The sequence below is a fragment of the Alosa sapidissima genome, chromosome 1 (genome assembly GCF_018492685.1).
Source record: "Alosa sapidissima isolate fAloSap1 chromosome 1, fAloSap1.pri, whole genome shotgun sequence".
Classification (NCBI taxonomy): Eukaryota; Metazoa; Chordata; class Actinopteri; order Clupeiformes; family Clupeidae; genus Alosa; species Alosa sapidissima.
The window spans coordinates 36,934,358-37,197,807 of NC_055957.1; the positions used below are offsets into that span (position 1 = coordinate 36,934,358).

Genomic DNA, 263,450 nt, shown 5'->3' on the forward strand with positions numbered 1-263,450 from the left:
CTATGCTAACAATGCTAACTATGCCAATGATGCTAACTAGCTAGTGAGGACTTTTATTTTGAAACAGTTTAAGGCAGAGGATACAGTTGATGGGAGTCATAGTTGACAAACAGTTACAACAGTTGAACAGTTGATAACAGTTGAACAGTTAAAAAGTTGGATAGTTTAAAGGGACTTTTATTTTGAAACAGTTTTGGGCACAGGAAGCAGTTGAACAGGATCTGTAGTCTTAATACAGCCATATTGTATGCTTAAAGCCTGAGACAGTTGCTCCAGGTGGCCTGAACACCTGGCATAGGATTCTAATTACAGTGCATGAAAATGCACTGTACTGTTCTTCCTAGGCTTCTTCTTCTTCTTCTTATTATTATTATTATTATTCTAACGCAATTATAGCAGCTTCAACCGTTTAACGTAGAAACTTCATTCAAACTATGTTACGTAGGTCTTACTTAGGACATCTGGGCAATTTTCATCTTTGTAACTTTTATACTTTTTAAACTATTTATTAAAAACTACTCAAAATTTCCCCATAGACTTAACATTAGGCTGATGACATCACAATGGACTAATTAACTTGATTTGCACCTGTATCAACTTCCAGCTGCTCATCTAGGCCCCATCAAAGAATCAGTTCAACTGATTGCACCTGTATCAACTGCTTTCTGCTGAACTAGGCCAACTCTCTCTGTGACTCTCCATTCTACAAGGATATAAGGCACATTTCATCCAACTTTCTATCCATTCATCCTCTTCAAACCATTCACTCATCCACCCATTAAACTATCCATCAACATCCATTAAACCATCTGCCTATCAACATCCATTCAACTTTCTGTCTATCAACATCCATTACACTATCTACATTTTTTAAACTATATACTCTGTCTCAGGCTTTGATGGGGCCTAGATGAGCAGCTGGAAGTTGATACAGGTGCAAATCAAGTTAATTAGTCCATTGTGATGTCATCAGCCTAATGTTAAGTCTATGGGGAAGTTTTGAGTAGTTTTTAATAAATAGTTTAAAAAGTATAAAAGTTACAAAGATGAAAAATACATTGCCCAGATGTCCTAAGTAAGACCTACGTAACAAGGATACAAGGATACAAGGATACAAGGAAGTTTATTGTCACATGCATATAGTTACTGGAAGTAAGAAATGCAGTGAAATTATGTCTGGTGTCAGCCTATTTGTGCATTAATGGGGGGGGGGGGGGGGGTAAAAAGTGCAGTAGAAGAGGGGTTTAGTAGATTAAGTGGCAAGGGCTGCATAAAAAAGGTGGGGGAGGATTGGGATTGGGTGGGGGGCACCAACAAGGAGCACCCAAGAGCAACAGGGGCAAGGAAGAAACCTTGGGCAGATCCACGGCTCAAGGGGCTAACCCAACTGCCAGGGGTCTTGGTGTGTGTGTTGGGGGGATGACAGGGGAGATGGGATAGTGTGCTGTGTATGTGGGGAGAGGGCAGTGTGCAATATGTGTGTTGGAGAAGCTTCCTGATGAAATAATGTGCTGTGTATGTGGGGGGGGGGGGGGAGTACTGTATGTAATGTATGTGAGTGATGACAGTGAAGATGTGTGTGTGGGCGGGAGGGGAGTGGGGCAGTGACTGTGTGTGTGTGTGTGTGTGTAGTGTGTAGGTGGGTAGGTGGGGGCAGTGTGCTGTAAGTATGTAGAGGATGTGTGTTGGAGAAGATCCTGAAGACAATGTGCTGTGTATGTGGGGGGGGGGGGGGGGGCAGTGTGCAGCAAGTATGTAGAGGAGGCTTACTGTAGCAAGCAGTGTGCTGTATGTATGTGAAGTGATGACAGTGATGATGTAAGTGTGTGTGTTGGGGGGGGGGGGGGGGGGGGGTCAGGGACTTACTATTGCAAGCAGAGTACTGTATGTAATGTATGTGAGTGATGACAGTGAAGATGTGTGTGTGGGCGGGAGGGGAGTGGGGCAGTGACTGTGTGTGTGTGTGTGTGTAGTGTGTAGGTGGGTAGGTGGGGGCAGTGTGCTGTAAGTATGTAGAGGATGTGTGTTGGAGAAGATCCTGAAGACAATGTGCTGTGTATGTGGGGGGGGGGGGGCAGTGTGCAGCAAGTATGTAGAGGAGGCTTACTGTAGCAAGCAGTGTGCTGTATGTATGTGAAGTGATGACAGTGATGATGTAAGTGTGTGTGTTGGGGGGGGGGGGGGGGTCAGGGACTTACTATTGCAAGCAGAGTACTGTATGTAATGTATGTGAGTGATGACAGTGAAGATGTGTGTGTGGGCGGGAGTGGAGCAGTGACTGTGTGAGTGTGTGTGTAGTGTGTGTGTGTGGGTAGGTGGGGGCAGTGTGCTGTAAGTATGTAGAGGATGTGTGTTGGAGAAGATCCTGAAGACAATGTGCTGTGTATGTTCTAACATAGTTTGAATGAAGTTTCTAGAAGTTTGATTCAGTAAAGATCAAATAATAAATCAAATAACAATACCTAACTAGAATGTAATGCCAGAGGAATTACAATAGTGGATGGAAAGCTGCTGGCTTAATGTTGGTGGGGAAATACCTGGAAAAAAAACATTAAATCACTTAATCTTTGAGTTCATACAAACCCTCATACCAAAAGACCTTGTGTGTCAAGGCGTTCTTAATAACACTCAAGGTGTTTTTGACCTTGACATTTGACCTTTGACCTCCAACATCAATTCACTTCATCTTTGAGTCCATACAAACACTCACACCAAATTCCAGGCATGTATGTCAAGGCATTCTTGAGATATCGCACTCAGAGTGTTCATTGACTTGACCTTTGACCATACAAACACTTGTACCAAATTTGAAGCACATGCGTCAAACCGTTCTGGAGATATAATGCGCAAAGCATGAGATATGGCTATGACTTTTATTTTGACACACGGGAAACACTTAAACAGGATGTGCGGTTTTAGGGAGCACCAGATTCTATGCATTAGAAGCTGAGACAGTTGATTTCACAGGTGACACCTGTGTCAGTGTTCTAATTAGCCCGGGAACTACTCTGGGAGCTTAACAAGCGCAGCTGCCTTTAGGCCATTATGACATCACAGCCTTTGAAGTCTATGGGGGAAAAATGAGCTTTTTAACATTTTTAATCCCCTATTTCTCAAAAAGTATAAACTTTTTTAAAAATCTGAAAAATAACTCTCTTGCCCCACTCCAGACCTTCACAACGGTTATTTCAACATGTCTGTACGTTAAGCGGTTAGAGTCGCATTCATTCTTGAAAAGGTAAAAAGAAAAAAGGTTATAATAATAATAATAACTAGAATGTAATGCCAGAGGAATTACAATAGTGGATGGAAAGCTGCTGGCTTAATGTTGGTGGGGAAATACCTGGAAAAAAAACATTAAATCACTTAATCTTTGAGTTCATACAAACCCTCGTACCAAAAGACCTTGTGTGTCAAGGCGTACTTGAGATATAACATTCAAGATGTTTTTGACCTTGACATTTGACCTCCAACATCAATTCACTTCATCTTTGAATCCATACAAATACTCAAACCAAATTTCAGGCATGTATGTCAAGGCATTCTTGAGATATCGCACTTAGGGTTCATTGACTTGACCTTTGACCTTTGACCTCCAACATCAATTCACTTCATCTTTGAGTCCATACAAACACTTGTACCAAATTTGAAGCATATGCGTCAAACCGTTCTGGAGATATAATGCGCAAAGCATGACATATGGCTGTGACTTTTATTGACACAAGGGAAACACTTAAACAGGATGTGTAGTTTTAGAGAGCACCAGATTGTATGCATTAGAAGCTGAGACAGTTTGATTCACAGGTGACACCTGTGCCAGTGTTCTAATTAGCCCGGGAACTACTCTGGGAGCTTAACGAGCGCAGCTGGCTTTAGGCCATTATGACATCACAGCCATTCAAGTCTATGTGGGAAAAATGAGCTTTTTACCATTTTTAATCCCCTATTTCTCAAAAAGTATAAACTTTTAAGAAAATCTGAAAAAGTTACTCTGTTGTCCAACTCCAGACCTACAAAACGGTAATTTCAACGTCTGTACGTTAAGCGGTTAGAATCGCATTAATTCTTGAAAAGGTAAAAAGAAAAAAGGTTATAATAACTAGAAAAGCATTTCCTGAAGGAAATACAGTGCATGAAAATGCAAAAATATGATGTAAAATATCATACAGAGTAAAAACAAGCTATATTGGTTGCTAAGTAGATGAGGTTTAATATAGTTGGAATGACTGAACAGTTAAATAGGTGGATACTTTAAATGGTTAAATTATTTAGGTAGATAGTTGACGATAACTGACAGTTGGAATGGCTCTAATGTTTGCAAATATGTTTACAAAGATAATAATGCTAACCAAGTTACTATGTTAACTAGCATGTTAACAATGTTAAAATGTTAACTATGCTAACCATGTGACTTAGCTAACCTAGCTAATCATTTTTAGTAGTTATGCTAACTATGCTAACTATGCTAACCATGTGACTTAGCTATCTTTTGTGATTGTATCTATTGTGATTGTATCTATTGTGATGTCATCAGCCAATGTTAAGTCTATGGGGAAATTTTGAGTAGTTTTTAATTAATAGTTTAAAAAGTATAAAAGTTACAAAGATGAAAAATACATTGCCCGGGTGTCCTAAGTAAGATCTACGTGACAAAGTTTGAATGAAGTTTCTACGTTAAGCGGTTGAAGCTGCATTAATTGCGTTAGAAGAAGAAGAAGAAGAAGAAGCCTAGGAAGAACAGTACAGTGCATTTTCATGCACTGTAACTAGAGAATGTAATTCCAGGGAATTACGAGTGCATGAAAATGAAGCTAGGACAGACATAGCATAGCTTAATAAAAGTTGATAGTTTAGAAGTAGACAGTTTAAAAGTTGAATGTAGATAGTTTAACAGTTGTTAATAGACAGATAGTTTAATAGACAGATAGTTTAAAGAATGTTGAAAGTTTAAAAGTTAAATGTAGATAGTTTAAAAGTTGTTGACAGACTGAAAGTTTAATGCGTGTTGATAGACAAATAGTTTAAAGTCTCTATATAGTTAGATAGTTGAATGGCTCTATGTTTACTAGCAGTTATGCTAACAAAGCTAATTATTCTGACCAAGTTACTTAGCTAACTTAGCTCATGTTTTCTAGCAGTTTTGAAAAAAAAAATGCTAACAATGTTAACATGCTAACTATGCTAACCATGTGACTTAGCTAATCATTTTTAGCAGTTTTACTAAAAATGCTAACATGTTAACTATGCTAACAATGCTAACATGCTAACTATGCTAACCATGTGACTCAGCTAACTTAGCTAATCATTTTTAGCAGTTATGCTAAAATGCTAACTATGCTAACAATGCTAACTATGCCAATGATGCTAACTAGCTAGTGAGGACTTTTATTTTGAAACAGTTTAAGGCAGAGGATACAGTTGATGGGAGTCATAGTTGACAAACAGTTACAACAGTTGAACAGTTGATAACAGTTGAACAGTTAAAAAGTTGGATAGTTTAAAGGGACTTTTATTTTGAAACAGTTTTGGGCACAGGAAGCAGTTGAACAGGATCTGTAGTCTTAATACAGCCATATTGTATGCTTAAAGCCTGAGACAGTTGCTCCAGGTGGCCTGAACACCTGGCATAGGATTCTAATTACAGTGCATGAAAATGCACTGTACTGTTCTTCCTAGGCTTCTTCTTCTTCTTCTTATTATTATTATTATTATTCTAACGCAATTATAGCAGCTTCAACCGTTTAACGTAGAAACTTCATTCAAACTATGTTACGTAGGTCTTACTTAGGACATCTGGGCAATTTTCATCTTTGTAACTTTTATACTTTTTAAACTATTTATTAAAAACTACTCAAAATTTCCCCATAGACTTAACATTAGGCTGATGACATCACAATGGACTAATTAACTTGATTTGCACCTGTATCAACTTCCAGCTGCTCATCTAGGCCCCATCAAAGAATCAGTTCAACTGATTGCACCTGTATCAACTGCTTTCTGCTGAACTAGGCCAACTCTCTCTGTGACTCTCCATTCTACAAGGATATAAGGCACATTTCATCCAACTTTCTATCCATTCATCCTCTTCAAACCATTCACTCATCCACCCATTAAACTATCCATCAACATCCATTAAACCATCTGCCTATCAACATCCATTACACTATCTACATTTTTTAAACTATATACTCTGTCTCAGGCTTTAAGCATACAATATGGCTCTATTAAGACTGCCGTTAAGCATTAAGACTGCCGTTAAGATGAGGTTTAATATAGTTGGAATGACTGAACTAGGTAGATAAGGTTTAATATAGTTGGAATGACTGAACAGTTAAATAGGTGGATAGTGTAAAAGGTTAAATTATTTGCTAGGTAGATGAGGTTTAATAGTTGGAATGACTGAACTAGGTAGATGAGGTTTAATATAGCCTGGCCACCTGGCCTAGGATTCTAATTGCTTAACGGCAGTCTTAATAGAGCCATATTGTATGCTTAAAGCCTGAGACAGAGTATATAGTTTAAAAAATGTAGATAGTGTAATGGATGTTGATAGACAGAAAGTTGAATGGATGTTGATAGGCAGATGGTTTAATGGATGTTGATGGATAGTTTAATGGGTGGATGAGTGAATGGTTTGAAGAGGATGAATGGATAGAAAGTTGGATGAAATGTGCCTTATATCCTTGTAGAATGGAGTCACAGAGAGAGTTGGCCTAGTTCAGCAGAAAGCAGTTGATACAGGTGCAATCAGTTGAACTGATTCTTTGATGGGGCCTAGATGAGCAGCTGGAAGTTGATACAGGTGCAAATCAAGTTAATTAGTCCATTGTGATGTCATCAGCCTAATGTTAAGTCTATGGGGAAGTTTTGAGTAGTTTTTAATAAATAGTTTAAAAAGTATAAAAGTTACAAAGATGAAAAATACATTGCCCAGATGTCCTAAGTAAGACCTACGTAACAAGGATACAAGGATACAAGGATACAAGGAAGTTTATTGTCACATGCATATAGTTACTGGAAGTAAGAAATGCAGTGAAATTATGTCTGGTGTCAGCCTATTTGTGCATTAATGGGGGGGGGGGGGGGGGGGGGTAAAAAGTGCAGTAGAAGAGGGGTTTAGTAGATTAAGTGGCAAGGGCTGCATAAAAAAGGTGGGGGAGGATTGGGATTGGGTGGGGGGCACCAACAAGGAGCACCCAAGAGCAACAGGGGCAAGGAAGAAACCTTGGGCAGATCCACGGCTCAAGGGGCTAACCCAACTGCCAGGGGTCTTGGTGTGTGTGTTGGGGGGATGACAGGGGAGATGGGATAGTGTGCTGTGTATGTGGGGAGAGGGCAGTGTGCAATATGTGTGTTGGAGAAGCTTCCTGATGAAATAATGTGCTGTGTATGTGGGGGGGGGGGGGGGAGTACTGTATGTAATGTATGTGAGTGATGACAGTGAAGATGTGTGTGTGGGCGGGAGGGGAGTGGGGCAGTGACTGTGTGTGTGTGTGTGTGTGTAGTGTGTAGGTGGGTAGGTGGGGGCAGTGTGCTGTAAGTATGTAGAGGATGTGTGTTGGAGAAGATCCTGAAGACAATGTGCTGTGTATGTGGGGGGGGGGGGGGGGGCAGTGTGCAGCAAGTATGTAGAGGAGGCTTACTGTAGCAAGCAGTGTGCTGTATGTATGTGAAGTGATGACAGTGATGATGTAAGTGTGTGTGTTGGGGGGGGGGGGGGGGGGGGGGGGTCAGGGACTTACTATTGCAAGCAGAGTACTGTATGTAATGTATGTGAGTGATGACAGTGAAGATGTGTGTGTGGGCGGGAGGGGAGTGGGGCAGTGACTGTGTGTGTGTGTGTGTGTAGTGTGTAGGTGGGTAGGTGGGGGCAGTGTGCTGTAAGTATGTAGAGGATGTGTGTTGGAGAAGATCCTGAAGACAATGTGCTGTGTATGTGGGGGGGGGGGGGGCAGTGTGCAGCAAGTATGTAGAGGAGGCTTACTGTAGCAAGCAGTGTGCTGTATGTATGTGAAGTGATGACAGTGATGATGTAAGTGTGTGTGTTGGGGGGGGGGGGGGGGTCAGGGACTTACTATTGCAAGCAGAGTACTGTATGTAATGTATGTGAGTGATGACAGTGAAGATGTGTGTGTGGGCGGGAGTGGAGCAGTGACTGTGTGAGTGTGTGTGTAGTGTGTGTGTGTGGGTAGGTGGGGGCAGTGTGCTGTAAGTATGTAGAGGATGTGTGTTGGAGAAGATCCTGAAGACAATGTGCTGTGTATGTTCTAACATAGTTTGAATGAAGTTTCTACGTTAAATGGTTGAAGCTGCATTAATTGCGTTAGAAGAAGAAGAAGAAGCCTAGGAAGAACAGTACAGTGCATTTTCATGCACTGTAACTAGAGAATGTAATTCCAGGGAATTACGAGTGCATGAAAATGAAGCTAGGACAGACATAGCATAGCTTAATAACTAACTATGTTACTTAGCTAACTTAGCTAATCATTTTTAGCAGTTTTGCTAAAAATGCTAAAAATGTTAGCAATGCTAACATGCTAACCATGCTAACTAGCTACAGTGGGTAGGAGTCATAGTTGATGACAAGTAACAGTTACAATGGCTGAACAGTTCAGTAGTTTAAAGGGTTAAATTGTTTAACAGTGAAATATTGTAGTGAGGTAGCCTAGAAATCTAGACGCGCCCCTAGCGGAAGCAAATTACATTTGCTGCCAGGGCTAGTCTAGCAACTCTCCATTGGCTTGTGAGCTCCAGAAATCGAAACTTAATCAGGCCAATGAAATCGTGTATGGAGTCGTTAGGTGGGCTTAACATAATGATTGATGGCAGAGTTGCAACGGTTTGGCTTGAATTCCCTGCTACTTGAAAACAAATAAGATGGATGTTGCTGCTAGCAAACAGTGTGACACGAGTTAAGCTTTTATTAAGTTGGCAAACGTTTGAACTAGCCAACTAGCTCTGCTGGTGGGAAACGCATGGGACTCATAGCGCTGCCGCTGTCCTATTGCATGCAGAGGGAATTTGAAAGACAACTGATTATCTCGCCCCTCGGACTGAGCACTGCGAACGGTGAGTTTCCAGACCCTACATTTTAATGTGGGTCTGGCTCGTCAGGCTAGTAGTGAGGACTTTTATTTTGAAACAGTTTTTGGCAGAGGAAACAGGAGGTGTAGTCTTAATAGGCCTTTATCACGGCAGCTGAAGCAGGGCTGTTCACTTTCCTGTTGGCAGGCAAACCACAGGTGTTCCTAAAAACATTAACGAGGCCTCTGGTTGAAGTAACTGTGGCCAAATCTGACACTTAATTAGAAACATCTGTGCTCACACTGGAACAGGGCTGTTCACTTCCTACTTCGGCTGCCGTGATAAAGGCCTATAGAGCCAGTTTGTATGCTTAAAGCCTGAGAAACTGACAGTTGATCCAGGTGGCCTGGCCATCTGGCACAAGATTCTAATTGCTGTGATGTCATAAAGGGCAATGTTTAGCACCCATGTCCTAAGTAAGACCTACGCAACGCAGTTTGAATGAAGTTTCTACGTTAAACGGTTGAAGCTGCATTAAACGCGTTAGAAGGAAGAATAAGAAGAAGCCTAGGAAGAACAGTACAGTGCATTTTCATGCACTGTAATAAGAAGCCTAGGAAGAACAGTACAGTGCATTTTCATGCACTGTAATAAGAAGAAATCGGATAACAATAGAGTGCATTTTCATGCACTCTAATAATAATAATAAGAAGCCAGGAGATTTCAAGATAGTGGATTCCATCCACTATAATAAGAAAGAGCCAGGAGATTTCAAGATAGTGGATTCCATCCACTATAATTACTTGGAAAACCAAATGTAAAAAGCATTACATTTTGTAATCAAACTCTTCAAATTCTAATCTAATAACCTTTAGTTATGCTCTTATTGCATATTGAAACCACTATTATACACTTAAACATAATACATTTGTTTGTGCAATGTCCCTGGACCGTCCTTTGTATTGCTTGTCCAGTTCCAGTATCAACTGATGGTGTCTACATCAGGAAACGTCCTCTGTCTCCATTCTTTTGTGATATTCTTCCAGGACGATGAAAGTAGCCAGTAAGCCACCCTGGACAGGGGACAGCAGTGCCCTAAGAAAATGAAAAGGAAGTGGAACAGTGGGACACCAAGCCTATGACCTGCTCTGACCTTTCATGGTGTCATGTGTCCATTTTTGGCCTGATTTTAATCCCGCTTCAGGATAGTTATCTAATAGTATCTCAATTATTTAACACTCAGTTTAAGGTTCTTTGACCGGAGACTGTCAGTGGTTGTGAGGACCATGTGTTGTATTCATTAACAATCATCTGATAAACACAGTGAAATGCAGACGGGAGAAGTGGGTCATGGCTGACCGAGCTCAACAGCAGATGCTATAAATCGTAAAGCCCCCCTGACCCCTATTTTCTAGTGACAACTGTCATACAACCCAGAACCTTGTTTCGCTAACCTGATAACTGAAACCTTATCCATCTATTTCTGTATTCTTTTGAAGTATGTTGAATATGTTTTGTGCATTTTACAGGCGTATAAATGGGCTTCAGTCTCTTCAGCACAAACCACTGGCTGTCTGGCAAACTGTCTTAGAGCTGCATCTTACTTTGGTAACTACCATTATTTATTAATTAACTAAGCTCTGATATTGATATAGTCTTTTTAATTTTAGGTTGACAATTAACATTTTGGAGTAGGCTAATTATACCCCAATTTTATAGCATGAAGATTTCATTATTGCTAACACAAGGCTTGTTAAAGTAGTTTTTTTCTGTCCTGAGTTTAATGCCAATGTTTGTGATCCAGGTTGGTTATTGTATGCTACTGTGGTAAAGGATATATTTTGTGTAGCCTATGTTGTTCCACTACCTACTATAATGTAGGCCTATAATGTTTGCCTATAGCCCACGGTAGTATACAGTTTTTAATTGGTGGCAGCATGTAGCCAAGGCTACGTGAGTAGCTTACATAGTTGCATAGCACCCTTCATACCGACTGTTCCACCATGTCCTAAATTTGTACTGTTCAAATTGAAATGAGACTCAAATGACTGATGATTGAATGGACAATAGTTTCTTTCGGGAAGGGGTAATGCAGTGATCAACTATGAAGAAAATTATTAAATGAGCACAAATCCGATACGTCCAATGGACATGGCAATATTATTATAGGCAGAAGTCTACCTAAGTGTCTGGCATCCTGATACACAGAATGGGTAAACATGCATGTAATACCTGATAATAATAAAAAGAGATCTAGTCTAGGCTACTAAAAACCGTAAACAGGCACCGACCCCCTCCCTAGTCGTCAACTACGAGGTCAGATTGCGATGCAATTGCACTAATTCGCCTGAGGGTGACGCTAGCTTTCTAATTATTCTTCACAAGAACACACAATAAAACACATCAGGTCAAATGGGTTCATTAAATAGAATCCTGCAAACAATCAGAGCCCTAGAAAGAGATCTACACCAGTAATCTTAGAAGGTATTGTTGCGAAATTGATAACTAAAATACGTCATAGAGCAGCAACCATAGTCCGCTTTGTCCAAGTTTTGGGCACAGCCTACAGACAGACCTATGGTCCTGAGGGGGAGTGTCCCGCCACCGGAGATCACACCATCCGGTTCACGGGAAGACGCCCGACCGCGCCTAAGAGGGCCGTCTATTCCCTCAGGTATGCTAGGCCAAGGGAAGTCATGCAACCATGTCTGTGACTTCATTACAAACAAATATGATTTTACCATTAGATAGCCAAGTCTGGTCTTCACAGTTGTTGTGTAACCTAGAGATCTGGGCTAGCCTACATGCAAGTATGACACACTACTAAGTCTACTGTCGAATGAGGACTGGTGGTTAAAGCTTTAGGCTACATACTGTAATTTTCCACTGCTGTCTGGCGTTGTGTTGATGAACTTGTTCAAACATAGAAGGTAATTTCTATCTGTTTAAAAGTTGATTGGTCAGACTGTAGGCTATAGATGTTTTCAATTGTGTGTTTTGTCAAGCAGTCAGTCACTGTATTTGTTTATGTAACCTCATACATGGGCGACACAATTTAGGATTTTTAGGCCTTTAAGCTTTTTCTGAATGTCAAAGGAACGAGGCGGCCTATGCTGCATATTTCCGTAGCCCACTCTCCTTAACCTCATGGGTACTTACAAGGATTCTCATTCAGCTGTGTTGAGCAAAAACATTCAGTACTTCCAGCATTTGAAATTAAAATTAAGAAGATTAAGTCTACAGCAAATATCCCAAGGTTCTTTGTCGTCTATTTAGGTTATACATCACTTCCGCAGGGGTTGTCCTGCTAATTATTTTAGTGAGCAGGCCAAAGAAAAGCAGTCCTCACCATAAATTTCAATGGACCTTAACACGAAGGTTAAGGTGACTCTTTGAGAAGCAGAACTATGGGAGATGAGGGTAAGAGATTGATGAGGAGTGGAATGCATGTGGCATTAAAAGGGAACAGCTGTTGGCAGGCTGATAGAGAGTTTATCTTTGTGCAGCCTCAACCATTGGATCTGTCACAGAAACCTATCATAAACTCTCGAGAGCGCCGAGCAGTAGTGCATGGTGGTGTGGTGGTATGCTACGTTATCAGGCTCAGTAACACCTTCTTCACCCTCACACACAACCTTCAGTGCCTTACATATATACACCACCACCCCCCACCCCCAGCCCTCTCTCTTACACACACACACACACACACACACACACAAGCAAATACAACAACCAGGCCCTATGTCCATCCTCTTTGTAATTCAGACAAATAGACAAATAGTCCACACTCTGACAACACCAACTGTCACCCATCCTCCAATTGGCTGACCTCTCCAAACTATCCCTAGAGTAGGGAATCTAAGGCCACTGAATATTCACGCTGATGCCAAAATTATGACATTGATACAATACCATGCCTAAGTAAACACATAGAGCTTGAAAGTGTGTGTGTGTGTGTCTGTATATATTTAAATATATATATACAGCTCTGTGACACAGCTCTGTGTTAGAGGCTTGCATATGTTTCCCACAATAAAGCACTGTAGATTTCCTGCCTTGTAGTCACTTGTTTTGTGTGGTGAGCAATGCTTGACTCATTTGAAACAACCTAACTTGAGTTCTGTCAGGGTTCCGTTCATGATCACAGACCTTGCAGAGACCATCTTTTCAGTAGCTCAGAATCCTTTTCTGTGCTGATGTGGCCACCAGCACCTTTATACGGCTTTGCATAATGATCTGAGAGCTGCTATGATGTGAGTGACAATTTCTCTCTGCCCTTCTGATGAGGTGTTGTGCTCAATGGAGCTAGAACAGTCAGTTCTCGCAAGTGAACAGCACATACCAGCATCGGTGCCCAGTGTATTTAAAAGGACTGCCAGGGAGGAGTGCTGACCAATATAGATCAGACTGGCAAGGCAGCTGGCCTGTAGCCTTAAACCACAGTGTACCACTGGCCAGCTCAACTGATACCAACCTGATTTAATAATCAAAGATTTTATTTGATTAAGTGTTCTAGACGTTTTCGGTGATTTCCCCCAGAGTGGAAAGTAACGGATAGGGGTAGTGAAAGAGCTATTGTCAGACACATAATCACATGATTATGCGATTTACAACTTCAACTCAGAAATTTCCATGAGACTCAATGTAATCGTAGTAATCAGGCAATTTGGTCTTTGTGTCAGTAATTTTCCTTGTTGACGACTTGGTGATGTTGATTGAGTGTGGTCTAAGTATGTATTTGTCAAGGATGTTTGTGAAAGTGAACAGTGCATCTGTATGTTGTAACAAGTAGCCTACATTCTCTGACGTACATCTGACAGTTCTCCTTAATCACAGTCACGATAATGGTAACTAGTACATGACAAAAGCCATATATAGCATTTCACCAGTGTCCATTTTTTGTGTAGTCTGACCTTAGGAACTTGCGTTAAATAACTTGGGCCAAATATTCTTGGAAGGAGAGAGTGTGTGCATTTGTGTGTGTGAGAGAGCGAGAGAATGAGAGAGAAAGAGAGAGAGGGAATGAGAGTGAGGGATTAAGAGAGAAACAAAGAAAGAAAGAGTTGTTTACACAATCCCTCCATAGCAGTGCCTTTTTATCTGTAGTTGGACTCCTATCAGGTGCCACCTGCCAGTCTCAGCTTGCTGTTCTGGTATTTAGGCAGAAGAGTACAAAGCTGTGCCATGTTCTGTCGTGTCTTTGAAAGGGGGTTGTGTGTGTGTGTGTGGGCTCTGGGCAGCATAGCCTTCTCTTTCAGTCTAAATCCTTTGGAATATTACAGTCTACACCAGGCTGTGGAACTTTCAAAACCTGTAAGAAGTCAAAATGGAGATCTGGTTGTATTTCAATTTGAAATTGTCTGAATTGTTTTCTTTCCTCTGATCTACAGTTCTCAGTGGGGAGTTAAATGTATGGAGCATGTCCCCACATTGTTGGTCCTTGTTTGACTACACTTTCAAGTTTGCGGGCCTTCAGTGGAGTAGCTTATGTATTCCTGTGGCCCTAAATCTGTCAGTTTTGTCCGACTGAAGTGCCTGTCATGCCATGCTCTGTAATTAAGTGGCAAGTGTCCACCCTGTACTCACACACACACACACACACACACACTCCGGATTTTCTCACTCTGGGTTCTGCAATAGGGTTGATTTGAAATGGTTCTGTGTTTTGAGAAGCGGATACGTGTGGTCAGTGTTGATCCAATGCTCTGTCATTTCCTATGCCATTGTTGCACCACACAATGGACATGGCAGAATCACACTTACAAAAACATGTAGCCTACCCCCTTGCACACGTGCCTTGTTGCGTCTTGTTCATATGCTTGTGGCAAAACTGAAATGTGTGATGCGAGTTGTGGAGAAAGCAGAACAAAGTAGCGAGAGATAGCAATGGGGACAATGGGTCCATGCTGCTTAGAAGAATTTGGCTGTTTAAGAACTGATTGTTCCTGTAGTCTAGCGGGTGGAAATAATTACGTGAAGACCCAAGGGCTTCTCTGTTTGGAGCATATTTCCAGGAATGATCAGTGACTTGAAAATGCATGAGACTATCCATCTGTGTCTGTAATGCTGCCCCTTGTATAGTCTGGCAGCTTATAGTCCTCTAAGCTCTTCAGAATCTTATCTTACCAGCATCCACCATAGAACTACCAGTACCAGTAGGCCTTGCTTTGTTGCCATAATAGAATAGAGTTCAGTGTGAGAGAGGTCACCAGTCTAATATAATGCTATAGGGAGGACATTTTGGGCCTTATTGAAATGTTTAAATGCAACCTTTCTAGTAGTGTCATTATGCCATTTTCTGATATTGTGTATGTGTTCACTTAAAGGCGAGCGATAATTCTAGTGAAAGGTTTTGAAATTTGAGCTCAAAACCCAATCAAAGCACACCCCTCCCTTGCATGATCCTGAGATAATGTGTTGATCGAAATAGCTTTGCAAACAGACTCAGGACTGTGTGTGAGCACTCAACAGACAGTAAGAGGAATGTGAGGAGCTATATGTTGAATTTGACAAAAAGTGTATTGAATTGCACTAGGTGGCTGCATCTTTGTGTGTGTGTGTGTGTGTGTGTCTATGTGTATGTGTGTGTGTGTGTGTATGTGTGTGTGTGCGCGCATGCGTGTATGTATGTATGCATGTGTGTGTGTGTCCTGCTTAGGAATTCCTAGAGTTTCTATGGTGGCAATATTTTTTCAGTTGCCATGGTGCTAGCACATAGGCTATGCTAGCATGCCTCTGGGTAGCCTTTCAGGCAGATAGTTAACATCTACCCAGCAAATTCCATCACTGAAACAAGCACACTTAGTGCACACATAGTGCACATATGCCATTTGCACAAACATTTAATATGCAGTAGTGTATACACCTATGAACTAATCCTGAGCTGTACACTAAATCAGCATAATATAATCTCATGGGATTCTGATTTTCAGTGTGTGAAACTGATACCTCGTAGATGGTTAGAAAAGAACACACACAAATACACACATTCAAACACACCCACACACACACACATGCAAACACACCCACACAAACACACATGCGAACACACACACCCACACACTACACACGCAAACACACCCACACAAACATACATACATGCAAACACACCCACACACATACACAAATGCAGACATACACACCCTTGAACACTTGAAGCACACTGTCATGCATGAATGAAAAGAACAGAGCATACAGAAGTGGTCATAACATGTAGACATTGGACACACACCCATACATATGTACACATACTCACACACACCACAACCCCTAACACACATGTAGACATCGGGGACACACACATACATACATACATACATACACTCACACACACCAAAACCCTTATACACATGCATGCCTAAAGAACTGTAGTCATTTCCCATTTTAGTCTTTACTCTCTCAGGGGCTCACCGTAACCCTGCTTGTTTTTTAGATATATGGGGCACTTTAATGACTAAATGAGAGAGCTATTTTACTCATGACAGAACAGATCCTCAGTCCTTTCACACTTACATACACCATTGTGCATGCACACTGCACACACACGCACACACACCATACATCAGTATTTTTAGGCATCTCTGGCTGTTTACTGATGACAAATGTGTATATAGTCTGTCAGTTAAGGATTTCATCTGGATGATGTGAATGGCCCAAATTTTTCTCAGTTTACTTTTTTGGACCCTTTGACCATGGCCCTCTTTGCTCGTATGAAACTTTCAAATGTCAAGGTCATACATCAGCCGTGTGTGTGTGGGTGAGAGAGAGATAGATGGAAAGAGAGAGAGAGAGAGAGAGAGGGTAGATAGTTTAAAAGTTGAATGTAGATAGTTTAATGGATGTTGATAGGCAGATTGTTTAATGGATGTTGATAGATAGTTTAATGGGTGGATGAGTGAATGGTTTGAAGAAGATGGATGGATAGACAGTTGGATGGAATGTGCCTTATATCCTTGTAGAATGGAGAGACACAGAGAGAGTTGGCCTATTTGAGCAGAAAGCAGTTGATACTGGTGCAATCAGTTTAATTGGCTCTTTGAGGGGGCTTAGTTGAGCAGCTGGCAGTTGATACAGGTGCAAATCAGTTTAATTAGCCCATTGTGATGTCATAGTCCAATGCAAAGCCTATGGGGGAAAATAAGCTCAAAAATTTGTGTTAATATCTCAAAAAGTATAAAGTATCATGTTGGCTTTTTAAGAGGTTTAGGTCCAGACGTATCACCAATGTTTGTTGCAAAGTCATTGAGATAATGTAAGTAGAGAAATCACAAATCTGACAATCTGACTGCTATAGAGATGTCACCACAGAAGTTAATCTGAAACAGAAATCTGAAAACAACCATTATTATTACCACTCTGAATGCTATAGGCGTTATACTGAAAAGGCCACAAGCACATTTTAAAGACACCATTTGACTCACCAAAATGAGTCACAAGTTGCACATTCTAATTTTGAGATACAGACCAATAGAGTGTCCCAGTGGCGCCACTTCCATTTGCCTCCATGGGACCTATCTTTCAAAAAATTTTGAACGCCAGTCTATGGCGAAAAATAAATTATTTTCTGGTCCCGGTTGACTTGTGCCTTGAATTACCCATATGATGTTTGCCAATTTTAAAGACAAATTTTCATGTAAAGACATTTGCAGTTTGTTTCGTAACTACTGAATTACAACATTGTGAAAGATCGTAATTCCCACGACTACAAACCCATCAGTCGCAAGAGCCAGCACGCACAGACTTGTCCAGGAAATGGAAGTGTCATATTCCTAGTGTCAAGCCACTCCTAAATCAGAAACCAGGTTAGCGTGTCTTACCTGGGTTAAGAAGAGAGAATTGGACCGTTGCTCAGTGGTCCAAACTCCTCTTTTCACATAAAAACAAAATTTGCATTTAATTTGGATATCAGGGTCCAATCAAGGTCCCAAGAGTCTGAAGGAAGAGTGGAGAGGCACAGAATCCAAGTTGCTTGAAGTCCAGTTTGATGTTATAAGGCTGCCCAAAATAAATAACTTGGTTTCCATATCAAAGAATCAAAAGATGATCATAGCATGCACAGATCAACTGTGCTTTTGAATAGATATTTCTACCTATCATGCTTCAGGTGACATGAGCAATCATTAGACACAAAGTATTTTTCCTTGACATAACATATCAATATCATACTTTTGCAGATATGGGTAGCCATTGTCTTGAAAGTGATATAGCATAGCCCTATAGATGGCCCTTACAATGACCAAAGAGCTTAAAGGTACTCTAAGCGATGCTGGGTAACGTCGATTCAGTTGACTTTCAAACAAAACAGAGAGCTAGCTCGCAACTTCCTCCTCCTCCCTCCCGTGCAATTGAAACTCTCCTAAACGTGCATCTCGTCTGTGATTTGCTGGAACAGTTTGTTATGTTTTTATAGGCTAGGTTTGCCCAGGTTGTTTTTGTTGCCGTTTTTGGAGCCTGTTGTCCACAGAGATCACATTTTTTTTACAGGACACAGACAGCTAGCGGTTGGTTAGGTGATGTTTGCAGTAAGTGACATAAAACATTTTAGCCTAAAAAGAAAATTAGTCTAGCATGCTGATGGTTGTACTTTGTGAATGTGCACAATTGGTTCAGAAAATGTTTAAAGTGGTATTCTCAACATTTAATCTAGGTCAATTGTATGATATTGTATATTGGGACTGCATTTCAGGGGTATCTGGTGGACCTTAAGCAGCAGAAAATTTGTGTAGCATGCTGATGGTTGTACTTTGTAAATGTGTACAATTGGTTCATAAACTGTTTAAAGTGGTATTCACAACATTTAATCTAGGTCATTTGTATGATATTGTATACTGGGGCCGCATTTGAGGGGTGTTTGGCAGGCCCTTTGCAGCAAGTAATTTGTCTGGCATCGTGATTTTCGTACTTTTTCATTTCAAGGTGGTTTCATGTGGTACCTCCTTCGTTTGATCTAGGCCATATCTGAGGGGCCCTTTTTGTCTGCTGGGCCCTTTCACAGTGGATAATTCAGGGCCCATTCAGTACTCTGTGTGATCTGCCTGTTCATATCAGATTGGTTTAAGATGGTACTTCTGCTACTACCACTGGAATATTTGATCAAACATCGGGGCAGCCGTAGTAGGTTAGGACTTCGGACCTGTAACCGGAGGGTTGCCGGTTCGAACCCCGACCAGTAGGCACGGCTGAAGTGCCCTTGAGCAAGGCACCTAACTAGGGCTGGGATAAACGATTATTTTTTAAACGATTAATCTAGCGATTACTTTTTCGATGCATCGATTAATCTAACGAACATTTTTTCAGTCCGATTCGATTTCGATTCGATTCTCTCCCCTTTAATTGACTAATAGCAACTTATACATGTTGATTTACATATCTGAATGAAAAAAACATGAATTCCTTAACATTGGAATATATGGTTATTGCTCTTAAGATTCCAAAATAAAAGACTATACAAGTGCAAAGTAATGCTTTCTTAGTCAGAGGTAGCATTCAGTTCAGTTCAGTAGTGTATACACGAGTTTCCCGTTTACCAACAAAACTAGATGCACGCGCAGCCGTGAGGCAGAAGACGCTTGGTGGCCGTCCACAACGTTATAAACTTAACCTAAATAGTCGGCTGCTGTAAGCTACAATCGGATTTTTTTTGTATACCCCTGTTGTCTCAATGATATTAACATCTCATTTCAGACTATATTTCAAAGTTTGATGTTCATTTGGATTATTATAACATCGTATTTTGTCATTTTTGGTGAACTGTTAGCGAGTTCGCCCATTGACTTCCACTGTGTGAAGTTAGCATGCTTTCCCCCTCGTGGGGGGCGGTAACCTTTCCGAACGTCTTAACCGACTGTATGTATGCAATTCATAACGTAGTTAGTTCAAATAACGGTTCGTAGCCTACTTCTCCTTGGGACAAGCACTTTTGAGTCTTGGAAAACACTTTTCCATTTACATTGGGATTTTGCGAACATTCAGAGTCAATAAAATGAGCCCTACATGAGTAACGAAATTGACAAGCAGATGTAAGTAAGCATGCTAAACTTGACATCCGAACAGTATCCTAAAGTTAGCTTTGAGATACTGCTTGATTGCATAACTTAACTTAGTTTGGTCTCCTCAATGTAGGCTACTATGTTGTGATGAGACCTTAGCAGAGTTAACTTTAATGCAGCAGTTTTGAACAAATTTGCGCAGCATGGCCACGATGCTAAGCGGATTTAATAGCAATTTAGCCCACCGTGTTCTATGCAATGCTTCTATGTGGCAACAACAATCCTTCAACAATCGTGAATATTTTGTTAAAGGGACACCAGGCAACGTTTTCGTGTTAATTAATCATCTTCGTAAGTCGGTATATGGTTAAATGACTCATTACGGGGCGAATGAAGGCTCTCTCGCCCGTCCCCTACTGCCTGTAGGAAGAATATCCCACTTGCAAGTTCGGTGTATCCTACCCGCCGACCGAAGCAGGATCAGTTTACAGCACAGAGGCAGGCTAACGAAACGCTAGAGATTGTTGCAAACATGTGTATAAGGCCTATTTACAACATAAACTGTCAATAGGCTATGCTGGCGACACAAATAAAATCTCCTTTGGAAACCAATGGCTTACGCCTTACAGTATCAAGCGGACTTAAACTGCCATATCGTGGTGAAAAGTTGTAATAAAATTCACGCAGCTCCATGAGTCAAGGAAAGCGCGAATGAAGTAGCCACTTCTAAATGGGACCCACTACACAGTAGCTTAAGGTGTGTTACTAAAGCAGCCATAATGAAATGAAGGAGTCATTGGATACTTCACACACACGTGCTTTTTAATTTCACAGACTACAACTACCAAGCAAAATAAACAGGCGTCTCAGTCTCACGCATGTATAGGCAAAACTGTATCAGACCGGTGTAACGTTGGTAAATCTTCCATTGCACAGAATGATTTTTGCAGCACGTGCAACAAATGACAGTCGAAAGATACAATTACAGTGCTGCTATCAATTTGCTTGGTATAACCGCATTTATAGTTTTCTACAAATGCAATCAATCAAATTGGCCTCCATCACTCAACCAACGCTAACGGTAACATCACCTAGGTCCTTATTGATATTATAAGATTAACGTACCTGCAGTAAAAACCAAGCATGTCCGATAAACATCCTCAGATTTATTTCGGCTTCAAGAAGAAACGGAAATTACATTTCATGTGAACATCATCCTATCCTTATTAGACGTTCTCTGCAGTAAAATACACTCCTTGTATGAAGCGTCCATTGTTTTTCCAACCCACTTTTAACTTCCAACAAAATGACGTCTCACTGCAACGACGCGCCATCTAGTGGACAAACGACTACTTATCGCCAATACTGGAAATGCAGCCATGATGATGATGATGATGAATATTTATTTTGGCTTTCTTTTAATCCTACTGAATTTGTAATTATGTATCGGCTGTTCTAATACCGATAGTATGTGGGCGCCTGTGTGTGTGTGCATGTGTATATGTGTGCACCGCCATCTACAGGCCAATGAGAGTACAGTCACTAAATGTACACATAACCTAATTTTTTTTAGACCCCCCCCATGGATGAAATTCTACGAAACTTGGCATACCCCAGGTCAATCATACACATAAAATTTGGTGCAGTTCTGAACATCTTAACTGAAGATAGGGGCGATTAAAGCAGAATAATATTGCATTTTCATTTTTTACCGTGGGTGCAAATCACAAATGAGTGATTATGGGCCAGATTGTTGTGGGCCCTTGAGACCAACATACCATAAAAGATTCTTCATCCTCAGTGCCACGGTTCAGGTAGTTATTTAGGAAAAACTGCTTTTTTTGCGGTTCAGGGGGCCCAGCACGGGGGGGAGTGTCCCCCGGGGACGAAACGAAAATTTTCCGTAAAAGTCTAGTGGGGCTACATACCCACCAAATTTCATGTGCCCCGGTGGTTCGGTGTCCCGGGTATCGTTGACCAAAAATTCAGGAAGTAGATGACGGGGAAAAAAAAAAAAACTTTGACAATCCCTATATGACCGCTTCGCTAGCGGCGGTCATAATTACTATGCTACATAGCTCAATATGGTGCATACAATTGATTTAGAATGTTGGGGGGAGATGGGGGGCACTGTCATTGTTTCTGCCTGCAGGACACCTGCAGTGTAATGGTGATACTACGATAGCAGTTATGTGATATGTAAAACTAGGCTTTCAGCTCAGATCTGTGCGCGTTCTTGGTGTCAATCGTGAAACGTGGAGACGCACGAATACTTTCGCATTTATGAGCGATACCATAATAGACTGCGGTCATTTTTAGTGTCTAACCTATAACATCAAATACATTGATTGTCATCAGATGGTGTATGGCATGCACATCCATAGTGGCATATTTGCAACACCTGCGAGATCCAAAATGTTTGGAGAGGCGGATCTCTGTCTGTAAGATATATGAGAGAATCTTACACGTGAGAACTTTGTTTTTCAAGATAATTGATTGGTCAATAGGCTGTAGTTTTACACGATTTGAGCTATAACTTAGCACATAACCTGCTCCCGGCCAAGTTTGGTTGGCAGCATAATGTGATGCAGCGACACTAAAACAGAGCCAGTTTCGTGTCACAGCATAACTTGGCTATGAGCACAACATACCTCGCTAACCCACTAATCAAGCTTCGTAGTATACCCACAGGTTAGAACACATTCTTGAAAGCCTTGAGAAGGAAGATAATCATCAGTGTTTTGCTGCTCTCTGTTGACTACAGTTTCACACCTGCTGGTTAAATTCAAGCTAATCAGAAGAAAACATGGCAATTTAGTAGTCGGCTGGTAACTTACAACATAATTAAATGAGTCAAATGAAAATTCTAATAGAAATGGCATTTAGATAGATAGATAGTGTGACGGGGCTACTAGCCATCGTCACGGCAGCGAGGCGCTGCCTACTATGAGAGACATTTAAATGTGTGCATGCTATGATTTCTGGGTTTTAATGATTATTTAGGCTGTTCATATACTTTTTGGTTATGCCAAAGTTCAGCAGATATGCTAAATCTTCAGTAGATGTCTAGATGCGTAGACTTATTTATTGGCTGTATTAGCTTGTTTCTGTGGGTCTCCCGAAACACCCCTGTGCTGCTATGATGCATTGGTTTGATCCAATTACAGGAGTGCAATCAGGCCCTATTTAAACCCATGCCTGTAGGTGCTTGGGGGAGAGAGCTGCAATTTGAATAGGCTTAAGTCTTGAGAGCTGGTCTCATGTGTGTAGCCCAAGTGACTAGCTGTGAAGTCCATTGCGCTCATCTTTTTATTTGAATATTATTGTATTGTTTTGACTATCAAGTCTTTTGTTTTTCTTTCTTTATTGAGAAGTATTTTATTTCTCCTTAGTGCTTTATTCACATTAACTTACATTACCATTGCCCTATGTTGGCCTTATTTGGGGAATTAATAAAATCCCATCTTCCACCTTGAATCTTTGAGTGCTGTTCCATCTACCTCACAACCGCCCGACACATCTACCCTTAACATAGATAGATAGATGAAAATATAGATATACTTCATTACTACACATTTGTTGAGAGATTATGTCCTTGAAGCCTTTTAGGTTCCCCTCAGATAAAGTCCTATCGCTGGTTAGGCAAACACATATTTGAGTATGCACAGAAGCACAGACACACCCAGGAATCTGGCTCAGGTGTCTCATCTTGTTCAGCCAATGCAACCAATGAATGAGATGATGGATTAGAAAACAACACGATGTAGTGTATAAGACAGGGGAGTGATGTTCCTAGGACTATATAGTTTGCATTTCTCTCTTTGTGTGTGTGTGTGTGTGTGTGTGTGTGTGTGTGTGTGTGGGGGTGGTGCCTCCCCTGCCTAGTATGGCAGACCCATACAAGTAGCCCATACAAGTAGTAACAGTTGTGTAACAGTTGTGCTTGAGTTGAGTTACTGTTTTTGTCTATGTAACAGTAAATGCATTCCTTGAGGTGATACAAATACACAGTTAACATTTGAGGAGCACTGACATAAAAGTGTGGAGGGAGGATGGGAAGGAGAAGGGTAGAGGTAAAGGCCAAGACCGAAGGGAACAGAAACATGACCACAGTCAGGCCTAGTCCACACGTACCAAACCAATCTTTTTTTCCTCCGTCTTCCCTGGAACCGTATCAAGCATATTTGCGTGCAAACGGATCCATCTCAACACGACTCAACACGTTACTTCATACCCCAGGCCTATAGGTGGCACTGTTTCTTTACAGAAATTGACCGCAGGGCTCTACACTAACATTTTTTTCCAGGAGCACTTGTGCGCCCAAGTTAAAACATTTAGGAGCACAGACCAAAATTTGGGCGCACAGTCACTTCTGTACTTAACTTACACATAATCTAGCATTACACTGCAGCTAACAGTTAAACATGCCAATGCAACAATTGCAAATATTAAGAATGACTGACAACATTTAGGCTACAGGAAACAGGATTTTAAAGATCAGTGCCTACTTTATTTTCAGTCTGTTCTATTTTCCTACATTTTGTTAATGTAAAATAATATAATACATTGCCATATTTGCATTTAGTCTATATATCAAGTATCCTGCCAAAGGTAGGCTAATTTATTTATTTGTGAATCCATCTGTAGCTAATCCAAATATGCCCATGGTGACCTATCTGACTGCATACTGCCTAATACTACTACTAAAACAGTCCATTTTCTCTTCCACAAAACCCAACATAGGCTATCAAGGATATATATTTTTTTTTATCCTTTTATTTTATTTTTTTAAATATCTGCATTGATGGGGGCAGTAGGCAAACGTTAGGCCTACTTTCGTTTTGCACTTCAGCTTGTATTCGGTGTAAACAAACAAGCATGCGTGGAAGCCTGGAGTTATCAGTAGCGTACCTTTGAATAAAATATATAAAATATATTTTGCACTTTGCAGCCAATACGTCAACTGGTCTAAAAGGCATGTTAGGCTACCTTTCCTTCTCTCACTGCATTCTCAGAATCTCATCCTGTTCCTCCTATATCCGATGAATTCGGTGGATAGAAGAACTAATTTCTTCAATCTTTGCATCTTGGCTGGCTAGTCTAACTTTCCGCTTTTTCTGCGCGCTCTTGGATTTGATAGAAGCGACTACTAGCGAGTCACAACGCGAAACTGCTAACGTTGATGGGAGGTGTAGTTTTTATGCTGCATTCGCGACGTGATTCTATGGTTTGCACATGTTTCTCGATGTTGCGGTGTATTTTGTAGACAAACATTGACATGTTTAGAAGTCATTCGCACCAGTGCGCCTAAATATTTTTTTGCACTCGCACGCCATCATTTTTACTAGCATGTGCGAGTGAAATGGGCGCACTGTAGAGCCCTGCCAAAACTTGCGCTTTACAAACAGACAGAATAGGCTACGACAAAATGGCTAGTGCAAGGAAACCAGAATTGTTTGTGTGGACTGATGGTGAACTGTCAACTGTAGTCAACTGTAAAACTAATAAACTTTATTTTACAGTTTGTGAAGGGTGCAGTCCAGTCCTTTATTTGGCTTACGCAGGTAGGCTTACTAATCACCTGTACTTTCTTTGGTTGTAGGATAGTCCGTGATTCACATTAGTTTTGGCTATCACCGCAATTAGGCCTAGGCTACTAAACGCAAGGCTTACCCAAGTTCTAGGCTATTCTGTCGCCACATTTATAATATTGCTATAAAACCTTCGTTAGTAACAGTCAATACTTTTGCCTGCATCAAATCGCGCATTCGCATATGTGCTACCATAGGCTGTGAGTTCTAAGCGTCTTTGTAGGCCTATGCTTATATGTGATTTCACTCGACTGTGAATGCATGTATGTTGTAAGACATGTAAAATAAATGAATGACACTACGCACAAATTAATGTAGCCTAAACTTACACCGCACTTTCCTAATAACTTAAGTTCTCTCGCGTCACTGACAGTAGCTAGAATGCATAAAAAAAAAACACAAGGAAAAACAGTGTTCAGTCCACCAAGTCATAAGCTATCGGAGCTGCGCAGCACCAGTTGTGATATTTATCTTACAGATTGTAATCGTAGGTAATGTCATGTATGAAAACTAGTATTGTTAGGCAATACTATAAGTGCAAGTCCAGGGCAGCTGAGGTGTGGCGATGACATCATTGATACACGAGCAGGATGTGCGGTTTCGCTGTCTAAACGAATTCAAACGGGCTACGGTTTCAGATTTTTCCACTCTGGGACCAGGTTTCAGAAAAGTGCTGTTTCGGGCAGTGCGTTTACAGGATTCGTTTGGACGCTCGGCCAAGAAGCAAAACCTCTGCGTTTAACCTAAAAAGCGTCTCCGTGTGGGCAGGCCCTCAGTGAATATCTCTCTCTGCATCTCTCTCGTTCTGACGTCACCCCTCCCCCCATTTCTGGTCCGCCAGAGCCCAGCAACACAGGAAGAGGCTCCTTAAAGGCACACACACGTCTTTGTGAAACACACTCGCTTCTTGTGCAGACTTTCCTCCAAAAATCCTATTTCTTTATCCCGAGTCTGTCAAGTGTTAAGCTCGGTAAGTGCATGTGTTATAGTTTTAAGTAGCACATGTTCGATTGGAATTGTGTTGTTTTGATTGGGTAGTGGTGTGTGATGGTTTTGAGTACATGTAGATATGTTTTGCCTCTCGTTTTTTGTTTTGTCTGTGTGACGTGGGCATCACTAAGATTTCTGATTTCTGATAATATTCTGATTTCCCCAGAAATTATGCTTTGTTGACTCAGCCTACTTTCAGAGTTAAACATGTTTTCTGATGTAATATTGTTTATTGGTGAAGGTGCTTCACAATATTAGTCTCTATTTGACTTAATTTTACATCAACATCAGATGTTAACCTATATGTGATACTGCTCAGTTTATAAATGCTTTCAGAATGTATGAAAGGTATGAGCACTCTTGGACGCAGTTTGTTTGCCAAAAATGTAAATAACTATTTCTGTTTTGCTTTCCCTGCTATTGCGTATTGTCAAACACTGTATTCAATTTCACCCCCTTTGTTATAGTAGACCATGAACAAAAAAAGATTATTAAAAAGATTAATCCTATTTTTTATTGACGGATCTCAGTATAATCTGTTTTTTTATTGGAGTGTTATTGTAGTGTTATTGTATGTTTGGAGCACATTTTAGCATACTCCCTGTGTGCCAATGAAAACCAAAATAGCTTATCGCTTGTTTTACCAAAGACAGACGGAGGGGTTGGTGGAGGGGGGGGTGAGAGAAGAGGAAGGAGGTAATAAAGGGAATGGGGGGGGGGTTGTTTTTCAGCTGGGTAAATGCTGTGGCAAATACAAAGGGTCTGTAACTTAAAAGTCAATGAACAGCAAGCAAAAAAATGGGAAATAAAAAGAGAGGAAAACAGTCTCTATCTCTAATGGGGAGTAGATAAGACTGACACGGTAGAAAGCAAGCATGATTGATGGGTGTTCGAAGTCCTTCTTTTGGACCTACAGTATTTCAAATTAAGGTTGACGTATGTGTGGTGTAGACAGATTGAGGGGCACTTTTCTTAAGATGTAGATGTTAGGAGATTGATCGTTTATCCAGAGGACAAATCTGTGTGGCTGTCGGAGCTTTGTGAGTAGGTCCTACACACATAATTGGTAAAGTAAAAGCAAACAAGGAAATTGACAGGAGGTCCAATCAGAGGGGCCCAGAGACTCCCATCTATCTTCTGCTTGATTCATAGTCCCGCCCACCTGCAGCATATATAGTGGCATGGCAGAAGGTCTTCTAGAGCCTTTTCTGTTGATACAGTGATAGCTGATGCTGATTAGAGATATTTGGCCCCTGAAGAGCATCTGTGAAACTTTGCTGTGACTCATTTTTCTCCTGCCTGCTGCCTGTGACTGTCAAGTCCCCCGTTGACAGAGCCTCTCCATTCCTCTCATTGACTTTGACTGCTCTCTGACCACTGAGTACAGTAGGACACTTTCTCTTTAACTCCTAGGTATGTATGCGTAGATGTTTACATTGAATAGCTTTTCTTATTTTTCATGTCCATGTTGAAGAGATGTGTTGTTTCAGTATTACTGTTTCACTTTTCCCCATGAGAGCCAGCAGGTCCACTTGTGTCCCTGGCAAGAGACTCTTTTAATCAGTCTCATGGGTCTTACCATTTTAGCTTATTAAAGCTAAAGCTCTTTTATACTGTAATGCTATGTCATTCATTCATGTTGTTTGTTTAGTTTTACTTGTTGTATTCTTTACTTTCTTGACTTTGAAGACAAAAAGTTCTGTCATGTTCAAAGTGATTGTTAGGCTTTATTTGTTGTCTGTATAAAGACCATGGATCCAAAAACATAGATAACTTTCACTGATTACAGTGTCCTGCTCTTACCCTGAATACTTGTGTGTGTATTTTTTGCCTCTGAAAAACATGGAGGAGGTGGTGTGGAGGGAGGGAGGGAGAGAGAGAAGGATATCTTTATGTTCTTTTTGTGAGTGTATGTGGGTAGAGAGGGTGGCACATCTCTTATCCTGTTTTTGGCAGTGATAAGAGCAGCTTAGAGTGTGGGGCCCCTAGGAGCCGAGCGTGTTTGTGTAGGGGGGAAAAAACTCTCTCTGAGGGACTTCTAAAAGGATGTCATTTGTTTTTCGGGTGATATGATACCAGAAGCATGTGTCTGTGTGTGTGAGCAAAGCCCTTCTTTTTTTTCACTTGGAGTACTTATGGGATTGCCTATATCTATAGTACCATTGAGTGGTTGGTATTTACTGGTTCTTTTAGGGAAAATATGAAGGTTTGTTGAATTGAATGGCCTGATAAAATGAGAGACTCAACTAATATGTAATGTATAAGCTGTATTGAGTTTACTTACTTCATCATGAATTGATGTATTAAAATAGATTACACTTTGTAGATATAGGCTGGGTGTTGTTTTCAAATCTATTTCTTTTGCTTTGGACGAGTTTTAACTTTTGCATTCCATAGGTCTTCCAGCAGTTTCTTTGAGCCTAGTGTGATCTGGAGAGAGCAAGAGAGAGAGAGAGAAAGAGAAAGAGAGGGAGAGAGAAAGTGGAGTGAAGAGAGAGCGAGAGAGTGAGAAGTGCTTCAGTACTTTTCCATTAGCAGAGGCGCAGAGCACATAGAGGAAGTGAAGGTCCTGAAACAGTCCTCACTCTCTTCAGGCAAAGGTGTACAGCCTCTGACATGTAGCGTTAGAGTCATTATTGTCTGTCATTGGCTCTGTTTGTCTCACCACATACACCCATAGTCACTCAGAGAATTTTGGACTGTGTTTGTGTGTGTGTGCGTGCATGTGTGTGTGTGTGTGTGTGGTGTGCGCGCGCGTATGTGTGTGCGTGTGTGTATGTAGTAGAGCAGACAGAGGCAGTAATGTGATCGTTCTGATCCACTCCGTCAGTAACCTGGATCAGCTGTCTGAGTGGAATAATAGGCTTGCCAGTTCATGTGACAACTGTGTTGCACTGGTCTGTTGCAATAGGAAAAGTACTGAAACCTTCTCCTTGAAAGAAGCTTTTGTTTAGGTGATTGAAACAGGCAAATCTGTCTGGAGGAACCCCAAAATAAAAGCTGATCTAGTGAAATGTAACATGTAAATATATCAGTATAAAATGTACAACTTCATATAATACAGCCACAGCAATATAGAAATTATACTTATATACTTTAAAAATATAAATAAGATATTTATCTAGTGATAGTTGTGTGTGAGTGAGTGTGAGAGGCCTGGGGAGGTATAGGGTGATCTCTTTATGGGCTGTGCATGGTAACTGGAAAGAGCTAAATGGCCTCTACTTGAAGGTTTTAAGAAAAAGACCCTCTCTGGTCTGGTCCCAGCCCCGACCGGCCCCACAGCTCATTGCAATGAATGCCACATTGTAAGAATTTTCCACTTGCCGTTTGTCTTCAAAGTTTTTTGTAAACACAGGAGGCGGCAGCACGTACTGTAATCTTTTTTTCTTTTTTTTTCAAGCATCTGTTAGCTTTTCACCCTGCCTCTCCCTCTCCCTCATATGTGTGAACGAGACAGCGCACATTGGTGTAGCATAAATGACTCGTCTGAGATTTTTTGCACACCAAAAGTGCTTCACCAGAAGCATGTGTAATATAGTTGTGAAATGTGGATTTGGGGGGAGGGAGGGGAGAGAGAGAGAGATGGAAAGGCATGGATAACTTTGTGGCTGTGTGTCACATAATGAATGGAAATGTGTACTCAAACTGTCTGGACCAAACTAGAGCAGCTGTGTCTCTCGTGTCTCGTCTGTGTCTGTCTTGCCTTGCCGTTCGTGTTTTGAGGCCACATGCGAGGAATCAATACAGACTGGCTGCGTACAACTGACCTGTTAGATGTCGCCCCTCCAGTTCTACAACTCACACCAGCCTGGGGAATATCTCCCCGGCATCAGAACTCTGGCTGCTAACACACACACACACACACAAGTATTACTTTTAACACGTTGGTGGGCTTTCTTTGCCCTTCTCAAGGGTATAGTACATGGCATCGGATGCCCCATCAGGTTGGCGTCAAGGTCGACTGTGTGTGAGTATGAGAGTGTTTCGTCCATTGGTCAGTCGGTCACTGGCAACGGCTACTCTGATGAAGATCAAATGCTTCGCAGCCTTTCCTGAGCTCAGTGCTAGGAGCTTTATGGTGCACAGCTCATAGACTACTTATCTAAAGCAAACATTTCCCATGAGGACACATTCATAAACTGTTCCAAATGACATCAATCTCCGATCTACATGGCACAATACAATTCCATGGGTTGCATGGCTCCAAGAACGCACACAAGACAAACAGTATGCTGTACAACATGTAAACATGTAATTTGGTGGGGTAACTTTCCAGGCATTTCCTCCAAAAATGACTGAATTGATGAGTTGGTTATCAAATCCCATTGTTGCATGCTTCAAAGTAATCCAAACCAAGGAAGTTTTGATGGTTTTCTGTGTGAGACGTTTGCCCACAGTGATAAAAAGGTGGACTGAGCGCGGATGGGTCGTGGGGGTAAGCCATCATGGTTATGGTATGTGAGCTATTTGATAAATGCACATTGCCATATGCACACTATCACGAGCAGCAGGGGGAAAAACACCCCATTTTACAGCTGACCGGGCTAGAGAGAGCCTTCTTGGCTACATCATCCTTTCTAATGCACAAACACAAACATACATATAGATGCACACATTCCTTTTGCTGAATCTCAGAAATTCTTCTTTCTTTTTTCTTCTTGTGAAAAACAGATCTCTCTCTTTTGAAGGGTGGGGGGGATGTTAATTCATATAGAGTCTCTTTTTTGCAGTGTGAGCCAATCTGTCCATTGGGCGTGGGCTTCACGGCTACAGAGCCACTGGTAAATGTAGTTCTTAATGTGTCACAGCGGTGAGTGCACTGTTATCTTTCAGATTCATTCTCTTCTGTTATTGAACCCTACAATGATCACGTTTAACAGTAAACAGGAAAAGAATCAGTTGACTATCCATCATATTTTGTTTTCAGTGACTTCATAAGGAGATAATACGGTAAAGTTTTCTATACTTGTTTGACATTTCAAGTTTGTTATGTCATGGGTGGCTTCTTTTGGTAGCTACTTTGATTCTTATTTCCTTCAGACCACGCACACACACACAATCTATCTTCAGACCTTCCCTATCCTCCACTTTGTGAAAACCCAAACTCACATACATACACATTTACCCATACATGCACCCATACACACACACACACACATACACGCACACACTCACACACACAGATACATGCATCTACATTCACCCAACCTTTCTCTGTCTCGCTCCTATTAACTTGATTTGTCGTAATTGACTTAATGTGGCTAAAACGTTTTGCTCTGCAAGTCTTGCTCACGGCCTCTCCTCAAGGTCCAATCGAACCTTGTGCCATCTGCCGCCCCTCCTTCGAAGAGAGGCGACCGCCATTTTACCTCCACTGTCAAGGCGCTGGTGAGATCCCTCCCACTCCCCTTCGCCCCCAACCCCAAAAGTGCTTTCCCCCTTTCTCCATCATTAGAGGGCCTTCTTCCATACAAGAGTAGCTTCTCCTGTCTCCAGCAGCACACATACACTACCTCTCAGTTTTTCATTCCAACCTAGGGCCATACCAAACCTGCTTTGACCTTTGACCTCTGCACAGCGACTCTTTTCAAAATGTACTGTTTGTTCCTTTGTTTGTTTACATGTTCTAATTTACTTGTTTTGCTTGGTAGTTCTTGCACGTCATGAATGAATTGCAGCAAACTGTTTGAATGTTACTACGACTTAAAAGGCAGTTTTTTTTCTATGCTAGCCCATACCTCGCTTGTTCCCAAAATATACTTTTGTGTCTTGCTTCTGTTTGATGGAGCCAAAAGTGCCAAAGCACTGGCATCAAGCCTCTGGTGTCAAACTTTATTTAAACAAAATTCTATCTTTTTTTTTTACATTTGACAAAGAAAATGCCAGACTGCATGTGAGTTTAATGAATGTTAGAAGTAAAAAGCTAACTCTGGGATGTTTCCATATGCTTCTTTTTTGCCAACCTATAGGAAAGGTTACTTAACCAAAGACGTGACAATGACGTTGAACATTCCGGGTCTGGTTGTCATGGCCTTGTTTTACCTACTCATTTTGGGAACTGGTATCTGGGCATCCATGCGATCTAGAAAAGAGGAGCGCAAATGCACTGGGGATGGCATGGAGATCACACTACTAGCTGGGCGAAACATCAACTTCCTGGTGGGAATCTTCACACTAACAGGTGAGATTCTGCCAACTCTGGTCAACCAGCAACAATGGCATAAGTAGCTGCAATTATTGCTATTATTTGTTCATACTTAGCAACAGTACAGCTCTCCATACCAATCAACAAGAGTGAATAGCAGTCTTTTTGTGGGATTTGAACACTTAGAAATCACTGGTCTTCTTGGTCTTGCACTTTATCAGTTTGACCCGGTCACTGCCTGTGCCTGGTCTCAGCTTACTACACTCAGATCTATTATTGATATAGGAAGAATGAATGATTCAGACTGAAGTCACTGTTTACCCTCAGAACAGGTAGTCTAACATAACCACATGTCTTCAAGAACCTGCCTCAAACAAATCCTTGACCTTGTGTGTTGCAGCTACGTGGGTCGGTGGAGGTTTCATCCTGGGCATCGCTGAGGCTGTGTACAATCCCACTCTCGGTCTGGTGTGGGCCCTGATGCCCGTGCCCTACGTCCTGACCTTCTTCTTGGGTGAGCATTTGACATTCTGACCTGACAGCCAGAGAACTGGGGTCACACAATACTGATACTGAAACTAATGCGTTGGAAAGGGAGATCACATCAAGTCAGAGCAAGATGCACACAGACAGATGGACAGCTAAGGGAGGAGGGGGGGGGGGGGTGCATTGGGATTCCCACTGGGTCTGTTTAGTATGTCCTCCCTCTGGAGATGCACCTAAAATAAGCCTTTGCACCATTTGCTGGGATCGAGTGGCTGCTTTTGGTGTTTAAGTGTGGTCAAAACTGACCAGACTGAACAGGTGCCGACTATAACTGACTATGACTGTCAACCCATACCCAACTTCAGGAAGAAAGGAAGGAGAGAGAGAAAGAGAGAGGGGGGAGAGAGAGAGATACTGTTTATAGTCTTGTTTTTCTTGTTTGTCCACTAGTGCTCAATTGTATTGGTCATTCAAAGACCCTCCCCCTCCCTTGTATCGTAAGAAAATACACATTATTTTCGTGTTAGTCAGTCAGTCTGTTTCTCTGCTAGTTTGTTTTTATCATTCATCTATTTACACAGGCAGTGCAAAGGAAACACCTGCTAGCTAGCACAGAGTGTTTTTATTCTACTTCTAACACCCCCCCCCCCCCCCTTTTGTCTCTCCCAGGTGGCTTCTTCTTTGCCAAGCCGATGAGGGCAAATAACTACTTGACAATGATGGACCCCTTCCAGCTGAAGTATGGAAACATTCTCAGCAGCCTGCTTCTATTCCCTGCCCTTGTTGGAGATGTGCTGTGGGTTGCACGCACACTGGTCAGCCTAGGTAAACAACTTTTAAATAGTCAAACACTTCAAACATGGAGGTTTATGAATGTGTGCATTCAGTTCATGGAAGATTTCCTGGCAAAATTTGGGGGAAAAATATAAATAACTGCAATGCTCTATGCAAAATATGCTAGGAGAGATGCACTGCATATGACGTGACAATTGGTTGTTTTCTTTTAAAACAAAATGGCACATAAATTTAACCCAGAGCAGAATGAATGTTTGCCACAGCGCCAGAGCCACTCATAACCATAAAATCCCGCAAGTGATTGCAGTGAACTAACTTAACTGTGAAAGAATTTCTTACACAGAACTTAAAGGTTTAAATGAAACCACAGTACACATTTACGAAGTATCTCTGGGTTGGACTCTCTACTTGTTGTTTGGTATGCTGTGTAAGATGTGTATGTGTGTGTGTGTGTGTGTGTGTGTGTGTGTGTGTGTGTGTGTGTGTGTATGTGTGTGTGTCTGTGTGTGTTTCTAAAATGGTTAGTTCCGGTCCTTAATTATGATCGGCTGAATCACGTCCGATGCCGTTGTATAATCAACAACCTCACAAGTTGACCGCATTTCGTTCTATATTACTGTGCTACCACAACTTGATAAAATAGTTTGAGTTGCTGCGTCTCGACGTTGCTTGGCAACCATTCTGATAGAGGATATATCATTCTTGGAGGAATGATCTATGAATAAATTGTTATATTTGTCGTTGCTGTGCCTTTATTTTATGAAATCTTGCCAGATATATGTAGTACAGTAACCGTTTTAGAAAAGCAATATGCCACTCGAGTCCGTAGGTTGCACTGATTATAGAACAGCTAAGGGGGGTTTAGGCACACCGTTTGCACATCGTGCCTAACAACACCCCTTAGCTGTTCTATAATCTCGGGGTTTATTGCTTTATTGTAAGATGTGTGTTTAACTTTTTCTGTTTCACAGCATTTAATATGAGTATAGTGAAGGAGCAGCCTGTTGATTGTGAAAGAGGATTATTTCCCGTGTTCTGTGTTACAAAGAAGGGTTGTTTTTGTTTTCTTTTCTTTGATATGTGTATATGTATTTTCCACGAGGATTAATTGCCAAAATGGCAATAAATGTGCAGGTCTAGTTTGCCTTTTCAATAGGAAGTTTCATTTAGGAAGTACAAACTTGTTAACAGGTCATGGCGAGTTTGGTCTAAATAATAGTTCAACGGTAAATACCCTACTCTATTTTATAAATAAATTAATATTCTAAATATATTTTACATGGACAAATAGTTATGCTACACATATTTTGTAGCATACCAGTTTGATTAAACACATTTGAAGGAGAGTAGGATGAAATGTTTATTGTTAAGAACTGAAATGAGTGTAGTTGGTAGACTTTTTACTCAGTGCCTTCTGTGCTCGCCACTAAGGAAAGAAAGAGCACTCCAAATTCTTCAGTCGAGGAAAACATCCCCCTTGTGACGCCCACCATGTGCAATCAATAAAGCACAATTATGGGTTATCAAATTTCTCCTGCTATAGAGAACAGAGAGACCCAGTCACAGAGCAAAAACAACCAAACAAGAAAAACAATAACAGGGAAAAGATTAATAGGGAACATTCTTAGTTTGAGTTAATTGGTCCATATTTACAAGTTTCGTCCCCTATCTCTCCCTCCCTCACTGTCTCACCCCTCCAAACTTCCACAGTTCACTTAAACTCAAGATGAAAATCCAAGATGAAAATCCTCCATAGCTACACTTCTGAAATGCCCTTTGTAATTTTCCACTGTGCTGGTCCAGGCTTTTGGAGAAAGACAGGTGGACTCCTTTCCACAAACTCCCTGAGAATCATTCTAGAGAATCATTCTATTTTTACATTTCCCAGTAATCTCTCATGCACACCCACACACCTGACAGGCCAACCACCCTTGCTGTTCCCTGCTTGTCTCTTAGTGTAGGTTTCTAACGTTCAGAGAGGTTTCACTCTGTCTTGCAGGTTGTTGTTGTTTTTCTTTCAACTGATCTCAGTTAGTTAAAAGAAAGAACAGGGAGCCCTCACCTTCTCCCCTACCTCTCGCTCGTTCTGTTAGCGACTATGCCCATGTGATACTTTTCTGTTCAAGGGGCCTTGTTTTGGTGCAGCTGCGTCTGGGCTGGCGGGCATCTTGCTGGTCGGTGGACTGTCCAGGTAGTGACGCTTTGCTTTGCTTGTCTGAGTCAACAGTTCTCTTTTAGCCCTCTTGAGATTTTGTTCTGTTTCCATGGTGACTGAGCAAGTCTCACAGGGAGACAAAGGAACTCTGTGACTCACAATCAATAGGCTGCATTTTATTTTTCATTATAGTCTGTTTATTTTAATTTACCTTTTGTTCAGTTATGTTTATTACATGATGTTGTTTTTGCTCTTAGGAAGCGTACACTTGTGCGTCTTTTCAAAGTTTACTTAAACAACAAAGTAGTGGGTTTTGTATATGTGCACTTATGTTTAGATGTCTCTTTAACAGTGCTTTTGTCTTAAAAACTGTCTTAGAGATGGAGTAGTCTTTTCAAACTAAACTTAACCCAGCTCAGAACAGTGGCTAACATACAGTGTCAGGTTGCAGTCATAGTATCGTAGTAGTCATTGTAGTCAGCTAACCCCATAAAGTATTCATCTGTAGTATTTTGTTTCTGAAATCATATTTCTTACCTTAACCCAAAACATGTATCGCGTGAATGAACAGTCAGCCCCAGGGCATCTGCATGGTTTTCTTACTCATACAGTCAGGAATGTGAGTTTAAGAGCTGGGTAGAGGTTGTCTGAATGGATGAGTATCTGTGTCTGTGTGTCTGTGTGTCTGTGTGTGTGTGTGTGTGTGTGTGTGTGTGTATGCGTGTGCGCGTGTGTGTGCACGTGTATGAGTGGTACATTATCTTGAGATGGCTTTACTTAACTTCATATGGGTGGTGCTGTATTCCAGGTGGGACGATGAGTGTGATTCTGGACCTTCCATACATCTACTCTATTCTGATCTCCTCTGTGGTGGCCATCCTCTACACGCTGCTCGGAGGCCTGTACTCTGTGGCCTACACTGATGTCATCCAGCTCATCCTCATCTTTGTGAGCCTGGTGAGTTTGCATTCAACTGCTATAACCAAGATTTTTCAGGGATATTATTACATGACCTTGAGAGGTACTAGTCATGTTGGGTTCACCTTTATTTGAATAAATGTAAATGCACCAGGTGGAGGATAATGCAGAGAAGCAGTAAGCTGCTACAAGCATACTGTTGCTAGCTGCTACAAGCAATCTCTCACCAAAGTATGGCAGGTTAATCCACTGCAAAAAGCATGTAGCAGCATGACAAAACATACTTGTCAGCCAAGCAGAGCATTGTGAAAGTTCAGGGATTTAAAAAGCCTTCAAACCTGATTTATGTCTCTACTTCAAAGTCCTGCTTGTCATTTAAGATTTGTACCTGTTAGCATGCCATGCAAACCAGCCACTGGGCCCCTGAGGAAGTGTGTAGCACAGCTAGGGTCAAAATGTTTCAAAGGCCTTCTGGCGAGTTTTGTGGAAAGAACTTACAAATATGACATAACCATCATTTAAGGCATTTTAGTGTTAAAAAACGATGGCACTTACAACGCATGAATATAGTGTGATCTGAGTTATTTGGGCCCTATTCAGATATCAGGGGTGGAGAACATACAGGAACATACAGTAGTAGTGACTTCACACAGAGGCTTGAACTTCAGGGCCCCCTGGGCCTGGGCCCGGTAGGCCCGTTCAGTAATCCATCCCTGGTCACAGCAGGGAAAGCCAGTTTGGATTTATGTTTCTGTCTACATTTTACTACATTTGTTTTCTTCTCTGGTCTCTTGCAGTATGTCTGTGTGCCCTTCATGCTGACTAACCCCATGTCAGTGGACATCTCCATCACGGCCTACAACGCCACCTTCCAGTCACCCTGGGTGGGCAAGTTGGAAACATCTGATGCCGGAAAATGGATCGATGACTTCCTGGTGCTGGTCAGTAACTAGACCATCAATATTCCATTTTTATAAACATCTTGTCAGTGTCATTGAGACAAAGCTTGACTTAATCATAACAGTGCTGACTGTCTAGCAGTACCAGTATAAAATGTCATATTACATTTTCTTTTTTTATTTAACTTTTTATTTTTTTTGTCCAGGCTTTGGGTGGTCTGGCCTACCAGGCATTCTACCAGAGAATTCTGTCTGCGTCATCCTACACACAGGCCCAGATCACATGCTTCACTTCAGCTTTTTTCTGCCTCATACTCGGAATCCCCTCCGTGATTATTGGTGCAGTGGCTGCCTCAACAAGTAGGTTTCCCATTTCAACATAAACACAGAGACAGAGTTGTTACGTTTTGTTGTTAGATATTTCATACATTTCTTTGACATTAATTTGGTGCAAATGTTGCTTGTGGTGTGTTAAATGTGTTTTCTGTGGTCTCTTCACATTAGACTGGAACATGACCAGCTATGGCCTCCCCACCCCTTATGAGCGTGGAGAGGCGGGGGCCATCCTGCCCATTGCCCTGCAGTACCTCACCCCCAATTACGTCTCAATCATCGGGATCGGAGCTGTGGCCGCCGCCGTCATGTCCTCCATGGACTCAGCTCTCCTGTCCTCTGCATCACTTTTCTCCTCCAACATCTACAAGAACATCTTTAGAAAGCAGGTGAGGAGTGAGTTCTTACATAATAAATGAGCAGGGAGATGCAGAACCTGTTCTTCATGCTTATGTTGCCCTTGTGCTGTTCAGTCACATTGGACCACTTTTGAACATACTAAGGGGAATAATGCTCTTTCTTATTGTGTATTTTGTGTGTGTGTGTGTGTGTGTGTCTGTAGGCATCTGACCGAGAGATGCAGTGGGTGATCAAGATCAGTGTGATTGTAGTTGGTCTGGCCGGCACTGGTCTGACGTTCCTGGACAACAGCGTTCTGGTCTTCTGGATGGTGGGAGTGGACATGTCCTACACTATCATGTTTCCCCAGCTTGTGTGTGTCCTCTTCTTCAATCGCTCCAATGGCTACGGGGCCATCAGCGGCTTTATGCTGGGGATCGTACTGCGCTTCATGAGTGGAGAACCACTGGTTAACCTGAAGCCTGTCATTAAGTTCCCCGGTGGCCGCTTTGACGACAAGAACAACTTTGTCCAATGCTTCCCCTTCCGTACCTTCATCATGGTGTCGTCTGTGTTGACCATCATCATCCTGTCCTATGTCACTTCATACATTTTCAGCAAAGGTCTTGTCCCCGATCGCTACGATCTCTTCAAGATCAAGGAGCGCGCTAAGGCCTTAGTGAGGCCAGAAAAGAAGGGTTACAAAGAAGGGGAGAAAGTGCCCAGCGTGTCCAAGCAGCTTCTGGAGACCACCAGCTGTTAGAGTGGGGTGTCCAGATCTGGCGATGAGAGAAGAAATTACAGTCCATCTTGGATGCTGGTCCACTCAATCCACCCACAACTAAACCCAGCAATCAAACATAACACACAACCAACCAACCCGACAAACAAACGATACAAGCAAATTTCATGATTCTTTCTCATCTTTGTGCAAAGAGGGGAATAAGATCGATAGTGTGTCACAGTTCTCTGTTTTGAGATGTGGTACAAACTGAGACTTCTGTTCTCTTTAAAAATAGAGACTTTCAAAAGCATGGTTTACTGAAAGGTGGGTTCAAAATACAGACTTTCTAAAGTAAGGTTTACTGAAAGGTGGGAAGGTCAGCCTAGAACCTTACTGTACCTCTTGGGCTGTGCTGGGAGGAAGTCATTTGCAGTGGCATTACATATGTGAGACTCCAACCGACAGCTTTGCTTGCACAGTCCTGATCCTTCATGCACATTGCTCAGTGTGAATGCCAGTGAGACTCAATGAGTCACTCTAACATTGACTCCAGCTTGAGCTTTAACATGTGAGGTCCTCTCACAACTGAACTGATAAAAATTTAAATTTGTTTTTGTTTTCTTTTCTTGTTATTGGGTAGAACACAGAACGGCCAAGCCAAGCGAAACAGCTCAAATGAATCTTTCCAGCCGCGTTCCCTAGACAAACTCCCCAAGCCCTCAAGAAAAGAGTCTCCACATAGTTGTGGACTGTTATTCGCTGCAGGACTCTGGCCCTGGAGTTGAAAGCAATCTAATAAATCGAGTGAGAGACAAGAGGCGGCCAGATATCCCTACTCACCCTATGCAGTCAAGAAAAGCATGGCTACAATAACAGACCATACACAGCTTAAGAGTAGTGTTTTGTACAGTATACTGTAGTTTAACTATGGTCATATGTAAAGCGGTAGTTTACAAAGGGATCTTTGTTTCGGTCCCATCTTTATTTATGTTTTTATATTCAGCCAAGCGTATTGGTGGCTAGTGTGTCTAGCAACACAAGCCATTCAGAGACGGGCTATTGTTTATATTGTTCATTGACATCGATACATTTATTTTTTGTAACTAAACTGTATCATGAAATATAATTGTGTATGCACATTTAGAGATTTTGTTGTTTAGTTTATATACTGTGATCCAAATAATCAGCCTCTTTCCACCAAAGTGCTAGACTGTAGACCTACCGATTGTACTTTTACTGATTCTACCTTAAATGCAACATGTTAAACAAGTTCTTCCTGTGTGACCCATCAGATGATTTATTTATGTAACCGTAGAAAGGAAAGACTATTCTATTTCTCTATTGGGTTATTATTAGTCAAAGTAATTGATCATCTCAAGAGTGCAACAAGTACATGTAAAACATATGGAAGCAGGCCAAAAATAATTTGATGGTGCACTCATTGTTCCCATGATCAGCGGCTACATATTAAGAATCCTCAAAAACCCTTCCCAACCCCCCCCCCAAAAAAAAAAAAATCTTGATCAAAAAAAGCAGCACTCAATGACATTCATGTGTTCAATTTACTGTTTTTCAAAACAGTTTCTCCTTTTTTTAACCATGGTAGTTAAAGCTCCAGCAATAATGTTTCCCCCTGGTGTGATTTCAAAAATGTAAAATGCATCTACGTGTTTATACACACACACACACACTTGTTTTAGGGGGGAAAGGGGCTCATCAGTATTTGTACTTTTATGCATGTTGGACTTAAGGGTACTCATGTCTGTGGCAGTCTTATACATGCCGGACTGAATCCCTATGGGGTTGTTGATGGAATAAAGGTTGATTAAAAGTTACAAAGACTTTGACTTCTGATTAATGGACCACACACACAATTTCTGGCTCATAACTTTATTGAGCTATACAAGACAAATGCCCTGGCCAAAACAGGCCATGGCAGAGTAATCGCTGTAGCTCATTGCGAATTACTTGGTGCAAGGAACGTCGCTGGCCCTCTTCCCAGGACTGGAGTGTAACAGAGTCTTTGCACCTGGTCATCACACATCCCCTTGTTTCTCTTGTTGAATTGCTGCAGACAGTAGAAAGTGGCCAGCATCACAACCACATGCACACCAACATACCAGGCTACACATCTGCTTAAAATCCAAACTTAGAAACCTTTCACTACTTTGCACTCCTAATGAGTAACCCACTATGAAAAAACAAAACCGACGAAACAGACTCTAGAGTTACACCATGATGGTAGCCTAGGCCTATTCACACAGAGAGAACTCACTGTCTTTGGTTGGAAGGGTGTTCTTCTCCAAAGTCTCAGTTTTCTTCAGTTTGCTCTTGTCAAACTGAACAACCTCACTGATGTCTGGTTTGTCACCCATTGTAAGTAGTATGTTTTCCAGATGCTGATACACAATTACACCTCTGCTTTAAAGACAACATAAATGAACTGATAGGCAATACGATTAAACTGCTTTAATCCTATGTGGGCTAGTCTAACAATATTTGTTCAAAGGAATAGCTTGAACTTGACCTCTTACCTTAGGCCTACCTAAACCTCTGCAACCTGAAGAGAAACCGACAAAAGCTGAAATCTGAACATTTATAGAGCAATCAATTATGTCGTTACAAAATGGCTGTGACAATTTCACGGATCAATCATTAAATTAGCCTGCTTGGCTGTTTGGTTTAGCCCGTTAATAGGCTTTGCATTAGACCTCTGAAGTTCGCCTACAAAAAAGAACCAAAGCTCCCATCTTTGCCCATATAAGGAGATCCGGGTGTTAATTGGAGTTGCATTGCAAGTTAGCTCTGGGGTAGCAAAAATCGAAGTTTGCCGTAGCCTACCGAAGATCACATGAGCCACTTGAAGGCAGAGGGCAAAAGAGTGTTGAGCAAAACGTCTGCATTTCAGACTTATTCGTCCCCGCGAGAGTTTAACAGGTGTGATCATTAAAAAAGGAAAAATCGCAAGATAGCCTACCGGATCTCAAAGATGGCAGTTTTTTTGTAGGTGAACTTCAGAAGTCTACAGAAGCTACGCATGTCCAGGCAAACTAACTCATTTTGGAGCCAAAAATAGAATTATAAAATAATAATATTATAAAAGTTTTTTTTCAGCATATCATTTATATGAGGTGTCCAGAACAACATACTAAAAGTCCTAAAATCCTAGTTGAGGAAATATGTTTAATTCTCATCAATCCAAGATGTGTGTCATTAGGCCAGACTACAATACACCCCAATGGGGCTATTTTATTCCTTTGGCCTACTCCTATCAAAATAAAACTTTATACAATGAACGTATCCATGAAAAGTAAAACATTTTGTGTTACAAGTTTCTTTGAAAATGTATTTGAATATGCAAATGAGCTATACACTACCCAGGCTACCCAAAATATAATTATTATTTTTTTCCTTTACTCCTACCAAAATAAAACTACATGAAAAGTAAATCATTTTGTATTAGAAGTTTCTTTGAAAATGAATTTGTAAATGAGCAATATACTAATCGAATATGCCCAAAATACACCCTAATGGGCTTATTTTTTCCTTTACTCCTATCACAATCAAACCTCACACAGTGATACATGAAAAGTACATTTTTTGTTTCTTGGAAAAATCCATTTTAAATATGCAAATGAGCTCAACACTCTAGGCCTAATTGACTTATGACAAGTAAAAAAACACAAGTAGAAAAAAAGTTACAAAGATGGAAAATACATAGCAGCTTTGTCCCATAGAAGACCTACGTTACAACTTTTGAATAAAGTTTCTATGTGAAACGGTTCAAGCTGAATAGCAAAAAATAAAAGTGATTAGCGAAAGAAGAAGAAACCTAGGAAAAACAGAACAGTGCATTTTCATGCACTGTAAAAACAGGGGCCAATTAACTAACACATTCATGTCCATTCAATAAGTTAAACTATGCATAAACACGATAAATTTGAAGTGTCTTGCCACACTTACCTGGGTCACATCTAGTTTTTAAAATCAAGTACTTCTGTACTTCAACTTAAGTAAAAATCTGACTTAGCAACTTATTTGACAAAGTGTATCTATACTTTAGGAATTTTACAATGCTACCTTATCAGATCTAATATTGGACCTTTATTTTGATAGACTTTATTTCTATGTCAGTCATTGCCATGGACATAGACAGTGTTTATGTGACAGGTCATGTTAGACATAATTTTAGTGGTAAACGCAAGTAGGCCTAACAACCGTGAAGTAGGATGACATCATACTTATTTGTAGTCAGAATTTGAGTCTGATACTGCTCCATTGGGATGTGATTATGGGGCGTGTTTCAACCGGGGTGAATCCTGAAGGAAAAACACCCAAACCTTCTTACCAGTTAACATGATCGAGGTAATCAGATTAATTATGACCGCGGCGGTCATATAGTGATTGTCAAAGTTTTTTTTTTTTTTTTTTCGTCATCTACTTCCTGAATTTTTGGTCAACAATACCCGGGACACCGAAACACCGGGGCACATGAAATTTGGTGGGTATGTAGCCCCACTAGACTTTTACGGAAAAATTTTGTTTGGTCCCCTGGGGCCACTTCCCACCGCGCTGGCCCCCCCCCCGAAACCCAAAAAATGCAGTTTTTCCTAAATAACTACCTGAACCGTGGCACAGAGGATGAAGAAATTTTTATGGTATGTTGGTCTAAAGGGCCCACATCAACCTAGCCCATAATCACTCATTTGTGATTTGCACCCCCCCAGTAAAAAATGAAAATGCAATATCATTCTGCTTTAATCGCCCCTCTCTTCAGTTAAGATGTTCAGAACTGCACCAAATTTTATGTGTATGATTAACCTGACATTCTCTGGGGGTATGCCAAGTTTCGTAGAATTTCATCCATGGGGGGGTCTAAAAAAATTAAGTTATGTGTACATTTAGTGACTGTACACTCATTGGCCTGTAGATGGTGGTGCACACATATACACACACACACACAGGCATGCACATACTATCGGTATCGGCAATTAGAACGGCCGATACATAATTACAAATTCAGTAGGATTAAAGGAAAACCAAATATTCATCATAAATATTTGGCTGCATTTCCAGTCGTTTGTCCACCAGATGACGCATGTGCGTGGATATCTCAATAGCAAAATTAAACAATATTTCTATCGGGCGCCTACCATGGACTAGGCTGGGTGAACTCAGCCTGATCTGCCGGCGATTTCTTTTTCGATTTCTTAAAAGATTGAGCTTGGTCTGGCGAAAGCCAGACTAACCATGGACCTCATAGTTGCAAAATGCAAGGGTGAATCAGCCTTTTATTTGCACGAGCAATAATGGACAGTTGCTCTTCAACTTGGCCCGTTAAAATGTGTATGAACAGTCTAGCAACGCATTTCATGAAGGCCCTTTTGGACATGTCAGTTATTTGCACCACTGGGTAAAACTGCATTTTGTTTTAGACTACTGGTATTTAATTTGTGCATTGACAATAAAGCTGAATATCATATGAACTAGATGACTAAACTTATGCATATGTAGAAGAAGAAACATTCACAAAAATCCATGACATGACCTCTCTTCTTGATAGTTGTTGAAAACTGCATGGAACTGACAGGGATTGTTTTGTTTAATAATAAATAAATACATTATGCTGCTACCTTCTGCTTTTCCCAAATACAATGTAGCCTACAGGTGTACCTTTCATCAGTCCAGTTGCAATGGATGGACTGTGATTAACTGCCCTACTTGTGATTGTTTAGAGATTTTAAAGGTTTTATAACAATGCTACAATTTTTTTGGCAAGTGCTACAAATCTATTCACCTTTGCAGCGCCATAGGCTACTTTGTGTGCGGCCTGCAAACACACATTCCAAACAAGCATACACAAAAGTTTCAAGAGTGGGGGATGGAGTAGAAGATGGAGACAAATTCATTAATATGATTTATTTTCACGGAATGGATGTTCAGGACTGAGCGGCGGTCATATTTTGTACCGCTGTGCGGTACATCTAGTTATTTTTAGCTTGCATCTAGATATCTTAAATGAAAGCCTTACGCACACAGTTTCAAGTCAACATGTCATTCTAACTTGGGCACATAGCAAAATACAGATGCATGTTTTGAGATTGAGTGTGCCCAAGGTTTCACTTGTAAAAGCTCTGTCGAGAAGGCCCTGGCTAAACTCCAGGCCTTCTAAAGTAGCTTATACTTGGCTCTGTCTGCACATCAGAAATCTTAACTTGGTTAGATCCATCCATGTAAAGTACAGTATAAGTATATAGTATATATACTTTTTTGATCCCGTGAGGGAAATTTGGTCTCTGCATTTAACCCAATCGGTGAATTAGTGAAACACAAACAGCACACAGTGAACACACAGTGAGGTGAAGCACACACTAATCCCGGCGCAGTGAGCTGCCTGCTACAACGGCGGCGCTCGGGGAGCAGTGAGGGGTTAGGTGCCCTGCTCAAGGGCACTTCAGCCACGACCCACTGGTCGGGGCTCGAACCGGCAACCCTCTGGTTACAGGTCCAGAGAACCAGTGGGCCACGGCTGCCCAGGCTGTGATATTGACTTGATTACATGCCAACACACACCAATGTGCACCTGTTCACAGGGTTTGACGTTGGATAGTTGTTGTGCCAGTTGGCACTATCTGGCAACTTATTTTTTTGTAATCTGATCTTTTATATGAGATTAATTTTACAGAATTGCCTTGACACTTAAGCCCCATCCACCATTTTGACCCTGGATACACTAGTGTGTGGGCCTAATAATAATCCATCAGCAACACTCAGGAAAGTAAAGGTCCTATACTTTAATTTAATCCCAGTAATAAAAATAGTGTTCTGCTTTTTCCTATCTTACCCTTGGGGAAGGGATGTGACAAGGATAGAGGCCTGCTGTTGGGCTGAAACCTCTTGTCATACCAGCACCGTGATAATTATCGCTGTCACATTTTATCAACATTCTTGACCATTTGTGCAAGGAAATGAACAAGCAAGAATGAACCTATATGAAGGCATGAAGAATGAACCTATATGAAGGCATGAAGGCATCTTATGAGCTACTTAAATTAAAGGCCTATATGAAGGCATGAAGAATGAACCTATATGAGGGCATGAAGAATGAACCTATATGAAGGCATATGAAGGCATGAAGAATGAACCTATATGAAGGCATGAAGGCATCTTATGAGCTACTTAAATTAAACCTTAAGTATCTCCATGTTAGGAACTGATCTCCAGGCAGTTTTACCTTTAGATAGACATCACCTCGTTTAATACACAAAGGCTGTGTTTTCTGATATTCAAACAGTGTTTGAAACCCTAAAATAGGGTTTTCACTGAATAAGCATCGACAGGTAGTGTCTCCAAGTTGTGGGTAATTAAGAGTTGGATGACATGGTTTGCGTCACTTGAAGTACAAATAGTGCAATATTTGCAGAACAGGTGATTTGTTTGTTTTGTTCGCCGATGACCCCACCAGGAAACACTTACATCATAATGGTTGGGCGTCTCAAACATAAAAGTTGGGTGTTAATTATTTCTGCACATTGCAAACCTCTTGGAATGGAACTGATTATGGAAAAATAGAGTGATAACAAAAACATGAAAGAGTTGTGTGTACTTGTCTGGTCCCTTAACTATTGATGGAGCTCTTAAGTGTTCTGTATTGTGTAACTGTGTGCCAATGTTGTAGTGTAGCTTGTGTAAACAGGCCTTTGAGGAAGGCTCAGAAACAAAGGGCCTCTGTGTTAGAGCTGTGCAGGCACATGGTATTATGCAACATTCTGCAGACGATGATAGACGCTGTCGTCTCTATGATCTAGGGAGCTGCGGTGACATGAGGCTGTCATCTGAGCTTTAAGAGAGTCTTGAAGACGGCGTTGGGGTAGATGTGGCTGGGCTGTTTGTGGCATGCATGTTTGCCTGTGATGGTGGATGCAGCTGGGGTTGGATGACTGAGCAGTTCCTGTGTTTCTGTGGGGAGGGTGTGTGCAACATGTATGTCTGTGTGTCTGCCGGGGGTGATAAGAGGGTGTTTTTGTGTGCCTACCAGGAAAAGTCATTACCACCGATGTGTTTGTGGTTGTAAAGTTGGGCTCGTGTTCAGGCAGCCAAATTTTATCAAAGCCAATTAAGATTTTGCAAATGTGTGTGTGGGAGATTATTATGGGAAAAAATCACTCAACCTAGAGTGGGTCTACGTCATGGTTGCCATGGTACCATCAGATCTTGTGGCAGTAGCCATGGTAACAGAAGGTGTGTCTAAGTGTTTGCAAAGCACTCTGGGAGACAAGGGCAGACATTCAGGTAGAAGGAGATGGAGGGTCAGCCGACACTCACTACTCCCTCTGCAGACTGGTCAACCTCATTGCTTTTTTAAAATCTCTAGACAGCCTGAGAATGGATGTACAGTTTTATAAACATATTGTCTTTTGTCACATGATTCAAGAATGAACATTTAGTGAGGGCCAAAATAGTAAAGGCAAAGGCTATTTTCACCCATGGTACAAATATCAGTGTATGCTTTTTGTACCAGTGTATAATTAGAAGTGCATGCTATTCGTACCCTGGTGTATATAGCAATGTGTGCTATTTATACCCTGGTGTAAGTACTGATGGGTAAAGACTATTTTTTTCCTGGTACAAATAATTTATGTTATTTGCACCAGTGTATAATTAGAAGTGGATGCTATTCGTACCCTGATGCATGTAGTAATGTGCGAATTTGTTTTCTTTACTGTATCTTTTTCAAATTGTGCGCCTTCTCTGCAGAACGTTGGCACCTGCACACTTATATTTAGGGTAGCTACTTTTCTCAACCGCTCTAGCCAAAACACTTCTCACGGGGATCAAACCCCAGACTCCCGTGTGCCACTATTGTGCTAACTTATCTATCTGCTTCCATAAGCTTCTGAGAGTTTGCAAGGAGATTTAGAGTTTGTAGATCTAACCGTCATAAACGTAAGATTGCTGTTAACTATCAAACAGACGTTTGTATGTATTCACTGAACAAAGATTCTGAAAATAAAAGACAACTTTTTTGTCCACCAGAATATTCATCAGAAAAGATGTTACTGCCAAAACCTTTGTGAATTCTTCACTTTCTGCTGACGAAAAAACAAATGTGCGAATAGCCCAGCTGTGTGGTGAAGGCTAATTGTATCAGGGGTGCAAATAGTCACTCCGAATATTAAAATGATCTTGTGTGAGGTGATTTTACTCAGTGAATAATGAAAGCACTGGCTTTTTTTCAACACCATTTCCATGCTCCACATGTTTGCTGAATAACGTAGTAAGGGTGATGGAGGAGGACTTACAGTATAGTAACTCTCTGATCTTGTATTTGACTAAGAATCATTAATAACTCTATACCAACACTGTGTGCTCTACAAGAGCCCCAGCAGTAGGGAAATCTATCCTTGGTGATTTCAAATTGGCCAGCATGACAGAAACTGAGTAGTTTGGTGTAGGAAATGAGCTGATCTTTTTTTTTAAAGTATATTTTTTGGTCTTTTTGCCTTTATTCGGATAGGACAGTGAAGATAGACAGGAAGGAATGGGAGAGAGAGATGGGGTGGGATTGGAACATGACCACAGGCCGGACTCGAACCTGGGTCCCCGTGGGCACTTGGACCCGTACATGGTATGGGCGCTGTAGCCTGTTGCGCCACAGCGCCCCCGGAAATGAACTGATCTTAGAGGCTGTCGTGGTATGGTTTTGTATTGCTTGCTGATGCTGCTTGTATGTTTTTGGGCCAACTTGCTCTCTGTTTTTATAAATCACATTCAGTAATAATTCAGAAGCTGGTGGCATTCTCTGGCTTACTGTGAAATCAGTTCTAGCTTTCAGTGCTCGTCTTTATGCCAGTCTGTTTTTGTTCCTGTTGTGTCATTGCTTGGCCTTTCTGACTGTAGGCTATCACCTGGTTGGCTAAGTATAGAAATAGCATGTTGTTTATCAAGCCCCAGCCTCACCCAGTATTGCGTAGAAAAGTAGAGTGGGGAGCATGCTATTGCTTGAGCTTCTGTATAATGAGCTTCTGTGTGTGTGTGTGAAATACAGATCTTGTGACGTTGCTGTCAGAAGTGTTTGTGTCAAATACAGACCTTGTGACGTTGCTGTCAGAATCAACATGCTAGTTATCAGGCTATGTGCTGATAACTGCTTGCCCTGACGTTATGAAGTACACAGAAACACACATCCTTACTTTTAAATGATAGATAGATAGATAGAAATGATAGATCAAGGTGATTCACGCAGCTGGGTGAAATGTAAGTACAACTGCAGCCGCTTGGGGGCAGCATAGTCCGCTGTGGTGTTCCGCGGTTAAACCGGACGGAGCGTTCGACAGCAAGGGCTGTGATTGGCCGAGTTTTCAGTGTGTTTCTCTGTGTTTTTAGCAGCCCCTGCAACATGCTAGTCCACTATAGCCTATAAGCTTTGTACATAATGTTAAACATAGTTTTGGATTCAGTGGCAAGATTTCTTGATTGTACAGTGCCTGTCTCTCAGTAATGTTTTAAAATGAGAGCTTCGTCAGCTGGCAGTAGGCTACTTTGTCGGCAGTCATGAGTTCGCTTGCTAACAGAACATAAATATGCTGCCCAGAAACCTCGTGAATAGTTCTGATTTTTTTACTACACTAACAAGGTTGAACTAGAAAAGCATTTCCTGAAGGAAATACAGTGCATGAAAATGCAAAAATATGATGTAAAATATCATACAGAGTAAAAACAAACTATATTGGTTGTGAAGGAAATAATTGTATATGACCGTTTCTTGCCCCAGACTTGGTGGAGGCTTAGCCACATTTACATTTAGGGCTAGTCCACACATACGAAACCGATCTTTTTTTCCTCCGTCTTCCCTGAAACCGCATCAAGAATATTTGCGTCCAAACGGATCCATCTCAACACGTTACTTCATACCCCAGGCCTATAGGTGGCACTGTTTCTTTACAGAAATTGACCAAAGTTTGTGCTTTACAAACAGACAAAATAGGCTATGACGAAATGGCTAGTGTAAGGAAACCAGAATTGTTTGTGTGGACTGATGGTGAACTGTCAACTGTAGTCAACTGTAAAACTAATAAACTTTATTTTACGGTTTGTGAAGGGTGCAGTCCCGTCCTTTATTTGGCTAACGCAGGTAGGCCTACTAATCACCTTTACTTTCTTTGGTTGTAGGATAGTCTGTGATTCACATTAGTTTTGGCTATCACCGCAATTAGGCTACTAAATGCAAGGCTTACCCAAGTTCTAGGCTATTCTGTCGCCACATTTATAATATTGCTATAAAACCTTCGTTAGTAACAGTCAATACGTTTGCCTGCATCAAATCGCGCATTTGCATTCAGTGTGCTACCATCGGCTTAACGTGAGTTCTAAGCGTCTTTGTATGCTTATATCTGATTTCACTCGACTGAATGCATGTATATATGTTGTAAGACATGTAAAATAAATGAATGACACTGGCACTACGCACAAATTAATGTAGCCTAAACACCACACTTTCCTAATAACTTAAGTTCTCTCGCGTCACTGACAGTAGCTAGAATGCATTAAAAAACACTGGGAAAAAACAGTGTTCAGTCCACCAAGTCATAAGCTATCGGCGCTGCGCAGCACCAGTTGTGATATTTATCTTACGGAGTGTAATCGTAGGTAATGTCATGTATGAAAACTAGTATTGTTAGGCAATACTATAAGTGCAAGTCCAGGGCAGCTGAGGTGTGGCGATGACATCATCGATACGCAAGCAGGATGTGCGGTTTCGCTGTCTAAACGAATTCAAACGGGCTACGGTTTCAGATTTCTCCACTCTGGGACCAGGTTTCAGAAAAGTGCGGTTTCGGGCAGTGCGTTTACAGGATTCGTTTGGACGCTCGGCCAAGACGAAGCAAAACCTCTGCGTTTAACCTAAAAAGCGACTCCGTGTGGACGGGCCCTTAGAGGGTATTCTCTTTCTCAATGCAGATGTAGGTGTGAAATGCTCCCCACTGGCTCCTACCATCTGTCAATCTCATCTGTTCTGTCTTTGGGTTAAACAAAGACCTTATAGTTAGTTAACTTTAGCTGAATTATATGTTTGTGTTATTAACTGTAAATGTATTCATGTTTGGTATCATTGTAATAGTCTCAGTACAAGGATTGTAATGATTTGATTGTGAGAATGTTTGGAACATTCTATAAGTGATATTTCTGATGTATAAGATATCTCTCCTCATGTTCTTCAGATAGGTGTGAAATGTTAATGTTTGTAGAACAGAATTAGTCCAGGCCTAACTATGGTAACCATGTTACTTAGCTAACCTAGCTAATCATTTTTAGCAGTTATGCTAAGTATGCTAACTAACATGCTAACATGCTAACCATGTTACTTAGCTAACTTAGCTAATCATTTTTAGCAGTTTTGTTAAAAATGCTAACAATGTTAGCAATGCTAACATGCTAACTATGTTAACCATGCTAACTAGCTATAGTGGGTAGGTGTCATAGTTGATGACAAGAAACAGTTACAATGGCTGAACAGTTAAAAAGTTAAGTAGTTTAATGGGTTACATTGTTTAACAGTGGATTATTGTAGTGAGGACTTTTATTTTGAAACAGTTTGGGGTAGAGGAAACAGTTGAATAGGATGTGTAGTCTTAATTGACCCAGATTGTATGCTTAAAGGAACACGCCACCCAATGTCAGTAGTAATATATGTTCTTACCTTAACTTTCACGAGTTGAGTCATACCTCTCCCGTGTTGGTACGTGCACTCAAACGCTCTGGTGCGCGGCTGGACTGTGTTAGCATGTTGCTATGCTAGCGGGCTTTGCCGTAACTAGCCGTAGAAGTAATTAAACATCCACGTTTTCCCGACTTAAATACAGTTGCACGAGTAGTTGATAGAAATGTCTACGGCCACCCAACATGAAATGTGGCAATATGCTAACACAGTCCAGCCGGCACCAGAGCGTTTGAGTGCACGTACCGACACGGGAGAGGTATGACTCAACTCGTGAAAGTTAAGGTAAGAACATATATTAGCCTACTACTGACATTGGGTGGCGTGTTCCTTTAACTGGGACCCACTGTAGAGATAGATAGATAGATAGATACTTTATTGATCCCCAAGGGGAAATTCAAGGTCTCAGTAGCATACAGACATCACACACAACATCACTAACAGCAGAAAAAGTAATTAAAAGTATATAATATATATATTTTTTAAAAACCACACACAGCTAAGCAATAAGGACAGTAGAAGATAAAGAATATACTAAAATACAAATTATACTAAATAACACTAAATCTAAATCAAGTCTAAAACAGTAAGGTAAGGTGCTCTTTGAGAGTGAGTCATGGTGGTGCAAATGAGTAAGTCCAACAGTGCAACAGTGCAAGAATAAAGTCTAGAGACCAGCATACAATAAATATGGACATATAAGAGGCAAGGTAATATAGAAAAAGTATATATATATATTCTCTAAGCTGGACTATTGTAATTCACTATTAGCTGGCTTACCCGCTTGTGTAACAAGATCATTACAGCTGATTCAGAATGCTGGAGCACGCCTGGTCTTCAATCAGCCAAAGAGGACACATGTAACTCCTCTCCTAGTTACTCTCCATTGGCTCCCTATAGTAGCCAGAATAAAATTTAAAACTCTCACTTTGGCCTATAGGACACTAACTGGATCTGCTCGTAGTTATTTTAATTCAATAATCAATGATCATACTGGTGAATTGATATGGGAGAAGATGCCTGGTGAGAATTTTAGTTTCTCATCTAATGGAGAAACTTGAGGGAAACGTAAGTACATTTTTAATACCTCATTTTCAACTTGACATTTAGTATGTAATTCATATTGTTTGTATATGAACATTTGCTTTTCCCTTTTCAAACCTTTTCGAATGTATAGTTTTGTGTGGTAGCAATTTGTGAAAATTATTGTTTGGCATCCCTGGCTTTTTTATTTTATTTATTATTATTATTAACAGACCCTCAACTGACACAAAAATTGCCCTTGATCCAGACATTCCCATGTCTCAGGGATTCCTCTGATACTGGCAGGGGGAGAACCTTACTTTTATTTTTTTTAGATTTTGGGTCTGTGTTAAGTTTGAGATGCAAGATCTATACTAATGAATAAGTTAGGTCCTAACCCATGCTCCTTTCCAGAACCTTACTCCACTCTCCCACTTGCTTCCTATCATTCTATACTGTCCTATATGATTAAAGTAGGGCTGTCAATCGATTAAAAAATATAATCTAATTAATTACATACTCTGTGATTAATTAATCTAAATGAATCGCATGAATCCATTTTTGCTATGAACATATCTTAAAAACAAGTTTGGCAGATGAGTGAATCAATGAACAGCCAAACCAACATTATAGACTTTAAAGTTCAACGTGTCTCTCTATTATTATAATTTTCCCTTTGGGTCAGGCATCAGCATAGTGCCTAGTGTCAGATTTGTAGCATGATAAATGCAAATGACTGAAGTTACCACTCACTGTCAATGACATGTGCAGAGTAGGCTACCCTATCACCAAGGTAATGTGTGGAATACCACCAATATCGTTATTTTGGCCATTCAAACATGTAGATTTTTATTTCCATAATTACTAGGTTGTTGCCTTTTCTATCCAGTAGGTGGCAGTCCAGTATAAGAAATAGCAGTTCAAAAAAATAAACTAAATAGTAGGAACAAAGAAATTAAAGCAGCATAGCCTACAAGTGCAAACGGAAATGTAATGTGTGAAGTTATTGGAATGGAAATAAATGTAACCACCTTCTACATACTAGACATTTTGTTTCATAGTGCAATAAATGTAGTCAATTTATTAATGGAGTTTTTCAGTTAGCTAGTCGGTCATAGGGTAGGCTCAGCAAAATGTCAGCAACTTTGACAAGGCTGGCGGCTAGCATTATTATCATCAAGAGGTGTGGTAACTCGTAGGCCTAACTCTAGATTGTTTTGCATTGAGGTGCTCATTTAGACTTGACGAACTCCTATGGTAGGCAACGGAAATTCCTTACTGCAGAAATAGTGGATTGATGCTCCTGTCAACAGTATTGGCAGCATTACATTTTTAACGCGTTATTATTTCTGTAATTAATTAATCGAAAGTAACAAGTTATTTTGACAGCCCTAGTAAAAAACACAAAAAGTAACTTTAAAAAAATGTGCTTGGCTCTTTTTTTTTTTTCAATTTAATATAATTTAATTTTCATAATTCTTTGATCTGGACATTGCAGCCTCACCCATACCCCAGGAGATGATTGAATGGCTGAGGCATAACAAGCCTTACATCCCCAACCACCCACTGCGGTCTTCTGGTGAGCGTCTATTGTGTCGACCAGTCATGAAAACTGGGTCCAATTCCAGACTCCTCTTTTCTTTAGTGGTTCCATGTTGGTGGAATGAATTGCCCAGTGCTCTCCGTTCCTGTGGTAGTTTTGGGTCGTTTAAGAGGGGTCTAAAGACATTCCTATTCAACATGTACTTAGTTGTTTAAGCGCTTATGTGTTATGGTTTGTGTTATGTTGTTTTATTTTAATTGAGCTGTTAATTAATTTGACATTATTGTTTATTATTGATATTCTCCTTAATGTAGTCTTAGCATGTCATTGTTTTTATATTATTGATTGAATGGACATTATTGTTTTATTATTGCTAAGGCAGCCTGGAGACCATGGAGCAAATTTTCGCCTGAGATAGGGGACCAATCACAGAACAAGGGGGAAAGCAAGACGATGATGAGCTATGCACAGACGCATTTGATAGACATCCGTGGCACCCAATAAATGGATCTGGGCATTTTTTTAAAATACGAGAAAATTGACGTTTGGTTCCCAGACCACGTCTCATTGAGAAGTGGTGGCGCTAGCCAGGCTAGCCTTTCCCCTTTTTTCCATTGCTTTTTATTAGGCTATTGATTGAATTGATATTATTGTGTATTATAACTATTCTCCTTATTATATTTGACCTACATTCTAATCTGTTCCCTGTTCAATTTTAAATATTATTATGTTGCTTTGTATTTATGTGTCGCTTTGGACAAAGGCGTCTGCTAAATCCATAACCATAACCATAACCATATATATATAAGTAAAGGTATAAGTGTGGCCACAATCCGGCTGTGGGATGGAGGGAGGGGTTATGCATATGTGCTAATATAGCACACAAACAGTGAGGCAGTAAAAAGTGGCTAGTGGACAGACAGTACACAAACATGGAGAGGCAGACAGACTATGCGGAGAAGTCTATCTCTCCTCTTCCCTTAAGTGAAGCATTGAACAGTTCAATGGCCCTGGGGCACTTCAGCCGCGGCCTACTGGTCAGGGCTCGAACCGGCAACCCTCCGGTTACAAGACCAGAGTGCTAACCAGTGGGCCACGGCTGCCCACAATTGTCCAATTGACACAATTGACACTCATTGTCCAAAATGTTGATCAGTTTGTTCAGGGTCCTTTTGTCAGATATTGAAGTGATGCACTCCAGTTCAGCTCCCACCACAGAGCCAGCTTTCCTTACCAGCCTGTCAATTCGCCTCGCATCCTTCTTCTTTGTGCTTCCTCCCCAGCATACCACTGCATAGAAGAGGACGCTGGCAACAACAGACTGGTAGAACTGATAGAAATGGCCATATGTGTGTGGTTTTGTGTGAGATGAGCAGCTTAGTTCAGAACCAGGGATGGATTACTGCACAGGCCTACCGGGACCAGGCCCAGGGGCCCAAGGGGTCAGGGGGCCCTGAAGCCCAAGCCTTTAATCATTGCCTTAATATCAACAAATCAGGATGTAGGCTATGAATCTGATTGAATTTAGTATTGGCCATCGCCAAAATGCACCAGAATACAGGAAATCACATCACCCTGCTCATATCTGATATCATAGAATGTTGAGACTATGTTGAAGGTGTGCAAAGTGCAAGGGCAGAACTCTTTGTTCTTTCGATGTTGCTTACATTCAGTCGTGTCATTTATCCAGACTGTAATACTATCTGGATGAAAAATCTGATACATCATAAAGAACACATCAAAGTGTTCTGCATGGTGGGAGTGGGTCAGAAGGGACTTGTATGTATTCTGAGATGGTCATGTTTTGACAAAGTTGACAATATGACAACTTTGATCTCTTCCCCACTGTCATATTTCCGCAATGTGATATCATTTTGCTACAGTATCCTTTACACATCCACAAAGTGGATAAACAGGGTGATTCAGTTGAACAGTTATGCATGAGAGTTAAACATGAAACAAATATGAAGTAACCTTGAGGGCCTTGGACAAACTGGCCCAGTTCAGGTCAGCCCCTGAGGGCCTTGGACAAGCAGAGCGAGAAGACCAAAAAATCAAGTACTCTAGGTGATGTCTAAGGAATGCATGTGTTAATGGAATGGACATTATTGTTTTATTATTGCTAAGGCAGCCTGGAGACCATGGAGCAAATTTTCGCCTGAGATAGGGGACCAATCACAGAACAAGGGGGAAAGCAAGACGATGATGAGCTATGCACAGACGCATTTGATAGACATCCGTGGCACCCAATAAATGGATCTGGGCATTTTTTTAAAATACGAGAAAATTGACGTTTGGTTCCCAGACCACGTCTCATTGAGAAGTGGTGGCGCTAGCCAGGCTAGCCTTTCCCCTTTTTTCCATTGCTTTTTATTAGGCTATTGATTGAATTGATATTATTGTGTATTATAACTATTCTCCTTATTATATTTGACCTACATTCTAATCTGTTCCCTGTTCAATTTTAAATATTATTATGTTGCTTTGTATTTATGTGTCGCTTTGGACAAAGGCGTCTGCTAAATCCATAACCATAACCATAACCATATATATATAAGTAAAGGTATAAGTGTGGCCACAATCCGGCTGTGGGATGGAGGGAGGGGTTATGCATATGTGCTAATATAGCACACAAACAGTGAGGCAGTAAAAAGTGGCTAGTGGACAGACAGTACACAAACATGGAGAGGCAGACAGACTATGCGGAGAAGTCTATCTCTCCTCTTCCCTTAAGTGAAGCATTGAACAGTTCAATGGCCCTGGGGCACTTCAGCCGCGGCCTACTGGTCAGGGCTCGAACCGGCAACCCTCCGGTTACAAGACCAGAGTGCTAACCAGTGGGCCACTTTGCCTACCATTTGAGTGCAGTAAATTCAGACAGAAATCCTACTCACACTATTTTGTGCATATGAACAAAACACTTTCTTGTCAGGTTGTGGGTTGCACATGTTTCTCTGCTCTCTTTCTGTACCCTGCAGGTTGACCATGTGGCTGTTGTGCTCTCTGGAGTGATGTCAGCTGTTCCACCATGACCCCATTCCCATAGGAGCCACTGCTGATCGGGGGTCACTATCGTGTTTCTGCAGCTCAGTGGCCGTCCTCTCCCAGGTCAGGCTCATCTCACCAGACCTGAAGGGGAAACGTTCTCTCCCCATGATGTGGCAAACCCAGTCCTAGGTGTAGAGAAGTTCCTTTTTGTCACACTCCTGCTGATGACTGTGTGTGGAAGCATGAAGGAAACGTGACGCAGCTGGCCGCTGACACATTGAGGTGATTCAGGATCGTGCCAGCACATGTGCATGTGCGGACATGTGTTTATACGTCAGAGATGTTTCCACAGAAGATGATTCTGAATGCATGCCACACACAGAGGCCTTCTGGGTGTCACTCCTAACCAAACATCCAAAAGCCCACATTTCTTGCAACTTTAGTTGGGATTAGTGATGAGGTATTAAAGGATATTCAACGTATCTAAAGATTATGTGTTTGTTTTCACCAGTTTCACTTTCACTTTTCAAGCCACATATTGTATATACTCTTGAAATGCGTAAGCAAGGGAGGAAAAGGCCCAGGTCCAGTTGCTTTTCTTGGAAATGATTACCGTGGAACTGTCCAGGCATGTAGTATAGGGAGTTTTGTTTCTAATTAGCAACCATGATGTAGACTCATCCCTATTTCAGTTATCCATTTCTAAGAAACTTGATGACACTCCTGTCACTGAAGTGTTGCATCTCACACAGTTAAATACCTTGATGCCTTGGCAGAGGCTCTGTATGCGTTGCAGGGCTGATTAAAGCCGTCGTCATGTCTAGTTTATTTTGAAATGGAGAACACGCCCATTAGGTGATAAAACTTCAGAGCATTTCTCTCTTGCAGTTCCTGAAAAACTTGCCTTTCCTGCACAAGGAGTTTGTTAGGAGAAAATGGTGTCATGTAAGCGTCATGCTTCTCCCTTAGGGGTGGTATGTAGGACCGATGTAGAGAAATAAATTACCTATGGTATGTGCCTGTGTTTGGCGGGTTTGTCTAGTGACTAATTGTTACTCTGCATTTTGGGCTGGTTCAGGCATGTGCCAACATGTCCTAACCTGATTGACACAAAAATAAAAACTCAAACAGTGTCAACAAGTGCAGTACATACATTTGTCATGCCACTGTGACCGTGTATGTGTGTTGTGTTCTTTTTTCTGCTTTTATGATGTTCTAAAGGTTGAACTTGACCGGTTACATTTCATTTTCAATTCAACATTTTACATTTATACATTTATGTATACTTGTAATGGCAACGCTCTGGAAGACCCATGTGTGTGTGCATGTGTGTATAGTCTGGCATTTATCCATGCATACATATGTGAGTGTGTGTGAGACAGAGAGAAACAAAGGCAGATTTACAGGGAGACAACTTTTTATTCATGTTTAAAATAAATTATGCTCTAAGTGCTCTATTAATTTTCTAGAATTTTCTTTAGTAACCAATTGAGGTTGGCTTGCCTATTTGGAATGGAGAGTTTCTGGCCTCCTGCTGACTGTGTGATTGCTGTTAGTGGACGGCAAGTTGCCCTGTCTGAAAATAACTCCTGGACTCATATGCCTCGTGTGAGAGCCCATATTTAATTGAGTTAGGCGCTGAAGTTGTTGCTGCAGGACAAACAGGAAGGCTGAGAGTAGCTGTTCAGCATCGGTGTGTAAACACAAGCCACAGAGAGGCAAACAGTTTTTTCCTCCTCAGAAATGATGATGAGATATAGCTGCATATTTGCAACATTTGTGACAGTCGTTCTATTTAGCTTGTCACTGATTTCAGATAACTCAGTAAGCAAGATGGAAATATCTGATTTGATGTCATATCATGGTGTGGTGTACGTCCCCTATAAGGGACTTTGTTACTATGGGGAGGGTTTTGTTTTTCACCTATTCAAATCATGTCTACTGGGTCTCTGAGTAAGCTCTTGTTTTGCCCTTCCCCTGTCCCTTGACTTGAATCCATAGCCATAAGTTGAATTCAGCTGCCACCTGGTGGTTAGTGTTTTTGGGTGATTGGTTCAGGGTCTCTTGCATATTAGTGGTTCCCCAATAACAACAGATTTGTTTTCAAATTTAAGAAATATACACTGATTAAAAGTTAAGAAGTTAAACAAAGTTAAAGTTAAACAATGTATTGAGAGTGGTTTTATCTGACTGTAAAAAGACTCAGTTGGGATCAGTTAATATGACCAAGTGTCATTTAAGTATAAGTACTCTTTTGATCCCATGAGGGAAATTTGGTCTCTGCATTTATCCCAATCCGTGAATTAGTGAAACACACTCAGCACACAGTGAACACACACACTAATCCCGGCGCAGTGAGCTGCCTGCAACAACAGCGGTGCTCGGGGAGCAGTGAGGGGTTAGGTGCCTTGCTCAAGGGCACTTCAACCGTGCCTACTGGTCAGGGTTCGAACCGGCAACCCTCCGGTTACAAGTCCGAAGCGCTAACCAGTAGGTCACAGCTTCCCACACACAAAAAATGTCACACACACACAAAAAAACCCCATAATGTCCCTATTACTCAAGTGGTCGAGCAAATACCTAAAAACACCAAATCCTTGAAAGTACACATTGTATACCTTAAATAGGTGCCTTGCTCAAGGGCACTTCAGTCTTTCCCACTGGTCGGGGAATCGAACCAGCAACCCTTCGGTTCTAAGCCCGAAGCCCTAACCACCAGTAGGCCACGACTGCCCATTTTAAAGTTTGTTGACATTCTTGGCCCTCCAGTCTGACTGATCCAGTCTTGGGACGGTGCTTTGGGGACAGTGCTTTAGCTGGGGGTCTCCAATCTGCTATGCTCATCATTGCTCCCTTCCCTTTCAAGAAATTCCCAGGTTGGCCTATTTTCTCAGTCAGGTCTGGGATTGTAATGATGAGGCTCTGTCTGTTGTCTGGGCCATGTCCAAAACCAGCACAGGTGAATAGCACCAGTTGTGCTCTCCCTCTGTTTATCTTCATATATGTGATATCAATGGTATATTATTCTGTTGAAGACACACCACATTCCTGTATCAAATGAATGGATTATGACCACGTTTAATCAAGTGTGTTGTGTAGCTACTCAGTTAGAACAATTTGCTCAATCGGCTGGAAGTTGTATCTGTGTGAATAGAGAGGCTACAACAAATGAAAATAATTATGCCATTGCATGATATTGTTGTCACATGCAAGTTGTGGGAATGTACAGCTATTGAGTAAGGATTGACTTGCACTATGTATTCATGTACATTACACTGAACAATCTGTCCATTGTCTTGTTACCATGTTCCAGCACTTACTGTACCATTAGCTGCCTGTTATCCTCAAGATAACTGTGTGTGTGTGTGTGTGTGTGTGTGTGTGTGTGTGTGTGTATTCTGAGGGGACTAAATAAATCAGAGTAGACTGCAGTATTTTCAGTACAGAGAGCAGTAGCAAGAATAATGGGGCTGTTGTTACACATCCTTACCAGGTATAGTGCATGCAGTAGGCCTATGTGAACAGACAACAGGAATATGCAGTTTTAGTCTGCGAGTTACTAATTCAATTCAGTGTTAAAAATTTGGTATCAGTAAAAATAATGTCTCAAGGTTGTTTACGTAGCCTGAATCTCGTAGCAAGGACTATGATAATGGTGCTACAGAAAAACTCCCTTTTATGAGGAAGAACCCAGAATCCAACCTTGAGCAGATCCCTTATAAAAGAAGGCCTGTCTGCTTGGCGCCGGCCAGAGATAGAAAAGGAGGGGTGGGAGGTGGCGAAAGGGGTCGGAAAAGAAGCAGAGATGAATTCATTAGCAGATGAATCCATACACACAGCAGGATAAAACATATTAGCATGCATCCACTTCTCAGGGTGATCCTGCCATAGTGAGGATATTTTCCATGTTCCCACTGCCTATCCACTGGGTCCAGATTTTAAAATGTTTTCTTCTGTGATTTTGTATTTTTCTTACCCTTTCTGAGTTACTCTAAACAGTGAATTGTAGCAAAATAAAAGCTCCAATCTAATCTGTTATCACAGTTTGTTCTTTATTAGATATACGGCCTCAGAATTCAGAAAACCCCTCCCAACATTACATATGGTGGAGAATGCGGGCACCTTGAGATCAAGGGGGTAAGGATTGATTTTTTAAAACTTTTGAACTTCTTTTGGATTTTGGAAATTGTGACTGCACTCTACAAGATGGAGCAACTGCTTAAAGTGTTGGTGGAAACAGAGAGGGGAGCTCAAGAAACCAATGCTCAGTTGCTGAAGGAGCAAGTCAGGGCCAACGGGAACTTGTGCAAGCAGCCAAATACAAACCCAAGGTGGGTGATTTCATTCCTAAACTAGGAACATATGATGATGTTGAAGCATACCTACATACACTTGAAGCACGGCCACAGTGGGTAGGGCTGCTATAGCTCCATTTCTATCAGGTGATGCACTTCAAGCCTTCCAGGATGTAGAAGGTAGCATTAACAATGACTACGATAAGTTGAAGAGTGAGATCATGAGCCGGTACGTTTTTTCTCGGATTAGTCAGGCCCAACGCCATCATAACTGGGTTTTCCAAAATGGGGTCTCGCCTCGTGCACAAATGTATGAGTTAATTTGCATTACTAGGAAGTGGTTAGAACCTGACAGGAGTAGCCCTACTAATATCATGGAAGCCATAGTAGTGGATAAATACCTAAGAGCCTTGCCTTACGGAATGAAAAAGGTGGTGAGCCATCAGAAAATCAAAACTGCAACCGAGTTAGTTGACGCAGTGGAACAATGTCAAGCAGCTACTGAAATGTTACGCGACATAAAGAAAGAACCTGCAGTACAGAGGTAGAGATGGGGGTCGCCAACAAGCAGCAAAACCTCTTTATACGCAGTCTAGCCCATGCAGGAAGGGGATGACTCAGCCCAATCCGTGATTAGTAGGAAGGACATCACTGGAAGGGCCACCACATTGCTGTTCGTGCCTGCTACCGTTGTGAGGAACTGGGACACATTTCCTGGAACAGTAAGAACGTAGATGAGCCTGTGCCAATAAGGGAGACCACAAACTTATCTGTCCAGTAAAAGTGAATCAGCAGGATATGAAAGCCCTGCTGGACTCGAGGAGTGCCTGAACCCTGGTCTGTTTATCTGTGCTGGGAGCCCTCTTGTCATGCTGTAGGTGAACCAGTCCCGGTAGTATGCGTATGTGGTGAGAATTAAAAATGACGTGGAAGCAAAACCGAACTGAGATGTGTTAAGAAAGGGAACGCTCCCAAGGTTTATTACAAGCCGGCTCGGAGGAGAACATGAACCAAGTTGCCTCTGTCCAAGTCACCTCCCGACTCTCGTATGTCACTGCCTTTTATCCTTCTAGTAGGCTCTTTGTCTGCTCCAGTCAGGGGGTCAAGAGCGGCATAAAGCCCTTAATTGTCTCACCTACACCATGGGTCTCCAACTCATTGCTCTCTACCCATCACTAGCAGCCCCTTTGAGCTAGCCAGAGGCTGAAGCAGTATGCTACTACATTTAAGATGAATAATAAAACATTTTAGATGAGTTGGGGACGATTTTCGAAACAGGGTGGCTATTGAGGGCTCTGGCTCGTCATTATTGTGGCTACTGGCTATTATTGGCTTGATTTGGTCATAGGCCAACGCTAGAATACGTTTAGAGCACCCGCTATGAGATGGCAAACAATAAAATAAAAAACAAACTAATCATAGACTAAAAATGCACTACACATGGCACTAAAAACCGAATAGTTTATTTATAGCTCGACTACAGATAGGCTTATTTCACGTCATGTTCAGATAGATAGATAGATAGATAGACTTTAATGATCCCTAGGGGAAATTCAAGGTCACAGTAGCATACAGACAACACACACACACATTCAATAACAGCAGAAAAAGTAATTAAAAGTATATAATATAAAAAACACAACACAAGCAATAAGGACTGTAGAAGATAAAGAATATACTAAATATACAAAATACAAATTATCAAAATCAATTCTAAAAAACAGTATCCACATAGTGGGTGAATAATCAATCAGGTGCACTTTCAATGACTGAAGCAGGGACTGAGCCTGTGGTTCCTTTCACAGTGGTTCCTGCCACTTTCACAGCCAATTCAGCAAAGTTCAAATTTAACTATTGAAAAAATGCCCTTCAAGATGGTCTATTGCATTATTGCATTTAAAGAATCAAATGTGGTTAAAAGTAACTAGTAGGCCTACTTCATGCTCATATTTCAAATGTAAAGGAGTCAAAAGTAAAAGTATTTGTCTTTCAAATGTAGTGGAGTAAAAGTCACAAATTTCCAAAAATATTAGGCCTACTCAAATCATACTTAAGTAAACGTACTTAGTTACTGTCCACCTCTGCCAAGTTATTTGGTAGATAAGTAGGCTAATAGTAAAATAAGTATGCTCTTAGCACAAATCCTTTGTCTCATTCTCTCTTCTCTACATGTTTGTGACTAATAGCCTACATCTAGGAAAAATATCAAACCTGCTGTGTCAGCATGGCAAGTCTTTAACCAGCCCAGATGAGCATATCAGATCGCTATCCATTGGTTCCTACTAGGTAAAAGGCCTATGCAATAGCCAACAGATCATCCCCCATGTTCTTAAGTGCCATTATCCAATGTTTGCTATCGGTGAACTATCGACATCTAGTGGCGCTCCACTGCACTACAATGGGTCTCAATCTTTGTCAGCAGTCAGTGGTGACAAAGGCTGCAGAATTCACCTCACTCTCAGCTGAATATCTAAGGCAAAGCTGAATATCCAGCTTTTCTGAAGTAATCTACCCTCTTCCTTTAAACATGAAAAGCTTTTTGATTTCTCCTCTGTTTACATGGTGATAATTCACTTGATTCTAATGGACGCAGTATTAGCTTTTTGTTTTTGTTCAAATATATTTTTGACAGGGCTTGTGTCATATGGCCAAAATGTCACACTGTGATATAGGTCATTTCATATCCTGATAATGATATGAATGAATGATAACACATTTTCTGTATGTAGTGAATAAATAGTTACTAATAATACTAACTCATGGATTTCCAAACCCAGACTCAGTTCTCACCTGTGGCTCCAAGTACTCCATTAAAGATCGGTGGGCAGCCTGTGGAGAGGGTTGAAAGTTTTAAATACTGCATACCTCGCTGTGCACATCACTGAGGACCTCACAAGGACCAATGACATCCAGCACACTCTGAAGAAATCCAGGCATAGCTGAGGAAATCTGTCCATTTTGGAGGCCTTCTATACTATTCAGGGGCGTGTTTCCCAAAACCATAGTTGCTAACTAAGATAACTGCAATGTCCCATTGCCAACCAACTAAGTTGCTAACAGGTTAGCAACTATGTGTAACAGGGTGGTACATAAGAAGGTGCCAAGGGGCCAATCACAGTAGCCCGACTACGCCACCCTGAGGCCTAATGCATCAGGGAATCTTTAAGAGATCGTACCTCTAAACCGAGACAGCTCTCACAGGTTCGAAAATTACACAGATACATGAATTCCAGGAAAACAAAAGATTTATTAAAGTGCCCATATTATGACTATTTTTCAACAAGTTAAAATAGGTCTAGGAGTTCCAGAAAACATATTTCTGAAGTGGTTTGCTGGAAATAGCTTGTAGGAAAAGATTCTTACCTACCTCTATTGCATTCTTTTTCAGTCCCTGTCAAAGTGTGCTGTTTCTGCTGCTCATTACATATTAATGAGCTGCTGCTCCCTTACCCACGCCCCACTCCATTAACTGTTACCAGGGTCATTCGTGCCAAATCAACAAATGCCTCCAGCCTAGCCTGACCATCTTGCCTTTGCTTCATACTTTATGTCAATAATGCTAAATATTACCAACTACTGTGCAAAGGTATCTGACATTATTTTCTGAGATATGTAGGCTTAAAAAAAACAGTTGAACTCGTAGGCTTGGTGTGGAGAGGTGGGGTGTTGATTATGCAACGTCTAAAAACACGCCAATTCAAAATCCCCTAACGTCTACTACACCTTCGTTTTACATAGTATAGCCCGTAGCTAACACTTAGCCTACCATAATCTCTATGTAAAACGGTGAGCTTGCTAGCTAGCTATCTAGATATGAGGGTGGCAACTATGGATGTTCACACCAATACCATGCAAGCAATGCACACAGCAAAGCTACAAGCCAGGGCTCGAAATTAACTTTTTTTCTCAGTGTCCCGCAGCTGTCCCGAATTCTACTTGCCACTGTCCCGGACTTAAACACCAGTGTCCCAAATTCAAGTTCTTGTTTTTAATAAACAGCATAATAATCAGTAACTTGCATCACTTAATTAACTCGTTCTGGTCCACCATGTCAGTTCTGAACAATTTATTAAACACCATTTCATTAATCATCTGCTGTTTCACACAACACTCATTTTCAGAGATTGCGCTTTTGGCTCTTTTTTGAGGTTGCACTAAACATTCATTGTCCATCGTTTTGACGGACAGGGTTGTAAAACATTCCGTCAATAATCTATTTTCACGTGTCTTTAATTTCAATGTCAGTTTGGTATGATGTCATGGCCACAGATCTCAGTGAAAACAATAAGTAGCCTAGCGTGGGAAATTACCACAAAGCTGTCAGATAGGCTAGCCTACTCTCCTGCCACGCTGTCACCCTCAAATGCGTTCCCAATTAAATGAATTAGCAAAACGTAGTTAGAATATGTATCTCGATGTAACAAGCTGTTTTGACATTGTAAACGTTCTCTAAGAAGAGTGTAAAGCAGTTTGCAGTACCCTAAAGTTAACCACAACGTCGTCTATTGCTGGAAAAAATAGCGAGCGGCCTATTTTAATAATTTGATAAACTAATAAATGCTCGGCGGGCCGGATTAAAGTGCATGGCCGCAGTTCTGACACCCCTTAGAACTGCCACAGCGAAATGTCAAATGCTAACTTAAATAACTGTTTTCATTGTTATAGGCTACCTTGCAACACTATCGTTTTGTCAAATCGCAGTTGCAGTAGGCTATTTAGCTCAGCATGATATTGGTGACGTTTGTCTGTCAATGACAGAAAACACGTACCGATTTAGTCAGAGAGGACTGTCATCTCGTTTTTTTTTAGAACACCAGTGTAACCTTAGGCCTACACTATCAGTCAAAAATGTTCACAATGTCATGAAAACAAATGCCATTTACCTGCCTGCTAGTTAGGTAAGTTAACCTCTATATCGGAAAGTGACCCATTAGGCCTACCGCCCTTGCCCTATTTTTGTGTCTATAAGCCTATAAGTCACAATATTCATTTAACCAATACGGCAGATTCCTAAGGAAACGCAAGCACCCAGCCCATTTGGGTATCTTACTATATTTGTACCAAAAATAACATTGTAGCCTACAGTGATTTGAAGAGCAGTAGCCTAAACAGTGTTGTAAGGCTGCGTGTACAAAACCGCTTTACAGATTTCTTTACATATCAGCTGGCTAACGCTGCTTTTGCCAGCTGCCCGTCACGCCAGGTCAAATTTTGTATAGGCCAGATTCTGTATTTTATTCAGACAAGAAAGATACGTTTAGATTCCCATGTGAACAGTTTAGGGAAAAAAGTACCTATTTTGAAATTTGCTTTGCCATTTTTTCTACTGTCCAAGAGTTGTCCCAGACATCATTCTATTGTGTCCCGGAAGCATTTTTATGGTCCCCGGGACGTCGGGACATCGTTAATTTCGAGCCCTGCTACAAGCAATACACCAGAAACACCACACATGTGCTTAAACTAGCCCCCCCTCAGAGCCACCTCCCTACTAAATAAAAACAAAAATTACACAAACAAAAGGACAAGACAAGCAAAACAAAAACCAAACATAACGAATAACCAATGCAAAGCCAAGACAAGACAAGAAAGCAGCACGACCCATGTTACCTCACCAGCATGACTGTGCTGCCTAAAAGAACAGAACGTAGAAGAAGATTAAACAATAAAAACACCACAATATACATAACAGAAAACCACAAATGTACAGGGAAACAGCATACCTGACGATAGCACAGACAGGGGCTACACCAGTGGCGCCTACATTGCTACTGGCTGCTGCCCCTCTTAAGTAGCGCTCCACTGGTGCCAGATTGCCTAATTGCCTATGCCCCACCCCCTTTCATTAGTACTGGAAGGTGCTATTGGAAATAGCAGGCAGAGAAGTTCTACCTGCTACATATGGTTTTGGGAAACGCACCCCAGTACTGGAGAGTATTCTCTGGAGAGTAACAGGTAGCATCATCACCTGGTATGGGAACTGTACAGCCCGTGACTACAGGGCTACAGAGAGTATACGTTCTGCCGAACGTGTACATCAGAGCACCTCTCCCTACTCTGCAGAATATATATACCAAAAGAGTACAAAAAAGGGCCTAGAACATTTTAAAGGACATTTCACCCTCACCATTTCACCCCATCACACCCTGACAATCTAAAACACTGAGGTCAGGCATGACGTCCCTGTTCCCACAGGGCTAAAACAGAAAGACTGAGGAGGAGTTTCTTTATAGATAGATAGATAGATTACTTTATACATCCCCAAAGGGAAATGATGGTGTTACAGCAGCAATTAATAATATAAACATATATCACACACATACATACATATAAGTAAAAATAAATAAATAAATAAATAAATAAATATTCGGGCGAAGCTCTGCTAGGGCGCAGAGATTGTCCGTGCTGTAGTGAGTGAGAATGTGTTGCATGATATCTCTGCGCCCAAGTAGCAGTGCTTCGCCTGTGCTTCGCCCCAATATAGTCCCAGTATAAGTCAATACCTGCCTAGGAGATCACCTCGTCTTAATTTGCATTGCCATTTGTACTCATCAAGGGTCACTCTACAAGATCGGTCCCCAGAAATACGTCACTTGTACTTCTGTGATTCCTTTTTATTGGAATAAAGATTGAAGCTGCATTAACAGAAGAAACATCCTTTTTTCCTGTGAACAACTCGTGTTTTTCTTACAATTGTGTTTGTTAAAAATGACTATCGGCCGATATCGGTTATCAGTTTTTGAAAAACTCAAATATCGAAATCGGTATCAGCCTTCAAAATCCCATATCGGTCAGGCTCTATCTATAGAATATGGAGACAAATCGACATACACACACACATACACACACACACACACACACACACACACACACACACATGCATACACACAGACACACACACATGCAAACATACACACATCCAAACAACCAGACACACACACACACACACACACACACAGACACGCATACACTCACACACACACACACACACACAAAGGCACGCACATACAAGCATACACAAAAGTTGCAAGAGTAGGGGATGGAGTAGGAGATGGAGACATTGACAAGCGTGATTTATTTTCGCGGAGAGGACACAGGACTGAGAAGCGGTCATATTTTGCGCGGTACATTTAGTTTGTAAAAAAGATTTGAGAGTGTAGAGCGCTCTTTAATATATACATGCTGCAAATGACCAGTAGCCTATAATTGGAAAAACTGTGTAGGAACAGCTGCCATTCATTCCTGTCCAGGTTTGATGTCAACAAATAATAGTAGGCTAATATTGAAGGCGCAGTCAGGGATTGCATACTACATACTTACATTATATTTTAACTCAGGAACCAAATGAAACACACCAGCGAGGTAGCTTGTCCCTACCTTCAGTATTCCCAGATAAATTCCACACAAGGTTTCGTTTTGTTTGTTCTATTATACAGTCAATGCTCTCAAACCCTATATGTTGCCTACTGTTGAATTTGAGTAGGAGGATACGCAATCATTTACATCTGGAGATAGTTCCTTGTCTTTAGAACTCACCAAAATCATGATCTGTATACCTGGTGCTAGGGCTGGGCGATATGGCTAAAAAATAATATTGCAATATTTTTAGTCTATTTCACAATAGATGATATACATCTTAATATTAAGACATTTACTTAAAAGAATTCATGAATTCTCACTTTTACCCTGCATAAATCATACCAGTATGATGCAATAGGCTAGGCCAGTGGTCCCCAAACTACGGCCCCCCAAAACATGTCCGTGGTATATAGCATCTGACCCGCACGGGAGTACGACATTGTCAAACTATAAACTCCATAATTTCCCCCATTCATTCTCTATGGCGAGTGTTAACAGTACACATGTAATACTCTTTTTGTCCACTGGTGGTTGTTTTGGCGCTGTTTCGCGTTTGCCATTGAAAACGGAATGAAATGTAGGCCTACCTGCAATCAATATAAGATGCCTATGCTGACTGCATCAGTGCTCAAAGGATCCTAGAAGTTTATCAATGAATTGTTAATAACTAACTAACTTCTATTCAAGTCATATTTCTGGGACTTTCTGGGATAATTATTTCTATTTTTATTCACTCGTTCACAGAGTTCTCATCAGGTGAGTGAAAGTTAGAATGGTGGTCATTTCAGATGTTTTTGCCAGCACTTCATAAAACTCTCATAGTTTGAGAACTTTAAATTAATTGCTTGTTCACAACTTGAGCTGTGTATGCAAAGACACAGAGTTCAGAGTTCACACATTTTTGAATAAAATACTTTTGGGACTCCCTGCTAATACTTTTGGGAATGCTTTTGGGAAAAGTCTTTTTATTAATTTTATTTCATTTGAGCTACATTTTACACTGATATGACATGATGGCAACACAGCTAACAATGGTATTAAATTGCAGTAGCCTATGATTAAATGTAATGGAATATTCAACTAAGGTACACTGCTGTTCACAGCACTAAGCTATTTATGGTTACTGATATACTTCGAGTCTCTGGCCCTCTCTTAGAGCCAGGCATAGTGAGCTGGCCCTCGGAAGAAAAAGTTTGGGGACCACTGGGCTAGGCCAGTGTTTCCCAAACTTTTTTTCTGGGGACCCACTTTTTAAAAATGACATGCAACCACCAATTTTGTGTTAGGCCACAGGTTGTCAAACTTTTCGATGCCCTGTTAATGTTTGTGCAAAAAGGCTGATTCATGTCCCTTGAATTTTGCAACTGTGAGGTCCATGGCAGGCGCCCCACAAAAATGTTTCATTTTGCAAGTGACATGTCCACGCTGTCCCCTCTGCGACGCGTTCGCCCCCGAGTTTCAGAGCTATTCTAAATACAAAATTGCACAGAGGGCCGTGACTGTAGTTAACAAACTAGATCCTAATAGAAAACTGTTAGCTTTCATGCATGGCTAAATGGTATAAGTTAGGCCTATTACACAACATAAATTGTGCTGGCGACCCAAATAAAATCTCCTGCGACCCAGTCTTTGGGAACCAATGGGCTAGGCTAAATCATACCAGTCCAATCCCTGCAAATAATATCTGCATTAAAACATTCTTGGTTATTCACAGGTGGTTTCTATTTTACATTGGCATGATATTATATATTTGCATGTAAAGGGATGAAAGTAGTGTTGAATTCTTGCCAGTAGCCTACAATGAACATTTCTCATAGGGAAAAGTGTGTACGCAAAAATGTCAACACTCCTAAATAGGGAACATCAGTTGGTTTATTTTAGCCTATTTGCAGAGGATTCATCAGGGCCTGTTTGGCTTTATCATTCTCTCTTCTTCTTTCTCTGCCTTCTTTGAGGCCCCTCTGTCTGTCCACTTGTCAGGATAAACTGTTAACTCACTTCTCTTTGTGCATGGCTTCATGCTTTAGTTGACCTTCCAAATAAATGTATTTTGTTTCTGTCACTGAAATGTCTCCATATGAATGACGATGGCTTACATCAGATAGAAGGGTAGCCTAATCTGCCTCAATGCGAAGATCTCATTAGTTTAAAGGTGATTTAAGCGATGGTACGCGGTTTCTAAGCTAAAACATTTTTGTCACAAACAGCAGACATCACCTCACCAGCCTGTGCCCTAAATAGTCCACTGTAAAAAAATGCGGCCTCTGTGGACAGCCCAGGCTCCAAAAACGGCAACCAAAACAACTTGGTCCAGCCTGGACCATAAAAACATAACAAACGGCTTCAGCCAATCACCGATGAGATGCACTTTTCAATTGCACAGGAGGTAGGGGGAGGGAGTAGCGAGCTAGCTCTCTGTTTTGTTTGAACATCAACAAAAGTGACGTTACCCAATCGCTTAGAGCAGTGGTTCTCAAATGGGGGTACGGGGTACGCGAAGGCACTCCAGGGGGTACATTGCTCTGCAACTGTTCATCGCAGCGAGATGAAACCGTTATTGCGTGACAGAGCAGAAATGCGGCTTTCCAACAACACCACGCACTTGTCTGTACTTTAAAGTATGAAAAGAAAAAAATCATGAAATTAAATTAAATTGCATCATATTTACAGTCTGTACTTCTCTGCGTTCACCTGCGCACCCATTACTCTCATTTGAATTACTCGCGAACCCGTGAACGCATATGGCACGCATGTCAGATGAAAGAGGAGACACAGAGCTATCATTTGATACCAAGTACATCCTTCTGGGTTATAAAACAGACGAAGTGACAGCAAAATAATTACTTATATAGCTCGACTTACCTCACGTTTTTGTCTGTTTTTGTGGCAAAGCATGTTTATAATCCAAAACTATTGTGTGTTTCTCTATGGCAAAGAATGTTCATAATCCGGTTTTGAGATCCTAGCAAATTCCTGCATGGCATCCAATTCAAGGCTCACATTGTATCCCAATTTGTTCGACAAAGAAACACCTTTTTTGCCTTTACTTTGTTCATGGCAATGGAGTAAAAAGTTGTAGAGAATCATAGGTGCAAACACTATAGGCACACATTGGCTAACACGTAAACTCGGGTCAAGTCAGGTCAGATCAGTTCTGTCACAGATATGGAGCGCAGAAAGGTCATTTTTAATCACTAAATGAAAAAATGGCATTTATTTCTGTAAGGCGCACACCACATATGTCTGTAAATTGCTCAGCCCCAGAGAATCCCTCCACATGGCAATGATATTGCCAGATTCAGGACAGTCTGCCCTACACACACATGAAATTAGCTACGAGCTTGCTGTGGTGAGATACATGTCAAAATATAAGAATTTTTATAATACGCTTTTTATATTTTAATTCTTTAAAAATCAAAATAAAATCCATGCTAGTACTAATACATGAAAAAAAAATATATACATATATTTAAAAAGTAGAATCCATGCAAAAATACTTTAAAAACAATTATTTAATAAATATTTCAGGAAAATATAAGTTCATAAAATGTATTTTATATTTCAGTAGGCTATTCAATTTCATTATCTTGAAAACCCAGAGTTACCCCCATACCCGGATGGTTCGACCCAACCGGTCACATGCCACCCGCCGTCACCTGTTAATCACTGTCAAAACTCAAACGATGGAGTTGTGGTTGAAGCGTAGCGGTAATTCTTGTGCGCTGGTTAGGGGGTACTTGGCTGAAAAAATATTTCACAGGGGGTACATCACTGAAAAAAGGTTGAGAACCACTGGCTTAGAGCACCTTTAAAGGTAAACTATGCAGTATTGGCAATTTCCTTACTGTTTTTTTTCGGTTTTTGCTTATTTTTCGCTTGCTCTGTCATGCCGAATGTCTGAGAAACTCCATCGCTACCTTTTTCTAGCTGGTGCCTGGCGTGTATGTGTATTTGAATGCAGTAAAGAAATTCGTTACACTCATTATACTTCCTGACACTGAGGCCGTCGGCCCGCCGGCCCACAGTTGCAAGGGTGGTTTTTCCACTCACAGGCGCTAGGGGGAAGCGAGACGGCCACCATTCAACCCGAAAAAAGTCATATAACCATTCCAATGACTCTGAAGCTGGTAAATGAAGGTAAATGAAGCTGAAAAAACTTGCATATTAAGCTAAAAAACCTGCATAGTGTGCCTTTAATTTAAAAATCAAACTGGAGGAACCTTGAACATTTAGCACAAGAAAAGCATGTGTGGGGAGCGAGATTTTTGTGTGCATTTGCCCTGTCGTTCAGCCGTTTTGAAACAGTCAGACGTGCATAGTTTAATTTCAGAATTCCTTGCTATTTCGTTTTGAAACCAAATCGGAACTGCTTTTATCTGCTATTAATCTAGCTCATTGTTGAACAACACTATGCTACCCATAGACAGTAACGTTATCACCGCTGTTGAACTGAAAGTTTAGCCTACTTCTTGTTTACACTTAGACATCATACCCTCTTCTGAATAGACTGTTTAGGATTGGTTGGTGAGTTTGATGCACGATGTTCATGTTGTTGCTGATGGTGCATTCATGGCACTTCGGAATGACAAGGACCGCCCCCGTGGCTACTTTGTTTTTCCCACAGCAAGTGTTCATGTGCTTTGCCGTCGGAATGTGTGACAAACACGGATGCCACAACAAAGGTTAAAACATACACTCACTAATCCTAAATAAACAACTGTATTTGCTTAAAATATAGTGTAAGATGCTTGTGAAAGAAAGATATGCAGCTTTGAAGTGACAAAAAACGGCAATTTTCCAAGTTCACATTAAAACTGTTGGACATGAAAGGCCACATGGACTACAAACGAACTACAACGTGACGACAAAAGTGATGACGAGCCCCTAATTGGGCAACTCTGTTAGCAAAATCTAGCCCCAGTTTCTGACCTCTGACTCACACATTACGTGACGTGATGACGCGGAATGATGATGTTTTCACAGGGAAAAAGTTTTTTCTGAAGCCCATGAACGCTAGGTGAGAGGGAGGGAGAGAGGTTAAGTGGGGAGAGATAGGGACGTAAAAGGCAGGTAGGTGTCAAATAGCACAACTTTGGTCTGAAATGAGTAGTTCAGCAGCACTTAGGCTCCAAGGTGTGATACCAGTGCAGCAGACCAGGTCCAATAGGGCCTTTGTTGTGGTTTGGAAAGTCCACATTATGTGATGCAAAGTAAGCATGCATGAGCTGAGCTTAAAAGGTTAGAGGAATTTCCCAAATGCACAATGAAGTCACCCATCATAGTAGATATCAATGTTGAAAGTTAGCTTCTGTAATACAAATATATAGGCTATCCTATGGTCAGAGAGAGTGTGATCAAATTCCAGCCACCAAGCAGGTCTGAAGCAACACTGGTCTGACTTGCCGTCCATGGTGCTGGTGGCAGCTATAGCATTGACACCTTTGCATTTGCCTATAGATATATAGATAGATAGATAGATACTTTATTTATCCCCAAGGGGAAATTTAAGGTCTCAGTAGCATACAGACATCACACACAACATGCATTTACAGCAGAAAAAGTAATATAAATATAGCTGCAAAGCAGCAATGAGGGGGCCAAGCTGGTTGCAGATACTTGAGCTGCCGAGATGGCAGATAAATTTGACATTGCCAAGGTCTCTACTGATTCGCCTGCCAATTGCCTAAAGGTCTCTACTGCACCACTTGCCCATTACCCAGGGTCTCTCAACTGCACTGCACTGCAACTGAAATGCATCAGCACTTCCTGTTCCTCTAGCACCGCCCTAGTGGTCAAACATTACTAAATGTACTGTGCGTCCTCAGGATGTGGTCCCGAGTCTACGTACCAAGTTTGGTGTCGATACGAGAAAGTGTTGCCAATTATAGCGCCCCTTGTGGTCAACGGTGACTAAATGTATTGTGCGTCCTCAGGATGTGGTCCCGAGTCTACGTACCAAGTTTGGTGTCGATACGAGAAAGTGTTGTTAATTATAGCGCCCCTTGTGGTCAACGGTGACTAAATTTATTGTGCGTCCTCAGGATGTGGTCCCGAGTCTACATACCAAGTTTGGTGTCGATACGAGTAACTGTTGCTAATTATAGCGCCCCTTGTGGTCAACAGTCACTAAATGTATTGTGCGTCAGGATGTGGTCCCGAGTCCATTAACCAAGTTTGCTTTCGATACCTGAAAGCCTTGCCGAGATATTAGGGAATTTCCTGTAACTTTAGCGCCCCTTTAGTGGTCGAAAGTCAAAAGGTTTTTTGTTCATGTCCTCAGGATGGTGTCACAAGTCCATGTACCAAGTTTGGTGTTGATACAAGAAAGTGTTGTGAATTATAGCGCCCCTTGTGGTCATCGGTCACTTAATTTATTGTGCGTCCTCAGGTTGTGGCCACGACTCCACGTACCAAGTTTGAGGTTGATACAAGAAAGTATTGCTAATTATAGCGCCCCTAGTGGTCAAAGTACACCAAATGTATTGTGTGTCCTCAGGATGGGGTCCCAAGTCCATGTACCAAGTTTGGTTTTGACACGTGAAAGCGTTGCTGAGATAGGAGCTAACTTCCTGTAACTGTAGCGCCCCCCTAGTGGTCGAAGGTCCCCAAATTGATTGTGTGTCCTCAGGATGGGGTCCCAAGTCCATATACCAAGTTTGGTTTTGATATGTGAAAGTGTTGCTGAGATATGAGCCTACTTCCTGTGATTATAGCGCCTCCATAGTGGTCAAAAGTCACCAAATTTATTGAGCCTTCTCCTAATTGGGTCCTGAGTCCATGAACCAAGTTTGGTTTTGATACGTGAAAGCATTGCTGAGATATTACCTAATCTTCTGTTACTCTAGCGCCGCCCTAGTGGTTGAAGGTCACCAAATTTATTTTGTGTCCTCAGGATAAGGTCCCAAGTCCATATAATAAGTTTGGTTTCGATAGGTGAAAGCATTGCTGAAATATGAGCCCACTTCCTGTGATTATAGTGCCCCCCTAGTGGTCAAAGGTCATTAAATGTATTGAGCCTCCTTCTTATTGGGTCCTGACCCCATGTACTGACTTTGGTTTTTATATGTCAAAGTGTTGCTGAAATATGACTATACTTCATGTGATTATAGCGCCACACAGTGGTCAAAATGCACCAAATTTCTTGAGCCTCCTCCTAATTGGGTCCTGAGACCATGTACTGAGTTTGGTGTTGATATGCGGAAGCCTTGGTCGTGATGGGCGACAGGTATTATATATGACTCCGAAGAGCAATGCATTTATGAGTCATGGTCTGAAGATCATCTGCGCCAAGTTTCATGAAAATCGGATGAACTTTGTGACCTGTGAAAACTTTTAAGTGATTTTGATTAAATCCAATATGGCGGCCGGATCAATTATGTTGACATCACAAAATCACATTTGTCAGCCTTAGGACCTCCCACAGACACCAATAGTACATTAACATTAACATTAACAGACACCAATAGTAGGTTTTAATTCCAAACACATCACCCGTTACAGGCCAAAATGTAATTTTGCTTATTATAGCGCCACCTATAGGTCAAAAGTCATCGAATTTATTGAGCCTCCTCCTTATTGGGTCCTGACCCCATGTACTGTTTGGTTTTGATACGTTAAAGCTTTACTGAGATATTACTTCACTTCCTGTTTGGCGGCTTTGATTGGCCGTGATGGGCGACAGGTTTTATATATGGCTCCGAAGAGCAATGCGTTTATGAGTCATGATCTGATGATCATCTGTGTCAAGTTTCGTGAAAATTGGATAAACTTTGTGATCTGTGAAAACTTTTAAGTGTTTTTGAGGAAATTCAATATGGCGGAACGTCAAAAATGGCGGATATTGACGTCATGGGGTGCGTCGAGTTCAGTCTCATCCAAGGATTCCAAATACACCTTAATGTTCAAAATGTGGTGTACGGTTGAAACGTTAAGTGCATAGATGTAATAAAAAATTTGAAACAGTGGTGGCGCTAGAGCACTCGGAAGTGCAGACTTGAAACTTTGATAAATTAACCCTTAAAGGAGTACTGTCACACTGGTGTGACGGGAATGTTGAGAAATGAACATTCTAAAGAATATCTGGGTTCATTGAATTCAACATAGAATTTTAGAACCTTCAATTGTTGCGGAACTTAGAACGTTCAAAAACCTACACCTTTAAGGGTTAAACATATAACTGAACCGAATCAATGTGCCAAATTTCCCAACTTTTTACTGTATGGTTCAATGGCAAATTAGCGTTTCGTTATAATAATAATAAGAAAACGTAGAATCACTATGGGTTGCCTCGCAGCTTCGCTGCTTGGCCCCCAAATATATACATATAAAAAACTCCACTGCACAATAGAGACAGTAGAGGATAAAAATACTAAATATACTAAATAAAATATCCACATAGGTTGTGATGGGCGACAGGTTTTATATATGGCTCTGAAGAGCAATGCGTTTATGAGTCATGATCTGATGATCATCTGCGTCAAGTTTCGTGAAAATTGGATAAACTTTGTGATCTGTGAAAACTTTTAAGTGTTTTTGATGAAATTCAATATGGCGGAACGTCAAACATGGCGGATATTGAGGTCATGGGGTGCGTCGAGTTCGGTCTCATCCAAGGATTCCAAATACACCTTAATGTTCAAAATGTGGTGTGGTGTTTTTGGTTGAAATGTTAAGTGCATAGATGTAATAAAAAAATTTGAAACGTTGGTGGCGCTAGAGCACTCGGAAGTGTAGACTTGAAACTTTGATAAATTAAACATATAACTGAACTGAATCAATGTGCCAAATTTCCCAACTTTTTACTGTATGGTTCAATGGCAAATTAGCGTTTTGTTATAATAACTAGATGTACCGCAGAGCGGTACAAAATATGACCGCCGCCCAGTCCTGCACATTTTTTCCACAAAAATAAATCACGCTGAAAGGCCTATATGATTCTAACTGTCTCACTAAATTGCATTATCCACACTCAATTCTCACTGGTATCTGCTAGACAACAAGTACCAAAACATGATTAGTTCATAGATTTCACATGTAAAATTCATTTTATACAACCCCACCCCCATCTTGCCTGTTCATAATTCTGAGAAATTCTTGAATTGTGTGCATGTGTGCGTGTACACGTTTATGTTTATGTGTGTGTGTGTGTGTGTGTGTGTGTGTGTGTGTGTGTGTGTGTGCTTGTGTGTTTGCCTGCGTATGTGTGTTTGTGCATGTGCATGCATGCATACATATGTCTACTGTGTGAGTATGTGTCATACGTATGATTACTGTGAACGTATGTGTGGGCGTGTGTATCTGTTTATGCACATGCGTGCACATGGAATGGGTTAACATCCCCTGGAGGCAAACATACGGAAAAATTGGTCATCCTAGGCCTACGGTTCTCAAGATATTCACAGAAAACTGTGTCTGCCCTACCCTCCTTTCGGGGGGTCCAGTACAGCGGGGGGGCTACAGATCAAAACGAAAAAAATGATGGTTCCATGCTATCCATGTGGGGTTACATGCCCACCAAGTTTCGTGTACCCCGGTCTTTCAGTGTCCCGGGAATCCTTGTTGGTGTACGGTCACTAAATGTACACATAAATTATTTTATTGTAAGGCCCCCCATGAACGAAAGTTCACAAAACTTGGCATGCATTCGGAGGGTGTCATAATGATCCTACACTTTCAATTTCGTGCAATTTTGACCATGTCAGCCAGATATATTGTGATGAAAACACCTAATTTTTTGCTTTTTAATTTTTAACTAGGTGGCGCTATACATGAAATAAGTGGTAATGGGATGGGTTGACATGCCCCCTTAAGACCAACATACAAAAAAAAGGTGGACCTCCTAGGCCCTACGGTTCTCGAGATATTCACAGAAAACTGTCTCCGGCCACCTACAGGCCAGTTGGTGTATAGTAACATAAATTAATTTATTGTGTGGCCCCCCATGAACGGAATTCCACGAAACTTGGCGTGCATTCAGAGGGTGTCATAATGATCCTACACTTCCAATTTCGTGCAGTTTTGACTATGTTAGGTCACAGATACCTGCAATTACAACACCTCATTTTTACTTTTTTGTGTTTAACTAGGTGGCGCTATACATGAAATGAGTGGTTATGGAATGGGTTGACATTGCCCTTTGAGATCAACATACAAAAAAAAATGGTCCTCCTAAACCCTACGGTTCTCGAGATATTCACAGAAAACTGTGTCTGCCCTACCCTCCTTTCGGGGGGTGCAGTCCAGCGGGGGGGCTACAGATCAAAATGATGCTTCCATGCTATCCATATGGGGTTACATGCCCACCAAGTTTCGTGTACCCCGGTCTTTCAGTGTCCCGGGAATCCTTGACGGAAATTTGGACATGCGAAAAAGAAAGAAAGAAAAAAAAAAAAAAATCTGACTAAACCTATATGACCACCGCTTAGCTGCGCGGCGGTCATAATAAGAAGAAAATGTAGAATCACTATGGCCACCGCTTCGCTGCTTGGCCCCCAAATATATACATATAAAAAACTCCACTGCACAATAGAGACAGTAGAGGATAAAAATACTAAATATACTAAATAAAATATCCACATAGTGTGCTTAAGGATGATCAAGCATGAGGTGCTTGCAGTGACAGGGCAGGGACTGAGCCTGTAATTCTGTATGCATGGTAAGGTGCTCTATGAGAGTGAGTGTCATGGTGATGGTGCAAATAAGTAAGTCCAACAGTGTAACAGTGCAAGAATAAAGTCTAGAGACCAGCATACAACTAGATGTACAGCAGAGCGGTACAAAATATGACCGCCGCCCAGTCCAGCACATTTTTTCCACAAAAAGAAATCACGCTGAAAGGCCAATATGATTCTAACTGTCTCACTAAATTGCATTATCCACACTCAATTCTCACTGGTATCTGCTAGACAACAAGTACCAAAACATGATTAGTTCATAGATGTCACATGTAAAATTAATTTTATACAACCCCACCTCCATCTTGCCTGTTCATAATTCTGAGAAATTCTTGATTGTTTGTGTTATGTTTATGTTATGTGTGTGGTGTGTGTGTGTGTGTGTGTGTGCGTGTGTGTGTGTGTGCGTGCTTGTGTGTGTGCCTGCGTATATGCCTGTGCATGCAAGCGTACATATGTCTACTGTGTGAGTATGTGTCATACGCATGATTACTGTGAATGTATGTGTGTGTGTGTGTGTGTGTGTATCTGTTTGTGCACATGTGTGCACATGAAATGGGTTAACATTACCCCTGGAGGCAATCATACGGAAAAAAAATGGTCATCCTAGGCCCTACAGTTCTCAAGATATTCACAGAGAACTGTGTCTGCCCTACCCTCCTTTCGGGGGTCCAGTCCAGCGGGGGGGGGGGGGGCTACAGATCAAAACGAAAAACGATGGTTCCATGCTATCCATGTGGGGTTACATGCCCACCAAGTTTCGTGTACCCCGGTCTTTCAGTGTCCCGGGAATCATTGACGGAAATTTGGGCATGCGAAAAAAAATAAAAAAAATCTGACTAAACCTATATGACCGCCGCTTCGCTGCGCGATGTTGATCAGTTTATTCAGTCCTTTTATCTGATATTGAAGTGATGCACAGTTCAGCTCCCACGACAGAGCCAGCTTTCACTGTAAAAAATGGCTGTGAAATCTACAGTTATTTACTGTATTCACAGTACCATTACTGTATATGATTTTTACAGTAGACTGTTGTAAAATTTACAGTAAACCCGTGTCCACATGACAAAATCACAGTAGTCTGAGTGTTACCGTAGAAATCACAGTAGTCAAAGCATTACTGTAAAAACATCACAAGCCACTGTAGCAAGGGCGTAGGTTTGGTCTCAGCTTTGGTAGGGACACATCCACAACTCCTGTTGTCACGATACCAACATTATTGTTTCAATACCAATAGCAAGTGAAGAATCTCGATTTCGATACTATTGCGATTTTTTAAAATTTGATTTGGTTTGTGTGATTTGTGAGATCATCAGTGGTAATCATAGAATTTGATTGACCCTCCACACACACACACACACACACACATAGAAAGTGATGGTTGTCATAGGTTTCTTTTTCATATTTTGGAATTCATATAAACTATAAATTTATATTGATAATTATTTATAGTATGTTATGATCTACATGATTACTAATAGCTAAACATATTTAGTCATTTGATTACGGAAAGGGAATATCACAATGTTTTACTCTGGCCTTTTTTGCGATAGGGTATGTATTGGCAGACAGCCCTAACTTACCGTTGTCGTTGACACACCCGCTCGCTTGACTGCCGGTGCAAACAAGTAGCCTTTGACACTCTCCGTGCGTGTAGGCCTACTGTAGCGTGCATGTCAGATAACCCTTCCCCCTCCCCCTCTGTTTTTCAGCAAATCATATGACGACGTTTTTTGTACTGTTGTGCTGGCCGTCGGAATGATCAGCAGCACAAATAAGTTCGGTAAAATATTGGTGGGGACAATTTTGTCATCTTAAAATATTGATTAGGACTAGTCCTTAGCGTCCTACCCTAAATCTAAGCCCATGCACTGTATCGTAACACCCCCAAGTATCACCACTTTTGTTCAGAAATTCTAAAACAACGATGTTTTTTAACACTTCAAAATAACATTTACTAAATGAACCTTACATTTTTCAGTAGCCATAGTTGTGTAGATTTGAACAAAATCTGGTAACGGGAGCATTTACTGCCTGAAATATCCGATTTTGTTTACCACGCTCGGAGTTATAGTGCTGGCCTGATGGGTCGCCTATTTACACCGTTTCAACGGCACATGGACGGTTAGACCGAGAATTCTCGTCGTGAAATTAAAATTCCACTGGAGCTCCAAGCGGTTGTGTACACGCAGCCTTACAACACTGTTTACAGCTCCTCGAGTCACGGTAAAATGTCATTTTTGGTACATAGCTAATTTAGATAGACCTATGTTGTGCGTGGTTGCGTTTCTATAGGAGTCCGCTGTCTTGGTTTGTATAGAAATGGATATTAACTGACACATACACGCAAGACGGTGGAAATAGGGGGAGTTACTAAAGTAAACTACTGTATTTTCCTTCTTTATCTTACCTTACACTCTTAAAAACATATTGGTTAAAAATAACTTTAGCCCCAAACATAGCAACATGTAGGCTTACCCTTTCTGGAACATTTATGTAGGCCTACCTTTTATAAATAATTCACAAAAAGGCCTAAACAGTAATGTGTCACTCAAATGTTGTTGGGGGAGTGGATTTTGGAGCAACCGTTACTTTTTTCTTAAAGTCAACTTCAGTCCTCCTCACTCACTCTCACCAAGTGATACAGCAACTTTCAACAGGGGAGCTTCTGGAGTGTGAGAGAAAAGACGTTTGTAGGATGGAATAATCTTTGTGGAAGAGGAGGCACAGCTATTCAGAGGTAAGGTTTAGTTTAAATGTAAGGAAATTCGGGTGGTAAATACTGTTAACTGAGCCAAATTATTAGCTAAAAGGTCAACGTTAGCTGTCGCTAACGTTAGCAACCTAGCCTAAGCTACCCACAAATTCTGATACTTCTGTACTCTTTAACATGCCTTCAATAATGCATGACTGTCATGATAGAGATAGAAATTAAGGAGGAGGAATCAGTTGTGTGTACCTATCTGTTCCCGTGTTATTTTTAAGTTTGTAGAACCCAACTAGCTAACGCTAACGTTAGCCTTTTAAGACAGTTGATAAAGCTAAAGGATCTTTGCCATAGCCTAGCACTTTTAGCCATAACTAGTTAGCTCTGTGTCCTAATTGAAAGTCCCCTTAGTGCAGATTAGAATCCTGTAAGCATTAACGTTAATATCTAAAAAAAAATAAAAAGAAAGAAAAAATAGTTGAGCTGCCTATGTTGACCAGTTTGTCATGCAGAGAAACTTAGCTTGTCAGAGGTCTGTATAATACAGCTGTATTCATAAATCCAGTGGTGGACATTACTTGAGTACATTTACTCAATTACTGTACTTTCTGTCGCTTTTTCATGTATCTGTACTTAATTTGAGTATTTCAATTTTGTTAAACTCCAGTACATTTCAAGGCCAAATATCTTACTTTTTACTCCACTACATTTTGTGACAGCTGAAGTACAGCTGAAGTTCCTTTTGGAAAAAACACTGTCCAAATACATGTGTACTGTACTTACATGTATATTTTCTATTAAGCGAGCTAGGCTTTAAATAATGGTGTTGCCTAACCTATGTTATTGTCATATCCACTATTTATTGTATCTTGTTGACCCCAATAATAATTCACAATATTGATGTTAATATAACAAACCTCTTGACGCCATCGAGCAAATGATAGACAATGATGGACAATCTGACATTATCAAACACAAAAGGGAACATCTTGATTTGGTCTGAAAGTGTAAAGCATTCAACAAAGAAAAATGTGGTTACTTTGAAGAATCTAAGATAAGATATCACATTCGTTTGTTTTACAATAATTATTAGCTGATTTTGTCCTTGAATGGAGGAGAAAGGCTCAATGAATGCCTATGTCTGTGCCGAATAATTTCAACAAAAGTAAATGCAACTGTATTCGTCAAAATACATTTCAGGACTTTTACTTTTGATACTTAAGTACATTTGAAGGCAAGTACTTTTGTACTTCCACTCAAGTGGAAATGTAAAAGGAGGACTTTCACTGGAGTAACATTTGACCATGTGTATCTCTACTTTCACTCAAGTACAGGATTTGTGTACTTCGTCCACCACTGCATAAATCTAACATTAATGTTTAACCTTCTCACAGGGGTCCCTCCAATGCAGAATATGGGCAGAATAAGTGCTAACAATGAAGTACCTGTCCAGAAGGATCTAACAGCTATGTAAGTTTACACACCTTTTTTGTAGTATAGTGGTGGTATTTCTTTTTTAATAATATTAAGCATAAGTACACATAAGTATTGCATTTATTAAATTAGGGTGCGTTCGTAAATTGGCACTCTGAGCGCTCTGAGCACACTCTGAAACTTTTTAACCGTTCGTAAATTCTGGGCACTCCAGATGAAGGGACGGAGTGGCAGAGTGTGTCGTCACACAGTAGATTGCAGGCTAGTGCAGGCTAGTGCTAGAATGCTTTCACATTACAAACTGTTGTTATTTAGTAGGTTAAAACAATTACTTACACAGTCCTCATCATCACTGTCAAGAAGCTCTTGCATTAGTGGAATTGAGTTCTGAATGACACATAAACCCTGTTCCACAAGTGCTATAGTGATGTCCATATTGTAAACCATACTGTCTTTAATCCTAAATAAATTCACAGGGAGTTAAAACGCTCATCTTTTTCGAACTTCAGAGCGTTATTTTATTTTCAGAGTGTCAGATTGAATTTCACGAACGCAGCCTTAGTCTTGAGTGTGATGTTACATGCGCTCCAGTCCATATGGTCCCACCATGCCAAATGCAGCTCTTGCTTTTCCTATTCTCCTCTTTACATCTCCTTCTGATCCGCCATCACTCGCTACCTCGCTTCCCAGGTAATTGAAGGAGTTCACTTCCTCTAGTGGTTGGTGGCTAACCATCAAGCTGGCTAGCATCTTTGCATTGGCCTTGAGCACTTTGGTCTTTTGTGTGCTAATGTAGAGACCTGTCTCAGCAGCCTTCTGTTCTTCCTCTCTCAATTTATCTTGTGGTTTTGGGACAGTAAAATCATCTGAAATCATCTGCAAAGTCTAGGTTGTCCAGTTGTGTAAAGAGGGTCCATCGGGCACCTGTTGTCAGTGGCTTGCCGCATGATCCAGTCGACCACTAACAGTGTTGGGCAAGTTACTTCAAAATCGTAATATATTATGTATTACTTATTACTGTAATTTCAAAGTAATTCATTACATTATATTATTATACGGCTCTTCACAATGCAAGTAGAATGCTCCATTGACTTGAATGGGATTTCCGAAAGTTCTAGCGGTCATTATGTCTTGGGAAAGGACCTCTGAAAACAAGAATGACCGCTGTCAATGGCAACGAAGTTTGTGCTTGGAACTTCATTCAAAAGTGAAAGCAGACGGTTGATCAGCTGTGTTCTAAAGAATGTTTGATTCAAGTTCAGCGTGTGTTGCGAACTATTTGTTTCTCAGCAAAAGCCACGACGAAACGGTAACAAATAAGTGTAAAGAGACATATCATGGAGTTTATTTTTTCGTTTTGGCAAGTAGCCGTATAATAAGCGGGATAATGTATAGAACGCCGGTCATCATGGGAAAATAAGTCCCTTCAGGGCGAAACAAGACGGTTCGCCCTGTCGGGACTTATTTTCCCCATAATGACCGACGTTCTATACATTATCCCTTACATATTACTGTCTCTGAATTGTAAGGCATTACACTACTATTGTATTACTTTTAAGTTACTTTTACCAAAATATCTAGAAATATGGATTTGGAATTCTAAATGCAGTTTATTATGCTCAATGCAGCTCATTGCACTTCTAATGGAGGGTGATGTGGTACAACATAATGACTGAGCTAGGCTTAAGGCTAACAACAGTAGAATGCAATAGGTGCAGTGATGGCTCATGATGCAATACAAGGAACAATCATAGCCAGAATTTTATTAAAAGAAGACAAAAGGTCAAAGTCTGGTCAATTGTGATAGAAATGCTGTAACTTCAGGCTTTGGCCTACTCATTAAAATCAACAGAGAGCCCGCTACCTGTATATTGTAACCCAAAACTTAAAGACATGTCAGGATAGGCTACACAGTGCAGCTTCTGGCCATTTTGGTGCCCTAACTGGTGAAATACAGTATTAACCTAAGTATGTCATCATATGGCCAACTATAAAGATGTAATCTGCCTGTTCCCAGGGATGGGTAGTATTTCTGAAACATGTAATATGTGGTTCAAATGCAAAATAGTATTTTGTCATTTGTATTTTATTGGGTTGAAGGAAAGGGCTCTGTATTTTGTATCAAAATACTTTATTGGTGTGTATTTTTGTATTTTAAAAATACTGCAAAATACTATATGTGAAAAACACAAAAAAAGTAGAAACTACACACAGGTGTAATGAATAATTGGTAATTAGGCAACAATGGTTTATGTTTATCACAATCAGCTAATGTGAGAACAGCTGTGTTCAACAACACTTACAGCTTTTCAGTATTGCTGAAGCATCAGCTCTGGTCTGAAGCACTGGTGTGAAGTGGTACGCAAGTAAAGATGAGCAAGTTTACCTGTGCAAGTTCACATAAGGACACTGACAAAGGCAACCATGTCCCATTGTCTCCATGCCAATCTTTAACAGAAAAATGTCAGATATCTCAACCACAATGACATCAATAGATGGTAAGGTGTGGAGTGTGTTTGAATTCCCTTCCTTGTAGCATCCTTTTCTGCATTCCACAGAGGGGAGAAGTTCACCTTGTTTAATTAAATAACAATTCTATTTCCTTATTAGCTGCATACTTGAGGTTGGAGATATTAAGGCACGTCAAGTCTCTCACATACTGGAACTTCAAGATACATAGCCGTATGATTTTCTTATTCAGTTCTGCACTGGACTTGAATTACGAATTTCGGCACAGATATACAATTATGATTTTGGCCTATTGATTATAATGTGTTTAATTGAAAGCTCTGTCAGTCATTTGGATAAGCATCAGCTAGATGACTAAATGTAAATGTAAATTCTTCAATTATTCTTAATTCTGATCACACTACATGAACTTGCATACGGTATACGACAGGGGCCAAATTGTATTGTTTTTTAGTATATAGTTTTAATAGGCTAAATATTTGGGATAAAAAAAGCTTTTTTTGCAGTGCTTCCATACTTCCTTGAAAAAAGTATTTTGAGTATTTTCTAAATACAAAAATACAGTATTTTATTTTGATACATAATATGGTTAGGCCTACTGTATTTTGTAGTTTATTTTGATACATTAAAAATGAGGGTATTAAGTATTTTATTTAGAAATACATTCTGAGGTATTTTTGCCCATCCCTGCCTGTTCCCAGCATTAGCACAACACTTTGCGATGATTAGCTTGTCACCTGTGACGATATATGCTAGGCCGAAGTGACTGACCTATCTGGGTGTGTTTGGAGATGCCTGACGAAATCAGACATTGTTGAATAGGCATAATTACAGTGCATGAAAATGCACTGTTCTGTTATCCGAAGTCTTCTTCTTCTTCTTCTTCTTCTTCTTCTTCTTCTTCTTCCCACCAAATTTCTGCATCTAATTCAGCTTTAACCGTTTAACGTAGAAACTTCGTTCAAACTTTGTAACGTAGGTCTTGAAAAGGACACGTGGGGAATGTATTTTTCACTTTTGTAAACTTTATACTTTTTGAGATATTAATAAAAAACAAGCTTATTTTTCCCCACAGACTTAACATGGGCTGATGACATCACAATGGGCTAATTAACTTGATTTGCACCTGTATCAACTTCCAGCTGCTCACTACTAGGACCCATCAAAGGGCCAGTTAAACTGATTGTACCTGTATCAACTGCTTTCTGCTTAACTAGGCCAACTCTCTCTGTGTCTCTCCATTCTACAAGGATATAAGGCACATTCACTGGCGCCTTAATGCAGGGGCTTACCTGGGCTGAAGCCCAGGGGCCTCGACCAATGAAAATTTTTTTCAAGAAATTACATTTCTATCCCTTCATTCTCTTTAATTCAAGTTCACAGCACAAAGCTGACATGCACTAGAAGAGCATTTATGCTTTATCAAGAATCAAAAAGATTAGCGTGGCACCGCTCTAGATGTGTCATTAAATTAATTGTGCTATTTCGCGAGGTATAGAGATCTTTCGGTTTCACACACAAAGTGCACTTAACTGTTCTTCATATCCTAGTTGTCTCTGACAAATTGAAAATAATGAGCGTATAGGCTTATGTCCATCGAGTCAGTTGCAGCCAGCCACAGTCATCTTCAACCAGTAACAGGAGCTACGTTCTAGCCTAGAAATCTAGACGCACCCTAGTGGCGGCAAATTAATTTGCTCAGCCTGTACGTCTAGTATCGAACCATAGGAATTTCTATTGGCTTAACACCGTGGATGTTCTCCAATCACAGCGCTCTATTTCGTTAGAGAGTCTTAAGGCGGGCTTAACAGGATAACGACATCCTGCGACGGTGAACAACAAGGAAGGTGGCTATGGCGAACGAAGAGCGGTTGTTTGAATCGGCGTTGGCGTCAACTTTGGAGGAGTTGGACTTGTGCTTTTCTTTGAAAGTAGAGCAACACAATGCACGTAAGTCATTCCTTTCGAAGAAGGATGTATTTGCCGTTTTGCCGACCGGATACGGATATGGTCGTAGCGCTGGCCTATTGCATGCCTAGGCAGTTTGAAAGACAATTCTCTGCCCGCCCCTTGGATTAAGCAGGTGAATGATTCGATTCCAGACTATACATTTCAATGATATAGGATGGCCCGCCAGGCTAGCTACGTTCTGTTATTTGCGCAGATTTTTTCTCCTCTGTTCTCGCAGTGTTGTTTGCGAATATGTATCAATACATAATACCACTTAATTTCAGGTTAAAATGCATTGTAATGCGCGTTACTGAGGTTTGTACCGAGTAAAATATTACCCAATTTTTTTTTGTAATGCCTTACATTGCCGCGTTACAGCAAAAAGCAATATATTACAGTAATTACATTACTTTTGTAACTCGTTACTCCCAACACTGACCACTAAGAGGAATAGTAATGGGGAAAGTAAACAGCCTTGTCTAACTCCTGTTGTGATGTGAAATGCCTGTCAGCTGGTCTTCATGTATGATTCTACATCGCTCATTGCTCTTACAGTTACTCATTAACATGTACATATTGCCCCACCCCCTAACTCCTATACTTATGTTCATAGGTTTTTAGTCAGGATTAATCCTGACTCCAACAAGTGCACTGCCAAGGAGCAGATGAGCAAGACAACTGAGAGAGTGGTGAAGCAGAAGACGTCATACATGAACCCCCATGTAATCTCCTTCATCAGGGACCTCACTGAATTCTATTTGCTAACTGACTAGATGCAGGTGAGGTTCTGATAATAGCTTTAATAATAATAATATAATTAATAATATATGTATATATTGTTATACTATAATTAATCATAATTTGATAATAATAATAACTAGACTGCATTTCCGGCGGGAACTGCGAAAGTGTGCTTGCCCTGGTCCGGTCAGCAACGTGAGCAGACAGTGGCATACGCTATGCTGATCCAGGCATTGTAACAGTGCCTTTCAGTTTTGGAGCAGTGGCAATATCTCAAAAGCTCTAGGAGAGGGCTATTCAACTATTGGCTTACGGGTTGAATGCGATTCGTTGGATTTTACCTTTGGCCTGCCTTCGAATTTAGCTTCTATGACTGAGATCAAATCAATAAAATAAAATGACAGCAGTGAAATAAATAATGTCACGCGTCTTGCACCTCTCAAACTGGGCTATCATTGAAATTATGAAATATTACTAAGGCATTAAAATGCTACTTGTTTGTCAGGATACTTTTTCACTGATTTATTTAAAAAATATGAGCTATGAGTGTGAATGTTATATATTCCATCCCCTAATTCAGTTTTACTGGTTTATTTGACAAATAATCTATATGGATTTGTTCTATAAAGACCTTATGTCTGTTTGGGATTGTTTTGAGAGCCTATTGATGTATCTCAGAATAAAGGAATGTCCACAACATTAGTGATGTTTTTTTTTGTGTGTGTGAATGTATTTTACTTAACTCATTGAATGTAGCTGGATACTCATGAACGCATGTCTCTAATAGCCACATTAGGAGTAATTTTAGCAACACCGTATTTTGTGTGGCCCATAACGACCCAGTAGATCATGAAAATGTGCCAAAATGCACATTCCTTGCTTATTGTTGGTACATTAATCCCAGATTGCCACTTATCTGAGATGTAAGAGTTCAGTATACAGTAGGTTTAAGGTCTGGGGCAGGGATTTGACATTCTGTGACTTCTTCATTGAGGGATTGCTTAGCAGCACTGTCCGGTTTCTCATTTCCCCTCAGACCAACATGGCCTGGGACCCAGCAAAAAACTACACTCAAGTTCTGGTTCTTTAGACGTTCTAGTTGATCAAGCTCAGCTTTGGTTGTACTTTTTGCGTGACATTAAAGCCTACTGGAAAGATTTTTAATTGCAATTTAATTTAATGCAATTTACTTTTGTGATTAAATAAAATTAATTTATCCCTCTCACCCATAGTTTTCTATTTATTTACAAATGTACATAGGCCTACTGTAATTACATTTATAGTTATTCTACTGATCTTCATACTATTCATCCTGCACATAGACTTATTCTTACTACTCTTATGATGTTGTTTCTGCACTACAATGACACTGTTTCCACACTGCACATAGCTGTATGTTATGTACATATCTGTAATATATTTGTCATATTGAATATCCATAATTATTCTGTTTTATTATATTCTGTTAATACACTGCACAGATCTATATTATTATTTCTACTATTATACTGTTACTGCTACATCTACATACATTATTCTACTTATTGTATGAGGTAACTGCTAATACACTGCACATATTTATATTTAATTCATATTACTCTAAACCACCTTCTGTAAATCAACTGTATACTACTGTCTACATTGCACTATATTTCTTGACCTGTCTCTGTATATTTCATCACCTTTCTATACTTTGCATCACATTGAATGCATACTGTACATGAATCACAACTAAGATCTTTGGTTGCTATGAAGGCCAGTCGTTCTAAATGGATGGTTGCTATGGCCAAAGGCCAGTTCTATCTCTGCCGTTGTCAAGCGGGCATATCCTAACCTTATCTTATTTGAAGCATCTCTATTTTACTTAGCCTACTTCCATACAGCGAGTCCCATTAAGAAGTGGCCACTTCATTCACACTTACCGTGATCCACGCAGCAAGCTGTCACAGACTCAGGCGCTACTTTTAGGGCTAAAATGCTTCCTGAATTACTCTTAGTAAAAAAAAAAAATAGGAGTCCTAAAGTTACGAGTACAAGCATCTCATATCAAATGACCATGGCATCACGCTAAGCCACATAAATCCCATACAGCAACATCTCCTCCCTAGCTTCTAGCCACACAAGAAATGAATAATGTTAAATCTCTGCTTAGCATGCTTCTCCGCTTAGCATTCTAATAACAGAAGGGGCACATTTATGTTGACCACTACAATATGACTCATTATATCTGTAACTGTATAAAACACTTACTGTAATAAAGGACCCACAACATCCAGCACATACGTGGGTAGATGACAAATAGCAGAATTCAGACTGTCCATGTGTCACACACTTATAAAAAATGGCAATTGTTAAGAATTGATATAGAAATGTTGTAGGTCTGGTAGGTTCAAGTTCTGTCATATTAAATTTATTGGATTTGTATTTCACTTTTGACTTAAAATAATCATCCAAACATAAAAAATGTCATATGGTGTGACTGTCCACCATACAACCACAGAAAGTTTTGATGTTTATGCATGCTGTCCAACTAAGTTATAATCAAATATATTTTGTCCATAAAATGGTTGTCATATGGCGTGACACTATATCGTATATTTTGACCGGGCATTCATTTGGACATTATTATTGGGAAGAGGACCCTGCTTAATCAGGAAGTAACAATAGAATGTCAGGAGTAATTGGCATGGTCAAGATGTGAGTTCTGCTTTTTGGATTTTTATATAAAAAGCTTTGAATTGGACATCATCAATCGTGGCCAAATTTGAGTGTCTTATGGTGTGACATCATTTGCCTAAAAAGTAGCTATTTTCCACAAATATTCTTCATGAATTCTTAAAAAGCACTGCTGCCATGTGGTCAGTTGCATGCTAAATAATAGTTAGCTGTATTTAACTGTCTAGAAAATTAGCTTAACTGTCAAAATGTCATATAGTGTGACGCTGCATGATATGGTGTGACAGCTTTTTTCAAGTCACACTATATGACATTTCTGTCACACCCTATGACCAAATTGCATTTTTACATAAAAGTTCTTGTAAAAACATGTTTTAAATTCAGATATTATATGTTTTTTGTTAAATCTGTGATAATTGGGAAAAAAATGTATCTGTACAACACATATTTCTCATACTTTTTTCTTTTATGTTACCATGCCATGTAAGTTTAAAAAATAAATACTAAACTTTCATCTATTTTGCTGTTACACGCATACACCATTCATACAGTGACTTCAAAATTCATTGTTAATGATTTTATTGTCATTAAAAACCCTGTTTTGCTCTGACACATGGTGGAGTGGTGCAGTTCATCATATGGCGTGACACCATGTCATTTGGTGTGACATTAAATAATGTCACAAAAAAGACTTTATAATTGAAAAATCATTAAAACATCAATAGCACACAAAGGAAATGGTATCTGCAAGAACCTCAAGAATTTTGAGTGAGTTCTTACAAGAAATATCATAATTAAGCTAAAATATCTGGTTACACTTAGGAGCATTCTCCACCTTGACAAAATAACTTGTTAAATTTTAGGTTTTTCTTCTAAATATTCACAAGGAAATGTTGCATATCAAAGCAAACGTGATTAAAATGTACAGTGACATAAATTAAAGTAGAAAAAAGTATCTAATTTTCATTTTATTTCAAATTATTTTCACGTCACACCATATGACAATTTTAGGCACTAACATGACAAATTGACATATAAATATATATTTCACTTTTTTTTTTTTTTTTAAAAATGTATATTAGTCAAGTTTAGAGATACAGCAACACATATAAACACTTTTTAGGGATGATATTTGAAGTTTTTTTAAATTCCTTTTTTCAGGCTTATTTGTCATCCACCCACTATATAGAAACCGATATTTTAGGCACTTGGCCACAAACTCAAAACGTGTCTCTCTGAAGCTCTGTTCTAGAATCTTTGCTCTGTTGTTCCCAGAGTTGCTAGGCAACAACAAATAAACGAAATGACAGTCTTTGATACCAATGGTATCAAAAGTGTACGAGTGATTACGAATGGATGTGTGTGGTTTGCAATTAGAATAAACAAGAAATAACATTTATAATAATTTCCCATGATAAATTACATATTTGCACTTTCCTTACTTATGAAGCTCACTAATGCCACCGTATTTAGTAAAATGTAATACAACGTTGCCACCTAGCGTTCAGATGTATTTAACATTAACGTGACATTGCTTGCTTATTCTTTCGTCAACTCCATGCTTTTAGGAAAACAATCTTTTTATCATAGTTCCCTCTTCAATGAGCGATTACCAGCTCGTTTTTGTAACAGAGATAGCTGTTTATTGTCCCTAGGTTTACAGAAACACCTATTAATACGTAGCCTATGGAGTGCTGCCGACCACTGTTCATTACGGCCCAGAATGCCTTGCATGTCTTTACAACAAAACAACACAGTAAAACCTAAATGCCCGTAAACATATGCATTTGCATACTTGTAACATTTTTAATAATACTCTCCCATCATGATATTTAACAATAATGAAAAAATTAATTTGAATACCATCAATGTGAAAACAACTCTATTATGTAAGCTATATATAGCTACTGTTCTCCCTGCCATTTCAGTTCGTAAGTCCATACTATCCCATGGCAGAGCAAGGATTTCATGATTGGGCAAGGTTGCCCGGAGACATTGTGGCTGCTCAGAGGCATTGAGCATACTTGGAAGGCGTTGTGATAGAAGGTGAATGGTGCAAAGGTGAATGGGTAGAGTTACTAAATACCTGTGGGTGGTTTGCAAAATGATGGGAACTTTTGGAATATTTCTTTTTTTTTTTTAGCTTATGCACCCTCACATTGGAGTCCCCAGTTCATATACAAAATTTGGTATCGATATGTGACAGTGTTCCTGAGATATGGACGACTTCCTGTTTCGGAGCTTCGCCACCGATTTCGTTTGGCTGTGACGGGCAAACGCTTTCGAAAATCAAAAATCCTTCCGGTAACTTTTGTGAGGCTTGGTCCAAGGATAATGTACGTCAAGTTTCGTGGCGTTCGGACCAAATTTGTGACCTGTGAAAATTTAGTTTCGCTTTCTGTTCAATCCAATATGGCGGACGAACGACACGCCCACCTGACGTCATCTTCGCGACCAACTTACACCGGTACTGACCAGACGTTTTAAAGTTGGAACGGTGTCTCTGTCTCAAAGGGCCTAGGCGCTAGAGCTGACAAAAAATTAGGGAGACGGGAAAAATAATAAAACTTAAGAAGAACAATAAGTGTGCTGCTTTGCAAGCACACTTAATAATAATAATAATAATAATAATAATAATAATAATAATAATATAATAATAGCATAAGTACCTTGAAAGAACTCCGACATCACCATCTTATACCCTCATCACATGTGGTGCAATACAAAGTAATTGTAATCCATGTAACTGTTAATGTTTTTTCTTATTTAATTTTCAGGACAACTGGGATTCTGGCTCTCCAAGGTCAGGGGACCATAGACCTTTATATCAAGTGGCAGGGGAATGATATTTGTAAGAAGTTTCTTTTCATTTATGTTTTAAATGTTCATGCACATGTTCATTATTGTTTTATTTTATTTCAATATTGCCATTGTGTTAATCATTGCTCTTTAAAACGTGCAAATAAGGTTGGTTATTTTTTTTGACCGTATTTTATCAATTCACGTTATTGTTCCATCATGTTAACTTTGAATAGTCTAATGGCGTGTCGTCCATTATCCCTAACTTATGTTGTACCTGTTTTGTCATGTTCCTGTTCACCAAATGTCTTAAATAAATAACTGTTTAAACAATTTCTTGTTGTCCCAGACCCAGCTCTTTAGAGAGCATCTCCTCTCATAGCACCACTTACAACAAGTCTTTCTGATCCTAGCACTTATCAGCCGTCTTGAACTGACACTCAACTGTTTAAAAACAGCACTCACTGACGCACTTATTCTTACTGTACTCTACCGTTTTTAAATTGTCCTAAAACTTTAAAACTTAACTGTTACCATGTTGTTAGTCGCTTTGGTTAAAAATGCGCCAGCCAAATGTAATGTAATTGTAATATTTTAGAATATGGGTGATTCTATTAATGATAATTAATAGCTAAAAAAACACAGCTCAAAAAGTACAGTACCTTTAAGGTAAAATTAATTCACAGTAACTTACTGGCAACAATTGGCCAGTAAGTTACTGTGAATAGGTTTTACAGTAAAGGCACTGTACTTCCATTTACAGTAAATACATAAAATACTGTAAATAGAAGTACAGTACCTTTACTGTAAAGTTAATTCACAGTAACTTACTGGCAACAATTGGCCAGTAAGTTACTGTGAATAGGTTTTACAGTAAAGGCACTGTACTTCCATTTACAGTAAATACATAAAATACTGTAAATACCTTTACTGTAAAACGTATTCACAGTAACTTACTGGCCAATTGTTGCCAGTAAGTTACTGTGAATTTTACGGTAAATTTTTTACAGTGAGCCTGTCTAGTCGCCCAGCATCCTTCTTCTTTGTGCTTCCTCCCCAGCATACCACAGCATAGAAGAGGACACTGGCAACAACAGATTGGTAAAACATCCTGAGTAGCTTACTGCAGACATTGAAGGACCGCAGCCTCTTCAGGAAGTACAGCCTGCTCTGCCCTTTCTTGTAGAGTGCTTCAATATTGGCTGACCAGTCCAGTTTATTGTCCAGGTGTAAGCCCAGATACTTGTAGGTGTTTATCACCTCCACATTGACCCATCAATGAAGACTGATAGCAGAGTGGGCTTAGACCTGCGGAAATCCACCACCATTTCCTTGGTCTTCGAAGTGTTGAGTTGAAGGTGGTTGAGTTTGCACCATTGCACAAAAGTCATCCACCAGGCTCCTGTAGCCTACTCCTCCTCTTGCTCGTCCCTGATACACCCCACAATTGCAGTATCGTCAGAGAACTTATATAAACTGAAAGATGAATTTGTGTCATGTGAAGCAATACTCACTATTTCAGTCTCAGAAATCACAATGAGTGCAAGTTTCTATTTCTCCATCAAGGGTGGACACATCCTTTATCCATTGAATGACAAAAGTGCAAGGGAGGTAGCCTGGGTGCCAGCCGAATTTAGCCCCACCCACAACATTTGAGGTTCTGCCTAAAATCTGAGTATGACGCGTCAAAAGCTACAAGGGAGGCCTAATCAAATTATTATCTGGTTGAACAAAATTCTCTTCAGTTTCAGCCAAACCTACGTTTTGGCTGAAACCTGGAATTTTTTATTTTCTGGTTGCTAATCACACTATTTTAACATGTTTTGAGAGGGACAGGCCCATCTTTTTTCTGACGCACCTCACGTTACCCCATGCATTAAACCTATGTCACTGCTTGAATAAATGAAAAACATAGCCTACTGAACATGGGCATCGTCATAGTTCACGATGACAATGAAAACGTTTAGCCTACTTGGTTTCTGACAGAAATTACGTTTTGTGCTAACATATTGTAGAAACACAACCACGGCCTTTATTTGGTGAACGGAGGTGCAAATCATCTCCTTTACTTTCTTTGGTTATTATAGTCTCGATTCACTTTAACCACAAAACGTTTGGCCGTCGTCACATTTACAAATATGCAATTTACCTTCGCTATCAGTGATACTTTTTGCTACGATGTGGCTATGTTTGCCACATTATTTCCAAGAGGCCTTTAGACGGGCTAATTTCTGACTTCACTAGACTATAATTGCATTTGTTTATGTTGTAAGACGTGAAGAAATGAAGGACATCGGCAATAGCCAGGCTACTATATAGAAATACTTTGAGTCGGATCTGCTCCACCTTTCCACCAAGTTTTGCGGAAATTGTGCCCGTGTTTTTTTGCGATATTGTTGACAGAAACTATTTGTGTGGTGCAACCTGTTAAATATTAGTAGGCTAGTACATAAACTCCAACGTGGCAATTTAGGTTGAAACTAAACTATGGCACTTACGTTCAGCTTATGTACTAATGTAATGAATTGTAATGTAGCCTAACTTGTTCAATGGGCTGAGGTGCAGTGGCTGCAGGACTAAAGCAAGCGAGAGATGCAAGAATGGAGAACAGCTCATGTGCTTGCTAGAGATTAGGCCTACATTTTTTTTAAAGGGCCAGTAGAAATGACCTCGCGGGCCGCCAATTGAAGAGCCCTGGCCTAGTTGATCCAACAAAAAGCATCAATTGCTTTGTAGGCTAATAGGGCAATAATTTATCACAATAACAACGCGTTTATTCCATATAGCCTATTATTTATATCACAAATAGTCTTCTTTATCATGCTATTAAGAATGTGTTTGGATGTTGTTGGAATGGTTGCATTATAAACACATAACGTTAGGCTCCTGTCTCGACGGCCTATAATCCCAGTTCACGCTCCCGGCTAAACAACTGAAAGCTTGGTGAATTGAGTTTCACGAGGACATTGCTGGGACAGTCTTGCCCATAGACTGTATATAGAACTATATCTATGGTCTTGCCTATTAGACCAATATTTACAGGCCATGTTGGGCTACTTTTCTATCCAAACAGGCGAACTGTGGTTTATATTGCTGGAGATATAGCTGTAAGGTGTTTCGTAGTAGTTGTTTTTTTTAACGTTTTACAATAAGGCTACTGAACCGAAAGCCATTTTCATTGCACGTCTTGCACCACCGGCTTCACCGTATCGGTACGGTAGCGCCTACTGTGACATCACGGTCGCTTCCTGCTTTATATCTTCCTGAAGTAGATGCTGGTAGCTACGGAAAGCCATGGATTAGGGTCTATGTTTATGTTCCTTTGAATTTGATTAAGGTTGGCTTGTTTCCAGGAGACTGAATATACGTGAACGACAGAAAGATAAAATCAGTAAGTGCATTGGTTAATATAAAATACACATCCCTAAAAGAACTGTAACGTTATAACCTCGAGTGAATATAGATAGCTAGCGACCAAGTCAGCGTTAGCTATCTAGCTAAACTCGCTCCCAGCGGATAGCTGGAGTGCTAACGTTAGCTAAGAAGCGAGTAGGCTATCTGGTCAGACAAAAGGGTTTGGCCCAGCTAGCTTCATCATTAAGGATTCGAGAAAGTCAGAGTCTTTACACACTGTTCACAATCAGTTGAAATAGTAGGTAATTAGGTTTTATTATTCGGGTTATTGATGCCTTTGTAAACGTTTTACAAATATCACGCAATATTACTAGCCTGTGAAATCGGTGTAGCTGAAGGTGGCTAGCACTAACCTAATAGACTAGCCGGTTTTAATCACAAGCTAGCCAGCGACCTGATATAGTAGCAAGCTAAAGCTGAGTAATTAGCCCTATGCGCCTAGTCGGGCTACGTTTAGTAGTTTATTCCACACAGAGCAATTTTTGATGGTCAGAGATATAGTTTCCTAGTAAAGTGAAAGCAAGAAGTATCTAATCCTGGCCAAACTCGCTGGCAACGTGTTCCAAATTCAGGCAGTTTTCACGATAACATTGGAACTGAAAAGAGAAACGTCAGTAACGTTAAAGGTAGCAGGCATATCTGCTGAACAAATTTAGCCACCGACCGCAAACATTAACAACAGGAACACTCATATAACACATTCAAAGCCTGTTAATATGCATGGCTATGGCTACGATAAACTGTAGACGGGGCTCGGTTGCCCATCTAGTGTAGTGATATGTTGGACTGTTGGCTAACTTTAATCCGCTTTAAGCGAGATTCCCTGTGGGCGCTCATTAAAATTATGAACAACTACTACAAGCAATAGCCTACAAGTTGCTATCAGTCAAGTCCATTTGGTATTTGTGTTTATTTGACTTGGTGCAGTAACACCATGCACACTTGTAGGTAAATGCTATGGTTAGTGCTATCTGTGAATATCAAATCCTCATCACATGAAGAGGAAAATATATTTAATTCTCATCTCTTCTTTTGTGCAGCAAACGGATGGAGAATGATGCCAGAGGGAGTGCAGTTTGACCCATTGGTTGGCTCTGTCACCATGTACCAGCCCAGAACCTGATGCCCATGCTCGCCACATTTGTTGCCATGGATGCAGAGGACTACCTGCTCCCAGAAGACTCTCTGGACAGCCCAGAATATGGCACTCCCAGCTCTCCTCTGGCGTCCTCCATGGAGGTAAGGCAACCATTGGGTGGATGTCACAAACTGAGGGTTCGTCTGTCTGTGTGTCTCTGTCTGTCTGTCCTGTCAGACTCCAGACTTTGTAAATCTCAGAGATACAATTTCTGAATAGCAGGCAACTTAGAACTAATGCTGATGTGATGTGAAACAGGCATGGGCATGGACTAATTAGATCATCTGTGCACTATGCTAACTCTATTCTTGGGGCAGTGTGTCTGACAAAGACTTATGTTCATATAACTTTACTTTCCTTTATAAACACCCCCCTTTGTGGAGTGAACATAATGAGCCCTCAGCACGGCCTGCATGTCTGTCTGTATCTTCTCTATGCCTCTTTTCATCCCTCTGTTCATCTTGTATGCCCTGCAGATACTCTTCATCCATTGTGTGAACAGCTGTGGTAATGACATGTTAGCCTATGGTTCCTTACCTTGGGTTTAACTAAGGGGAAACTTGCCACCTATCTTGCAACTTACGTGCACAAATGGGTATTTTGATGTATATTGCACTCTTACTTATCACTTATTTTTGGCTGCAGGGGCTAAGAGTTTTGTGTTGAAATATTCATTCATTATGAATGAATGTAATACAATAGGGGAATACAAGTATTGTGTGATTAAGTGAAAATAAGCATGTGTGGGCTTTATATAATCGTGGTTGGATCATTGTCCAAGTGACCATTCACTTTAACAGGGTGCACAAAGTCAAGGTAATTGGTGTTGCTGTATGCCTGGTTTTGCACCAGTACCAGGTGTTTATGTACACATTGGGCAATGTCTTGTGCATTTATATTTTTTCTCATTTTGTTTTTGTAACTTGTTAATTCCCTCTTTTTCAGAGTCCAATATTTCCCTCAAACTCTTGGGGATTGTCCCAGCAGACTGCATATAGTCAGCAGTTCCCTATGCAATCTGAGAGGTGAGTTCTTGCCTGTTGTCTATGGGAATTCTACCCACTTCGGCTTCAGATAAGTTAAGGAATCATGATTCACTTTGTATGAGTTTAACGTATGGTGCTGGTGTGTACTTCTTACATGACATCTGCAATGACATTGTCTGTGTCGTGGAGGTACCTGTTGCCATCTGATAATGCTTACTTTCAGTTTGTACTTGTGTGTGTGTGTGTGTGTGTGTGTGTGTGTGTGTGAGCGAGAGATAAGATCTAGGGAAGCTTCACATGGCTTACTCCCAGGGATATGGTGTGTTTGTGTGTATATATACCGGTAAATCATTTTACTTGTTTTAACATAATTGACCTGAAAACTAGAAAAATGTTTTCCACATCATTTGCGAAACATGGCATCTCCACACCAGATATAAATGAAGAATGGTTTCTTACCTTGTTGCAAGTAGCTTGGTTTCAGTATGCTTGGGTTCCTTACCCAGGACCACTCCTGACTCCGTAGTCTCTCCCACCCCTGGGCTCCCTACAGAGATGTGTCTCTCAAAGGAAAAATAAAACTCATGGTAACTCTGTTACCATGGGAGCTGAACCTTGCCATGGCTGAAACCGACTTTACATCTCTACCTATACATTTTGTCCTGTGATCAAATGAGCTGTGACCTTTATCCAGTTGGAAATCTGGTGAAAATGATGTATGAATGTTACATGCATTGTGAACAACTAGCATTGTTACCATTGCTATCATTTGCTTTCAATCAGGGTTTATCACCTTCATATCCACAAGCTTCAAAAGTCTGAATATATGGGCCTTTTGAAAACAAAATGGATAATTCAAATAGGGTTTTCAAGTATAGGTATACTTATCATCTGCTTGTTGTTGTCGGTGGTGGTGGGGTATTTGGTGAATTTTAATTTAGTTTGAAGAACCCCGAAGGAGGTCCCTGGCTATAACAATAGCAGACTCAATATCCAGTCATATGGATCACCTTGGTGGTCGCTTAGTCCAAAATCTCAGACATTTCACTCTCTGCACATGACACTGAAACAAAGCAGACTATATTGCTACATATTTTTATGAAAATGGCATCAGTATTATACAGTATCATATCACCTTAGTTTCTTTAGTATCATAGTAGATGGAAACCTTAAAGCAGTCAGTTGCATTTTGATGCTGCCATCTAAAAGAACTTCTCACCCAGTAACTTCTCACCTAGTAAACAATACCTGGTCTTGTCTGTATATGTTTACCAGGCAGTACAGCTCAACCTCTTCAACTGTGACGCCAATGGATGTGTTCAACTCGGCACCCTTCCATGATGATTTTGACCTGACCAGGAATGATTTTCCTCAGGTAAGACTTGGAAGATAAGAAGGAAATATTGCTTAATTTGGGGTGGGGTGCTGTGCCTTTACACAATATTGGTGCATTTGAAGTAAACTTAACACTATTGTTTTCTTTCCAGTAGCACGCACTGAACAATAAAATGTTGATCACAAACCCTTTTTAGGCTTATGTGTAGGTTTTGTAAAACCTAAGTGTTGTATTATAGTTCAGTGTTTCCCACAGAATTGGATTCAATTTGTGGCGGTAGCTGACTTGGACAACGGGGGGGGTGGGGGGGTATTATGATCGTCTTGGTAGTGTAGGTCTAATTGAGTGCCTGTCACTTTAAGACGTTCGTGAGTAACACAGTTAAAAGGTTGCTGATGTGTGGATACAATTCATAACGTTTTCTACATAGTTAAAATAAAGGTTCGTACTTCTCCTTGGGACTTTTGAATTTTGGAAAACACTTTTCCATTTACATCGGGATTTTGCAAACATTCAGTGTCAGAGTCAATAAAATGAGCCCTTCAATGAAATTGACAAGCAGCTGTAAGTAGGCTAAGCATGCTAAATTCGACATCCAAACAGTATTCTAATGTTAGCTTTGAGATACTGCTTGATTGCATAACTTAACTGAAGTTTAGTCTCTTTATTGAGCCTACTATGTTGTGATAAGACCTTAGCAGAGTTAACTTCAATGCAGCAGTTTTGAACAAATTTGCGCAGTATGGTCACGATGCTAAGCGGATTTAATAGCAATTTAGCCAGACGTCTTCTATGCAATGCTTATGTGGCAACAACAATCCTTCAACAATCGTGAATATTTTGTTAAATGCACATGCAGAGGAGGGGCAGCAGGCTACGAGAGAGAGCGGGGCGGGGCAAGGAAAGGCTGCGTGCGTAAAAAGCGCAGCTCAATGGCAATGCAAAGATTTGATCTTATATTTAATTTAAATTAAATTAAACATAGAATATTAATCTGTGGCGGCCGATTTTGATTTTGTGGCGCCCCGCCACAGATTAGTCAATGTATGGGAAACACTGTAGTTTGTCTGGCAGGAGTGGAAATAGTAAATCGTTATATACCACCAGCCACTTACATCTTTTACCTGGTGCTAATTTCCACCCTGTTTTCTAGCACGGAAATCAATTATTGTTGTTCATTATGTATTCATTTTGCCATTAAGTGATTGGAAATGAGTGCGTTTGGAGAGGGCCTCCACTTTAAGACTAGTAATTTATTTTAATAAGTTTAGTAAATTAGTAGTTGACGCGTAATTATTTGATAAATTATTTGTTCCTGCTCCTGATAGATGTTTCTTCTCACCTAAATTTCACGTGTGTCTGTGTCAGTGTCGGCTGTAACTTAGTTCAGGTCCTAGTGAGTGGATGTTGAAAATGTCATTGTGTTTTTTTTTTCTATCATAACCCACTGCACTGTAAGGTCCTGTGCTTTGTGAAAGTCCATCTTTGAGTGAGGGATATAGGGGTCTCTGTATGATCTAGTGTACTAACATGATGACCACTGCTCAGCTTATCCCATGTAGGACGTGAGTGTCTTGCAAAGTGTCATCAATGAACCTAATCTAACCTAAGCCTAACCTGTGCTTTCCGGTGTTTGAAAGTGAACACTGTTCACTGCCATCATTTAAAGCAATTTTCTGATTCTTGTTCTGCAAGTCAGAACTTTGAATTATGAGCCTATGGAAGGGGTATCATGGAGTCTGATGCCTGCTTACGCCATCCTATATTATTTTTAACCCCTTTTTTGAAAACACACGCACCCCGTACCCTGTGAATGATTCTTTGTGTAAGTGTGTTTTGTTTCCTGTGTGAGGAGGAAGTGGGAGGATTCCCTGTGGGCAGCTCTGGGGTCGCTGTCTTGAGGCTGAGGGAGTGAGCGAGCGAGCGCTCACGCCGAGGCCCCTCAGGAAACACTGGGTCATTCTTTGTGTCACAAACACACTGGCAGGATCTGTCTCTGCTGCTGTGCAGAGTCTGTCCTCGCTCGCTCGCTCACTCCCTCCTCACTCACTCCTCACTTCTCCTCCAGATTGCAACAGTCTGGTCTTTTTCCCTTTTCTCAAGGCGTTTGTTCACTTTGTCCTGAATTGGTAGCTGCGTTTGTGAATTTCATAAGTACAGCATGTCCTTCCCTGGAGTGTCTGGGCTTTGTGAGCTGCATGTTTGAAACGGTCAGTTGAGGACCTGCTGCCAGATCCACCTCTTGCAGTGGGTGGTGACAGACCGTACTCACTGACTGTCTTTATAATGTTGCGGATGCAGCGTTGCCTTGGTCCACTCTCTTGCTTTAGGCTGTGGGATTAGGTCTCACTGGGCATTCCAGTGGCCAAACCTCCTGTCTTTGCGAGCCAACCAAATAGATGGGACGTTATCCAGTATGATAAAGTGCTGCTACTCTGATCAGTTAAACAAAAACATCTCAGGGTTTCAGACATAAATGATTCAGAATGTGCACTATAGCATGAGGCGCCCTTGACTGGTATGGCCTGTACTGCTGCTATGCAGTGTGGTGGCCAGGCCATTCGAATGGCAATTTCAAATGCCTACTTTGAAAAAGGACAGTAAACGCTGCAGTGTATTCCATAGAGATGGAGGCATTAAATGTAGCCAGTCTCTTGGTGGCAGTGCTGCAAATGGGAGATTAGAGTGTGTAGCTAATGTGAAATGGTTCTCAGGTTTCTGCGATTCTAAATGCATCATGTTCTCTGGGGAGGGCATTAGAATGTTTGGGTTTGTAGTTTTTTTTTAGGGCAAGCTTGATGTCAGAGCTGTAGAGACGTCAAGCCCTTATCTCGTCCAAGCAGACCCATCTAATGCCTTATTCAATCATGGCGGCTACAGCACAGGATAAGCCCAGACTAGAGTTTCCCCTCCTCCTTGCTCGGGGTTATGCGGCATAACCAATACTGCACAAAAAAAAAAAAAAAAATAAATAAAAGCAATAGGCTTCCACAGATAAATTAATGGAATGTCCTAGTCTATAATATATTATAATTTGTATGTTTTAGCTCATTGACTTGCCTGTACCTTTTCATTTATGACTACTTGCTTGTAACTCTTAATTTATGTGGTTATTTCCTTTTGTTTAGGGTGGGTGGGGGAGATGGCCATTTTGTTTCTTTCAGCTGCACTAGCTGCATGCTAAATCCTTCCTTTAAGACCATGGGTTTGTGTTGATGACCTGGGTGAAACTGAAGCTTTCAGGGAGCCCTTGGAGCTCAGATGTAATCTGTAGTAGCTGTGGAAAATGGCATGCCGTCTACAAAGCCTGGCATGGTGAAGGAATGTGGTCTTGGAGGTCTGTACCTGAATATGAAGACGACTCCACGCATAGATGTCAGTCTGTGCGTGTTATCCTCCGCCAGTTTAGGAGAACAAGGGCTTAGAAGGAGGTCTGTGTCTGGCATTTTGCATTTAATACTACCTCTAGGCTGCTGCTTCCAAGTGTCGAGAGAAGGCTTAGAAGGTTGTCCTCCATGTTGTTTGGCCTGTGACCCTGTCTGTGTGTTTGTGGTAATTGTTGCCATCACGTCACCTCTCGAGCTATGCTGGTGGTTAATTGTGAAGTAATTACTGGCCTTCAGTATCTGACCTTTGTGTTCTAGTGGGGCTTTTCGACCACACTCATAACTACAGTAGCTGAGTTAAATGTGAGCTCCTGTCGCGCTCCCTCATGACTTGCTTCCCATGCAGATCAGTATGGGAACATATCAGTTTTCCAAGTAAGATGGAATTGAGTGATAAAGTGGCTGTGCAGACTTGTAAAGACCATCTTGGCCGGAAGCCACGTTTGAAGTAATACACTTAACTCACTCCGTCTATGTCTGTTTGTCTGTCTCTCTTTCTCTCTCCCCCCTCCTGCTCCCCAACACACATGCACTCTCGCATACACACACACACACACACACACACACACACACACACTTCATATAGTAATACATTGAGAATCATGGGATTGAATGGTCTGGTCTTATTTGCAGCCATCATCTACAGCTATTATGCAATTACAGTAATGCTATGAAGCCTTGTACAGTCATAGTAGGGACATATGCCTCTGGTGAACTAAATTGCCCCCAATCATCATTATTTACACACTATTATTGAGCTGCCTAGTAGCCAGACATACAGCACCTGTGTTCTGTTATCTCCAGTATAATATGCCGCTTCTGCTTCAGAATAAGTGAGATTGTATGCAGATGACAAATGTTCAACGATGGTTGAATTTTAGATCAACTTCTGCTCTCATCTCTCTCTCTCTCTCTCAGGAACTCATTGATGAACTCTCCAACAACTCCTTGTTCTCCTCTCCACGTGACTCGCTGTCAGACTATGGCGCAGACAGCTTGCCACACACCTCCACTGCCATGGTGGCCTGGGGCAACATCAACACGTCTGGCATTAGCCAGAGAGAGGTAACACACACACACACACACACACACACATATATATAGATAGGGGGGAGAAAATATTGATTTGGCAGTATATCATATCTTCTTTATGCAATATGTTATTGAAACGCTGCTGCCAAATATCCTCCACCATCAGTGATTTGAGTCACTACATTTATCCTTTTGGTGGCACTTATCAAATGAATGAGGGTAATCCTCTGCACATTGTTGATGGGATAGACATTAGGCAAAGAAGGAACTCAAATTCAGAGGAATAACTCTTTACACAGATATGGTGATGTATCATAGATGAATCGTTTTGCAATGTATTGCAGTGTTTCCCCTAGAAATTTTTCCAGCAGCGGTGCTATTACTTGGGGGGGGTTGTTGCGCATTTTTTTTATTTTTTTTATATCATACCTTCGTGTTTCTTTTGTGGACATTTTCAGCTTTCTTTTACATTATTGGTTAAAAATGATAGAAGAAAAATGAAATGACACAACCCAGAAAAAGATTATTTACAATTTATTTAAATTTGTCTTAATGGCAAAGGCCACACCCAATCTGCGAGCACTTAATTTTTCTGGGCTTTTCAAAGAACATCTCTAATGCTCTTTGGTAATTGAATTGAATTGTTGGGGGGCCATTAATGCTGACACGCATGCACGTAGCCAGATGCTCTCCTTGTAGTCTATTTCTCAGTCCCAAAACAACAAACCCACGTATAAAAAAGTAAATACTCACTTTTCTTCTACATCACTCCCACAGTTACCATACAACTCACTCACAATTAACTCGAAAAAGACCTAGGCTACTTGATTGAAGTGCGACCGTTCGTCTCACCGTCAAGAGAACGCTGAAGTTATGAGAACACGTCTTTCTGATAAGAGAATGTAGGCTCCTATGTCTAATGCCGCAAACGTAGAAAAGGTCTGTTTGTGATAGCCTATTATAGCTAAGTGGACAGAATTTAGGCTATACGTATATGCCAACATATGCTCATATTTCCTTTAACTATCAGAAAGTTTAAACAGGCCTAGACTGTGTTCGCCTAGCTTTCCCATGCAAACATTACATATAGCCCTACGCTAACGTTACAAGTCTGGGCTACAATTAACGTTAAGACCATACACCTTGTAGCACATTGGTTTACTCTATTGCATTACTTACGTTTTAATAATTTGTCGTTGAATGTTGATGGAGGCTCATCTTTGGGAAATCAGCTCTCTGGATAAAATTGTCAGCCGGAGCAAGAGTTCTCAGAGTTGACGACACCGGACGTAAATCCAATCAGCAGAAAGAACCGCATCACAACAGTAGGCTAAATCGCAACAAACTTTTTCCCCCCCATGTTAAATAAATTTCGGTAATCATGAATTGGTTTCTTTTATTTGATGTAGGCTAGGAGAGGAGGATGCATGTTTCACATTAGTGTCAATGTGTCAAAGCAGGCTTTGGATCAGAGGAATTGCTCAAGCTTAACATATGGCATAGGCTACAAGCGAATTCACGGCATACAAACAGCTTCGTGATGAAATATAACTAATATCATTTTTTATTGTCACCAGGCCTATAAGTAGGCTATTTATTGTGTAACCTACAAGTGAACGATGACACCATAGGCTACACTGTGGCGGAGCAAGACCCCATCAGTCGGATAGCTAAACAATGTAACCATGTTCAGAACGTAGGCTAGCCATATGGGCTGCAGAGTTGTCTTTGGGCTTGTAATCACCTGACACATCATGCCGCATATATGTCCTGAATAATGAGAGGCTAAGTGCGGATTTGATGCACTTAACTTACTCAAGACTTTCAGAAAACAATTTCGAGATGACGTTGGCCGTTGTGCTTTTACAGTGTGTTAAGTGAATCTCGTGATATTATGTTGCAGCGGCGCTGAAAATCCAGCGGCGGCGCTGCGCCGCTGTTAAATACACTGTAGGGGAAACACTGTATTGAGTATTGCCGAATCAATGTATTGTGGTGATATTATTGTGGGCAAAATACCATGACCGTATATAGATTAGTGAGTTACTCTGTGATGCCCACCCCATACTGTCTATATTTATTCCATTAGTGACATTGACGTAGATCTAGTTATTCTCGTTTTGGTGACAATGTTGTGTTGTGTGCTTTTGAATGGAGCAAATAGACTTCATCATCTTTGTCATCTACATGTAGATATATGTCAGTATCCAGTTGTTTGTTGACATCATTCATTCCACCATCGGCAGAGCCTGAGCAGAACTCATGACTTGAGTAGTCTGGACGACCTGTCAGCCATCATCAACACACCACCACTGGGAGGATTCCAGGTAGCCCCGGGTCTACCTCGTAGCCCTCCTCCTTTGTACATGATCAGCCTCATCCACCCATCCATCCCTTGTTCTCCTCCTGTGTGCTGCTCCGCTCATGTACCCTTTCATGCACATACTCTGTTCATGTTCATTTGCATCAGTGCGCTCCCATGACTAATGGAGTGGTGTCAGTTATGTCAGGGGGAGTCCAGGGCAGGTGAGTTGTGATGGCCACATAAGCTGATTTTTCTTTCTTTCTTTCTTTCTTTCTTTCTCTCTCTAGCCCTCTGCTCCAGTTCCACCACCTGCAGAGGAAGAGGAGGAGGCCGATGAAGAGGAAACAGAGGAGCTGGGCCATGTGGACACATACGCTGAATACAAACCATCCAAATGTAAGGGCTGCTCTTTAAAGCTGTCTTATGCCTGGTTTCCACTCAACTTTTGAGTTCAAATTTTCTACAGGAAATCCTGAATGGAATTGCTACAAAATTCATATAGAATCTTGTCAAATAAGAATATGATTCAGTTCCAGTTCAGTGATGTCAGTTCCAGGGGCTGTCACACCACAGGATTGAAGGCACTGGCTGCCATACCATAGGCCCTTAGTTTATGGGTCTCATCTGTCAGTTTATGGTGTTATGTATTTTTGCAGTTCAAAGCCACTTTAACTGACTTCAATTTAGGTGGAGTTTTGGTAATGATCAACTTCTCGTTTCTTCTCCACGGATAGCCACCATTGGCATTTCCCACCCGGACTTTGTTGTGGAGACCAACACCCTGTCCAGCGTGCCCCCACCCGACGTCACCTACACCCTCTCCATCCCCGCGAGCGCCATCAACACTGGCATGCTGTCTGCCCTGCAGTTGGAGGCCATCATCTACGCCTGCCAGGTACAGCCCCTCACTGCTGCCAGGTCTGCATGCTAATGGCAATGACTGTTTGAATGACTGACACGGTACAGAATGTGTCAGCAGGACCCGATGTGAGAGAGAAGAATCCAGAATACGGAGAGATTAAAGATGTGGTCTGCGGTTGGGTTTCGCACAAGGTTCTTAATATCTGAGCTCAACAGCCAATCCAATTACACGCCTCCCTTCTGTGATCCTGAATCATTCCTGCATTTTCACTGCTCGTTTTCACCACTGACTGGGCGTACTTGCAGTGGCTCTTAGCATGTCAAGTCTCAACTAAACCCTTCTTTGAATCATAAACTGTACCTTTTAATAACAGTGTATCAGTAGTTGTAGACTGTTCAGTGTGAATACTTTGCAACTATAAATTGTATGTGTGTTTGTGTTTGTAATACAGCAACACGAGGTGATTCTACAGAATGGACAGCGAGCGGGCTTCCTGATTGGAGATGGGGCAGGAGTGGGAAAAGGCAGAACCGTGGCCGGCATCATCTTGGAGAACTACCTGAAGGGCCGCAAGAAATCCCTCTGGTGAGGAGACTGTTCTCTTACGTATATCTTGGAGACCCTGCTGTGTGTGTGTGTCTGTCTGTCTGTCTGTCTGTCTGTGTGTGTGTGTATCTTGAGTCATTTGGATAGCCTAAATGTATCCTTGTTTCTCTGCACTGCCCATGGTTTGATGCTAATGGGGAAATGTTTTTTTTTTTTTTTGGTCATTGTGGTTTACAGGTTCAGTGTTTCCAATGACCTGAAGTATGATGCGGAGAGAGATCTCAAAGACATTGATGCGTCCAGTTTACCCGTTCATGCTTTAAATAAGGTTTTTACTCCTCTTCCACACTCAACTATGTCCACTGTCTGCTCAGAATGAATGCTTGTGGAGATTCTCTCCTCTGACTGTGCTCTGTCCTCCACAGATAAAGTATGGAGACACAGCTACCTCAGAGGGGGTGCTGTTCGCCACATACTCTGCTCTGATTGGTGAGAGTCAGGCAGGCGGGCAGCACCGCACCAGACTCAAGCAGATCCTGGACTGGTGCAAACCCAACTTCGATGGAGTTGTATCCTCTTTCATCTGTCCCCATAACACAGGACACTACTTCTATAACACTGAATGCTTTTTAAACCTAAATGGGCTTAAACCATCCAGGAGGGATGTATCATGTATCACTGTTTAGATTTGTCATTATCATTTGTAAATCAGTGGATGAATTGCTAACAAACAATGGTTACACTTGACAGGGTCGACATAAGAGTGACATGACACTGTCATGAACGTGTCATAAACAAATCATAAACGTTGACATAACGCTTCTGTTATTAAGTGACATTCGGTTCTTGTCATAAGTTATGGTTAGACTTTAGAGGTTAGGGTTAGGTTTCATGCGTCATGACAGTGTCATGTGTTCACGACAGTGTCATGTCATTCTTATGTCGATACTGTCAATTAAAGTGTTACCCAAACAATAGGGCAATTGGAGTGTTTTGTTGCTTGATAGCGCTTGATGCCTGCCAGGTTATGTTCCACTTGTCCAGAGTGTGATGGGTCCTTGACTAGCTGCTTCAGATTGTTTTTGATGAATGCCACAAAGCCAAAAATGCAACATCCACTAAAATGGGCAAGGCTGTACTGGACCTCCAGAGCAAGCTGCCCAAGGCGAGGGTGGTGTACGCCAGTGCCACAGGTGGGTCATCCTCAGGGCAAGGGCTCCAGATCAGCTCCGCTCCTGCTGTCTTCATACATGCCACACAGAGACAGGGCAAGGGCTCCAGATCAGCTCCGCTCCTGCTGTCTTCATACATGCCACACAGAGACAGAGCTGGACTCCAGTCAAATGAGGGAATCCCTTTTGCATGCAGTTGAGTGGAGCACCAGAGTTGTCACAGCTACTTGTTTTCTGGCTCCTTATAGCCCCTGTTCTCCCTGTTCCCCTAGGTGCCTCTGAGCCAAAGAACATGATCTACATGAGCCGTCTAGGGATCTGGGGGGAGGGCACGCCCTTCAAGACCTTCGAAGACTTTCTGCATGCCATCGAGAAAAGGTCAGCTCATGCCTCAGAGCTGCATGTCCTGCTGGGGACGGTTTCCATCACAGATTACCTTTTCCCTGCATGATGTTGCTGTTATGAATGGGTTAAAGCCAGGCACTGAAAGCCACCACTGTGAAGTGTGTTTCCGGTTTTAGTGTGTCTCTAAACTGGAGTGCTTTGGAAGAAATGAGCTGAAATGTTAATCCTGAAACTTTTATTCTCCAGCCCAGGTTTTCACACTCCATGAAGAGTCAATGCATGCCATCACAGTAACTCCATAGAAACTCTGCTTCGTACTGACATCTTTTCTCAGTGTGTGATTTAATGTAGTCCACAGAGTATCAGTGTACTGTAATTATATCCTTCTGTCTAACTGTGACGACATGCCTCACAGCTAACATAGTTACATTAGTTTTGACAAGAAGAAATGTGTAAGAAAAACGGCCGACTAAATGAAACCTCGCCTGACAGGAAGAACCGGATATGTCTTTAAAGCCTTTATCATGGCTCGCCATGCGTGGTCGTTTGCTGTCACACACACCTCCTGCACAGTCCAGGTTAGTTTAACCGTGACCTTGTTTACTTTTTTGCCAGGGGTGTGGGAGCCATGGAGATAGTTGCCATGGACATGAAGGTCAGCGGCATGTACATAGCGCGGCAGCTGAGCTTTGCGGGTGTGTCGTTCCGCATCGAGGAGATCGCCCTGGACAGCGAGTTCAAGCTGATGTACAACAAAGCAGCCAGACTGGTGAGGGCACGTTCTGTTAACCGAACGCAGGGACTGGGTGTATGTGTGACTGGTGGATGGGTGGTGGAGGTAGGTATTCCTCATGGTCCCTGTGACCAGCTGTGACTCAATCAGTATCCCCCTCAATTGCCCCCGGGCCTGTCTTTGTTGCACTGTGTTGGTCTGTAGCCTGGTCTCTCTAGTGATTCAGCTCTTTGGCTGAAAAAGACCAGATTATTTGATTTGGAATCTGTATTTTTCTATTGGACTATTTCAGTGTTTTTGTGCAATCTGTTTTGTGCTTGATTGATGCCGTTTAACGGCCACCTTCCCTCCTGCTGTGGGCCTGTAATTTGAGTCTCCCCTATGTTTTGTGCAGTGGGCGGAGGCCTTGGCCTTGTTCCTGGGGGCGGCCAACACGTTGGGTCTGGTGTCCAGGAAGTCCCTGTGGGGACAGTTCTGGTCCTCGCACCAGCGCTTCTTCAAATACCTCTGCATCTCAGCCAAAGTGCGCCGGCTAGTGGAGCTGGCCAAGACGGAGCTCGAGCAAGGCAAGGTCAGTCCGAGCTCTACCTCTTCCTTTTGAGACTCTATATTCCCTGTGTTCACATGAATGGGGTTGGATGTGCCCCTAAATCTTGACAAAATGACACATTAGTGGCATATCTGTCAGTGTCTATAATGTGAACTCTGCCTTATCATAACTTCAACACTTGATTCTTATGTTCTTGTCCTCTGTGTCTGTCTGCAGTGCATTGTGATTGGTCTTCAGTCCACGGGTGAGGCTCGCACCAGAGAGGTGCTGGACGAGAATGATGGGCATTTGGACCGCTTTGTCTCTGCCGCTGAGTGAGTGACCCCTGACCTTTCTTCCCTGTAGGGCCCTGTGGCTAGACTATCATGACGACTTGTCTCGTTACTCCTGTTTTACTGACTATCCTGTCCTGCTATGCAGGGTGTAATCCGTCTGTGTGTGTATGTATTGTGATAAATTACAAGGTCATACTTTGTACGGTCATGGTCATTATATACACACACACACACACACACACACACACACACACACACACACACACACTGCCATGAGCCGAAAATGACTGGTCCCTCTGAGATTGAATAACGTTTGGCCTCCTAGAAAGCACAGCCCTCACTTTGGTGTCGCCACAGCTTGAGCCCTGACCACAGTGTGGTGTGGTGGTGGTGTAATTCTACCCCACTGTAAACGAGGTGAAGCTAAACTGGGCTCCTGTTTTCCACAGGGGTGTGTTCCAGTCGCTGGTGCAGAAGCACTTCCCCCTGGAGAAGCCCAAGAGAGACAAGCCTGCTGGGAACAAGAGGAAACGTAAGCCCTGAGCCTCCTGCAGCCGCAGCCCCAGGCTGTAGAGGAATTACACTGAATTTACCTGTGGTGACCGTCAGTTGTATTTCCACAAATGGATTTACCGTAAATCCTCAAATTGTGACCAGAGTCTTTTATTTACTTAGGCTGCGCAAAGCACAGGTCTTTATTTGGGGCAGGCTTATATTCGAGGCAGGCCTTTATTTCTTTTTAGGCATCTGTTGTAGAATTTTATTCTTAGAAATAAAGTAGGCTAAAAGGCCACTCATAAAATAACAACTTGCCAGACACGCCTTCATGAACAATAACAAATTAGCGTAGATAACTGCAAGTTAAGGTTATATTTTTTTCTTTTTATTGTAACATTCGTTCCGTTTGGAGCGGCTACAGGCTATCAAAAGCAGAAGATTTTCGTTTTGGTTTGGGATTTAATTTACTTTAGGACTGTTTGATATTGCTAAATTTTGGGACTGATGGACACTGAAATCACTAAGTTTCATGTAGTTGAAAGCGTGTTGGATTTCCACCCGCTTATTGCGAGACAAGGCAGCCGCTTTTTATTTCATTGAATGTGCGTTGTGCTTTAATGGAAATCTTATTGCATAACCAAGTAGCCTAAATTGAGTTATTTTTTAATGATGTATGATTTAGGCCTGCTTTTTTTTTATTAAATCCGTAGGCTGGAATACCTCACAGCAACAACTGTGTGTAAATATAGTAAGCCTAGTACTGCTTCAGCCTCTGGCAAGCTCAGAAGGGGGCGGCAGGCGACTGGTAGCTTGAGAGCTACATTTTGGAGACCTTTCATTGGCAACAGTAGGCTTGCAACTTTGAGGCCGGCGGCCTATTAGACTAACCAACAATATAAAATATTAAGAAGAGGTATTTTGTTTCATTGAGTTAAATCGAAACAATGTCTTCTAGTGCTTGTGGACTGATAGCCCTACTGATGGGCAATTACTGTATTTTCCGGACTATAAGTCACACAAATCCTCTTGTGAATGATCCGCCATTTAACCTTACCAGAGCGGAGCTCAGCCCTATCTAGAGTCGTCTTGTGCTGATGTGTTTGCACTTTACCGCGCTGGTCGGGAAAACAAATAAACAAACTCGTTAGTGGGACGAGTACATAAGTAGGCCTAGTTCTAAGTTGTGTTTTAGTATTATATTTGCATTACTTTAGCTTGGGTTTTGTATTATTATCTAGAAATATGCTAACCATTCCTGCTTCAGTTCCAGACAGGTCATCATAATAAGTTATTAAAACCTTCGAGGCTAACCCCTTTCATTTCTGCTGCAGCAGGTTGTGCGCAACAGAGTAGACAGACATAAGATACAGTCTGAGGAGTTGCAGCTTTATTCAGTTACCCGCAGTTGAAACTAAACCTAAGTTTCCCTCACAAACTCTGATTTGGTCGCTATACTGTAACTTATTCCCAGCTGAGCCGTTTATGAGTGTTTTAGTCCTAAATGAAAACGATTCATACTCTAGCCACTCACTCGCAATTTACTGACGTCAGGTTCACCTAAAGGAGCCACACATACTGTTGGGCTAGGCTACTGTTATGTTGACTGCTGTACTATTGAGGACTATTATGAGTTCTGTCCATCATTTGGTGGTAGGTAAAATTACTGCAATAAAATTATGCTTATTAAGGCGAGACACTACAGGTGAATAGGGTAAAATTTTTAACAAGCAGATATCACTATGAAACTTCCCCAGTTGATTACTTACATTAATATGAGAAAAAAATTTATTACAAGTTTGCTGTAATTTAATGTTTACATATGCAAATTAGGCATTATCTAATTAAATATGCGCTAATTTGCATACAGTTTAAGGCACGAAACCTGAGCATTGGATACAGCCAAGTTCAAAATTATGTTTTCATTGTGTTCAGATATTAGATGGGAAAACATTTACAGAGGGATTTATGAATATCTACTTTTGTTATCCTGTAAATCAGAAAATTATGTCACTAGCCCTAAAAAATCGCTTTTTTCCATGTTTTTAGGCATAAAATGTCATCTAAGTCAGGCTAGGAATAATATATCAACAAACCCCTCTGTAGAAATCTTCGACATATAGTTAGGCATAAATCCAGAAAGTTTGGTGTATGTACGTGCTTCTGAAGTGGAGTTTTTGAGCTCAGAGTGTGAGCGGAAACTCATTTTGAGAAAACAGCCTTGAAAGACAGCCAATGAGATTCCGTTCTCAGCCTAGACTCGCCTTTGAACTTTCGCGATTGGTTGCTGATACAAAGGAAGTGTCCATATATGGATCACATAGCGTGATACAGGAAAAACAGAGCTTTCCAACGGTAGTACACATGTTATGTTTTGGACCACGGTCGCGGGAGTGCATGCAAGGTTAGAATGCTAACTTTTGCTGAATTTAGGAGAAATATACAGGCGCGAGTAGACACAATATAATGAAATAAACACCTAAATGTGTAAATCGGACTTTTTTGTTGTAGTAGTGTGATAGAATACATGCTAAGGTAACATACTAGCTCAAAATCTCGAAATTGACCAGTGCATGAAAAAACGATGTTTTCACCTGCCGTGTCTCGCCTTAAATGCTTTCCCCAAATCACTTTTCACAATTTTTTTTCAAGAGTAATATTATCGGTTATCGTATCTGTATCGGCCACAACAAACCAATAAATATCGGTTATCGTTATCGGCCCTAAAATTCCATATCGGTGCATCTCTAATTTATATATATGTTTTTTTCCTCTTCATGACGCATTTTTTGACTTATACTCCGGTGCGACTTATAGTCCGGAAAATACGGTATTACCCCGGCTTGTATTTGGGGGCCGGCCTTTATTTGTCCGAATCGACCACAACCCGGCTATTATCTGAGGCCCGGCTATTAATAGAATCCCAGCCATAATTTGAGGATTTTATGGTAAATGTTTTTTTGTTTTGACTGTGAAATACATTGAAAAAGTTCAGTTGCTTTTAAATTTGTCGACAAATTTATGAGATGGATGAGATTACCATGCGTGTTCCTTCTGCAGGGAAGCCCCGTGGCAGGCCCCCCAAGTACCCAAAGCACAGTAAAGACATGGTCGGCGAGGTGATCAGCATAAGCGACAGCAGCAGCTGCGAGTCGGACGGAATGGAGAGCGACTCCAACTCTTCGCCCGAGTCCCCACAGGACAACGATGACGTCATCTTTGTCAACCACATCAATGGTCACACAGGTGAAGCCCTGAAGACGCACCCCCACCACTCTTGTCAATTGCTGCCTCGTTGGCCACCTCTAATCCTGTCCTCTCTAGTGTTGGCCCTCTCTGCTAGTTAATCGGTCGGGCTGCTTTGTCTGACCTGTTGCTCAGTAAAATTACTCACACTCTCTCTGCACCCCGCCCCCCCTCCACTGTAGCCAAACTGGAGGAACTGAAGCAGGCTCTGCTCAGCAAGATTTCTGCTTTGGGAAAGGAGCTACCCCTCAATACCTTGGATGAGCTGATTGACCGCTTCGGAGGACCTGAGATGGTGGCTGAGGTAAAGCCTGATCTTAATTGATACCTTTGTGTCCCAAAGGCTCAGGCCATCCTTAAAAATATTCTTGTTTGCAGTAACAGCCAAAGAAAATAAATATAAATGGCCCAGTAGGTAGGTATATATATATATATATATATATATATATATATATATATATATATATATATATATATATATATATATATATATATATATATATATATATATATATATATATATATATATATATATAATTATTTTTTTATTATTAATTTTTTTTTTTCCCCCCAAGATTCAGTAGTAAAGTAAAATTTTGGTCATGGTGATTACGTAGGTATGAATTTAAACAAATATGCATATTGTGTTGTTACTAACTGGGTCTTCAACCCAAAAACATGTTTTTTAATGCAATTTAATTTGAATGCCTGAATGGAAGGATTCAGGAAATGCAATACGGTATGGTAAACGGCGGAGCAGATAGGCGTAAATCACTGATGTGGAGAGCTTTACAATACTCAGTGCTAGACAGTGTACAGTCTCAGCTCGGTTTCTAACTATGGAAGTTCCAAGAATCCATGTTCTATTAAATGTTGTTAAATAATTAAATAGCCTTCCAACAGGTTGAAGCGGAGCTTTGCTACCAACGTTATCGAGTAGTTTCAGTTAATCCCGCGCAGACGCGCACAAGCATGCATTTAATGAACGCTCATACCACCACTGGTTCCATGGCTCCATGTTTAATGACTTCAAATTAGAAAGTATGTCCTCCTGATAGCAGAAACTAAGTTTGTTTTCTTTTTCTGTCAGTCCGCGGTTTCTTGATCAACTGCGTAGCAAATTATCAGACGAAGCACCGGGCCTATTTTCACTCCATGACTCCGCGGACCAGCAGCCTCCACGTTGCTGACCCATAGTGTGAGAAACAGTGAATAGACCACAAACAATTTGAAATCTTCGACACGGTCACCGTTAGACTACAGGGGAGAAGGGATAGGAAAAGATCTGAGCACAGTTCTTCCAGAACTTCGTGCCAAGTTAAAGCGTTGTCGATGTTTCTATGAATGATACGAAACGAAGGTCATAGTGTGACATGCGTAGTTGTTGTAGATGCGTAATGTTGTAGATGACGCCACAGGGTTTTATTTAAAAGCGAGAACGTAGCCTGCGTTTGTATGTAGGCAATTTATATTCACAATACTTAGGCCTATTAAAATCTAAATATTATTTTATTGTATTAGTAGTTTAGAGTAAAAAAAAAAGTTTACAACCGGCAAGTCGGTCGGGCTAAAAGCTGGAAGAAAAAAAAAATTTTTGGGTCAGTTCTAAATTGACAGGGTCGGTCAGGTTACGGCAAACAAAAATATTTTTAAGGATGGCCTCAGGCCCCTCGAGGTGAAGGAAGCGGGCATCCGTTAAGATAATTGTGAAAATGCTGTGATGAGAGTACAGAGTAAGGGTGACCAACTGTGTTTGGTAAAAGCTGTTATGAAGTTCAGTGATGTTTTTGTGTGGGTCACTGGAGAACTTCCTGGTGAAAAGGGGAAGAAAATCAGATTGAAACCCCTTTGAACAAAGCCAGCATGGGATGCCCTCAGGATTCAATTCCTGTTTTCAGCCTCTGACGCATAAAGTCACACTGCTGCACTTGCTGTTGGTATAACTGTCATTCTGTGAATTATTTGCCCTTTGTTTTGTTTGCTTTCAATGTGGCATATTCTGGTAAAGGAATGTTTCCTTATCGCACCTAATCATGTGTGTTTGTGTGTGTGTGTGTAGATGACTGGGCGTAAGGGTCGTGTGGTTCGTCGACCTGATGGCAGTGTGCGCTATGAATCACGTGCAGAGCAAGGCCTCACCATCGATCATGTCAACATGCGAGAGAAGGAGCGCTTCATGAATGGAGAAAAGGTTTGTGCTCGCATCATGAACACACCTCACACCACCCCCCTGAGCTGTGTGCCTCTTTACATTTATTCACTTAGCAGACGCTCTTATCCAAAGTAAGAGGTGGTGGAAGCCGGGAATTGAACCCACAACTTTATAGGCTACTGCATGCTAGCCTCCTTAGCCACTACGCTACCACCACCTCAACTTTTGTGGCGTTCTTTATGATTAACATTTAGACTAGAGAGCATGCGTTACTGAATTCAGGGTTCCCTCAGGTCATGGAATTTCTGGAATATCATGGAATTTTGGAAAGTCTGTTCCAGACATGGAAAGTCAGCGAATTTGATCATTTTGCGGGCAAAATCATGGAATATCTAGGAATTTGTCATGGCAATTTAAAATGTACTTGCCAAAATACATTAATACAAATATATTTCCACTCAGAATTGGTGTATATCTGGTTATTAGCTTTACTGCTTGCTTGAGTAGTTGTGGTTAGCCCTTTTCAATGCCCATTTATTCATCTCTCGCTCTAAAAAATAAAAGATTCTTGAACTATACACGACTGTTATGAAATTTTTGGTCAGTATATTGTACCCTTTTTTTTTTTTGTCACTTGGTATGGGAACCCAGTTTTTTTCTCACTTGGAATGGGAACCCTGTGAATTTATCTACTGAACGATGACCGGTCACTCCTCCTCCTTGTGTGCTAACCCTCCCCGTGGCTCTGGTTTGTCTCAGTTGGTGGCCATCATCTCAGAAGCAGCGAGCTCCGGCATCTCCCTGCAGGCGGACAAGCGAGTGAAGAACAAACTCAGGAGGGTCCACATGACCCTGGAGCTGCCCTGGAGTGCCGACCGAGCCATCCAGCAGTTTGGTCAGTCCGCATCACACATCTCCACGCCACTGAACAGTGGAAGTGTGTGTCTTGTGATGAGTTTCTTGTTTGGTGGTTAAACATGTGATCACTCAAGTGAGATGTAGACAGCTGATTGTTGTTGGTTCTGAGTGTGTCTGTCTCTCACCCTCTCTCTCGCGCTCGCTCGCTCGCTCTCTCTCGCTCTCGCTTGTAGGCCGCACTCATCGTTCCAACCAGGTGACTGCGCCCGAGTACATCTTCCTCATCTCAGAGCTGGCAGGAGAGAGGCGCTTTGCATCAATCGTGGCGAAGAGACTGGAGAGCCTGGTAAAAACACACACACACACACACACACGACTTAGCATAACTCCCTTCAGCAGATGGCAAAAGCAGTGAGCACATGTGTTTCCACAGCTGTATAAGCACCCTCACTGAGCAGCACATTGCCTAGTGTATAAGGTCATTTGTCAGGTCGTAAAATTAGTTTTGCTAACCCCCCACCTTGAGTGTGAGTGTGCGGATGAGAGCACTGTAGCGGATGAGTGTGAGGGTGCGGATGAGTGTGAGTGTGCGGATGAGAGCACTGTAGTGGATTAGTGTGAGGGTGCGGATGAGTGCGAGGGTGCGGATGAGCGCACTGTAGCGGATGAGTGTGAGGGTGCGGATGAGAGCACTGTAGCGGGTGAGGGTGCGGATGAGAGCACTGTAGCGGATGAGTGTGTGGGTGCGGATGAGAGCACTGTAGCGGATGAGTGTGAGGGTGCGGATGAGCGCACTGTAGCGGATGAGTGTGAGGGTGCGGATGAGTGTGAATGTGCGGATGAGAGCACTGAAGCGGATGAGTGTGAGGGTGCGGGTGAGTGTGCGGATGAGAGCACTGTAGCGGATTAGTGTGAGGGTGCGGATGAGTGCGAGGGTGCGGATGAGCGCACTGTAGCGGATGAGTGTGAGGGTGCGGATGAGAGCACTGTAGCGGGTGAGGGTGCGGATGAGAGCACTGTAGCGGATGAGTGTGAATGTGCGGATGAGAGCACTGAAGCGGATGAGTGTGAGGGTGCGGGTGAGTGTGCGGATGAGAGCACTGTAGCGGATTAGTGTGAGGGTGCGGATGAGTGCGAGGGTGCGGATGAGCGCACTGTAGCGGATGAGTGTGAGGGTGCGGATGAGAGCACTGTAGCGGGTGAGGGTGCGGATGAGAGCACTGTAGCGGATGAGTGTGTGGGTGCGGATGAGAGCACTGTAGCGGATGAGTGTGAGGGTGCGGATGAGCGCACTGTAGCGGATGAGTGTGAGGGTGCGGATGAGAGCACTGAAGCGGATTAGTGTGAGGGTGCGGATGAGAGCACTGTAGCGGATTAGTGTGAGGGTGCGGATGAGAGCACTGTAGCGGATGAGTGTGAGGGTGCGGATGAGTGTGAGGGTGCGGATGAGTGTGAGGGTGCGGATGAGCGCACTGTAGCGGATGAGTGAGGGTGCGGATGAGAGCACTGTAGCGGATCAGTGCGAGGGTGCGGATGCGGATGAGGGCACTGTAGCGGATGAGGGTGCGGATGAGTGCGAGGGTGCGGATGAGAGCACTGTAGCGGTTGAGTGCGAGGGTGCGGACGAGAGCACTGTAGCGGATGAGTGTGAGGGTGCGGTTGAGTGCGAGGGTGCGGATGAGCACACGGTAGCAGATGATTGGCTGCTGGTTGACATGTGGCTCCCTTTCCACGTCCACAGGGCGCTCTGACACACGGAGACCGACGCGCCACCGAGTCCAGAGACCTGAGCAAGTTTAACTTTGAGAACAAGGTGAGAGCTAAGGGCCACAGTGGCCTTGTAAGGCTATGCAATTAATCAAAAGCCAATATCAATGCCATATTTTTGTCCATAATCTAGCAGTCCTTGTTTTTAGTCATGTTTGAGTCATCTCTGTTTTTTTCTGATGAGTTTGTACTTGTATTTCTTATTTCTTACCTTTTTTGTTTTTGTTCTACTGTAGTATGGAAACAAAGCTCTGGATAAGATCACCAAAGCCATTCTTGGCCACATCAAAAACACTGTCCCAGCACCCAAGGACTACCCTGGCGGTGATGGTGTTTTCTTCAGAAGTAAGACGCCAGATGACTGTTTATTTTGGGGGTTGGGGGGATTATGTTGTGACGTCTCTGAGGCCTCCTCATTTCCAGTTGTTTGAGTGCGGTTTCTCTTTGCGTAGACATGAAGCAGTGCATGATTGATGTGGGAATCCTGGCCAGCAATCCTCGTTTCGTCATCAATGCTGAGAAAGGTGAGCAGTCCTGGCTGCCGTGTGTGTGTGTGGGTGACCTTAATACATTCGGAAGGCACTGATGGTTGGTTTGATACCTACACAGTAAAGATCATAGCCAGTTCAGTTTTTATCCGATAGCTTTGTTGCTGTAGCTAAGAATGAATCTTGTAACTGAGAATGTCTTGTAGTCTTTCAACTACAACTTCCAATAAATGGATTGATATGTAAGTATTGGTGCTGGCATGTGTGTGGTTCCTAAATGTGTTTGAGTGGTGCTCAGTCATCTCTGTGCTAACCCACTTCCCCAGACTGCACCATCACCAAGTTCCTGAACCGCATCCTGGGCCTGGAGGTCCACCAGCAAAACTACCTGTTCCAGTACTTCACTGACAACTTTGAGCACCTCATTGAGAAAGACAAGAAAGAAGGCAAATATGACATGGGCATCCTAGGTGAGTGGCTTTTGGACGCTATTGAAAAGGAGCAACCTGCAGTCGCTTGTAGTTTGATTCGCGTCATTGATATGAAAGCTGTTGTGTACCAAAGGACCACACTCAAGGTGGGATTGTGGGGCACAGTTCACCCGAACTACAGCACCAGTGAACACTTGTTATGACCAATGATGGATCTAAAGCAATTTTTTTCAATGTGAAATTATTTTCACAAAAAAATCTAAAATGCAACAATTATTAACAATTGAGACTAAAGAACAGCTGTGTGGACATTCATGCTTCAAAGCTGCACATTTATCTTCCATTGCTGCCTGTCTCCAGTATTTTCATTTGGCACAGCGAAAATAACCAAATTACCAAAAGACTGATTTGCTACAGACATTGGTAAATAATAAGCTGGGTGTTGCTTACATGTTGATGACCGGCACAGACCGTGGGTTTACCAAATAATGTGAAATACGAATAGAAGGCAGGGGAGTAGGAGGAGGTTAGAATAATCACTCTCGAGTTCCGACCAGCAAAATGGACCAAGGGTCCAAACAGCCAACATAATATGTCCATGATTGTTTGAAAGTACACCTGTACTCTACAGTATGCTGCCTTGACCTTTTCTCCCGTCGCACTGTTCTGATGGGGCTTTTTTGGTTAGAAATTTGAGAGTGTGTTTGTGTGTGCATGTGTCATTAGATCTGGCTCCAGGGAACGATGAGATCCGTGAGGAGACCCAGGAGCGCTTCCTGACCGCAGGGAACCCGCAGGAGGGACAGGTCATACTGTACAAGGTAAGCTTCCATATCACAGATGCAACTCTCTCTCTCACACACTATAGCTCTCTCTTTCCCTCCCTCTCTCGCACACACCATCACTCGCTTTCTCTCTCGCTTTCTCTCTCTCTCTCTCTCTCTCTCTCTCTCTCTCTCTCTCTCTCTCTCTCTCTCTCTCTCTCTCTCTCTCTCTCTCTCTCTCTCTCTCTCTCTGTGTGTGTGTGTGAAGGGGAGAGTGTAAGCTTCCTCTGTTTTGTGTGCCTTTGAATTCACTGTGTCACACTGGATCTGTTTGATCGTTGTTTCATTTCTGTCTGCTCTGATCCTTATCTCTTTCAGATCAGTGTAGATCGAGGTATGCCATGGGAGGAGGCATTCAGTAAGGCCAATACACTCACTGGAGAAGATGAGGGCTTCTACCTCTCTCACAAGGTACAGACACACACAGGGCCACACACACAGCCACCTCAAGCATGTGAAGAATTCAAAGATAGATATGGTTATTTGAAATCTGATCTGTACTCCATGTATGTTTTAAATGTGTCCTCAGCTGCGGGGAAGCATGCCATGTGTACTGTTAGCAGAACAGGGGCGCGGGAGAAACCTCATAGTCTTCAAGCCCAACATTGGCAAGCAGGCTCACCCGGAGAGCTTGGACAACCTGCAGCTCCGCTACCGCAAGGTCTGGGCGCCCACTGACAAGAAGCTGAATTAATGTGCACTGCACAAAGCAAAACATGTCAGATACACTCTTAGTCAAGACAAACATTATGTAAAAGCAAAACATGTAACTTGTATTGTCACATACTGACCCCTAGTGGTGTGGAGTCCCTGATGCACCTCTTGTCATTGTACATCTTAGGCTCTAACCCTAATTAAAATGCTGGGCTAAGTGCAAAGTTGTTGTGCATGAACTATAGCTATTTTGTGGCATGTGGGAGCATTGAGCGGACTGGTCTGTGTTTGCCGTGAAGGTCTTGCCCATTGTGTTAAATTAATAAGTAGGAAAAATCAATTAGATAATTTATTTTTTGTTGGACTTAAGACCTTGCCCATTATTCAAATGGTGGCCCCATATTTGCCTCAGGCTCCAAGGCCTGTTAGTGAGCGTTGGCTTGATGTGGGCTGCTGCTGACAATGTTTTTCTCCTGTGCAGGTGACTCCAGAGGAGGCAAAGGATTGCTGGGAAAATCAGTTTGAGTTCTCTCTGCAGAAGTGCAGCCATGCCCACTGGTGAGTGCTAGTGTATGTGTGTGTGTGCGCGCGCGCGTGTGTGACCTATGAATGAAAGGGTTGCATTACCAGGAAACTGTAGAAATAGCCTCCTTAAATGACCACTTGACCTTATGAGTAGTCCAGTGGTTCACTCCTAGACAAGATGTCTGTTGCTCACTCTTCCAAGAAAGCCTCTCATTTTGAATGTGGGTTACGTTTGTGTAATACTGAAGTACATTGTGCTGATTTCGTAAGAGAATGAACCATGTCCCTGTGGAAGTGTTAGAAGAGAGTCTTTTGGGGATACTGTACGCCAGTCTGTGCATCAGGGCTCATCAGCTAGGCTTTACAAATAGAGACATGAGGTGTAGCCAATCGGTCTTTTGGTAAAATTCACATACATAAAGTAAGGTCAAATAAGGTGTGTGTGTGTGTTTCAGGAAGGGCAAGTGTAAACAGAAGGAGCTGGGTCATGAGTGCTGGCTGGGCATGCGTCTAAGGCAATACCACATGCTCTGTGGTGCCCTGCTGCGTGTCTGGAAGCGCGTGGCCGACATCGTTTCCGACATCACCAACTCCAGCATCCTGCAGATTGTCCGACTGAAAACCAAGCACAACAGCAAGCAAGTGGGTGAGTACCGTCCCAATCCTCAGCCCCGCCTCTCCACCACTTCCTGTTGGTGTGGTGTGTAAGCTAACCACCATTGGCTCTTTGGGTCCCCTCGGTCCTTCATGACTACATTGCCCCACAGATCATGCATGTCAGTGGGTCATTCCCATCTGACCGGAATGAGCCCTCACTGGACTTCTGTGTTGTGTTCTTCGGACCGTGTGCTCCCCTCTGTCTAACCGTGTGTGTGTGTGTGTCACAGGCATCAAGATCCCGGAGAACTGCGTTGGGCGCGTGCGCACCGAGCTCCTTCAGATGGACGAGGAGGTGAAGCGCCAGCGGCAGGAGCGCGAGCACAGGGCCCAGGAGAAGCTGGCCACCGAGCAGCTCCTGCTCCGCCTGGCCAAGCTCCGCGCTGCCAACCCCAACGTCAACCTCCACAACCTGGCCGCCTTGTACCCCAGGGCTAGCGCTGTCGCCACCGCCTCCGCCACCGGTTCCCACCGACTCCTGCCGGCCCTGGTGAAGAAGGAGGTGGCAGAGGATGAGGTGCTGGACCTGACCCTGAGCCCTTCGCCCTCGCCGGACAGCAGCACGGCCGAGGGGGGCGCAGACGCGGACCGCAGTCCCAGCCTGCCCGAGACGCTGAACCTGGAGGCGCTCATCTCCCAGGAGAAGCAGCGGGAGAGGAGCAGCAGCGCCCACACACTCACCCTGCACGCACGCCAACTGCAGCAACAGCAACAGCAACAACACCAACAACACCAACACCAACAGCCGCCGCAGCAGCAGCAGCGCAGTCCTCTCCCGCCGCGCCTCCTGTCCCAGCAGAGGAGCCTGACGCCGGCGCAGGCCCAGCAGCGGCAGCAGCAGACCAGCCGCCTGCTCATGGCCCACGCCAACCTGCACCAGCAGCTGCTGCAGCGGCCCGGGAGCCCGCTGACCAGCCACGGGCGCCCGGCCGGCACCGTGGGGCGAGGCCCCTACGCACAGTCGGCGCCGCGAGGCCCCCCGCAGACCCGGCAGCCCAGGCACACGGCCAACGCCGCCGCCGGCGCACACAAAATGCAGCGCGCGAATGAGAGCGCGCACAAGATGCAGCCACTGCAGTCGGCGCCGCACACGGCTCTGTCACTGAGCGCACTCAAGCAGCAGATCCGCACGGACACACACAACATTCTACAGCAGCAGCGACAGCAGCAGCGGAGAGAGCTGCCTTACGCTCAGCAGGCCACAAACAGGCAGCTCCTCCCCAACACTCTGCATGGCTCAAACACACACGCAATGCACATGGGCAACACACACACACAGCAGCAACAGCTGTTAAACACACAAGCATCAAGTACCCGCTTGATGCAACAGCAACAACAACAACGACAGCAGATGATCCACAACAGCCTGGGTCCGCAGCACAGCTCACACGCCCAGCCCCGAACTCTTGCTCAGACTCAGCCGCACGCCCAGGTGAACACGCAGGCGCTCTCTGTGAGCCCGCCCATCGCGCTGGACAGCTGTCCATCTCCCGACGACATTCTGGACTTCCTGGACTGCTCGGCGTCCTCCTCGGTCCTGCCGCCGTCGTACTACTCGGCCGCGTCCTCGCACGCCGTCTCCTCCTCTCCCTCGCTGTCGTCCTCGTCCTCGTCTCCCAGCGTGGCCTCCTCGGCGTCGCTCTACTCCGCTGGCCTGCCTCTGCCCATGGGCACGGGCGCCGGGTCCTCCTCCGTCTTCGTGCCCTCCTCCACCTCCTCCTCTGCTAACCTTCCCATCCTGCCCTCCAATCACGCCTTTCTGTCCTCCAGCAATGTGTTCTCCTCCAACAGCAGCTCCTCCATCCTCCCCCCGGCGCATACTCTCCTCCCCTCCTCAGCTCACACCAACTCCTCCCACCTGGCCTCCTCCAATCACTCGCTTAACCCCTCCCTCCTCTCTGGGGCCCACTCCCTCCCATCCCCGCCTGACGCCTACCTCCTCTCCTCCGCCAATCCCTCGCTCTTCTCCTCGTCCTCATCCTCCTCATCCTCCTCCTCTTCGTTGCCCAATGGCCACTGCAGTATGGACGCCTTGGACATGTTGAGATCTGCCGCTGGCGACCGCCAGTCTGTCATCCAGCACAAGCCAGAGTGGGACGCCACTTAGCGTCCAGGCTGCTCACTCGTTTGGCTGACACTGTTCATGCGCACATCAGAACTGCTCCCCTGACCCCCCCCCCCCCCCCCCCTAAACACCTCCACCCCACCCACATGCAGACACCGTGAGTCACTGTCGCCTCCCCAGGGCTGTCAAGTAGCGTTATTGTTTCTGTTGTGTTTTTGTTCTGCATCTATAAGCTACTGTTATGAAATGGTGTTTTATGTTTTTTTTTTTTGTTGTTGTTTATTTGTTTTACTCTCTGATGACCACAGTTGATCTTGGCCGTGAATGCCTATTATGGGCTTATTCTCTGGGGGCATGTTGCTGTGAAAAGTTTACCTCTGACAGAAACTTTTCTCTGCCCGTTTTCAGCAGAGGCACTAATTTATTCTGTACTCAGAAGCCAGATTACATTGAAGAAAACATTCTTTACAACCTTCCATGCATCCAAGCATATTAAATGTAATCAGTATGGTTGTAGATCTGATTGTAGAAAGTATAGTTGGCTCATCAAAATGAAATGCCCAGTGCAAATTGTTGTCAATTATAGTGCCTCAACTACACTGTTTGGCCCTTCATCTTCAGACTGTCGATCAGTCACGTCACTCACGCATGTAAGAATACCCCTCTGCCTCTCAGATCAAGTGCAACTGTCAGGCCATCTGAACTAAAGATCCAAAATGGCTGAGGCCATTATAGTTGTTTGTTTGTGGCTAGAGCCTATTGTTATTCTTTTATGTTTGTCATGGGGAAGTTGGTTCTGATCTTAGGAAAAAGATCAAAAGAAAGAAATGCCTTGTCCTAACAGTGCCTTTACAAATGCTTAACAAATGCAGTCTTTTAAACTGGTATGTATATATTTATATTGAGAGAAGTGGAATATTATTATTTATTGTAATGACTTATGTTACTCTAAAGAAGAAAAGAAAAACCTTCCTCTCTTGAGCAGTGACCTGTGGTCAAACATAGTCATGCAACATTTAGTCTGCTGTTTATGGTTATTATTATTGATATTATAATTGTTAATTCAGATGCTTTTATTTTGCCCCACTCAGCAAGTCAGACTATCCTCTTTCGTCCACATCTTCCTTGACTGTGACCGCAGAGAGAGGAAGTGGCCAGTGCTGAAAATGGACAGATGGCCATAATGTGAGCCAGACGTTGTAATAAAAGAAATCTTGTCACTTGTACTGCTTGTTTAAGTAATTTCTCAGGTATAGTGTTGTCCTTTTTCTACAAGTCCAGACCAATTGCTACCGTATTTTAATTCAATTAGTTCTGGGAAGATATGTTTCGGAAAATAATCTACTCATTCAGGGGAACCAGACCATTTCGATTACGTGAACCTCCCAAATTGCGAAACATGAGAACTGGTGAAATCAGGTATGTTTTCACTGTCTCACCTCCAAGTGGAAGTGGAAGCAATACAGTGTCTTATGAACATTTCTCAAATGTACCTATAAGTTATCAACGACTCATCAAAAGTGCTTCAGTGATTCAAGGAATTGGTGTGTATTTGTCTGACTACAGGTTTGAATTGTTCTATTTAAATATTTTTTAAAAATGGGGTAAAAAAAGTTCAGTTGTTTAAAGGTCCTTACTGTAAGGTCAATAGATTGTGTCTTGTATTCTTGTATCCAAGTGGGAAGAAAGAAGTGTATTATTGTTCTTTGATGTTGCTGTTCATATTATTGTCATCATAACTATAATTGTTATTTATATTCAAGGGATATTTTAGTAGGACTGTTATTTTGATTCTTTAATCCTGTTTGATAGCTCAACACGTTCTAAACCTCTTGTCAGGGTCCTGTCCCCCCACACTCTCCTCAGAAGTTAGTTGAAGCATATTTAACCTGCCACCAAATATATTGCACTGCCACATACTGCTGTACTGCAATATTGTATGTTTTTTTTCTCTGACATATTTTATGCACACTAATCAGAAATGATCTCATCTCCTCGTTGGGTTTAATACCCCCTAGTATCCATTTTCTTCTGACACCAAAGCATCAGCACAAATATCTTGCAATGTTGAAACAGGCTTAAATTACATTGGCTGTTAACCAGATACCATTTCAAGTCACCACAAAATCATGTTATCGAATTCTCCCTACAAAGTTAATCTCAGGAAGACCCATGGGATCATTTGAGCAACATGTTGAATTAATTACCAGGGCAAAATGTGTGTCCTGCACTGCAAGGTTGACTACTATTGTTTTACTTAATAGAAGAACACATTTGGTAAACTGACCTCTTCTACTGGTTCTGGAGACAAAAGATTTATTAACTTGGACACCAAATCAGATTCTGTTTTTTTTGTTTGTTTGTTTTTTAACTGGTAGTTTAGAGTAGAGGAGAATTCTATCTTGTGAATTTGATATTGTTCCAATGTCCTGTTGCAGATGACAGCTCATTGACAATTCTGCTCCTGCTACAGTTTGTCATAGCTGTGACTATCAAACAATTCATTGTCCATTTCAGCAGACTTTTGAGCATTTTTAAATGAATTTGAGTTTTTTCCCCCCAGTGTTTTTGTTCAACACCAGAAATCTGTATTTCAAGAGTGATTTTGTCACCCTGTGTGCTTTTTCATAAAATTGTCTATACCCTTCCCTTTTAAAGAACTGAAAAAGTTCTTTGGTGAACACTTTGATAATAAAAACAGAACATTTATTGAAACTGCTACTGATTGTATGTATTTTCTGTTGGAGCACTTTTTCTTTTGGGGTTTCCATTTTATTTTACTGAATATTTATGATTAGGTGAAATTGTAAATAATGTAAACATCTGTGCCTTTTGACTCATTCTCAACATTTTCTATATCTAACAGAAGGAATATATTGTATTGATATTAATTTTGTTAACAACAAAATAAAAACTAGAGTTTGTCGAATTGTTGAATGGGGCTCTTGATTATCAAGGTGTATCAAAATTCTCCAAAAAAAAGGTCTCAACAGCGCCACACAGTGGAGACAATCGATTTAGTGAGGAAGGAACTGTCTCGTTCTTCTAAGTTCAATTTCGGCATAACATAATTGAATTTGCAGCTCTGAATTTAAGTAATGTGTTTGCGGAGATTTTATTACAACAAAGTGTTGAGTGTCTGAAATTAACACAGTAAGCAAGTTAGCATGTAGAGTGCATGCAGAACTCGTCCTGTGACAACAGGAAGAGACAACTAGATGTTAACGGTAACGTTAGTGTGTGTATAGGCTATTCGCTCAGCCAGGAGACAGTTGATCTGATGGGGAAGCTTGGCAGTCAGAATTAAGAGGTGGGGAGGGACTGATGCCATTTTATTTCCCATGTTAATATTGAACGTATGTAAGTTGAGCTAGTCCAGCAAACTATAAAAGAATAGTCTACAATATGTTTCGGAAAAAAAAGGATTTATCCAAGACCCCTTCAGTGTTAAAGAAGGGCAACGTTAACGCAGGAAATCCCGGACCTCATAGCCCATCTGTAAGTCATTTGTGATTTCACTGTTTATGTCAAAGCAGTTGTTGAAGCTAACACAATGTGTTTAATAGTTGTTAAAGCTAAAGCATACGTTATTCCTTAAGGTATTTGATGGATTTATGAAGGGACGTTGAGAAGTTAGTGGTGGTCTGATACGTTAACTTGCACATTAAATAGACTGACACTGTCAGTTGGCCATACATTCTAATAACAGGTATTGTTTTCCCTTTTACTTCTGAACAAATACATTTTACATTGTTTTTTTCCCCTTTGTGTTCATTCTCAGCGCTAGTTACTGTAGCTACTACACGTTTTTCGTAAACGTGGGCTAACTCATTCGCCGTTTAACACGCCTGCGAGAGTCAACTCAACTGTTCAACTGTGGGCTATACCTTAACTTGAATAGGAAACTGGTGTTAGATGCAGATGAGAAGTCGTTTACGTTTCAAATTTAGGCGATTACATTTTTCGATTGTTATTAAGAAGACAGTAATATGAAGTTAGTTTAGGAATTTTAAAATTCTTATCAGCGCGCCAAATTTAAGATGTTTTCCTTAGCGCGCCAGTGAACAAAGCATGACAGGTGGCCTTGTCGGTCTGAAGTCGCCCAAAGGCCTGTAAGGTGTTTTACTATTGTTATTACAGTAACCAATACACGTTTTTATTTTATATATATTTTTTAAAGAGATATAGGGGCTGTTCAGCAAAAGGAGAATACAGTTCTCTATTGCATGAAGTCACAACCAGGGGAAATTGCAGTGTAGTGTCTTGTAACATTGCGCATCATCATTCATCAATGTAAGAGCAACGTTAACGTTAACTTACTGTTTTATGTAGGCCAAGCTTCCACCGGTAGTGTATGGTTTATTTTGTTCTTTTAAACGTTAATAAACAATGTCACTTTGAAGTGTCTTCATGACATGCCCTCTGTCGTTTTTTATCCATTAGCATAACATGTGACTGCAGCTCTCTCAATCCTAACCTCCCATCCCTTCACCCCCCAATCTCTCTGTCTCTCTCTTTCTCTCTCTCTCACACACACACTTTATGAAGCTGTCCTCTCTGCAGGAGCAGTCCACCATAGATGGTGTGGATGGCCCTCTGTCTACTTTGCCTGGCCCTCTGGATGCCGTCTCCATGTCGTGCCCAGGCACCCCGTCTGTGCTGCACAGCAAGCTGGTGAACTGCCCATCACCGGTGAACACCCTAAGGCGGCCCAAGACCCTGAGCAGGCACGCCAGTGCTGCAGGCTTCCCCATGCAGACAGCCGGCGCCTGGGCCTTCAGCCGGGGACACAGCCGCGGCCTGGCCCAGAGCCCCACTACAGAGACTGCGGAGGTGGGCGCTGCCATCGAGGTGGAGGACATTCCGGCCTTACTGCGGGATGTAGCACGCTTCGCTGAGGCTGTGGAGAGGCTGAAGGATGTGGTGCTGGGGGAAGGTGGGTGAGCTCGTCTTGATGGGGGTGGTGGGAGCTAACTGGAGAAAGTGGTTATCAGGTCTCCAGTTTTGCCAAAAGTTGTTAAAGTGGACAGCATCTGTAGAGAAGTTGTGTAATGAAGATGGTGCTGCTTTAATCGACAAGTATTTAGGCATTTTATCTAGAATACTAGTGAATTAATATAAAGATATTTATATATCTTTATATTGGTGAAAGGGCTATCAAAATTCTTCCCCATTTATACAAATGCAAAAACAGGTATATTGAATTGGCTGAGTGGTTTTCATAGTTGAATCACCACTCCTGTGATGTTTGCATATTATCTTAGGGACCGTTGGAGCTTTGCCTCAGCAAGTCTTATCAAGAAGTTGTTTGAAAAATTCCACTGACCCCTCCACAGCACATGTGTACAACAACCTTTGTGTGCCTGCCTCTCCTTTTCTTGGTATCATTCTGGGGAATGGCCATTTACACATTCTGAGGTTTCCTTTTTTTTTTTTTTCCTTTATGTTTCTATGGCAACTAAGAGGAAGGAAGAGAATATGTGCGTCAGATGTTTTCTCTGCAGCCTTTGGTAGAGATTACTCTATCATGTGGTCTCTCGCTTGCTCTCTTTGTCATCATACATTACCTAGGATTGGGTATAGCTCAAATTGTATTGATTCCTCATTTCAATTCCAAAGGGTAAAACAATGTTTTGATAAGATATAAATATGTCTTTATTCGTTATCCCAGTAGTAGTCTATGTTCTGAGCCTTAACTGATCATTCAAAAAGTGAATCCACAGACAATCCATGCATTAAAACACTAAGGCTTTATTAAAACATGCAGATCAATCTAGATCAGCTAAATAATAACTGCTAGGCCTTGTTGTTTTGGAGAGTTTCAAAATAGGTGATAAACTTCTTTGCTTGGCTTTGTTTGCAATAATAAAGGCACTATTTTGTTTGGAAATTTATAAACAGATCCAAATGAGTTTTTAAAAAATCATTTTAAAATTGACACATTTTGGACCTGTCTGTTCTGGTTAAAAGGGCAGTCATATAGATCAGTTATTTTAAAGCTAAAGTTGAGTGTAGGCTACTACAAAAAGTGCATCAAAACACTGTTACTGACATTATAATGAAATTACATTCTATGAAATAAAAATCCATGGAGTAAGCGAAAATGGATTAAAATGGATATAATAATGTATAATATATAATGTATTATGTTTAGCTAAAATGAGTATATTTATATAGAATATATTTGGTAAGGACTGACTCCGTTTGTAAGTAGTTTAAACTGGAGAGGTCCTACACCTCACAGAAAGTGCTGCTTCCTGTAACACACACACAGCTGGAAGCAGCAGAAAGTGAAAGTCGAGAAGGACATTCAGGGGGGTGTTGGACTGACCCACCATTGACGCACCCTCCTGACAGGGTAAGGAACCAAAGAAATCAGTTACGGCAGTGTAGGTTGGTCAGAGCAACTGCACTTCCTGACAGCACAACTATTTTCATCACACTCTCTTCCTGTTTACATTCTCCAAGCAGCAGTGGCTGCTGGGTGGCCAGCCAGATAAGGGTCAGAGAGCTGTCTCCGTTTGGAGCTTTCCAGGGAGTGCAGCACTGCCACCACACATAGCCAGTGTCTGGCGAGCCCTGGACGTCTCTGATCATTCTCCCTACCCTCATCCAGATAAAACCAGGCCAGGACCGCAGGAGCCAACCCATGATCCATACCTTTGGTTGCCTACGCGAGCCTCCAGTGCCTAAGCATGTGCCACAAGCATGGCATGATATCACAGCAACTCCTCGTATGTAGTATGAAACAGTCCTCTGTCCTCTTCTCCTGTGTACATGATTGTCCACGGCAGGGTTATTGCTCCAGCCGCCTTTGACAGGAACAAGCCTCACTGTCCTCTGACCTGAAGTGCTGCATTCACGTCATTCGGTCAAGTGTCAGTCTGCATGATATGATCCAATGTGAAAGCACCCACATTTAAACAATGAGTTGAGGAGGGTTTGTACGCTGTCTGCCTTTTAGCTCCTGTCAGTGTGGGTCTAGTGCTTAATTAGGTTCCAGTGACTCATAACTGACTTCTGATTTGAATGTGTGCTGTTGTGTGTGCGTGTGTGTTTGGACATCAACAACAACTGAAGTTTCACTGAATACTCTTCCTATATAGATACCTTTTCCTGAAAGCTTGCAGGTGTATTGCATCTGAGTTAGTCAGATGGTGCAATAACATGAAACGTTGGGTAGCTCTGCATAAATCCATGTGTTTGTTTGTGTGTATTGGTGGTCAGGGGTTTGCGTTAGGTTGTTTGATAATCTCTGCTTGGTTTTTTGTTAAGCCATGTAACACCTCATGAAAAATGCATTTTAAGTTTGCTTTAAAATGTGCTCAATCAAACGTCCTCAGTATTCACCATATGTCTGATCTGCCCACAGATAAGGACGAGTTAAGGCGTGGACTTGCACATGAGTGCTTAGGTGAGGTGTTGCGCGTTCTGCGCCAGGTCATCGGCACTTACCCACTGCTCAACACCGTGGAGACCCTTACAGCAGCCGGAACACTCATCTCTAAGGTCAAAGGTCAGTTTTAGGACGTACGCACGACTCAGTCAGTCCCATTCACATGCAGGCTTTCGGCTAAGCAGGTGAATTAGTCGTCTTATGACACACCTGCTACAGCATATGAAGAATTTGTTTGATTATAAACAAATTTATCAAAGGGCTGCAAATTTTTCTTGACTTGGGGTAAAAGAGGGATTTACATCGTCTTTAAAGTTGTGATGGTGGTAGCCATCTTGGTTTGTAGCACCATATGAATACAGTGACCACCAATTGGATGTGAGAAACATATAGGTATGTATTTGTTAATGATTATAGAAAATTGTCCCATTTTTTATGAGAAGATTCATCTTAATGGTCATGACACTGAAGCTCTGTGAAACCAAAACATATCATTTTTACATGAATTGTTGCTTTAATGTCTTTTCTGACAAATGACTGTAAATTAAAATATCGCATGTTTGCTATGCCTCTCACAGTTAATCATCGTTATCACAGTACATCATAGTGTGTTGTTGGTGAGCAGGTACTTTTACATAGTGACTGTGTTCTTTGCTCAGGGTTCCATTTTGAGGCCAGCAACGAGACGGAGAAGAAGGACTTTGAGAAGGCCATTGAGACCATTGCTGTTGCGTTCAGCAGCAAGTAAGTGGTGTTGTGACTGGTCTTTTATCAGTGTGATCTCCATTTATGGTTGTGTGTGAGCGTGTGGGAAGGGTGAGATCTGTGGGGAAAATGTCACATTAGACTCTTTTCTCAGTGCTGTATTGCCTTCTTCCTGTGTCATGGCACACCACTATTTCCCTTTATAAACAGAAGAGAGGGGTGCCTCACTGGTGTCCCTTGCAAATACTATATCGCTCGCACAGATTGCACACATATGTGGAATACCATCACCTCCTCTTCTGTTTGCCCTCCCAACATGCATGGGCTTTCCTTAAGGTCGCTGTGTGGGCCAATGTACTGGTGAAGCAATGTTTGAATATGTCTTTCCTCTGTCTTCCTTCCTCTATCTTCCTGCTGTCTCTCTCTCTCTCTCTCTCTCTCACTCACTCTGTCTCTCTCTCTCAGTGTTTCTGAGTTGCTGATGGGGGAAGTGGACAGCAGCACCCTCCTCTCTCTACCTCCTGCAGAGAAGAGCAGGGTGAGTCAGTTTGTCTGTCGGTCTGTCTGTCTGTATGTCTGTGTCTATTAGAGTGTGAGTGTGTGCGTGCATGCATGTATGCACGCACAGCGGATGTTGTTGGGGCTGCTTCCTGCCTGGTGTCGTTATCTTTACTTCTTGTGTTCCTCTGCCGTGCACGTTGTGCACAACCAGAAATCTTGCACAACTGGGACAACTTATAGCTCACACTCAAGCCCATATGACTCAAGGCTCAGGTTTCAGATCTGACCCATCTGGAGGTGGCGGTTGACCAAGATGACCTTAGTGTAAAATAGGGTTTCTCAACGGGGGCGGTACCGCCCCCTAGGGGGCGTTCGTACAACCTAGGGGGGCGCTGGGAACGTGAGAGTTTTTTTTTTTAATTTTTTTTTTTTAATTTTAAACTTTTACATTTTAAACGGTTTTCACATATTTTTGGTGCAAAAATAGGCTACCTGAAATAAATAGGCTATTTTCATTCATGGGTTTCTAACCCCTCTACCGTCCCAGCTACATTTTACTGTTTATCTATGCTCAGTGGTCATACAGTGCAGTTTGGGCCTGCACACGCCCGGAATCATGTCCCCCAGCCCCAGCTATCGTCATCTCTATAGTAACGTCGACAAACATAACCCAAGTTTGCGGCTTAACAGTTCAATAACCAATAAAAATGTACTCACTGTGACGTCTTCATCTTTAATAAAACAACACAAACGAACATGGCGGATAGCAAGAAAAAGTACAATGCAAATTACATCAATTTTTACATGTTTTTTTTTTTTTAACCAACCAGTCTCCTATTGCTTCTAACAGTGGGCTAAATCTGCTTAATAATAAAATAGGCTCATAGGGACATTTTCTTCCAGAAGAAACCAAAACAGCACAGAAATGGGCTCGTTTTTTTTATTTAAGCAATATAGCATGAGTGTGAGTGGCCTATAGCCCGGGGGGGGGGGGGGGGTGGCAGAGGATCAAAGTAAGGTCAGGGGGGTGTTTGCTCAAAAAAGGTTGAGAACCACTGGTGTAAAACATAGCGCATGTTCACAATAATTGCAGCAGACAACCCCCGGGGCGCATTGGGCCGCTATGTCTCACGAACGCAGAAGTCATCATTTCCCCTTGTTTTTCCATGAAGAGGGATGTCACATTGCTAAGCATATCTATCTATATATATATTGTTTTGTTCCAGTATATCTGTGTGTGTGTGTGTGTGTGTGTGTGTAACCCCTTCTTAACGGATGTGCACAGTAGGCACAAGTTACATTAAACAGGCTATGAAACAGTGGCGCAACAGGATCCAGAGCTCTCAGCAGTGGAATGGTGAACTGGCGGAGTTCCTGTGTACCATTAGGCTAATTAGAGTAATGAAAGACAATACAATACATTCAATAGCGCGGTGCCTCCACTGTAAAAATACTGCACTTACCTTAAAGCTTGTGTATAATTCCTACAGAATTAAAATAACAATGTGAAAATGAATGTTAATTACACTAGTGGTGGATGCATATTCAGAAAGGAATTGCCAGTACACCCAGGATATAATGAAATATAATAATGAAATATTATTTATTTCATAATAATAGTAAAAGTGATTATATTCATAAAAGACCTTCAATAAAAACCAAGAGGGTGAAAACAGTTTCCACCCTGACAGGCGAACGTTAACCGTTAACTTAGGCTACACAGAGAGGACAAAAACAGTGTTGGCTTAACGGTTACAGCTTGTTAGCTCATAGAGCTAACACAGTTAATGGTACCACCAGTGTGATTGAACCACACATTACCCAATAGGAGAAATAATAACATATGTATATATATATATATATATATATATATATATATATATATATATATATATATATATATATATATATATATATATATATAGACACACACAGATATACTGGAACAAAATACTTGTCAAAAGCCCACCCTGACTAATAATACAGTCCTGATCTGCTTGTATGAAGCACACACACAGAAACCTAATTGGCAGATATTGGAAAGGTAGCCATCCATAGTCATCTACTTCACACTGAACTTTATACTTCACGGAGTGCTTTTGGTACATTTCACTTCACTCTAATGCAAGGCCTCTTACTCACCATGTTCATAGTCAGAATATGTGTGTGTGTGTGTCTGTATGATTGTATTAGAGTTGGAGTGGGAGAGAGAGAGTCAGACTGTCCTGGTGAGGAAGTGGGTGGGGTGATCTGGGATGACCATGTTGTGTTGCTATGGGACCTCTGACCCTTCACTCTTGCCCTCTGTGTGCTCAGTCAATGGAGAACCTGTATGGGGGATTTCCTGGACAAGGGTTGGATTCACCAAGAAATGACCAGCTGGAGTGTTGTGAGTGTTTTCAACCGGTCAATGCATACTTCACCAGGGCATTAACATTGTGTGTGAACGCATACTTTACCAGGGCATTAACATTGTGTGTGAACGCATACTTCACCAGGGCATTAACATTGTGTGTGAACGCATACTTCACCAGGGCATTAACATTGTGTGTGAGCGCATACTTCACCAGGGCATTAACATTGTTTGGTGTGCGTGTGTGGTGTGCGTGCATGCGTGTGTGTGGTGTGCGTGCATGTGTGGTGTGCGTGTGTGTGTGTGTTAGGTATTAGTGCGGAGCAGGTGGATGTTCTGCTGCAGCGTAGTGAGGGGGGTGTAGACTCGGCCCTGTCCTATGCTAAGAGCATCGCGAGGTACCTGAAGGATGTGATCAGCTACGTGGACAAGAGAATCACACACGGTGAGTAGAGTTCCACAGGACACATTGGTGATTACTGATGTCCACTCAGTACACTGTTACATTCCAGAAGATTGCAGTGCAGGTTCCGAGCTCACATACAGACACATGTCCTCATTGCTCTGATGGAACTCTTTTCTTGCAGAGCTGGACTTTGCCAGGAAGATGCAAAGCCTCTACCAATCCTGCAAGGACAGCTTCACTAAGGTAAGCAGCCGAGAGGCCCGCTGAAGCAACAGATGATGCTGTGTTTAGGGATAAATGTAGTGGCCGTCCATGTCAGTGTGCTTGTGTTTCATCTGGGTCCTCTTCTCTCCGCTCCTCTTTTCTCCTCTCCTCTGCTCTCTGTTCCTCTCGTCTCTCCTCTTTTCTCCTCTCCTCTCCTCTACTCTTTTCTCCCCTCATCTCCTCTCTCCTCTCCTTTTCTCTTATTTTCAGTCTTCCCAAAGCCCTTGTCCTCACAGCCATCTCAAGCTGAAGAAGCACCACAGTCCATCACATCAGGACACTGGAATTCTCATATTGCTCCATGGAGGTGTGACAAATCTCTCATACTGTAAATGTTCTCTCTCTCTTCTCCTTCTCCAGCCCCACATGCCGCTCTTCTCCATCTACTCTCTGGCCCTGGAGCAGGACCTGGAGCAGAGCATGGGAGCACAGCAGGCCACTGGCAACATGCACGCACACACCTTCATACAGGTACACACACACACACACACACACACACACACACACACACACACACACACACATCCCTTCATACAGGTACACACACACACACACACACACATCCCTTCATACAGGTACACACACACATCCCTTCATACAGGTACACACACACACAGCACACAAAACACACACACACACACACATAGGACGCACACATACACACAGCACACACAACACACACACACACACATCCCTTCATACAGGTACACACACACACACACACACAGCACACAAAACACACACACGCACACGCACACAGATGAACCTACATGCATACTGGAGATACAGTTGTTCAATAACACACTCGCATACCCACAGTTGGACAGAAGTTAAAACTGGCACGCTTTCTGTATGTCAGCCTTTGTTGCAGCGCAAGCAGGAACATGAGAAGAAACGTAGAGAGATTAAAGAACAATGGCAGAGAGCAAAGAGGAAGCTGGTACGTTTGTGTGTGTGTGTGTGTGTGTGTGTGTGTGTGTGTGTGTGTGTGTGTGTGTGTGTGTGTGTGTGTGTGTTTCTATGGATATATGCCATAATACAAGTTAGTATGTGAGTGTGCGTTACTATCACTGTGTGTTGCTGTTTGTTTGTATATCTTTGTGTATGTGCTGTCTAGGTGGAGGCTGAGAACAACCTGCGTAAGGCCAAGCAGGCGTATGTGGCTCGCTGTGAGGAGTACGATAAGGCGCGCAGCGTGGTCAACAAGGTGGAGGAGGAGCAGAGTGGCTCAGCCACCAAGGGCCTCGACAAGAAGAGACGACTGGAGGAGGAAGCACGCAACAAGGTCAGCTGACCCAAGAGGAAGTGACTCACCAGGTGGAAGTTGCTTCAACCTCTGTGCCTCAAAGTGTTATTGTAGGGGGGGGGGGGGGGGGGGAGAAAGAATTACACAAATCAACTGATCTTGTTGAATTTTTTGTTGTTTGGGGCACTTTTATGAGGCAGGCTTCTTTCGGTGTGTATGTGTTGTGTCCCTAAACGAGTCTAGCGCTTTCAGATATAACCTCCGGAGTACATGCGGAGGTTTGTCAAACGGAGGTCCTACCCTTCGGATGATTCAGATATGATGCCGTTGCAACTCTGCCATCAATCATTATGTTAAGCCCACCAAACTCTATACGCGATTACTCTTTAACTGCCACGGAATTCTAGAATACTGCACCCCCTCACTGCCAGAACAACATTCTAAATCCCCCAAAAATCTGCTGGATATTGTCAAACTGTGTATAAAGTATCTGTTTTCTGGTTTTACACTACTTTTTGATAGCTACAGTCAAATAACAAAGGATGTTACACCACTGCCTCTATTTAGGGCTCCAAAAAACATTGTGTATGTCATTGTGGTCATTACAAACAGCAGTTGCACAATACAATTTGTAATATGTACTAATGAATTATCACCTCAAAAACACACACAATAGATAATATTCATAGGAAGATATGTAATTTAATCGATTAATAATATATTATTACATACTCTAAATACATCTCATTACATCATTACAAAATGATTGAGTAGCAAACTTATAACATACAACGTGACAAACGGTAGGCGGTTTCAATTCAGATAAATCAGGTAGTCTAACAAACAGTGACATGTTAATCATGTAGTACCATGCATGTCATTATTTATGCTGTTCCTTTGCAATTAAATTCAGGTCCAGAAATGTTTAGAATGACTAAACATAAACACCCCTGTAGTAAAATTGAACAATAAATATAAATAATAAGTTCTTTTTGGTAATTGAGGGGCAGCCGTGGCCTACTGGTTAGCGCTTCGAACTAACCGGAGGGTTGCCGGTTCGAATCCCGACCAGTAGGAACGGCTGAAGTGCCCTTGAGCAAGGTGTGTGCTTCACCTCACTGTATGTTCACTGTGTGCTGAGCAGACATGTGGACTCGAGTCACATGACTTGGACTCGAGTCAGACTCGAGTCATGATTTTAATGACTTCAGACTTGACTTGATAAAATTCGGCATGACTTGCGACTCGACTTGGACTTGAATACTATTCACTCGAGACTTGACTCGGACTTTGCCTCTTTGACTTGTGACGACTTGACATGTCTCGAGTCAAAAACTAAATTTCCTGATCGTGGACCAGTCACCCCAGAGATGTTTTCCCTCCGCGACTAAAAAAAAAAAAATAGCGGAGACAAGCGGCCAGTCCAGAGCACAGTTCAGTGCTGCCGCTACCCCCACATGCGTTACGCACTGTGTGTAGGGCACCAAGAGACAGAGAAACGACCAACATTTAGCTAATAACTAGTAGCTTTACTGCAAACTGATTTGCACTCTTGTTAGAGAACGTTTACAATGTCAAAATGCACCAACAGCATGTTACATAAAGATGATACTTTTCGAGTCCTCTCCATTAAGATCCAACTTGAACTTATGCTAGCCTACTCCATTTAATTGAGAACCCCATCTAAGCACGCACGAGAGGGAGAGAAAACGAGTGGCAGGTTCCAGCTGGCTTGTCATTGTTGATGATGATTGATATTTTCTTTTAAATATAAGAAACGTATAAAAGGAAATCATGAAGGCAACAAATACGAGATTAGGGGAAATTGCGGATTTATCCGGTTCTCACTACTGTTATAAACTATGAGATCCAGGTCACTATGACATAGGCTGCACTCACTGTGATTTGGAAAGTGGACAAGAATATGAAGAGTTGTCTTTGCCTTTGTTTAATGGAAATGGTGAGTCTTGAAGTAGGCCTATTCAATAATTTGTTTACATGAAGCACATTGATATGCCGATTGAAACGCATTCCACTCAGCTAGCTAGGTGGCTACTGGCTACCAGGCTCATAATTCACATTTAATTGCAAACAGAAAATGTCAAGCAAGCATCATGTCATACATGCATCTATTTCCAAAGGAATGAAAGCTGTTTGTGCCAACTTAATATAATGCTTATCATTGTTAATATTGTGCTATTCATGTGGCACAAACAATGTTTGAGTTTGTGGACTAGCCATAGGAATGGAGCTGGTAAAAAAGATCATTATGAGAATGTGTGGACAGTGGCACACAATGGGCTTAAAGTGATCTTTTAAATAATATAAAAGTGTTGACCTTGGCTTCCCTTATGAGTCGCCACTGGCAGACAGCCTAATAAATTGTTTGCAGGTAAATCTGTGGCCTAGCGCAGTGAAATGCCATCAGTCAAATTATTACTCATCCTTACAGTGGGCTCCGAAATTTGGAAAAACAATATTTTTATTTGTCATGTAGCTATCCGTTTTGTACAGATTACTCAGGTATGCACATGTGTATATTGTATGCGTATGCATATATCGTAAAAGATTTCAAGACAGAAACATTGAACATATTTTAATCTGTATTTATAAAAAAAAAATCTGTGGATTAGATGGAAGTGTTAAAATTATGATCGATAGTCTAATAATGCCATTATTAAGTGAAGAGTACCTGATGACTTGTTCAGGACTTGAAAAAGATTGGGACTTGGACTTGGACTCGACTTGGCTTTGATGAGACTTGGACTTGGACTCGACTTGCCCTTCTCTGTATTTACTTGGGACTTGACTTGGACTTGAGTGCTAAGACTTGGGACTTACTTGTGACTTGCCAAACAGTGACTTGGTCCCACCTCTGGTGCTGAGTGTGTTTCACTAATTCACGGATTGGGATAAATGCAGAGACCAAATTTCCCTCACGGGATCAAAAGAGTATATATACTATTGGTGGTATTTGTGACAAACCAAGATACTTTGCACATGACAATTTGCAGATCATAAAAGAAAAAATATCCACCTGCTGGGGTGTTTTTTTAACATCTGCAAACAGTAAAGGACTGACATAGGTTAAGTTCTTGTGAGCACACTAACAGCAGAGACCAGTGTTGTGCCCGGGGAGCAACCTATATGTGGCCACAATACTCATGTTCTCTGTGATTAATTTCCTATTTTGCCTTTGAAAACACATTGGATTAGATCCATGTTTCATTTGAGTATACAGCTACATGTAATAACTGTTGAAGTGAACAAAAAAGAACTGTGAACATCTTTTGGAAACTAGTGTACTACTAGCCAGCTACTTGCTAGCCAGCTACTATAGCCAGTTCAAGTTTTGCATAGATTTCTAAAAATGAACAGTAAAACCTCTACACTGGTAGAGATTTGAACAAACAATAAATATCAGTTCAAGTTTTGTGTGAATTTCTGAAAATGAACAGTAAAACCTCTACACTGGTAGAGATTTGAACAAATAAACAATATCAGTTCAAGTTTTGTAGTTTAAGTAATGTAATTTACCAGATACTAGCAGATACGCATACTAGATAGCCTACTATAATAAGCAAACAACATCTCACCAGTGTTTGTACACAAGCTTTGTATGGTACATCTCAAAGCAGTCAGTGGGGCACAGTGCAGGGTGGTCTGGACAGGTCTTGCAGAAGAAAGGTGTCTGCTTCCTCCCTCTATGTGCGTCATCTGGACTGCGCCTCCGCGTGGAACAGACTTTGCAGTCCGGACGCGATTTCTCGTGTTGTCCGAGAAAGTGTCGACCAGTGAGACGCACGGGCACTAAACGGTGTGCACTAACGGTGTGCTGATTGGCCTGGGACGAGGAGTGAGCTCAATTTGCCTCCGTCTCAGTATCCCCTTCACCACAAGCTCGCGGAATCCTGCCGACTGCATTGTATTGCCACTTTCTTTGTGCAAGATGTAGGCATTCACAAGTGCGACCTCTCGGATATGATGGAACAACCGATGGTACCACTTCATTGCACGGTGTTGGTAGCTGTAATAGGAGCATAGCTGGTCTCCGCGATCTACCCCTCCCATGAAGCGGTTGTAGTCCTCCACGCTCTTTGGCTCGCGCAAAGTTCTGTAGCCATCAGGCCCCTTGCTACGCACTCGTTTGGTGATTACGAGATTGTCGTGCACTGTGGAGAGGACGGTGACTGTGCCAGCATCACGAAAAGACGCAGTTAAAAGTGGACGTTTTTCAAAAAACACAGGGGGATCTGAAGGCCGCAGTTTCAGACCATGGAGTTGAGGGGGCATGCCTTTCCTGTTCACACGAACAGTTCCACACGCGCCGGTGTTTTGCCGGTGGAGCTCTTGGAAAAGAGCGGGTGAGGTGTAGTAGCTGTCAGTATAGAGACTGTGTCCCTTCCCCAAAAGCTTGGCTTCCCTTAGCAAGCCAACAACTGAACTATGGCCAATACCCAGACAGCGATCGTAGTTGAAGGCCCCTCCAGTGTATACGTGCCACAGGTACGTGTAATTTACTTGTCGCGTCTGATAGGACAACATTCTTCAGACCAAACCGGTGTCTTTTATTTGGCACGTACTGACGAAAAAACACCCTTCCACGAAATGAAACCATGGATTCATCAATGGAGAGGTGTTCGTGGGGGTAGTACTCGCTCTGAAAACTCTTCAGGACTAGATCCATAAGTGGGCGGATTTTAAAAAGTGGATCATAACCCTGCTGACCTCTCTCCAACCTCAGAGAGTTGTCATTGAAGTGGATGCAGGAGGACAAGAGCTGAAAGCGGTTGCGTGTCATTACACGGGCGAAACTTGGTGTCAAGCCCAGTGAACTTTGGGTGCTCCAGTAGGCTTTCTAGTCAGACCCATGCTGATCTGAATGGCCAAAAACGCCTCCATCTCAGAGCGATCAGTGGGTTTATAGTCACGTAAACGAGAGTGACTCGCTAGCTCGGTGGAAGCTAACGCCTCAGCATAGCGGTTTGTCTCAGCCACCATGAGATCAATGACACAATCGCTAAAAAAGGCTTTAAAAAAAGGTATGGATCACTACAATCCCAAACTCTCTGCGGACCAGGTCGTGGGTTGGTGTGGATCACCAAGGGATCCTCCCATCAGATCGCTTCCTCTCCCCCTCAGTGGCCACCGTCTTGCCTGTCGCATCTAGCCACTCCCGCGGGGCGTCGCCCTCACCACAGCCAGTGAAGTCGCCGGCCGCTCCTCCTTCGACTCCCTCCTCGTCCTCCCCTGGACCGCAGGACCCCCTCCAAGTCCTCTCCAAATCCGAAAAACTCCTCATCGCTGTCACTGTCCCAGTTGAAATTAAAACTCCGCCATGGTCGTAAATTCACGGTACCGCAATCGCAAACTCTCTCTGTGTGCTAGCTAGATAGCTTGATATTTAGCTGATGCTAATTTGTTTCTTAAAGTTTGTGAATGACGTAATTAGCATATTTGTGAAATATTAACCAATCATGATCTGTCTAGAACATGTTTACTATCATATCAACATAGCAACAGCACAGTAACGATGTTTTAATTGGCTACATGTTAGCGCGGCAATGATGATGCTCCTTGGGCGCACATATGCACCCTTGACATTCTAGAACACACTCATTGTGGGCGCATATGGACCCTTTCAAGAGAGTTCCATTATCAGCATCATAGTTGGCCCCACAAGACTTCCTTTTTAACATTCCATATGTTATCTTAATGCAGAGGAAGTAGATTGGGGCCCAAATAGAACGTTCAAGCATTGTTTTTGTTTACCTTGTTGAAAGGGTCCATATGCACCGTTGGCAGTAAACGGGTAAACGTTTCGATTTCTGGAGCTCACAAGCCAACAGAGAGTTGCTAGACTAGCCCTGCGCTAGGGGCGCGTCTAGATTTCTAGGCTACCCCACATCTGGTTTGCGTTGGAGAGAGAGCATGCACAAACTTTATGGTAGGCTACCAGCCAATTCAGTAGGCTAACTCAAGACTTAGCCATCATACAACGTTTTTAAGCAATAAAAATACTAACATAACAGTGAAGTTGTTCGTTTTTTCATGGTTTATTTTTTCCAAAAGCATCCTCTCCCCATGTGTCTATTGCTTTTACGTAAGGAGCTTGTAACAAAGTTGGCTTTTCTTCGTTTTCATTTTCTCTAGGCATTTATGCTCAACAAATATCAGCGAGCTCAGCGAGGTATCAATGAACAGAAAACCGTGTTGGCTAACAATTTATTAAATACTCCTGTTATTGTCGTCAACGACGTCGCTGTAGGCTACTGCCTTTTCAGCGCCTTCTGCTTATGGTGATTCAGTCTTTTGAATTCGTTTGGCCTTGCCATGCAGTTGTAGGCTACAACGTCTCTTGCCATGTGTTCTATCAAAATGTTATATGCCCTCATGGACAGTAGCTCTGTGATGTCTGCATCTTTCCAGGTCGGAGATTTTCTGGACAGCATTAGGCCACTCCATCATAACACTGGCATTTAAGTCAGATCTAACCACATGGACGCACGAAAGAAACGTCACCAACACGCCCTCTCACTAGGTGTGAATTTTAACCGCATGTTCGCCTCGTTCAGACACATCACATTTACATAATGTCCGGAGGAAATACTAGGGGGGAAGTAGTAGAACAACCGGCTAAATTCGGACTTCCATATGACCGGTTATGTCGTTCAGATATACGGCCCCACCGTTTAACATCGGCAGAACCTCCGGTCTTACACGCATGTCTGAAAGCGCTGATCCTCCCTCCTCCTCCCACAGTCTCGCCACAGTGTGTCATAATAGCCGCGTGTTTCTTTGGAAAATGTGACTGAGATGCCAGCGCCGTTTATAGGAAATGAAGGACTGTTGCTTTTTTTGGGTCCCCCCAATATCATATGTTATGTGGGTGCGTTTGGGTCCCCCGGGGGGTTCATATGTGGGTCTTTTTTGGTTTGGGCCCCCTGTATCATATGTGGGTGCGTTTGGGTCCCCCGTATCATATGTGGATCTGTTTGGGCCCCCCCCCCCGTATCATATGTTATGTGGGTGCGTTTGGGTCCCCGTATCATATGTTACGTGGGTGCGTTTGGGTCCCCCGTATCATATGTGGGTGCCCTTGCTTAGTACTCCCAAAACCTGTCTGTTGACAGGCTAATTTCAGGGAAATACTGTAATACTTTGCAACGAGGGTAATGCAAAAACAGATATACTCATCTATCAGGTATTGTGAACATCATGTCAGGTGACCACAGCGATTGCTAAAGGTTTGCTGACAAAACATTCCATGCTTCAGGCTAGGGCCACACCAACAGGGCATATATTAATAGCTTGAGAGACGAGACAGTGTCAGTAGTTCTTTAGACTTGTGTGGATCTGATCACTTGTTTATCCTTGATAGACAACATTGTTTTTGGACATTGGCAGAGCGTGCTAACTGTAAGTATATTACTGGCAGTACAGGAGAACACTAGATGGTCCTTTTGTGTGCACATACAATATATATTTAGAAGATGTAGCTATGGTGCCAGTGTATGGTGCCTGCTGAATATGTTGAGTTGCTCAGCTATGTTGAAGCTCATCCGTTTTGGGGGTGTGTGTGTGTGTTTGTGTGCCCAGGCCGAGGAAGCGGAGGCCACATACCGTACGTGCATCGCTGACGCCAGCACCCACCAGCAGGAGTTGGAAGACGTGAAGGTGAACGTGTTGCGGCAGATCCAGGACCTGATCAAACAGACAGACCAAACGCTCCGCACTGTAAGTCTCTAGCAGAGAAGTGCAACTGCACTCACTCTTCCTCCCACTCAGACCTGGACCAGCTCACCTTTACATGCCTGACCAGATTTCTCTTAGCCCTGACACCTGGTCCAGTCTACAGAAACCATGTAGTGTAGACCATGTAGACTAATTTTCTAATGACTAATCTTTTGACTAATTTTTCAATTAGTCAACTAATTTAAAAAAAAAAAAAAACTGTTTGTTATATCGTTGTGTCCATTTTATTTTGAACTCAACTGAAGCGGCAGAACATAAATATATATATCAGCCTACTTTTTAAGTGTTAAAAAAACATTATGTAACAATCTAAGAATAAGTATCTGCATTTCCATTAGGATAGTATACTGTTGTGGATACTATGGACATAATTCACCATACTTTGTTATTGACATGTATCCCCTTATTTAACTATGCTTGTGGTAGGCCTATGTGTGCTCTGTTGTGAGTTATGCTACGATCTGAGATGTGTTCCATGTGTGTAACATCCAAAGACAGTCACATACAGTACTTCTCGAGAGTTAATTACATGGAGTTAATAACATTGCAATGAGCCGTTTGAGATGGGAGACCAAAAATAAATCGAAGAAATCAATATTAAGTCAATAGTAAAACGACTCATCGACTAAAACAAATTTTCATGGTCGACTAATCGCGGCAGCACTAAAATCATGCACTATACCTTCTTTTTGTACGTTCTGTTTACCAACAAGATATGACGCTCATTTCGAAGTTGGCACCTCCAGTGTAATTTACTGTGGCCATAAAGGAATGATATAATTTAATCAAAAGCGCAGTTGAAAGGAATTAACTAGGGAGGACATTAAATAAAAAGGAATCAATACAGTACAGGCAAATAAGATGGCATCAAACAAATAAGATGGCATCAAACAAATAAGATTCTACTCATACTTAAGCAAATACTCAAGCTAAATGTGCAGCTATAACAGACAAATTCAACGGTCAAGCAGAAGGTTTTAACAGCTTTGATATATACTGTGGATTACCTAATTACCTAATCTGTTGCTTTTAACACTCCTCCCAACTTCTTGGCTTCCCTCAACCTTCCCATGTTGAAAAGCGCAGCTTGCCATACAACACGCCTGTGGTGGGCAGAGTGAGCTTTCATTCCTGTGCGTTCTGTTCGTACATATCATGTCGCGTTTTATGGTGCTCATAGTGAAGAATTAAAGGCCTGAAACGGACGCTAATGATTTTGGACATTTGTCCCACTCTTAGATTTCTCACTTTGATGGCACACTATGCAGATTTTTTAGCTTAATATGCAAGTTTTTTAGCTTTACCTTCATTTAACAGCTTCAGAGTCATTGGAATGGTTATATGACTTTTTTCGGGTTGAATGGTGGCCGTCTCGCTTCCCCCTAGCGCCTGTGAGCGGAAAAAACACCCTTGCAACTGTGGGCCGGCGGGCCCACGGCCTCAGTGTCAGGAAGCATAACAAGTGTAACAAATTGCTTTACTGCGTTCAAATACACATACACGCAGGCACCGGCTAGAAAAAGTTAGCGATGGAGTTTCTCAGCTATTCGTCATGACAGCCAGCGAAAAAGAAGCAAAAACAGTAAGGAAATTGCCAATACTGCATAGTTTACCTTTAAGCTATGGGTTTGTTCAGCTCTCAGTGACTTGTGATACCTGTTTGAAACAGAGACCATACAGGTCACCCTCAAATCCTAACCGATTCACAGTACAATTACCTGCCCATTCATCTGTGTAATTTATGGGACTCATGCAGACATCCTGCCTTTGCCTTTTTCTGTTTCATGTCCTCTCTCATTCTCCCTGCAGTGCACTATCTACTACTACCAGATCATGCACATGCAGACAGCTGCATTGCCGGTGCACTACCAGACGCTGTGCGAGAGCTGCAAGCTGTACGACCCAGGCCAGCAGTACGCTGCCCACGTCAAGAACCTGCCCCTCAGTCAGGAGCCGCCTTCCACTTACACATTTGAGCGGTACTCCGACACCAGCCAGTGAGTATAGCCCCCTCCCCCAAACACACACACACACACACACACACACACGGCACAGCACAGAGCGTTTAGGACTGACAGAGCTGTTGCAGCCACATGACTAGGGTTGGGTATCATTTGGGTTTTATCCGATACCGGTGCTAAATCGATACTTTTAAAACGGTGCCGGTGCCGAAACGGTGCCTGAACCGGTACTTTGTTTTTAAAATGTTTTAAATTAAAATGGTCTAAAGCATGAATTGCTTTTTTTTATTGTTGATAAGACAAATTTGAACATGAAATTGAACTGGCATATTCAATTTACAATATCTCATTGCTCCTACGAATAATACATTTAAATGTTAAAACAGCTTGCCATGCATGCACACACAATGGTAGGCTAAAGCTCTGCTTTCAAGTTTACCCAGTGTGGGCGTTTTGCCATAAGGTATGTTAAAACCGCTTGCCATAAAACTGCCAGGTCATGGACAACGGCATTTGCAAGCAAGCTAATCTACAGGGACTCTACTTTCCAGTTAATTCAGTGTGTTCCCAAATGCTTCAAGAAGTTTCATGTCTTCCCCCATAACACGCAATAGTTTTGAACATGTTAGGCTACATGTCGGTGTTGAAGTGTTTAGATTCCCAACGCTAGCCTGGTAGCCATTTTAACAGCAACTATGGGATATGCGCTAACACCAGTCAGCTGAGTTTAATTAGCGATAACGTACGGAGATGGTTTCGTAGCCTCTTTGACAGCTCAGTGACAGTGACATCAGGTATGTAACCTACATATTTATGTTTTTGCCAGCTAACTTTTAACATAATCTTCATATTCATTGCTATATGGGCCTCATGCACATGACAGATTAATATCATGCCATTATGTTGTTTAGAACGCACTTTGAAATAAAGTTTTCACCTTATAACTTTGCTGATAACATTTTAAATAAATGCCAGTTAGCGCATTAGCAAGGATATTGTGTAACATAGGCCTACTGTTGATGTTGTTTCATAGCCTTTTGCTTGTGTGTAGTTAGGCCCACTGCTAGATTTTGACAGGAGCTCGTGATATCGCTTTAAAGTAAGCTACTTGGGCTCACACAAGCTGTCAAACACTGTCCATCCACTCTCCTAGTGCACCCCTCTGGTTTATACATCCAGTGTTTGTGTTGGGTAACTGTATCTGGATGTGTTGCTATCAGAGCAAGACGTTAGAGATGGCGCATGACATGCAGCGATGCCTATTAAAAAAAAAAAAAAAAAAAAACGCTATTTAAGCACCGAAATGAGGCACCGAAATCCACTTTGTTATTCGATGCAGTTACTACCGTTTGCGTCGGCACCGGTGCCATATTAGAACCGTGTTTCGGTGCCCAACCCTACACATGACACATGCATGGGACACTCTGCCCATGGCACAGTGCTGGTGGACTGAGCTGGTCGTTTGGGTTTTGCCCAAGTTGTTTCATGTTGCTGGTATTCTGTGATATTTCTGAAGTCATCGGAGACATGCATAGATAGATGGATATAATCCTTTATCTTGTCTGTCCATGTAAATGGTTGATGAAGTATTGTTAGTGGAATAATAGACAATGCTGTCAGTGTGAAGCTAATGGGTTACCACCTGTCATCTCCATGATCATCTTTGAACATAATCGAACTTTGATGAATCAAATTTGAACTGTTCTCTTCACTTAGGGGTTCAACGCGGGTTCGAAGCCTCAGCGGCTCTGACAGCACCCCAGCTGCAGGGGAGTCTGGATCTGGAGATGCGGTCAAACAGAGGAGAGGTGAGATGGACTCCTGGGGCAGGTGCCCCTCACGCATGCTGAAAAGGCCTGAAATCGCTGATACAACCTTTAATGTTGGAAAGTTCTGAGATGGACGTTTATCCTGATCTTTAGTGATTGGGATTAATGTTGGAAAGTTCTGAGACTTTATCTTGATGTTTCTTCTACAGCGGGTCGAGACCAATCCCATAAGTCGTGGCCCTCTACCCTGAGCGACACAGACAGTGTGGGAGGGGCTAGTGGCCCAGGGTCCCCCACCACCAGCACAGGTACCATCCCATAATGCACAGCACTCTTAAGGGGTCTGTGTCAGCCATATGTATCTCAAGCCGATTCCATTTTTCTAAATGGTTGTGTAATTGTTATGGTGTGGTTTTATGATTATAGGTGACATCACTAAAGCCCAAAGGCCTGTTTCTGCGGGAACCCTATCATCTAGTGAAGATCTGGATGAAGGGGATGGAAATGTGGCCTCTTTCGAACGTGAGTTCCCTCCAGAACACCGTTAACTGTATTCAACATATTTATTAATTACTACAGGTGCCCCATAGATTTTCAAAATCTTAAAACGTTTTGAATACAGTTTTTGATATTTAAGGACTACAATTGTTTTATAATGTCTGGAATTGTGGGAGGGCCAGTATTAAATTAGATCTGCAGCAGAATTACTTTTTTTGCCTATTCTACAATGAAATTTCTGACTGAAATCAGTCTGATATATTACTTATGACATATTACTCCTGTCAGACTGCTTTCAACGTAACATTTAGGCTACGTTGAAGGAAGAAGTGCTATGCTTTTTACATAAAATAAGTCTTAGAAGTAGAGGTCTTAAAATTCATTAAATAATGCATACTTTAAAAATGTGCAGATATCCGGTATAAGGACACACTGGCACTGTGTGATTGTTCAGTTCAAAAGTAATGTAGAATGTGGATAGACTAGATAGGCTCATGGGTTTAACACATGGAAGCATGTGTGTCTGTCACTGCTGATGCCTAGAGTGGTGCCTCTTCCTGTAGAGCACAGTGCACATCATGTATTTCCTCTTATTGACATTGTCCACTCCTGCATGTTGGCCATGTGTTGACATGTACACATGAGGCACAGTGGAATGCTCTGCCAAGCCATTTGTGTTTGAGAGAGCAAGGCAACAGGATCACACAGCCCTGGCGTGCAACATGTTCTGTGCATTCTTAGGCATGAACGGGATGGAACCGGAGATTGCCGTCCCCACTGGACCTTTCCGGAACGTGGGGCTTTCCAAGGCTGCAAAGACGCATCGGCTACGCAAGCTGCGGACTCCGTCCAAGTGCCGGGAGTGTGACAGCTACGTGTACTTCCAGGGAGCGGAGTGTGAGGAGGTGGGTCACAGCTGACAGCAAAACTGTCAGATTCAACATGGCTACAGTGGTCCACCTGTTTGTATACAGATTTGTCACTCAACACAAGCAGCAGGAGTTATATGCATTTTAAGTGAAGAGCTGCAGGAATGCTTTTTCTGCAAAAAGTGCCTGTTTTGTTCAGGAATATTGTAGATACTAAATGGCTGTTGCTTATGATGAACTAATACTCTTAATTCAATAGTAAGGGATTGTGCACTGGTACTGAGATGTTTTTGACTTAAAGGTGTAGCCAATGATGATAAATCCTCAAACTCTGACAGTTATCAATCCATTACATTCTGGCCAGGTTATGTAAGGATGAGAACATACTTGTGTATCATCTCTCAGTGTGTCATGTTTCAGCCTATTTAGCCAAAGCTGTGTTTATGATGGGGATGGATTTGGAGGAGACAGGAGTTTCAACTCCATCTAGAGCTGTACATTTGCATTTATGGCTTTATGGTATTCAAAAGCCTAATAACTCTACTGACTCTGTTCAATGACTTAATAAGCATTTTTATCAGCAATATAATTATGATTGAACGCATCAACCAGACGCATGCCAGAGTCCTATATGATTGTATGACTGTGGGCCTGGTGGTAATGCATCCCAGTGCTGATGTAGGAGTAGTTGTTGATGTGGCTGCTGTGCTCTGTGCAGTGCTTTGTGGCCTGCCACAAGAAATGCCTGGAGTCGCTAGCCATCCAGTGTGGGCACAAGAAGCTGCAGGGCCGTCTGCAGCTGTTCGGCCGCGACTTCTCCAGCGTGCTGCAGGGCAGCTCGGACAGCATCCCCTTCATCATCAAGAAGTGCATCCTGGAGATCGAGAAGAGGGCGCTCAAGATGAAGGTGAGTTTCGGAAGGCATGACGTAACAACGAAAATAAAGAAAGAAAGCAAATAAATTGCCAGGTGGATTCGTATTACTTTTAGCTGTCTTTTTGATGAGTTTCTTCAGTGAGGTTATAGTGTGTGTGTGTGTGTGTGTGTTGTGCAGGGCATCTACCGTGTGAATGGGGTGAAGACGCGTGTGGAGAAACTGTGCCAGGCCTTTGAGAACGGCAAGGATCTGGTGGAGCTTTCTCAAGCTTCCCCTCATGACATCAGCAATGTGCTCAAGCTCTACCTCAGACAGGTCCGTATGAAGCCATTTTCCTCACCCCAATAAAAAACAAATTACAAAATACTATCAAATACATATCATAAATACTGCCCATCCCTACACACACGCACGCACACACACACACACACACACACACACACACACACACACACACACACACACACACACACACACACACACACACACACACATACATACATACATACATACATACACACACACAGAGACCTCCACACAGAATCTCAGGTTGAGCACAGAAGGTCTGTTCCCAGTTTGGTCATATCTGGAGCAACATTCCATCATTACCTATTGAATAATCAAAATGCTATTGACTAGGAGGAAATATTTGACCTGTCACCTTCTGATGCGTTAAGACGATATCCTTGGTGCATATGATGTGAGCATTGTGTCTGTCAGTTTGGATTTTCCTGCAGTTAATGTGGCTGATTTTCAAATCCACTGCCAGTACCTGAGTTGGAACATTGTTTCCGCTTCTCTTAATTCAGTCATCATGTGAGCCGAGTTTCACTTTCATATCGCCTTCTCTCGGTGTGTGTGTGTGTGTGTGTGTGTGTGTTTGTCCCTGTAGCTGCCGGAGCCCATCATGCCGTTCCGCATGTACAACAGCCTGATGGGGCTGGCCAAGGAGAGCCTGCAGCAGGCCGAGGGCTCGGAGGGAGGGGACGCAGGGAAGACCTCGGAGCTGGTGGACCGAGGGCCGGACACTGAGCCAGCGGTGGTGGCGCTGGTAGAGAAGCTCCAGGCACTGCTGCAGGAGCTGCCTCCGGCCAACATCACCACGCTACGCTATATCACACGCCACCTGCAGAGGTCAGAATGGGAGATCACGCTGTGTTGACCTCTGGTACACCTAGGCTAATAGTACAGTATAGTATAGTGTTGGCTTCCTGCTGCACTGTTGATGCCTATAAGACATGCTAGCATGGGTTGAATGGAGCCAGTTGTGGTTTGCTTAGCAACTGTTAATGAGAATGGGAAACTGAGTTGTTAGTGAAGCACTACTGTAAATCAGCTTGTGATGCCTGTGTATCATGGCTGTGTGTGCCCTCCTGCGTGCATCATACTATCATATCCGTGGCATTCTCACAGTGCACCAAGGCATGTGGTGTATTACTGCTCAGCTATTCTTTTACGATTCTAATCTATTACTCTTGTAAATGGCAGACCTGAGACTCACATGGTTGAGGTCTTTAGTTACCTATTCAGATATAAATATCAGTGTTAGGAGCATTATGATGAAAGCCTAATTAATGTGTATTCACGCTCTGTTTCCCCGTGTCCCATCCTTCTCTCTCAGGGTGTCGGAGCTGGAGCAGGACAACAAGATGAGTCCCAGTAACCTTGGTATAGTCTTCGGCCCCACGCTGATGCGGCCCAAACCCACAGGGGCCACTGTGTCGCTGTCCTCGCTGGTTGACTACCCCCACCAGGCACGCATCGTGGAGGCTCTCATCGTCTTCCACAAACAGATCTTCAGCCAGGACTCTGGGGGACTGCGGCCCCCCTGCCCGCCCTCATTCCTCCACAGCCAATCGCAGGTGAGCAGCAGGACAGGCTGATCTACTCCTTGTTGCCCTCCATTCCCCCGAACTCGAGCAAAGCTAGCCAGTAGTAGGGTCTTCAGACTAGGCCTGTTAGGCTATGTCGGGGACACTGTTGAGAGGCAGTGCTGTGGCAGTAGGTGTAGGCTTCAGGGCTTCAAGAGGTGCCGCTCTCTGTTTACATACACAGACGGCTGCTTCCACCTGCATGGCATGTGAACCCTTTACCCCTCATAGGGGCGAGGCAGGTGTGCCTATACGGTATTCTCCTCTCATAGGCCACTCAACACACTAATACCAGTACAGAACAGTCACACGCAGAAGGCTTTGTACTCAGCCATTCAGCCATGGAACACCAAGAGAGACCGGAGAGAACTTTGGTTTCTTCTGTTCCTATTTTCGAAGAATGTCCATCAGAGCAAATAATTGGTAGATAGCCAGTGTCATAATGGAGAGAAATGTCATGTGTTGAAATGTCAAGGTTTTGCCCTTCCTCAAGACCACAAGACATGCCATTGTAACATTGTGTAACACTGAACTGTTAACATACAACACAGGAGGCGAACACTACTGGCTTTCAGCCAAACCAGGAGCCATCAACACCACGTTATACCACTTTTTAGGAGGCTACAGCATGTAATCGCTTCACCTATTCCACCACAGTTGCTCAGTCCAGTGTGTGTGTGTGTGTGTAGAATGGTGGAGAGGAGAGGAGGCAGACGAAGCCCCAGGAAGGAGAAGAGGAGCAGAGCAGAGCTGACCCAGAGCAGTGCTGTGGTGAGACACACATAGCAACACTATGCGTTGTGCTTCCAGTGACACACATACAGTAACAACACTCGCCCAGTGACGCACATACTCTGTACAGGATTAAACCACCATTTCACATTTCACCATTTCTCTATTTCAGTGGATCACAGTTAGCAATTGAAATCAGCTTTACTTTGTCAGTGTAACTCGCATTCACATACATCAAACTTCCGGTGAGGCGGCAGAGGTAGTATACCTATGGTATTTTGTGTGCCAGTTAGCGAAGAGGCCAAGTATTTCTCGGATTATTATTTAGTGTGTAGAGTAGCAAATCTTTATGAGAGATGATGTTACGGAGCTCAGGGACAACATGTGCTGTTTGTGGTTGTACATATAACTGGACTAAAATAATTCAGTCTGAGGAACTTGAACTTAAAAAAGTGTTGTTATACTGAGAAGCGGAAGTTGCACCCATTTTTGACTCAAAGCCTCATGGGATATAGGAAACCAGCAGCAATCTGCCAGAAGTAGAAGATCAAGAAGGCTCCAGGACCTGAGGGTGTCTGTGCAGAACAGCTGGCGCCAATCTTCATGCAAATCTTGAACCTGAAGCTGTGTGAAGTGCCCTCCTGCTTTAAAAGCTCTACCATCATCCCAGTCCCCAACCAATCCATCACAGGATTAAATAACTACAGGCCCGACACCCTGACGTCTGTGGTCATGAAATAATTTGAAAGACTGGTGTTGAGCCATCTGAAGGACATAACAGGACCCCTGCTGGACCCCCTGCAGTTTGCCTACAGGGCAAACAGGTCGGCCGATGATGCCGTCAATATGGGACTCCCTCTACACTAATGACTGCACCTCAAAGAGCCCGTCTGTAAAACTCCTGAAGTTTGCAGATGACACCACTGTCATTTGGTTTGATCAAGGATGGTGATGAGTCTGCTTGCAGACAGGAGGTGGATCAGCTGGTCCAATGGTGAAGTCAGAACCACTTGGAGCTTAACCCCAAGAAGACTGTGGAGATGACAGTGGACCTTAGGAGAAGCCCCCCCACCATTCAGAACGACAGTGTCCACTGTGGATTCCTTTAGGTTCCTGGGGTCAACCAGGGACTGCTGACCACTTTCTACTCAGCCATCATTCAGTCTGTCATCTGCACCTCCATCACTGTCTGGTTTGGGTCAGCCACTAAACGGGACAGAGCCAGACTGCAACAGACAATTACGGCCGAGAGATCAATGGAGCTGACCTTCCCTCCATCCAGGACCTGTACCGGTCCAGGGTCAGGAAAAAGGCAGCAAAAATCTCTGCAGACTCCCCATATCCTGGTCACAAACTGTTCAACCTCCTTCCCTCTGGTAGGCGTTTCAGGGCACTGTTCCCCAAAACCAGCCAACACATTGACAGCTTCTTCCCCCAAGCAGTCACTCTGTTGAACACTCAGAAATAGCCCCCACCCTTACACTGAAGTCAAACAACACTGTTCTGCTCATCTACCTCATGTATACTTCAATCTTACAATTACAATATTGTTATTAATACATTATCATATGTATTATATCATGTTAATAATACATCACTGAACTGCCTTGCACTATATTTATATTTAAATCTTAAATCTCAGTCTATACTGATATTGCACAATTCCTACCCTCTCTTCAATTGTATATTGCATCTTGCCCGTGCCTGTTGAGGTGTCCACGACCATGGCAACCTTGACAGGAAAAACAAGGAGGTGGACATCTCCAGCCACACTCCACCCACCCACCACCCCCTCCGGACAATTGCACTACCCTATCCCACCCATAGTGTTCTATTTATTGCATATGTACTGTATTTATACTTATAGCCATATTCTACTTGTCTTTATTCTATTCTTACTGATCTGTTTTTATTCTTTTATGTTTTTTATTTTTTATTCTTATATATTGAGTGCTGTACTTTGAGAGCAAAGATTAACCGGAGTCAAATTCCTTGTTTGTTTTCGCAAACCTGGCCAATAAAGCTGATTCTGAAGTGTTTTTTCTGATGTCCAACAAAATCCGCAACTCATCCTCAGTGGTACACAAATAAGATAACAGTAGCCATACAGAAGCAAAAAGACACAGGATAAAAACAATAAATATAATAAATACAATAATAAAAAAAATATTATTATACTATTTTTACTATTTTATTATTATTGCACATTTGTATTTGCAGAAGGACTGCTATTGCACCATTATTTATTATGAATATGAATTTATTATTACCGTATAAGTCGCATCAGCTAAAAAATGCGTCATGAAGAGGAAAAAAACATATATAAGTCGCAATGGACTATAAGTCGCATTTATTTAGAAATGTATTTCACGAAATCCAAGACCAAGAACAGACATTTAATCTGGAAAAGCAAGTTATTCAACTACAGAATAGCACACAGAACAGGTTGAATAGGTGTCTGGTAGTAGCCTCACGAGCCAGACCCACATCAAGATAGTATAGTAGTATAGTATAGTATAGTATATATACTCTTTTGATCCCGTGAGGGAAATTTGGTCTCTGCGTTTAACCCAATCCATGAATTAGTGAAACACACACTAATCCCGGCGCAGTAAGCTGCAACAACAGCGGCAGTCGGGGAGCAGTGAGGAGGGCTTCTACATACTCGACGCACCCGACCGGTAGCGCGACACAGTGACGTCAAAATGACGTAGATCTTGCTGGCGCGCCAGGATTTTGGGGCAGCCGTGGCCCACTGGTTAGCACTCTGGACTTGTAACCGGAGGGTTGCTGGTTCGAGCCCCGACCAGTGGGACGCGGCTGAAGTGCCCATGAGCAAGGCACCTAACACAACCATTTGCTGCCTCTAAGGTGCATCTAGATTTCTAGGCTAGTCCGGTAGGTATGTTAACGTAACACAGTTATTCAGCTACAATATTTAGCCAGCTTGATGTTGGTTAGCTTGGTGACGAGGAAATTAAAATGTCAGTTCCTGGCTGCACAGTTTGTTGTGATGATGTCTCCTTTCTGCCAGATGTGGAATATTAACGATGACGAGACGTTTGTTTGCTTACCCTCGTTTGAACTGCCGTTGTCCTTTGCTGTTTAATTGGCCGTGCATTCTCCGTATTGTAAGTCAGTATAACATTAAAATGAGTTTAAAGCCATTCTGTTTTTGTTTTTACCTTAAAGGGGATTTCTGTTGATTTTTCACATATAGCTCGGTTTCTCAAGGTCACCGAGTACACTCTGGGTGCATGAACATGCCCCCACAATGTGGCACTGTAGCTGCCTGGTAGCTTTAGCTGTTGGCTGCAGCAATTTGAGCTAGGTAGTAGATTGTTTTAAAAACAATTCTCATACCGGTAGTACTCAGTGACCTCAAGAAAATGATATCTAGGTGAAAAATCGCCGGTATTCTCCTTTAATATAACAGCTTCAACGTCATTTTGAAGGCAAACGTATATGTAATAGGGAGAATGGTACACCTTCCCAGCTGTAGGCTACATGTCTATTGAGAACCAACCTAGCAATTTGGCTTTCCCCCAACTCGGACAATCACCAACTACTTTACGGCAATTGTGCAATAGTCTTCCATTAAAATTGTATAATATGACCTTGTTCCCTCGCAAATTGCTTGCTGTAAGGTAAAAGAACTACATTGTGCTGCTGTAACTCTAGGTAAGCAAACTGACATGTGGTATTTTCCCCCCAGGGAACTCTCTTGGTTCATCTGGCTCACGGGAGCGCTCTTTGGACTCCGACTCGGAGCTGGACGAGGTGGTTAGGCGACCCAGGCGGCGCCCCCCTCTGGCCAGTCAGGAGAGCGAGACAAGCACGGAGGACGACCAGCTGAGCCCACGGGTCAGCCTGGACCTGTCAGGCACGGTGCCAGAGACGATCCCAGAGCAATCCCCCAGCCACACAGAGACTGAGACGGCAGAGGCAGGGCCAGGGACGGGCGTCTCCGAAAGCACAGACAGGACAGTGGAGGACTGTCCACAGACTGAAGCAGAGCTGGCCTCTGCTGAATAGGAACTGGGCGCCATATTCCTGTGGTTTAGTGTCCAGCACAGGTTTGTTGTTGCATCATAAAACCACACTTAGTTGGTGGATTTATTTTGAAGTCCTTGTTACCGGTATATTGTCCCTCTACTTAAGTGAATGTGTTTGCTTTACACAAGTGGATTTTGTCCTTTTGCAGATTACTGTAGTATACTGGAGTGCCTTTTTTAAGCTCAGGTTATCTGTCTCAAGAGTGCAACAATGGAAGGCTGTTTTGGATATGACCAGAAAATGGAATTCAACCAGTTTTGTTAGCTTATGGAAGAAACAGGTGTATTATCACAGAGTCTACTACATGTGCCATTTTCTGTGTTCTTTTTTCCAAAAATTGTGTAGATTTTTTTTATTATTTTTGTGATGGAATTTTAGTAGCTACTTGTATTAATGTCACGTTATTCAAACAGAGGAGTTACAGAATATCTTAAATGCAGTATCTTTACCTGGGAATGTAGTTTTTTTTATTTTCATTTAAGTTGTTTCAGTTAAACCATTTGGTCATGTCACCTTTTCATATTCAGAGGCCTGTTAGTACTACTCTTCACCCTCATTGTTACCGAGATGTTTATTTATGTCATACAAATTCATTTATTCAAGGTAAATTGACTTCAACTATGCTTAAGAACAGGAAAGCATTAACTATTTACTTGAAATTCAACTGTACATCAGGCTTCAAGGAATGAGTAGTGAGACACAATATATTTCTCTTTTTGAAAGTTTTCTTAGTACGGTATGGAGAGCCAGTCATGTACTGTAATGGAGCCAAAGACTGCGGTTGCACTGTTAATATGGTACTTCTTATATATGAGCATACTGTAGAGTGCTGCTGCCAACACTGATTACTTTCTTTAGTACTTGATTTCAGCATAATGTTCTTAAATATGGTATGATTTGAACATTTTGCACAATTCAACCATGTATTACTGTCTCTATAAGGTCACAGAAAGTGGATTTTAGGGATCAGATTTAACATTTCCCCATCACATAGTATTTGTCTCCATTTAGTCCCACTACTGCTGGACAGAGTGATGTATTCCATACACAGGGTTCCCACAGGTCATGGAATTTCTGGAATATCATGGAGTTTTGCTAAAGTCTATTCCAGACATGGAAAGTCAGGGAATTTTATCATAACTGGGGCGAAGTCATGGAATATCAGGGAATTTTGTTGTAGAAGTTTAGAATATACTTGCCAAAACACATACAAATGTATTTTCACACAGAATTGGTGTATATCTGGTTATTAGCTTTACTGCATGTTTAAGTGGTGATGGGGAGCCCAAGTTTGTTTCCTAAATACCCATTTATTCATATTCCGCTCTAAAAAAAGTCAAAGATTCTTGAACGCTATGCGGCTGCTCAGAAATCTTCTCATTATAGGTCATGGAAATTCAGATTTTTTGTCATGGATAGTCAGGGAAAAGTCATGAAATTTTACACTTGACTTAGAGTGGGAACCCTGCATACAGTAGGTCAACAGACCAGGAAACATATTTAATCCTCAGGTGTGTTTCCCTTAAAGTATTGCTGGATAGTAGGTAAATCACTTTACATTCGGGGATTGGCATTGGGACACACGGGGTGGCATGTTTTGAGGTTACAGCTATATTTTGGGGGTTGAAACTTTTTTTCTTCATTGTAAAATCAGATGTGATCACCAGTCACCTATGTCTACTCATATGGACAGCTCTGTATTGCTTTTGATTCCATAGCTACTGGTATTAACTGGATGTATTTTATGAGATTATTGTACAAGACAATGAAATGCTCTTAAATTATATAAATCTAAGTAATTACAAGTACAGACTGTATGTAAAAAATGTTTTAATAAATGGTCATTTTACACAACTCTGTCCTTTTGATTTAGCAAGAATTATCACAGGTAATCAAATAGAGGGGGGAACAAGGTTGTCATATTTTTGCCAAGTCTGCTGAGTGTATTACGTTCTCTCGATGTTCTGACATGTATGAAATGTGTCCACTTCAGTGAAATCTTCACTCAAGGTTTTTCAGAAAGTCTGCCAAATGCCTGTAAAGAAAACAAACAGGGCTCAGGTTGCATGCATCCACTTTATGTTGGCTACTGATTGCCGCCAAGTCGACGCTTTATTGCAGGTACGATGGAACATTACCTGGAATTTGGTGTACAGACATACTCAGCCCAAACAAAACATATACACAGAAGACCAAATACAAGATGTCTTAAAAACAAATACAGGAAGTCTGGCCCCCCTATAGTTCAATAAATAAGAAAAATAAAATAGATAAATAAAACAAAAGTATTAGTGCCTTAAAACAGACTCTGAAGGGGGACACAGTCAGGTTATGAGCAGATCAGATTCTGAGGGATGATGTGTGTTGAAGGCCTCACTGCCTGGGGATTTGTGCTGTTGGTGAATCGGGAAATTCTGGCTGTAATGCTTTTTAACCTTTTCCCTGAAGGAAGAGGGATGAAAAGGGCATTGGCAGGATGAGAGGGGTCTCTAACTATTTTAAGTGTTCAGATAGTAGATTCTTGATGTCAGGGAGGTCCTGTCCTATGATTTTAGATGCTGCCTTGACAACCCTATTTAGCGCCATCTTGCTGTCGGCTGACAGTGTGACCAGACTGTGATAGAGAATGTGAGAAAACTCACAGCTCAAAGTCCCTCATCCCAGCCTTAGACACCTTAGTTGACGTAGAAAGAACAAACGCTGGTGAGCTTTAACAATATGGCTGAAGGTAACGTTCCATTTGAGGTTGGAGGAGATGGTGGTTCTCAGAAACATGAAGCAAATTTTTGTTTTTGCAGAAGTCTACTACCATCTCCTTAGTTTTGGAGATGTTAAACTTAAGCTGTGGTCAGTAATAATATAATATTATCACTACTACAATGGTAGCATCCACAAATTAGAAAATCATGACTGAGTCAAGGTCAAGGTGTGAAACAGTCATTGGTATAAAATTAAATAGGGAGAGGGGGTAGAACACAGCCCTGGAGAGCACCAAAGCTGGTGGACATTGGCTTACATCATTTGTTGTTAACGCTCACCACTTGTGATCTATTGGTTGAGAAATTCAGTATCCATCTACATGTGGACTTTTTTACACCAAACACAAGGAGTTTCTCATACAGCCTCAATGGTATGATGTTATTAAAAGTAGAGCTCAATGAACAGTAACAGTGCATATGTGGCTTTCTCTTCTAGGTATTGTGAGATGTTATATTGCCTTTGGCACAATATGCATGTAGGCAGATAAAGGTAATTTTTTAATGATAAAAAAGGGATGAATGAGTGGATGGAATCTGATCCAACCTGTCTTTCCATGCTTGACTAGCATTTCAAGTTACCTGTACATGGTTGTACGAGATCAATAGATAGGAGGGTTGATGTACGAGTACCTTTATTTCTACTGTACAAGTCTGTATGTGATGTACCGGCCAGCAGTCTCACTAGGTCTGATGATCTTCACCACCTGACAATTACAGAAAACCAGTCAGCATTTACTCTGACCATAATGCAACACTAAAAAAGAGAGAGAGACATTCAAACACACATTAAGTCAATACATACAAAATTAGAATGTGATGGTGGTGGTCCCCATTTTGGAAATGGAAAATACTGCCCAGTCATTCTGTGTTGAACTCTAGCAGTGTAATCGGTGCAGTGTAATCATAAGTCTAATATCTACACCGAGGACAGGGCAGGGCTGTGTTTAGCATTCTGGCTGCTAAACACAGCATTTAACACAATTTGGGTAGGACAGAAATACCTTTACAGAACAAGCAGCTTTGGCCATATCTGCCTTTTACTGTTAAACACCTGAAAAATATTAAGCTGCTGTTTTCTTTTTTATGACGAGCACTATGCTTGAATGATTCATGACTGAATGGAACGTTGCATTTTTAAGCGCCAGAACTGCTTATCATGTCGTGACAAAGTTTACACCAATCATCATCTTCTAATGCATCTTCTAATGTATGTTGAAATGTCCATTCTCTTTGCCCTTAACATAGGCTATCATTTGTGCGCGAAGCATGTTTCAATTAAGACAGAACACAAGATATTTTTATTGCTGTAATATTGAATGATTTCATGAATAAAGCGTTGAAAAATTGTACGCACAGTGCGTACAGGATTACGGCTGGCGGCGCCAATGACCGAGGGCATGTCATTTCATTCATCCTATCTACAATGGTCATCACTAATATATTGCTAATATTTACACCAAAGGTGTGTCTGCATTTCATCCTAACTACGAAGATCATTACTGCATTAATGTATTCTGAAAGATATAAATAGCTGTGGCTGTTAATTGCAGGATAATGCATTGCGCTACTTACCTGTCCTCTTTTCAGTCCAAAGTATCTAGCCACTGGGTCACCTGCCTGAATCCTGGGTAACTGGCTCTCCTTAAGCTTACTGTTAATGTCAAGGTCTTTAACTCATAATTGATTACTTCATGTAGTGTTTCACAGTTTAATTTCAAGAATATTACCCAATCACCAAAGACAGAAAGGATACTATCTGGCCAGCAACTCAGTCACTTCTTCCTTGGTCATGACTATGTGTTCAGGAACAAGCTACAGTGACAAAATTAATTAGATTAGCGATTCAGAAAGATAAACATGCGCAAACATACATGACTGACTAGCGTCACGCTATCAGGCATTTCAAAAAATTGGAAGCATAGATTGCTGTGATTGTAGGTGCTTGTAACTTTTTATGAAATATAGTATATTATCAAAATTGAAATTGCTAACATCATTAATCAACAGCGTGAACTAGGGGTGTTTACTTTTCAATGCAATGGCTGAATCCAAGTAAACGAACACTGTAAATCAAAGAGCAGATATGAACAAAGCAAATTGTGACGTAGATTACTACTGAGGTTTCAAAAGACATGCAATGAGCAACATGCAACATCTCACCTCGTGCTCTGTAATGTTGATAAGAAGCTCTTGTTGGAGAAACTGCTCCAGGATGTATTTTGGCGCCATGTCAACAAGAGACTGGGAGAGTGGCAAAATTCACTAATATTATTTACTGAGATGAAATAATGTCTAGCATATCAGACATATTTTGCAACTGAATAGTGGCTTTGAGGATGGCAATGTTAGGATTATGCCTACAGTAACTTATATACACAGGAGAGATGTTGAAACAATCAAAATAAACAATTATTACACTCTCTTCTTTGGGCCATTTTTGATAGGCACTGACGTGCAGACTGAGCAGCAGTTTTGGAGATGCTCTGACCCAGTCTTCTAGCCATGACAATTTGGCCCCTGTCAAAGCCGCTCAAATCCTTGACACATCAACTTTGAAGACAAAATGTTCACTTGCTGCCTAATACTAATACTTAATACTTCCCATCCACTGACAGGTGGCATAACGAGATCATGTGTTATTCACTTCACTACTTAACACTTAACATGATCAGTGTTATTCACTTCATCTATCAGTGATCATAATGTTATGGCTGACCGGTATATGCTGCCAAATGTGTTACAGTGATACCTGTTTCGCCGAAGGCGTCATTCCCATCTGTACTACGATTATGGCTCTGGTAATGTTTTCTTCCTGCATGCGCTGACAGTACATTTTGATCGTCTTGATTCCAACTTTAGGTTCCTCTGTAACGACCAAAAAAAATACAATATAATGTTTTGGTGGGTGGGCAAAGGAAACAATTCAGATATGAATAATACATGCGTAAACTCCCACGACCAATGTCCAAAAGAATGAATAACGTTCAACATTAGGATCTCCATGGACATTGTTTACCTGGGAAGAAAACGAACATCTGATCAGTGGGATCATCGTTGTGAGCCACCAAAACAGTAAGGTCTGTCCGTCGTGGGCGACCCTCACTTGGTTTATCGCCGAATTGACTTTTAAACTCTTCGAGTGTTTGGTCCAACTCATCTTGTGTCACCAGATATCCTCGATCATGGCATAACTGATAAGCAAAAATAAATAGTGCATTATAACTCATCACATCCCACTAACGTGCAAACATTCAATGTGCAGTGGACTGTCTATAAATTAAGTTAGCTAGCTAGCTAACAATAACAAGTATTTTTGAACAAGGCCTAATCACTTAGAAACGTACCTGCATTATCGTTTTACGGATTTTCCATAACCTGTAAGTCTCCTCTTCGTCATCCATAATAGTTTTCACCCAGTAATATTAACAAAATACACTACTTGGTACTCAAAGTCTAGCACGTTTTTCTCTCTCATTCAAATCCAACAATATCCTAAAGAAATTTCCGGAAAAGCAATCACGTGTTTGATCTGTAGGGCCCAAGTATGGACCCAACCCAGTTGTCTGCGCTTTCGCCTGTAATGCTCTTATCATTCAGATGGCAATTTAAAATACATCCTTGATAAGAGGAACAGTAATTAAGTGAAACTATCACTGTGTTTTAATAAATATATATATATATACACAATTGTTTTAATTCTGGTTATTGTCTGGCAGTACAGTGCAGCAATGAATTTATAATTGGGCGGACCCTCAGCTGACAGAGTTGATAATGTGGCTCATTCAGCGGACGTTAGTGTGTTCAGCCCTCGTCTGGTGTAAAGGGTTTAACAGAGCAATGGTAAGTAGAACGCGTACCTTGCTTGTTATAATAATGCATGTATTGGAGAAGTAAATTTACTATTATGAGTACGACTGGATAGGCTAATGTCATAGGGGTCAAGGCTATTTTTGTGGACGCGGTGTAATGTCGGTGTAGTGTAGTGTACGTAGCTGTAAACAGTCAAGTTAGCGTTGGTCCTGTCCAGAGTTAACATAAACAGACAGCTAGGCAGTGTTCTCTCGTAGAGAAATCAAACAAGAACAAATAACTGCCTTAATATATATGACAAAACATATCTGCATCTCCCGTAGCTCGGTTTACTGAGGCGAAAATAGCTGGCGAGTCCTTATCTTACGTTGTGTAACTAGTGATGTGCAATTTAGGTGCAGTTTAGATTTGTATGCTATCTCCAAGACACTATCTCATATTCACGTTTTAGTAACGTCAAAAATGCGTGTAATGTTGTTGATTGATTTGCGAAATGTTAATTTATCTCATCCAGATCGCTGTATAATCGATTCTCCCCCTTTCTCAGCAGGGATATGGATTTTTAACACATCCCACATTCACACACTAGCTCTTGGATATCACCAGCCAAATGATTAGGCCTACTAAGTTTACTCTTCTAGGGTGCGAAGTAGTCGGTCTTTACTGCTGATATCAAAATATCGGGGACTGTTGTGAGGCCCTGATGTAGAAATGACCAATAATGAATTATTCCATTAAAAAAAAAAAGTTTTACAGCTGTGTTTTTGTCTTCAGAGGCCTATTTTTTACCAGTAAAGGATTAGTGTAGAATCTGTTTAGGCTCACCATTACCACCTTCAACATTTGTGTGTATTGCGTCTCTTAAGCCAGTTAAATCCCTGGACGAGGTGGACATGAGGGTGCATGGGATAGTGGTCCAGGAACTGTTAACATGCAGTGGGCCTAGAGTTGTAGTCATTGTATTTCTCTGTGTAAAGTCCAGAGATTGCACAATTGGTCTTGAGCCACTCCCAGATTTTTGAAATGGGCATTATCAGCCATTTCCTTTTTTAAGAGATTTCTCCAATCTTCTCCCCTGACCACTTTTCTTTGCACATACTTTGACATGCAGTGTGCACAGGGGAGTGACTGGCAGAGTGCCAAATCCATTTATGAGTTCTCAGCAAAGGACATAGATGGAAATGAGGTATCTCTTGAAAAATACAAGTAAGTGATTTCTGAATAGCTCACAAATTCCAATACTTTAAGGTCATTTTCAGTTCCCTTTTTCAATACCAGTAAAAGTTGTGACTGCTGGACATTAACATAACCCTTATTATAATATGTTCAAATGCACAAAGGACTACTGAAGTGTGATTACTCCTGTATTGCTTGTAGTCTACGGTTGTTTTAATGTTCATTTGTTTTCTTTGTCTCAGAGGGTATGTTTGTATTATCACAAACGTTGCCTCCAAGTGAGGCAAGACTGGCGTAAACTACACTCAGTTTGCGGCAATGCACGCCACGTATGCTGAGAAAGGTTTACGCATCCTGGGCTTTCCCTGCAACCAGTTTGGAAGTCAGGTAAAGAAGAAACCGATATCAAACCGCATTCAAATGAGGGCCCCACCAGTCAGAGGGATCGAAATAGTTAGGGACTGATGGAGCCTGAGGTGTTTGAGTATAGTGAGAGATTAAAAGTCCATGTTATGATTGTGGTTGAGGATCTGATGTTACTTTTGGTTGAGGGTGTGATAAAATTATTATAATTTTGGAGATCACTGAACAATCTTTGGTGTCAAGCTTAGGTTCTCTATTTTGATATTTTGCTTTTACTGCACTTTAGCACACATTTCCTCATGATTCAATTCATGCTACACAACAGTTAGGTTTGGACTCTTCACCACCAGTATTCACTATGATTATGATCAACTTAGAGATGTTCTTTGGTGTAAGTTGAACTGTCTGGCATCAACATTCCATTCATTTAAAGTGAGAGACAAGTAATTCTTGTCACATTTGACAGTTATGTGGTGCAAAAATTGAGTAAATTGAGAAGGTAAATGTGCAGATTAATATGTAGCGTGAGGACGGATGAGGTGGTGTACAATTGAATGTACCCAGATGACACTCTGAAGATGTGGTTCTTGTCCTCATCACTGTAGGAACCTGGTACAGAAGCTGAGATCAAAGAGTTTGCCAAAGGCTACAATGCTGAGTTTGACCTCTTCAGCAAGATTGATGTTAATGGTGACAATGCCCACCCCCTATGGAAGTGGATGAAGGATCAGCCCAAGGGGAAAGGAATGCTTGGGAAGTGAGTTCCTTCAGCACATACACTTTCATGTTGCCAACCTCAGCATTTTAGTAAACACAGACATTCTGTGTTTGCGAGTATAAATTGGGCCGCCCCTGACCATAGTTTTGAAATTGGCTCAAATTGGCCTATTTTCTTTTTGTCTGTGTTTTCGCTTTTCATCACTTAATCATAGTTTTATGTAATGTAGAGTGAGACAGGTTTATCAGATTTTGGACAGACTTCTTAAGAAATGTGTGTAAACAGGGGGAGACATCTGTGGTGTTATTGAACACAAGACCAGTGTGCTGTTGATGAAAGAGGAAGGCTCAAGAGAGTCTGCCATTACTTAAATAAGATAGATAGACTAGTATTTCAGACATCCTGGGTCCAGGCCGTAATACACCAGTGGCCATGAACACCACAGTCAGATGAAACGCAGGTATGGCGGGGAGGGGCAGCTATACATTCTAATGTGTTTACATCCAGTATTGGGAAGGTTGCAGATGGGCAGCCATTTTTAACTGGCGTATTGCCAAAATTGTACCAATCAATTCTTTCAGCTAGTGCACATGTGGGAGTTTACCTGTCACTTCACTCTAATCTGATGTTACAATGTTTATTTTTCATAGCAACATCAAGTGGAATTTTACCAAGGTAAATATATCTAGCTAATTTGTTCTTAATTCTATGCATCCATCAAGTGGTATTTTGAGTAGTATATGTCTTTAACTAATGGTAGTAAAGATCATGCAGCCAGTTTTGTTACTGCTGTGCTTTTAGTTCCTGATTGACCGTGAGGGGCAGGTTGTGAAGAGGTATGGACCCATGGATGATCCAAGTGTAAGTTGAAAGTGTACATTTTATGTAATCACTACCTTGCACATTATTATTATTTATTATTAGTAGTAGTAGTAGTAGTATGATGGTGATGATTGATTATTATTATTACTGTTAATATTACTATTGTTCACTATTCACTATTTAAATGTAGGCTATTTGGCTTTACTTTAAACTTTTTACTTTAAGGATAATGTAATGTTTATTGTTGTAAGTCATTTTAGACAGAGATTGCGAGTAACATAAACATAATCATAAACATAATGTCTTTAGTTAGATGGTTGTGTTTCTTGTTCATGTGTTCTTTTCATATTGATTTCATATCTTGGTGTGTGTGTGTGTGTGTGTGTGTGTCTGTCTGTGTGTGTGTTTTGACAGACGGTGGAAAAAGATCTGCCCAAGTATCTGTAAAGAGCTTCCGGTCCGTCCCCCCCTTCCCTCCACTCTCCCTTATTCTCCTGGGGCTGGCTGGCCGTGTGGGTGCCACTGCCCAACTGAATGACGGCCTGACCGTAAACCTGTCTGTCAGGGAGGTCAGGCCTGATGAAACTGGCGTGCATAACCATGGGGTGGCCCCTTGCAACCAGCAAACCTTCAGGAGACAGGGCTGAACTAATTCCCCCTGCACTAAAACACTGGGTTTGAAATTGTTTATTAGCCTAATAAAATATTGAATCTGATGGTTCTGTTCTGGCTAATTGTTGTTTTGTTAAAGTTGTGTTAGAGATGTGTTACGGTTATATGTGTTCTGACACTCAGCAGGTGGTTTTAACCAAAGCATCTTGCATTATAATAGATAATGGTAAACAACACATTAATACTGTAAGACAGACAAATATAATAAGAAACATTGTAAGAGCATTCTTTATTGTAAATACAATTGCTTTATAATAATAGCAATATCAGTAAAGCCCAAGGAAGATATAAAGATATACAAAACATGTATGAAGAAGGGAGCTGATAAATTGACAAATAAATTTGAATGGGGCAGAACCAAATAGACAAGTAGATTGTCAGACATTTTTTTCCATAGCATCTCTATTAGCAGTATCAAACAAAACGCAAGGCATAAAGATACATAATCACGTACAGTTAATACAGTTACTGTATAATACTATTAAACAACTTGCAACACTACAATTAACCACATATTATTCACAGTAGACAAAAGATGAAAATCATTTTACTCTATATTTTGGTCTTGGTTTAAACTCTGTGTGAACTGAATTTTGTCAAGGATCAAGGATGAGCTTGTTGGTAAAAGAGTACTTCAGTCTGATCCTGTAAAAGCACAGGATCCTGTATCTGCGGTTTGATTGTAACAATTCAAATTCACTATTTAAAACATGATTCAGTAGTGAAAGACAATTCAGATCTTTGCAGTTATAATGTGACTATATCATTTGATGTGAAAAAATACATTCTGTTTGTTGGGCTGTTTTGTGATGTAAGAAAACAATCTATTCTCCCAGGACATTTGTGTTGATGTAGTCTACAAAGTTGTTTTTTTAATATAAAGAGAAATGTAGTTTTTGTTGAATGAAATTAATGAAAATACTTTTAGGATTAAAGTACTGTCCCTTAAGTCTGAGGACTTTTAGGTTTTCCCAATGAAATTGGGAATTAAGGGACAGCACTTTAATCCTAAAAGTATTTTCATGGGAAACACACACGACATGCAAACCTTGAATGCTGACAGCTGACTCGTTTTGTGAGAGAAGTGCAGGGAATAGTGTGAGAAACATCAGTGTAATGCTACTGCAAATATTCAAATTAGGCTACAAAACAAGTAATTTATCAAAATAATAAAAAAAAAATAGTGACAGTAAATTTGAACCTGTATGTTGGATTAAACACAAAAAGACACATTTGGACAACTATCGGCAAAACCGTTTAAAAATGCCAAAAAATGGCCGATATATCGGCCAAACTGATATATCGGTTTACCTGTACCAGCTATTCTATCCTCAGCAGGACAGTTTGTCTGCAAACTGTATGATCCAAAAATAACCAGCACTTCAATCCATGATGTTCGCTGTGCCCTGTTTCGGAAAGTGAAAGCCAATGTGGATACTTGGCCACCAACTCAGGATGCCTTGTCTCTGCACCTCATGAGGGCCCACTATCAAACAAAGGTTTTTTTAACAGTCCCTAGTGACCCATCCACAGTTGCCCTCACCAACCAGTTGTGGTTGGCACATAAAGAATGGAATGCTTGTCCTCCAGCTTTTAACCAAAGAACCTGTACAGGCCAGGTGCTTGGAGCTGACGATATGTGGATGCAAGGAAAGTGGTAGTCAGTGCAGTACCAGGCAGTGTTGATGTCGACAAAGTGGAATATTTTACAGTGGAGCATGTGGGTGTGCCTGTGCAGTTTGGTGCAAGAATACTCAGGTACTCACATCATTATTATTGAGTTTTGCCATGCAACTATATTGTTTCAGATTATTTGGCATGATATTGTTTTTCCTGTTTTGTAGATTAGATTTTAATTGAAATAATTGCTGCCATCTTGACCAGGACTCCCTGGAGTCACTGTGTCTCAATGGGACCTTCCTGGTAAAATAAAGGTAAAAAAAAATAGATTATGCCCTTGGATGCATGCATGCATGTTTTGTATTGGGAAGGTATTCATTATCAAAACAGTAAACTCTTCTTTTGTGTCCCTGACCAGGACTCAGATTGAGCACATGGCATGGTCCCTGGGTGCCTTCTGTTGGCTGCCTACCTGAGTGTCACTGCTTGGATGGGGAAAAACATACAGTACCTTTGCCATACAACTATTATATAGTTATTACTAGGGGAGACTGGGCCTGGTTGGAAAACTTTTCACTCTCGGTTATATTTCTCCGTCTTATGCGTTAAAGTGGTCAAATTGTGTTTAACTGAAAGCTTTAGCCTGACGAGCCAGACCCTGGGCACTCACCGTTCGCAGTGCTCAGTCCGAGGGGCGGGATAATCAGTTGTCTTTCAAATTCCCTCAGCACGCAATAGGACAGCGCTATGAGTCCCATGCGTTTCCCACCACCGGAGCTAGTTGGCTAGCTCAAACTTTTGCCAACTTAATAAAAGCTTAACTCATGTCACACTGTTCACCAACAGCAACATTATCTTATTTGTTTTCAAGTAGCAGGGAATTCAAGCCAAACCGTTGCAACTTTGCCATCAATCGTTATGTTAAGCCCGCCTAACGACTCTATACACGATTTGATTGGCCTGATAGAAGTTTAATTTTCCGAGCTCACAAGCCAACGGAGAGTTGCTAGACTAGCCCTGGCAGCTGCCGCTAGAGTGCGTCTAGATTTCTAGGCTATGAAAGCTTAGGATCTCAGCTAAATACTGTATATTTTCAATGTCAAAAAATGATCCCTTGTTATATATTATTAAAGTAGGGTTGTGCACATGTGCCAACCTGCCCCAGGCACGGGGTTGGTTGGAACACCCATGTTATAGTCCTTTGCCGTACTCCTTTTGCTTTTGCTTGAAGTGTTCATCTATCTCACTGCCTGTTAAGCTTTGCTGAAGTCTTTCCTGTGTGTTTTTCTTCAGTAGGACCACTGTCAAGATCAATTTGCTCCCTACCGATTTTTTGTTTTTACTTCAAATGTTTAAAAATGTCTGAAATGCTTCCAAATGTAAAACTATGTTCAGTAATTACAATAACGATGTTAAAACAAAGATTGATGATGTTTTTATGTGCAAAAATACACAGTTTATAAATTTGTCACAAAATAGCCATAGGGAATGTATGTGCCAAAATCAGTGTACCAACCTGCCCCGCCCGTATTAAGACAAACTTTTTTGCACAAATGCTGTTAGCCTGCTAACATCAGTCATCTCAGGTTTTCAAACTTAATTTTAAATTATAGCTGAGTCCCCTAACAATCAATTATAATGAATACTTTTTTTATATCCTTAACTATTATCCTTCTAGGATGTTTTTAGTGGAAGGTGCATATTCTAAGTTTTGACACTACAAAATTAAAATGTTGTTCTCACCTAAAGGGTTAATGACTTGGAGACCAGTTACATACATGAGTTTACTCTACTCAATAAGGCCGTCAGTTTAGTGTTCGAATTTTGTTGCAACCTGCCCCTGTTCCAACCAGCCCCGGTCTCCCCTACAAACTAGTTACTAACCCCTAACCCTAAAGAAGTGAGAGAGCAGTTATGTTAGGATGGAATTAATAACTATAGTGATATTTCAATTAAATATAATTTGTGTTACAACCTGGTACTTTAATGAAGTCAAATAGCACCATAGACCACCATCTACAATTCTACATTTCCGCCCTGACATTAAAGTATTATAACTTGTGCAGCATTGCACTGTCTCTCCCTACAAGCTTTAAACTTGCTTAACTCATTCCCATAGATAGGGGTACTGATTGATAGAGATTGTGGGATACTATGTTTCCAAGCTGATATTCACTTTGAAAACTGGTTCTCTTTAGGTGGAGATTGTTTTTTTTTTCACGGTCTAGTTCTGTTGCCTCATACACTGTACAATACATGTTCACATCAGCAGTTGGTTTTTATTTGATACCATTTTTATGTGTATGGTCCTTGTGGTTGTGGAGATATTCAACATTTATTGTTGGCATGTCATGTTGAGCAGGAAACCAAAAATTGCCCTGAAATTGTCACACAAAAAAAACCCAGCTTGACAACCACCCTACCACCCTAATATCTTACCTATCGGTGCCTTCTACAGTAACTAAAAACATAGGGTGACAGCTTGCACCAAAACATGTCTTAACCGAAAAAGTCTTAACCGAAGCCCTTTTCAGAATTGGCCCCCTGACTATAATTTGTTGTGTGATTGTGTGATTCACTCCTTTATAAAGTTTTGTTCAGACTGTTGATCATCTTCTCTGGATCTGCTGCCTCATGCGAAATCACAGCTGCGCTGACACAACAGTGCCCCTTGTGGTGTGATACTCTTGTGGTATTTATTGATATCATGCTTGCATATAAATTGGATTACATTGCACATTTGCCAAAATTACAGTAGGTAACATGGAAGAAAATGGAAGCACTTTGGGGGGAAAAAATCCGCTTTTACCACTTTTAAGAATATAGTGTTAAAATGCCCAAAAAAACTTTTTCTAAGCTGACAACCTGAACACATGTTGAGGGGTTAAATATTAATACGGGATAGGTTGTATGCTTGTATACCAAAAAGTGTCCGACAAAGTTTTAATATCAGTTTTGGGCCCCTGACTATAATAATGTAGTTTTTGTTGACTGAAATTAATGAAAATACTTTTAGGATTAAAGTACTGTCCCTAAATAAAGTTTTATTTTATTTAGCTAAACTTTGAGGTTTTCCCAATGAAATTGTGATGAAAATGTGGTTGCATCTTTTTCATGAATTGTGCTTAACTTTTTGTATTGTGTGTTGAAGAGTTGTATTATGAGAAGAAACCTGTATGTAGGATGAGTAGTCTAGGCTTAATGCACAGAACGGTCTATAGGAGGCGGCATTGTTTACAATATTTTCATTCACCATGGACTAGCCTATCTGTTTTATTCAGAATTATTTAAGACGCATCAATAATAAAATAAAAGACACATGATTATTAAAATCCATAGAATATATCTTCTTTAGGTGGCAAATGTTTTTTTTTTCTGTCTTAGGCAACGTTTTGGCGGTACACCGATTCTCCATCTGATGGTTTAACTAGGCCTAATGCCTGTCGTCTGTGTTGAATTGCATTTTATTTATGTTACATTAATTTACAAATGTAATAGGCAAAGAGAGCTAGATAAATTGTCGTCATTTGAAATACAATTTTATGAGATGATGAAAACCTACCCGCGTAAGTGACGTAGGTCCGCTACTGGCGTATTAAGCCTTGGTTGGACAGTGTGTGGGACAGCTGCGTCGAGTGGTTGTCGGTGGGAAGTCTGTACGCTGTTCGGAGATACCGAGGTGATGTGCCAAAGGGAGAATGAAGGTCGAAACTGGGAGATGGAATGCTAGCATGTAGATAGTCTGTTTTTGCACAGTCCAGATGACAGTGAGTAAACATCTTCCATCAATCCATCGCAACAAAGCCCTATCTGAGCTAGTTAAATGGAAGGAGCAGCGAGGCTATCGGAGTTCGGGCAAGGCACTACATCATCTGCGGCTCTAGTGCCCGATGATACGGAGACCGTCATCGGTGTCAGTTATGGGATGGACGGAGGTGATTCAGGTATGTATGACCTCTACACCACAAAACAATCACGTTCTTCAGTTCATCATTCAATGCTTGGGTCTTTACACTGCGTGACGAAAAGAAAGCGTGTGGACTGTAGCATATGCTTTAACGTTATCTAGACGCGTGCGCGGTGGTCCTACACTCGGCTGCGTGTTTTTACAAATCCAGATATGCAATATTGGAAAGTTATTGGCTTACAATCACCGTTATTTTATTATGCGTAATGTAGAAGCCAATTGCATCTTCATAATTGTGCGTTTCTTTCCATTACACGTCACGGACCTATCTCCCCTGTTACTAAACTTGCATAGGCTATATCGTGTTCTTGTGCTTAGTAGGCTAACGTTACAACACGTGACCTCGTATTTGACTGAGAATGCTCTTGCCATATCTTATAAAACTCTTGGTAGCTATGGGTATGCCATTTCCTTTAGACTCGACATCTCGTTGGCAATGGCATTGCTCTAGCCTACTGATAAACGCGTAGAATACGAGAGCGTGATGACCAGGACGGACTGGAGGAATAGCGTTACTGCTCTGAGAACCGTGCTGCGCCCATCCTCTCGCGCTAGTCATTCTCCTCCAGGGTAGTGTAGGCTACGTCCAACGTTAAGCATCCTGGGTCAGGATGCTTATCCTTTTTTCAGATGCAGCGCCCTGCATATCATGTCAGCCGTCAGATAGATGGCAGGCAGTTCCTCGGCAAGACTGTATCCAGCTCTTCCAGCTCTTCCAGGCTTATCGAGCTCTTCCAAACATCTTTGCTGGGAGTCTATGAGAATCAAATACTCCTTTGCATATTCCTTCTCATGCCAGCTGTGGGCTGGGCTGGACTGTGATGCTAGGAATGGTCCAAATATCCTTAAATTAAATTGCACCAGAAATGGCACACCTCAAAAGTCTGGAAGGACAAAAAAAGCCAAAAGCCTGATTCATGCCAGGTTAGTGTAGCACTAAAGCTCAACTGTATTCTTAAGCAGGACTCTAATATAGCTACTGCAATAGACCAGAGGTCCCTTAAGCCCCTTACTCTGTATATCAGAATATGCCTTCAACTCTGTTTCAGCCCTGAGACCCAATAGATGCAAACAATGCCTGCCAAACTTGCTGAGGTTATAATTACTCAAATCCATTTTCATTTCACTTTTATCTCTAGTAAAAGACAGCAAATACAATTCATAAGCATGCAAATACAATTCAGGCGTAAACAGCACAGCCTTTTTGAAACCTAATGTAAAATCTGTGCCATCAGTCAGCATATTACGTCAGTCACATTAGGTTTAAAGCAGTATAATGGAATGTTGTACCTAATACTCAACCTAAGCAACATGCACAACATGCACAGTAGCAACAGCCCAGTTGACAATGATGAAAGCTTATAGCATGCTAACCGGTGTGTTTTGGTAGTATATCTGGAAATGAGCTGCTTCATTTTTGGCCACAAAGTTTCCTGGTGCATAGCCTGGGTGGCTTGTGGGAATGGGGATGGAAGTGTGGTTTTATCCTTCACATGAACATATAAATTCATTTGAATGATCTTTAACAATATTGGCAGTGAAACATAACTCTCTGGCAAGTTACTGCATACCTTTGCTTTAGATATATACAGAAGAACAATATTTGAACATGCCCACACAATAGTAACTCCTATGGGTTTGTTTAAGTGTGTGGTATACTGGTTGTTTTAGTGTTATACAGCAATAAGGCCGAGCTGTCTGAAAATAGTTATTTTGTGGTAAATGAACAGTGTAGAATGAGTTTGGACTCATTAAGTGCAGCAGTAAGACTGTGTGATATGTGAATCAGTTGGATGGGACTGTGATAAGTAAGAGTATATATATATAATATATAATAACTGTATATTATATACTCTTTTGATCCCGTGAGGGAAATTTGGTCTCTGGATTTATCCCAATCCGTGAATTAGTGAAAGACACTCAGCACACAGTGAACACACAGTGAGGTGAAGCACACACTAATCCCGGCGCAGTGAGCTCCCTGCATCAACAGCGGCGCTCAGGGAGCAGTGAGGGGTTAGGTGCCTTGCTCATGGGCACTTCAGCCATGCCTACTGGTTGGGGCTCGAACTGGCAACCCTCCGGTTACAAGTCCGAAGCGCTAACCAGTAGGCCACGGCTGATTTGGGGGATTCCATAACAGAGACTTTGTTTAGTGGAATACCCTCAAGCACAACAGTAGAATAGGAAAGTGAACTCTCAGGAAAATATGACTTTGATGTTGGTGTGCTTCAGTACCAGCTGTTTGTGTGTGTGTGTGTGTGTGTGTGTGTGTGTGTAGATTATGGGTATGCATGCAGGGTGTGTACAGACAGGTCTGAGCTGGCTGGCAGAGTTTGCATACACTGTAATTTCCCCCAGGGCTTACCAGACAAACAGAGGATGAGCATAAATATAAGCACTCTGTCAAGGAAATATAGTAAACTAGTGTGGCCATAGCAAACAGAAAACACATTTGGTTACTGTTTTTGTCACTATCTAAATACAGAGGCCAATATTGTTTCCTCTAGTTTTGGTGAATTTTATATTGTTTTTAAATGCATGTTTTCATGTCCGAGCAGGTGGTCCTATCATGTAAAGGTGATCACAAGGGGGAGTCAAAATATTGGCCAAGCGCACTGTCAAATAACAACCTCTAGTGACATTTTGAACAGAGCAGCTCAAAGTGTGGACTCAGCTGAAATGAAGCACAGCGCAGAAGGGCTGGCGAGTAGGGATCGGAGGCTGAGATTCACATGAAGGGGGTTCTCTTTGGGGTTGCTTGTCCTGACAGAGCTGCCTATTGTCTCTTGAGTGGATAATCGATGGAATGTGGAGTGCAATATTGGAAGGCTTGATAACCCAACTGCAATCTTAATGTATGAATGTTTACATCCTTTGATGTGATTCAAGAACTGTTCCTACTGTGAAATCTAAACAACCTTCATTCAATGACATTCATATTGGTATCCTAGTGTCTGTCAGACTAGTACAGTGGCCCACTGCTAAACATCCACAGTATTCTTCAGTGAGCTGTGCACATGAGAAATCATTGCAAGAATGAACAATGCAAATGAAAGAAAATGCAATCCTAATATTTAGTGCTATTATAAAACCAATGAGACATTTGTTCTTAGAAACTATTGATTTAGATATTACAATATAAAGGCGTCTAGTGGAGGTGGACAAACAAGCATATTGACTGCATCTCTGCATTTCTCTGCAAATTGTATGAAGCAGACTTGTCACCAAAAGACTAACTGGAAGAATGTACTCATGGCTACATGGTAACTCATGGTAACTGGCATTTTCTAAGGAGTTCTTCATGACTCAATGACTTCCCAGTACTCCTCTCCTGCTGAAGACCACCATTGTTTGGACTGGTGCGTGTGAGAGATTATTGAGACCTTACTAATGGCTCTATCTCCCTCTGACAGCTGTGGCGTGGCACTTGCCACCTGCCACCACTGAGCAGTGTTCACGACAGGGCTGATAATCGGTGCACATTGCCGTAGTGGCACGGGTGAACAATGTGGTAAGCGCCGTGCAGCTGAATGCTGGTACAGAATTATTCACTTTTGTTTGTTTGTTTGTTTGTTTTCCACTGCGGGAGCCTGGCGGCATGCGTGCTCACTGCTGTGCACATGCGCGCGGCCTGCCGTGTGACCTGACGTCCAGAGTCGGCGCAGACCCTCGGGGCTCCAGAGTGTGACCTTGCGCCAGCTGTGGTGCGCTCTTGTCTCTGAGCGAATATGCCGCATCTCTCGCCGCCCTCTCTGTGCCAAGAGCACGTGCAGCTTAGGTTGCCGTTGTCTGAGGGGGATGGCGTCCGTGACCTGCTGCCGCTGCCTTAATGCATGGCTGGATGGCTTGGCGCACTGCTAGAGGGCATAGCGGGAGGAACGCTGCCACAAGAACCATGCAGTGCCACCTCTAGCCCTGTCAGTGGGGTCTGTGTGGGTGATAAAGGCATTTCAGGCGCAAAGTCAAGCCCTTAGTGATATTCACAGAGTGATTACAAACTCTCATTTCCTCTTGTACACAGGAGAAGGCCAGCATTTCCTCTTGGACACAGGAGAAGGCCAGCATTTTTGGGTACTGCGAATAGCAGTGGGTGGTAGTTATGGGAGCCTCTGTGTGTGCATGCGTGGCTAGTCTGTTTTTGCCACGGCAGCTTTTTAAGAGAAAGCCTTTTACACACACACACACACACACACACACACACACACACACACACACACACACACACACACACACACACATACATACACATACACACACACAGTTTGAGAGAGGGTGTGTGTTCATTTCCTCTTTATGTTATGTTCATGATTAAAGCGATCCAAAGTGCATCCCCGAGCTCTGAGAAGCGGCGGTGTGTAGGAGTCGTCGGTGGGGAGCGGGAACAGCTCCCTCCTCTCGTTGGCTCTCCTCGCGTACAGCAGTCCGCCACTCTAAAGTGGGTGAAATCAGCTTATCAGATCACAGGCCATCCCCTCGGCAGCTGGAGCGCCTGCCTGCTTGTGGGCTCCTCCGCACTCTGGCTGTCAGACGCACACCCTTGGTTCGCGCCGCTGTGTCGCGTTACGTAAGGCTTACATAAGGACAGCGCTCCCCACTGCTGCCTGAGGGCATCACCAAAGTCTACTCCGCGTCCGCCACAAAGGATGCACTTGTAGGATGCTAACTGGCAGACCTGTATGATGCTAACTGGCAGACCTCTCGGCTGTGGAACTAGTGTATGTGTGTTTTTTGGCGTGTGTGTGTGTGTGTGTGTGTGCGCGTGTGTGTGTGTGTGTGTGCGTGTGTGTGTGTGTGTGTGTGTGTGTGAGTGTGCGTGTGAGTGTGAGTGTGTGTGTGAGAGTATGTGTGTGAGAGTCTGTGTGTGTGTGTGTGTGTGCGTGTGCGTGTGAGTGTGTGTGTGTGCCTGCGTGCTGCAGCTCCCATCAGTCAGTTCCACGGTCGGCTCTGCGGGACTGTGAGTGTGAATCACAGCCCCCTTGTCGAGTCCCGTCGTCACACATGGCCACCCACACGCTAGAGGCGAGGAGACAAGTGCAGCAGAGGGTCGCCGCAGGTCTGATGCAGAAGAGCATGCATCACATGCAGCATGTCAGACAGCTCGGGATGTTCCTTTATGAAGGGATGCGCTATAACGTGTGCAGTGCATTAATATTGGTACAAAGATAACGGAAGCTGCAGAATACTGCTACAAATATTCTAGTGATATCGCACTGGTACTCTATCCTACAGTCACTGGTGTTGGATTTGTGATTTGTTGATTAACTGTATTTCTTTGAGTTGGTCTACCATATCTGCGTCTTCCTGAGGAGTATGTGTGTGCCTGTATGCCTGACTGTGTGTGCTTGTGTCTTCATAACAGACCATGTAGATCATCCCATGGTAAGGCAGGAAGCAGAGTACAGAGGATTAGCCAGGAGCAACAGTCATGTAAGATGGCATGATGTCATAAATGATGAGATATGATGTGCGTGTCTGACTGAGAGAACATCTGGTTTAGGTTGAGTGCTTAAGTCATGAATGCATATGTGATTGCATGTTTGTGTGTGTGTGTGTGTGTGTGTGTGTGTGTGTGTGTGTGTGTGTGTGTGTGTGTGTGTGTATATGTATGGCAGCTGGCCTGTTGAGATGGTCCACACATAACCAAATGCATACCGACAGCAGGTTGACACATGATCAAAGCCAGGAGGCTAAACAGCCTGTGTTCCATGGAAACCTGAACCACCAGGGCTTGTTTTACTGTTGTCGCAATTGGACAGCAGGCTTGAGACACAGTGACTCTTGTCTTTGTGTGGTTTACTACAGTGTGCTTGTTTGCTTATCTCTGCGTTGGAAAAGGCTGACCACCCCCATGACATTCACTTGTTGCTTGTTGTTTACCAAGCAATTGTTGGCGATTGAGAAGCCATACTCACACGTGAGTCAGATAACCTCGCCCATCGAGGGTTTCATAAGAGCCATGACTCGGGCTACACTGAAGCGTGTCCTGTGGCTATCTGAGTGGATGGATCTCCAAAGCCATTCATCCATCAGCACAGTAGGATTGGCCAAGGTTGGTCCTCCATGTCTCCCTCTCTTGCTGCAGAGGAAGGCCTGGGTCTGGGAAGGCCAAGAATGCAGATTAAAGCCTTGTCTCCTCTCTGGGCAATGTCCAGCGATGCTATTGAAGTAAAGTGCTATTTTTTGGTATCCTTGCATGGTTGTTCTATCTTGACTGTAGTTTGACCGTACCTAGAGAGCAGAGGTGAGGGACAGAGGCAGGGAAAGAGGCAGGTAGTGGGAAGCTGGAAGGATACGTAGTCAGCTGTGAAACAGGATTTTGTCCTGTTAAAAAAACAAATCCCTGTGTGTGTCACTGGTGATTTGTACACCTCCTTCTTAATAGCCCATAACGGTGCTCACACACCCAGTGAGGGAGCAGAATGTCCACTCTGAAGGTCAGAGGAACATTTCCCTCACACAGCAGTATTGGACAGATGGGACTGAAAATGTACTGAAGTGAAGCCCTCTCTGATCAGTGCTCAGGCTCACTCTAAAAGCGACCTCTGATCTGACCACGGACCATGTGTGTGTATGCATACAGGTGATGAAAACTGAGCTGCTGATTCAAGGTAAAACAGGCATCCTTTCACTGTTTACTGGTGTGCTGTTTAGTGAGTTGCTGCTATTGTTGTTTGGGTGTGTGTGCATTTTAGTGGAATAAAATTTCAGTGTTGTTTCAGTGTTGTAGAAACAGAAGGTCACAATCAACACAATAGCCACAATAACCTTTAATGGCAACACACTTTAAGCTGTTGATGACATCAAGGCCTGGGGAGACCGAAACACTCGAGATCCAGCCAACATCAGTGTTTCCTATACATTGACTTATTTGTGGCGGCCCACCACAATATCAACATTGACCACCACATACTGATTTTCCAGGTTGTGCTAAATTGTGCTTAAATCTGGTTAGCATCATAACCACACTGCGCTAATTTGTTAAAAACTGTTGCATTCAAGTTAATTCTGCAAACCTACCACCACAAATAGAATTCAATTCTGTGGGAAACACTGAACAACCCACTCTACATCTCTCTTTCTTCCCCCTTACTGTACCTCACTTGTGAGGTATATCATCACCAGTCATCAACCATCCGTGTGTTGGCCCTCCTCTCACCCATCTCACCTGAAGTCCCATCCTCGACTGCCCTATTACTGTCCCCCCTATCTGGATTCCTGGCCGGTACAGCCTAGCGACCCATCACGTGCCTATGACAACTCTGCCCGGATTCCTGGCCCGTCTGCCGACCCACCACATGCCCCTTGACAACTCCCTTCCCCTGGACAATTCCAACGCTGGACTATTTGAACTTTCTGTCACTAAATCAGGATTAATGAATTATCATACCGGATACGAAATCATCCCACCTCTTGTAACTTTCAGCTCAAATTATTTAAACACCATGTCCTATTCTCTACACCTGACTATCATATGCATTTCTCATGTATACAGGCCTTACTGTCCTGTACTGACCCTAGGCAGATGGGTTAGGCCCTTGAGTCGTGGATCTGCTCGAGGTGTCTTCCTATATGTATCTCCAATTCTAGGGAGTTTTTCCTCGCCCCTGTTACCCATGGGCCTTCTTTCTTTCTTTTCTTTTCTTCCTTTCTTTCCTTTTTTCTCTGATTGCCTACATTCTGTAAAGCGCCATGATACATGTGTAATGTTTTGGCGCTCTATAAGCACAATAAATTGAATTGAACATGTTTGGGTTCATCAGCAGTTTGATGATAATCCCCGCTCCTCACACACACAGGTACACACACACACACACACACACACATACACGCACAGACAAGGCAGGCAGCAGGATTAGGGTCAAATGAGAACAGTCTGGGCCTCACAGGTAAAAGAGCTCCACAACTGCCGTGCAGATAAAGGACACCATCCCACTACTGTAAATGTGTAAATCTGTACATTGTTTACCCTCAGCACAAATGGACATCTGTTGACATAAGTGTCATACAACATGTCTCTCGTTTCATTCAGTTCAAATTAAGGTTGTACTTGTCTTAAGAACGCACAGTCTTTGGCCACAGTTACTTAAACGTATTGTTAAGGAATGAGTTTTGCTCCTCCACTGTTCTAGAATGTTCTCCACTTCTCCTGCATTCTGCTCTGGCAGAGCTGGCACTAGATGCCGAGGGCCTGTGTGTATAATGAGCTTGTGCTGCTAACGAGCGTCTCTCCTTCAGTGCCCTTGCCCCTTCAGAGCTGGCACTCGGCTCCTTTTTGCCCCTGGAGTCTCCTGGGCGGGCACCAGCCTTAATCTGAGCTTTCCGATTGGCCAGCAGGAGCTTCAGGTCACCATGGGACACCTGTTGTCTTGCACAGCGGCTGTGGGGCCAGATTAGAGCCGCTGTCAATCCAATTGAAGGTTTCTCCTTCTCATCCCTGATTTGTCCACAAATAGAAGAGAGCCACACAAACCCTGGGCGACAGGCAGCAGGCACGGTGGTGGGATCCTGGTGACATTTGAGCTTCATTGTATTTCCTCTGTGCTTTTACGCGGTGACTGTGTCTGAGAGAGGCGCAAACAGCCCCTTGGGTGGATTGCGGGAGGATAGCGACTGCGTGGGTGAGAACTCCAGGCTTCTGTGATTACTGCTGCCTCTGTGATTCTAGATTGTTCTGCAGTTTAATCTTTTGTAGCTTCTGCAGCTTTCATCTTTACACACTGGTGCTTTAACACTGGAGTTGTTTTGCTAAAATGTCTTATGTAATCCGCATCCCCCTCTTCACAGTTTAAAGGTCTTTCATGTCGGCCTTATCTTTTGTCAGAGCCTGCTGGCTGGCTGGCACATTACTGGTGCATTCAGAGGGGCCTGCATCATTTTGATATTTATTAATGCAGTTCAATATCTGATCTGACTGTCGAGTTTAAAGGCAAGCTGGGCTGAATAGCTTATTAAAGGGTCTTTCTAATTGATGTTTGGAGGCACTGACATTGAGTCCATATCTGCCTGGCTGGCGGTGGTTACAGGCAAGACCTGTTCTTCAGCGCTTTCTGAAAGAATACGTGGAGAGTTGGGGTACAAGCAGAGTTACAGTATTGTATAGTCATATGGTGCTCGCGCAGGACTAAAACACAGTCAGGTAAACTGTAAGATTTCAGTATTGTATGAGGCATGTGGTGGTGGAAGTGTGTTGGCCTTAGATGTGTTTGCTGTTTTGCCTTGTAGTCGGCCAGTTTACTCTCAAGCATGCATGATGCCTGAGCCAGAACATCACACTCCCAGTCACTGGATCAGAGCCAAGCCGCAGTTTTGTTGATTTTTCCACAGCTGTGAATGATTGAGGGAGAATGGAGCAGTTGAGAGGCGAAACCAGGGCTGCCAGTTTCGTGTATTATTGCGGACATCTGGTTGCGACGAAATAGACTTTGCACTCTGAGACACATCTGCCACAGCATGATGCACCTGCATCATCCTGCTCCTTTATGTAAATATTTACTCATTCAAAACCTGCTCTCGATTCAGTCCAGATCTCAGCCTATTAGGAGTTTTCTCCCCATGTAATCACAAAGCTAGTCATTTTATAGACACGCTGGTGCTACTTAGCCTGGCATGAAGCTGGAGTGGCAGCGGCCCAGGAGAACATGGACATGACGGCAGCAGGTCTCTCTGCCAGGCAATAGGCTCTTCCCTAGCATGCATCTGGCTCCGGCGGTTCCACAGGCCCTGCGTGGAGCGTGGATGGCCATTGGAGCCAGCAGCCAGGGCCTGTGTGGTGGTGGGGGGGGGGGGGGGGGGGGGGTGTTGGTGTTGGGGTGAGCCAAGAGCAGATGGAGGTGAATATTTACAGTTCCTGGGAAGGTGGTGGAGACTGGACCTGCCGGCTCTGTTTACTGTTTCTGTGGTGGGCGCGGGCACATCTCCATAGCATGGGGCTGTGCGGGGGAAGACAAGACAAGTCACGGTTCTGAGCATGTTTGTGTGTGTGTTCGTGATGGGGTGTGTTTGTGTTGGGTGTGTGGCCCATAGGCCAACATGCTCTGTGCCTAGTCACGGATTGTGTGTGTGTGTGTGTGTGTGTGTGTGTGGTTGTGTGCACGGATCCTGGATAATGTCACAGCCAAGAGAGTGGGAGTTGGTGCTTAGGCCGTACATGGCCTCCATCAGCAAGTGCTGGTGTTATGCAGCTTTCATGAGGCTGTTTTGTGTGACTGAAACACTCTCCAGTGTCTGGTCCAGCACTGACAGCAGAGTCATATGTCAACGGTAACGCACTGGGACATGGGACACAGAGAGGGTTCCTGTATGTGTCATCTGTGCTGCATTTGTCTTGTCATTGGACACAGGTACTGAACCATTGGCAGAAATGACCTCTTTAGCTCTGGATTGGTCATTTTATTTTTCTGAATTCATCTCAGAGAGACCCTATTTAGATAGATAGATAGATAGATAGATAGATAGATAGATACTTTATTGATCCTCAAGCGGAAATTCAAGGGTCTCAGTAGCATACAGAAATAACACACAACATGCACTTACAGCAGAAATGGTAAACATAAGTATAAGTTTAAACATATAACTAAACTCCACTGTACAATAAAGACAGTAGAAGATAAGACAGATAAGAAAACTAACAAAACTAAATACTAAATACACTATATAAGTTAAAGGGACACCAGGCAAGCCTGATGCTTTTTCTCTACAAAACTCCCTCTCGCTCGGTCTGAAGCTCTTTTCTTTTTCTTTGCGTCTTCCGTCAAGGGTTTTCGCTGCTTCTTCACCGGCTCTGCCATTCTACACACGTTTGCAACAAACGCTAGCGTTTCGTTAGCCTGCCTCTGTGCTGTAAACTGATCCTGCTTCGGTCGGCGGGTACGATACACTGAACTTGCAAGCAGGATATTCTGCCTACAGGCAGTAGGGGCGGACGAGAGAGTCTTCATTCGCCCCGTAATGAGTCATTTAACCATATACCGACTTACGAAGATGAGTAATTAACACAAAAACGTTGTCTGGTGTCCCTTTAAATTAAGAAAGTCCAATGTGCTTGAGGGTGATCAAGCATAAGACGCTTGTAGTGACAGGGCCGGGACTGGTGAGGTGCTAAAGGGAGTGAGTGTCGTGATGAAGGTGCAAACAGTAGTCCAACCATAGTCCTTAGTTATGTGTGCCTGGCAAGGTGCTCAAGAGAGTGAGTGTCATGGTGGAGGTGCAAAAAGTAGTCCAACATTAGTCTAACAGTGCAACAGTGCAAGAGTAAGGTCTAGAGACCAGCATAAATAATATAGACAATTAGGAGAGTAAAGTGTAATGTAGACAAGGTAAAATAAAAAACTATTTCAGTGCAAGAACAGGTTGAGGTAATAGGGTTATAGCCATTCATTCATTCTGTATTGTATCAGAAGCCTGACCGCAGCCATTGATCATGTGTGCTAATATAGCATGAAAAACAGTGTAGCAGTAAAACAGTAGTGAAAACATTAGTAATTTACAGTAGTAATTTACATTTACACTTGGTTTTATATGTCTTGAGCAATCGGATCCCGAGTGGACAGCAGAGACGCATTGCCATTTACACTTGTGTGTTTCATGTGTCTCCATCCAAGGAGTTCAGCTGACACCTGTGTCCAGATTTGGTTACCACTTACATCACTTCCACTAGAATAGTGAAGAGACTGGGAGTGCTAGGAGATATTGGTGTTGGAGAAAAAGTCAAACTTCAGAGTAAGCAAACTTCAGAACCAGAGTCTATTCCAGGGCAGTTTTTACTAGTTGCAGAGGGATAGCAGCTATTCTACAGAGAACTGTCCCAAATAGTTTTGAGGTTAGGTTAGCAGATGACACATGAGAGGTTTGTGGTTTATGGAAAAAAGTGATCAGAGAATTTACATTTTTAAGTGGCTGTTGAAATGTGGAGAGCTGGCAGCTGAGGCATTTAGCTGTACTCCACTAATACTGCATTTATGCTACAAATAAGCGTTGATGATTGATTATTACTTTGCAAACTGAATGACCATTATATTTGGTGTTTATTTATGCTGAGACGGTGTAAAATACAACAGCTCTGGCTGTAGTTACCACCAGAAGGACTGATTCCTTTGTCATTGTATCTGTCATTGTATCTGTATCTACATTCTGCCTCTCTCGACCATTATTTCTTTGTATTAATGTATATTATGCTCACTCTCTCTGGATATAGTTTGCATGCTGAAATCCATTAATCACTGACTGCAATCTGAAACTGGTTCCATATTTGAGTGTTCACTAGTGTTGAACATTTAATCGTTTTTACAATGAAGCGGTTTGAACTGATCCCATTAGTAAATCCCAAAGGCAAATTCATCATTCGGCTCGCAACCCTGACCCAGTGGTCAGTCATGTTGCCTCTATGGTTTTTGAATTCATGTTGTCCTCAGTGTGAAAGACGCTCACGCTGACCAATCAGAAGTACAGAGAAACGGCTGCTTAAGTAGAAATGGCAGAAGATTTAGTGCAGATGAAGAGTAGCCCTTTGATTATTTGAAAGTGTTTCAGATTTACCAGAAGCAATGCAACAAATAAACACACATACAAAGAAAGATACTTCTCTCCCAGGACAACACGATGAATTCGAAAAAGCACCACAGGTAGCAGTACAATGAATGTAAACAGGCTAGCAGAAATAGTGCTGATCTTACCCAGTAAGACAAGAGTCATTTGAATAGGCCTTCATTTTGGAACCCATTAGAATATTTTCATTCTTATACTTGGATTGATAGATAGAGCAATTCATATTTTATGTTCTCTTGTAGTTGTAGTGCTACATCCGATGTTGTAAATAAATCATATAGTGAATATTGAACTGAAGCTTGACTTCAACTACCACAATTGCAATATCTGTCAAAAAAATACCAAGTAGATATTTATTCGTATTTAAATGGTTTAATTTACCTGTTTAATTGTTACACAGCCCTAGTGTTCATTGCTTATTAGACTGCAGTATTTGTTAAGCTAGTCTGTCATGAATTCTCTCTCTCTCTCTCTCTCTCTCTCTCTCTCTCTCTCTCTCTCACTCACTCACTCACACACACACACACACATACACACACTTTCTCGGCCTCACATAATGAAACACTAAGCGCATGTCACTCTCACAGGCAAGCGAGTCCTCAATACAAATCAATTGCACTGCCCATGCTTACAGTAAAATTGTTGGTGAGCCACTGCCACAGTAGTCTGAGCATCTCATTAGACCCGACTCTGCTGCTAGTGCAGAGCTTTTATCTTAGTTTTAATTTACCATGGACTTTCCTCTACATACTAAGTGCTGTTCTCAGCATTCATAGCATTCATCCACTGCAAAGTGTGTGTATGTGTGTGTGAGTGTGAGTCTGTGTGTATGTGTGTGATGGACCGTTGCACAAAATGCACAACACAGCATCCTCTGCTCTGCATTGAAATCGCAAAAAAAAACATTTCAGATGCAAGCCTCCATTCTTTGTGATAATATGCACTAGCCCATTCACACACAGTGCTCACAGACGCAGCATCCGTAATGTGTCATGGAAGGGAGCTGAAGGGCTGTCTCATGCTTTCTCCTTGTTTCTTTTTCTTTCAGAGGCGGCTAAAAAGGCCTATATAACAGAGGTAAGCCCAGCCTGCCCTGTTCTCTTTGGTGTAAAAGTGCAGAAAACTGTAATGTTGGATAGTTACACAATGTGCATTGGCCATTTACTTTGCCTTAGTGATGGTAGTTCATGAACACAGCACTGAAAACAAAAATGTCCTTTCCTCAAGTGACCTGTAAAAAGATCATTTAATCTTGATTTGATGGATGGCCCTCTTAAAAACCTCTCCTCTTTAAAAACACTCCCTTCTCTCTCTCTCTCTCTCTCTCTCTCTCTCTCTCTCTCTCTCTCTCTCTCTCTCTCTAGATGCCTTCATCATCCTGCCATCCTGGCTCCGGGCCGGAGAAGAAGATTGGTCACAGAAGAGTGGATGCCTCAGGAGAGACCACCTACAAGAAGGTGTGTTCTCCAGCGTCTGTCACAGCTAAAGCAGTTGGACTCTCCCTCTGCACTCTATTCTGACCTGATTTCATGTGCATTTATTTAGAGCTCTCACTGGGTGACTATGTACCACAACTACAGTATAAACCCATTAGAGAAACACTCTTGCTGTAAGCAGCCCTGGAGTGGGAGACATAAACAACATCTCACCTTTACCATGTGGACCATGTGGCCTCTTATCAGTCCTGGTGCATATGCATTTATCATCACCTTTGGAGATAGTTTTGGAGATCAGAAGAGATTTGGAACCCCTGAAAAATCCGTCAGCATTTATGACTCACAGTTTTTACCAGTGCATTCATAAGGGTCAGTCAGTCCTTGTGCTAATGTTGTTCTCTCTGCAGACCACGTCCTCTGCCCTGAAAGGTGCCATCCAGCTTGGCATCGGCTACACAGTGGGCAACCTGAGCTCCAAGCCAGAGAGAGATGTCCTCATGCAGGACTTTTATGTGGTGGAAAGCATCTTCTTTCCAAGGTGTGTGTTTGTGTGTGTTTGTGTGTGTGTGTGTTTGTGTTTGTGTGTATTTGTGGATCTATTATTGTGTTTTATGTACACAAAATAAAATATTTGTAATTGTAATGTTCCTTTCTCTCTCTGTCTCTCTCTCTCTCTCTCTCTCTCTCTCTCCCTCTGTCTCTCTCTCTATCTCTCTGTGTCTCTCTCTCCCTCTCTCTCTCTCTCTCCATCTCTCTCTTCCTCCAGTGAGGGCAGCAATCTGACCCCAGCCCATCATTTCCCAGACTTCCGTTTCAAGACCTACGCCCCCCTGGCATTCCGCTATTTCCGTGAACTCTTTGGCATTCGGCCTGATGACTACCTGGTGAGGCAAATCTAAACATAACCTCCGACCTTCTCAATAGCCTCCAGTTCCACTGTTGCCCCTTACCCAGACAGCACAGACCGCAGAATCACCACTACAGTAATCAGAGATGGACTCAGACATGCCTTGTGTGATCACGTGGTGCCAGACAGGAAGGGCAGAGATGCGGTGTTGGCACGCAGGTGATGTTCCTGTACCATGCTCAAAAGGTTGGCACATTGTAGTTGTAGACGGAAATGTTGGCAAGTAATGCGAAAATGGAAAGCTGGGCTCATTTTTGAAAAGGTTGACCTTGTGTAGGACACAGAGTGGTTTGGTGTCTTGTGGAACAAAGAGAGGAAGGTTGTTTGGTCGGCGGGTGCCAGAGCTTGACTCAGTGGAGGATGGAGACAGGGACAGTGAGTTGGCATCTGGCGTGGCAGAGAGGGCTAGCATGGTGCCACTCTGTTGGGTGTTGTGTGGGCGGGCGTGCGTGTGTGTGTGTGTGTGGGTGTGACTTGCTGTACACTGGTGCGATGTCTGCCGTCTGGGAATGAGTGAGTGTGTGTGTGTGTGTGTGTGTGTGTGTGTGTGTGTGTGTGTGTGTGTGTGTGCGTGTGTGTGCATGTGCATGCTTGTGTGCTTTGTCTGTGCATGTTTGTATGTATGTACCGTATTTTCCGGACTATAAGTCGCACTTTTTTTCATAGTTTGGCCGGTCCTGCGACTCAGGTGCAACATATATATATTTATATATATGTTTTTTTCCTCTTCATGAAACATTTTTTGACTGGTGCGACTTATACTCCGGTGCGACTTATAGTCCGGAAAATATGGTATGTGTGTGTGTGTGTGTCAGTTCACTCACGCCACAAGATGGCCAGTTAGGATAGGCTGTTTCACTGCTGTTTTCATGTGATGGTGCAGGACGTTTCAGTGTCTGAAGCATACGCGGAGTTAGTGGGGCACTGCCCCCCCTGGTGAAAACGGGTAATTGCATTAGTGAAATACGTCTGGCATGACCAGATATTAAATAACACAAAACAACAATATAAGGAACAGGCTGCGGTTGATGATGGGAGCAGCCAGTTTTTCTACTCTTGCGATCCTAGACATCGAAAGCGACATTACGGCCAACCTGACAAGGCATGCAGGACGCAAAAAACGAAAATTACTGTTGCACTAGTATGGACATCTTGCCGTGCCAACGTTGCCATAAAGGTTGCCTAAATGCCATGTATATAAATGTCCTGTCAGCTTACTAATTGATTTTGCGTTGTGTGTAGATTTGGACTTTTTATTCCACTTTGTTTAAACAGCAAAGTGAAGCCTTGTTTACCTGTTTGGAACTGGCTGGTGAATGTGACTTTTTGTCCATCTAGCCTACTGATGGCGATGGATGACTTTTTTTTTCGTGTAATTGGATTACAGCAAAATATGAATATTTATTTCTTAACATCAGACTGTAGGTGAACACTTCCTTTGATTCTTGGAGTTCTCGCTATGATTTAAGTCTGTCCTACACTCAATAGCCTACAGTTTGGAGTTTACTTACTTTGCCTTTGTAGAATCGAATTTGAGTTTTCAATGACTCGTTCTCCTTAAGCTAAGCATACATGAACCGATGCATCTTGTTATTTAAATCTCCACTCTGCTAGGTGGCTCACATGCCAGCAGCACTCAGGCGTTGGAGGTTTACCAACGTTCCACAAGCACAGCTACTGTAAGCTAGCTGGCATCCGTTACACTAGGCTATATAGTTCGTTTTTAATAGCAAACAGAAATGTCAAGATAGCAACAGGTCATTACATTATTTAATTGACAAAATATTCAATCAGTGTGGCGCAAATGAGGCTAGAGGCGGTGGATTCATTTATCAAAAGTGTGCAGCAACCAGACTCCATGAGCTAAGCTAGGCGACACCCCTGTTTCAAGACAACCGTGCTGCATTAGATTTCATAAGGACGAATTGTTAAATTGTTACAATGTAATTATATATATCTTTGTTTGTTTTCTCCATATGTGCTCATGCTGTGTTCCCCAAGTGGTAGGCCAGGTCTAATTTTTTATTTTTTTTGTCTGGCCCCCCTGGCTCGAATGTCAAACTCCGCCTATGGTCTGAAGTTTTGGAGATGACAAGTTAGTCAGGTGCTAGTTTCACAGAGCAGTGAATGAAACACATGCTGACATTTAAGGCTTGTCTCCTGAGTGCTATCATTCAGTCATCATACAGTCATCATCAGTCGGTGAGAGCTGTAGGTTTGTGTTCAGGTGTACATGGGATTTAAAATTGTGAGGATATTCTTAATACATCTTGCTCATGCTGATACAGACTGTGACAGTTTATAACTGGATATATAACTGTAATCCGCAAGCTGGGTATGTGAGTACCTTTTTGGAGTGCTATTATTTGTGTGGATGTTTGGCTGGCCGCTGGCAGCCACACCTCAGACAGTGCGAGCACATGGCTCTCTTATAAGCCCACACACATTCTACCTGCGCCAGATGGAGATTAACGCACTAATACTTTCCTGTTTAAACCACCGGCTGAAAACAGCAGACTCCACTGTTCAATTTAGACATCGTTGTGGTGTGTGTGTGTGTGTGGGTGTGGGTGTGGGGGGGGGGGGGGGGTGTATGTGTGTAAATGCCATCTGTGGTGATAGTAAAACCTGTTGTAGGAAATCCTAGAACTAGATTAATTTGTGAAAATCATTAGCTTTAAAACTACAAACTGACAAGATTGATATAGATATTAAATTGTGCACACCGAAATGACTTTGCATGAATGGTAATCATTCTCTCTGTATTTGTCAATCTGTCTGTGTGTTTGTGGTTTCCAACCGCCAGTACTCTCTGTGCAATGAGCCTCTGATTGAGCTCTCTAACCCTGGTGCTAGCGGCTCCATCTTCTACGTAACCAGGGACGACGAGTTCATCATCAAAACAGTCATGCACAAAGAGGCTGAGTTTCTGCAGAAGCTGCTGCCTGGATACTACATGGTGAGTTACCCCACCCTCACCTCTAAGTTAATTTCCTGTGTGTGAGTGTGCTTGTGTGCATGCATGTGTGCGTGCATATGTGCGCACGCGCAAGATGGAGATCGTGTGAGACTCTAGATGTGTCCTGTGCGGTGCCCTGACCACAGCTCGTCCTAACGTGAGCGAGGCTTAGTGCAGAGAGGGAGGGCTACAGAGAGCACTGGCACTGACATGCACAGCACACCTGACTGGGAGGCTTAAGGCACCTGAGGTGACTCGCATACCTACTGTACCTGGGACGGAAGGATGGCTCATTCAGTTCACCAAACAGTGTGGAGGAGAATGGAAACTCAAGAAAGACAACATGTTGATGTGAAGACATTAAGCTGTAAAGCCAACAGTTCACCAACAGTTAGAGGAATGTTTGGAACTGTGCTTAAAGGCAGACTGTTTTGGTGGTGCTGGTGTTTTCTGTGAGAAATATTGTATAAATATACTCGCATTTACATGAATGGTTTCACTTAATATACTTAATATAACATGTTAAACAATTTTTTCTGGGTTGAATTGAAGTGTAATTTCACACTTTAATCCACCTTTGAATTGTTTAAAAGCAGTAGGAAAACCCAATAAATACACAATCCAATCACACAATCAAAAGAGCAAATAAATCAAATAAATAAAGCATCATAAATACACAAACATACCTCGCTGACTGCATACAAACTGAGAGGGAAATGAGTCCAGGATAAGATTAAGAGTATTGATCACAAATATAAAACTTTGGACTCGGCTGTGTACCAGCATGACCGCGAGTCGGCATCTCAAGCCTTTCTCAGTGTACAACAATAAATGTGTCTGTGTAAACCCTAACCCATATGATGTCACTTCCTATTAATCAATCATAATGAGACATAGAATGCAATTCATATGCTGAGAATGTAAAACAAATATGTATCAAAGACAAAATAAACAAAACAAGAAATGTGGAATTTAAACAACAGCTGAATCTACTGTTCTTCTCTTTTATTACCGGTGCTGTTTGTTTTCCGTTTCTTACTCCTCTTTTTCATTTTGGGGGAACCCGCAGAACCTGAACCAGAACCCTCGTACGCTGCTGCCCAAGTTCTTCGGCTTGTACTGCGTGCAGTCTGGCGGGAAGAACATCCGGATCGTAGTGATGAACAACGTTCTGCCTCGCGTGTTCCGCATGCACCTCAAGTTTGACCTCAAGGGTTCCACGTACAAGCGGCGGGCCTCCAAAAAGGAACGTGAGAAATCCAGGCCCACCTTTAAAGATCTGGACTTCATGCAGGATGTCTCAGAAGGCCTCATGCTGGACACAGACACTTACAATGCCCTGACCAAGACTCTGCAGAGAGACTGCTTGGTAAGCAATGTGTTGGCTTTTTAGAAGCATTAATTCAATAATTTTAACCAAAGAGAGGCCACCCCTATCTGTACATAGTTGTTTTATGTTTACCATATTGAGGTGGTGAGGGGGGCTGGATTCCTACTATGGTGGTGGGAATTAACAGGAAATGTAAATATTTCCTCCAGTGCTTTAATGTTGGATCTTCCCTGGTGTAGGGAACCCTTCTGGTCTCAGCGTACTTTCATCATCAAAAGAGCTACTTTTTGTGCATCTTTATTTCTGTACTCTCAACACTAGTTCACTACTAGTCCCTCTCATAGCCTCAAGGGCTGTAATGGACTGTCCTACTTAATTAAAGGATGGATGAAATTGTCTTGGTGCTTTGTTTGGTATGAGGGATTCCAATAAGAGAGAAGTCAAGGCTCTACTCTTTCATGTATTGCACTCTCACAGACAACAGTTCACAGACCAAATGTCTGTCATTATATTTTGAAATGTACTCTATGTTGACGTTGTGTTGCTAATGCTTAGTTTCTTGCTTGTTTAATGGATTGAGTGTTTTATTGTTGATTTTGTAAGGTGACCTTGAGTGTTGAGAAAGGCGCCCATAAATAAATAAAATGCATTATTAACTGTATGTCTTCATTAAGCCATAACTGGTTAAAAGTCATGTTCAAGTTAGTGTTCTTGACATTAATAATAAAGTGTGGCGGTGTAGAGACCACTGAGTCTCTTGCGGCTGGCAGGGCTGTTATTAGAAGCTTATTAATAGGAAGTCAGAATGTAAGTTCTACATAGACCTCATATAAGCTGTCTGTACAGGCAGGAATACAGGATTTGTGTGATTTCTTTACATTGCATAACTTATAAGCATGGTCCATCAAATCCATTTCCATGCTTCCATACTATTTAATGCATTCTATGAGATGAAAACCTAAGTTACCTTCAGAATATTCTGTAGCAAAACTTAAGCGTGTTACCTATCTACTTTCTTTTTGTAATTTGAAATGAGGTCATGGAGACATCATTAGGAATATATTCTGGTTCATCTTGACCTGCAGTCTTTGCGTACCCAGTCCCTGTGGCAGTGCTTTGATGTCCAGTGTGTCTGGTCTGCTGTGTGCCAGGTGCTGGAGAGCTTTAAGATCATGGACTACAGCTTGCTGCTGGGCGTGCACAACCTGGACCAGGCGGAGCGCGAGCAGCAGATGGAGGGCTCGCAGGGCAGCGGCGACGAGAAGAGGCCGGCCCCCCAGCGCGCGCTCTACTCCACCGCCATGGAGTCCATCCAGGGAGGCGCGTCCTGCGGAGCGGCCATCGACACGGAGGACACGTGAGTCTGGCAGGGAGGTGTCAAGGAGGAGGCCACGCTAGGACAGCTCTATCAGGATGCAGTCTGATGACCTAGAACAACATAACATCTCTCTCTCTCTCTCTCTCTCTCTCTCTCTTTCTCTCTTTCTCTGTCTGTAGGATGGGTGGAATTCCTGCTGTCAGTGGGAAAGGAGAGAGACTCCTCCTCTTCATTGGCATCATTGACATTCTACAGTCATACAGGTACTCTACAGAATACAGAAGGAGCAAATCTCCTCCACTTGTCGATAAAGTAACATATATCTTTACAGGGTTAATGTCTACCAGCCCTGATAGTAGAATCTTGTATTGGTGGTCTGCTGTCATCAAAGATGCTGTCAATTTAAAGCAGTGTACCACTTTATGTAACATGTTTTAAATAGAAAACTATGGCAATTAAACTGTCCTGAGGCCCTTTGCTTAACTCTTGTACAAAATATTTAATTTGCTTGACCCTTTAAATGTGCAAGAATAATCCAATACATAATGGTCCAGTCCATCTCCTGTAGAGTGGCTGTAGATAGGTGCGCTTTGTGCTGGAGGGGAGGCTGCGCTGTGAGAAGACTGACTCTGCGCTTGTCTGTCTCTCAGGCTCGTTAAGAAGCTGGAGCACACATGGAAAGCGCTGGTTCATGACGGGGTGAGTGAGTCGACATGCCCTGCTGCCTCCAGCTCCTCCAGACACAACCTAATGCCCGCCCATCCTGTTGTCCTGTTTTAATGCATCATGTTACATAAGGAGTGGCAGCAGTCTGATTACTAATGCCCAGGCCTTCCTGAGCCTCCACACGGGAGCTATAGAGAGAACATTAAATAAGGAAAGCTAAAACTCCAGCATTTCAGAACATGTTAGACTGTGAGTGTTATGAAATAGTCAAATGAAATGTCAGTGTTATGAAATGGTGGGTTCTATCTCTTATGAACTAAGCTCTTCCTCTGTGCCGTTTGCAACACCATAGTGGCCATAGTGTTAATGCAGTGGAGTCAGAGAATCCCATATGAACATCTCTGGCCTCAACAGGAGTAAGCCACTGTATCTCGCCTGAGATAATGATTGCTCATCAATGGCTTGTTGACTGTTAGAGGACAATAAGGAGCAGGTAAATGGATGCGGGGTGTGTCCTCAGGGAGCGCCTGAGAGAGAGAACAAGAGGTGTAAATAATTTACAGCAGGCCACCATCTGTCTGGCCCAGTGGACTGCACCGCTGCGCTGCACTGCACCCTGTTGGCTAATCCCACTCTCCCGACCTTATGTCCGCATTCATGAGTGAGGCCAGCAGCTGCCGGCCGCCACACCTGTACCTGCACACGCCACAGAGTCCACGCTCCCCCAGGACTGACCCTTGACAGTGTCCTGAGTGCTCCTTTGTTCAACCTTTTGACTTCTCTCACCTTCTTCTCTCTCTCTTTCTCTCTCTCTCACTCACTCTCTCTCTCTTCCCATGTGCTCTTCTCGTTTATCTATTTTAGGACACAGTGTCGGTTCACAGGCCTGGCTTCTATGCTGAGCGTTTTTTGAAGTTCATGAACAGTAACGTGTTCAAGAAGAGCTCTTGTGAGTATCATCTGCTGTCTCATCAATCTACATAATCTACAAACACACGATAGGAAAACCTGATGCTGATGAAGCAAACTGCAAAACGTGTTATTCACACCAAATAAAGTCAAAATATACCGTCCAGTGTGCGATGTATACTAGTTTTTGACTTTACACGATAGGAAACTTCTATCTTTTAACTCTCTAACACACTCTGCCCCTGACCCCCCAGCTCTGAAGTCCTCACCCTCCAAAAGGGGCCGTGGGTCACTGGCGGTGCCCAAGTACACTGGCCCTGGGGCAGCCTGGTCAGCCAGCCAGCTCCCCTCCGAGCGAGACGAGAACATCTATGACCTGAGAGGGGCTCGTAGTTTCCCCGCCCTGGAAGACGAAGGTGAGTAGTCAAGAGTCAAGAGGTAATAAAATTGTCACAATGGTAAACAATTATAAAATTTGAATATTAAAATAGAAATATTTCCGTATTATAACGTCATTATTGCGCCATCCAGAACCTTTCCGCAAGACGGAACAAATTGTTCATGGCAGCTCCTTATCTTCTACATTGCTCTGTATCTCTTTTGGCTGTCCGCAATGTGTTTGCGAAAACTCTAGCGAAAACCAGCTCTGCTTTAAAAGGATTGCATTACAGGGAAAAGGTGATTAAAATGTGGAGTCTCGTCCTGCCCTGGTTGCACCGGATTGTTGTGGATTGCAGAAGCGCAGAGAACTCTCTTTTCTAGGTGATTAAAATGTGTTTGTCTTTTTTGCTGGTGTTCTCCTCACAGGGAAAGACTTCCACCCCTGCACCCCTCCCATGTTTGAAGAGGCCACCACAGCCTCCATCGCCACCACCCTCTCCTCCAACAACTCCATCTCCATCCCCGAGCGCTCGCCCTCGGATACCACAGAACACCCGCGCTACAGGTACCACTACCGCGCCTAGCCCCCACCCTCACACCCCTCTCAGCCACCAGCGCAGCACCCACCCTCACACCCTCCCATCTACCGCACAGCAGCCACCAGCCCAGACCCCACCCTCACACCCTCCCATCTACCGCACAGCAGCCACCAGCCCAGCCCCTACCCTCACACCCTCCCAGCTGCTGTGTAGGATGCCTATAGGGCTTATAGCAAAGTCCTGCTCTCCCCAAGGAATGCTTACTCACCAGAGCCCCACTGAAGCCCAGTGTACTGAGCATGTGTGAGTGGCTGCGCCATGTAAGAGCCCCTGCATGCTGCTCCCTGCTCTGTCCCGCTAGTGCCCTGCTCTGTCCTGCTAGTGCCCCACTCTGTCCCGCTAGTGCCCCGCTCTGTCCCGCTAGTGCCCCGCTCTGTCCTGCTAGTGCCCCACTCTGTCCCGCTAGTGCCCTGCTCTGTCCCGCTAGTGCCCTGCTCTGTCCCGCTAGTGCCCTGCTCTGTCCCGCTAGTGCCCCACCCCTCTCTAGTCCACGGCCCCCTGCAGGGCCCCCCTCACTCACCTGCACGCCTCTTCTGCTTTATCTCACAGGAGGCAGGCCCAGTCACTGAGAGACTCAGAGGCCAGGTGAGCAGCAGCGAGCAGCCACAGAGCTCTCTGTCCGAGAGCGCTTCACTCCGCATGTCTGGAGGAGTAGCACGGCCATGTGGTGGACTAATATATGTGCTTACGGCAGAATCAATAAGCAGCGCAGAGTCATAAAGTACTGTAGATTAGAGTACGGTAAATACACTACATTAGACTGTTCTGGCCTGATTAGACTGTAATGGTCATGGATCTAATGGCCATGAATGAGAATTCGTAGAAAGTGTAACATAAATGCTGTGTGTGTGTGTGTGCGTGTGCGTGTGCGTGTGCGTGTGTGTGTGTGTGTGTGCGTGTGCGTGTGCGTGTGCGTGTGCGTGTGCGTGTGCGTGTGCGCGTGTGCGTGTGCGTGTGCGTGTGTGTGTGTGTGTGTGTGTCTGTGTGTGTGTTTTTGTGTGCATCCTCAGATTGAAAGAAGTGGTGGACGTTCATGAAGAAGATAATCAGACCATCACTGTGCATGTAGAAGTGAAGCAGGACATAGAGGAGGTGGTAGAGAAAGAGAAATGTACAGAAGAAAAGACAGAAGAAGGAGTGAAAGAAGAAGAGAAGAGAGAAGAGAAGGTGAAAGTGGAGAAAAGTGAAGTGGAGACCGCTGTTGAGCCCACACAACCTTCCTCAGAGAGCAGGTACACACACACACACACACACACACACACACACACGTTCATGGTCATATTCTTTCATCATCAGGGAATCCAAGGAAATCCAAGTTCAGGGAGATTTATATCTTGCTATAACTGAACTTTGACAAAGGCAAAAGAAAATGTACAGGGTTAAACAGCTTGGTAGGATTAGTACAGCTCCTTTGTTTTGCTTTGCCTCTCATCAGGGACTGGAACTTGCTGTGGCTTGTTTGATATTTCAAAATATCTCACACCACTGAGGTACAAGACTGATCTGAAACACTAAAATAGAAAGAAAAAAAACATTTGCACCACCTGAATAGTCTTTCACACAGTCACAATGCGTCATCCTTCATTTTAATAATGTTGCTCCATTTCACCGACGCCCCTGAGCAGGTTGAAACTTTCATTGCCCTGCTTTTATTTCTGGGTTGTTTGCACACTAGTATTTCAGTGGGCAGATAGTGGTTAGATCTGGAGCGCCCGAGAGCTTCTGTGAAAGCTGTGCTCTCTGTAAGGACATCGTGTCCCAGAATGAGTGGAGTGAAAATGGGACTCCGAGTCATATCCCTGTGAGAGTCGGCAGGGGTGCTGGTGCTAGTGCCTCATTTCCAAAATGGTCTCTGTAGTAAGCGCCAGTAGCCTCTGGTCCAGCCTATTCCTCTCCGTTAGGAGCAGCACGGCAGGGAGAGCCACTAATCCAGATTATTGGGTCTGATCAACGTAAGCTTCGTCAGATACACCCCTGTCCCACCCACTGCTGTTAACACTTTACAGAAATAGTGATGAGATTTTGCTTTCATGTTTTAGGAGTCAATAAGATAATTTATAATGATCTAATTAACCGCTAATCACTATAGCAGGGCCAGTGGAGTTATTTATGCAGTACAACAATACAAATGTTATGTTATGGGGAACATAATGAGCTTAATTAAATTAAATCAAGCACATCTACTCATGCAAGTGAATCTGTATATGCCACAGACTCCGGCCCATTCGAATTTGAGCATTGTGTAAAGACCCAAAACATACAAAAGTAGTTGTTGCTGTTGTCTTGAACTGAGCTCACTTTCTCTCTTCCTGCATGAGAGATGACCAGCCATTTCCTTCTTAACCTTGTTAGTCAGGCTCTGGGAAAGCCTGCAGGAAATCTGCCTGTCTTGTGTAGAGTGCTGGAGACTACAGAATACGTCTGTGAAAGTAAAAGGCAGTAGTAAGCCTGGGGAGGGTTACAGGCCGTCTCAGACATATGGCTCTGTGGGGTTTAGAAGTGGCAGGCCAACCACAGAAGGAATGAGCCATCTGGCGGCAGCATTTCTCCTAAGTCACCTCTCCCGCTGGGGAAAAGGGGCCAGCCACCTCGCATACCTGCACATAGTGAGCTTAACGCTGCAGAAGGACCCTTTCACATGGTCAAGATCAGACTGTCCCTGACACTCTAAAGTTGAGTAAAGGTTTAGGTTGACTCTTGATTTCACCCTCATGCTTTCCTCTATCTCCCTCATCCTCCTCTCCCATCACCCCCACACAGTGAGGTGGTCGAGTCTGAGGCTCGAGAAACAGCCATTTTGGAGGATGACCCCTCACAGCCTGCCGAATGCACTGCATCCTCTGTTGTCAGCGAGGCTGCGGTCACCCATGAGAAGATACCCACACAGGCTTCAGCTACATCCCCATGGGACAGACCCATAGAGATGGTCACCCTGGTCCAGTCACCGCCAGCAGCCCCAGTGCATGAGGAGATGGCCACCCTGGTCCAACCAGTGGCCGCAGTGCCAGTACACGCGGTGGCTCCCACCCCCCGGCCCGTGGTGGACTCGGATGCACTAAGCCACCTGTCAGAGTCGGCCAGTCGCGGCTCACTGGAGGAGGAAGGCATCACAGATATCTACTTTGTAAGTGTCCACTCTAACCCTAACATGAACCTGAACCCTCAGGGTGATGTACACAGGCCCTACCTCTACTGTGTGTGCATTCATTAATTTTTAGATAGTAATAGACCCCCCCCAACCCATACACACACACACACACACACACACACACACATGTTTATTGACTATTCCTGATTGCTATGCATCTATGATGAAATGACGGATACCTATAACCATCCATTCAGCCTGTAGGGGCCGTTCACACCAGGAATGATAACTATAAAGGTAACTATAACCATAAAGTGTCCACACTAGGCTTGGGAATCGGTTATTCGATAATTTCTTAACGATGCTCATCCCTAGTCCACACTGAGCCTCTCTTTGTGTTGATGAATGTGATGGCTAAGATTTGGTGGATTCTGATTAGCTGTCAGCTTTTTCATCGTGCTGATCCCCAACGATATCGTTCTTCATGTTATTATCGTTGTAGTTTATGTATGGACGTCGTCATTCATATTAACTAGAACAATAGTTTCATGCTGTTATTGCTATAGCTATCATTGTTGGTGTGAACGGCGCTTAACTGACTGTCTGTTGGGTACAGAAAATAGTAAATGTATGAATTGTATTTGATCAGAGGTCAGAACACGTTATGTAAATTGGATGTGGAGCGTACTGAATGATACAGATTAATAATGAACATGGGCATTCTGCAGAGATACAATCAAGATGACTTGGTGGAACTTTGAGGGTGCTGAAACAGGTCTGTGTGTGTGTGTGTGTGTGTGTGGGGGGGATGGGGTGGGTGTGGTACTTTATGTGTATGTGTGCTGTGCATTTTGCATAGACCTCTGAAGTTCGCCTACAAAAAAGAACCAAAACGGCCATCTTTGCCCATATAAGGAGATCCGGTTCTTAATTGAAGCTAACTACCTATGGCAAGTTGCATTGCAAGTTAGCTCTGGGGTAGTGTGCCACCTTCACCTACCGGAGATCACAGTATCCACTCGAAGGGAGAGGACACAAGTGTGTTCAGGAAAACGTCTGCATTTCAGACTTTTTCATCCCTGCAAGAGTTTAACAGGTGCGATAATTCAAAATCCCCATGTTATTTTCCCATAGGAAAAATCGGCAGATACCGGATGTCAAAGATGGTGGTACTTTGGCATGCTTTCCCTAGCTTCACATCTGCAGAAGAGTGACTCATCACTCTCCCTCTGTCTTGTCTTGCTCTCTCTTTCTCTCTCTCTCTCTCTCTCTCTCACTCTCTCTCTCTCACTGTCTCTCTCTCTCTCTCTCTCTCTAAATTGTTCTCTCTTCTGCATGCCCACTGAGGAACATTTAGCTATAGAGATGAGTCAGTGTTATGGTGTTATGGTTAGACTAAACTATCTGCTATATCTTTGCTCTTCCACTGATTAGAAAAAAGACATCTTCCACTTCTTGTGCTCTGAAGGTCAGACACACAAACATTGTTTAAAGAAATGGCTCATATAATCAGCAGGGTCACTAATATCGTTGAGATGACAGGGGGAGTGGAGCGTGGAGAGTGAGTGTCCGAGATGCAGAGCTGCAGTGATACTGTGAGCCCAGCCAGAGATCCACGTTTGGTCCATTTACACGATAATCCCACCCCATCTCCCCTCTGTCCTACCAGACTAATGCACAAATACATTTATGTATTCATTCCTATCCACAAATACATTTATGTATTCATTCCTAGTTTCAAGCTGAACTTTTCAAATTATGTTTTTTATTCACCTGTCCACAAGATGCGGCTTGTTCAGCCACTGCTGTATTGTCTGTGGTTTGTGTCTGTGTCCTATTTATGTTCTCTTTTCATACTTTTCCACATTCCTTTTTTTTATAATCTAATCCGCATTCCATCTCTGTTACATATGTACCCCTTTTATTCATCTCTCTCTCTTTGTTTTCTCCGCTTGCTGTGTGTGTGTGTGTGTGTGTGTGTACGTGTGCGTGTGTGCACGTGTGTGTGTGTTCAGTTTGCGGATGGGAGGTATTGGGTGTACTCTCCTGTTTTGCGTCGGCGTAAACTCAACTCCAGCTCTAGCAGTTTTGTAAGTACAGCAGGCACTGAGTTAGAGTCCCACTAGGCCTTTCATTCCCCTAGCTCCTGTGTCATTACCGTTAGAAACATTAGAAACCCTTTGTAGGTCACTTTGTTTTTGATGTGATTAGGGTCACCGTATCCTGTTTGGGTGTTAAACGCAGTCCTTCAAAAAGAATATGAGGCAGCAGCAGCTGGCTTGATGGCTTTGACTGACAGTACCATGTCAAGAGTCACCAAATAATCATACATTTGATGATGCTAATGTACTCAGATCACCATTGCCAGAGTTTTGACAAGTATTTTTGCTAGCATATGAATTTGTTATGGGTTTGTTTCTTATCTAGTTGGTTGAAAGGTCTGGTCATGTATGAGTGTCTCGTGCTGATCTATAATAAGGCTTATAGATTATAGATCAGTGGTGCATCTCATGTAACATTAGCAGTTGACCTTGGCCAGTGTCCCTGCTTCTACTGATATTACAAGGAAATTCTTCTCTTTGCAGCACTATCTTAGACTAAGATTTTTTTCAAGTAATATCAAGAACTTAATGAATTTGGGTGACTTAGATCCTCAAAACAATTATTTAATTCGTTTCTTCTTTAACCTCTTTCTCTCTCTCTCTCTCTCTCTCTCCTCTCTCGGCTGCGACGTGCCCTGTGCGTCTGTCTGTGCGCCTGTGCCTGTGTGTCTGTCTCTGTGGCGCCCCCTGGTGGCCTAGCAGCAGCCTCCAGAGGAGAGGAGCTGGGTGTACTCCCCTCTGCACTACGGCTCAGAATCTCGGCCTGTCTCAGACGGCGAGATTGAGACAGTAAGTGCCTGAGTACGGTCTAGAACGCCCACTCTCACACACTTCAGATATATGAACCCCCACTGGAGGCACCCTTCTAGGAAAGCATCTAACCACACACACATCCATCCATTTCTCCATTTTTTTTTCTCAGTTACTTTTTAGTGTCCCTGTTTTTATTTCCTGTTTTCTATGTGTGTGTATTTACATATGCAATCACTCTCACTTTCATGGAACACCAGTTTCCACATACCCTCCATGCTGTTGGCTGAAGAAAAGGACTCTTATATTTCCTATAAGGTCCTGTGAAAAGCCACACATGAAAGCACAGGGCATGCTATGAGGTGTGTGTGAGAGAGAGAGTTTTTACGAGGGAATTGGACAATCACAAACAAAAGTTGCCTGGCTTTTCACATGAAATGGGTAAGAAAATGCTCCAGTTACCGGCTCATCTACACACAGTCAAGCCACTATGATTCAACCCTAATCTTAGTCTACTGTAGAGCGCATCACACTCTTCACCCAGTGTAGCAGTGTAGTGTCAGAGCAATCGGAATGTTTACAAGACCATTTATTTCGGGGATAGCCAGACCAGTCCTCTTGGTTGGATAAGTTCTCTTGGTCGGATGATTGCCAGGGTATTGGTGTGCATGTAATTGCAGTCAGCGTAACTCATCTGTATGGAAGCCTGGCGTACCGTGTCGGCCACCACCATCTCATTATCTCTCCCAGAGTGCACTTAGCAGGTGATGGGTTGTCACAGACAGGGAGAGGAGTGTAAAGTAAAGGCTTTGCAATTCGGCCATTCCATCATTGCACAGCTTTGCACAGCTTTGCACGGCGCCACCGTTTTTGGACCACATGAGATGTTGCCATGTGTGTTATGATTCTGAACAGGTCTGTGTGGATTGGAGACTACTGCAAGAATCAGCATGAGAACAGAGTGTTCTTTGGGTTTGAAGTGCGCTTCTGCTTGTCCTTGCACCGTTTACTTTCTGATCTAATCTCTTTATCTGATGTCTTTTCTTAAATGCATTTAGTTGTTTACATTAGCTGTGGTTCCCTCTCTCCCCTCTGACTCCACAGTAAATCTCTATGCAGTCCTGGATGACCAGATGGGAAACAGAAGAGCGGGGTTTGTGGCTTGTAAGCTCTGCAGGCAGAAATGGTCAGAGAGCTCCCTGCTCTCCAGCAGGACGGCGTGTGCTATAAAGACTGTGATGGCTGGGGACACAGATATCATCAAGAACATCAGAACAAAAACAAAGCAAACGTCTAATTACAGGAGAAATTACTAGAGACACTGGGCCCTCCCCCTGTCAGGTGATTGCCTGAACGACCCTTACAACCCCTCCCTTCAGTCCTTGAGGTACTCCGTAGAAACTCTTGTAGCCAAGAATCTGTGTGATGTGCATGTTTGATCCCCTACCCTTGACATTGTCAGTGAAGAGGACATGGCGCTATTAGCACCACAATGCACCCATCATCAACCATTCCTCAGACCAAGACTGAGGTCGTCTTAACTGGACGTGAGCTGGCATGCAGTCTATGTACATGCTGTTTTATTAGTGTTATTTATTTATTTGTGTGAGAGTGTGTTTTTAAAGCCACCTGTGACACATCAGACAACATACAACAGGATTGTTGTTTTTTGTTTCATGAATATTAGGAAAAAAAAGGAGCATCATCATGGCAAGCTGGTAGTGTTTAAACCGTGAATCAGGTCTATGCCATGACCGGTTATTTTCCCTCTTAAGAAACAGCTATCAAGACTGCTGTTGGCTGCCTGGTTTCTGGAATGTTAATTCTGGATGCGGAGACAGTATCCATGCATAGCCATAGTGTTTCATGAGCAGAAAAGAGAACAGCCCAGTACCCAGGCTGAACAAGTGATGCTGTCTCACTTTCACTAAGCATTATTTAGACATAAGCCTGTGTTAGAAATAAGATTAAGATTATTCTCATGGTACTGTTTTTGTTAAGCTGTACTATTTTATCTGTTCATTTTATTTTGACACTGGTACATTGCCCCATAATCAACACACTTGTTGTACTATGTTGTCCAAATATTTTTGACTTGATCACAAGTGTTTCAGGTGATGACATTTTGTATTTCTTTTTCTTTTTTTTTTTTTTACTATTTATTGTGTTTCTTAAAATTACTTTGTAATCAACACTGATTGAGGTGAACACTCAAGGTCGTACTGTCCAATCAGTTGAACATAACAGAGTCACACAAGTTATGTTAGAGTCTTAATTCTGTTAATTAAGCGTGTGTGCGTGCGTGCGTGCATGCATGTGTGTGTGTGTGAGAGAGAGGGGGGGTTAAAAATGATTAAAGACATTTGTCACATCCCTATGTAGAACATTCACTCTTTTTCCTTCTTTATGGATCCTCAGCGGAGTCATTTTCTGAAGGTCAGTGCAAACACGGTAGCACTTTATTTACTTCCTGCGTGACATTTATAATTATTTATATTCATCTATCTCAGCGAGCTTTGTATAGATTGTTTATTATCTTTTCTATATCCATGGTAAGGGACAGAATGCATAATGTTTAACAGACTGTCCATGACTGACTAATTGAAATCTGTTACTGTCAATGGCTTCAGGCCATGTGTAGCGGTTAAGTGTTGTCAGTTTGTCAATTCCATATTTTTTCCGTTGCCTTATGGAGAGGGGGGAAAAGTTTTAGCATTGTGTAGTTACCATTGTGGTTGTTGAATTTCTCATGCTCACACACTAATAACTGACAGTTGACTTGGTTATGTGTATAAATATTGTGTATGATGTTTTCATTACTGTATTGTATAAACATTTTTCTGTCTTTGTTCTTTGGCTGCAAACAAAAAAGTCAACATCCATTAAGTCATTTTCTACATGTAGTTTGTCACGTACTGTTAATGTAATCAGTGCTACTGGACAATAGTGTATATGTATATAAAAAAAAGTCAGCTCTCTGGTGGTGAAAGTGTGTGTGTGTGTGTGTCAGGAGCGGGGGAATCTGATTAGACATATGAGTGAATGTTGTGTCACGGATGAACTGCATGTATTTTATTACAGTATCATTCCCTGGAAAATGTCATTTGACCTCCCCTGTCCATCTAAGAAATGGTGGCTAAATCTGTGTGTACGGGGATCAGCTGACTATTGTGTAAATGAAAATAAATAAAAACATATCGGTGATATCACACTAGTTTCAGTGTTGTGTAATCTCTGGAAGTTTTCCTAAACATTCTAGTAGGGCCTAACTGTAGCTACGAGATTCTGAAGGCTACGTAAAGTTTTTTTAATTACTACGTCAGGTTCTTTTGAGGATTGTATAATTTCGATGTTACCTTGGCAACTATTGTGTTCGCGGGTCACAAGCGTCTGAGAAAAGATTCACCACGCTCAGCTGATACAAAGTTGCGTTCTCCTTCAGTCCCTGGGTATGAGAGACAATTTCATCAGATGGAAACAGGGGATTTTACCGCTCCTAACACGGAGACGCCTGTTAAGGTTGTTGTCAGTTTCTGGTTTCTTCTTCACTAAATCTTTTCAAAATATAGATTGACATCTTATATCAAGCAAAAACATTACACTTGCAAATTGTGAGATTTTGATGTCTTAGGTTGAGGTAGCCCAAGATGACCATGTCAGTGGCAGGAGCACGCCGGAATCTGTCAGCGACAGCGACTCGTCAGAAAGCGTCAGCGGTAAGGGCGTTTGAATTTTGTGACCGACATCTACTGTATCTGCCTTCGTTTTGAGCATGGTTTTAGTCTATTTCAATTTACCCACTGAAACATGACGTTTATTCTTTACAAATTTCACGCATTCACCCACTGTCAACCTCTATTCAGTGGCTGCATGTTCTCCAAGGTCATCATAAGTAACGTTAGATTATAGGACGTTAGATTATTATCATGTTGGCTGGATGCCCAGTCTCGTCTCAGCTGATGTGGGGTTTTGTGATGTAGCCCAGTGTTTGCTTTATCCATTATCCATTTTGTCGTCTCTCAGAAACCTACAGTATTTTGATGGACGAACTACACAAAGAGATAGATGAATGTGGTGTTTTGCACAAAGAGGAGCTCAAGGACTTTCTGTGTTCTAAACTAAAGGTAGGCTATCACATCAACTATAAGTTAAACTTATATGAACCACACTCAATATAAACACTTAAGGACATAAATCTTCGGTGTTTTCTATGTGACAGCCTCTGTTAGACAAATTTGTCAGTGGAATGTCCAGGGTTCAGCGCTTGTCTGAGCAGCTTCAGCAAGCTCTGGCGCTCACAGGGACACCCTCCCCAGAGGAGAAAGACATTTTGGACAGGCAGGCACAACTCTGTGTGCCGTCACTCAAGGATATGCTCTCCAAGATTGGACTGGAAAACAACACGGTGAGGCTGTCCTTGACAGATGCAGTGTGTTATACCATGAAAGGATAGATGGGTCCATAATGCTTTTAGCATGTGATAAATATGAGGTATGACAATGTAAATGTAGGCCATTTTTGCATTCTTGTGAGTTATGTTGTGTTTGTGTCCAGGATAATCTGCAGAACTACCTGATCTCATCTGACCGTGCGTGCCTACTCTCAGACCTGGAGGCCCTGCGGATGGAACTGAGAGACTGCCAACAGCGCCACCAGGTCACCACCCTGAGCTTGCAGCAGTCGCTGCGCGCCACCGAAGAGCACTACCAGGCCCTGGTGGGCCGTCTGCAGGAGGGGCTCCACTCCACTGAGAGCCAGGTGCAGTGTCTGCAACAGCTCCTCCAGGCATCTGAGGAGAACACCGAGGCGCTCCGCCGCGTGCTGCAGGCCGCCCAGGAGGAGAGCCTGGGGCTGCAGCGGGGCCTGGGCCTCTCCGAGGACAGCCTGAGCGCGCTGAGGCAAGAGCTGGGTGGCTACGAGGGCCGCGTGCAGGCCCTGAGCCTGGAGCTCCAGGCCTCCGAGGAGAACGCGCAGCTGCTGCTGATGAACCTGCGTGCCTCCGAGGAGCTGTGCCAGGCGCTGCAGCAGCAGCTGCTGGTGTCCGAGCAGAAGGCCCAGGCGCTGCAGGAGGCGGCCGCGCTCTGGGAGAGCCGGGCCCACGGCGCCGAGGCCCAGGGGCAGCTGCGCGAGGAAGAGCTGCGGGCTGGGCACAAGCAGGAAGTGAGGGAGCTCACACGCGCCCTGGGCAGCAGCAGGGAGAGGCTGCAAAACCAGCAGCAGGAGGCCCAGAGGAGTCTGGAGGAGGCGACGCAGAGGGAGAGGACCCTGCAGGAGGCACTGACCACAGAACAGACACAGCACCAGAGGGAGGTGGAGAAGCTCCAGCAAGACGTAGACAGGGCTAAGGAGGAGAAGGTGGTGGTGGAGCAGACGCTACGTGGACAGAGTGAGCAACCCTGTCCTTTAGAGATGACTCTAGGCCAGATAGGCACTGTTTGCTTTCCGTTGATCATTGAATCTATTAGAGGATTCAGTTTGATAATGAAGTATTATCCATTTTAAGTTCACCACAGTATTATCAGGTTGAATAAAGAAACTAATGCACCCTTTTATCTTTTTGCTAGTAATTGGTCTGAAAAATCAACTACTGGAGGAACTCTGCAGGGCAAACAAAAAATTGGAGGGACTAGCGAATTCCGAGAGGGAACACCAAGACACTATTAAGAATCTAAGGTAAAAGAAGAAATGGTAGATAATTGTTACTTTATGTATCCTCACTGAATAATAGTTGAATAACTGCTATTATTTAGAACAAAAACAAGCTAAATTGTTTGTGAAGTGTTCAAAACAATGCCCCTTTAATCCTCACAGACATAAAAGAAAACATCTCTATATACAGTAATTTGACAGCACAGTGCCGCAAATTTAATAATGCAGCAATACAATGCCTCCATGAGTCATCATTGTGCCTTGTTGTCATGTGAACCTCGATTAATCTAATTAATTAAGAGCCCAAAGACTCAGCATAGATTTGACAGTCCTTGGTTCTCGTGTCGGTACAGAACAGCCCTGAGACAGCAGAAGAAGGGCCGTGATCTAGCCCTGGACTGCCTGAGGAGGAGGCGTCATGACGTGGCTACAATCCAGCACCTCCTGGAGGCCAACATCCGGTACTGCAACCTGGCCCCAGTGTGTCCAGAGGCATGGGCCTCACACGAGGCTCCTCTGAGGGCCCAGAGTGCTCTGCTCCAGCCCCAGGACATGCGACAGGAACTGCAGGAGGTGAAGACTCATCTGCAGTCGGCCATGGAGAAGGAGGAGGCGGAGCAGCGTGAGGCTGGGCAGGGGAAAGAGGAGTGGCAGGACGTGCTGAGACGGGCGGAGGAGTGGCAGAGAGAGGCCGAGAGGCTGGTGAGACTCACAGAGTAGCTGGGGTGCACTGCCCATAAGCGGCTTCCTTAAAACTCCACTATTGCGTAATGCTCTTATTCCCATGCGGTTATAGAAAAGGAAAATATGAGAAACATTTGGACCAACCAGGATTTGTCAGAGTGAAGCCAAAAGAAACCCCTAGGCCATTGTTTCCCAACCTTGGGGTCGTGCCCCATGTGGGGTCGTCTGAAATTCAAATGGGTTCGCCTGAAATACTGGGTATCTTACAATTGACCAGTACATCACATTAAAATATGCATACATTAAATAAATAACAATTTCCAAAAGATGATTTTATATTCCTCTTTTTAGTCAACTTTAGCAGAGGTGCTAATAATTCTGGAGGGTACTGTATATTTAAAAAAAAACATGATATCCAAGTTAAGTAACTAATCGGATCCTTCATTACAATCTGGCTAGATTAAAATAAACTTAGACATCACGATGAGATGTTTGATTGACGTAATCATGCTTGCTCAATGTTCCAAACAAAGAAGCAAAGCAACCAAATGCACAAACGATAGCTAAACAAACAAATAACATTTGGGAAACCTTGCCAGGCTTTTATGTAATGGAGCATAAGCACTTATTAATGAAGCCTAGTTGTTGCATGTGAAGGCTGCTTTGTTGGTGATTTTGTGTTTGCAGCTGGCTAGCCAAGTTCAAGTTTATTGTCATGTACTCCTAAAAGGATTTATTAGTTATCAGTAATGAAATTGCTCAAGAGCCAGCTCAACTTTAAATTTACTTTAATTTAGATTAGATTAGATTCATCTTTATTGTCATTTAACAGAGTACAGGTACAGAGCCAATTTAATACAAATGCAGTTGACATCCAACCAGATGCAGAACAAATGCAGTTGACATTCAACCAGAAGTGCAAAAGAAGCATTAAATACAAAAGTCCAAGCCTTTGAAGACACCTGGTCCCCATTTTTAACGTTTCTAAATTCAACAAAAACATAACTACAAGCCGTGTACATTACTAGACGCATACCTCCCTCTTCCGTTATGTAAAGTTTATTTATTTATTTATTTATTTGATAGAATTCTAGGACTTAGGTGTGTTTTCTTAAGGGTCCGTAGAAAGTGAAGGTGATGATGCACCTTCTTCACCGGACTGGAGGAGTTGAGAGACCAAGAAAGATTTTCTGTGATGTGGACCCCAAGGAAACCTAAACACACTTCAGTGTGTGTGTGTGTGTGGGGGGTGATGTAATGGTGTGTGTGTACGGGGGGGGGGTGTCTTTGTGTGAGCTGGCGCTCCTCTCTGCGGCTTGCACACCACACCTCTGTAATTAATCTGTGAGGATGGATGCTCCTGTGGCAGCAGCGTGAGGAGAGCCAGCTCTTATCAGCAGGCAGCACATTTCCCAATCTCACTTACATGCCGTGTCTCATAGACGGGGCGCTGCTAAATATAGACAGTCAGCTAAATGTCACATGTCAAGGTGTCCTCAAAATAATCATTATTTGTATTTGATTCATAGTACATTTGACAAGCCATCCATCAGAATCACCAACGTCCCCATCTGTGTGTGTTGCTGTGGCAGGTGAACAGCCTTGAGTATGTGACGGTGGACACCACACTGAAAGGAAAGCAGAGAGAGGCTCATGGAGGAGCATGCGCTCAGCCCACTGTGAGCCCTTTGCCTCGGCCACACTCTGCAGGCGTGGTCTCACACAGGTATGGAGCACTCGAGGCTTGTGTGCATATGAGTAGGCTTGTATACTATGTGCCACTGGTTGCAGTCCAAATCATACTGTCATAGGACTATGGACAGGACTGATTCAAAAACCGTAGTTTGAAATATTGCCAGAATGGTAGACACACCAGCTCTCTATGAAAATACAGTATTTTAGCGTAGTCCGCCCAGGATGTCCTGGGTGGGTTGGGCTGGGGGTTATTTGCATATTAGTCAACAGTGCACTTGCAAATCAGGTAGAATGCTTATTCTAGGTCATTTACTTCACATGGTTTGTAGACCGGCTGCCGTGGAAGGTTGCAGCCCTGCTGAGGAAAACTGTGAGTCTCTAGCAGCTGTCCAGAGGAGGCTTAGGAACTTGCAGTCAGGTCAGTGTGCAGACAGGACAGACCAGTGGCTCTATCTCTCTTGTTATGGAACTATAGTCACTGTATAAGGGTGTCTTTTGAATGTTGTGAAAATGTTAACTTATGTTAGTGTTGTCTTCTCAGTTCATTTTCAGAAGAGTCTACAGGAGTTTCTTCGAATGTCATAGTCTACACATTATGGGATACAATGCTGTCTATTAAGTTTATAAACTCATAATTAAAAATTCATTACATTTTTTGCAGTCTAGATCAACTGACTTTGTTTGACTTCCTTGTTTGTACCTTTACTAGAAGTGCTACAGTGTAGTTATAGACTTAGTTCATTTACATCCTTGTTTTTAATGTATTATTGCAACTGCTAAATATCCCGACTGAATTTGTGGGTATTCTTACAGCTTATTGAAAGAATGCTTAATTTCTTCCTTAAAAGTATACACCAAAATGAACATAGACCAGACAAATCAAAGGAAAGAGCTGCCCGAGGAGATCAGAAATAAGATTATAGACAAGCATGTTAAAGGTAAAGGCTTTTAGAACATCTCCAAGCAGCATGATGGACAGCAATTGCATATATTATTAACAAGTTTAAGGGGCATATGGGACTTCAGCCATCCTCGCTGGATAAGGCTGCAACAGGAAAATTGTACCCAGACTGAACAGAAACAGTGCAATTTGGAAGAGACTGCTTCCAAGTTGGACTCCAAAGTGCAGGTACATCAGTGTCTGATCACACTATACTGTAGGTGCTCCTTGTGCAGGTACATCAGTGTCTGATCACACTATAGGGGCTCCTTGTGCAGGTGAATCAGTGTCTGATCACACTATAGGTGCTCCTTGTGCAGGTACATCAGTGTACAGTGACGGACTGTTGAAAGAAAAACATTAAAAAGCCAGACTGGAACTGGCTCAAATGCATATTTTCCTCCTACAGGATAATGACCCAAAACAAACTGCTAAAAGCACCCATGAATGGCTAAGGAACGAACAGTGGACAAACAGTGACTTTCTGAGTCCTGACCTGTATTCCATTGAACATGTCTGGATAGAGCTGACACATGCACTCTGTGGAAAGCACTCTTTGACTGAGACAGTTGGAGCAGTTTGCTTAAGTGTGCAAAACTACCTGTTGGCAGAAGTTTTATGCAGAGCTACAGAAAGCCACTAAAGCTATCGGGGAAAGGGTATCGTTCTTTTTGTCCATCATTTTCATTTGTTTTATTATTTAAAATATCAGAAGTGAAGTCCGATTTGCATTAACTTCAGACTTAGTATAAACAAGGATGGATGCTGATTACTTTTGTCGGTTTCAAATTATTTTAGAGAGATTTTTTTTTAATGGAAGGGTACCAACAATTTTAGCCACAACTGAACTGTGATACCATCTATAATGGAAGTCATCCAAGTTGTCAAACACTTCTCAAGTCTTCACTGTAGGCTCTGAGGTCATCCTGTAATTACACAGGAATATGGAACCCATTTGCAATAACACTGCATCTGAACAAGATTCTGTAAAATTTTATTATGGCAGTAGTATGTGTAATTTAACAAGCTATCAAAAGAAAATATTTATAGTACACAAAAATAGGTAGGGGAAGAAGTCACATCAGCGACACAACACTCAGAAAGACAGAGAAAGGAAGATAGAAACAGACAGACAGAGAGAGAGGGGGGGCTAGAGAGAGAGAGAGCTAGAGAGAGAGAGAAAAAAAAGAGGGCTAGAGAGAGAGAGAGATGGGTGCGAGAGCTGATGGTCATCACAGGTTCTGGCAGCACTGCAGTTTGGTCCCCCTCTGTCCATCTGTGGTGGGTGGGACGCTAATGTCCACCACGTTGTTCCCCGGTGACTCGTCATGGGCTGATCGGTCTGCAATCTGCTTCTGTGATACAATTCTGTAGATCTCTGCAGAGACAAGACGTTTTCATCATAAGCTCCATATTTTACTCATTTGGGAAGATTAATACAAAGGTTTCATGCAGCGCTTAATGTGATCTGAAATACTGCCACATCTGCATGCTACAATTCCGTTTTATTGCAGACAAGTTATTAATCCCTGCTTTACCAATATGCTGCCGTTAACAGTATGGGGGAAAAGTCAGATTAGACCTACTCATGATAATAAAAAACAGACTTTTATTATTGGGCAATTCCACGCAGAACTGTCACATCCATAACGCCAACACAATGCCGTGGTATTTAGTTGCCGTTATGGACGTGACAGTTTTGCGTGGAATTGCCCTATTATTATTTGTGCAATAAACGTATCTCAGTGCAGATAATACTGTAAAAATATCTCCTATGTGCCTCTTTGTATCCATAGTGTTTGGAACGTGAGGTGCACGAGTTTGGACAGCACACCTGCTCTCCATACAGCAGGGGGCACTAGTTTGCCTGATGGTATAAGCCTATTAGGCCACAGGTGATGAAAATATCTGCAATCCCAACCTGTCAGGATGTTTTTGAAAGCTTCCTCCACGTTTGTTGAATCCAGCGCCGAGGTCTCAATGAATGAAAGATTGTTTTTCTCTGAAAATAGGGACAGTGATTGGTTAACTTCAACTTTTATAAACAAGCATTACAGATTACTAGCATCCTTATTCACTCATCCCTTAAAGGTCCTAATATCTATCTGACTCTGCTCCAGCAACTAAAGCATGATGAAAACAGTACAGAAGTCTTGCTTTTCGTAGACTTTGGAGGAACCTTTTGGGAACTCTGATGGCCAAATGTCTTAAAACATCAGTGATCATGTCAGACAGCAGGCCCTGTGGGCCATTTGCATTACAAGTGGAACAACAACAGTCTGTTGTCTCCGACTGTGTCAGTGCTCTCACTATGGCTGCATATTTGTTGAGCTTATTAATTGCACTCGTGTCTGTAGTGTTTGTTCTGTCTCCTCGGCGTACCTGCGAAGGCGCGGGCCTCGTCAGTGGGAACAGCCCTGAGGTGCCGCAGGTCACTCTTGTTACCGACGAGCATGATGACGATATTGTTGTCTGCGTGGTCTCTCAATTCCTTCAACCACCGTTCCACATTCTCATAGGTCAAGTGTTTGGCGATGTCATAAACTAGAAGGGCCCCAACTGCTCCCCTGTAGTAACTGATGGAAAAGGAAAATGGTGAAAGACAGGAAAGGTTTGTCTTACTTGACTGCACAGAGAAGTATACATGTACAAATGTATCATCCCAGAGGATGTATAAGACAGGCAGGGTCTTTTTCACTGACATGTTGCCCTGCTCCATTTAGAGTCAGTGTACTAGGGAGGGCCAAGAAAAACTGGTGCATGGAATGGATGGGCTACTGCAATGATCAAGAGTGACTTTTGAAGCTTCTATTTCTGAGATGTTGGCTTAATGTTTGGGATCCAGGAGTATATGCAAAGTTTCTACAAATTTGCCTGCGCCTCCCAAACACAATGCCTACATGCCGATGAAAGCAGAATTAAGGTAGGCTGTTAACCCAAACAGATTTAGGCCATATGCTGATGCCAACATTGTATTTTAATTACCCTGACATACACACTCACGCTGAAGTAATGGCTCGGTAACGCTCCTGCCCGGCCGTGTCCCATATCTGCGCCTTTATCGTCTTCCCATCGACCTGGATGCTGCGCGTGGCAAACTCCACGCCTATTGTGCTCTTGCTCTCGAGGTTGAATTCGTTCCGCGTAAAGCGCGAGAGCAAGTTACTCTTTCCAACACCAGAATCTCCGATCAATACCACTGTAAGAAGACATGCAGCACACAATCCAAAATAACTGACCTACAGGTGTAGATTGCATCTTTAAATAACCATTTGTGTTGATGTTAGCCCACTTATTTTCTACGATTGAATAGGCTACAGTCGTAGGCCTATTATTGACCGTTATCCCTGTATTCATTTTACGTTAAACAACATAAATTATAGTCTACAAAGGCTGAAGCTGTTTATTGCGTGAGTCAGCTGACATGGACAGTGCCTATTATTCCTCAGCAGAGGAAATGCTGCCGAACTTTGTCCCCATGGCATCACTGCAGGAAGCTGATAACAGGCGAGCTCATCAAATGTCCTGCCTATCTGTACACAGCACTTTTGGATCGCCTCTTTCCTGTTTAAATGAGACCTACTCACGTGAGCAACATATCGATGAAAGCAACACTACAATGTTTTGTGAGGGCAAAGGCTGTTTCGGCCTAACCCATCAGATAAACGTTTTTCTTGCAGACACCCATTGACATCAAACCGCCACCCATAGCAAATTTCGTATGCCAAGTTTGGTATGCCATTCACGTTCTGATTCACCCACTTCGACTAGCTGTCATTTGTACTGATGTGAGAGTGCTTAATCTATGTATAGATAATAATTAGGTTGAGTAAAACAACTAATTCCACAACAACAAAATACTGTTGAATAGGTTACTGGAATTACCGTGAGCCTCAAGAGAGCTATACACATAGGCTAAATTCAAAGACATTTAATTCAAAGACATTTAAGTAGGCTAAGATATAAGACATACTAAACGATCTGAAAACTAATCCCAGATGTTTAGGCTATGAATTCATCACAGATATCAACCCTGCTGATGCAGCTGCGGGCGTTGCTTTGCAATGACAGCTTTTGTGGCCATGATCTCACCATTCCGACACGTTACTCAACATCCTGTTTGCATTGTATTCTATGAACGTATTTCCATGGTTTGATATGTAGACTACAAATACAAACAAACGAGTAGCCGAATGTAACGGTGTACAACAAGGGGGACGCAGTGATCACAGCCTACCTTTGAACAAGAAATCATACTCATCATCTCTGTTGCCCATTGTGGAAAGAAACGCGCCGACACGTAATCCGTGCGGACTCACCCGGATTGGTTATTTTTAAAGTTGAAATGTTTATTCAAAATAAAAAGGGTAAAAACTTGACTAGAAAGACAATGCGCCAATGCAGCCGGTTATATGTTGCAAACCGCAGGAAAAGAGATCCTTAACTCTGCAGAAGGGGCGGAGCCCTTCAATATATTTCCATTCCTTACACGGGATGGCGCTGTTCTCGTATTGTTTTTTCTGTGTCAATTTAGAAAGATGCCGTTAAAATGACGAAGGCCACTTTCCCACGGGCGGATGTTAATACCACTACTATATAACCTTAATTTACAACATCACGTGCAGGCCTTTTGATAATTGAAAATACTGTGCAATGCCAAGTAGCCTATATCACTGACCCAAAATGGGACACATGGTCTATTTTTGCCTACCACCACAATATTCCTTCAAATATTTTTAAAACATATTTTGCTTCAACTAGAACTGATTGGGAGGCTGCGCACTGACATGGAAGTTGAAGTTGACGTCAGCAGGTCAGCTGACGAAATGGTACGTGAGGCTTTCCAAGATGGCGGCGTCCTTGTGTCGGTGTTATGGGGTGAGTGCTACATGTATTTGCTTGAATAACCAACAATAATGTTGAGATTACAGCGTTAATATGACCGTCTGTTCCCTTTATGTGTACTACAGCCTTGGCCACGGATTCAGTTGTTGACAAACTCGTGTTTTACCGGTTGACACTAACCATTACGCATTGCGGGCACAAGGATTACCCATTCATTGATTCAGTTCCACATGTCAGCTATGTTGCCGCCCACCGCTCATAATATGTGGTTCATATTTTCACATGAGCCTGTTAGTGGATTCGAGGTCCAGTACTGTACTGAAGTGTTTGCTGCATGCGCTCCGGCGATAAGGTGACTAGGCCAACATAGGTGCATCAAACCTCAGGCGAATTCGATGTAGACAATTCGATGTAGTCTTACAGGCCCATTGCATTTTCTTCTCGGGTGGAAAAGGCCATAGAAAGATTGGTATATGACAGACTTGTATAAATTCTGGTTAGAGACTAAAAGTTTGCTACAGAATTATCAGAGTGGTTTAAGAAAAGGTCCTCCTAGAAAATGCCATAAGAATGGCCCAGATTTAAAGAAACTGTTAGCTACTTTGACATTGAGAATGTGTATGTCATGATTGTGGAGGACGACTCCTTATTAAGTGTATCAGATGGGAGTAATTTTCAAAGGGTAAAAACATTATAGTTGACATGAATGAAGTTTTAAGTGATGAGTATAAAGTAGACAATGACAGTCCTCAAAGGAGTATAATCAGACACTGTTATTTTCAATTAAGATAAATGATGTGTTTAGGAATGCTGAAAGATCTGTTGGTATAGCATCATTTGCAGTCAATGGAGCCATGTGAAGAGGGGATGAATGTGAATCGTGCAGTAGATGTGGTACACAATTAGCAAATATGAAGACTATCCCAGTGGCAGCTAGCCAAGTTGAGTTGGGGGAGATGCCTTTGTATCTTAGAAGAGATCAGTTGGCTCTAGTATAGGCTACTGGACAAACCTTAAAAGCTCATAAAAAAGATCAGTTAGACAACATTGATACACTGTCAACAGAGAGGGAAATGACAAATCAGAAGTTTTGGTTGGACTATTAAACAAAAATAAATGAGATGGAAATAGATACATTGAATTTATTCCCTACAGTAGTTTATCCAACCGTTCCTCTATGGACTGCTGATGATCTTTCAATTGACCATTCAGTGGCATGATAGGAAAAATATAGGGACAGGATCCTTGTGTATACAGATGCATAAAAAATATTTGATAAGAGAGTGAGAGCTGTTTTTGTTACCCCAAAGTTAAAGATAACTACACTAAAACAAATAAATTACAATTTAGCTGTGCTTGCAGCAGAATTAGTTGCCATTCTAATGGCACTTTCCTGGATTAGGGACAACAGGCCAAAAAATATATTTTGAGTTATTGCTTCAGATTCATCCTCAGCTCTGATAAGCATTCACATTCGGTCAGAGTATAGACAAGACATTGTTTTAGATGTTGTCCAATTAGCAAATAATGTGGAGTCATCTGCAATCAGTGCTGCTCTTTTGTGGCCTCCAGCTGACCTCGCATAGGAGGATAGGGATCGATATGCTAAAACAGCATCAGAGCAGACTTATACTAGTATGAATATCAAGTTATCAACTATAGTAAAGATGAAATTAGGACCATTATTATGGAAGGTAAAGGAGAAGTGGCAAGGACTGTATAGTTATAGCCTAACATAGTTTATATAGTTATATAGTTATAACATAGTATATATAGTTATATAGTTATAACATTCAAAAGAGAGTGGGATGGTGTAGAAGTACAAGCAGAAGAACACAGGAGCAGGATTTAATATTGAAAACATGTTGATAGTAAGAGTAGTGTATGTAAAACTCAGGAATCTAGAGAACATGCAATTTAATCATGTACCAGACACCACCAGGGAGGCAGCAACTAATTCATCGTCTTGAAGCTGAAGACATACCTTTAAAGATCAATTATATTTTGCAAAGGAATTATGGAGACATATGTTTTAGACGTTTGTTTTAAGCTTTCTTAGGATAACTGGATTGATAAAGAGATTATAGGAAAATAGGGAAATAAATCATTCAGACCCACAACATTTCAGAGGGTGGCGGTAATGCACCTGTTATTGTTTGCCAACAGTGTTGGGAGTAATGCGTTACAAAAGTAATGTAATTACTGTAATATATTGCTGTTTGCAGTAACGCGGTAATGTAAGGCATTACTAAAAAAGAAATTGTGTAATATTTTACTCGGTACAAACTTCAGTAACACGCGTTACAATGCATTTTAACCCGAAATTAAGTGGTGTTTTGTTTTGATACATATTCGCAAACACCACCGCGAGAACAACAGAGAAGAAAAAATCGCGCATAATAGCAGAACTTTATCTCCTGATACTAGTTGAAGATGGCTGCAGCAGAAGTCGGATTCTATTTGCTGGATAGACATAAGCCTACGCTCATTATTTTCAGCTTGTCAGAGACAAGGATATGAAGAACATAATAGTTAAGTAAGTGCACTTTGTGTGCAAAACCGAAAGATCTCTCTATGCCTCGCGAAATAGCACAAGTAATTTAATGAAACATCTAAAGTGGAGCCATGCTAATCTTTTTGATTCTTGTTAAAACACAAACTATGCTCTTAGTAGTGCATGTCAGCTTTTTAAAGAGAACTTGAATTAAAGAGAATAAAGGGATAGAAATGCAGAAAAAAGTTGTATGTAGCCTGGCAGTGCCACCGCTCTCACCACGCGCATCATGCACTTTGCGTAGGGCAGAGGGGTCACCCAAATAGCCAATGAAAAGTAGCTTTACTGCAAACGGCGTTTCACTCAATAACGTTTACAATGTCAAAATGCACTAACACCATGTTACATGCAAGTTTGATACTTTTTGGGTTCTCTCAATCTCCACCACGTAGTACTAGAATGGAATTGGTGGGTCTTCAATAATTCGTTTTCCAAGCATTTCATGAAGCACATAATATGCGTCGACTGAAACGCATTCCATTCAGATAGCTAGGTGGCTACCAGGCTCATAATTCACTTTTAATTGCAAAAAGAAATGTGAAGCAACATGTCATTGCACACTTCCATTTCCAACGCAATCTAGGCTGCTTATAACAACTTAACATTGTGCATATTATTGTTAATATTGTGCTATCAAATAAACAAGAGCTTGCAAAAGGGCATTATGAGAACGTAAAGATCAATGTTCTTAAAGTGACAATGCACCATTTATAAGTAAAACAGCATTTCTTCAGAAATTAATGTTTAAAAACACACAGTAATGGTCTTAAATGATAAGCCTTTTTATTTGACTTTAGGTGTTTGAGTTATAGTTTAAATGTCACTCACTCAAAGCCACTCACTTAGGGCACCGAAATGGCCAGCAGGCCACCATCTTGACATTTCTTTATGTAAGCTTTGATTTAGGCTCTGTTGATTTTAATGAGGAGGCCTAGGCCTTAAAGTTACAGTATTTCTATCACAATTTACCAGACTTTGACCTTTTGTCGGTTTTTAACAAAATTCTGACTATGATTGTTCCTTGTATTGCATCATGAGCACTGCTCCTATTGCATTCTACTGTTAGCCTTAAGCCTAGCTCAGTCATTATGCTATACCACATCTCCCTCCATTGGAAGAGCAATGAGCTGCATTGAGCATAATAAACTGCATTTAGAATGCCAAATCCATATTTCTAGATATTTTGGTGAAAGTAACTTAAAAGTAATGCAATAGTAGTGTAATGCCTTACAATTCAGAGACAGTAATATTATAATGTAACAAATTACTTTAAAATTACAGTAATAAGTAATACATAATACATTACGATTTTAAAGTAACTTGTCCAACACTGTTTGCCAATGGCCATGTCAAAGAAGAATAAGAGTAATAAGCATGTTGGCCTTTTTAAATCGGTATCATTGTGTATGTAAACTTAATGGCATGTTTGGTTTTGTTTCCTACCACAGATGTTTCTCAGAAACGGTCTGATCCTGCCCCCCAGCTCATACATTTCAGCATTCCATAAAGCAGATGGCCAAAGGATATATAGAGCCAGTGCTGTTGCCTTACAGGTAGAACACATGATGTTTGGGTTTTAACTCATGATATGTTTTTTTCCTCATCATCCAAGTCCCAGACCATATTTGATATCCTAATTGTGTTGTGTTGTGTTCTGTTTTGTGGCTGGACCATTTTAGCTGCGTTCTGCATCCAGTCGTGGGAATCCGCGAAAAGGTTTCTTAGGGGAGTTTGTGGACTCCCTGAAGCAAGAACTTAGCAAGAACAACGAGATGAAGGAGAATATAAAGAAATTCCGTGAAGAGGCCAAAAAGTTGGAGGAGTCGGATGCTCTACAACAGGCTCGAAAGAAATATGTAAGTGAAGCATCTCTGCATATATCCAGACATGAGACTGCAATACAGTGTGTCTCCCATAGTGTCTCATGAAGGTATGTCTCTTATTGTCAGAAATCTATTGAGTCTGAAACTGTGAAAACATCTGAAGTGCTGAAAAAGACACTGGGGTCATTCTCTGAAACTGTAAAAGGGGTAAGTAGTTTACCTATATTCATCTGCTCAAGTGTAAGTTGATTGTGTGCTTGATGATGACGCATGGCAGAATTGAACCCTTATTTATGATTTTCTGTGATGACAACTAACTGACCTAAAGTTGAGTGCATTCTGTGCTGGTTCCCAGAGCTTGGAGGAGGTCAGCCGCACCGACCTGGGCAAGAAGATAAAGGAGGGTGTGGAAGAGGCAGCCAAGTCTGTGAAGCACTCTGCTGAGTCTGTGTCTAAGAGTGGAGAGATGCTGGGGAAGACCAGTGCCTTCAGAGCTATCTCCCAGGTCTTACTTGTTTCACCACATGAGAGCTAAAGTCTTGAACATTGCTTCTTCTCAAACCTTGGTTTGCATCCATAAGTAGACACTACTTGGATTTAGACGGTTTCTTCACAGCTAATTAGTAGAAAATGCATTATTTTGTCGCGTAAGAACTCTGTTCATATAGTAAAGAACTTTTAACGATATTTTGAGTCTGTTAAGATGCAAAAAAAGCACGTTTAGATGATGCCCCCAGACCTAGTCTAGTCATCAAGATCCATGTAAAAATCTGCCGGATCTCTCCTTTAAGCATAGTCCTAGCCTAATTTTGAGATTTAAAGCTATTTCAATGGAGTTTTCCATTTCTTTTAGTCTTGGGCTATATGTAATCCATGAAAGTGGCCCTTAGTATTTGTGATTAATTCAGTTTTCACTGACTTTTAGGGTATGGAAACGGTGAGGAAGGAGATCGATGATCCTTACAGCGGTCCTTACCGGCCCCCCTCAAGATTGCGGAAGAGGAGTGAGTTCTCATTCAAAGGGGCAGAAAATGAGAGTAGGGTGTTTGACGCTAATGAGTAAGTGTCCTGTGCTCTGACATGGATATAAACTTGTTTACTTGAGGCAGTTGTCTTAATTCAATATCTTATGTTATAGAGAGGCAATGGGTGTTGTCCTGCATAAGGACTCTAAATGGTTCCAGCAGTGGAAGGAATTCAAAGACAACAACATGGTCTTTAACAGTAAGAGCCCATTTCTGTGTACATTTTGAGTCTATATGTGACTTTTACCCTTTTTAGGTATAGGCTAGTGGCTAGTTTATGTGACTTCTTCAACACATAAAAATAACACATTATCATTTGTATTAGCCAGTTAAGCTATTCACCCTGTAATTCTGTCAAAGCCAGTAAAAATCTATTAAAGTTACTTTCACAGCACATCACCAAATGTGTCTCCTAAAAACACACCTAACTGTCCCATTTCTTGCCTAGATTATCATGTAGTTGGGAAACCCACTAAATGTCAACAACAGCTTTTACAACAATAGGCCCTACAATTGTTGGCTTTTAGCGGTTTGCTCCATGATGCCTGCATTTTGAGATTGAGAGAAATGCAAGTCTTGCCTGATTTGCATTTTTTAAAATGTACGTTTTGTTCTCATGATGGAAAAATGTTGATGTCTTAATGCTTGTGATTTTCCAAATACCTATCTGACATGCTGCTACCTTCACAGGGTTCTTTGAGATGAAGATGAAGTATGATGAAAGTGATAACGCCTTAATCCGAGCAACTCGTGTTGTTACGGACAAAGTCACCGATTTGATTGGTACTTGACACATTCTGACTCTGAACCTTTTCTAATGTGAATAAAAAGCCCATCTAGTAGTGTCAGTGTTTAACTCAGTTGTTTGTTTGCTTGGGTAGGTGGCCTTTTCTCTAAGACGGAGATGTCTGAGGTTCTGACTGAGATCCTGAAGGCTGATCCCAGCTTTGATAAGGACCAATTCCTCCGTCAATGTGAGCGTGACATCATCCCCAATATTCTGGAGGTGAGTTAGGCAACATTTTCCTTACACTACAAGAGAGATCTCAGATTAGGGCTTTACAGTGTATGCATTTGGACGTCTTTTAGGTATGCAGACTGGATGGTAATAATTGTTAATGACAAGGATCCTGATAAGCTTTTGTATATCAAGATAATCAACCGATGGCATCATAACATTCATGGCATTTCTAATTCTTCCTTTACTTTGTTTCACCTTTTCATATGCACAGGCCATAATACGTGGTGAGCTGGAGGTTTTGAAAGACTGGTGTTATGAAGCTGTAAGTTCATTCTGCTTACATACTTTCAAATTTTTTTTATCAGTCTGTGTAAAGGCAAGTTTGACTATAACTGCTGTTTTTGTACTGGTCCTCCTCTGTTTCCACTGAAGACGTATAGCCAGCTAGCACATCCCATCAAGCAGGCTATTACCATGGGATTGCAGTTCCAATCTAAAATCCTGGACATTGACAACATTGATGTGAGTACACAAGCCTCACATGAAAGACTGCTTACATACGTATAGGGCTACATGAGGTTTGTTTTACCTAACGTTTGTTTTCTTGCTTTCATGTGACTCTCTGTCTTTCTCTCTCTCTCTCTCTCTCCCCCTTTAGCTGGCTATGGGTAAAATCATGGACCAGGGTCCTGTGCTTATCATCACCTTCCAGGCACAGGTTGTCATGGTGATCCGCAGCTCTAAAGGGGAAGTTGTGGAGGGAGACCCGGTGAGTTCAGTAAAAAGCGCAGCAGCAAAGGACTGAATGCCCACAGCTTTCTTGTTAACTGTGTCTACTTATTTCTACGGATATTATTTGTTATTATTTGAGTTGTTTGTATTGCTTGATTGTGTGTGGGTGTGTGTGTGTGTGTGGGTGTGGGTGGGGGGTACATTTTGGTCTTAAACAGTTTTGTACAGGTTTGGGAATACTGTTTTATAACTGCTTTTTCCTCAACAGAAATATTTTATTCTCTATAGCAGAAAGATTCCAGTTTGTAACTGGACCTCAAAGTTCTGTAATCTGCATTAGGCAGGATCTCACTGTGTATTCTCTGTGTGGTTCTGTAATCTGCGTTAGGCAGGGTCTCACCGTGTGTTCTCTGTATGGTTCTGTGATCTGCATTAGGCAGGATCTCACCTTGTGTTCTCTGTGTGGTTCTGTGCAGGAGAAGGTCCTGAGGATGATGTATGTTTGGGCGCTGTGTCGCGACCAGGAAGAGCTGAACCCTCAGGCTGCCTGGAGACTGCTGGACATGTCTGCCTCCAGCACTGAGCAGGTGCTCTGAGGAGCGAAGCTTGGAATGGAGGACAGGCCAGAGATCACACACACACACAAACACAACACACTCTCTGAATACACATTATCCCATCCATTTAATAACACACCTGTATGCTCATTCTAGGCAGGGATTGAGTGTGTTTGTGTTGTCCAGGCATCAAGTGGAGGGTGTTTGATATCAAGAAAGCCAAACGGTGTGCTACATGGAATTACATCTTTTAAAGATAACAGCTCCCCTGAGTTACAGCCCTTAGCAGCTGTTGTTACCATGATCGTAGCTCTCAAATTCAATTCAGCTGAGAGGAGATCAAATGCCACGTTGGACTTTTTCTCTTCAAGATCTTCAGGGCTCAGTATCTGTAGTGTTTCCTTCTCCTGATGTAGTTGTTCTATTTGTTGTTGCAACCAGAATGCTAAAAAAAGAACAGCTCCCAGATTTCCCACCACTTAGCAGCTGATGGTGTTTCCCAACATTTTGTTTGAAGTTGTATTCGATGAGGTTTCATCAATGCATCGTGTTTTTGAAAGTCTAGAAAAGGGTATGTTGCTAAAACAAATCAAACCGTCCACTTTGCTGTTAGATTATTTAAAATATGAAATGAAATGCACTGGGTGTGCCAAATATATAGTCATTTTTGACTATGATTTGTGAAGCCCTGTGCAAATGTGTTATTGCTCTGGGAGGGGGACTTTGACAAAGCAACCTCTCAAAGCCCCACCTCATCAGTGTGATGAAGAGGACCAAAGGAGGTGTGCAAACATAGTTGAAACATAACAAAGCTGTTTTGTGACTTATTTAACTGTTTACATTGGACTGTGAAATAGGAACCATCGCAGTATCTGAGCTATAATGTTTCATAGGATATGAGTTCATAGGATATTTCCTATGAGGAAGCCTCTGTTAAAGTCTATATCATACTTGCCTTTTTTTTCAACGTCAGACCTCGATATGGTGTCAAGAAATTGTATTCCATTTTTTATTTTATTTTGCCTTTTTCATCAGCAGCCATTACAGAGTTTCTGAAAGAGCAAGGACTCCTTGTGTTGCACTTACACTGTAGCTGATTTTGGTATGCAACGGTTTCTGTTGTCTAATGACTGATGTGGCATGATGCTCCTACAGTGGTCATGCCATAAGGACCATGATTTTATTCTGTTAAAGTCTGTGCAAAGTTTTGTGGCAGAAAAACTCTGTTTATTCTAAGCCACTGTTAAGTAGTGAAGTGGTTTCTTCCCATGCAGGATATGACCAGTTAACTATTCAAGATGACTGTCTAAAGACCTATATTTTTTTCTTTATCCTGAAAAGAGTTATCATATGATTTTCTGAGGGTCCACACCAATTCATTTTCAGTTCAATGAGGATCTCCCACATGTAATGAATTATAGACACTAGACTATTTATGAGGGAGAGAAAGAGAAAGATTTAGGTTGGTATATTGAAGGTACTATGTATGACTGTCTAGATATTTAATGCTGAATTTTGTAATAAAATTGTCAATGTCAAAATGTACAAATGTACCAGACTCTATCTTAATATTATAAGGATATACAGCGGGGAAAATAAGTATTGAACACGTCAACATTTTTTTTCAGTAAGTATTCTTCCAGTGAGGCTATTTGCATGAAATTTTCACCAGACATTAGTATTAACTTAGGTAATCCACACAAATAAAAAAATCCAAACATTAATGTCCATAAGTAGACTTATGAGCAAAAAAGTGGAATGGCACAGGGAAAAAGTATTGGAACACGCTAAGAAAAAGCAGTGCACAAAGGCAAGGAATGGCCAGGAACGAGCTGGAATCTATACGCAGTTAGAGAGTAATTATCCCTCATATCAGTGCAAATTAATATAAAATGGATTAGTACATATTAATGAGCTATAAAAAGGTTTTTCATTACCAAGGTGTCACACAAGAAACATTTCATAATGGGTAAAAGCAAAGAGCTCTTCCAAGACCTTTGCAACATTATTGTTGCAAAACATATCAGTGGAACTGGTTACAGATGCATTTCAAAACTTAAGAATCATCCAGTAAGCAGTATTGGAGCCATTATCTGCAAGTGGAAGGAACATCACTGCATCATCAATCGGCCATGCACAGGATCTCCTCACAAGATTTCTGACCAGGAAGTCAGAAGGATAGTCAGAAGTGTAGCCTAAGAGCCAAGGACCACTTGGAGAAAGCTCCAGAAAGACTTGGAGGCAGCAGGTTCAATTGTTACAGAGAAAATCATAGGTAATGGACTCCACAGCCATGGCCTCTATGCACGCTCACCTCGCATGACTCTATTACTGAAGAAAAACATGTCGAAACTCGTTGAAAGTTTGCTATTTGGACAAGCCTATTAAATACTGAGAGAATGTATTCTGGTCAGGCGAAAGAAAATGTTAAATTTTTGGATGTCATACTACACACCATATTTGGAGGATAAATGGCACTGTGCATCACCCTAAAAATGCCATACTAACAGTGTGGGGCTGTTTTTCATCTCATCTCATAGTACTGGCAGACTTCACAGTGCGATTTTTCCTGGGAGAATCTTGCCATCCACCAGGACGATGAGTATAAGACGTGGCTAGACCTTCCAGCAGGACAATGATCTAAAGCATTCAGCAAAGAAAACTCTCAATTGGTTTCAGAGAAAGGAAATCAAGGCCCTGACTTTAATCCAATTGAACAATTTTGGAAGTTACCTAAAGATCAGGATTTACAAGTGGGACCCCTGGAATCTTCAATATTAAAAGACTATCTGTTTAAAATAATGGGCCAAAATCACACCTGAATACTGCAACTGATTAGTTTAGTCATACAGGAAATGCGTTGAAGCTCGAAAAGAAGAACAAAAGAAGATTTGTGTTTGTTGAGACCAGGGGCAATGCACTATTGTCAGATAATGAGCGGTCATCCCAGGGGCTCCTGGTCCCCCCCCCCCCCCCCTGCCCACCCTGGGGCTTGGAGGAGAGGGCCTGCTGGAGGAGAGACCTGCCCTCTGCCTGGTTGGTGTCCTGCTGGTGTTTCTGCTTTTCCTGCTTGTGCAATGCTTCCGAATCCTGTTGGATCCTTACAGCAGAATGCCAGCCTCTTCCTGGAGTGACCATAAGGGTGGGCTGGAGAGAGAGCAGGTTGATTATGCCATGGTGTAGTCATGGACAGGCATCCAGAGACAGAAGCACGGTCACAGCGAGGGCAAATCATAGGGAATACCACGGTCCTTGGCACTAAAATACAGTTCAAGGAGAGCCCATGACTTTTAATCCCTAAAGGGAACCATGTTTTTCTTTTGACCTGGACTGAGCTGTCCATTTGTGCTGACTGTGTGACACAGTGGTTGATCTGATGACCAGCTGGCGGGAAAGTAAGGCATCGGATATTCTGCTTGCCTATGTCCTCAGGCATCCTATGCTGTCAAGATGAAAACTCAAGGTGGGAAACACCCTCACAATATATCTGAGTTTGAGATCACACCAAGCAAAACCCAATAGTCAGCTGGTATGGTATGGTATGAACTATTGCTCATATACATAGTGAATTGTAAATGTAGTCCCTATGTTTTTACATTTTACACAGTGCAAGGTTGTTATTTACCATTAGAAGTAAAAACAAAGTGAAACATATACTTAATGGCTGCATTTGAGTAAAAATGTATATACATAATATAGTTTTTCATAAAGTGAATATTGATTCTGTTGTCAGAGTGATTACCTGGTGTTACATACACCTTGCCAACTGAATACAAATACCAGATACACTCACTTGCATAAATTATCTGTGACAAGTGTAATAACATCAGCTGTTTATCTTCAGAAAAGCTGCTGAAACTATTCTATGAACATTCCCTTTCCTGCTTATTAACTGAATCGGTGACTATTCTTCAGGTCAAATGTAAATAATATTTACGGTAACACTCCATAATAAGGTGCCATAATAAATTATAGCAAACTACTAGTAATTACCTAACCCTTTGTTAATATTTGTTAATTGTTACTAACATATCTATTTGGCACAAGTTAATAGTTTTTTCATCATCAATTAAATATTTGTTGTTTGCATAAAATCTGTATGTTAATGTTTTAGCAAATCTATTAACTATTGTATTAATATGTGTTAATAGTTAACTAAATGTATTTTGGCACTAATTAACAGTTATTTCTTACATCATTTAAATGTTAAATGTTTATTTACAAACTATATGTTAATAGAAAAGTTTGTCAAGATGCTGTAAAAACTTTTCTGATATTTTGATCAGTCCCAGACCACAAATCTATACAGATGTGTTTATCTCTGTAGTATATTGCTTTGATGGGCAGCTGTGGCCTACTGGTTAGCACTTCGGACATGTAACCTAAGGGTTGCCGGTTTGAACCCCAACCAGTAGGCACGGCTGAAGTGCCCTTGAGCAAGGCACCTAACCCCTCACTGCTCCCCGAGCGCCGCTGTTGTTGCAGGCAGCTCACTGCGCCGGGATTAGTGTGTGCTTCACCTCACTGTGTGTTCACTGTGTGCTGAGTGTGTTTCACTAATTCACAGATTGGGATAAATGCAGAGACCAAATTTCCCTCACGGGATCAAAAGAGTATATACTTATATACTATACTTATACTTATAATAGCCTACTGCTCTGCTCATACAGACAACAACAACAAAAAGCTCTTTAGCTACTGTTCTGAAATATAGATAGATATGGACAATTAATTTCTATAGCACATTTAAAAAGTGCTTTAGAAATAATACATAAATAAAACAACAATGATAAAATAATATTACAATGCAAAATATCTACATATGAAGAGATAAAACATTAATACTCATAATGTATTATTATTACTAATTTGCTTAATGCTGGCTTAACTATTTTAAAACTGTTTAATGTTCATTTTAACTATTTTAATGTGCATATTCACAAGTCGCTTTGGACAAAAGTGTCTGCTAAATTCCATAACCATAACCAACTATGGATCATTTCTTGTGAAACATTTGTTATTGTGTTGGTAGAAAGCCTACCAGAGATGATGCATTGATATCCTCAAACCATATTAACACATGAACATATGAACACATTATTCCTACTTTATCTGCTTTAAATTGGTAATTCACAGGGTTATTTCATTCACAGGTTATTAAAGTTGGTCATGTTGGAAGCAGATAGTATATTATTTTGCCCTCTTGTGGATATTTTGGGTATAACAACTTTGTAAAGCACAAAAAACTCCTTTTGCTTAGTCACATGGGCAAGGCAAGACAGTTGTGGGAACAAAATGGCTTAACAAGGTTATGACATCTTCTTACAGAGAAGTGATAAAAACATTGAGTAAGTAAGGGAACTGTCAAAAATGCATTATACAAAATCAAGGAGAGCTAAATTACTGTTGCATGGCAGCCCTGTTTACATTTAAGGTTATTTTCCCTATATGCCGAATACATTTTCTCAGAGTCCATCCAAAGGTGAATTTCAAAAGCTTTCACCATTTAAACCTTCAGGAAAGATCTTTTAATTTAGGTGAATCCTGAGTTTTCATTTTGGAACAACCACATGCAGAGGGTGATATAATGATTGAAATTGATTCATAAGATGCAGTCTAAATGCATTCTTTGTTTTATGTTTTTTGTGTCAATACATTTTCTATATGTGTTCCTTTGTCTGGTTTGTAAGAGGAGATGTAGGAGGTTACAAGTTTTACAGCTCTGATTATATGTAATAGACAATGTTTTTTTATTAAAAAAAAGAGACATGTTAGACTATTTCTGATTCTGTCAAAAATCGGATACTGACACTGGAATCCCTTTTGTTATTGTAAACATGCAGAGTTTGAACAAAGCTTGGCAACATCAAAGCCTTCTCCTCCGCTCTCTCTCTCTCTCTCTCCCTTACCCCCTCTCCCTCTCTCTCTGTGTTCAGTCTGTGTCTGAACATGCCTGCTCAGAGGCAACACACACACACACACACACACACACACACACACACACACACACACACACACACACACACACACAGTGTAATGTATTCAGAAGGTTTTATAATGTCAACAAATGAGTCATGCATCCAATTAAAACGGCTCCCCATGTTTAGGCCTCTTCATTAAGCCCAAATGGACTGGCTGATGTGCCAACCACTTCCTCATTAGCGAGACTCAGGCAGGAGCCGTTTTCTGCCTGAGTGAAGGAGTATAATATAATGCAGCGAAGCCACGGCAAGATCACAGGCGACGTGGTTTACCAGGACACAGCTCAGTGGGCCTGGGGAGGAAGGAGGAAGCGCTATACTTAAAAGAGGAGCAATGTCGTCTCTGCCACACCTGAATACAATACGCCTTGGTTCCTGGAGTGGTGATGGGTGGCATGAGAAACATATTATTACTTCATTGACTGGTGAAAGGGAGGAGGAAGTGTTTTTCCTGGGCCACCCCGTGTTTATGGGGCTGGCTCTGCTCCATCTTCCTGTGCCAAGCCTGAGAAAGGGCAGCCGTGAGGGGTGGCTGAGCCGACCCTCAACATGATTGGCCATGAACAGTTGACAAAGCAGAAATAACTTGAAAAATGGAACCATGAGCGACTGTCAGACAAGGATTGAATACAGATGAAATTGTAGAAGGACAATAAAGACTAGCGCAGGCTGAGATGTCCGGGGGAAGCTAGCCAATGCATTATTTTGGTTTATATTTCTAATGCTTATGGTCAATAATGAATAATATGATCCTTTCCACCATGCCACACTACGGAAACTCTCAAAGATCACTCGTCATTTGGACATATTATTTACAAGAACAAGAGGTGCTGTTTGTGTCAAACGTTGGCGTGTGCGTGTGTCCCAATGACATTCATCAGCAGCACTGCGGCAACTACGCAGAGGAATCTGAGCAATGACATCTGAGATGGTATCTGGAGACAGTCTGCTCCCTTATCTCTGTGTCATTTAAACTTGCACCCCATACTGCACTTCAGTGATGATCACATATATGCGATGGCTATACTGTACGCATGTGACCTTATCTTCCAATGTGACGCCAGCTTTTGGGGTTTGTTGAGATTTTTTATCGAATTGGTTGGGTATAGGGAATTACTGAGCAGTAAAATGTGTTACTAATTCACACATAAATCAAATGGTATTTGTGTTCTTAAAATGCAAAGGCAGGTCGTGTTCATGGAATTAGTAATCGAAAAAATGTATTACAATAATGCCATAGACAATTGTAAGAGCATGCAGCTTAAAAAACAGACGTATTAGCCTACTCTTTTCAGGAACAATTCATGCCACACCTCCACGAGTCGCCTGGCGCTGCTAGGGGGAGCTTCACGCATCAGTGCCACTAGAATCCTCCCACAGGTGCGATGGGGCCACAACTGTTCCATGAAATATATCCGACGCTTATTTACTGGGTTACCACTTCGTATTCATACCTTGAAAGTTAACTTAACTTCACTTAGACTCGTTTTTTTAACACTTTTTTATTACTGTTTCTATCCGCTTTAAGGTGCGCATTGTAGGCTATTGGTCTCTGAACTGACGCTATCATATCTACAGGATTTTGAACTGTCAGCAATTCAGTAAAATCCGAGTGCTCAACTACTGGTACTACTGGGACTATCAGCAGACTCACGTCGGTGAACTTGAGTAAGATGGCTATAAGGTGAGTAGACTAGGCTACACTAGACATTGAAGGATGTTACTAAGAATGATTATAAAAAAAAAAGACTGAGCAATATTGTCCAGAATCTATTGCATTTGTATAAAATACGTTCTGTCTATAATGGAGCATAGTTGCACGTATTTTAGTGATAATCGTGCCTGAGGCTAAACTGAAGAAATAGGGCCTACATCGTAACAATAAAGCACATTTGGACATGTTTGATGTGCGATCAAATCTTCCACTGTCATGATAAAAAGATAACATTATAGGAATGGAATCACGTGTTACGGGTAAGCTGACAGGTTGTTGTTGTTGGCAATTATTCCATAAGCTATTCAGAAACCAGATTGTTATTCAATATTTTAACTGATCTCTCTTGTCCATTTTTTGTGTATTCAATAATTGGGTCATCATGTGTGTAGTGCTGTATCCAGTGGACATCAAACAACTCACAAATATATGTAATGTCTTCCAGAATGGACATACTAGACCAGTGGCTATGGAAGCAAGAATACTGGCTGCCACCAGGCATCAGCTGGGAGGACATGAGGAAGATGGAGAGGACTCACTGCCCTCTTCCCAGAGACCTGCTCCTCTCTCTACCCATTGCCTTTGCATTTATCGGCCTTCGGTACATTTTTGAGAGGTAACTCAATTAAATCCACTAGATTAAACAGTTTGTATCCTTTTTATGCTGTTGGAATAGAAGACTATAACATCCACTGTGCTTGTGTACAGAATGTCATGTTACACAAAAATACTTTTTAAGATAAAGGAAAAACAAAGCCATTTGTGGAATAAAAGCTTTGACACCCGATATCTTGGCTGGCCCGTGGCGTATAGGCTAGTGTAAACCAGAGGGTATTTGAATGTGTGATGTCACTGGAGGGCCAAGACCACAACAGGTGTGTGTGTGGAGAGGGGCTGCCCAGGGAGCTGGGACTCAGGGGTGGTGGTATTGAACAGAGTGGCCCAGAAATGGCCATTGTTATGTGTTTGTGGGGTAGTGTTAATGAATGACTGCAGACCAGCAGGGGAACAGGCTGTGAGGACATGCATCATTATGAGTGCTTACCTTTACATGCAGGTGTTTTTGTCGCTATTTTAGTGTTCGTGTTGCCGAGGAAGGGGGGGGGGGGTGTTAGCAGCTGTTCCCCATGGTAACAAGAGACAACAGTAGTGTCAGCTGGCAGGCAGGTCACCCAAACACTGTTTTATCCCCTCTCCTCTTTCCTCAGTCTCATTAAAGCCCATAAGACTTTTTTACAGCTCACTGAATCACGACAGAATACACTTAGACACAATAGCACTTTAAACAGCAAAATCCCATTCAGAATCTTTCCACAATTCCTCACCAAAAATGACAATGAAACCTTCATTAACCAGATCCTACGTCAATAGCTGAGGCAGGCTGGCAGACTAAGGTATCCTGAAATGTTAAAATGCTGGACAGAGAAAAGAACTCAACAGTGCTGTTTTCTCTACAAAGTTCATTGTTGATTTTTTTCATACCAGGAGACCTTGTGGGCCATTATCTGGCTTGCTGCACTCATAGCAGATTTTATTTTAATCATCCTAGAATGTATGACTAAAAGTGTATGTTTATTTATTTAAAAGGGACGATGTATATGTACATTACAATGTACATTACTTTAATTAAGTAACTTTCTGAGAATTGAATAAACGTGTACTACAACTACATGCTCATTTAAATCAGCCATGTAGGCTGCATGTACCAGATTTAACCGTACAAACTATGTTTTCATCTTCAGTCCCTGGCAGATCAGTTTAAAAAGAAGAGGAAACAGAGATAACACACAACATGTGTGAGAAAGATAAAAATGTTTGTGTGACACTGGCATTTAAGCACAAACAATTTGTATATAATACTGTAAGTACATGACAAATGGAAACATGGATAAAACATGGATAAAAATGTCCCTCACGGGATCAAAAGAGTATATATACTTATACTTATATGCTGCACATAGAGGGCACTAATGTACAAATTAAGACAAGTCCATAACCTTACGCCAAAATAAGTGTCAACCTATCAGAAAAAGACAAATGGATGCTAGACAAAACACTCTCACATAAAAAAAATAGTAAAATTATAAATTCAAAAATAGAACGAACATAACCAGATGATAACATGTGTCCAATATTGTATTATAGAATCCTGGAAGGAGTTCATAGTTAAGTTCCTAAGTCATGTTCCTAAGTTCTATTGGTATGGTCTTCCAGGTACGTGCTGACTGTCCAAAGGTACAGTAGCTTTTCTGAGTGGTATTTTGCAGTCCCCTCTGGCAATAGTTCTTGCAGATGTGTTTTTGTTTTATTTAATTAACTTATTGAGTGGAGCAGTATAGGCTACTCCAGAAACTAGTCAAATGTTGCACTCCTGTCATGGCCCATCTTAGACCTGAGACCTTGTCACATGTAAAGTAATGCTAATGTGCTTTGCCCATTGCAAGCATTTGTTTGGTATTGCCGGTTGACAGGATTTCTATGAGGCGTTATCTCTTTTGCATTGACCCAGACATCTGAATCTTAAATGAACTCATGTATGCAAAATTCCTACCCAATTTGGCTGTTCTTTCCAACTTGTTACCTCTGGTTCTGTATTGCTGTTGCGTTTCTTATGACTGCTGTTTATCTTGATTTGCGCAGATTAGAACACTAGAAGATTAGGGGATAGTGTATCAGGACTTGAAAAAAATTCAGCATCGCTGTTTTCATCCAAGTTGTTTTTTCACCGTCTTCTGTTACCTTTGCTAAGTTGGCTATTGTGCTTGACCAATCAACATGTAAGTACGTCAGTCATGCCAGTCAGAGGAACTACAATTGCCCAGCACTGCAAATCTGCGGAAAAAAAGGGTAGTTTCTCAAAAGGGTCTAGAAACTGCAAAATGTGAAAACACCTAACACTGGTGTCAGGCGCTATTAAAATGATGCTTTGAAATTAATTATGTGTGTGTAAATGTATTAATACAGGAAAACGCACTATGTTTTTGTTATTTTCAGGTGTGTAGCAGTGCCCTTTAGTAGGTACCTTGGAGTTCGGGATCGGATAAGGGTACCCGTCTTACCTTCTCCAAAACTGGAGGCTTTCTACATACAGCACCGACCTCAGGAACCATCCCAGGTTTGTTTCACACAGAGTCTTCGCCTCAGACCAGAGAGGATATAGACCACTCTCTCTGAAATTCAGACCAATAACATAGAAAGTTGAAGTTAACAAAGCTAGCAAGAGGAAAGAGGAAAAGAAAGCTTCACACACGTCTTTGTCTCTTGTAACCCAAAGATGGTAAAGAGAATTCACACTTCCTCATATCACTTTGGATTTGTTTCTCATAGACAAAATGAGTTGCCATAAAATGACTACTATGTTTAACAAAGCAATATATATATAGCTTTGGGTGATGAACAATGTATGTGGGTGGTTACCATAACATAACAAATTATTGTGGCAACAGCACCATTAATCTCAGACCAGGCTTATAAAGGTTTTATTGCCCCCATCATAGTGAATTTGAATGTGAATGACATTTCCCTTTCAGTGATGGAAAATGGAAACTTGCATGTCATTTGTGAAAACAATTTCCATAGAATATATAAAGACTGAGAAAATGAAGTGATTTTTAAACTTCTCCAGAGTTACATAAGGCATTCAAATGATAATTGGCTTGTGGGTCCCAGTACCTTGCAGTGACTGACTGTTGGTTTTGTTAGAGTGAGATGATTACACTGGCGAAGCAGAGTGGTTTTACGAAGAGACAAGTTGAAGTCTGGTTCCGTCACCGCCGACATTTGGACCGTCCAAGCAGTACCACAAAATTCTGTGAGGCTTGGTATGTTCTTCTACTTACTGTCTTCTCCAAATGGTATGGCCTCCAGATGGTATGGCGTCCAAATGGTATGGCCTCCAGATGGTATGGCCTCCAAATGGTATGTTCTCCAAATTAAATGTTTACTGAAATGTTTCAGCTCTATATTCCTCTACATTTCTAGCTGGAGGTTTGTCTTCTACATGGTGTTGTTCTCTTTTGGACTTCTGTCTTTGGTTAATGTAAGTATTTCATACTGCTTCACCCAGTTTTTCTAAAGTTGTTTGTACATTTTTAAAAGATTAGTAATATAGGCATTAATAAAACTAGTGAGAAACACTCACATTTGAAGAATAAAGAATTAAAGAAGTAAAGAATTTCTCTAATTTCTGTCAAAAAGAAAGTCAGTCCTCCTGAATGTCTTATCCTGCTTTACAGGCGCCCTGGTTCTGGGACCAGAGGGAGTGCTGGAAGGCTTACCCACTACAGGTACCTGACCCCGCCCCTCTCCAAATCACACACCTGTAGCTTGTGTCCTTTTCACATGGCCAAGGTTTGAGAGTGTTTATATATTTTGCACAAAGTGTGTTTTCACCAAAGGGAGTGTGGAGTTTTGCCCTTTAATGAAGCACTGAGATTTCTGGAGTCAGTGTTCCCACGGGTCCTTGAAATCCTTGAAAGTTTGTGAATTTGAAAAAAATATTTCAAGGCCCTTGAACATTTTTGAAAATAGACATGGGTCATTGAATGTGCTTGAATTTATGTATTTTATTCAAGAAAGACATGCATGCATGATTTAGGCAGACTTTATACCATAACCTATACAATATTGAAAACAAAATTGCCGACAAAACGTTGGGGATGGCTATGTTTGGAAAAAAAAGATGTAATTGAATTATTCACCCGCATTTTTTTTTAAAGATGCAGAGATAGACACTGTTCAATCGGATGGCCCCACTGATGCAAGAACAACAAAAAAGTTATAATGTGGTTTACTTCCTGTCTGTGTCTTGGCTCATTTTCCTTCACTGAGATACTGGTCTGGCTACTTTCAATGCACTTGTGTTTCCCTCAGCCACCAGGATGGTGGGCCAATCAGTGAGGGGATGACTTTACAGTTTTGGCAATAAAACAGTAGCAACTCCAGTAAACATCAGACAATTGATGCCGGTAGAATCTGAATTTATACAGCAAGGTTAAATACATTGTTTCCTGACTGCTAATATAATTTATTATCAGTCGGAAATAACCTGAGGAATGCGATTGGATAGGCTAGACCAATGATTTAAAAGTTACCGCAAAGCTATTCGGCTATTTGGGAGCGGGCTATTTCACAAAAGCGAAATTAAGAAATCCCAGATAAGAGAAAAAGCCTGGCTTGAACTAGTGTTGTCTGGCCACAAAGCTTTACAAATTTCATGAAGGCTAAGCCAGTATACCTAGGCACAACTAGGTCCAGCCAGATAATAACAATAATAATTTGGGATACATACACTGGGATAGCTTCCCTCAAAAGTATTCATGGCTGGAACAAATAGGATGTAGATAATAGTGTAATAGCAGGCTGAACCAATAAGACACCAGAATTAACAGTAGAATGAACATAAATAATAAATAATACATTTATAATAATAAATCCCCAAGATAACTTGCCATGCCTTTTGTGAAATCAAGTCAAGGCTAAATGCAGACAGGATTTTAATCCCATTTAATTCCCATTTTAATCTGCTATTTGTTTTGTGTTTGTGCATCATAAATGACTATGATAATCTAACCAGGTTAAGAATGAGCCACCTTTGTGCCATTGAAAACCCTGGATTTCTGTGTAACATACTGTGCAAACCTGCTAATCTCATTTTGTTGCACAGCCCTACGTTCTCAATATAAGTATTCTCTGCGTTGTGACCGAGAATAACCTTGAACTCCCATCTCAAACTGTGCTGCATTCGGATCCTTGAATTTGACCTGGGAAGTCCTTGAAAAGTCCTTGAATTTGATGTTAAATAAGGTGTGGGAACCCAGTGGAGTGCAGCTAAGGTCAACTTACATAGTTACACTGTTATGAGGAAGTGTGACTTGATTGATACTGGTCAGCACATGGTTATTAGGAAGTGTGGTTTATATGGTGTCGAGGATTCTTAAAAACATTAACATTTTACACAATACACACATAACTCACAAAAACTTCCTTATATATTCAAGTTTTATTTCTCATCTTTTCTTTTCACTTATTTGTACTGAAGATTTAAGAACAATCTTGATTACCTTGTTGGAGTTTGAAGGGACAATAGCAGGGGTTAAGTTTCTGTCTCTGATCTTACATTGGCCCACTATATACACTCTACTGAATGCTCAGAGAGCCCTTCAGCAGCTGGTCAAATGACAACTGCTACAAAATAATGTTAACTCCTAAAAACCATGAAATTGACTCTTGCAAATGCAAATGGTCTGAGTTTTGTGCATATTTCCCTTCGTCTGTACTTATTTGTTTAATTCTGCATCAATCAGATCTTCATATGAACTCATCCCTGCAGTCAGAGTCCTGTTTTGTCTTACCCTTTTCACAGCCTGTGGAGCAAGCTCACTTCTGGTACTACCTCATTGAGCTGGGCTTCTACTGGTCTCTTCTGCTCTGTGTGTCCGTGGATGTCAAACGCAAAGTAAGTTGTCCTCTGAAGACTGTTGGATTGGCATAAGTTTTAAGCATGCACAGATCGTATATGTGCTAATGATATAGTTCAAGCCAGGGCATCACTGTGAAGGAAAAGGGTGATGCATGGAAGACAAATAAAGAACAAAGAAACCTATGGAGGAACGAAGTGTTCTCTCAGGTTGTAAAACAAAACCATTCTCATGCAATAACACGGCCTTATTTCCTCAGGACTTTAAAGAGCAGATTGTTCATCACATTGCCACCATTTTCCTGCTTGGCTTTTCCTACTGCTCCAACTACATCCGTGTTGGTACACTGGTCATGCTTGTCCATGACTCATCTGATTTCCTGCTGGAGGTAAACTCACCACTGTTGTGAAGCTCTCGACTGTGAGGTGTGAGGTGTGGGGTTTCATGTTCAGTCAAGAGTTATCTATAAGCAAAGGTCTTAACTGACAGCAGTGTCCATTTCCATGTGATTTGAATGACAGGAAATGTGCTTTTGTGAGATACTTATCTGTCTTTGTGTTGCAGATATGTGCAATCGGCTTTAACAGCATCTCATATATCTGTTTAGTCTGCCAAGATGTTCAACTATGCAGGATGGAAGAAGACGTGCGATTCCCTGTTTGTCATTTTCGCAGTTGTGTTCCTTGTCACACGGCTTGTGGTATTTCCCAGCAAGTGAGCCCTTTTTTGATTTTTTAAGATGTATAGTGATCATTGTTAAATGTTTTATAAGAAATATAATGATACTGTTAATAATAATGGTAATCTTTCAGGAAATACTGTGATTTCCATCATCAACTCTTTTTTTTCTAAATCTTTTCCAGAATAATTCATACAACCCTAATATTGTCCATGGAAGTCTTTCAGCCTTTTGTGGGTTATTACTTTTTTAATGTCCTGCTGTTAGTTCTCCAAGCACTACACATCTTCTGGGCTTGGCTGATTTTACGAATGGTCTATAAATTTCTCTTTTTGGGGAAGGTGAGTGCAGAGAAATATTTGCCCAAGTAAAAAAAAAACATGTACGTTTTCTACCATGTACATTTTTTTTGTGTGGATGAGAGATGATATTCTTATCTCACTGTATTACTGTATGTGTTCACATACTGTGGCTCACATGTGAGTCGTCGTAATGTGCTCCATCCTCCGGCTCTAGTAATGATTTTTAGCTTGCTTTAAAAAGGCCCACGGGTAATTAAGTTCTTATTCAATCATTAGCTGGACAAAGATGAACGCAGCGATGATGACAGTCTAGAAGATGAAGAGGACGGTGAGGAAGAGCGGTCCTCGTGGAAAAAAAGAGAAGAGGTCCTGAACTCCAAACTGGCAAGTTTAACCAGCAGCTGTGTGCTGAACAACCTCAAACATCAGAGAGCCAACTCATCTTCCAGACTGCCCAAGTCCAGATGAACCTCTCCAGGCTCTAACTGACATAATGGAGAGCGTTTCTGGAAGTGAATCTGAACAGTGCAGACTGAGGATTTTACACTAATTCCCTGACTAATGACACTAAATAAATGAGGTGTATAACATGTCTTTCACCCCTCCATGAAGGCATTGCAGTAATGGTAAGGATAGACCATGTGTGCCAAACACTTGATTTTTAAAGTACACATTAATGTTAAAACATAGAGTGAACCACAGGATATTATGTTTTTGTGATGTAGATTTTTTTGCACATTAAATGATATACCTGAGGCAGAGTTTCATGTTACATGGTGAACTGTCATTCCATAAACTTGCCTGGCTGGATTTATGACTTTTTGGTTAAAAACGTAGTTGGTTGATCATTGTAAATATAAGTCTAGAGTTTTGTGTAAATCAGCTATATGTACACTATATTTTTTAATGTTTTCTCAAGTGTATCAAAATGAATTTATTTCTTACATGTCTGTATTTCCAACTTTGTGGTGGTTATACAAGTTGACATTACAGTGTAGTAAGTTTGCATGTGTGTTAAGTTAGTTATCAAATACCACGCAAACTTACTACTGTAATGTCAACTTGTATAACCACCACTAATTACTGGTAATCATAGTCTTGAAATTGGTGTTTGGACCAGTCTAGTTGCATTTGGACATGGTCAGCAACATGGTCAGTCTGTCTGCATCTTCTGCCCTATGGGACTGCTGACAGAGCGTGCATATTATGGGCGTTCTGTACAAGTGGAGTTCATGTTTCAATTTTATTTGCCACATGGGAACTGAAACTTGGAAGCCTGAAGTGTTAGTGTCTCCTGATATAAAACACTTCATCTTAATTTCTCCACGTTTTGGTTGTTCATGTTAAGGATATTACAAAGCATCACTGCTAAGCATGTATGGGCTGTCATATCAGCCCATATTTCCATGCCCATATTTTCACCAGTTTTGAATGGAACCAAATATGCATCATCAAGGGTCGCATGCATAACTGAACTGTAGAATGACACGCTGACTGACTTACAAAAATTTCAGCTATTTTTGGTGGAGCGTGAAGCAGAACGGAGACAGTTGGTGGAACCTACCAGTGTGTGACGTTAAATCTATCTGATACGAATAATGATTTATATATTGTATGATGCACTCCTAGATTTTAAGAAAAGCACAAGATCAAAATATGTGACCAAAACTTATGTTGATATCTCTGCTATCTAACAATGGTGCATCTTGAGGAAATTGTCTTACCATGGAAATTGCCTTTCTTGCACATCATCTTCACCTGTTTGTCATTACCTGATTAGACAATGATAACTATATTTTTGACCTAATACTTTGAGATTTTAAGGTATTTCTCTTAAATAAACTATTGAAATCACATAATCTCTAACATTCTCTTTGAATGACAATGCCATGCACAAGTAAAAATGCTGTGGTGACATTGTGAATAGTCTCTCCCCCACCACCAACCATCTAAACAAATGAGATAATCTCCTGTCTGTTGGTTCCTCTTTCCAGAGATATATGTGATGTCCAGTTCCACGATCTTCCCAGACCCATAGTGTTGTGTGTTTGATGACTTGAATTTAGTCACGATAAGTCGAGCAACGAGTAAGAATGAACAGGTATGATAAGGGATCAGATTCCAAAAATAATTCAGTGGAAATGCATGGATCCATGCATTTCCACTGAATTATTTTTGGAATCTGATCCCGTATCATACCTGTTCATTCTTACTCGTTGCTCGACTTATCGTGACTAAATTCAAGATGGCTGCAAACGCTAAACTTCGTGAAGATACTGTCTGTATAAATCATCTTGTAAGTAAACTACCAGTGCTTTTTCAAAGTTCTCAATGTCTCGTTTTAAATGTCAGGGCCCTTGGAAGTCTACCAATGAAGTGTGGAGATACATTGAGCCTCGTAAATGGGTGTAAAACAGTGATTTATTTGCATGGCTAGCCCGATGCCGAAGCACCACTATTGAAAAAGCTGTTGGTAGCATCGGCTAACTAGCGCCAGATTTTGGAGTGCAGGGGACAAGCCGAGATGGGCTATGAGACATACGTTCACACTTGGTATCATGTTTCGATACACTTTAGGTCAATATCACACCGGAATTCTCCTTTAATACTTTGTATGGGAAGCGAACCTGCGAACACGCAAGAAAGTTATTCTTTTGCAATGCCATCTCGTTGCACGTTACACCACCACCGAACGTAAGTGACGCAGAGTTGCACGATTCCTAGAACCACACGCATGTGAAGTTTAAAAATTTTTAATCGTATAATCTTCATACATTCTTTGGAGCTAGTGAATGTGTAAATCCATGCTTGGTGCACTGTCGGAAAAAAACATTTAGGCCTACTTCTATTTTTGAAGTTATAGGCTACAGGTGACGAGAGCGCAGGTTGACGGAACCATCTTTTTGGACTCGTTTTCCGACTGATTGGTTTTTTTTTGCAACACAGCTTAATTTAGCTTGAAAGTTAACTAAGGTTACTGTGGCATAAATTCCCATGGTTACCAAACTGGGATTCACGTTAACCTCATTAATGGAACGGAATTCTCACTAAAATTAGCGAGACTTATCGAAATAAGCCAGGTTTGGCCTTTAGCGAGGTTGATGGAATACCCCCCAGGTTTGGCCTTTAGCGAGGTTGATGGAATACGCCCCTGGACAGGCAAGTTAGTACGACTTGGTAGACAGCAAAAAAGACAACAAAAAGTGAGGATAACAATATTTACAGGCAAACAAACAAACAAATACATAAGACAATCAGACTGTGTTAAATGCCAGGGCATAAAAATGTTTTTTTTGGTGAGATTTAAAAACACTCAAGGAGGGAGCCAGGTGTATATGTTGGGGCAGCTCATTCCAGAACTTTGGTGCAATCACCGCGAAAGCCCGGTCCCCTCTGCTCTTTAGCCTAGAACCAGGCACAACCAGCCGGAGTTGGTCAGCAGACCTAGAAGCCCTAGAGGATGTCTGCACCTTCAGGAGATCTGCTATGTACAGTGGGGCCAGACCATGTAAAGATTTAAAAACAAATAAAAGAACTTTAAAATGTATTCTAAAACGGACAGGGAGCCAGTGAAGGGCTGCAAGCACTGGTGTAATATGCTCACACCTTCGTGTTTTGGTCAGAAGGCGGGCTGCAGCGTTCTGAACAAGTTGAAGGTGGGATAAAGAGGAACAGCTAATGCCCACATATGGGGCATTGCAGTAATCTAGGGGGGAAGAAATAAAGGCATGAAAAGCCATCTCAAAGTTTTTGAGGGATAAGAAAGGCTTAACCTTGGATAAAAGCCTTAACTGGAAGAAGCTAGATCTTACTACTGTGTTTATCTGTTTCTCCATTTTAAAATTACAGTCTAACATTACACCAAGGTGTTTTACAAACCAACAAGGTTTTTATCTTTAGCAAATGGCTTAAGGGGGCCCAAGTCACCCTGTGTGTCACAAGCAGCACTGGGCCGAAAGACTATGACCTCAGTTTTATTTTCATTGAAATTTAAAAATTTTAAAGCCATCCAGGCTTTGATGTCCTCTAGACAAGCTAATAAAAGTTTAAAAGATTGGGGGTCGTTATGTTTCAGGGGCATGTAGATCTGTATGTCATCCGCATAGCAGTGCAAGGAGATGTTATGTTTTCTAAGGATGGATCCCAAGGGGAGCATGTATAATGAGAACAGTATAGGCCCAAGAATAGACCCTTGAGGAACACCACAAGGAAGAGGCGCAGAGGGGGATACAGATCCATCCAGGCAGACAGAGAAACTTCTGTCGGCTATGTAGGATTTAAACCATTCAAGAGCAGTGCCTCTGATACCAACACAGGGCTCTAGACGGGAGATTAAAATATCATGATCAACAGTATCAAAAGCAGCGGTGAGATCAAGGAGGATCAGAATAGCAGAATCTCCAGAATCAGTGGCTAGCAGCAGATCATTAAAAACTTTCAGAAGGGCTGACTCCGTACTGTGGAGGGCTTTAAAACCAGATTGCAGAGGTTCCATGATACCATGTGAATCTAGAAAAGACTGTATTTGTTGAAGTACAAGTTTTTCTAGAACTTTAGATAAGAACGGGAGTTTTGAGATAGGTCTGTAGTTAGATAGGATTGAAGTGTCTAGATTGGGTTTTTTAATCAACGGCTGCACAACAGCATGTTTGAAGCTCTTTGGCACAACACCTGAGGCAAGGCTACAGTTCATGATCGTTAATATGTGGGGACCTGTGGTCTCAATTGACTGAGCGATGAGAAGAGGAGGAACAATGTCAGTTAGACCAGATGAGATTTTCATTAGCCCTATGGTTTTGCTTAGGTTAGCAAATGATATAGGCTCGAAGTGACTGAAACTCACAGGGCAGGTGACAGAGATAGGAGGGTCAAAGGAGGGGGGGGGGGGGGTTATCTGAGCTCTGATGTTGAGGTCACAGACTAACTATTAACTTTAATCTGTTTTATCATATCAAAAAATCTGCCACTAAATATTGTCATAAATATTTGTTAAAAAATGTTTCCCATAACATGAAATGGTTTGACAAACTTGCTAAATGTATGTTGTTCTTAGAATTATGAGCCCTTTAAATGTTCTGTGGAACGCTCTGACCCTGGTGGCAATAATGACCATGATGATGGAAGTGAAGTGCATCACAGACATACCCTGATGTAAGCTGTTACACTCCTCCTGATACTGCCACTCTGGACCTTTCCCATAACAACGTAAAGACTATATCAGAGCACATGTTCTCTACTTTACAGAAATTACAGAAGCTCTTTCTTCAGTTCAATCAAATTAGTTTTGTCAACCCACTGGCATTTCAAAACAACCCAGTTTTAGAGTACCTAGACATCTCTCACAATGACCTACCACAGATCTCTGCTTTACCTTTCACCTATCTACCTGCTCTCACATACCTGGACATCTCAAACAATGCCTATGAGGTAGTACAGCTGGGTCCCTCTTTTGACTCTCTGAAACATTTGCAGAGGCTGAAGCTGGGTAATTCACATGCTGTGTCTATCTAGAAGAACCAGGTAAGAAAACTTGACATTAAGGAGGTCCACCTGGTTGCAGGAAAAAATAAAAGAGTATGAGCAAGGATCTCTGGGAGGCTTCAAAAACATGGACTTGGTGACCCTGGAGGCAGAAAACTGTCAGGATTTTGACAAAATGTCTTTGATGCTCAGGGATATTTACAATTCAACAAAGGCTTTGAAACTAATGAAATTGGATTTGCGGCAAACTGGCATGGTGTTGTCTATAAATTATACTATATTGAGGTCAAGTATTAAACGACTAATATTGCAGGATCTGTTGGTTAATGGGGCATACTGTTCACTGATACAGTATGCCCTGAAATCAAACCTCGAGGAGGTGATAATAGAGGGACTACATGCAGAGGGAACATGTTTATTTGTTATAGGAACATTTGAACAATGTTGTCTCAAAAAATTGTCAGTTAAAGACATTGACAATGAAGCATTCAATGAAGATTTTTTTCCACAACCAACCTTAAATAAATTCATGGAATGTTTGACAGATTTATCTGCCATACATATCGGTGAAAAGTTTTTTCCTTGTCCAATGTCAGAGAATCTGAAACACATGACAATTCTGAATGTCTCTGATAATCATCTAGATGAGTGGAATATGTCCCCACACTGTAAAATGCCATTCCCAGCACTGCAGTCTCTTGCAATCGATTATAACAACTTTCAGCATCTAATGGTCCTTGGAAATGAAATAACCCACATGAATCTAGTTAACCTCACTGCAAGTCACAACAAAATTCTTTTGGAGCCACAACCTGGTACTGTAAACTGGCCTAAAAGCCTAAGGAGAATGGACCTTGGATGGAATCAATTATCAGATGAAGTATTCTTGTATCTTCCTGAATCTCTGGAGATGTTGGACCTCAGCTACAATTACATTGACACTGTCACTAACATCCAGGGAATGAAGAACCTGGTAGACCTTCGTCTCTCAGGCAACAGAATCAAGTCTTTGAATGGCCTACATCTACCTTCTTCAGTACTATGGCTGTATGTGGACCTAAATAACATAACTAATCTCAGCACTGCCACTGTCAGATCATTCAGTCTAACTGCACTTGACTTCAGTGGTAACCCACTCCACTGTGACTGTGACACTGAGCCTTTGATCAAGTACTGCAGGACCATGTCAGAAACCAAGGTCCTCGGTTGGCCCTCAGGTTATAGATGCCAGACCCCTGAAAGTCTGAGAGAGGAGACGCTCCAGCAGATAACTCTCCCCTGGCCATCATGCAACAGGGCAGCATTTGCTTGTGTAATAATTTTTTGCTGCTTCTCTTTATCTGCACTCTGCTACGTACTGTATTTAAAGCTAAGAAAACAAAGTGCTTACAGTACTCTATAACAGGAACCAAAGTCATACATAATTATGACCGCCGCTAGCGAAGCGGTCATATAGGGATTGTCAAAGTTTTTTTTCTTTTTTTTTTCTTCTTTTTTTTCTTTTTCCCCGTCATCTACTTCCTGAATTTTTGGTCAACGATACCCGGGACACCGAACCACCGGGGCACATGAAATTTGGTGGGTATGTAGCCCCACTAGACTTTTACGGAAAAATTTCGTTTCGTCCCCGGGGGCCACTCCCCCCCCGTGCTGGGCCCCTAAATAACTACCGTGAACCGTGGCACTGAGGATGAAGAATCTTTTATGGTATGTTGGTCTCAAGGGCCCACATCAATCTGGCCCATAATCACTCATTTGTGATTTGCACCCCCCCCCAGTAAAAAATGAAAATGCAATATTATTCTGCTTTAATCGCCCCTATCTTCAGTTAAGATGTTCAGAACTGCACCAAATTTTATGTGTATGATTGACCTGGCATTCTCTGGGGGTATGCCAAGTTTCGTAGAACTTCATCCATGGGGGGGTCTAAAAAAAATTAGATTATGTGTACATTTAGTGACTGTACACTCATTGGCCTGTAGATGGCGGTGCACACATATACACATGCACACACACACAGACACCCACATACTATCGGTATTAGAACGGGCCGATACATAATTACAAATTCAGTAGGATTAAAAGAAAGCCAAAAAATAAATATTCATCATCATCATGGCTGCATTTCCAGTATTGACGATAAGTAGTCGTTTGTCCACTAGATGGCGCGTCGTTGCAGTGAGACGTAATTCTGTTGAAAGTTAAAAGTGGGTTGGAAAAACAATGGACGCTTCATACAAGGAGTGTAGTTTACCGCAGAGAGCGTCTAATAGCCTAAGGATAGGATGATGTTCACATGAAATGTAATTTCCATTTCTTCTTGAAGCCGAAATAAATCTGAGGATGTTTATCGGACATGCTTGGTTTTTACTGCAGGTACGTTAATCTTATAATATCAATAAGGACCTAGGTAATGTTACCGTTAGCGTTGGTTGAGTGATGGAGGCCAATTTGATTGATTGCATTTGTAGAAAACTATAAATGCGGTTATACCAAGCAAATTGATAGCAGCACTGTAATTGTATCTTTCGACTGTCATTTGTTGCACGTGCTACAAAAATAATTCTGTGCAATGGAAGATTTACCAACGTTACACCGGTCTGATACAAATTAAATTAAAAAGCACGTGAAATTAAAAAGCACGTGTGTGTGAAGTATCCAAAGACACCTTCATTTCAATATGGCTGCTTTAGCAACACACCTTAAGCTACTGTGTAGTGGGTCCCATTTAGAGTCATTCGCGCTTTCCTTGACTCATGGAGCTGCGTGAATTTTATTACAACTTTTCGCCACGATATGGCAGTTTAAGTCCGCTTGATACTGTAAAGGCGTAAGCCATTGGTTTCCAAAGGAGATTTTATTTGTGTCGCCAGCATAGCCTATTGACAATTTCTGTTGTAAATAGGCCTACCTTATAACCTAGCTTAGGGAAGCTAACAGCTTTCTATTAGGATCTAGTTTGTTAGTTACAGTTTTGTCATAACTCCCTGATGCATTTTTGCATTTAGAATAGCCAGAGCGTGGATATCTCAATCGGAAAATTAAACAATATCGGGTGCATATGGACTTGATCGGCCCGCTATTTATTTTTTGATTTCTTAAAAGATTGAGCTTGGTCTGGTGAAAGCCAGACAAGCCATGGACCTCAGTTACACAATGCAAGGGAACATGAATCAGTCTATATTTGCACGAACAATAACGGACAACAGCTCTTCAACTTTGGCTCGTTAAAATGTGTATGAACAGTCTAGCGACGCATTTCATCAAGGCCCATTTGGACATGTCAGTTATTTGCACCACTGGTTAGATGTAAAACAGCATTTCGTTTCAGACTACTGTTACTTAATTTGTGCATTAACAATAACGTTTCAGACTACTGTTACTTAATTTGTGCATTGACAATAAAGTATTACATGAACTAAAGATGACTAAAATCTTATGTAGAAGAAGAAACATTCACAAAAAATCCATCCATCCAAAAATGACCTTTGTTTTTGATAGCTGTTGAAAACGGCATGGAACTGACAGAGATGTTTTTGTTTATAAATAAATAAATAAATAAATAAATAAATAAATAAATAAAATTATGCTGATACCTTTTGCTTTTCCCAAATACAATGTAGCCTACAGGTGTAAGTGACCTTTCATCAATCCAGTTGCAATGGATGAACTGTGATGAACTGCCCTACTTGTGATTGTTTAGATATTTTAAAGGTTTTATAACAATGCTACATCTTCTTTGGCTATTCTACAATCTATTCACCTTTTCAGCACCAGTAGGCTACTTTCTGTGCAGCCGCACACACACACTCAGGCATGCCAAACAAGCATACACAAAAGTTTCAAGAGTGGGGGATGGAGTAAAATATGGAGACAAATTGAAGTGTGATTTATTTTCGCAGAACGGATGTACAGGAGCGGCGGTCATATTTTGTACCGCTATGCGGTACATCTAGTTATTTACATGTCACAGACAGTGCACTATATAACAGGAACCAATGTCATATAATTATTTACAAGTCACAGACAGTGCACTTCAAAGTGCACATCGAACTGCTTGGCTCCTTCATATGAATGAAATCTCTAATTTTGAGTAGGCTATTTCACAATTAATTCTTAAATAACAAAAATCAACTAAAGAAAAAGAGCAAAGACATCACTTCACTAATACATACAAAATATTACATGGCCTCTGCATGCTTTTTCTTTATATAGCCTATTCATTTACTTGGAGTGCAATATACATTTTGTAGTACATTTTGTTTTTCTTTGAAATGTGCAATGTGATGAGCGTATGATCACAAATTGATTTTCTAAGTTATTTGCGTCACTGTCTTCTGAAGTCTTCTGTAGGCCTATTTCTTATTTATTCCACACTTACTTTAGCTTTGCATCTACTCCTGATATACTGTACTTGAAAAGGGAGAAATGACAGACACCCTTACAAAAATTAAACGTTTGCGGCAGATTTGCAGCAAACATGTGGGTGATTTGTGGGAAACAAATGAGTTCACTAGAAAATATTACCAGAAGTTTGCCAATGTTGGCTGCTAGAGGCAAACTTCCAGCAAAGTTCTGGCAACAATGAGAAGTTTGCCACTAATGGCAAATTGCAAATTTCAACATTGAGAATAACCTTCAAAATTGTGGTTATAAAGGATTTCTTTGGTCAATAAACATAAAATAGACACAACATCCTCATTTGTAGCGCATTTGTGTTCAAAATTTGTAGCCAAAACCCTTTATTGGACAGCGGCCATATTGAACTCAGGGGATTTGATATACCCAATCATAAATGTAAGTATTCCTAAGGGTTTCCCATGGTCAAAAAAGGTAAAATAGACATCAAGTTTGTATTTGTATCTCATCTGGCTCAAAAGCTATAGCCAAATCCCTTTCAGGCAACGGCCATATTGGATTTGGCCACCATCTTGGTCTCAGGGACCATTGGCTCGGGTGCCCTGGCTAAATCATTTCAGTAGGCCCTCAACTGCGTCCGTGCCAAATTTGGTGCTTGTAGATGAATTTGCACGAACAATGGGGTGTAAGGCCCCATTCTACAAAAAAATTTGCGCGAAAACATGCACACCCCCACTAATGTGGAGTTGAGACAGGCTACCTGGGAGGCACCCATTTTTAATGATGTAGCCTATAGTTTACTAACTGTTCATTGCAAAATTGGATAATTAATATAAAAACATTGCAATTACAAAGTGTTTTTTTTTTATTTCATTTAAATTCATGGAATTTGTTTTATTTAAAAATGAAAAAAAAAAAACAACCTTTATGTGACACAGAAACACAATATGTGACACAGAAACATATCTGACCTCACATGACACAATGGCCTCTATTTTGACGATCAAAAATTCGGCACAAAGCTTATTCTTATCCCGACGCTTCACTTTTATTAAGCCTTGCGCTCAGTTGTGTGTCTGGTCTGGCTGGTCTGGCTGGTCTGGCGCATGATCCAAAAATCACTATCTATAACATTTGTTTCCTGCTGTCATGATAAAATTTGTTTACGGTTTCCTAGAAAAAAGGGGCAGTGTAAGATGAGCTGCCTCTTTTTTCTAGGAAACCGTAAACAAATTTTATCATGACAGCATTTTAAGGAAGAAGGAATCATTCTTAACAAAGGTACAGCATATGGCTAATAAGTGGTAAAAAACATGTGTAAAAACATGATTTTTGCTCTCCAAGTGGATACTATTCATGTCCAGACTTAGGGTGATTTAGAGAAAATGTGAATAGAACATTCAGATAGCCTGACGAGCCACACCCACATCAAGATGTAGGGTCTGGGAACTCAATAGGATAGCGTTACAACTCATGAGTCCCACTCATGTGTTTTCCCACCAGTGGAGCTAGTTGGCTAGTTGATCAAACTTTTGCCAACTTAAACAAGCTTAACTCGTGTCGCACTGTTCGCCAGCAGCAGCATCTATCTTCCTTGTTTTCAAGTAGCAGGGAATTCACACGGAGCCGTCGCAACTCTGCCATCATTATGTTAAGCCCGCCCACTGACTCTATACACAATGTGATTGGCCTGATCGAATTTTTCCAGCTTGCAAGGCAACGGAGGGTTGCTAGACTACCCTGGCTGCAAATTACATTTGCTGCCGCTAGGGTGCGTCTAGATTTCTAGGCTAACATTCAGATGCATCAGACCTCAATTAAGTTCAAGTAGTTTATTGTCATGTTCTCATGAAAGGAATTATAAATAATGAAATTGTTTTGCTCAACTTTAAAGAATAATTTAAAAGTAATTAAAAAGGTATATTGTGTGTATGGGGGTGTGTTACGGTGTAATGGTGCGTGAGTGTGTGTGACTGGAAAAGTGAATACTGACTAAGAACCATTATTGTCATATTTGATTGCACAGGCAACATTTTTAACTTTGGGCATCTATGAATACATTGCAATCCTGATATGCTACAATCTGTTAACCAACGGAAAATGAAACGTGGCGATTTTCTAAGCTGATTTGACATAGAACTATACTCTCATTCCAGCGTAATAATCAAGGAACACCTAGTCGCAGCTGCATGATATCATGCAGCACCTGAAAATAGTCCCTAGGCTAACTTCCAGCAACAAGGTTGAGCTGCAGCAGAGGTTAGTGACTGGATTGTTACGCCTGAATGAGAGTATACTGTAATTCCATGTCAAATCAGCCCATCTGTAATAGGTATGTAGCGTGAGTGGGTCCCACCCCCTGGAAAAATGAGGAAGGAGTGAGCTTGTTTGTAGTCTCACCCCCTCGACAAAGATATGGGACTTCCTGCTTTCAATGACACAAAATGACGATTTTTTATATCATTGAAAGCAGGAACTGCAACACTAAAATCCGTATTTCTCCCATCTCAGGGCAAAATGAGGGAATGATGCACGACCATTCAAAAACATGTCTGGGTTTCTAACGATACAGCTTAATGCAAATGGCTGAAGTGTCCCTTTAATTACTTGACTTAGCTAGTTAAAATACCATATGTGTTCCAGAGACATTTAGTTTATCAGACCAATATGCCTACACCTTCATAAAATTAGTTAAATGAGCAGACGAGGCCTAAAGGTACACTTTGTTGTGTAGGCCTACACATTTGAACAATGTTGAACTATTTGAGGATTACCGCTAATGTAGGTTACATAATGTTTATGATTAATTAATTATTTATTTATGTATTATTATTATTATTATTATTATTATTATTATTATGTCTCTTTTTACGATACATGTCTTTAGAAACATTTCCATTTCAGTTGTCAGCTGGAATACACTCTTTGCGTTTTCTAATTATGTCAGGTCTTTTTAGAACTTCTGTTGTTGCCGTACAGTGTTGGCATTAGGAGAATGTTGTCAAAGTTGGAGGAAGGCCTCGGAGAGGGAATACATTGACAATTGTTTGAAGTTACAGGTAAGTCTAATTTTATTGCAATTGTTGAAATGTATGTTAATATTGCGTTAGTTAGCAGGAACTCCAATAGTAAAGAACCATTTTTGAGTTTACTTACCACACAGCTAAAAATACTCATAGCTAGCTTTAGCTAACGCTACCTTTTCTGCTGCTGCCTCCTCACAACGACGACGAAAGTAATGTTACTTACAACCTACGTTTTACCCATAGCAGCTATGAGTTTAACATTGTATGTTTCCACTCCAGCTTGGCCTTTATCATAGAGTATATTGTTAATACTTCGGTAACTTATACTGGAGTAAAGCAATACTACTTCTGTACATTCAACGCCGTAGATAACGGAGTAGGTAGAACTAGTTCTAGGTGTTAGCTGTCAAACGGCTCAAGCTGTCAAATGTCCATATCTGGTAACGTTAACAGCTTGAGTGTCGGACTTGCCGAACAAATTATTTTTTTTATTTTGCTGCTTGTTTTATAAGGAACGTTATGGTTGATTATATGTGTCATCTGCCATTTGACTTTCTCTAACGTTAGTCCCCAAGCCGTTCTAAGTTATGCGAATTCGGCATTTGCTGAGTGAACGTTAATGAATCAGTTTGTTGTTTGGTCAATAACTTAATTTAGGAAAGGACATGCCATTGACTGTCAGGGGTGTACCAGTTTAGTTGTTTTAGGTCCGCAAACTATCTAGTAAATGTACGTATCTTGCTATTGCATGGATGCAAAGAACTGCTGGACAGTGGACAAATAAGTTAAACGTGAATGACAGCTAAATGTCCCAGTTACCAAGAAGTTACTCCTACTACTATTATGTTTCTGTCTGCCCTGTTTAATCAGGCTTCTGTTACACTCGAACATGACGTTGAGTTACTATTTAAAGCTGACCTGTTTGCTACTGTTTTCCTCGAATGCGTCAGTTTGTATAAATATTCTGAAGGTTGGTACTTCAGCATGGGGAACACCAGTGATCGCATGTCTGGTGATCGCCATGGAGCAAAAGCCCATCGCTCCGACAGTGCCGGCGACCATAAAGATCTGGAGCCCTGTAAGATGGTAGACAGCACTGATGACCCTAACATCTTCAATACGTCAAAGGTAATGCGGTGACTTGTAGGATATGTTCAGTTGTCAGCTGTCATGTAAGACAGTGGGGTAGTTTTCTTAATTTAAGTTTGTTAGTAAGCCTACCCCACCCAACACTTAACCCTTAAAGGAGTAGGAATGTTGGGAAATTAACATTCTAAAGAATATCTGGGTTCATTGAATTCAACATAGAATTTTAGAACCTTCAATTGTTGCGGAACGTTCAAAAACCTACACCTTTAAGGGTTAAAGGAAACAGCAGTGGGGTTAAAACATAATCAGAAAAGAAAGAATGCATGGGAGTTCAGCGCAAACCTTTCTCAAGGTTATCTTTGTGCCTCATTATTAATGAGTCACATCTTGAATACCACACTTCTCCCTTATGGAAGTCCAATGCATGATTTGAGATTTGCTTTTACTTTTGGAGCCTTCCCTTTTGAATGTGAAATGGAAAAATCTGTGTTGGAGTGATAGTTTACTGTGTCTTCTACATTGCATACTTGGGGACTACTTACATATAATTGTGGGTCTCTTAGGGGCCTGGAGATAAAGACTTCACCCCAGACTTAGAAGACATGGTTAAGACTAGTCCTCAAGCCAGGCCTACAGTGATCCGCTGGGGAGGAGGAGGAAAGGAGGTCTACATTGCTGGCTCCTTCAATAACTGGAGCACCAAAATTCCTCTCATTAAGAGGTAGCCTATCTCAGCCTCTGTGATTTTAAACAACTTTCTGTTTGTGTTAGCCTGTAGTTTGAGAGAAACTCCCTTTTTCAAGTTGTCATACACATATTATGTATGTATTTTGTGTGCTTCAATGAAAGCCACAATGACTTTGTGGCCATCCTGGATTTGCCTGAGGGGGAGCACCAGTACAAGTTCTTCGTTGATGGACAGTGGGTCCATGACCCGTCAGAGGTTAGTGTCCTTTTCTAAACCATGTTGTACATGACAAATACCGCAGTTTTATTTCTTAAATCTTTGAGTGCCAAAAACGCAATATTCCGTTTTTTGTTCCCATGCATGGAGTGCCAAAAACTCAATATTGCCTTTTTACCTTTTTTTTTAAAAAAAATCCGAAAATAGGCACTCTAACACACCTTATGTGTGATTTTGGGAATTCTATGATGAATAGAACTGAAATAGATGACGATCGAAAAGTCATGAAAATGCACAATCTGGACATTTTATCTTAACTCGGCTTTTGATGGTTGCCGCTTTGGGTCGAATCGGTGACGCATGCATGTCAGGTCAAAACCAGACCATTTATTTTCGTGGGTTTATCACAAGATGGCAGTCTCGCCAGGTCACTTCCCGGAAACTTTACAGGTAACACTTCTCAGGTGCTGTAGGGGAAAATGAAAAAGTTGAATGCTACTGTATATCTTCATTTCTAGAAAAAAAACAGGGATTTTGATGAAAACTAGCCACTGTTTAGCTTGGGATTCCTCAGAAACAGAGGCATGTAGAAATAAACGGTTTGTACCCACTGAGAGCTTAAAGTCTCACCTTTCAAACGAGCCATAGTGTGTCCATAGCTATAACAATACGCTGTGGCTCTAACGCAGCGCAGCATTCAAAATGTTAAGTGAGTGTAATAAAAGATGAGCACAATATGTGCAAGATCAATGAGTGATGATGACACTTTGATAGCACGTGATGAGGAGGCAGGAGGTGGAGGAGTCTTTTCACAAGAATGCTGGTTCTGGCCTGGTTCCTCCTGATCCTGTAGAACTGTCCTTGAGCATGGCACTGAACCTCATAGTGATATGCAGGTCGGCACCTTGCATGGCAGATTCAGCCATCGCTCCAGGATTGTGTGTGTGTGGGGATGTGAGGGCTGAAATGGAAAAGTGTTTTGAGTGATTTGTAAAGTAGAAGAAAGTTATACAAGTGCCGTCCGTTTACCATTTTTCACTCAATGCTGGATGTGTGTAGCCTTGGGGAACCCAGTCGAATCTGTGAGCAGATTTGAATTTGTTCAGCAGATCTGTTTAGTTCACAAGAAACATGTGTTTGCTTTACTTCTGAAAAGATTTGGTTAGAATTTGATTCATCAATTTAGGTTTGATTTCGATGCTGGTTACGTTGGAACCAATGTATGGTTGAAAATCAGAAGAGAACGAAGCATCCCCAGACCAATTTTCAGTCTCAGTTTAAGAAGTGGTCTGATATCAATCAAGCTAATGTTGATGTACTGCAAACTAAATAATGCCACATATTGTAATTTATGTGACTTAAGTCTCAGTTAAAGCCTTGGTCTGTCAGTCTGATCACCATTCTTGTACAATCCTACATTATGACTGACCTGTGTGCCCTTTTCTCAGCCTGTGGTCACCAGCCAGCTGGGCACCATTAATAACCTGATTAAGGTGAAGAAGTCTGACTTTGAGGTGTTCGACGCTCTACAAGTGGACTCTCTGGAATGTTCAGACACGTCAGGTATGTCACATCGAACAAGTGTCAGAGATCCATGTTATCTGTCAATTTGCACTTTGAAACTTGATTATGAGGACTTTTTGTCCTGTGGTCAGATCTGTCCAGCTCGCCTCCTGGTCCTTACGGACAGGAAGTGTACATGTTCAGACCAGAGGAACGCTTCAAAGCCCCGCCCATTCTTCCTCCTCACCTCTTACAAGTCATCTTGAACAAGGACACAAACATATCTGTGAGTTTAAGTCTTGTGTAAAATGTTCCTGTATCGAGTCATATTTCACTGCAAAACTGAGATGCTGTGACAAGTAATGTTTCACATTTCCTTATGCAGTGTGATCCTGCCCTGCTGCCAGAGCCAAACCACGTCATGCTGAATCATCTTTATGCTCTTTCAATTAAGGTAAACCAACAGCTACAAACCCATTTGAACAGTTGAAAGTACATGTTTATTCTCAGTAATGTCTACTTAATTATTTTTGTGTAACAAGAACGTACACGTTTTGATTTGCAGTCAAACATTTGCATACTTCTACAAGTATGTAGGTCTAAAAGACCTATGGATTAAGCTTATGAGATGCACTCTCCTTGGCAGAGGTAATAATACTGAAAACAGAAAGACGATCAATGTTGATTTCTTGTGAAAACCAGCCTTCCTTCTCTTCCACAGGATGGAGTTATGGTCCTAAGTGCTACACACAGATATAAGAAGAAATACGTAACTTCTTTGTTGTACAAGCCCATTTAAAGTGAGTGCATGTGTGTACCTGAAGGGGCTTCATGTGAGCACATGTTTGCATTCTGTTGTTCTCACCGACGGCTGATTGCACCAGGACACTCCAGAATTCCAGGCTTCTGACATCTGCTCTGTTAAGGAAAACGCACAAGATGCATTCTGATGTGTTAAATGTTTTCTGGACTTAAGGGCATACTGCACCTAGTGACTGTAATGACGGGTGATTGGATTGCATGGTTTTGCAATGTAAAATAGCTTACAAGGGCTTCTGTCTGATAGCTAAGCAATATAACTCTTCGAGGAGAAGGCCATGGCCCAACTTGAGTGTTTGAACATTGTTTGGGTGTCTCGACTGTTTAACAGTGGCTTGTAGGCCAAAAAAGTGTGGGAAAGCTTTAAGATTAGTGTGTTCTAATGCATGGCGATCAGCGTTTGAAGTTATAATGCATTTATTTCAGCCCAAAAGGAGAATTTTTTTTTTTTTAAATTTGCATACTGTACCTGGTAAAGTCCATGTAACATTGAGTGGATTCAGACAGATAAAGCTTTTTATACAAAATACTGATCACTTGATCAGTCCATAATAATGAATGCACTTTAAACACACTCATTTTGGCAGTGAGAAGGGATGTTTGCGTAATATTTGACCTATGAAGTAGACAAATTGTGTGCTGTTGTTTTGATGGAGAGTGTAGTCTCTACCATCTCAGATATCACAGTTGCAGATGGTGTTTTCTTGCTGTTTGTATTTTATATATTTATTGCATTATGTTGGCTTGATTTGCTACATAGAACTATTTATTGTGAATGCATGAATAGCATGAAAACTGTTTTTATTATTATTATTATTATTATTATTATTATCTGGGTCAGATATACTCTCAGCACATTTTTTGAATAACTGGTTGAGATGATCTTCAATCAGTCAGCACTCCAGTGAAATTAGGTGGGTGGAGTACTTCTATAGGTCAAATACTGAAACTGCATGTTAAACCCAGGTAATGAGGCACAGGCTATGTTGTCATAAACTAGAGGGCTACTTCCTGATGAGCACACTGTGATAAATCAAGCCAAGCACCAAACCAACAATCACTTATGAATGAATTGACTGTCCCTCTGACATGGAGTTCTCTGGCAGGTTTTGCAACTCCTCTGTAAGTAGCCTTTCAAATGTAAGTCAGCGCTAGTGCTATTTGTGTGCTTTGCGTCTCAACCAAAATGTCACTCTATACATGGCAAGCCCATTGTAGTCATTTACAGTTACAACTTCAATTAGTTGTATGTTGGGTTGTTTAATTCACTAATGAAACCCAAATGGATTTCTCATTTTCAGTCTCATATTTAAACAGGTGCATCACATTCATTTGTCTGCACTTATGTACTTTACGGTGCTTTAAATGTGATGGCTGCTGACAGATTGTTATGGCTAGGTGATAACTGTTGGTTTCATGACATTTCAGTTATCACTGGATGGTGTTTTACCCCTCAAATGTTACTGAACAAAAACAAATGACTGCATATGGTTACTATGAAAACTGACTATAGGGCAAAATATGGAAAAACTTGAATTTTGAAAAAAACGTATTACTTTCAATAATGATGTAGGTCTGTGAAGTCGTCACTGCCCTTACAAAAAATTACTGCAGTTTTTTTCCAAGTCTCAAAACCTCAGAGGAATTTTGAGGAATTGCAGTTCATGTACAGGATTTTGAACATGAATAAAATGCATTACAACTACATTTTGATCGTATTGATCTTTACCACAGAAATACAGTATTATTGTCATAAAAGTGCATTGTACTTCAGAAAACTGTAGTTTAACTGCAGATCTTTTGCCCCATAACTGTAGTCATTTTTTGTAAGGGTGTCTCACTTGTTTTGAAATTAAAGAAAACTGCCACCATCTTCCTCTTGTCATCTCTTTTGGTGAAAGGCATTTGGACGATGAAAGAGTTTGTACATATTCAGCAGACTGAGCCGACCATGTAGTCTGTGGTTGTCAAGCCTTGTCAAGCAATATGAACTTGTTTCTTTCAGACAGTAGACAGACATTGAGACATGTTGCATTTGTGTTTATTAATCTCCAGATCTTCATCAGTGCAGCACACACATTGTAACAGTCAGCTTCAGATACACAGCCCAACACTGGACCTGTACCGGCATTCTTTATTTATCAACACACTAGCATATCCTTTATTTATCAACACACTAGCATATCCTTAACCTTAGCAATGGAACACTCTTAAACACTATTTACACATAATACATTTGACAGAACCACCATGTTAACACCAATGCCACAGGACTCTTAGTTCTGAGAGAGGCATTGTTTACGCTCATTTTCCACCTTTAAATATTTACACGACTTTGGTACCTTTTGTCTCCATTTCAATTCACTTTAAGAAACCACTTGTTTTAACACCAAATTGTTTGAGTAGAAGATTTGCCAATACAATAGGCCTGCACACCACGGCGCGCAAACAAGGCCTGGAAAGGTTAAGTCTACAGAGAGCAAAATTGGAGTAATACTGTCTAACCTTAGAAGGCAAACAAAGTGATTCTGCCCTAAGTTAATACTAATGCTGACACACAGATTCCTGAAACATTCAGGATAAAGGCATCTCTACATCAAAGGTTTAGTTAAAAGGAGTATGCAGCCAAATTAAAACTATTTTCAGCCAAAACACAATCAATACTCGCATAGTTGGAAACAGGGCACTCAAAGCTATTTCTCCTAATAAAATGATGCGTTGACATCAGTTATATAGGGTAAACTAAGGGCTATTGCACAGCTACCCAGATAATTGATTTTGCATGTATAGCAAATGTTGATAAGTCACACAATAGAACAAAGCAAGAACAAAAAGCTATGTACAGTACAACACAAGTAAGCTAAATTTACAGCGGGACACAGTTGTAGAAGCAGCGCAAAAGGAACACCTATCTCTGATGATGACATCAATAACGTTATGGTCCCACCAGTGGCCTGCCAAAGTTTGTAACCATGGAGAAAATATAACATCTATTGCAATGGTAGATGCAATGGGAATGTTATGGCAATCTGAACCAAATGAAACAAAGTAGCTAATTCATATTTAAATCCAGTGATTCAGATTGAAAATGCATTCCTGTTGGTTCACAGGTGCAATCAACAAGATAGTTTTTGATCTAATTTGAAATCTCATCAAATCATTATCTAACTTAATTTAGATTTGGTCCATTTATGAAGTAAAGAGCGTGGCTTGTCAAAAATGACATGCAAAAAATAATCAAAGACCTTGAACAGCTACTGCCTCTCTGGTTCAAAATGCTCTCCAAGAATAAGACAGATTCAATTCCTTATTGTAGGTCCAAGTTGGCACAGGGTCAATTGCAACCAACTTCTCTATCGGTCACAAAAATGACATTGTGAGTTACATGGATAAGGCAAAAAATAAAGGAAATTAGGAGTTCAAACTTTGGCAAAGGTTGGTGATTACCATTACACAAACATGGTGTCATTTTCCTTTTTTCCTACCTCTCCCACATGCAGAATTGCTTAAGAACTACGATTCAGTCAGTAGTACTGCGACAGTTAATAGTAAGAATAATATTGCACTGACGGTCTCTTAGCGCTTACATAAAACACACGCCTCAGCTCCAGTGTCAAGCAAAAGGGAAAAGCTGGTACTACTGCATTCAGTGAACATCAGTCCTTATTGCACATGCTCATCAGAGGGGTGAGGAGGGGCCTCATGACTTGAGATGACATTGTCAGTGGTCTTCCGACCTTGAGAGGTGTCGCTTAAGTTGCGGTAAAAGGTAATGCCTTAAAACCCCTGAGGAATCTCCAGAGGGATTCGAGGGCAGTAGTGTGTAGTAGCAAAGCTGTCTTCAGAAGTTTCAAGGTACCACATTTGAATGTGTGTGTCATGGCTGCAGACTTTCATGACTTGAGGAGAACTTGTGTGTGCAAACTGTGTACCAAATGCATATTCAGTGTTTAGTGTGTGTACACTTGTCATTTTCACAAACAGTGGAGTAACATGCATCTACATTGAACCGTCCATAAGCTGCCAGGTAAGAAAAGACATTCTATGGCTGCTAGGACGCACACTATCCCTTACAAGAACACTCAAATCCCTACATCCCTAGTTTGCAAGGCAATCATAAGATATTTCAAGAGTCTCTGTTGCTAGGAAGGAGAAAGGATGGAGGAGACAAACAGTAACAGTAGAAGGGAGAATACTGAAGAGAAGAAACTTAGAGGAGGAGAAGAAAAGGGGAACAGAGAGGGCAGGATAAGACAGGCTTAAGGCTGGGAGCCAAAGGTGTGGTGGTCTTGCTTGCTGGTTTTAACAGGAAACAGCTTGGAGTAGGCACTCTCTCCCACGCTTCTTGGCTGAACGCTGATTGGCTGGAACATCCGAGGCACTGGGACTCAGGACACCCCGATCAGGACGCCCATCACAGGCACCTTTGGGGACTTTAGCTGAGGAGAGGGAAAAAAATGGGGTAGGAGATATTGTATTAGAGTCTCACATTTGCAGCTTTGGACTGATTGTAAAATCTCACCAAATGTTACAGGTTACTCAACAAAA

The 263,450-nt window shown here is 41.9% G+C and overlaps 13 protein-coding genes and 3 long non-coding RNA genes across 44 annotated transcripts in view; 11 read left to right on the forward strand and 5 right to left on the reverse strand.

The window, feature by feature from the left end:
- The first annotated feature begins 10,609 nt into the window (after positions 1–10,609).
- On the forward strand, positions 10,610–41,225 carry LOC121679534 (high affinity choline transporter 1-like). Of its 6 annotated transcripts, XM_042058325.1 has the most exons (10): positions 27,345–31,406; positions 31,524–31,984; positions 32,566–32,777; positions 33,142–33,255; positions 33,897–34,052; positions 36,986–37,134; positions 37,893–38,036; positions 38,201–38,354; positions 38,499–38,716; positions 38,890–41,225. In XM_042058325.1, the coding sequence occupies exons 3-10, from the start codon at positions 32,594–32,596 to the stop codon at positions 39,427–39,429; spliced, it is 1,659 nt and encodes a 552-aa protein (XP_041914259.1). In that variant the 5' UTR covers positions 27,345–31,406; positions 31,524–31,984; positions 32,566–32,593; the 3' UTR covers positions 39,430–41,225. The 6 variants fall into 6 exon arrangements, with proteins under 6 accessions (XP_041914288.1, XP_041914268.1, XP_041914278.1 ...); XM_042058354.1 differs by lacking the exons at positions 27,345–31,406; positions 31,524–31,984 and adding an exon at positions 10,610–10,632; XM_042058334.1 differs by lacking the exons at positions 27,345–31,406; positions 31,524–31,984 and adding an exon at positions 11,558–11,698.
- Positions 41,226–41,264: 39 nt separating this feature from the next.
- On the reverse strand, positions 41,265–42,053 carry LOC121679554 (thymosin beta-b-like). 3 transcript variants are annotated; one of them, XM_042058367.1, is made up of 3 exons: positions 41,925–42,053; positions 41,666–41,808; positions 41,265–41,458 (listed from the first exon to the last, which is right to left on the reverse strand). In XM_042058367.1, the coding sequence occupies exons 2-3, from the start codon at positions 41,763–41,765 to the stop codon at positions 41,427–41,429; spliced, it is 132 nt and encodes a 43-aa protein (XP_041914301.1). In that variant the 5' UTR covers positions 41,766–41,808; positions 41,925–42,053; the 3' UTR covers positions 41,265–41,426. The 3 variants fall into 3 exon arrangements, with proteins under 3 accessions (XP_041914301.1, XP_041914310.1, XP_041914318.1); XM_042058376.1 differs by having other exon boundaries at positions 41,666–41,811; positions 41,925–42,046; XM_042058384.1 differs by having other exon boundaries at positions 41,666–41,789; positions 41,925–41,969.
- An 18,982-nt stretch (positions 42,054–61,035) lies between these two features.
- LOC121715861 lies at positions 61,036–67,708 on the reverse strand. Its single transcript, XR_006033697.1, has 4 exons — positions 67,678–67,708; positions 67,570–67,586; positions 64,748–64,786; positions 61,036–62,671 (listed from the first exon to the last, which is right to left on the reverse strand). It is a non-coding gene; the product is annotated as an uncharacterized LOC121715861 (long non-coding RNA).
- A 14,459-nt stretch (positions 67,709–82,167) lies between these two features.
- On the forward strand, positions 82,168–95,867 carry LOC121707326. 3 transcript variants are annotated; one of them, XR_006031305.1, is made up of 5 exons: positions 82,168–82,212; positions 82,647–82,726; positions 84,088–84,163; positions 89,160–89,325; positions 94,741–95,059. It is a non-coding gene; the product is annotated as an uncharacterized LOC121707326 (long non-coding RNA). The 3 variants fall into 3 exon arrangements; XR_006031303.1 differs by lacking the exon at positions 82,168–82,212 and adding an exon at positions 95,823–95,867 and having other exon boundaries at positions 82,304–82,726; positions 94,741–94,814; XR_006031300.1 differs by lacking the exon at positions 82,168–82,212 and having other exon boundaries at positions 82,304–82,726.
- Positions 95,868–96,192: 325 nt separating this feature from the next.
- On the forward strand, positions 96,193–129,719 carry LOC121707300 (protein strawberry notch homolog 2-like). Of its 6 annotated transcripts, XR_006031296.1 has the most exons (33): positions 96,193–98,153; positions 99,217–99,415; positions 100,260–100,339; positions 101,576–101,675; positions 105,941–106,087; positions 108,301–108,381; positions 108,647–108,755; positions 109,094–109,254; positions 109,673–109,806; positions 110,005–110,095; positions 110,193–110,336; positions 110,843–110,960; positions 111,212–111,317; positions 111,900–112,053; positions 112,412–112,588; positions 112,784–112,881; positions 113,292–113,374; positions 116,398–116,583; positions 116,766–116,887; positions 118,643–118,774; positions 119,495–119,630; positions 119,827–119,939; positions 121,335–121,406; positions 121,597–121,705; positions 121,813–121,884; positions 122,175–122,318; positions 123,006–123,100; positions 123,422–123,514; positions 123,633–123,764; positions 124,239–124,315; positions 124,738–124,928; positions 125,170–127,161; positions 128,096–129,719. XR_006031296.1 is itself a non-coding variant. In XM_042089770.1 (32 exons), exons 2-32 carry the CDS (start codon positions 99,299–99,301, stop codon positions 127,044–127,046), a joined length of 5,451 nt encoding a protein of 1,816 aa, XP_041945704.1. In that variant the 5' UTR covers positions 96,193–98,153; positions 99,217–99,298; the 3' UTR covers positions 127,047–129,719. The 6 variants fall into 6 exon arrangements, 5 of the variants coding, with proteins under 5 accessions (XP_041945704.1, XP_041945713.1, XP_041945721.1 ...); XM_042089770.1 differs by having other exon boundaries at positions 125,170–129,719; XM_042089779.1 differs by lacking the exon at positions 96,193–98,153 and adding an exon at positions 98,194–98,414 and having other exon boundaries at positions 125,170–129,719.
- Positions 129,720–130,094: 375 nt separating this feature from the next.
- Positions 130,095–162,117, forward strand: arhgap45a (Rho GTPase activating protein 45a). 3 transcript variants are annotated; one of them, XM_042092670.1, is made up of 24 exons: positions 130,095–130,502; positions 131,553–131,940; positions 134,377–134,520; positions 135,060–135,144; positions 135,571–135,643; positions 137,923–137,995; positions 138,270–138,404; positions 138,547–138,608; positions 138,990–139,100; positions 139,489–139,569; positions 139,747–139,914; positions 147,475–147,612; positions 149,440–149,627; positions 151,308–151,399; positions 151,570–151,668; positions 151,787–151,882; positions 152,600–152,763; positions 153,446–153,634; positions 153,782–153,919; positions 154,497–154,738; positions 155,226–155,466; positions 156,165–156,246; positions 159,923–160,283; positions 160,412–162,117. In XM_042092670.1, exons 1-23 carry the CDS (start codon positions 130,410–130,412, stop codon positions 160,240–160,242), a joined length of 3,402 nt encoding a protein of 1,133 aa, XP_041948604.1. In that variant the 5' UTR covers positions 130,095–130,409; the 3' UTR covers positions 160,243–160,283; positions 160,412–162,117. The 3 variants fall into 3 exon arrangements, with proteins under 3 accessions (XP_041948604.1, XP_041948595.1, XP_041948610.1); XM_042092661.1 differs by having other exon boundaries at positions 159,923–162,117; XM_042092676.1 differs by having other exon boundaries at positions 131,568–131,940; positions 159,923–162,117.
- LOC121709354 (DNA-directed RNA polymerases I, II, and III subunit RPABC1) lies at positions 162,077–166,549 on the reverse strand. The gene is made up of 8 exons (XM_042092682.1): positions 166,367–166,549; positions 166,039–166,213; positions 165,772–165,887; positions 165,183–165,263; positions 164,776–164,834; positions 164,595–164,673; positions 163,653–163,726; positions 162,077–162,298 (listed from the first exon to the last, which is right to left on the reverse strand). The coding sequence occupies exons 1-7, from the start codon at positions 166,421–166,423 to the stop codon at positions 163,661–163,663; spliced, it is 633 nt and encodes a 210-aa protein (XP_041948616.1). The 5' UTR covers positions 166,424–166,549; the 3' UTR covers positions 162,077–162,298; positions 163,653–163,660.
- Positions 166,550–166,729: 180 nt separating this feature from the next.
- LOC121721216 (phospholipid hydroperoxide glutathione peroxidase-like) lies at positions 166,730–170,627 on the forward strand. Its single transcript, XM_042107961.1, has 7 exons — positions 166,730–166,862; positions 167,944–168,038; positions 168,251–168,395; positions 168,977–169,128; positions 169,740–169,764; positions 169,891–169,950; positions 170,326–170,627. Exons 1-7 carry the CDS (start codon positions 166,794–166,796, stop codon positions 170,356–170,358), a joined length of 579 nt encoding a protein of 192 aa, XP_041963895.1. The 5' UTR covers positions 166,730–166,793; the 3' UTR covers positions 170,359–170,627.
- Positions 170,628–175,818: 5,191 nt separating this feature from the next.
- Positions 175,819–208,375, forward strand: pip5k1cb (phosphatidylinositol-4-phosphate 5-kinase, type I, gamma b). 6 transcript variants are annotated; one of them, XM_042091533.1, is made up of 19 exons: positions 175,819–176,147; positions 189,765–189,793; positions 190,081–190,173; positions 190,560–190,690; positions 190,919–191,036; positions 193,866–194,018; positions 195,088–195,387; positions 196,500–196,705; positions 196,846–196,929; positions 197,317–197,365; positions 198,197–198,281; positions 198,496–198,657; positions 199,049–199,187; positions 199,771–199,806; positions 200,232–200,453; positions 201,982–202,345; positions 204,325–204,399; positions 205,114–205,200; positions 206,266–208,375. In XM_042091533.1, exons 1-19 carry the CDS (start codon positions 176,027–176,029, stop codon positions 206,266–206,268), a joined length of 2,457 nt encoding a protein of 818 aa, XP_041947467.1. In that variant the 5' UTR covers positions 175,819–176,026; the 3' UTR covers positions 206,269–208,375. The 6 variants fall into 6 exon arrangements, with proteins under 6 accessions (XP_041947467.1, XP_041947490.1, XP_041947484.1 ...); XM_042091572.1 differs by lacking the exon at positions 175,819–176,147 and adding an exon at positions 184,703–184,791; XM_042091556.1 differs by lacking the exons at positions 204,325–204,399; positions 205,114–205,200 and adding an exon at positions 203,038–203,084.
- Positions 208,376–208,550: 175 nt separating this feature from the next.
- Positions 208,551–213,854, forward strand: LOC121708738 (centrosome-associated protein CEP250-like). Its single transcript, XM_042091584.1, has 10 exons — positions 208,551–208,680; positions 208,793–208,877; positions 209,185–209,285; positions 209,381–209,566; positions 209,716–210,547; positions 210,726–210,834; positions 211,164–211,512; positions 213,087–213,220; positions 213,519–213,607; positions 213,731–213,854. The coding sequence occupies exons 1-10, from the start codon at positions 208,633–208,635 to the stop codon at positions 213,772–213,774; spliced, it is 1,977 nt and encodes a 658-aa protein (XP_041947518.1). The 5' UTR covers positions 208,551–208,632; the 3' UTR covers positions 213,775–213,854.
- A 421-nt stretch (positions 213,855–214,275) lies between these two features.
- Positions 214,276–215,295, forward strand: LOC121708757. Its single transcript, XR_006031757.1, has 2 exons — positions 214,276–214,318; positions 214,366–215,295. It is a non-coding gene; the product is annotated as an uncharacterized LOC121708757 (long non-coding RNA).
- LOC121708751 (ras-related protein Rab-11B-like) lies at positions 215,107–218,574 on the reverse strand. The gene is made up of 5 exons (XM_042091610.1): positions 218,367–218,574; positions 217,133–217,328; positions 216,512–216,705; positions 216,051–216,131; positions 215,107–215,507 (listed from the first exon to the last, which is right to left on the reverse strand). The coding sequence occupies exons 1-5, from the start codon at positions 218,404–218,406 to the stop codon at positions 215,362–215,364; spliced, it is 657 nt and encodes a 218-aa protein (XP_041947544.1). The 5' UTR covers positions 218,407–218,574; the 3' UTR covers positions 215,107–215,361.
- Positions 218,575–218,911: 337 nt separating this feature from the next.
- LOC121708745 (mitochondrial import inner membrane translocase subunit TIM44-like) lies at positions 218,912–228,171 on the forward strand. The gene is made up of 13 exons (XM_042091598.1): positions 218,912–219,007; positions 222,977–223,081; positions 223,208–223,384; positions 223,478–223,558; positions 223,707–223,856; positions 224,277–224,410; positions 224,490–224,575; positions 225,067–225,159; positions 225,258–225,382; positions 225,609–225,659; positions 225,770–225,859; positions 225,996–226,106; positions 226,546–228,171. The coding sequence occupies exons 1-13, from the start codon at positions 218,978–218,980 to the stop codon at positions 226,663–226,665; spliced, it is 1,353 nt and encodes a 450-aa protein (XP_041947532.1). The 5' UTR covers positions 218,912–218,977; the 3' UTR covers positions 226,666–228,171.
- A 5,794-nt stretch (positions 228,172–233,965) lies between these two features.
- On the forward strand, positions 233,966–243,575 carry cers4b (ceramide synthase 4b). Of its 2 annotated transcripts, none has more exons than XM_042107949.1 (11): positions 233,966–234,291; positions 234,767–234,937; positions 237,316–237,436; positions 238,024–238,142; positions 238,303–238,360; positions 238,557–238,607; positions 240,686–240,778; positions 241,000–241,128; positions 241,348–241,454; positions 241,604–241,760; positions 241,998–243,575. In XM_042107949.1, exons 1-11 carry the CDS (start codon positions 234,281–234,283, stop codon positions 242,187–242,189), a joined length of 1,209 nt encoding a protein of 402 aa, XP_041963883.1. In that variant the 5' UTR covers positions 233,966–234,280; the 3' UTR covers positions 242,190–243,575. The 2 variants fall into 2 exon arrangements, with proteins under 2 accessions (XP_041963883.1, XP_041963874.1); XM_042107940.1 differs by having other exon boundaries at positions 238,024–238,132; positions 238,557–238,671.
- A 10,888-nt stretch (positions 243,576–254,463) lies between these two features.
- Positions 254,464–260,775, forward strand: prkab2 (protein kinase, AMP-activated, beta 2 non-catalytic subunit). 2 transcript variants are annotated; one of them, XM_042095307.1, is made up of 8 exons: positions 254,464–254,620; positions 255,538–255,715; positions 256,240–256,397; positions 256,526–256,619; positions 258,029–258,143; positions 258,236–258,369; positions 258,469–258,537; positions 258,805–260,775. In XM_042095307.1, the coding sequence occupies exons 2-8, from the start codon at positions 255,572–255,574 to the stop codon at positions 258,880–258,882; spliced, it is 792 nt and encodes a 263-aa protein (XP_041951241.1). In that variant the 5' UTR covers positions 254,464–254,620; positions 255,538–255,571; the 3' UTR covers positions 258,883–260,775. The 2 variants fall into 2 exon arrangements, with proteins under 2 accessions (XP_041951241.1, XP_041951163.1); XM_042095229.1 differs by having other exon boundaries at positions 254,466–254,620; positions 255,558–255,715.
- Positions 260,776–260,927: 152 nt separating this feature from the next.
- LOC121711254 (myomegalin-like) overlaps positions 260,928–263,450 on the reverse strand; it is a 54,903-nt gene continuing 52,380 nt past the window's right edge. For all 6 annotated transcript variants that reach the window (XM_042095115.1, XM_042095038.1, XM_042094962.1 and 3 more), the window contains one exon: positions 260,928–263,341. In XM_042095115.1, the coding sequence (XP_041951049.1) occupies positions 263,205–263,341 (137 nt within the window). In that variant the 3' untranslated portion in view covers positions 260,928–263,204. The remainder of the gene's footprint in view (positions 263,342–263,450) is intronic.

Bases quoted from the DNA above. Each gene is read 5' to 3' on its own strand.
- LOC121679534 (XM_042058354.1), top strand. From the start codon at position 32,594: ATGACGTTGAACATTCCGGGTCTGGTTGTCATGGCCTTGTTTTACCTA. The intron at 32,778-33,141 runs GTGAGATTCTGC...TGTGTGTTGCAG, and splicing joins GGGAATCTTCACACTAACAG to CTACGTGGGTCGGTGGAGGT. The intron at 37,135-37,892 runs GTGAGTTTGCAT...GGTCTCTTGCAG, and splicing joins TCCTCATCTTTGTGAGCCTG to TATGTCTGTGTGCCCTTCAT.
- LOC121679554 (XM_042058367.1), bottom strand. From the start codon at position 41,765: ATGGGTGACAAACCAGACATCAGTGAGGTTGTTCAGTTTGACAAGAGC. The intron at 41,459-41,665 runs GTGAGTTCTCTC...TACTGTCTGCAG, and splicing joins CACCCTTCCAACCAAAGACA to CAATTCAACAAGAGAAACAA.
- LOC121707300 (XM_042089770.1), top strand. From the start codon at position 99,299: ATGCCCATGCTCGCCACATTTGTTGCCATGGATGCAGAGGACTACCTG. The intron at 99,416-100,259 runs GTAAGGCAACCA...CCTCTTTTTCAG, and splicing joins CTCTGGCGTCCTCCATGGAG to AGTCCAATATTTCCCTCAAA. The intron at 124,929-125,169 runs GTGAGTACCGTC...TGTGTGTCACAG, and splicing joins GCACAACAGCAAGCAAGTGG to GCATCAAGATCCCGGAGAAC.
- arhgap45a (XM_042092661.1), top strand. From the start codon at position 130,410: ATGTTTCGGAAAAAAAAGGATTTATCCAAGACCCCTTCAGTGTTAAAG. The intron at 139,915-147,474 runs GTCAGCTGACCC...TTGTGTGCCCAG, and splicing joins AGGAGGAAGCACGCAACAAG to GCCGAGGAAGCGGAGGCCAC. The intron at 151,883-152,599 runs GTGAGTTCCCTC...GTGCATTCTTAG, and splicing joins AAATGTGGCCTCTTTCGAAC to GCATGAACGGGATGGAACCG.
- LOC121709354 (XM_042092682.1), bottom strand. From the start codon at position 166,423: ATGGATGACGAAGAGGAGACTTACAGGTTATGGAAAATCCGTAAAACG. The intron at 166,214-166,366 runs GTACGTTTCTAA...TTTGCTTATCAG, and splicing joins TCCGTAAAACGATAATGCAG to TTATGCCATGATCGAGGATA. The intron at 163,727-164,594 runs GTAAGTAGCGCA...TGTAATTGTCAG, and splicing joins TTGGACTGAAAAGAGGACAG to GTGGTGAAGATCATCAGACC.
- pip5k1cb (XM_042091533.1), top strand. From the start codon at position 176,027: ATGGAAGGAGCAGCGAGGCTATCGGAGTTCGGGCAAGGCACTACATCA. The intron at 189,794-190,080 runs GTAAGCCCAGCC...CTCTCTCTCTAG, and splicing joins AAAAGGCCTATATAACAGAG to ATGCCTTCATCATCCTGCCA. The intron at 196,706-196,845 runs GTGAGTCTGGCA...CTCTGTCTGTAG, and splicing joins GCCATCGACACGGAGGACAC to GATGGGTGGAATTCCTGCTG.
- LOC121708738 (XM_042091584.1), top strand. From the start codon at position 208,633: ATGGAAACAGGGGATTTTACCGCTCCTAACACGGAGACGCCTGTTAAG. The intron at 210,835-211,163 runs GTAAAAGAAGAA...GTGTCGGTACAG, and splicing joins GACACTATTAAGAATCTAAG to AACAGCCCTGAGACAGCAGA. The intron at 213,608-213,730 runs GTCAGTGTGCAG...TTGTCTTCTCAG, and splicing joins GCTTAGGAACTTGCAGTCAG to TTCATTTTCAGAAGAGTCTA.
- LOC121708751 (XM_042091610.1), bottom strand. From the start codon at position 218,406: ATGGGCAACAGAGATGATGAGTATGATTTCTTGTTCAAAG. The intron at 217,329-218,366 runs GTAGGCTGTGAT...GTCTTCTTACAG, and splicing joins GTATGATTTCTTGTTCAAAG to TGGTATTGATCGGAGATTCT. The intron at 216,706-217,132 runs GTGAGTGTGTAT...CTTTTCCATCAG, and splicing joins TACCGAGCCATTACTTCAGC to TTACTACAGGGGAGCAGTTG.
- LOC121708745 (XM_042091598.1), top strand. From the start codon at position 218,978: ATGGCGGCGTCCTTGTGTCGGTGTTATGGG. The intron at 223,385-223,477 runs GTAAGTGAAGCA...TCTTATTGTCAG, and splicing joins AACAGGCTCGAAAGAAATAT to AAATCTATTGAGTCTGAAAC. The intron at 224,411-224,489 runs GTAAGTGTCCTG...CTTATGTTATAG, and splicing joins AGGGTGTTTGACGCTAATGA to AGAGGCAATGGGTGTTGTCC.
- cers4b (XM_042107940.1), top strand. The intron at 240,779-240,999 runs GTAAGTTGTCCT...TTATTTCCTCAG, and splicing joins CCGTGGATGTCAAACGCAAA to GACTTTAAAGAGCAGATTGT. The intron at 241,129-241,347 runs GTAAACTCACCA...ATATCTGTTTAG, and splicing joins CATCTGATTTCCTGCTGGAG to TCTGCCAAGATGTTCAACTA.
- prkab2 (XM_042095307.1), top strand. From the start codon at position 255,572: ATGGGGAACACCAGTGATCGCATGTCTGGTGATCGCCATGGAGCAAAA. The intron at 256,398-256,525 runs GTAGCCTATCTC...CTTCAATGAAAG, and splicing joins AAAATTCCTCTCATTAAGAG to CCACAATGACTTTGTGGCCA. The intron at 258,144-258,235 runs GTATGTCACATC...TCCTGTGGTCAG, and splicing joins GGAATGTTCAGACACGTCAG to ATCTGTCCAGCTCGCCTCCT.